This window comes from Epinephelus fuscoguttatus, linkage group LG11 (assembly GCF_011397635.1).
Source record: "Epinephelus fuscoguttatus linkage group LG11, E.fuscoguttatus.final_Chr_v1".
In the NCBI taxonomy this organism is placed as follows: domain Eukaryota; kingdom Metazoa; phylum Chordata; class Actinopteri; order Perciformes; family Serranidae; genus Epinephelus; species Epinephelus fuscoguttatus.
This window is the reverse complement of record NC_064762.1, coordinates 19272682-19559647: the sequence shown is the minus strand read 5'-3', so window position 1 is coordinate 19559647 and position 286966 is coordinate 19272682. Positions and strand designations below refer to the sequence as shown.

The window sequence follows — 286966 nt, the reverse complement described above, 5'->3', positions numbered from 1 at the left end:
CCTATGTAGTGCGTTAGTTAGCAAAAAGTAATATACACTTAAAAAGTTTGTTAAAATTCATGGATAAATGATATGAAGTATCATCCACTTTAAAATCCATCTAAATGAACAGTTTGGAACATGACTGGTGATGTCAATGAGGGAACTGAGTTCATCTGACAGGGCTGCATGATACATCATACAAAAAAAGCTTGGGATCCACGTGGTCTACAGCATTCACACCTGCAGAGAAAGATTAATACTTGTCATTAGCCTGCAAGCAAATCTGATATTCAAGCACTGCATACTTGTTATATGACTCTCTCTTGAATGGAGGTCTTTAATCTCTGTCTCCTCAACCCTTGCAGCTTTGTCATCACATTTCTAGGCTCCAGACTCTCCTCCGCCTTGCAAAGCTGTCCCACATTGTTCCCTCATGGGAATTGCCAGTGCTGTTTGCTCTACACAAGCTGTCATTGTCCCATTTGGACTGGAAAGCCATTAGAAAAAGTGAAGTGTCAACATTAAGGAGGTAAAACTTTCCAGCATTTGCCGTCCGTTGTTCCTGGCAGAGAGGGTGACGGAGCTAAATTCGGGGCACCCGTTTGGGTCCGAGCCCGAGTCTGAGTGCTTTGGAGAGGGAGCTCTCCACCAGGCGCTGAGAGCCAGGAACCAGACATTTCAGTGGGTCCGTGGCAGCAGGCTTTTGTGGGAAGCTTTTGATACCTCAGCCTGACAGAGTGATTGATTCATCATGGCTTCTGAGAAAACCGGGCAGACAGAAAAGCATCCTCAAGAGCTTGAATAAAGTATAGGTGTATACAGTATATTTCATCAGCTCCCTATGACTTGGACTCATCTGCCTCTGTTAGTGTTTCATCTCAGCATTAACATTTCTACACCTGAAAATCTCTCTCTGAGAAAGTGTTTTCTTTCAAGAAAAGAGAGGAAAAGATTGTTTTAGCAAGAGGGCGTGACTGTGTCTGGTTAATTCTTCCCAGTTATGTAACAGTCACTTGCACCAGTGAGTCTAAAGGCTTGTGGACATCGTTCAGGCAGCAGAGTGTGATAAATCACTGCAGGCCCGGGGTCATTTAGGTTTATGTGGGATTGATCCAAGCTTGACAAATCCACACAGAGATCACTGACTTTTCTCTAAAAAGTGAAATGCTCTCCTCACTGCCAAGTGTAGCTCATACAAGGACAAAAAAAACCTTGTATCTATGAACTGAACAATAATTGCACATATTTATGCTCATCAAGCCCCACCTCTGCGTGGTTTATGGATCATTTTACAGGCTCAAATCAGTGAAACTGGAGCACTAGCTTTGAGCGTGGAAGTGAAAAGCTTTATAACACTGACACCTTGTTTTAAAGTTGTTTAAAAGTTATTTTCTTTGCCTATATTTTCTTTTTCCATATCCATAATTACTAAAGCTGCCGTCTCCATTTCTGCATTATTCGTCTTGGCAATTAAGCCTGTTGGATTTTGATTCAATAATCCCATTGGATTCAATCAAGAGAGCGGATAAGTTTTTCTGTCAGAATTTGGCGGCCCCCTCTCATCCTTTGCTGAGAGTCAGCACTCAGCAGATCCTCTTTGGCCAGGCACTCAGGATGTCAGAGGGAGAAGAGACTGAAAAGACATGAAGAGTATCTGGAGGACACCCAGAGACTAGAGAGCATTTTAATGCAATACGGTGCATTCAAGTGCAGTAGACTGGACTTCCTGTCTGGGATGGAGTGTACTTTCGTATTTAAAATCATATCAGTCTCTCCAGGTGGCCTCTTATGACAAAAACTTCCATAAACACAAAAACCTCCTTTTTCTCCCACATTTCCAGGTATCCTCAAAAGTGGCAGAAGATGCGACAGTAGCCAGAGTGGCAGCGTCTTTGGCTTCTCTCATAGGAAATGCCATTATTTAGCATGTGCCTGAAGGATTTACTGCTGATTTAATGAAATATAAACACGCATTAAATGCGCTATACAGCATTCAGAGCATTAACATAGCAGCAAACCACTATTTGAATGCAATGCTATGGTGGAGTAATGGCGTCCTGAGCAGAGAATAAAGTCATGCTCTCTTTGTGTGTTGTAATCTGAGATTCTCTTTGTTGTGCTGGACAGTCCAGCAATGAGTGCATGTTAGTGCATGTCCCTGTGTGTGTATCCCACCAGCTAGCTTATTGCTGCCGCTCTGCACTGCGCTCAGATGGCGGTTACTATTGATATTGGGGCAGCATCTTTGCAGAGGCCCACCCTCCAGTTCTCCCCCACTTAACATTGTTAGCTCTGTCAGCACTGTTGTTAGCACCTCCATGTTTAGAGCTGTTTGCAGGCAACAGTGTTGGGCACTAATAATGCATTACAGTAAAATTACTTTTCCCATTAATGAGTAGTGTAACAAATAATGGATACAATTCCTATAGTAATATTACAGTTACTGTTACCCTCCAAACAAACAACTCTTTACAACCTTACTTTTGTTGTCAGCCCCCTACTGGATTCATTTTCATAATCGTTGCACAGCGTATGCATGTCACAAAACAGCAAGCTATATTAAAACATCGAAATGCTTATCATACATTCAGCAGCTGTAAATATTCCCCATGCTTTGATTTTGTCAGGAGAAACAAGAACAAGAAACAAGACTCTCTCCACTGCAAGAATCATGACCTAAAACCCCCTCAAACACCTGCTACAACATACATCAAAACAACTTGAAGCTTTTGGAAATACTTCCCACCAAAGATGAGTCCACTGCAGCCGCCGAGGATGTCTGTATCCCTACAACGGTTAGGCAACCAAAATTGGATTTTAATGGTGGACAGCTGCAGGCTACAGGGGACAAAAAAACTAATGAAGCTTGCGGCTGAATGTGTGGTGGATGAAATGTTGCTTGTCGACACGATTGACTTTCCGTCCTTCGGACAGATCCTTGGGAAAATACTGGTCACAGGCAACAGGAGACCCCTGGGTAAAAACTCATTTGCAAGCTATCTAGCCTTGGCGGCGCCTACCAGAGGTAACCCTGACATTTACACAGGTGTACACACCAAGTTGGAATTGTGAGGAGAAAGGAAGCAATTTCCAATTTTGTGGGTGTAGCTGAAAAGTAATAAGGTAACAGTATTACTTTTGAAAAGAGCAATGAGTAAAAATAACTAATAACTAATAAAATAAAACATATATTAAGACAGAATTGAGTTCATTTTCCATGCACCCCCTCTTTGGCTCCATGCATTGTGTGTTTACAGTACATCTGTTTCTACAAGACTATATATAGAGCAAACCTGACATAGTTTTGGCTCCAAGAGTAAAGATATCACTTAGATACACATGTCGACCTTTGGGAAATTATCTGATGTTTATGACGTTTTGGTACCAGTTCAACAAAGACTGAGGCATGAATGAGAGAAGCTGCAAGATCAAAGAACGAAAGACCTAATCGAATACTGTCTTTACAAGGTGATGAAGTAAGAGATTTGACAATGTGCAGACAAGACAGAACCCTGGATCAAAAGAAGGACTTGATTGAACGTGAGCTTAGATGCGTGACAGAAGTGAAATATCACTTTTAACTTTAAAAAACTGGCTTAAATCCATGCACTGAAGCAAGTACACAACTCAGCGGGCACCAGTGCTAAAGTGGTTGGATCATATATCACAAAGCACCCCCTACATGTGAGAAGAGTTTGACTTGCAACGTGTGACATGACTAATTCACAAAAAGCTATAAAAGTCTGCAAACTTTATTTAAATGGCCCAAAGCCTGCACACTTGTTCTGGCAAAGAAATTGATTTGCTCTGATACACTCACACAACATCCTGTTCTGGCTGCAGCACATATCCAACAGTGTTTGTATTGAGATGATATAGTTAGGATGTCAATGCTTGGCCCAGTTACTTGCTTTGCTTTTGGTATGTTTTGTCTATGCCAGACAAGGTCAGAGTCTGTGTGCCAAGTATAAGTTCTCTACGTAATCTGTATTCAGATGAAAGCTGGGCTGCAGCCAATGATATTAATACCAATAACAATATCAATATTTGAGTGTTTAAAAAAAAATCAAATAATAAATCAGCCAATACAGATTGTTCTTTTGTATAGGCTCAATGCATACATAAATATTTTTCCCTTAAATTTGTGTTTAAATTAACTATAATGGAGATGTGTGTAAAATGGAAAATTGAAGCCCTAAAGCTCTTTGGTGGATGTATTGAAGACACTGTTTCTAAACTATATCTCAAAAATATTGTAATGGCAATTCATTATCATCTATCAGCTGACGTATACTCCATTATAATTCTGCTGGCAACAATGTGATATCGGCTAACATAGCACTCCAGTAGATTCATTAGTCTAACACTAATACATGCAAAAGATTAATAATAAAAAAAATTAGAGAGTATACATCTAAAAAAAAGTGAGCTTATTTGTGATATTTATCTTAAAATTTGTGACATCTATATGTGAAAATACAGACATACTGTTTCGATCCTATCAGAATGTAAGAAAATGTTTACTACCTATAGCTGTTAAGATTAAAGTAGCAGTACGTGATCCTCAGAGCAGAGTCCAAGCCAGGATTGCCTGCATAGGCTCTCAACATGGAGGTGGTTGAGCTGGCAGCTAGCAGCTAGCAGTGCCAACAACCAAGTAGGTGTAACTGTAGCTGGAGCAGCGATGTTACCCGCCCACCGTACCTATCGTCAGTCCATAATCAGCTCCATTCGCCTTTTGGCCTAGAAGCAAAAGATGAAAATGCTATGTCAGCATTTAGCTCACTATGAAGTATTAGGTTAAACAAGAGGTGGTTAAGGTTAGGGTAATGGTAAGAAAATGGTTACATCTCGTTGCTTATAAAGCGAATTATTGCTACATTTGGCTCCGTATTTAGTCGGTACAGCATCACGTTGTGGCACGGTTCAGATAATCGTCACAATGGTGAGTTTGTATATCCAGTATGCTGATATGTAACAACTTATTTGACCGATATTAATACCAATGTTGATATATCCACTTATTCCCCTACTTAATTTTAGTGATCCTCAAGTCTCCTCTGGAGTGGAAGTATCATCATATTGTGCATGCATACTCTTATAGTGATGGGCCATCAGCAGATGAAGACAAGGAATACAGTGCTTTTCAGTGTATGTGATATTCATTCAATATGCAAAATAAGAAAAAGCATGTAGGCTGGTTCTGATAGTTCATTTTAAAGCCAATATTGGCCGATACCAAAGACGTGCCAATATTATCGTGCATCCCTAGTTTGTGTTGTATTAGTGGTGGGTGCTGTTTGTAGGGTATGTCGTGTATGCTGCAAATGGAATGTGTCTGCATCTATACATGTCGCCTAACAACAGCAACAGTGCTGACAGAGATGATGGTGTTAACCTGGGTGGTACTGGAAAGAGGGTGTATACGCTTCTGCAATGATGCTGTGGGTCAGGATGGCAGTATTAGTAGTAATGACCATATAGTGCAGTGCGGAGTGGGGCTTAGCTAGCCAGTGGGAAACACACACACAGGAACTCACATGCACTTATATGTGGGGCTGGAACGTACCACAACAACGAGCAGAGAAGTTCTGAATTCAACACACAGAGGTAACAAGACATCATTTTCCGCTCAGAATGCTGGAACTCCACTATATCTTGACATAACAAATAATGTTTACTGCTATATTAATGTTGTGAATGTCATACACAGCACCTTTAAACAACACTACAAAAATAAGGCAGAAAAAAGTTTAACCAAAAAATATTTTTATTTCTTACAGTAACTGTTGAGATTGAACAACGTAACGTTTCAGCTTTGGACCCGACCAATGGTATCCTAATCAAAGTTGCATGTTCATGAGCAGTGCATATGAGTCTGAACAAGACATAAATTCTATTAGCAGTTACTCAAATGCCAACGCATTGAGCTGTGTCTGCAATTTTTCCTTCTTAACCTTTACCAATACACCGTGGAAAGCTGGCTGTGTTAGTAGCAGCAGCAGCAGTAGACATGTTTTTTTTTCCCCCTCGGGAGGTGGAATGAAGGAGAATCTCCTTATAACACACTAACTGGAAAACAGGCCCTCTGACAGATGTGCATGCAGGAGAAATAAGACTATAAAATGAGTTGAGGCTTACTGTAAATAATCATGTCTGTTAGCTGAAAGTGGAATCACACAGGCCTTTGTCCTCACGGTGCATGTGTGATTGTTTATTGTGTTAGTCAATATTTCATCTTTCAAGTGCTGAACATCTTCTCTAACATTGGAATGGACCATTTTTTACTATCTGAAGCTGACAATAACGTCAGCTGCACACAGAGATTGATCAGGTGTGCAGAGGTGAGAACTTTGAACTCTGTGCTTTCATTCCTCATACAACTTTTTGTGTGCACCACAGTAAGATACCACACCTGAGCCCAGCAGGACTCAACAGAATTGACAACGCTGAAAGCATCCATGGTGGATGCTATCACCTTCCAATGCAAGAACTCCAATAAAATAAACCGTAACAGTTGGATTATGTCAAAAGTTCAGTTAACAGCACTTAAGAAGAGTTAATGGAGGTGAAGACTTAACATATGCCAAAAGTAAGGCTCAGATTTTATTATTTATAACTGCTGATGACATTGTGTAATGTGCATGTCTGTGGGATGTGGGTGTTAAAACAATCTACCTGTATAACCACTGACAGTTATTTACAAGGTGTCATGTATAATCACGGTATACAGGTAAGCTGCAATCATGGTAGCATGGCAGGAATGAAGTCAGTGCTTCAGTAGCCTGCATTAACTATGCCATCTTGGGTCAGGTTCGGGCAGGTTAGGCTTGGGTTGGCCACGGTTACTACTCTTTTGGGCTCGGGTCAGGTTCTAACACATATGTTGCCTGAGCTGCACTCTAGAGCGTACAACTGATTGCATTCATTGCCACACCGTGAAAAGTCTTCAAGAAGAGATTGTCCGGCAGTGTGTGTCATTATTCCCGTTTGTACGATTAAGCATCAGCTCACAACACGCTGTGATATGTTGTGATTATATCACCAATAAGGGGAGTTGTTTGGCCCAGTGTGGAGCCAAGTGAGTTTTCCCTCGGATATACACACTGCTCAATCTACTCCTCCACAGTTAAGCTGCCACGAAGGTTGAGGCTGACCTTAAATGTTTTCATTTTGTAGCAGCAAATGTGGAGTGATACTGCATTGTGTGAAGGAATTAGATGTCATTTTCACTGTATGTGCTCATTATTACAACCATTCAGATTCCTTGACGTGACAAATCTTTTATAATTCTTCAAGGCTTGCCACTCTTTACGATGGCAGACTTTGGCATTTTCACATGCATGGACTTTTCACGTGTATATAAAGATAGACAGCACATCTCCATTGCCTTCCACTGTACAAACACAAAGCCACAATATCCAATATACCGCTGCTGGCATCTTGCAATGCGGATGTAATTTGGTGCCAGAGTCAGTGCAGTGGTGATCTTTAGGGTATTGTGTTCCTACCGCCTGACCAATTGGTGCACAAAGCTGTGAGTCATGTCAGACCCTCTTTTCATAGCATCAGATCACTAGTTATAACCAAACTTACAATTACAAATTACAGAAACCATCTTTAGGAAAAAAATTATTTCATGTGTACCACAGTCCTTTAGATTGGAGCATGTCCCATCTGCTAACATGGAGGAGGCAGAGTTATGACCTATACTGCAGCCAGCCACCAGGGGGTGAACAAGATGTTTTGGCTTCACTTTTGGGTAGTTCCACATGGATGTATAAAGATACAGCGTTGGAGGTGGGGCCCCCGATCATTCCTATTAAAATTCTGCTGGCATGTATAAAACTATCTGGATGATCGGTACTTCTTTCGCACTGTGTGGCCCATAGAGCAGGCGCACTAGAGGCTTCCACTAGCGGAGCCGGCTACTTCTGGTTTGCGGTCTGCTAACTTGAATGGGGATAAAATGATTAAATTGCGTGGCTCTTCTAGACTTTTCAAATATTTTTAGACTGATAGTGAAACGAGCCATTTCACGGAGGTTGTGATGCTCAAAAATATGTGTCCATTGATTTACAGATGTCTCTTTCACCATGTAAGTCTATGGGGAAAAGTGTTTTTGGACCACAGGGTATCACGTGACGTGTAATTACACAGTTTGGCCACTACGAAAATTGGCTTTAAAGCCTGGCAAATATCCTGTGGCCTGCAGCTGTGATGTCATCCACACAGATACATCATACATACTAATTTGTTTTAAGCATAACCCCTTAAGGTGTGAATCTTTGTAAAGCTGCCTGGAAAGTGATGTTAAAATGATATTGTAAGCTGCTAAAAAGTCACCTCCAGAAGAGTTGTGATTGGTGAAACTTCAAGATCGAAGAGGACGTCCAGTTGCCTTTAAGGTCCAATGTCCTGGATGACTGAATATCTTTCTAGAAAGCAGTTAAGTATCAACTCATTGATGTAAAGAAGGATCCAATAATCTAAGCAAGCTATTTAAATTTGCAAACTGCTCTCAGCTGACTTCATATGTCATACATAATGAAATCATGCTGGACAGGAGGGATGGTTGTCTGTATTTTCGCTAGAATCCATCAGAATCCATTCATCATTCTGGTCTGCTATATTTCATTGTCTGTCTAAACACATCTCCACATGGAAAACTAGGAGCAGGGAGCAGAATGGAAAAGATGACTGGGTCACAACAGAAGGTATTTTGAAAAGAGAAGAAGAAAAAAAGAGACGTGAGGTCAAACGCTACTTCAAATGTCGCAACGGCAGATTTTTCACCTCCTGTCCACATTTGTCCACAAAGATAAGTTTCCCATGAAGACATCTAAAGGAGTTTTCAGTCTAAAGGGAGACTTTTGAGGGCTTTTTAACTCATTTCCTTTCCTTGTCTTGTTTCACCTGCCACAGGCCTTTACGGGTCTGAATCCTACTTGAAATGGTGACTAAAACACAAAGAAAGCTGCCCACAATTAGCAGGAAAGTCTAGACTGCCTCTCTGTGACAAGAACCAGCCTTTGATTGTCGATCAATTTAACATTCCCGAATGTGGCATGAAGTGTTGGTCGCTCGTGGGGAAGGAAGGAGAAAAGCATGTGAGGCCGGAGAGCATGTGGCAGGAGATGAGATCTGGATAGAATAAAATGACATGAAGGGGCAAGCCTCAGGGTGGAGAGTGCAAAGGTCAAAGTCAGAGTCAGCTATAAGAGATCAAACTAGATACGGTGAAGGTAGAGCTGCAGGTTTGATGTGCATGTTTGTGTGCATCCATGTGTGTGTGTGTGTGTGTGTGATGGAGATTCTCCCTGCCAGGGGATTTTCCATAGTCACTGCTGTGTTCAGAAACAGATGCAATATTGGCAGTCAGACTAGTAGTTGGGTAGAAAGTCTTAGCAAAATAAGCCCTCAAAGCATTCTTCCTGCTGTCCCAGCTAATTTCACACTCACCCACTTTCTTGCTGCCATTCCGTCTTTTAATACGACCTCCTCGACTACACTGATTCCTCTTGTTCATTTTACTCCCGCCTCAATATTTTACTCCCAGTCTCAGCCTGTTTTTCTTCTCATTCTTCCACTTCTTTTTTTTTAAGGATTCTGGATTGAGCCTCTTCTCAGCAGTTGCTCGTTTCAAAACAAACACACTGATTAATGTCAGTATTTAAAAGACAAATTTATTGCACATCGTTCATTTCCTGCAAGAGGAAATCTTCCGCTTTGATGAGAATCTTTCATTAATGCAGGACAGATTTAAGCAACAAGTAATTCATTCTCGCGCCTTTCCTGTGTGCTGTCTGTTTCTCTCACTATTACCCTCCCCTGCCTCCCTCCCTCCCTCTGCTGCTTTCTGTCCATGTGACGTGATTCAGCATCAGTGTAAGTCTTTAAAGCAGCACGTGAGTGACCTCATCCTCACACATCTGCCACAGTGTGTTACCAACCAGGGCACCATGAAGGGCCTCAGCACTCTGCAGGGGTTATGATCAACACATGCAAGCATACACTCTTGATGAAAAAATTAACACAGTGAACACATGTTCATCCATTCAGACACAAAAGCACAGACCATGTGAAAATGCTTATCAAATACAGTGTGTGCTTAAAGTCTGCAGGCAACGCAGACCCACACTTAACTGTCATATTTACAGTGACAATAAAGATTCTTACAAACACTCACACAATAGAAACAATGCGACTGTGAAAGAAGGGCTTGGTATCAACACTACATCAGCTAATTAGCAGTATAAAGGCCCTGACACACCAAGCAGCCAGTTGACCATCGGTCAAAGTTGGGCTGTGAGTAGGCATCCGCAGCCCTCTTCAGTGCGATGTGTCCCGCACCAATGCCCCTCATCAGCACCATGGGCTTTTTTCAGCTGCCCACGATAGCGGAGCCCATTGGTGAACGAAATCACTCTGATTGGCAGTTTAGTTCGATGCACGAGAAGAGAAACCAAAGTGAGGAAAGTAAACAAAGAGCGAAAGTCAAGAGGGCGTGAGACCAAAACAAGCTTGTCACATAATATAAGATTTTTTTTCTTTAGTCATTGAGCTCTTTAGCAGAAATGTTTCATGATGGTTTGTGTTACTGTTCATTGGCGCATGATAAATATGCTTTGTATGCGTTGTTGCAGCTACTGGCTAACCGACCCCAAGGCCATCTTCCAGCTTCCCTTTTGAACAAGGATTACAGACAACCATCGTCTGCTGGTGTGGGAGTTATTTCCTCTCACACAGACGCAGTGCCTATGTGCTGGTTGACCATCACGTGTAGTCTTTGCAATGTGTTCAACCTTCCAATTAACTTTTTTGGCCAAAACACAGCGATGTCAGGTGTCAGGTCCAACAATCACCAGACTTTGACCATGGAGATTTGTGTCCGAGACCAAAAAAACAATGGCATTGATTGCAGAATTTGTGGCACTCAAAGCCAGATGTCTTTAGTAACATGCCCCTGTCTTTCCAGCTATGTTCGTAGAACTCAAAGCTTGGTGTTTTTGGTGATAACTGCATTCTTTTCCTTCCAATAACCAAGTAGTTTTGTTGCTTAAATCTTACCGCTGACCCCTTCCTCTCACCAAGTTTGTGCCACTCAAAGCCGGGTGCTTTCTGCGACTTGGGTCAACCACGATCTCCTCCTAACTAAAACCAAGTAGTTTTGTTACCTGATCCCAACCACAGACCCCTTCTGCTTTAAGATACAACTCAAAAGGCTGCCCTTGGCATCATTTTAGTAACACGCAGGGCTTCTGCTAAAACAGCAAAATATGATGAGTAGTCATGAGATCACATTGAGATGATGATGCTAGATAAGTGAAAAGCCAGGGTATTGATGATCAATGTCTGCACCAAACTGCATCATAATTCATCCAAAAGTTGTGAAGACAATTTTGTCTGATCCACAACCTTCAAATGGCATTGACAGAAAAAACTAATCACCTAAGTTATTTGGATTCATCCTCCAAGGAATAAGAACGTCTGTGGAAAAATTTCATCCAGTAGGTGTTGAGATATTTTTATGTGCACCAAAGCAGTGGATGGAGCAATAGAAAAGTCTGATGCAGCTTGAGACAAGGTTGAAAGCAGTGAGAGGGATCCAAAACAATAAACTTGGGGCAGCTGTGGCTTAGAGGTAGAACGGGTCGTCCACTAATTGAAAAATCAGCCTTTGATCCCTGGCTCCTCCAGTCCACATGTCGAAGTATCCTTGAGCAAGATACTGAACCCCAAATTGCTCGTGATGGCTGTTCCATCGGTGCGTGAGAGCATGTGATTGGTCACTGAGTATCAGGTAGCACCATGTGTGGTAGCCTTGTCCACCAGTGTGTGAATGGGTGAATGTGGCATAGTGTGAAAAGTGCTTTGAGTGGTCGGAAGACTAGAGAGGCGCTATACAAGTAAACTTGTGGGGCAGTCAAACCAAAACAATGAGCTGAAAGTTACTAAAACGCTGCACAGAGCTGAGGGAATTATAGAGTCAGATGATATCTCTCTGTTGGTTTTCACTACAAGCAACTTTTCCTCTGCAGCTTTGAATTAATTAGCAGTCACATTTACAGTTGCCTTACCCACTGTCAATGCATCCAGACATACATACATACATACAGCATGAGTCCTGTCACTGTAAAGATACACCTACAACCTCCATACACATCCTATGTTGCGCTCCTTTTGTCCCTCCTATGAGCTTCCGTTTGTTGGCCGTCGTCTCGCCTCAGCCAGCCAGCCAGCCCAGGCAGCTCCTGTTGTGATGTGACTTTTCCATCCAGAGCTGTGGGACTCCGCCAATCAGACTGACACGAGCAGGGCCTGTTCTTTCACAACATCTCCTGGCTCCACCGTCAAGGATGTTTTTTAATGCAGAGTGATTAATAATACACTAAGTAAAATATTGCTTTGGAAGCCTCTTTGGGAAACTGCATTCTAAATTTTCCATGTATGACTTCCCCTTTCGTGTGAGATGGCTTTTCAAGATGGGATGTTTCTCTTTTTCTTTTTTTTTTAATTTAGTGTTGTAATGCATGAGGCAAGAAGGGAGCAGAGCAATGCGTATCTTCAAACCCTGGTTTCAGATTCGTAAGACAATGGACAATGTTTGGATCAAGCATCACTTCCGCTCTCTGAGTCGAGTGTAATTATGTTTGTATGTGCTGTTGCATTGTTTTCGTGTCGGTACCGTTTGTGTTCTCATCTGTTTGCAGCGTATGCCTGCACACACGGAAGTACTTGTGTTTCTGTTTATTCCACATCTGTTAGTGTCCCTCTGCGCATAAATAAATCTTGTCCCCGAAGTGCTTTCCAATGGCAGTTAAATGATAAGTAACGACGTCTATCATGAGCACACGGACCAGACCGGTTACGTCTTTGCTTAAAAGCTACCGCCTGTAAATCCAGATTGTTTCTATGTGTTGCTGTGTTCCCTGTCTGTCTGTTTCCTCAGCCACCAGCAGAAGGGTGTAACATTTACAGCCTCAGACAGGGTGGGATTGAGTATAAAAGACTCATGGAAATGGAGGCCAGTCTCAGAGAAAGAAAAAAGTAAAGTAAAAGAGACCAAAACCAAGGCAAGAGGTGGTCGAACAGCATTTGCAAACAATTCTTCGTTTGTTTTAACTTGCGTCAGATGAGTTTTGACACGTAGGACAATACAATGTGCCACAAGAAAGCTGGTTGGCACATTGTTGACCCACCCGACACCATCCGAGTGGTCCTGGTCTACCTGTGTGGCGATCTAGCAGGTTTACACAAATGCCAACAATTATTTGCAACAACTGTCTTCCCCCTTCCGACGTCAGGCCAAGGCTGATTGACTTTGAGGGATCACAGCAGCTGAGATTCAATAGCCCAGAGACATATGGGAAGAAATTCCAACAGAGTAACGCACATATTCCACCTTCATCTAACACGTGGCAAAGAGGAATAAGTCAGCTTGTCAGATTTTCTCAGTTCAATAAATGAGCTGAGAGAGAGTGAGACATAATAAACCAAAACACTTTCCATACCATGCTCACATGCAGAGACATGTCTGCTTTACGTTAAGCGGCCGCTAGCCGTGCCTTCTTTTATTGTGTGTTTACAGTGTAACCTTTTTCTGCTGACTTCACGCTGTCTCACTGTATGCACGATACTTGATGTAACATCCCATCAAATTACATAATGTGATAAAAAAAAAAGTTTAAGCACCAATTTAACAGTGTGTTACAGTCTTTGGCTCAGACATGAGTCATTACTGCTGCATCAGAAAAAGGCAACCTCCTCGTTCGTTTCAATGAGGCCACTGTGTTGGTCTCCAGACAGAGGAGAAAATGATTTCTGCCTTGATAACTTTCCAGAACAGAAAGATCCTGCTTCAAAGGAGTATAGACCGCTGTGCAGTGTCTTGGCGTTTGATAAGCCTTCAAACTGAATTTCCTGGTTCGTATTTTATCTTCTCATTGGTACTTGTATGCTTTTTTTTTTTTTTTGCTGAAGTGGATGCTTCTCCAGAGACAGTGGAGGTTTCTGGACAAGGATAACAGCAGAGGAAGGGAAAGCTCCTTGTGATCATCCCCGTCATCTGAGGAAAAAACTAGGAAACCAAACAGTTACCTGGCTGTTTGCAGCACTGACCTCGGATTTACTCCATATTACGGGGAACCACATGAAGACAGATGAGCATTTGGTTAAGCCCTGTGGTGATCAATATGTTCTCCAGACCAGTTGTAGGGGAATAAATATGTGCTGCTGAAAGCTTTTGGTGCTTGGGGCCAGAAATTTGAGATTTTATTAAAGTAATAGCTATATATATTTTGGGGAATACACTGTAGTGCTGTAGTGAAGGGTATACACACGAGTGCAGGGTATACCCAACTCTTTGTCTGGTTGTTTACTGTATGTATCCACCTATCAGACAAAAAAGCCATCTGAAAGTATAGGAGAGTAAAACCACTTCATTCTCAGAAACCTATTTATCTTCCTAAGAGTGTACCCACCTCATAAACACCACTGGAAATACACTTTTTGCTTTCTTGGTGAGAGTGAGATGAGAAAACCGAGAAAACCACTCTCATGGCTGCGCTTAATGTCTGGAGCTGGAAGTACAAGGCAACAAGCTTAGATTAGCTTAGTTTAGCAGAAAACAAACATGGTAAATCTCATTTGTTTAGACCTTTTTCACAGCAGACATTTTGTATTGCCATAGGAAGAGAAGCACAGGTGAAACTGATCATATTAACAATGGCTCAGTTCCATTAAGTGTCCCAGTCAGCTGTTCCAGTGAGCCAGCATGCACAATGTCAGTGACTCCCATAAGTGGAATGCAGCCACCATTAATGTTTGTAAATACAGCTGTGCTTTTCTTACTATGACATGCCAAAACGTCTGCAGTGATAGCTGTTTTCCTCAGCTTCCAGACTTTATGCTAAGCTAATATAAGCTAACCTCTTCTGGCTGTAGCTTCATAATATATACATATATTGATATGTCCAACGCTCTCTCTTACCTTAAACACTTTCTTAATGGCACAAATTGGTCACTGTTCTGTTCCAAAACCGCCTGCGTAGGTTTAGGAAACAAAACTAAGTGGTTAGATTTAGAAAAAACATCATGATTAGGCATTAAATAAGTACTTTTGTCACTAACATATGTCAAATACAACACGTCACATACGTCGCTAGGGTAGCACACTACAAATACTAGCATACAAGGCTACTACCCTTTTTCCATTGTCACTCCTGGCCGCACCGAGTAAAGCCATGCCGCGCCAATTTGTGTTTCCATTGTCAGTTTAGATGCGCCATGACACGCCAAGCCACGCCAAGCCACGAGATGGACCTTCTCTGGAGTAGGTCCAAAAACCAGGCCGCACAGGTGCCGACGTCTTGCTGACCACAGCCAGCCCCCGACGATCCCCCTTCTCCCCTCCAAGTCTAATAATATGGCAGGGAGGAAAGTGAAAGCAGAAACAGCCACAGTGAGATTTTAGATTTAGAGCTGCAGACAACAGGCTCTAACTGCACCTCTGCAAATAGCTCCCCTCTAACAGGTAAACTTCTTTTACCTGCCCTGCTGTGGAAAAACATGCGCAGCAAAAATAACAGGGGACTTAAGCTGTGGATCAGCTCGCTGCTTTTAAACATCATCACTCAAGACAAGCCATCGTCAGTTCAAGACACACCTTCAAGAAGGTAGCCCTGTTGTAATGGAAATGCAAATCCCTGCTGTGCTCGGCTGACGGTCCAAACCAAGCCAAGCCAGCCCATGCCTGTCGAAAAGGGGCATTCGTTATTATTAAAAGAGGTGAATCTTGACTTCTGGACCAGCCTACTGGTTGAAAGCTGTGTGTTTGTTTGACCCATCCACTGCTCATGTGATTATTAATATGGCCAGTAGAGGCGCTGCCTTACGATAAACGCAAGTATGGGTCGTAATAAGGCTTGCACAATTGACCTCTGTGGCTGTTTTTTTGGTGAGAGCAGGCTGGATATACTGTGTATGTCTGAAAATATTCACTAATATCATATTTCTTTTTTATTTTTTTGCCAAAATAGGCAATCTTGCAAAACACTATCCACTCTGACTACAGCATTATTTTTTTTTTTTATATTATATTTTTATTGACATTTAACCAAAATCACGATCTTCCCCTAACCTCAACCAAAGTGCTTTTGTTTCCTAAACTTAACCACAGACAGGAGATTGGATGCAACCCTAGATCCCTGTCCTGCACTTTGTATGTCCTCCCCAACTACCTCCTTGTGATCCCAGCACGGTAAATAAATGTAGTATTTCATTAACTCAAAGGAACATTGTCTCTGAACATAATCCAGGCAGCGATTACGTTCTCACCACAACCTTATTATGAAAGCAATTTAGTAATACACAAACAGAACTTCTAGGAGACAGGCTTGTTCTCCAAACATGTACTGAGTAAGTATCATCTTGTGAGTGACAGCTGAGCTAACATCAGAATATACCCACATATCTGATACTGAGCTCATCTGACACTGTGTTCCAGACCTTGGGCACAGTTACAAACCTTTGGATTAAGGCTCATTAAATCACCTCCACTGCTCTTGTCAAATGCCAAGTTGCTCAAATTTTCTATTACTTCATTATTATCCTCCACCTCTGCAGCAGATACAAATACGTCATTGGAAAAGTCGGTGCCAGTGGAGGCCAAGGCCAGCAGCGGCTTTTATTGATAATCAAAACACAACGTTGGCAGCCGTGTCTACCTTTGACAAGTTTATTGTTTTGGACGTCATTTTTCTCCATGTTAACTTTCCAACACGGTGGCCCCTATTGTTGAGTTCAAAGATGTGATCTCATCAGAATCAGTGAGGGTAGTTTGATGTTAACACTGCTCTGATATTATCTAGTTTTATCAATCCAAACACTTACAAGCATCCCATTATGATCATGTGCAGAAAGTGCCACAAAGACAACTGCAAATATGGCAATGAAATCTGTTGTATCTGAATTTTAACCTGTCATTAAAGGAATAGTTCAGCAATTTGGGAATTATGCTTATTCACATGAGAAGATCGATACCTCACTCCATATTTTACAAAATCGTCAAACTATCCTTTTAAAATCTAAGCAAATGACGAACTCAGAAAGTATTTTCCAGCCCATTATCCCTAAAAATCAAGCCTGGCAGAAGAAGTAAAAAACATATTGTCACATTCTTCTTTTATTTTAATGCTCCTACATAAAAACAGCAGAACTCCCGATACCCTCAGTTAACTGTGAGATCATTCTGCTTCAAGGCAAATTCAGGTTTATTACAGCGAGGGTCTTATTTTAATAGTTTCAAACATAATTTTTATTGATTACACTGTAACTGCTGAGATCTGGGACTACTCAAAGTAAATACACCCAAACAAAGTCTGTAGTAATCACTTATTGTCAAATTAAAAGTGTACAAACAACTTCGGAAAGTCTGGTAGGTCAAGGTTGCACCAGGAAGTGGGTCTGTAAACTGTGATGGATGTTTACAGCAGACAGTTTGGATAAGAATTTTACCATTTGAACTTTGTTTTCCCCCCCACAAAAGTTTGGCTAATGTGGGGGTTTGTTTCAAACTGTCTGACCCTCTGACTACTCATGTTTCCTGCCACATCAGACTTCTTACGACTTATAGAAGCAAATAAAGTCGGAAAGCACCAAGATGAACATGATTTGGAAAACCAGATAGTATAAATTTTAGGATACTGAAATTTGCCTGCTATTTGGTCTTTATTTAGATGTGACATATTTTGTAGAGAGATAGTTGTTCCCTTTTTCAAAGAGTCAGACTTGTTTTACTCCGTTTAGTGCAGTCAGCTTCCCAGTATGTCACCTCACACCATTAACAAGAACTTAAAGGGATAGTTTGGGTTTTTTAAATGGGGGTTGTATGAGGTGCTTATCCATGGTCAGTGTATTACCTACAGTAGATGGCCCACAGTTTGGAGAAGCAGACATAAGTGCAGCCACTGCAGCCAAGCATTGTGCTGCTGTGGACAGGGGCAGCAGCAAAATGTACATTATCTACAAATGTACAAATCTACACTATATGTAAAATATTGTGAGCACTTAACCTTTCTGTCAGACAGCCCTTTCTAACTGGGAACTACTGACTGAAAACTAACTGAACTGAAAGTGAGACCTTTGGCCTTTGCACACTGTGCCTGTTTTTTTGTCCAAAATTATCGCATGTTTAAAAATAAATATGACCTCAAGTTGTGTCAGTCATGTTTACAACTTTCGTCCGACATTAATATTTTCAGAACAGGATGATTTTCTGTGTTTTCGCATCCGTCAGAACCCTTTAAAAAGTTTTTTGACCAAGAATCAGTGAAGAAAATGTGGTGGCAGGACATAGCCGTGACAAGACAGAGGAATGGGGCGCACAGAATCCAGATAGTTCAATTTCTACAGGTTAGATAGTAATATTCAGGTATATGATGAGGAAGAGGAGGAGGATGGGGACCACACACGGAGTGTGGAGGACAGAGAAGGATGATAGCTCAGCCCCTTCATGCAGCTGAGATGCCAAATGCAAGACAGGGAGGGAATGGTGACAGCCAGGTAGGTAACTCCAGTACAATGCATCAGAATCAGTGTGCAAGGCTTCTGTGCATACCGTTTTTTTTTTTTTTTAGATAACGGATTAGAAAAATGCATCCGTACAAAACGGACTCAATGTGCAAAGGTTTTTACTCTCTTTATGGCCAGATGCCTTTGACAAAAATAGTAATTTACCTCACAGAACATGGAGTTTTGGAGTTTTTTAAATCCGTCATACTATAAAGATCATGGCACACAGAAATCTTGTGCACCGAGTCTGGTGTGTTTTATTGTTCTATTCATTGCGACACCACTGGAGCTACCTCACTGGCTGTCGCAACTCTGCTTACATCTTGCATTTGACACCACGGCTGAAGGGGCTGAGCTGTCCTCACCGACTGTCTCCACACTGTCATTTTTTTGTCTGTGTGTCTGTGTGCATTTCTCATCCTCTATTACATCCTTCTCCTCATTGTGAAAGTAAGCTATCTGAGTTATGAAATAACATGGTGTAACCCAGTCCTCTCTGTTGTTGCAAATGTATGTGTCCTGCAGGTTACGCCACATTTTCTTTACAGCTTCTTTATCAAACAACTCTTTAAAGTCTTTTGACAGATGCAAAAAAAAAATGCAGAAAATCAAATTTGTTCGGAAAACTTTGATGGATGAAAGTTTTAGTGTCAGTGTATAACCATAATTAACAGAACATGTGGTGGTATTTATTTTTAAACGTGCAACAATTGCGGATAAAAAATATGGACTTGGTGTGCAAAAGCCTTTAATTTGGTAGTTACCAAAGTCACAAAAAGCCACACAATAACACAAACAAACTAAATGATCAAGGCAGCCAACCCGGTCTCACTCCGAAGTTGTCGAGATCTGGCTCTTGGGCAGTGACTTGCGGTGTCAGACACTGATGAAAGATGTCCTTTAATGTCGGCATTATTCGCAGCCAGTTGCAGTTATAGTTTACAGTGGCGTCAGGAAGAAATGCGGTGGTACAGGAACTAAAGTAAAGTCCATCAAACATTGACTTTCACCCAGGAGAGTGGTGTTTGCGTCCCGTAAGATTATAAAGCCAAACCCTGTTCTTTTTTCCTAAACCTTACCATGTGGTTTTGTAGCTTAAACCCAACCATGTGCGTTCGTTGATGGAGGAAAAAAACATGTTAACTTGTTATAGTGCTTTTATTTTGAAAGAGAACCGTCCCAGATCGTCACCAACCAAAGCACCCAGGATACCTTTCACGTCGTATCTGGATGCGGAAGGTCCACGACCAAACATAAATATGTGACGAGGTTGGAGTGAGAGTCAGTACGTTTACATGGACAATTTAATTCCACTTTTAATCGGAATGAACAGCCATTCCGATTAAAAGTGGTCATGTAAACGGTCATTCCGATTGAAAATTAAATCCGATTAAAGGGGGTGGTTTATTCCGTTTGTCATTCCGAATGAAAGAATTTTGTGTGCATGTAAACACTCCTTATTCCTTATTGAAGTTCATTCCGGTCTTTCTGCGCATGCTCGTTTCCTTGCCCTTCTGGTGCGATGACGTAAATAGCGTGCATACGGGCTGCATAGCAACGGGCTGAGCTAGAGCAGTCGGACTCGTTGCACTCACCGGTTTCCATTCGCCACAGCACGGTCTTCTGCCTCCCTTCTCCTGCTCAACAGATGAAGCATTAGCAGAACAAGGTTGTTGTTGTACTGCTGCTTCAAGAATATAAGCAAAACACGCCCGAAAAAGGCACTAAGAACGGCGTCGTCAAGCATCTTGTTATCCGGAGCGAGGACTACAGTGTTTTCTTCCGGTAAACGTAAACACGTAACATCCGCCCCACCCCTATCCAATCAGAAACCTTCCCTGCCCCAAACCTTGCGCAGACCCGATTAAAGGCGATTAAACTGATCTCCCATGTAAACCCTCATTCGGAATTAATATTTCCCATGTAAACTACTTGGAAAGACTTTAATTCCAAATGATTTCATTCAGATTCATTTCATTCTGAATGAGAAGCCATCATGTATCCGTAGCCATTGTGTTGGAGTCTGGCTTTGAAAAGAGCAATATAAAAGCTTCAGTTCCTGGTTGTAAATTGCTGTCTGAACTGATATTGATTTTTTTTAAGGGGCTAAAATACATTTTGCCCACATGCACAGCAGTGGCAGTATTCCTGTCTGCTTCTCCAAACTGGGTGCCAACTGCCATCTACTGTGGGAAATGCTGTGACTATGGATAAGTACCACGTGCAACCCCACTTAAAAAAATCCAAACTATCCCTTTAACGCTCTCATCATCCTCTCACAGTAAAGGAGCAAATCATGATAATAAATTGCATCATTCTTCTGCAGCTGAGATAGAACTGAAGTTCATGACAGAAGACACTACAGCATCTAAAGCGCCTCTGAGTTCTGGCAGTCAGGAATTTCGGAGACTCATTAATCGATCACAGTGTCTAAAATTGACTTCATTATGGGTTTAACAGAGACAGTAAAGACACCACAACTCAGTTATGCTCTTTCACTGCCTCTTTATCAGGTCTTCAGTGTATAAACCACCCATGTATGATAGGATGACATCGTGGTTTAGTTCGCCAAAGCCATGGGAACAATTATCTATAATCCCAAACTCTATCTTTGTGGTTTGTGGGCCAGTAATAGAGAATATTATCTAGAAGCCACTGGATTTGGAAGGATCTGTTCACATAAGTGTCATGAAGGTGTACATGTGTGCTATGTATTTACACAAGTGCAGCTGTTTATGAGCAGCATGCATATCTGTCGTTGCATATAATGACTCGTGGGACATGTTAAATGCACGTCAGACCTCACACGCAGTCACAGAGGAAGGTCAGCTGTAATCAATGTCAGTGCTTAAGTGTAAGTAAATACCCTGCTCTCCCAGAGTTAACGATGTCTAAAATCCTCTCTGTTTTTCCAGATCTGTTTCCATCACGTGAAGTATTTTTAGGCTAAGCTGTTGACAGAACTGGGATATGCTACAACACTTTTTCTTAGCCTGACCTGATTACCTGGAAATTAGTTTGCCTTAAAAATGTTATCCTTATTTGACTGCCTTAGATTGCGGTATGCCCAAAACATTAAACAGCGCTTTCATAATAGGGTGTGTTTACTTTTTAAAGCTGAATGAACATTGGCAACATTTTCTGGGCAACAGGAGCGGAGTTTAAAGACTTCCACAGTGCTCCATGACATGAATAGTACGGTATGTCTCTAATTTCTAAGCTCCCTGTCACCATATTGTGTCTGCCTTTTTTCTCTCCTGCATCAATAATGCACAATAGGATATGAGACACTGAGGTTTATGTTTCAGACTTTCACTTCTTGTGTGTAACTTTAACCTTTAAAGGTTCAGTGTGTAGGATTCAGGGGGATAGATTGGCAGCAATGGAATACAAATATAACAAGTATGTTTTCTTTAATGTGTAATCAATTGAAAATAAGAATCATTGTGTTTTTGTTGCCTTAGATTGAGCTGTTTATATCTACACAGGGAGCGGGTCCTCAGCAACGGAGATTGCCATGTTTTTCTACAGTAGCCCGGAATGGACAAACCAAACACTGACTCTAAATAGGGCTATTCACATCCTTGCATCGGTCACCATTGTCTGCAGTGTGATGGGAGCATTGGAAAAACACATGAGACTGCTTTAATTTGGTGTTTTTACTGGTTTAGATTATTGCGAAGGCACAAAACAAGGTCTGAAAGAGGTGTACAGCACTTCGTACACAAATGTGATTTATAAGAACAGACTTGATGCGAGAAGCTTTGACCCATGTTTAAAGACATTTTGGAGACGGGAAACTGGCGATGCTGATGGTGAGGTGGAAGCCTGATTGTAGGAACTGTCAAGTATTTTTTTTGGCATGTATCATTTTTGGCTTTGTTTGTACGTGCATTTTTCATATGGATCCTATGCATTGTTTTATAAATGAGACCCCTGGTCTGCGGCATGGTGGTGCAGTGCAAGAGGGTTCCTGGTTCAAACTCAGGGTAGGGGAGCCCTTCTGTGTGGAGTTGCATGTTCTCCCTTCGGTAGCATGGGTTTTCTCTGGGTACTCCGGCTTCCTCCCACAGTCCAAAGACATGCAGGTTAATTGGTGACTCTAAATTGTCCATAGGTGTGAATGTGAGTGTGAATGGTTGTCTGTCTCTATGTGTCAGCCCTGTGATAGTCTGGTGACCTGTCCAGGATGTACCCCACCTCTCACCGTCAGCTGGGATAGGCTCCAACCCCCCGCAACCCCAAACAGGATAAATGGTGAATGAGTGAATTACCTGGTCCATTTGTTTTGGAGAGGAAGTGACCTCTGTGGATATTTCGGCTTCTGGTTAAAAACTCTTGAACATCTGGATCTTAAGTTATCAGAGACAAAAGGTGAGCACACATTAGCAGGTGCTAGGCTAGCAGCTCATCTCCAACATGCCAAACAGCATTGGAGAAACACTGATTTGTAACCTAAAACTGCTTTATTCAGTGTTTTTATCAGTTTTAATCACCTGGTGTGTTTGTTTTGAAGAGGGAGAGACTTTTGAGGATAATTCAGCTGCCGGTAAAAACCTCCTGAACTCTGAACACTGAAGGAATTCTAACCAGGAGGAGTTTTAACTGGTTGCAGTGTGTAATTCTCACCACTAGATGTCACTAAATATTACACAGTGTTATGTTTTTCAGGCAAAGGACCTCTTAGCTGAAAGAGAGTCGCAGCAGTGGCTCCCTACTAATATCTAATATAAAATTGCATTGCAAGTTAAACCCAGCAGATGGAGGTTGTCAGGCAGCAGGCCATATCAGTCTCTGGCTGCAGTCCTGTCCTGTATTTGCTTGTCAGATAGGAGAGGGAGGAAACTCCACTTTCACAAAGATAAGTTGTTGGAAAAGGCAAAAAATGTTGGATTTATGTCAATGTGTGTTAAAAAAAAAAAAACTTTCAGAAAATTAGCAATCAATAATTTGGCGTCTCCCCTGCATTAACTGTCAAGACCCCCTAGGGGTCCAGCCCCCTGTCGAAGTAACAAAAGCCTAATCACAGATAATTAGAAAAGATAATGATGATATCTGACTCCTCTGTGTTCACCTCTCAGCTCACCCCCGCAGAGTCTCTTAGGTTTATGCATGAGCTCTCCACGTGCCAGAAGAATGATACCATTGCAAACGCGCAGCAGGCTGAGTTCATAACTGACTTTTACAATGAGCTCAGAGTAGTGAACAAAAAAGAGTCCCGACTTTCATCCAAACCCCATTAAAAGAACAGTCAGCCGAGAGCAAAACAACTGAGTCTCTGTCACTGCAGCCTGCCTGTTATGTAATCTTGGAGTTCGGTAAATATTATGTCTCTGAGCAATTGAGAATTCCCAGATCCTTAATTTTCAATAGACCCCTTTTTTTTTCGTCATGAAAACCTTGTTCAGAGGGACAGGCCATTTTCTCTGTCTCTGTGTTGTTTATGGCTCCCGTCATTCCAACTGATACTGCAGAGGATACTCGATAGTCCCTCTGATTCTCTGCGAATGCTTTCTCCTGCCAATATCGTTTCTCCTCCAATACATGTAACATTTTTTATTTATCCTTACAGAGCTGAAATCTTAGGACTGTATTTTCTGGGTGCCTTACAGCCTCATTGTCCATCACAAGTAGTTTTTTGCTTAAACCAAAACAGCAACAGAAAGTGACAGATTCAGGTTTATAATAAACAGCTCAAGTTCAGACTAGAAATTGAATTCTTTTAACAAAAAAATATGGCCGTGCTTTTCCAAATTCTGCAGAAAAATAAAGCATACAGGAAAAATGAAGCCTTTTGGAGATGTGCCTCGTGGTTTTACTTACTGTATATCTGAAATGGATACAACAAAAAGAAAACACTTTCAAAATCTATTAAAGCTGGGGTAGACAAAAATCTGGAGAAGGAAAATACACTCCTATCCTGCAGCTCTCCCCTATCTGTCCTAAGCCCCTCGCACCAGGCGTCCAAGGGCATAAGCACACGCTTCATTCGGTTAACCCAGTGTTTCCCATACATTGAGTTCTTTAACCTTAATTAATTGTAGAGCTCATGCATCGTATTCGCTCAGGACCTCTTTTTTTCCTCCTTCTGTTTATCAGCCCACTAATGAGACAAGAATTAGCTAGCTAACTCTAACCCCTGGAGGAGAGTAGGCAGCAGTTCGGGAGACGGACTTTCTGTCAGCAGCTGTTGTGGCGTGGGTTTGGCCAGTGCAAACCCCCCAGCACTGGGTGTCACAGCGGTACCAGGAGTACCAGGTACAACCTGTTAGTCTTTCCTGTTAGCTGCAGCTGGTCTACCTCAGGAGCTGCTACCAGCTTTTCTCTTTGAGGTGGTCTGAAGCAGTGAGGAGAGACGGGGAGGAGACACTATGATACGAGGCTAAAGCTAACATTAGCCAGGCCTACACGAAGCTGCAGCTGTGAGCCTTTGGCTCCGGTTAGCAGAAGGCTAAACTATTGGTAATATTTTTGGTCCATCTCTGAAACTCCTTGTAGATGTTGACACTTGTTTTATTTTGTATTGTCAGACTTTATTTCAGGCTCTCTTTTTGATAATTCCATCTTCCTTTTTTGGGTTGCTTTGCAGTGTAGGCAGTTGTTGCCAATGCTGGAATGGCAACTTTCTCTGCAGGATTCTTCACTATTGAATTAGGCTTTCACTGAAAGAATGTGCATGCACATCTGCATCTGTAGACCAAACAGGGACATCCTCTCTCTGATGGACAAGTATGCTATCCAATAATTTCATTTGACCCAAATGCGATGGTTTGACCTTGGACTTTCTTTGACCGCACTGGAGACTTCTGCCAGCCGAGCCAGCTACTTCTGGTTTAACATGCTGCTAACTTAAATTGGGATAATATGATTCAATTGTGCAGCTCTTTCAGACTTTAGAAATGTTATCAGACTGAATGGATCAAATTCTGATATGAAATGAGTCATTTCGCAGGAGCTGTGACTCTCAAAAAACTTAATCCACTGATTTAAAGACTCTTCTTCACAATGTAAGTCTATGGGAAATCCTTTTTTTGGGCCCAATGGCATCACATGACTTACTGAGCAGTTACTGTTTGGCCACTTTGAAAAGTTGTCTACAGGCCTGGAACAGCCACAGATACTGTTTTTTTTTTCTTTTTTTTTTTCTTTTTTAAACATTTAATTTATTGGCGCGGCACGTGATGTGGTGGTTTGCACTCTCGCCTCACAGCAAGAGGGTTGCCGGTTCGATCCCGGGCGTGGGAGCCCTTCTGTGCGGAGTTTGCATGTTCTCCCCGTGTCAGCGTGGGTTCTCTCCGGGCACTCCTGCTTCCTCCCACAGTCCAAAGACATGCAGATTGGGGACTAGGTTAATTGATAACTCTAAATTGTCCGTAGGTGTGAATGTGAGCGTGAATGGTTGTTTGTCTCTATGTGTCAGCCCCGCGATAGTCTGGCGACCTGTCCAGGGTGTACCCTGCCTCTCGCCCGATGTCAGCTGGGATAGGCTCCAGCCCCCCCGCGACCCTCAAGAGGATGAAGCGGTTAGAAGATGAATGAATCAATAATTTATTGGCTGCTATCGGGATCTAAAAAGAATTTCAACATATATAACAAAAAAAAGCTTCTAAAATGAGATGCTTACCAAAGTTTTAAATATCGTAGCACACAAATACAACATGACATTGCTTGTAAAATTCTTGGTGTCTGTTTTTCACCCTTTCCCCCTCTCTGTTGCTTTTCTCTCTTCAACCTTCAACTGATTCCTCTTACAATGATTTCAGCTCTCTAGAATGAAGTCTAACTTTTTCCAGCCCAAACAGCGTGTGACCCACTTCTATCAAAAAGAAACAAAAAAAAAGGCAGCATGTGGAAAACAGTTAGAAGACCTGCATTCTTTCACAACCACACATTTTTTTACATATGAGATTTTAATGTGACTGTAATTAAGCAATTTTGTGGGATATTCAAATGTATGAAGATGAGCTTTTTCTAAATCAACACAATAAAGCCAGGAGGAGCTCACTGACATTGAGCAGCCAGAGTTTGAGAAGTAGCTGAATTTATAATGTAGGATCCACGTGTGGAAAGTCAGCTGGGCCTGGACTCAATCAAGCTAGCGTGGCCTTTTGCCCTTTTTTATATAAAGGATCTGCAGTTTGCTCCATGCACGGACCTTGACTGACACACACTGGAAAATAGCTGACACATGATGTTTTAGTGCCGTGTCATTATGGATGGATGTCACAGTGTTAGCTTGGCTGCAAAGAAGCGAAATTTCAACATCTTTGGATGGATTTGAAAGGCAGCGTTTGTGTGTGCGTGTGTTTTTGTTTATGTGTACATGGGGTTGATGTTGACGGCGGTCACCATTTCATCCTTCTGTCTACTGATGTCAGCTCTTGGCTTGTCGATCAAAGCAGATGCAACAAATCACAATCCAGCTCTTAATCCAAAGGTTGAGGCTGAAGGATGACGAAGTAAATTCTTAATGAGAAGAGAAAATGACAACAACATCAGTGATCCTACACTTGATTAGCCAAACCCTGTCTGTTCATTGATGTGTGTGGAGTGCATTTTTTTCCCTGAGGACCACCCTGTCTAAATGAACCAAGCCCTCAGGAACAGTGCTGGACATTGAAGCCAATTTTTTTTAGAAGTAGCCAAACAGGGAATTAAAACATTCAGGTCTGTCACGTGATGTCCTGTGACCCAAAAAGACTTCTTCCCATAGACTTACATTGTGAAAGAGATGTCTGTAAATCAGTAGGTACATTTTTCTGAGAGTCTCAATCCCCACAAAATTACTTATGTCACTGTCTGGATTTGATCCAATTGGTCCCATAACATTTTTACAGTCTAGAAGAGCGGCACGATTAAATAATTCTATCCCCATTCAAATTAGTGGAGCGCTAAATTGGCAGTAGCTGGATGGACTAGTGGGATGGAAGTTAGCCACTTGGTTGCTGTGAGGGCTGAAATACATGGAACATGCAGATGGCGTGTGGGTCTCCAGTGCACATCCTCTATGGGCCCCATGATGCAGAAGATCTTGGTCATTTTTTATCATGAAAATTGAGCTTTATTGGCTTCATGCGCCACTGAGTAACTTTCATTGAAATGAATTGGGTGCCACCGCCGATGCTGTATCCAATTCTCTTTAAACATCTATGAGATGGACTAGGGATGCCCTGATCAAATCTCAAACATCTGTATGGGGCCAATCAAGGCATTTTTTTAACTGATCGGGATCGGCTTTGTTAAGCTTTATAGAACCTGATCCAATCTGTTTTCTCATGTCAGATGTAACAGCGAAGTTTTATGCACTGCGACACAACGAGTGCAGCCCTTGTTAGCTCTGCAATTCTCAGCTTCTCCTCCACTCTGCACCCCGCCTGCTGCAAAACAGCACACACCATAAATGACAACAAAATGTCATCTGAGACTGTTTATTTATGTTATTTACAGAAGTTATGAGCACTGATTTCAAGCTCAGCGTGAGAGTCTCTAGCACATGGTGTTTTAGAGAGACAGACAGCAGTGCAGTGCCATAGACAACCACATTCACCACGCCACTGTAAATGCAGCAAAAGCCCTGCGAGCAAAATATCAGTCACACAAAAGATGTTCAGACGACGAAAGTAAACACTCAACAAAGGCTAACAAAGGCTGCACCCAAGCAACAAACACTGGAGAATACTCTCTTAAAGGAACGGGCATTCCCCTAACACAGCAACAAGCTCGAAAACATTACAGAGAGGGTTTGCTATTCATACTTTGCTATTCTGTAAAAAAATAACAGTGGAAAAAAACACATTAAGGAACAGCTTGGATGCAGGGATTTTTTCTTAATGCTTTGCAGAGCTCTTCAGTTGTCATGCATTGGATTGTTTTTAATAATTTTAATGTGCTTTAAGTGTGCACTGTGCAGCTGTAATACCTAGAAAAATAGAAGCATCAGATCAGGACTTGGTTTCATCAGATACATACTTAATATTAAATGGCTTCGGAGCAGTATCAGGGACAAAAAAACTTGATCAGGACATCCCTAACATGAACACACATTACACATAAAAGGTTGCATACATGATGTAAATGTGGTCTTAAATAGGCTTTTATCAGTATGAGCTTCATTAGAGAGAAGAGCCCCAACCGTTCAGAATCAAGGGCTAATTCAGACTCTTCCAAGACAGTATTTGTAAATATGAGAACAATTAAATTCATATTATTACTATTTGAAGCAAACAGTCATTTTGAAAATCATGAAAAAAAATAAGAAAACAAGAATTTAGCTCAAGCCTTCCGACATGTCTCTCAGAGCTTCTTGTGACAAATGTTCACAGGTATTGTACAGTTTGAGTTTAACATTTATGAGTTTCTACTTTTCTGCCTCCAGAGATGAGTTGGATCAGTCAGCTTGCTTAGTGCTGGCCTCCCAGCAAACCTTTGCAGTGATCCATAACACCTCTCTCAAGATATTTATGTGTATTTTTTATGGATGTATAGAGGGAACTGGATGCAGTGTTGAAGGCAGGGCCCCATTCATTCCAATGAATTTCCTCAGTGGCGCATGAAGCCAAAAAGGCTAGATTTCCTGGGTGTAAAATGACCCGATCTTCTGCATCATGGAGCTCATGACCTCCAGTTTAGCCCTGCTGTAACTTGAATGGGGATAACATTATTGAATCGAGTGGCTCTTTTAGACTTAGTCACTTCACGAGGGTTATGACCCTCAAAAAAAATCTATCCACTGATTTACAGATGACTCTTTCACAATGTAAATCAATAGGAAAAAGTCTTTTTGGGCCCTATGACATCATGTAGCGGAGCTGGAAGTTGTAATTCTACAGTTTGGCCACTATGTCAAATTGGCTTCAAAGCCCGCTGCTGTTCGTGCCATTACGTCACATATCTGAGTGTTGTTTCAGTGGCACATCATGTGCTTCTACTGGCATAACGTCAGTCAGCACTCAGCTGACATGCAAATTCACTGAATTAATTGACAGCTATCACTTAACATAGGTGCCATTTTAGAATATTTACTGGCAGATACAGATCCTTTCAGACAGCTGTTAGTTGGGCTAATGATCCAAATGTCTGCTGTTCATTAATGGAGTATTTTTACAGCAGATGTTTTGACTTGTCGTGGCAGGAAAATGTGTTTTTCATAATATTAATGGATGATGACTGCATTTAAATTAGGTGCTCCAGTTTCAGGGCTTTGCTGTGATGCCTGCTGTCTCATTAGCATGGCTTGTGTCATGCAAAGTGCAACAATAATACAGCCCTTCTTTGTCTTCTTTTTTGGGATGTGTTGTGTATTTTAATATGCTTTGGATAGCTATTCTTTTCAGCTTATCTTTTATATTTTGTGTTATTTTTTAAATATGAGGGTTTTATTAGCATGCTGGTTTGAATGTTTTACTATCGGTCTCTCCAGCCAAGTTTCTAACTACTTTTGATGTTATAGCAAATTAGATTATCTCATTAAATATTTATATCGTTAATCTTATCAATCACACCTGTGCTTTTCTTTAGACGAGCCAAAATGTCTGACATAAAAAAGGTCTACTTTGCGGTGGCTAAGCTAAAGCAGCTAGCTGTAGCTATTAGCTAAGTACTTACCCTATAGAGCATTGCAGGGATTACGTTTATCCGTAGGCCATCATTGCACATCACCTTGGTTTCTTCTTGGTTTTTGGATTATCACAGACGATAAACTTAGTGGCAAACATAATTTTGTAGCGCAAAGACAATCTTCACAAATAACCATCACTATTATGATTTTTGACATACAGCAAGGGGCTGCAGGCTGGAATGGCCCCGCTGTGGCTAGGTCTTTGCCTTCGTATATGGGACGCCTGCTCTACCCACTAAGCCATTGGGTGCTTCGCAACCTTCTTTTTTAAGGCACATAAAGGAAAACTTTCGAGTTGGCTATTTAAGGATTTATTTTATGTCCTAACCACAGACCTTATTTCATTTATCTAACCAAAAACCCATTCAAAAATCCATTGACTTTGAGATGAGGGAACCAGGAGTGCTAAAATGCTAACTCATTTCTGGGTTTTGGAACTCATTCCTGCAGTAGCATTGGTGGTGTAGTGGAGGGTAGACTCAGGTATCCTGGGTATACCCACCTCTTTTTCTGACTGTTTACAGTATCTTCACCTATCAGCCAAAAAGCCACTGGAATATATAGGAGACTTCCTCCTCTGTAACCTACCCATCTACTTCTACAGTACATCCTCCTCATCAACCACCACGACACCACTGGCTCTCACAGACTCGTGTAGTGCAGCTCACACACCTACTTTCAAACTGAAATGTTCCCCAAACCTTGAGAGTTTCTGCTTCTGTCAGATAAGCCATCTCTTCTTTTCCCTGTCTCCTCGTTTTCCTTTTTTTCTCCACTTCAAAATCTCACGCTATCATGTTGTGCTGCTCTGTTCCCCTCTTGAGCCACATCCCCACTTCCACAGAGACTATTAGTTGCCATTCTCTACTGGTCCACCAGATGCCCTCAGACTTTTTCTATTCATGTGTTCACCTGTTCCCACTTTCCCCATCAGCCCTGCAGTTACCTGACCTCCTCCTAATTCACCTGCTCACCAGTTCTCACTTCCTTCATCAGTCACTCACTACTTAAAGCCTACTAATCCACTGCCTTTGTTTCTTTGTTGGTTCATCATCGTTGCTTTGTGATTTTTGTTTGCCTGTTGCCTGTTTACCTGTTTGCCTGTCACCTGTAAACTTCATCTCTATTAAATTCTGAAATGATTTTGCTGTCTCCTCCTTGGATTTGGGTCCGATTCCTGTATGAGTTCCCATATCATGACACACTACAGAGACTGTTCTAATGCACAAGTAATGCACCACAATTTGTATATAACACATGTAATGATGAGGCAGTAGTTTGTGTATACTCACATAATCGAGAAGGCTGTGATCACATGACCAGTGCCAAGATGGGAGTAAAGAAGGAAGTAGTATGAAGACCAAAAGTAGGGAGACAGGTTGGGGTGATGAATGGGTCATAAAACAGGACCCTCTACCAGGAGAGCGATGTTCAGGACTATGTTTTTGCATTAAGGTACATCATCACCATGTTTCTTTGTCAAAACCTAACCAATGTAACTTAACCTTAAGTATGTAATGCAATGATGCAATTTGTAGGGCACTAATTTGTTAAATATCACACAAACTGTTGTGCATTTTTGTAAGATACACGAACCGTTGCATGAGGTTACATTGGGCTACATCACTGCATGTTGGAATTCACTGACATTAGTAGCTAGCTGTGAAGAAATGTAGCCAAAGAGACACATTTTTCTCAGGAATTAACAACACATTCTCAATCCAACGTTATCACATATCAACATTTGGTCATGGACCTTCTACGTCCAGATACAACGTGCAAGGTACTCTGGGTGTGTTGGTTATTGATATTCTGGGACGCCGTGTCAAGTTCTACCTGTTACATGCATTGTCTTCTTTCAAAATACACTTGTAAATGTACAGTTTGCATACAGTCTCTTTCAAAATAAAAGCACTACCTCAGTACAATGGGTCCATGTCATTGGTCCGACAGCCCATTAGTCCGACGTCCCGTTGTTCCGATATGTGATTATACTAGGCTATACTGTATTTGTGTACCATAGAGGATCAGCAAACGCAACAAAAGTAGGCTACTGGTCGAAATATAAGTGTCATAGAGAGGAGAGAATGAAACACCGTAACCTCATGTTATTAACTCTGGGATCTGGGTTGTGTGGGGAGCTCTCCGCGGTGCTGAACGGCTCCCGGGGGGCGTATTTCTGCCTTGATGGTGCACCGTCTCTGGGTCAGCTGGGAAAGGCTTGAGGCGAAGCAGGCTCACATCTTATGTGTTTGCCACTTTCTTTTTCATTTTAACCCACACCATGATCTTTTCCTAACCCTAGCCAAGTGGTTTTTGTGCCTAAACCTAACCAGACCTTAACCACAGGGCATCATGATGATTTCAGAACAACGGGACTTCGGAACAATGGGTTTAATATGGTCAGAACAATGGGATGTCGAACCAATGGGCAGTTCCCAGTACAACAACGCAAACTGACGTTTTTTTTCTTCAACAACTAATGCACATAGTTGAGTTTAGACTACAGTAGCACTTGGTTAGGTTTAGGAAAAAAGAACAGAGTTTGGCTTTTGAAAGTTGATTGGTGATTGTTTTACGTCTGCTGCCCACCCTACTTGGACTTTTTTAGGCGCCTTAACTTTTGTTCTTGTGCCGCCATGTTTCCCCCTGACGCTGCCAAGCGCTGTTAAACTATAGCAGCGACATTAAAGGAAAGCTTTTGTTCGTCACTGTCTGACGCCGCAAGTCACTGCCCAAGTGCCGGATTTCTCAATTTCGGAGTGAGACCGGGTTGCAATTAGTGGACCTGACTAGAGAAATGATGACTTTGAAAACTTAACTCATATTTGCTAGTTAATAAGGATCAGGATACTGTGTATGGTGCCCAACATGATGCCCATGTTTGTTGTATTGCTAACATTTTAACTGTGGAAAAGAAACTTGATCCGCTGATATGTTTTCAGTTTGTTTCAGAGTCTACTTTATGTCCTATTCGAAACTTGAAAACAGCAGTTTTATCAAGTGACATTGAAACCCTTCACCGTGTCATTCAGTTACATTTTTGATGCTCTCTCTTCAAATATTCTGAAAGCATTGTCCTTTTTTACCAGAATTGTATATAACATCAAAACTCATCAGTATGAGGGCTGGTTTTAGTTTCACACGGTCAAGATTCTCGTTTGAAGCATTGGATTTTATTTTATTATGATGAAAAGGCCGTTAAAATTCCTCAATTAGGAGTTTCAGCATCTCGTGCTCTAAACACTGTGTTTCAGGTCTTTCCAAGAAGCAATGCCTTTGGGGGGGAAGCAATGGTGCAGAGTTTAAATCTTGGACCACACTCCTGTTTTCCTGCTTGTAGCTCTGCGTCGCCCTGTTGTATTGGTTATGGTTTATCTATTTTTCTTCTTCCCCTTGACAGCAGTCATCATTTCTGACCAGGACACACACACACACGCACGCATACTGTGTCTAAGTATGACTTTATCCTTCTAACATCTGTAGCAGATGTGGTAGCCTTCATGTACACGTGTTTATGAAGCGTGTTTGTCCTCCTGTCTCCTTCTTTCTCTTTTTTCCTCCATTTCCTCCTCTGCTCTTTTTTTCTTTGCAGAAAACACTTTATATTTTTGTGTTTCAGTGTCTTTTAAAGCAGGACGGGGCTCTCCATGGTGCTTTGTATTACACAGGATTATTCTCTCAGGCCAAATGGCACCGCAACTTGCAGCCAATGAAAATATTTGGGGGCAAAGAGAGGCTCATCACTCACTGAAAACACATGGACGCAGAGGCTTTCATCCACACACAGCATACCTGGAAAATATGTTTGAAATCTGACAACCATCCACCAAAGTGTTGACAATCGGTCAGTAATCACTCCAAAAACAACCATTATCTCTCCATCACTGCCCAGGGGAAATATTTTATGCCCCCTCAGAACTCAAGCTGCATTTAATGTCTTTTAAATCTGACTGCCATAGCACACCAGAGCCAATTTCAACAAAGTATCGCCTGTGCCTCTCAGATAAGAGATTGCAGGTTAGACCTTTGATACTGTGCAGAGTTTAAGCACTGGAAGTAAGAGCTGTATCGACTCTGCTTATCGTGGAATAAAAGCAATATTTTTGGAGAGAGTCTGCACTTTCACAGCTATATTTCTTGCGCTAACCTGAGTGAACTTTCAACTCCGTTTTTGGCTCATACCTGCAGAGTAATTGTAGCATTATAGCATAATGATAAAGTCTCTCGTCTCTTGTGCGTTATAGAAATCTTATTCCACTCCAGGAGGAATTTGGGGATTAACAGAAGTGATATATTAGGCATTGCTATGAGGCTGAATTGTGCATTATGTGTTGAAAACGAGTAGCTTGGCTGCTGCTGGATGTCATCAATTTTTCACACCGAGTCAGAGCTGACAGTTGTAATCAGTTTTAGGCAAGCACTGAGAAGGGCAGCTCTGGTTCTGCTATTGGGCTTACGGAAAGAGCGATCAGTCCTAAGTATGAATGTCAAAATCTCATAACTGTAGTAATGACTAATTGGCATCACATGCAAAATAGACCTCCATTCATTAAGCCTCATCTGTGAAATATTTTCCACCTGGTTTATAATGCTGCTGACCCACTTATGATCAAATTTTTTTCTTTTTTCATATCACAGTTATTTTACACAGATGGACTATAATTCTTGTTCAAACAAAACATTCAAATCTTGAGCACCATATCTGGCGTTGGGCATGAAAGTGAAAGTCTACTCCGTGTGAAAGATTTGTATCTGACGTTAGCAACATTGGACGCAAATTCCGACTCGTCTGTCAGGTAATTGGATTAATATTCAGTTTGAGATGATCCAGAATATACCAATGAAAATCTGTTCGACAAATGTTTTACGCTGGACCTTTCCAAATCTAACACAGCAGATGTGGGTACTGTTTCAGGCAGCGGTGGAGGAATTTTTCAGCACCTTTACTGGAGTAAAAGTACCAGTATTAAAAAAATGTAAAAATACTTATCATCACAAGTAAGTCCTATATTCACAATCCTGCCTAAGTTCAGTGGCATATCTTCCTGTAGGTGACATAGGCAGCTGTCTGAGACACCAGCCAGACATATAAATAAATAAATACAAACAAAACATAAGGGAAAAGTGATACAAAGATCTATTGCTTACAGTCGGACTGTAGCAGGGGTACCACTTCGAGTCTCAGCAACGCAGTTCACCTTAATGTGTTTGCCCGTAGGTGATCATCACAGTCAGAACATGCTAGAGCATGTGGCTCCCAACTGATCCAGCCACAGGGTCCACATTTCTCTTCAATTGGTCCACACAGTTTGAGACATTCAGCATCATACTAGCATTTGACCATGTCTTTGAGCTGGTTTGCTGTCTCTGTCAAATAGCTCTCCATTAGTCACTCACTCTACGGCACTTCAAAATAAAAGCTCTGTGCCAGAAATTCACTGTACTTTAAAAAAAAAAAAGTTTTTTGTTTTTTTTTAAACAAACTCAACACACTTGCAGTCCATTCAGAATGACCTGCAACCCACTTTTGCCCTGTGACCCACAAGTTGGGAACCACTGTGCTAGAGCATTGATGGGTATGGTGGAGTTGAGTGCATGTGGACAGCATCAGAGTAAGATAAAATGAAAAACAAAAGCTGTCCAAAACAAAAGAGGAAGACCAAATTTGCAAGTAGAGCCTATCCCAGCTGACACTGGCCGAGAGGCAGGGTACACCCTGGACAGGTCGCCAGACTATCACAGGGCTGACACATTTTTAGATTCACTAGTTAACCTAACCTGCATGTTTTTGGACTGTGGGAGGAAGCCCGGAGAAGAACATGCAAACACCCCCACCCCAGGTTAAAACTAGGAACCCTCTTGCTATGAGGCAACAATGCTAACTACTACAACACGGTGTCGCCCTAATAATAATCTAATAGTAATATATTTAATTCTATAACACTTACAGGGTCTAATTCACTGCATTATGTATACTATGAGTACTTCAAACATATTGTTTTCTTAATACTGACATACTTTTATGCAAGTAACATTCTCAGTGCAGGACATGTACATTAATGGTGTATTTCTACAGTGTGGTATTGGTACTTTTTCTTAAAGGCTCTCTAAGTCTTCCTAAGCTTGAAAAGTTTTTGTCACATACAGCAAACATCTCCTCGCAATCCACTAGCTACACATCCTCTGAATATGCTGTGAAAAAGTCCGGTCTCTGTAGGCAGCGCAGGCTCCGCAAATGGCAACAAAAACATTTCACTTCTGTTTACGTTCAACAATGTTCTCAAACACAACGAAACTAGCTCGCCTTTTAGCCTCATTGTAGCCTGTAGCTCTAACTGCCTCTCCGGGCACCACATTCACGAGATATTCGAGTACTCACATTTGGCATACTTTCAATACTTAAGTTTTGAAATGAATGAATTTCTACTTATAGGTCCAGTGTGTAATATTTAGGGGAATATATCGGCAAAAATGGAATTGTTTTCTTCACTGTAGTGTAGTGTGTACCTGCAAATAAGAATCATATTTTTGTTAGCCTTTTATATCTACACAGGGAGCAGGTCCTTGTCTTCAGAGATGGCCATGTCCTTTCTACAGCAGCCGAAAACAGACAAACCAAACACTGGCTTTGGGTAGGGCCAGTCACATTTTTGCGTTGGCACCGTAGTTAAAAGCCCTATTGTGATGGGAAGTGCCAGAAAAACAACCAATTTTATAACTGAAACTTTATTCAGTGTTTTTACCAGTTGTAACCACCTGGTCCGTTTGTTTTAAAGAGGAAGAGACCACTGTGAATAATTTGGCTCCTCATAAGACCCTCCTTAAAGTCTGAATCTGAAGTTATCAGAGAAAAAAAGGTGAGTACACAATAGCAGATGTTGTGCCAACTGCCTGTCTCCTGTTTGTGGTCACCTGGTCTGTTTATTTTGGAGAGAAAGAGACTTCTGCAGATAATTCAGCTGCTGGTAAAAACCTCCTGAACAATGAACACTGAAGGAGATCTAAATCTGCGATCCTTATTGCTAGACACCACTAAATCTTCCTAAACCGTACACACTGCTCCCCTAAGGAAAACACTTGAGTAAATGTATTTAGTTCCTCTCCACCAAGCCAAATCTAATTATGGTGCAAAAGGTATGCATTACAAATCCAATTTGTATATTTATGGGGCAGTGTGTTAATGCTCCACACATGGCTGATGGTTCCCTCCACATTCGCTCACATCTTTAAAGCCAATGAAGTGGTATTTTATCTCTCCTTGCTCACCTGCTTCTGTCCACAATATGCTGTTTTTGACGTCTCGTCTGATTTTTAACAGTTGCTGCTCCAGCTGGCTCCACCAAACCCTCTCTGTTACTCAAATCTTCCATTAGGTTGATTAAGTAGATCTGGATCACGTGTGGAAGCTTTTGCTAGAAAAGAATGTGGCAGCGGGACAATATGATATGATTCATGCTTTTGGATTGCTGTGGTTTCCATAACACCTTTATTCAATCTCTCACAATTCCTGAGCAAATATTTGGTCTTTTATTCTTTGTCCGTATACATAAAAAAAAAAACTTACACAGTAACTTTTAATGAATTCTGGTGAATACCAAAAAGGTGTTAAAACAGTAAAACAGTATGATGGCTTAAGGACACAAATAAACAAACAAAAAAAGTAGCTGTCAGAAGCCGTTACATTATGAAATACAAATCTCACGACTGAAAATTAACAGACCTATACACACCTTGAGTGCCCATTCTTACAGTTTGCTTTGCAGCTTGTGCTTTGGTCCAATGTCACTTGTTTGACCGCGTGTGTGCATTATTGATGAGATAAATAACACTGGGTGAGGACCTGTCTCTGGGATAGCTGGGAATAGTACAAGGACACTTTAAGACAAGAGTTAAACTGAGCAAGAGCACACATGCTTCTTTTTCCCCTCATATACAGACTGCTTTATATAAAAAGTGCATTGTAATGATATACATTGAATTGTTTAAAAAGTACTATATTCTCTTTCTGTGAAGCTGTAATAAATTTGTAGTGGTGTCATTGTTTCGTTGCGGCAGGCAAGAGTCTGTTTTTTAAGGGCAGGGACAGTGAAGGTAAGAGCCTGCAGCAGGATGCAGAAGGGTTGCCCTCGGTAACAATGTCTCCTGTGTTACCACTTCCCGGGGATGGGCACCCCGCATTCATACCAGCCCACGAATGGATGGGCTGTGCGTCGGCCAATAACTCCAAATGAGACTGGCTCCTGTCTGTAGGCGCGATAAAATCCTGCAAAACAAAGAAACGATGATGTTGTTAAGAATCATTTAAAGACATGTATCAGGAGGTTTGAATGCAGCAAATAGTGAGCATGTCTGGATATAATCACTTTCTTATTTCTCTCCTTGACTTGATGACAATTCTGTAGTCTTCAAGAGCCTCTTGCATATGAAATCATGTTCTATATTCTTCTTATTCTACAAATCTTATGAAAAGACAAGTATTGTCTGTGTATCCAATGCCTGATGAAGCTTTTCTTCCCTGCTGTAGACCTCCATTGTTGTCAGGTCCACCTAATTTGAATGTCTCTTGATTAAGTGGGTGTTACACATGGTGATCAGCGTCATAGATATGGGTTAGAAGAGTCCTGCTACACCGAAACATATCTTCAGAATGTTGTTATTAGAGCAATAAATACCCGTTGGCACTGGGAGACGTGTCCTTAGGTTTCACTTTTGCTTTTCTTGAGTTAAAGCGCCCAAGACAAGGTGTTTAGGTTCAGAAAATGCATCTTGGTTTGGCTCAAAATAAGTATGTGGCATAGGTCAAGTGCCATAAGTTACATATGTTGCATGATAAACACCATGTCACGTATTTAAAAAAAGGTCAGCATTTGCCATTTGGTTTCACACGGGACCTGGTTTCCTGGGAAAAAGTCCTGTGTTTGACCCATCCGCCTTCCCACCAGCCTCTCTATGTGGAAACTCTCACTCTTTGTACTAACATTACATCAGCTGACTTCCTCCGTTGCCAGGTAACAATAAAAAACCCGACCATTTAATATGCTGATAACGGCTTTCTAAACACACTAGTCGGTGTAGCAGGATCCTTCTTACCCATATCTATGATGCCGTTATCCATGTATAACACTCACTTAATCAAGTGATAATATTTGTACCACATTTTGTCCAAAACTATTAAAAACACACCAATGAGCCACACCACTGCACTGGGTGACCTGTTCCTTATAATAAAATGGGCACTGAAGGTTATTTTGAATAAGATCGCACGTACACCGACCTGTAAATATTCACTTGTGCACCAAATTTGTCTTATTCCGCAGCTAAAAATAGTCCCCAACAAATGCATCATTTAGTACAGTTTTAATAATGTTTACTTTAAAACTACAGTACCCAGTTTGTTAAGAATGTTATTGAGCTTTGTTAAAAAATGAAACAATATATATGTGACCCATTCAATGGGCTTGACGCTGTGTGCCACAAATAGGGTAGGAAAATCAGTAGCCTCACATTGGCAGATGACAAAATGTTAAGCTTTTGCCTTTTCACTGGCTTAGTTAACAATAAGAAAAATATTGATGTAGCCCAGTCTTAAAGGGGAAAAAAGGGGTCCGGTATGATGTCGAAGCACTGCAGCGTGCAACAGTGAAACAGACTACAGTTGAGCTACTGTATGTAACCACTCGGGGCAGGTACGCCCTGTCAATTTACCTCCATTTAAAGTGCTTGTTTTCACCACAGACAGGCTCAGATTGTCATTATGAGTGTTTTACAACATTAATGACAGGACACTACAGAGATATGTGATGTTTTTCTGTACCTTTAGCTTGCTCCATTCTGTTTTGCGTCCAAGTTTCGCTAATGAGAAGTCTGAGAAGTAAACTGAAGGGGCGCACCTGCCCTGTGTTGTTACACCGTTGCTTGTTTTGCCGCTGCTGGCTGCAGCACTCTGTCTCAGTACTAGACTAGTTTCAGAAATTGTTCCCATTAGTCACTTAGACACAAAAGCATGGAAAAATGTGATCCAGGCTGAGAAATGCCAGAGTAAGTATTAAAATACTGTGATGACATGGTGTGATGATATACTGTGACAATGTGGCCTTAAGAATGTAACATAAGGGTGCTTCCAGACCTAGAGTTATCTTGCTTTCGTCTGAATCGGGGACTAATTTTGTTACAAAGCTGCATAATTGCCTAGAGTTGGTTCGTGTTCTCACGGCAGTATTTACAAGCGGACCAGATCAAATGCCTTGCATGAGAAAGCTGCTCCTGATTGGTCAGAAGTAAGCAGGAAGTAAACAAAACGTTGAAGAAGAGTACACTTGCAAGATAAATGTGACACTTTCTAATGTCACAATGGAGGGACAACTACGCAGGTTGATTTTAGCGCTGCTCATCGTGGACTATATTGCTGTCATTGTTCATTTTAGTCAAACCATACAGTTTGAAAACGAGGCGCAGCTCCAACTAGAAAACAATGTTTTGATGCATTGGATGTGCTGAATGTGCATATTAAGGCAGTACAGGAGGAGGTGCACATTAATAATCCTCCAGGACTGTGACATGCTCATGTTTAACCCAAACAATGTGTTACGTGACTGCAGTTGGTTCAGATCTGGTCTGGTCTGGTCTGAACACGTTCTCACCACAAAGGAACCGCACCAGAGTTCGTTTGTAACTGGACCAAGGCCACCTCTTCAAGAAGGTCTTGTTCCAGTTGTTTTTGGGTGCACCTGAGTGTGATTGCTGTGTTCACACCTGCCCAAATGAACCGCACTTAGGGGGCATTAAACTGAAAAGAAATAACGTTGACCTTTGGACTCACATGGGTCACGAATCCCGGTGTCCTGGGTCAAAGTCCTGTGTCTTTGTCGCCCTTTATACTATGTCACCTGACTTCCTCCTTTGTTCCCGTTCCCTTCACTTAACTTGAATATTGGTTGCAATTAACTGCTTGTACAAACGACCTAGTGTCATTTCTTGAAGTCCAACATACAGTACATCTACAGCATTCACCAGGTATGTTACTGAGAAATTAAACCCAGGCGGTAAAGAGTAAGCAAAAATATAGTCTTTTCTCACGTTGAAAACATTGCTAAATAACAGCTGACTGAAGTCTTGGATGTCAAACACAACAACAAGAGAAAGTTTTCACAACACTTTTAACTACATTACCTCATTAGGCTAATGTAACTTTAATAGAAAAAAGCCAACTACCAGTAAATGATCCTCACTGTGGTGAATTACTTACCCCAAGCAAGTTTCAGGAACTCTCACTATGTACTGATATGACCTGAAACCACTAACTGCTAGGAAGTTACAGCATTAATCTAAGATGTTATGGTATAATTAGGAGAATGGTTTGCAGTAATGAAAAGCATGTGAGGTTTTGGGCCAAAACATGCAAAACCCTGGTAGGTCCTTTAACAAGTATTCTTTTAAACACTAGTGTGCGTCTGTATTCTGCACAGATAAGATCAATGCAGCTGGTCCATTAAGAAGCCGGGGAGCCAGACTGCATGGAAAAAATGATAATAGGTTAGGTCTACGTATCAAGGCCACAAATGTGCAACTTGTTTACCTTGTGCTGAGGGCAGATAATTCGATAGGTAGGCTGGACCTGTCCTCCCGTCCCTGTAGGAATCCACAAACTGGCAGTGGTCCTCTCCTTGACCAAATGTATCTCCTATACTGTAAAATGGCTCTGTGGAGGGAAAGGGATGCAGTGGGAATCAAGATTAGGATTGTTTTAATGATAGCACTGGGAAAAGGCTGATTTGAAACAGAGGTGAAGTCGTACGTTACCTCTAAGACCATCTCCCATGAAGATCTTGTATCGCAGAGAGTTACACAATACGACTCCCACAAACTTCCTGTACCACGTCCGCTTGACATACTGGCTGCCCTTACAGCTGCTGTGGGCTGAGTTATACTTGAAGGTGAAGGGAATCCAGATTGGTTCTCCACCTGAAGAGCAGAGGAGGAGATGCATTATGTGATGCATAAACACATTATGAATACACAGAGGAAGGTGAGAGGATAAAGAGAATACAGTACATATTGTCTGTAAAGCCGAACACTAAAAACGATCTCTAATAGTATATCAAACTTTATCAGAAACAGGTGTAACTCTTATGGTCAGATATTAAATGGCAGATGGCAGCCAAATTCAGACAATGATTTAAACTTTGACTGGTACAAAGCGCTGAAGGGTTTAAGGGCCAGAATACATTTTTGATCCTTTCTGAACCTTTCAGACATCTCAGACCGTCTGGTGAGGGTCTGCTTCCTGTCTCCAGAATCAAAGCTAAAAATGAAGACACAGCGTTCAGCTTCTATGCCTCACATATTTGAAACAAACTCACAGGAAACTTCAGGTCCGCTCCAACTCTCAGTTCTTTTAAATCAATGTTGAAAACGTTTCTGTTTGCCAGTATCTAATTTGGGATTATTGGTTTATACCGTCTGCTGCACTGAAATTTGTGCTCTCCTGTTCAATTTGTCTTATTTAATTTAGCTTCTTTTCTATTTAACTTTGCCATTTTTAAAGGGTCAGTTCACCCCTAAAGCAAAAACACATATTTTTCATCTGACCTGTAGCGCTATTTATCAGTCTAGATGGTTTTTGAGTGAGTGTTGGAGATATCGGCCATAGAGATGTCTGCCTTCTCTACAGTATAATGGAACTAGATGGCACTCAGCTTGATGGAAATGTGCATCTACTGCTAGCTAACTGACTTGACAGCTCAGCCAAGGAGGACACCATTAATTTTTAAATGATAAATGGACTGCACATGACCACTCAAAGTGCTTTTACACTACATGTCACATTCACCCATTCATACACTGGTGGCCAAGGCTACTATGTATGGTGCCACTTGTAGCCATTCACACGCTCTCACACTCCGATGAACAAGCCATTGGAAGCAATTTGGGGTTCAGTATCTTGCCTAAGGATACTTTGCCATGCGGACTGGAGGGGCGGGAATCGAGCTGCCAATTCGCTTTACCTCTGAGCCACAGCCGCCCCGTTTACATCTCATAATGTATGTACAAGCATGAGCCACTTGTCCATGAGTAGATGCACACTTCCTTCTGCGCTGTGATATGGCTGGCAAGTGTCATTCGGCAGTAATAGTTCCTACATGAAACTGCTCACAACAAGGTCTGTGGATTATCTTGACTAACTGGGTCATGATTTCTGGAGAGAGATATTGCTGTTGTGTTTTTCAAATGTATTATTTTGGCGCTTTGAGCACCACAAGCCAAGTGCCATCTAGTTCCATTATACAGGAGAGAAGGCAGACATCTCTACAGCCCATATCTCCAACAGTCAGCAACTCACACCAAAAAAATGGAGATGGATAAATAGCACTACAGGTAAGATGAAAAATATGTATTTTATGATTTGGGCATGAACTGTCCCTTTAAATTCTATTCATGTGTCTAGTGTTTCTTCTATATTTCGTCTTAATACATTTTCCTTCTTGAGGAAAAGCCTGGCAAGGATTCAGAGAGGGAAGGAGAATGACCTTTTCATATACGCAGTAGCAATCATAAGAGGGCTACTGATGGTAAATGGTTGAAGGTGAAAATCCGCACAGATTTATTATATGTTGTCATGTTGTTTAACAGAACGGCGTCTCTTTCTTTAAGACCTCAGCGCAGCTTCAGTAGCTCGTTGACCTTAAATTAGAGACGTGCAGCCGGCGTATGGACTTACCAGGTGGTCTTTCGATGAGAAGAGGATCGTCTGAAAGAAAAATGCGACCATTTCACAAGGGAGGAAATACACACAGTCAGCACCGCAGGTTTAATGCATTCACCTGATTTTGTGAATGAAAAGAGCCATAGTGCACATAATGCAGAGCACATCTGGAAGGCGGCTTTTACTGCAGAAATGGTTTTATATTTGAATATCTTGCATTGCAGCACAATGAACGTCACAGTGATATTTTCGTTGCATACTGAAGAAAATCTAAAGCCAATTTAACTAAAAGTTGAACTGTAGTCAATAGGGCATCTTAAAGTTTATCTTTGTAGGCGATGACAGGATACACACCTGATTCTGTGACATAGGTGAGCGTATCGCTGAAGGGTCCCAAACCAAACACATTCTTGGCCTGCACTTTGAAGTAGTACCTGAGTGAAAACAAACCACAACAGACGGATTCACTGGGAGATTTCGTAGTTAAAGTGTCATTCTGCCAGTGTTGTTGTGACTGGGTGAAAGTGTGGACAGTGTTAATGACCATAGCAGATGACTGGGCATGCTTCAGTCAGGCTGATTTAAGAGTAGTCTGTTTTATATTCGTATGAATCCAAAGTGAGCGCAGCACAATAAAATGGCTATTTGGCTTGTGTTGAAGGGAGAAGGAGGGAAGGCGAGTGGAGGGAGGGAGGGGTGAGGGGAAAAAGAGACATCTAGACAAGTGGAGATTAACAGATAGGAGGATAGAACATAAGAGGGAAAGACAGAAAAAAGAAGGGATGTGGAAAAAGTAAAGCACAGGGGTACATACGCTGAAGGGCAAAGAATAAATTGGATGAAAGAGAAGAGTAGTCCTCAGACGAGGAAGTTCTCACAGAGCAGTGAGCTCACTTTGTCTTCGGCTGGTGGAGGAATTATAAAATCCTATCAGATTAAAAACAACACCGCCAGTGACAACTTGAAGAGTTTGCAAACTTTTCCACAGCAGATGTGTTTGTGCAAGTGTGTGTAATGCAGTGTTGTCTGCATGTGTGCTCCCTCTCAGTCTGCAAGGTCGCACACAGTAAGTTCATGGTCTGTCAATCCCCAGCCAAAAACGTTCACCACGTACAGCCACGAGGCCTGGATCCAATCACCACAGCCACGTGACAACAGTGACCAAAATACATATCACCAGCGGACAGAGAGAGAGAGAGAGAGAGAGAGAGAGGAGAGAGGCAGCAAGGCAGCTGCAGAGAGATGATGTAATGAAAGAAGAAACTGGAGAAGATATTGGAGAAGGTAGAAAAAAAGAAAAAGAAAATGTGAGTCAGAATGTAAAAACAGAGAATAGACCACAAAACGCTGCATTGAGCCAAACTGGCCATTTGAAACTTTCAATACAGACATCGCTCAGCTTCTTTCAGAGCATTGCTCTTCTTGTCTTCAGATGAAAATCGATGTGGCAACTACTTACCCCATGTTACGTTAAATCCGTGAAGAAATCTTGCATGTCTCTACAGTGAATGGAAAGTCCAAAAATTGAGAAAATTCTTGATTAATTGAACTTAACAACAACAAAACTTCATCAAATCATCCATTTGCAGACTTACAAACAACTTGTGCAGTCTGATCCAAGTCTAATTTATCCAGTCGTATGCCCTATGCTTCCCAACAGACAGCCCTTTCTGACAAGGAGCCAGACTCCATTGATAAAACCAGTAATTTTACCTCACAGAACATAGGAGCTGCTGGTCGACCGCTACTTCCATCGTTGGTTGTTGTGTTATTTTGTGATTTTGGTCAATCCAAACTAACCCTTTGAAACACCAAAGTCACACAAAAAAACACAAATTAACCAACTAATCGAGGCAGCGGTAGACCAGCAGCTCCTGCGTTCTGTGAGGTAAAATTACTCGTTTTGTCAATGGAGTCTGGCTTTGAAGAGAGCATAGACAAGTTTCACCTTTAGTTCATTTTCAAATAGTAAGGTTTTAACAAAAATGCATGAGTTTGGGAAGTACTGAGCATACGCCTGGATAAATGAGACTTGGATTATACTGTACAAGTTGCGTAATATTTTGTAAATGGATGTCCTGCTGTTGTTTAATGCAGCCTCCTTTTACCCCAATTCATCAAGAAGTTTCTCCGTTATGGGATTTCTTGTTCACTGTGGAGGCATGCAAGAAAGTTTTTTTTTTTTCACAAATTCAGTGTCAGGGTTTGAATGTGATGTGCTGTTCTCCTCCTTTATTTTGAAAGTCTGTTGTTTGTCTCTCCATGTCCTGTCAAGTCGCTTTCACTCGTGTCTCATTATATCCCCTCTATATAAGTCTGTGTCTTCCCTTTGTTCTCTGATAGATTGTCTTGTCCTTCATGTGAGCTTTCTGGTGTTCGTCCTAGCATGTATTCCTCGTGAGATTGACCTTTTTCGTATTCAGACCAGTGAGTTTTTGCCTGTTGATTTGGTTACCTCTGCTTGTGCTGACTGCCTTTTGTATACTGACCCTGACTGTGTTTAGGAACCCTGAACTCTGGATTGCGTCTCAGTCTGCGTTTGTGAGTCCACCCTTGTGTCTGATATTCAGAGTAACACATGGTGAGTAATTTATATACGAATGGTAATTAGGGGGGTGAAGTATTGCTTCAAACAATGACATGCATCTCTATAAAGATCCAAAGTGTAAAATCATCCAGTGGGATGAGTCCTGAAAATCACTACATTTCAGTTTACATGAGCAGAAAAACCCATGGATCCACACGTGAGTGTACATACATCTGTGCGTGTTCAGTACTTTAGTAGCTCAGTGGTTCTGGCAACCAGAAGGAGCCTGCAGCATGGGAAATGCCAACCCTGTCGCAGAAACCATCCCAGAATCAACCGTAACCACGGGAGGCACACTATCATGAATACAAACCGGTTGTCAGGGAGGGAATCCCTCTCTGCAGACTGTTGGAAAACTTTACCCAATGCACACAGCTCTGTTTGTGTTCAGCAACAGGTGTTTGGTTACCTAAGGCCCGAGATGAGACACCTATCATAACACCTCAAGCAGATTTGCGCCTCCACCGTGCAAGAGGATACTTCTATCCTTGATGAACTCACACATCTGAAAGTGGTTTTCCACCAGATTGTAGTATGACATACAGCTTGCTAGCAGTTTCACCTGTCTGACATTTATTCAGCTGTCTTCCAGTGCTTCATCGGGATGTATTTAGCCAGTGGTAGAAGACCATTTGTAGTATCTAACTTGCATCATAAACTGATAAACAGATATGCGCCCATTGTGATCCTTAAGCCCCATGTGAAATTGATCAAACAGTATATCTGCTAAAACGCTACAGCACAAACTTTTACCTGCATAATTTACACTTTCAAGCAAAGATGTTTTATGCACAGTGGTAAACGGAGCAAAAAATAGGTTTTTGGGCAACAGCTCTCCCTTCCTCTCCTGGGTCCACATGCTAAGAGCTGTTTCCATGCATTTATTTTAAAAAGCGTAACCCGTGTCTCGTAAGACAGAGTTTTGGAAACACGCTCTAATAACTGAAACAGACCGAGGTGACGGTATCCATGTGGAAGTGTCAGATAATATGTGCTGTTTTAACGTTCCACTGCATTTTCCAAACTCTCCACAGAGTTTTACAGCATGTCACATGTTGGTGGAGAATCAAATGTGTTTCCTAACCTGCCTCTATTTAGCCAAACTGATTTACTTCACTCTGAGGGTTTTACGGATCTCTTACACAAACATTACAGTATCAGCGTCCAACTCGCACTCTGCTCCCATCAGCGTCAGCCTGGTCGGATATCACAATTGGAAACATATTCCCACATAAACATGGAATAATGCATGCACACAAACATCCACACAAGATGCATGTTCTGTGTACTACGCGATGACAGGACTATGATATAAACATTCAGCCGCAGCCAAGCACCTGCAGCAACCTCGCCATAAACATTACATGTAGGTCAGGGTAAAGGATCATGCAACTGAGCATATCTTTGCTTGTAAGTTCAGGTTCGCTTTTTCTATGACTACCATGTGTGAGATGATGCTATGAATCACTGTGTGTGTTTTGTACACATGCATATACAATGGTATAAATACACACAAAAGGTGATGATGTGTTACCTGGAATTGGGCTTGAGATTCTCCACAGGCAGGTGTGTCCCGCTGGAGGGTCTGGAGGACCATCTGTTGTTGAGAACGTCGTCATATGAGGCACTGTGGACCATGTAGCCTGCAGGGAACGATGCAGAATAAAAGAGCAGACCTTATTAGTTGATTATAAAATTTAAAAGTATTGTAGCAGATGAAAAGTTAGAAATGAAGACAGTGTCTATGTTTATATCAAATTACATTAAACAATATCCTGAGATTCAGCATTAAAGGTACTGTATGTAACTTTATACATGTATTAATCATTTTTATTGCCAATGGATGAACAGATTGTAATGAAACTTAAAAACTGAGACTTTCCAAGACTTTCTTAGTTGCCCTTAGCAGCCTTTTTTTCTGGGACAATCCAAAGGATGTGACATTATTCACGTTCCCAAGAGCCTTGTCTCTCTAAAGCTCCACTATAGCGCTATAAGTTTGCAACAGTAGCTAACGTTAGTTACGAAATGGAGTCTGCTAACTTCAACAAATGACCTGCACTGACCACAACACAGTCCACACATGATGTTTCAGTTATATATTATATATTTTGCAGCAGCAGCCTGGCAAAGACAGACCTTCCCTTAGTGCCCTTTGGCACCTGAAATAAAGTGCTCCAGGTATGACGTTTTTCTGTAGGCCAACGCGGAAGTTAGTGTCGCCCTGGTTCCCTCAAAATGCCTATGAGATTTTTTCCATTGGATTTTCGATTATTGCAGAAATACTGACACGTTTTGTTCAGCAAAAATAACCTTCACAAATAAACACAACTTTTTTTGATTTTTGAAACCTAAATTAAATCACCAGAATTAAAAAGCTATTGTTAGGCTACAAACAAACTACACCACAGTCGTATGACTTAACGTCACCACCACAACGAGGCTGTAAAGCCACGTTCGGCAAGATGACGTTCTGTAGTTTCATTTAGAAACTTTTTAGCAACTGTTCTTTAAAGACACATAAAATTTTACTGATGTATTTTATGTTGTAGTAACAAAACAATAAAGTCTCTTGAGCTTGTATTAACCACAGACCTTATTTCGGGCATCTTAACAAAAACCCGTTTAAAACCCACAGACGTTTTGACGATGGAACCAGGAATTGTAAAATGCTAACTAATTTTTGGGTTTAGGATTCATTCCTCTATTTAGCCAGAGAAAGACCAAGCTCCCGATTGTAGAGGATCTGATCCTAGACTGCCCAAGTCCCCACTGCATCAGCAAACTTTCTGTTGCTGCTGTTGCACAGATTAGACACCCTGCTGCTGCTGGCCACCAGCCTACTGTGAACTCAATGGCGGTGGTTGGACTGGTTGAATTCAGGTTGCTACAGCAGCTAAGGTCCGAACTGCTGTCCAGTCTCCTTCCGGGGAAATATTGCCTTAGCACCAGGTGGTGAGGCAGAGGGTCCACAGGCTGTACTAGCTAACTAACTCTTGTTTGCCAGAAAATCCATCAAATTCAGTGCCCCGTATAATAATCTCAGTGCCCACCCAACATTAGAAATCCTAACATAAGAGGTACTGACGAGTAAATATATTGATGTATTGTGACTTTAGCTGGCCTTCCTCAGTTGCTCTTCCTGAGGTTTCTACCATTTTTTTCCTGTTAAAGGTTTTTTTTTTCAACATTTTTCCTTATCCACTGTGAGGGTCCAAGGACAGAGGGATGTCGTACGTTGTAAAGCTCTCTGAGGCAAATTGGGATTGTGATATTGTGCTTTATAAATAAAATTGAATTGAACTGAATTGAAATTGAACCTTTAAAGGAATACTTTTACAAGAGTTGGATGATACAGTCAATATCACTGTCTGTAAGGTATATATGAAGCTACCACTAGCAGCAGGTTAGCTTAGCGTAGCACAGCTACAGGAAACAGAGGGTAACAGCCACCCTGGCTCCGTCCAAATGTAACAAACCCACATGCCAGCATTTTACATGGACTTGGATGACCCATGATTTATAAAGTATCAAGATTTGTTTTATGCTTTCAGTCCCTTTGTGAGAGTAGGTGGTCCCCCGTATACATCTAACTGACGAAAAACTGCTGCCCTGGCATCTTCTCTAGCTCATGCTGACTGTCCTCCAACCTGCCTGTCTGTTTTCTTCTTCTTCTTCTCAGTCACGCAGACTAATCCTTAGAATCCGGTAAGCAACCTCAGGTCACGCGGCTCTCGATCATTCATTATAAAACTATGGAGACCAGCTCTGCCGCACATCAAACTACCAACTGTTTCTACTGGACTTTGGAGTCTGAGTTTCTATTTTTACTGGAGACACACCAGCACAGCTGGCTGCTGACAGGAGAGAAGGGAAATACTAGCTACTCTGTTTTTCTTCTTTTGGTTTTTCAGTGCCTCTTCATTCTACATTGTTAAACTGGGGCTTGATAGAGTGGTATGTAGACTGTTGCCTACTCTGTCTTTTTCTGCTTTAGGTATGAATGTATGAAATGTTTCCCAAGGAGCTGGTCCTTTGAGCCAAGTGCAACACTTATAATACTCAATGAATAATGTGTATATTTGGCCAAAAACCTCTAAGCAAAAGGTCCTGAAAGCATTTGAGTAAACTGAACCAGAAGTTGGGTTCAGGTAAAAACTCTTGCCAATGTCCCTCATCTCTTGAGTCCACTTGCTAACAGCTGTTTCCATGAACTTGTTTTGAAAGCCATGACCCAGAACTCGTAAGACGTGGTTGTGCAAACACGCCCTGATAACTAAAACAGCACCTTGTGAGTGTATCTGCATGTGTGAATCAGATAATGTCTGCTGTACAAAAAGTATATTTCTTGGGATTACTACAATACTAGAGTTTATGAGGAAATTCACACAGAAGTTCTCAGAGTTTTAGCATCACTAAACTTAAAAGAAGCTAGCATCTGGAATGTAGCGTGGTATTTTAGATCCAACGAATTCACAGAGGAAGTATTTGAAATGGGGGAAAGTTGTGATTAGGTGCAAAAACGTCTAGACAAATTAAGTCAGAAAGTGCATTTCAGTGTTGCATAAAGTGTCACGACGGTGTGTGAGCAGAGACGAAACACCAAGGAGAGCAGATGGAAAGAACGAGGGGAAGAAAACACCGGTGACAGACCCACTATCTGTTTTACACATCAGTGGACGGACCAGCCCACAGCATGACCAGGAGCTTGTGTTTCCCTGCCAAAGAAAACGCACTGCCTCTCAAAGCTGGCCAGACTGCTACCTCTGATAGTCCACCACGTCTCATACAGTATGCTGTTATCTTCGCTCCCTCCTCTGTCCCTTTTTTCCCCCATGTGTCACTTTATAGGTCAAAGGAATTTCGGTTTTCCCTGAAAAGCTCTGCATGAGTGCAGGAGCCGTATTCCATGTGTTCACCACAGTGTGTTTTTTCATGATTTATTTGCAGTAAACTGCTGGAGCGAGTTCTTAAAGTCTGAGTCAGGAGGGATGCTGGTAACATGTTAAGACCTAAACCACAACAAATGAAAGGCTAATGACACAGAGATCAAAAATAATAGCAGACATAAATTCAGATATGTGTGGACTGTAATGTTTTGTCCAAAAATACATGAAACAAAATGAGTGCCACGTTTTTTATCGTTTCAAGCATCTTATTCTGCAGTGGTTTAAGGGCACCCGACTAGAGAAATAACCTCATCAACTGTTTATCTTGCTGAACCCACTCCAAATATGCATGTAACAGTAGTGGGTGGAAACACACAGTAATTTGAATTTTCTTTTGCCAGTCCTCCAGAAATTTCATACAGATTAGTGATAAATCTGACTATTGATGGTTGGAACCATAAATTCATCCCTCCTGGAGAACACAGCTGGGAAATTGCAGACCAAGGCAGTCCACTGTATGAGACCAACAAACAACAAAACCAGTTGTTTTTTAGCCAGACTTTGCTGTGTTTCCAGCGGCTGTTTAGCCACCAAATGTAAGTGTTTTTTAGCGACCCGTTGCTGCGTTTCCAGCTGGCAGAGTGCCACAAAAAACAGGTGTTTTTTACACAGACATTTCTATGTTTCTAACAGGAATTGTGCCTCCCAAACAATGTATTTTAAGCTAAAACATGATCTTTTTCTAAGTATAACTAAGTGGTTTGTGTGCCTACACCTAACCACACATTAGCCTCATTCATTCATCCATTAATTTTCCATAACCATGGAACCTTATCCCGTTATTCAATTCAGAGTATTGAAGACCACATTTACTTGGCATTGTTGAGAATCCCTAATTTAAAATAGAGAGGCCCAGATCATCAGGGAATGGATTCGAATGTAGCAGATTTGTCAGCCAAACATTTATTCTGTGAACTCTACTCCAGCATAGTATAACAAAAATAGGTTTTAAAGGCGCTGTATGTAAGAATGTGGCCAAAACGGTTATTGCACTCAAATTCAAAATACTGCCGCGAGTCGTGTCCGCCCCCCCCCCCCCAACAGATTCGAGGTTGCTGGACAGCGGCATGCTGGAGACTGACTTGTTTGCCCACGGGCGGCTGCCGTGGCAGGGCTGCATCGCCGCATCCTTGATCTTCGGTTTTCCAGCGGACTGTTCAAGCAAGTCCAGCTTCTCTGCTGCTAACGCTGCTGCCGGGATACAGCTGAGGAGGAGCCGGCTGCTAATGCTATGTACTGGGACACTGCTAATGCTGCTTGCCGTGCTGCTGTAGCTCAGTCGTAACTGTAACTGATGCTTACATATAGCTCCTTTAATTTGAAATTAGTAATATTGTTTACACCAAATCCATACCCTATCTATGTTGTGTAACTTAAAAATAGGAACATTAGACAGTTTTTGCCTCTTTTTATGAGGCAGGAATGAAAATGTATTATCCTCAACATTTGTTGTAGTTTCAGAATGATGAAGACAGTTGGAGAAAAGTTAGATACAAAATATAATGTTGGCACTACTGGATATTTTTTTTTCCTCAGCAGCTATCTTGTTGTTTCAAAATGATATATAGATTTTTTGGCATTGTATCATCTCAAATGACTTGAAAAACAGTGCGTATGGCTGCCGGGGGCCCTTGAGTTTGGGCTACGCCCTGAATGTTTACAACATCTGGTTCTGTCACTGGTGCTATTTTTTTTAAAACCCTTTTTAAGGAAAAAATAATTTTAGTTTGATGTCAACTTTAAAACTGGGGAAAAACATCTCTTACCCGACACCATATCATCCTTCAGTGGGCGGCCCCAGTCCAGGATGATGAACGAGTGGCAGCCCTCCATGGCGACCACAGTGAGGTTATGAGGCTTGTTTTTGGGAGGCAGTTTCTGATTGGCTGCCAGGCTGTCCTTCTCCATTAGGTCCTCTAGGACGTCGACCTGAAGATACTCCAGAGCCTCCGTCAAGGAGCACGGAGCAGCCGGGTCCTTCCGGATGTAGTTCACATATGGAGCTAGTGGTAGGAAACAGTTATATAAAGAAATCAGTAATGAATGCAAATATTTATGCTGCATTTTATTGAAAAAAAAAAGGATCTTAATCGCAAAAACTTTCACACACAACACAGAATTTAAAAGATGCTTCAACTTTTCCAGGTCATACAACTTTTATTTGGTGGGTCCTAGAAATAATTTGTAGTTTGTTGGGAGCTATTTCTTCACACGAGCTGCCAGAAGTTAATCTGGGGGCTCATGTGAACGCCCCCGTATCTTCTCTTTGTTTCCTCTCCTCCCCTTTTTGTCTCTTTTTGTTTGTTTTCAGCAACTCTGGAAATGCCAGCTGGACCTACAGCTGTGAATACTTCAGATATCCCACAATTCCTAGTCTAACTGGGATTTGGAGGGAACCGCTGGAGCCTGGAGTCGCTCCCACCTCCCCAGATGATTGGCCCTCTGTGCAGGCCAAGAGTCTAACACGTGTCAGGATCTACACAATCACCACACAGTCTCTGAGGCTGTACGGTTTAGGGCTGTCACAGGCTCCTACCGTTTGTGTATACCCAGTCATATGGCTTACGTATTACGCATTCAAACCCTGAGATACATGATCTGTCGTCAAGGTGAGCAGATTTATGTGTCTGTCTATACACAGGGTGCTTGTAACGCTGCGTTTCTGTACAGCGCCCACATGTCCAGGATCAGTGCAGGCTCATGAACACAGAGGATCCAGATGTTTCGCTCTGTTCATGTGTTCTTCTGTCTGTCTTCTTCTGCTTGTTGAAGAGCCAAATCTGAAAACACTGACGAAAACTGGCGTGCCTGAGCCAGACTTGGATCAAATGACACTGGGAAACAGTATCAGGACAGTTCACATAATGTCGACTCTAATATCAGTCTAGTAAGGCATAAATTAGCATTGGAATCGTCCAAATATCCTGGTACTCATCTTTTAGTCCAATGTGGCAAATTCCATCCATCTGGATCTTCCTGTAAAGAAGATTCACACAACTGCTGAGAATTATTAGTTAATACTCTTTGTTCCACGTCTCTCCTCGGGCAAGATTCATTCAACCCATGCCTGGACAGATAAGGAGACTAAGGGGAAGGCTCTGTCAGACAGTTCACGCAAAGGATGTCAGTGGACTGGCAGGCTGCTGAAGAGGACCTAGAATATATTAAGCTAATAAATAGGAGAGAGGATGTCTCCGCATCAAGCCAACGCAGAATTCTCTCTGTGCTGCGGTCAGCACCCTTAACTTTTATTATTTCCACTGCTCTTCTTCTCCTGCCTGTTTTTATCTCAGGGAGAGTAATAGCTTTCAGATGGCTCCACATGTATGTGAGGTTTGATCACAAGACAGCCGTTGTTTACCAAGATAGATAGTGTCCAGAGTTAGACACGTTATCGTCCCCCCTGTTGCTTCTGGAGCAGATGATACTGATTGTGCTGACACCACACTGATAAAGACACAGCCATAAATCTTCCCTTTTAAAAGGTCTCTAACAATAATCAATAGAAAAGTCACAGTGACAAGTTGCATTTAATCTGTCAGTGAACGAATGTGAAGCCATTATTCAAGGACTTATCCACCTCGTTAGAATAGCAACAGGCTTGCATTGAAACTAACGGCACTCATTCGCATTCTGAATGATAACCGCTTATTTTCATTGGCCAGAATGTGAGCATTATTTCACACTCCACCAATTTTATATGTCAAAGTCAATTTACTCGCCATGGGGAGTACTACATAGCCTGTAAAGTATTTGGAAGGAGCTGTGTCAAGTCTGAAAAATGAGCCATAGGTCCTCTTACATGGCTTGAGTTGCATGATGTAAAGCTTGATTCATGCCTAGGACCAATAGTCACGATATCTTGGCTTCCATTCCATTGATTTTAACCATTGTTTTTATAATCTCTTGTAAGTCACCCAACTTAATGAATAGTATGTGCAATATTGAGTTGCTGCAGAGTTATTTTAATATGTGCTGTGTGTGCACATGTCTCACACACAGCCTACTCACTGACTGATTAATGTGCACTGATATCTTAATGATTGTGGCGTATTTGTTATGAATATGGTCCATCTGAAGCTGATAAAGGCACAGTCATAAATCTTCTCTTTAAACTAACAGATAAACCAATGACACAAGGCCTTAGTTTAGCCATGAATCAGTGAAGGATTTTTAACTACAGTCAGAGTGCCTCAGATGCATTTTTGGACTGTCTGCCTGTACCATGAGCTGGCCAGTTGTTGTTTTTTTATCTTTATGTGACTATTTACCCTATCCTAGAAGAGCATCAGATTTTTTTTACACACAGTGCCTTAACCCAGTGCAGCGCACCCATTTTTTTCTTCATTTTCAGAGACCCTGAAGCTCAGGTAATTTTGTTTATGTTTTTGCCGATTCATCACTACCACAAATGCAGCTGTAGCAAGTATCTCACTATCACTATCCTAGTAGTACAGAGAGTTATTGCTCTGGAGACAATAAACTATCTCGTCTAGCCACATTGGTGTGAACTGGCAGGCTTTCAGAGCATTGCAGACAGGCACATTGCAAGCAGTCACAAGTTTCAACTCATCTCGTTGCGAATCTTCAGTCTGGACTGGGCTTTATGAAAGGTTCTACGAAGGAACAGAAAGGGCTCTCCCATTATCCCTTTATTCATTCATTCTCTACAACCGCTTATGCTGTTAGGGGTCGCAGGGGGGCTGGAGCCTATCCCAGCTGACACTGGGTGAGAGGCAGGGTACACCCTGGACAGGTTGCCAGACTATCACAGGGCTGACACATAGAGACAGACAACCATTCACACCTACGGGCAATTTAGAGTCAACACTTAACCTGCATGTCTTTGGACTGTGGGAGGAAGACAGAGTACCTGGAGTAAACCCACGCAGACATAGAGAGAACTCCACCACCCTGGGTTCAAACCCTCCACCCTGGTTTCAAGCCGGGAACCCTCTTGCTGTGAGGTGACAATGCTAAACACTGCACCACTGGCAGAGCTAATTTACCAAATTAGCTCTGGTTCTTGAACTGGTACCTTTCAGGATTCCTGAAGCCTTGGTGCTATCTAGCAAACCAGCCCAAGTTTCAACCAGTCTTGAGTGGAACCATTGTAATCACGCATGTGTCATCGACATGGGGGCGTTGCACAAAGCACAATGGAAATAAACAGCAGTAGCAAAATGGCAGAATGCATTGTTTACCTGCAAGCTCTCGTTCCATTATTACAGATATTTGTTTGAACCCCCCACCCTTGATTTGAACCGGGAGTCCTCTTGCCGTGAGGTGACAATGCAAACCAGAATATGCAGAACACTACTATGTGCAAGACTCCATCCTCTCTTTCCAGCCTATAGATCATGACACACCCAATGATGTTGTCATGGTTCGCACCTCAGGCCAAGGAAATGCTGATATTTATCGGCTCCAGATGGGAAACAACTTTTGGGGTTCTGAACCAGAAACCGTTCCATGGCGGTAGAAAAGAGGTATATGGGGACAAGCTAAAAGACCCTACATGGATTTAGTTAGCACCTTTATTTTTCAGGGTCTATAAGTGGAATAATCCACTGCAACTTGTTAAGTTTTGAAAAATAACATGGCACGGTATGTGGAGGTTCTCTGCCTCCATGTTGTGGGTTATATTTTGATCTCTGCTTTTATCTGAGAAAATAAAATGACTCTGTTCCAACTATGTTACTGACAAACACTTCCAAAGCTATATAATAAGTACTCTCTGTTATTCGTGTGTTAATGCTTGTACTATTAGAGCCTGTGGTTTCAGTAACTTTGCACTAGTTATTTCGACAGCTGAAACATGACAAAAATACAGTCATTAAATATAGCACTATTGAAAGGACCTCTGACATGATGGAGTTTTTAGAGGGCTGGAGTCAAGTAGATGCTGTTTTTATTTCTGTCAGGAGGATATCACGGCCTGTTTGTGCAACCAGATGAGGTGATATGGTTTGAGAGGCCAAAGTCAGCACATAGGAACAATAAAAAGGAAGCAGGGGGTTGAGACCCTGAACTATGTGTCCTCAGTGAACTCCGCTAATATGATCCAATTAGACATGGATGGAACCAATTTGAATCCACTATTAGAGATACACTTACTTGCACAGTTCGATAGTTGAGTGCTTTCCTGTGGCTGCGATTACCTACATTATGATATGGATGAGGAAATAATAAGTTACACCATCAAAAAGTTTTACTTTTCCTATTTTTGGCCATGGTTACTGTAAAGTCTGAGAGGGTTGTATATTTATGAGGCATTGCTGAGAAGCCAAGATAGAGGTCCAAATTTATTACTCCCTGACAAAACTAAACAGAACTCCCATCAGCCTAGTGTTATTTACAGCACAGCGAGTCATTCATCATACACGCTCATGAACAAGGACAAAAACATGTAATACACAGACACCAGGTGTACATGGTCGGTCATGCTGTATGATTTTCTTAGCAAGACGTATTCTGTTTATTGTGCTGTCAGGTTAAGATAATATGTTTCTTTCTCTGGCATTTACAGTCGAGTAAACTCATAGAAACAAATAAAAATAATATATTATACATATAGTATATTTCCCTACTTCCTGTTAGAGGCTTGTTTGTCATACATCAGGTCAAAGTAAAACTCCGTTTAAAAAGTGATTCATCTTGATGATAATAAGAATTTGCTATTAATCTAAAATCTGAGTTTAAAGCTACACCGCAAACTCATAGCTGAACTCTGGAAGAAACACACACATAAAAGTCTAATCCGTCTGAGGGGGTTAAAGTTCCTCTTGGAAATAGATCTATCATGCATAATGGAAATGTGATATTAAATCTGAAATCTAAGTTTAGAGCTGCACATCAAACTCAAGCCAACTCTGGAAGAGATTACGTTAAAGGGTGAGTTCAGCGTTTTGAAACCTGGACCCTATTTTCCTGTGTTTTTGTGTCTAGATGAATAATAGGGACAAAACAAGGGTTTCTGAAACAGGTCCAGTATTGAGGAACAGCGCAAAACAGGCTGCAATGTAACCACCCGTGGCATGTTTTCACTGTCAATTTACGTCCACTGAAGTGCTTGTTTTTGCCACTGACAGGCTCAGATTGTTATTATAAGTGTCTGACACCATTATGGAAAGCATCCCTACAGAGATAGACCTTTTTGTTAAAGAGTGCAATCCTTTTTGTTTTAACCAGGAACAGCCCCAAAATCCCTATCGCCAATTCCATTAGACTCCATTTACGTAATTGTAATGTGTACAGAGCCAACATATTTTCACATCTAACTAAAGGTTTATTTCAACCAAACAAGAGTTGGTGAAAAATATTACTCTCAGCACAGTATTAATGTTTTGGACCTGACAATTTTTAAGAGGCCTGAGGGGCTGTTACATACAACTCTTTTTAGAAAGAGTACTTCAGGCAACACAATCCTCAGAGCGGACGTTTTTCACCTCCATGCCTTCAAGAAAACATCCCATATGGCCAATTCCAACGCCTGCAACGCATTTGTAATGAAGAGACGAATTTCGTAGAACAGGCTGAAGCTATGTCCAATAGATTTTTAAAGAGAGCTTACAAACCCATTGTGGTGAAGCGGGCTTTTGACAGAACACAGTCACTTGTGATACAGTACACATACTGAACAAATTAAACGTATCATTTAAAATAACTGGGCCATTATTGAGAGTGATATTTTGTCGAGTTCCTAAACCCTCTATACTTTCTATTAGATGTGCCCCCATGCTTATGGACAGGCTTATGCATTCACATCTTCCAGCAGACAAAAAAGGGACTTGGTTATTGGGGCAGAATAAAGAAACTCAAATTAAAGGGAAGCTTTTTGGATCCATCAGCTGGATGCTTTAAAGTATCCTGGTCTTAACAAGGATATAGACTTCATATGCTTTTTGTGACTTGTCTCTGTTCTCTATAGGCTTCAACATTTTATTCACAACCTATGTGTAACTGTGAATGAAGTGTGTTTCACTGTAATAAAATTAATGTTTATTTAAATGGAGTCTGGTCAGCTCTGCAATAGCTATTTTGAGGCTGTTCCTGGTTAAACATAAAGTATGTCACTCTTTAACAAAAAGGTCTATCTCTGTAGGGATCCTTTCCATTCATGGTCAGACATTAAAATAATAATCTGAGACAATCAGTTGCAAAAACAAACACTTTTGTGGACGTACATTGATGGTGCGACCATGCCATGAATGGCTACACTGCAGACTGTTTAGCTACCGCGGTCTGCAATGCACTCTCAATACTGAACCAATTTAAAAACTGTTGTTCCTATTAGTCACTTATAGACACAAAAACATGGTAAAATAAGGTCCAGGCTGAAAAAAAAATCCGAGCTTACCCTTAAAGTTGTGCACCAAAAAGAGAGGGAAGAGAGAGTGTGCAAGAGCTAATATACATGAGCATACATTTGTTCATAAACACTTATTTCTGTACCTGTGAATCGCTTCTTCCCGCTGAGGTCAAACTCAGATGACGGGCCATGGTTAGAGGGTCTGTTGTCTGTCTCCAGAGTCGGGATCTCCATGGTGGTGGTAATGGTGGTTGTGGGTGGCATGGTGGTCTGGACAAAATACTCATCTGGCAACAACACATGTGTCAGTGAGCCTTTGATTTACACAGATTTATATTATTTACATCCTAACTCAATAACATGCTGCTGTCTTCCATTAATCCTCTGTAATTGGCACCACGATCTACGGAATAAGAGTGTCAAATCGATTTAATTAATTGTGGGCAGATGTGCGAGCTCACTTCCAAATAACCCCTTTTTCCCCCGAACACCCAAAGCTGTATTCTTATGTAATGCTTTGCTACCCATATTTTCCATGTGAGAGGGGGCTTGAAGACAACGTCCATTTCACAAGTCTCCACGGCTGACAAATGTTAAGGGATTCAGTGGGTGAAATCCAATTAGTTCCTTCTGCTTTCATCACAGTTTTTTTCCCTGTGCCGCATCAGTGGGCCTTGGCATTACATCATGGTCCAAACACATGCAACCAGCTTTGAGCCATGGCAGGGATTCGCTGAGAAAATATTCTTATGCTCAGTGTGTCTTTTCTAGCAAAACCCCGGCAAAAGAAAATATCAAACGCTGCTCACGTGCAACCTTGAGAGATCCAAACACCTGTAGTGAAATTAGTACAAAGGCTGCAGTTTTCCATTCAGCTAGTGTTTGGCTGAAGCTCGGGTTCATCTATTATATTACAAAGCAACATTAAGAACAGCAAATATCATAAGCCAGGGCATTCTCTTCAGCTTAGTAATGCAGTTCACATGGTCCGTTTTTTTGGAATAAGAGTGATTAAAAACAGCCCATGATGGAAAATATCCAAAACCCCAGCCATGAACCAAGACCAAGCCAAACAAACGTACAAGAAGAGAAACAAAGGGAAGACCACAGGCAAGGCGAAGAGGAAGAGACAGAAAGAGCTAGCAAACAGATCCACTGACAGATAAACAGACAATAAACAAACAGTGCAGTCAACAGTCGAGGGACAATGAGCATTATAGTGCAGATTAGTCCATCCCAGCCCAGTGGCGGTAGGTCGGTCCGAAAGCCAAACTCAGCCAATACCTTTCTTAAGAGCTAAAGCATCAGGCACCATGTTCCCTGTAACCATGTGGTCCATTTCCATTCCTGAGGATTCCTCTGTCAGAGAAGCAGAACAAGCTGGAGCATCAATCTCGCATCACCATGTACACATTTCTGAGCTGGCACACACACGTAGACAGAAATACCCACATATATAGACATATAATGGAACTAGTCGGCACCCAGCTTGTGGCAGAGTCCTGCATTGGGTTCGGCTCGGGGTTAAACAAAAAACATGCGGCTTGGATGGCAGATGTTGGGTGATAAATAAATTACAATAAAATAAAAATAATAGAAATTTAATTCAACGTTTCAATGTTTTAATCCTCTGACTGCTGACTTTGTGTATCGGCTCTGTTGTCTGCGCCAGCTGGAATTTAAGAGTTGCTTCAATCAGGTGTGTTACTAACAGGTGGTTTCAGGTCAGGCTGCAGATCTTGTGTCAGAGGGTCGGGTCGGGTTGGATTGCAGAACTAATTGGTCATATGTACAGGTTGTGTGGTGACTGCGGCATTGCAAGTCGCAGTTTAGGTTTGGGAGCAGAAAATCAGACCTGTACGTTAGAAAAACTCAACAGCAATGTTTCTTTCCAAAAATCAGGACTTGGTTACTCCAGATAATCGACAGACTCTTGTTGTGAGCAGTTTTATGTAGGAACTATTTCATTCTACTGAACTACACCCACTGTATCACTGTGCATCTACTGCTAGCTCAAATAGCACCACTGAGCTAGCTGCAATGGGGGGTGTAGTTCAGCAGAGAGAAAATAGTTCCCGCATAAAACTGCTCACAACAAGGTCTGTGGATTATCTTGAGCAACCAGGTCATGATTTCTGAAAAGAGACATTGCTGTTGAATTTTATTAAATGTATTTGTGGCACTTTGAGCACCACAAGCCGAGTGCCATCTAGTTCAATTATATTTGAGAGAAGGCCAATATCTCCAACAATTAGCAACTCACACCACAACAATCTAGATCATGGGTCTTCAACAGGAGGTCTGTCACCCCTAGGGGTGAATCCAACATATCAGCAAAGATAAATCAGCCTATTAATGAAGAAAAACATTTACTTCTCATTGCACAGCACTGGTGACAGACTAACTCCTAACTAACCCAAGAATCCATGGTGTATAAATATATGAATCTGTTTATAATTTTCATTTTAATAGCTTAGTATTATATGCACCATATCAAGGTATGTTGAGACACGGCACTTTAGGCCGCCCTGCACGTTAATGTAGGCCCAGTTTAATATGCATCCCAATTTTATATACGTAGGGATTCCCTGCTCCGTCTGTCTTTCAGCTGAAAGGTCCTTGGCCTGAAAAATGTTGAAGACCCCTGATCTAGATTCATAAATAGAACTACAGGTAAGACGAAAAATGTGCATTTTTGATTTAGGGGTGAACTGTCCCTTTAAGAGTGTGATGAGTGAGTGAAAAAATATTGTAAAATCCATTCTGGCCCCACATTCTTTATTTTAGACTTTATGAGGAAACATCTTTCCAGCTGTCTCAGTTTGCTGGGCGTGTTTGAGCTCGTAAGTGCTCCTGCAACACTAATAATGGGCACTGTATGGTACAGAGCTGCCACAGTGGGACAAAAATCATTGTCATAGTCGCCTGTTTTGTTACAGTGGGAGAGTTTACTATTATACTGCACCGTATGTCATCATAACGAGGCAATGTTGTCATTATAATGAGAAGTTTTTGTAGTATAATGAGCTCCTATTTGGGGATTTATCCATTGTTGTGGGGAGAACAATATCTCAGAGACTACACTGAAGGTATACATCAGTATTACTATATTTGTATATGTATAGGATCCAAACACACACATAAAAAAAAATCTATTACTGCTTGGCAGGATTAGCCCCAAACCAAATACTTCATCAGTTCCTTCAAATGTTCACATCATGTTCCTCAGTTTAGCTGCAGCAATACTTCTTCTCTGTTTATAATTAAAAAGCCTGACTAATATGGATTATGGATAATAATTTGTACATTACAATACAATTTAAAGTTCCTAACGCAACACAAATAACATTTGTTTTCTGACAATGGCAGCTGTGTGCTCACATAGATTTGTTTGTGTAAAATAATCTTTAAAAAAAACAAAACTACCCTCTGTTTTAGTTTTTTGGTTTATTGCAAATCTACAACTCTGATCTTATGGACTTGGTTTTGTTTTATTGTTTTTTCCCCCACCATGTGTGCTGTAATGACTATACCAGCCATGCTTTGTGTGTTCATGCATGTGTGTAAGTATGTTTCATTCATTGTCTTTGTGTGATAACACAAATGCCAGTGAGCAACTTACAGCTCTGTCTAAACCAGCAGTGCTCTGACCACAGTCAGGCCCCAGATGTGGAGACTTACATGTGGTTCCTGTGGTCTCACAGAGACACACACACTGACCAGATCACACAAGACATACAGTTATAGAATTATAGGGCTCTGAGGGTATAGACAGGAAACACTCACAGCCTTGGCCTAGATGGATATGACAAACAATACAACTGAGAGATTTAGTGAGGCCATACGTATTTATGTTCGCTATTCAGGCTCTAAAATGCTTCACTGAACTTGACTTCAGCTATGTGGAAAAGCTATTTACTAAGAAATGTTGCACTGCAGTATTTTGTTTCATTCCTATAGCATAAATCTCTGTCAATAAATCTTTTAAAATGCATTTTGCAGTGCATTATGATGAATTTCAATGTGTTTCTCAAGGTCTCACCTTCTGGATAACAGTCCAATATTCCGTCTGGATCCACCAGTGGATACCCGAATTCATCTGTTCTGGAGAAGGTTCCGGGTGGACAGGTTGGGAAGGGTGCTTCAGTGGTAGATTCCTCTATGAACCACTCAGTGGTGGTGGGTTCAGGTGTGGTGGTAGGAGCTGTAGTGGTGGTGGTGGTGGTTGTGGTGGTGGTGGTGGTAGTGGTGGTAGTAGTGGTCCTGTGGTGCGGAAGGTCCAAGCCAAGAAGAGGTTTCCCTCCAACCATGAGGACCTTGTCTTTGGGGTTGACCACAGGCCGGCTGTCTCGGCCGTGGCCAAACAGAGCCATACCGTCCTCATTTACCAGGGGGCTGCCCATATGGTCTGGTCATCAGTGGAGTGTAGGAGCAAGGAGGAGGGGAAGCAAAATATTTATGACTTTGTCTTAAGCAGTAAGCTAATGAGAGTGATTAAAGGCATTTTTGAATACAAGTTCAAGTTGTATGCTGTATGTTTAAATGTCATGTAAGACACACTAAAACATATCACCAAAAATCGTGCGTCCATCCTCTCCAAGCACCACTCTCTTAGGTTTGCCGCTGGAGTCCTGAAGAACTTGTCCATCCTGGTTCATGAGAACCCCCTGCTCCAGGTCAACCACCTGGAGAGACAGAAATATTTAGTAAATCTATATTAACTATATATAGATAAAGTATGGCAGAAGGTCTGGTCCCCCTTCAAACAGATTTCCAACCAATCATAGCTGTTTAGCTAATATGGGGTGGTTTGATACAATGACTGACAGAGGAGCGCCACTGAGACATTTTTGTAAATAACCAAGATGGCTGCTGCTGCTGTGGAAGGTTCTATTGAATTTGCTAATGTATCATCATTAAACAAACTGGACTGTATATTTTCTCTAACGGAAGAACAAACAGTTGCACTTGTGATTTTCAACCAGCTCTTTGCCATTGCAACATGGGCTGTGCATGCAACGGAACAACGCTCACCCTCCTTCTGTGTTGCCAGCACCTCCCAGCTTAAACACTGGCAGGGACCAGTGAGTGACGCAACACCTGGCAGACTTTTGCCGATGCCAAACACCATTTATCTGCACGCACTGTGGTGACACAGAACTGGTTGAAAATCTGCACATTTTTCCCCTTGAAGCTTTTGTTGTTTGCTGTACTTCCGACAGGATTTGATTAAAGTTTAATTTACCAACTGGCCCCACTGTTCACCTCAAAGATGGGGCAGTAGAACGTTTCATTGCTGTAATTGGTTGTAGGTGTATTGAATTGCATCCAGCGGCATTTTGTTCTACGGCCACTGCTAACTCCCCTTGGATATCGAAAATGAACTTGGAGATTCCAGACTAACTTGAATTTGCGAATCAGTGGTGCTGCCAGGCTAGCATTACAGTATAATCTACAGTATGTCATGCTACAACAAGCCAGTAACAAAATAAATTACTCAAGAGTAAGATTCATCACAACGTAAGATTACAACCAAGGTTACAATCAGTTCTTTAAACATAGTTACCCATTTGTTTCCATCAGGTCCGGTAATAAACCTTTGACCAACGGCTTTGCTGATTCCATGAGAGGAAGAGGAGTCTTTATCGCTTGTTGCTGTCAGGTTGGGTCGTCCATTTTTACCTAACAATTATACAGTGTAAGCAGCGTCATATTGAGAATCTGAACCAGGTTTATTTCTCATTTCCATAATACACACTCAGCATACACGGGAACAAAATACCGTTCTCTACAGTTTAGGGTGTGATTTGAAAAATATGAAAGTTCTTACTAAATAATGTACTGATTAGTATCAACCATATTACCATTTAGCTTTTTGCTCAAGCAAATCCTTGTACCGGGGGAGTAATGCAGTGGTTGTAGTGATTTTAAATTCTACACACTTCACCTATGGACTTTACCGTTTCCATTGCTGGGTTTGAGTTGTCCTCCATTGGTTGGTTTCCCTCTGATGATGGGATAGCGAGACCGGCCTCCCTGGTTCCCCTGGCCCCTAAGGCTGTCTCTAGATGCTGAGGATGACGATGTGGACTGGGAGTTGCCTCCAATTAATCCCCCTGTCTTTGTCACAGTAGTGCCACTGCCAACGTCACGATCTGAGGTCAAAACTGGCTGGGGAACATTTGAGGAAGAAGCTGAAGAGGCATCAGATGTTGAAGAACCCTGCCTTGAATTCTGTGCTGGCTGTGGTCTGATGGGAAGCCTAGATCCACCAAACTGCCTGTTAGCCAGCAGAGGAGAGCGTACCCTCCCACTGACCCCAACACCAGGACGACGATAAGTTGGAGTGCCTCCAGATGGTGAACCAGGTCTCGTCCTGGGAGAAGTTTCCCCTGTATCCACACTATCATTGTCCTCTGTGTTTCTGTGAGGCTCAGTAGGATTATTTTGGGCTGTTGTGGAGTCTGTAAGTTTATTATTTCTTCCACTAACTTCTCTGTTCCTTTCATCAAGATAATCCTCATTATGATCATTGTTATTGACATCAGTGGTTCCTCTATGGACGGGCTCACTTGATTCACCGTGTCTATCTGAGGAACGATGGGAGTCAGAGTTTGAGGAAGAGGCAGCTGAAGAGGAAGATGATGAGGTAGTTGGGTTTCTAGCATCACTAGATTCTGTATTGTGTTTGGTCAAAGGCTTAACTGAACCCGCCCCCACTGTGTTTTTTAGTGAGTCATGAGTTCTTGTATCTTCACTAGTCTCCTGTATCGTGGATACTCCTGCAGCACCTGTGGCCCCGGAAACCCTGGTGGGTGTCCGACTCAAGACTGGTCTGCCGGCCCCCACAGAAGATGACGTCCTGGTCAAGGGGGTTCTACCATCCTGCCTGGAAGATGAGGCTCTCGTCCCTGAACCAAACCTTCCTGGGTAACGGCTAGCTAACCAAGGGAACCTTTCAGCAAATGAGGGGCTAAGTCTTGTACGAGGAACCGTAGGTTTTGTATTACTGCTCTCCTCCCTTCCCTCTCCCTCCCCTCTCTCCTCCTCTGTGGGTTGTGGTTTTGAGCTTGAAGTAGGCTCTTCAACTCTAGTAACTTCTGTGTCTGTGTTTCTGTTATTACTGTCGTAATTTTCCTCCCTGTGTGCCGTGTCTTGCTCAGGTGACGTGTTTGAGCTCTGTGTGTTGTGTGAAGTTGCAGAGCTGTGGGATCCTCTGTGTGACGTTGATTGAGAAGAGCCTGCTCTGTCTGTGGTGGATGGATTGGTGCCTGAGCTCTGGGAATTTGTGTGTGGATCTGATGCTGCCTGGCTGTGAGTTCCACTTCTTGAAGGGGACCTAGAATTGAAAGTATGCAATGTTCCCTGATTTTGAGTCCTGTCTGGCAAAGTGGACTGTGATGTTGCTGAACTACGTGTGTTTGAAGTTGCTTGGTTTGGAGTTTTGCTCGGCAAATTTGACTGTGTGGTGATGGCAGGTTTGTAACCATTAAGCATTCGAGTTGAATTACCTCTAAACAAAATTCCAGGATGTCTTCGACTGTAACCGTATCTAGAGCCCGACCCAGAACCATTGGTACGACCTGCTGGAGCCGAATCTCTACCATCAGATGAAGCCTCTGTCTCTTTCACAAGTGTAGGGGAGGGTTTAATAAGTGTTACACTGGGCTTATCATAGGTGTCTTTGTGTTCTGGGTACGTGGAAGCCACATAGTCCTTTCTACTGGCTGCTGACTCTTGAATTTGTGAGGAGGAGGATAATGAAGTTGTAGAGGGTGAGAATGAAGAGGTAGTAGAAGATGAGGAGGAGGCAGAAGAAGAGGAGGATGAAGCAGAAGAAGATGAAGAAGTGGATGAAGAGGAAGCAGCCTTGGAGCCTGGTTTTTGATGAACCCTAATCTTAATGGCCCTTCTAGCCCCTGGCTTGGGTTGAGGTTTGGTTGGGGAGGGTGTCAAAACTTTGAGGCTGGGGGTCTTAGTAGTCAGAGGCTCTTCATTGTATCCCTCTTCCTCCTCAAATTCAGGGGAAACTTCGTTGTCTGGCTCTTTTGTCTCCGGCACAACCTCCATTGTTGTCGTCTCTACTACTGGAGGTGGTGTTGTGGGTATTATCTCTTCTTCCTCCTCCTCATCTTCTCTGTCTTGAGTTCTTCCTCTGGATGACCCTCTGTTCACTGTGCTCCTGACTGAGCCCCTTACAGAGGAGAAGATGCTGTGATAGGAGCGTGACTGGGAAAGTGGGCGTACACGCCTGCTGGCAGGTACAGCGGGGCGTGGTGGAGTGGTTGGTTCCTCTGTTGACTGGAGGTCAGGTTCCTCATGGTCAGTATCCTGTTTGGAAGGAGTGTGAGTAGTCCTGCGGCTGTCTGTGTTTTTTGAAGACGACGAGGCAGTGCTGCTGGCTGGCAGTAGACAAAAATTGTCATGAAATTAGGATCTATCAAAATGTGAAGGATACATGCACACACATACTGTTTACAGTTGAATCTGCTTACATCCTGGCATGACAACACTGAAGGCCTTGCTCTGTGGTCCCTGTCCCCTCCTGTTGGTCGCTCTAATCTTAAAGATGTACCGGTCTCCCGGTGTGAGGCCGTCTATGGTGGCTGTGGATGTGCTGCTGCGGTACGTCACAGTTTTCATTCCAAACGGCTTCATAGCAGGAGCATAAGACAGGATGTACTCTGAGTGGAGGTAGAGCATGTCATTAAGAGATGAAATGTGACCATTCAGGAGAAAAAGTCATATCATACAAGAAATGTTTAAAGGTAGGGTCTGGAGGATGTGCGGATGTCCGGGTGTACGGAGCCCGGAGGTACGGAAGAAGGCTTCACAGAAGAGGTTCAGGCAAGGCTCGCGCTGGTGCACGCTTGGACACGCTCGGGCACGGCACCTGCGCTCTCTCATTGGCTGGGGAAATCTCCGCCCAGAAGCGGTCCGAGCTCACAAAAACATCAAAATACAGTTAAAGGGCAGGAGCTCTGCAAACAGAGTCACCACCACACATGAGTAGAAGCCCATAGGTGATGATTAAGCAGGATTTCATTTGTATATGTCTATATTTTGTTTTGTTTGAAAATCCTCCAGATCCTACCTTTAACATACCCACATAACAATGGGTATGCATTAGGACTAGGACGATATGCTTATTTTTCTATTCAGTACTATAACATACCCTGGTGCCGATCGACATGTACGGTATTGTAATTTTCAAGTATTGCGATTCTACAAGTATTCATACTTTTGTTCACCTTATTAACAACAGACCATGGGGAAAAGTTGAATCAGAAACTGTATATCATGAGACATTTCCAACAACAATGCACATTTCATGTCAGTCTGTTTTTCTGACTTGTATTTCAGCAGCACCAAATACTGCATAGGAAAGGAGTAGCAAGCGCAATCTCCAGAGAGGGACCTTCAGTAGCAGCTATAGCAACTTGAATTCAGCTGGCGCAAACCCCAGCACCGGGGGGTCACAGTGGGCCAGGTGTAATCTATGTAACGGCAGCAACAGAAAGTTTCCTAATCCAGCAGGGAGTTTACGCCGGGCTGGCTGAATTTAGAAAATGAATATATTTTATTCCTCCTGGCCTGACCTCTTATCCTCCCATTGGGCTCCTCAGGTGGATCCCATGTTGCAACAACAGCTGTTCCTTTCCCCCTCAGAGGCTTGACCTCGAAGTTCTCTGGTGGCCCAGATGGTGCTAGCAAGTGAGGAGAACACACATGAATGGAAAGACAGTGGTGAGAGAAGGAGCAGTCGGACAGAAACCAGAGGCAGCATAGAGGGAACAGGGTGAGGAAATTGCTGCTTAAAGAATGTAAAAACAGCGAGTTTGTGCCAGAAGGCTTCAACTGAGAAAAGCACTGCTGCCATACGGTGTCAGGAACCTCCCGTTGAGATCATGTATGGAACTGCAGATGGATATCTGAGCTGTGAGCCAGGCAGTAAATGCTGACATTCCAATGAACCGCAGCTCAGGAGCTGCTATGACATGGTATAAAATCTGCAATCATGACAGAGCTGCAGCCAAAGCTGGAATCCAATATCAAATAGGCAGTGAATGTGATGAAGTGTGGTATGAGGAAATAAGTAGAAATGAGCTAACTGACAGAGTTATGCAGGCATGAATTCTTTTCTGCAGAAATAATTTCTCTTTTCATATCTGAGAGCTTTGGCTCTCTATAGCTTCTCCTCATGACTCGCTACTCATCACTTTTCCTAAGCTGCACTGTGACCTACAAAAATGATATTCTGTCAGCAGGCAGTGGCTGTGCAGTGAGCATACCTGACTCAGGGGTCCTCTGAAAGACGGAGACGCTCCACTTCCCTTGATTTTCTCCCTGAGAGATTCTGACAGAGAACTCATACATGCCGTCAGCAGACAGGGTGTCTATCATCATCCTCCTCTGGGTGCTGTCCTTGTACTCCCAACGCGCTGACTCACCCTTCTCCCTGAACCTGACTGTGTATGATCTGGTTTAGAGAAAATATAGAAGTTTTTATTCCAGTGAAAAGGGTTAGCATTCTGTATTACTCAGTCAATCTTGGTTTTTAATCAAATTTCTTTCACACATATACTTAAACAGGCCTCACCTGACTTCCCCAGGGCTGACCTTTCCCATCTCAACAGCAGGGTCAACCCAGGAGATGAGGACCGACTGAGGAGACATGACCCTGACACTGATGTCCTGGGCCTCATACTCCGGTGGCTCTGGACAACAAATACAGACACACAAAGACATAGAGACAAACATGTCCAGCTCCAAACCAAAATTAAAGGAATACTTCACCTTCAAAATGACCATTTGAATAACAATCATTACCATGACTTCATGAAGAAAACTTTGTTTTTCTTGCATGCCTTCATGGCGAATCCAAAAAGTGTGAACATTCTTTATGAATTTAAGTAAATAGAGATCATGTTTAACAGCAACCAAACTATTTCAATACATCTGTTTACAAATTCCCACAAAGCCTCATTCATTCATCGGTATGCTCAGTATTTCCCAAACACATGCATTTCTACTGAAACATTACAATTTAAGACACCTCAGTCCAAACAGTCTCATGTACTGCAGAGAAGCGTGCCTGGGCATGCGCATGTGTTTGGGCTCTGCTCTTCATTCACCGAGGAGGCATGCAAGAAAAAACACTTTCTCCACTAATTCAAGGTAATGTGCTCAGTACTTGATACACAAATGGTCGATTGCCAGGTGAAGAATTCTTTAAAATATCACCTTATTTGGATAAAGGCCTGCCTTTGGTTTCTCACATTTTAACAAACAAACCCAACCAAATATCAAAAATTCAAACTTACAAGGATATTGATGAGCTACTTTAAGATATTTACAGTGCTAAAAAGGTTCTCTAAACCTGCATGTACCTGGTGTGGTGGTTTTGGTTGCGACTGCTCTGTTGGCGGGTGCGCTCCGGCCCAGGGCTTTCTGTGCCTGCAGTGACACCACATGAACGGACTCAGATGCTATGAATAGAAAGGGATACCAGGCACGGCCAGGGTTTACACTATGGACACTAAAGATAGTGCAAACAAAATGTATGCATTTAGCTAATTTTCATTACATGAATAAAACAAGATTTGCAAAATGTACATTGGAGGCTGCCAGTCTTCTCAGTATCATATTTTAATTTAAGTGAAAGCTTTGTCTGGTGTTTAAAAAAGCAGTGTGTAGGATTTAGTGGCATCTAGCAGTGAGGATTGCAGATTGCAACCAGCTGAAACTTCTTCTGTGTACCAAACATGAACTCCCAATTAGGATTCCTTCAGTGTTTGTTGCTGGGGAGGTTTTACTGGGAGCCGAATTATCTACAGAGGTCTCTTCCTCTTGAAAACTAACAGGCCACGTGATTAAAACTGGTTATTACACTGATTATAGCATTTCATGTTTTAAATCAGTCTTTCTCTGATGCTGTTTGGCTCACGTGGATAAACATGGCAGAGTTCGCAGACAAGGACGCTCCCTATGTAGATAAAAACGGCGCATTCTGAGCTGACAAAAACACAACAATTCTTTTAAAGAAATCAGACTTATTAATTTATATTCTAGTATATGCCCCTAAATCCCACACACTGGACCTTTAAGAGAGTAAAATGTGAGTCCTCTTACTTAGTTTGGGTGTGTTTCGGTTTCTCTGGTCAGATTGAGGTTTGGTGTGGTGTTGGCGTCTCCTTTCAAGTAGGGGAGCTCCTGCCACAGCTCTCTCAGGTTGCCTAGGACCTGATGAGGACTGAGGGGCCCTCCTGTGTGTCCTGGTATTAGATACACCTTGTGGGCGAGCTGTTCTGTCCACCCTGGTGGCCCGCCGTACAGAGGGCTGATTTTTGGCAGCAGTTGGTGGAGACCTGGCGGGACCTGTCAGTGGAGGGGAAAAGTCAGAGTCTGTGTTACCTTTACAACCCCATAGTTCATTCATAATCTCTGCTCTGGGCTGGATCTGCCTCTGTGGCTTTGCTGAAACTAATCACCATGGAGAGTCATTTAATGTAATTGCTCCACTTAAGATGCATCCGCTCAGTGATAAACACATAATTACATGTCACTTTCATCCCCACAGTGTCAGCTAACATGCACATTTCTCTCAAAAGGGACGTGCCGCAGAACCGCACCATGTCCCCCCGTCATCTGCTCCAACTCCTGGTGTCCTGCTTCAATCCCACCCTAGTAGTGACTCCATCTTGGACAACAACTCAGACACTGACTCAGACAACCAGACAATCCCCCTCATCTGGCTGCAGTGCTGAGTGATAGCATTGGCAACATAACGCAAAACTCCTCTTCTGTCCTCTCCTCCCTCTTATCCCTCCTTCATCCGTTTCTCATAATCACTGTCAGATGAAAAGGATCTGCCCTGTTTCCCATCAGGATAGCTGCATGCACAGCTGGGTGAGTACTGACAAGTCAGCTGATGTAAGAAAGTGAATTTGATGAAATTCAAAGTGGTTATAAGAACAAAAAAATACTGTGGTGTAGGGTTTCCCCTTTCAGCGAACAGGTAGAGTGGGCCAACTGAGAATAGTTTCCCAAAAGAGGCCACCACACCCAAAAGTTTTCTTTAGCTATGTCTTAAAAAGAGCGCGAGAGAGATAGTTTTAGTGCTGGTGGGCTTTCACCATGACACTGTATATGTGGCAGAGACTAAAATGAGACAAAGAGGATGTGAGGAGGAGTATAAAAGCACACTAGAAAGGCTCCCTGGAAGAAAGAGGAGGTTTGTTGTAGCTCTCTGTTAGTGTCTTTAAGTCTCTCTGTCTCTATCCTCCCCTCTGTGCTGCCAGCACAGCTGAGTCCGTTTCTCAGTCTGGACAATTGGCTGTCTGATAATGCAACAACTCTCCCTCTGATGTTGCTTTTCCTGTTTTCAGATCACTCCAAGATTCTCCTGCACCTGTACAAGGTTCTTAGATAATCTGTTCTGTATGTTCCTTGTATCTGTCTGCCAACATGACATCAAACCATCTGTAACTGTTTGTCTGTTAAAGGTGTAATTAGTAGACGCTGTATTTTACATTAACCTGTCAAATTTACAGTCAAAAGGGGAAATGAACCCAGACAGGAGCCAGTTAAACTTAAACTTGAACTCAAAGAACCTCCAGTGAAAACCAAATGTTTAATCTTTTTAACATGTCCATGTGGTGTTTTTATGTGCAACAAAACATATGAGCAAAATCAACAGTCAGCACCATGGCTGAACATCTCCAACCTGGAACTGCAGTGTACCAATGACAGTCTCAAACCAGACTGGGGTTTGTGATGTCACACATATAAGGAACCAATCCCATCAATTTGTGGGGATGAGTTTTCCATATTGTTAGCATAACGCTATGGCAAACCAAGAGGTATCAGAGGAGAGGTCTGGTGTAGCTACATATCTGTATTTTGCAAGTTTCACTTTAACTTCTACATGTCAGAGCTGGCAATTGGGAACAAGGGTTATATAATATTACACATCTAAATTCAGGACATTCATAACAGGAAACAGACCAAAAAGCTGATGCTCAATGCTCAGTTTACAATGCCATGATTCAAGTGCCTAAGTGTCTAAGTTTCTGCCTTCTTAGCCAGTCCAACTTCTAGAAGTAAATAGCAGAAATGCTGGTGGGAGGGGCATATTTATTGTGGCCACACCGCGTTCACAAGAAACTGAACTTGTCTCTGTGGCGCAATCGGTCAGCGCGTTCGGCTGTTAACCGAAAGGATGGTGGTTCGAGCCCACCCAGGGACGTATTCTTCAAAATCAATGTGACTTTATATAAACACAGAAGTTACTGCCACTGTGCTATTAGTTAAGGAGCAAAAGTTTGACTCAGACAGCAGTGGGAGAGATTGTTCACTTCAGTATCTTCTTTTATCTAAACTAATTGAATTTGATAGCAGAGTAAAATTGGAACGAAAATATCCCTCACCATTAGATTCTAAATGTCTGCATAAGGCAGGAAAATAAACTGAGGAACATATAAATTTAGCAAGCAGTGTTAGCAGCATTATACCTCTCAATTCAGGACATTATTTCTGATTTCTGTTATATGATCCAGCCTGAAGTAAATAGCAAATACAGGTAGGAGGGGCTTATAAAGTTAGGCCACACCCCCTCAAGTCCAAGGGCTTATTTATGCTCCCTTTACGTACGACAATGTATACGTCCATTGCAAACGATGTTACCGTCACTGCCCACATACTTCCATGCGTCCTTTACGTCGGCATGGATGTTAACCAATATATCCTCCAGGAGGCAGCCCAGCGTCAAAAGTTTATGACAACAACAAACTCAAAAACAAACATGGCAACTGTGGAGGAGATATTGATAATGTACCTCTTGCATAAAAGACAAAAACAGAGGCAGCGTTGTAGGAGGCGAGTTTGGCCCGTATCTGTAAGCTTTATGGAAACGTGCAGAAATACAGACGAAATGAACGCAGAGCACAGACAGAAGGCTCCGTCCGTATCCGGATCAGTATTTAACATTGAGCATAAATGAGCCCTAAGGTGTGCTTGTCTCTGTGGCGCAATTGGTCAGCACATTTGGCTGTTAACTGAAAGGTTGGTGGTTCAAGCCCACCCAGGGATGTATTGTTCTTAACCAGGTGAATTTATGTAAATGGTTATGCTACTGTAGTTTTCCTGTCCAGGTGAAAAAGATTGCGAAACCAGCAGAAAAAATATGATTCAGACAGCTATATGACAGAATTTATGACGCAAAGGCAATAGCAGTATGTTCGTAACCTAAACTTTAACAGAGTGCAAGTAAGATTAGACTAGCATTAGCAACCATGAAACAGACCAAAAAGCTGATGCTTAATGCTCAGTTTTACGTTTCTGCCATGTTAACCAGCCTGACTTATAGAAGTAAATCGCAAAATGCCGGTGGGAGGGGCAAATATTGAGGCCACACACTCTCATTTAAGAGCCACAAATGTCTCTGTGGCGCAATTGACCAGTGCGTTCGGCTGTACCGAAAGGTTGGTTGTTCGAGCCCACCCAGGGACAACTGTTCTTCAAAATCGTTGTGACTTTATGCAAATAGATGAGTTAAGAGAAAAAACACGACAGCAGTGTGAGAGAATGAATAAGACAAATAACCAATTGCAGTTTGCTCCTGTATCCAACCTAAGTCACAGTAGCCTACATTTGGAATATGGCTTCCTATTCACTGATCCCTGCTACACTGCTGCTGCTGCTGCTGCTGCTGCCATTTCTACCACCTCAGCCTCCACGTCTCTTACTCAGAGTCCTATCATGGTTCTAAGGATTAATGGTATTTAAGGTTGTGCTTGGGCCCACTCTTGTATACTTGGTGGGGTTTTCTGCATTGTGCTCCCTGTTTTGGCTTAGCATGCTGCTTGACTAATCCAGGGAGCACCACAAGAGCGGAGCCCTCAGTGTCAAACATAACTTTATTTCCATTTGTTACAATAAATGGTTATATCTATGACAAAAGTGTTTCTAACTGAACTACCATAAAAGCTCTTTGATAACATAGTTAAGTGGAAGGCTCATTCTACTTATTACTGTTGCATTTCTGGTGTAGCGAGCAATGAAGACAGAGGCAAATACTCATTTGCACATTAATAGATTTGCCCATACTAAATGAGGCAAAGGTTAAGAGTTTCATTTAATACAATTTTCCGGCATGAGGGAATTTTTGTCATGAAAAAAAAAAAACTTTTATATATGTAATTCTGATGAGCAGAGATGAGTTAGTGAGGGTTTAATCAATGCTAGTAGAAGAACTTTAACAAGATCACACCAATGTCGTCACCTCTTTTATCCCATATAATGCAAACCACAGCCTCTTTGCACTGGCTTCCAGTATGTTTTAGATTTTAAGATTTTACTGATTACTTTTAAGGCTCTTCATGGTCTCTCTCCCAGCTATCTCTTTTGAAAAACACTTTATAAGTAAAGATTATCATTATTATTATTTCTTGTCAACAGTTGCTTTTGTTGATTTTTTTTGTCTGCTTCCATTTAAACCTTTATTCTATAAATTGGAATGTACTTTTCCAGACTGTTATTTATTTCCACTCATTTTAAAATGCCCTGAAAATAAATTCAGGAACTCAAGATTCAGAAACTTGAACCTTGCGGATTGTGTGTTTATTTGATTATCCGCCAAAGTTACAGTGTGTTACTATTGTGTTAAATGTATTTTGGAAACACAGGTTAATTTTGAAAGTCTGCAATGAATTATAACCCAGCATTATCATATTTAGGATAAATATGGTATGTTTAATTCCTACTCTCTGTATATTTTAGACATTTTTTCCTGCTGCTTGGGTAACAGAATAACAATAATATTGATGAGTCCTCTGTCTCATACCCACTGTACCTGTTTAACCATCTTGAGCTCATACTAGATGAGTTTAAAGAAAAACATTTGGTTTTAATCAGGCTAAATCTCCTTTTCCTTATTTTCTTCCTCTTCTCTTCTGTCTGGAGAGCTGTCACAGTACATAGTTTGGCCCAGGTCACCATGCCGCGGACCACTAAACCATTGACTTCGCAGTGCTCTCACTTGCCAAATCCTTTCTGTCTTTTCCTGGAAGCTCGATGGTCCGAGGTGCTGTGAGGCTGGCCTTCAGACAGACAGACACACAGACAGACAGACCCACCTCACTATGTTCAGACTCATGCTGAGGAATGTCCTACTCCCTCCTCAAAAATGAGATGAAGAAAGCAAGTTTGTCTTTCACATTAAACCACCTTCTAAAGCAAATCTAAACTCTGCAAACATAAACTGGTACCATTTGGTTTAGTGAAAAGTGAAAAAGTGAAAAGCGAAAATCAGAGAAACTAGGAGCAACTCTCTGGCTGTATGACTTGACATTAGAGTACAGTTGGAAAGAAAATATCCCACTTAACTTCTGAAAGTCTGCGCAACACACCTTCACTTTCTCCATATAACAGGAAAATAAGCTGATGAACATATAATGTTTGAAAATCATGTTAGCAGCATTTTACCTCTAAGTTCAGGACATTCACAACAGGAAACAGACCAAAAAGCTGATATGAATTCTCAATTTACAATGCCACGATTAAAGTTTAAGTTTCCGCCTTATTAGCCAGCCTTACTTCTCGAGGTAAATAGCAGAAATGCCGGTGGGAGGAGCCTATACATTTAGGCCACACCCCCTAAGCCCAAAGCCATACTTGTCTCTGTGGCGCAATTGGTCAGCGCGTTCGGCTGTTAACCGAAAGGATGGTGGTTCGAGCCCACCCAGGGACGTGCAATTCTTAAGTAACCAAGAGAATTCATGTGATTATAAGAGTTTTCATGTCTAGGGATAAAAAATTGACAATCCAGGAGCAAAAGTATGAGAGATTGTTAGAAAGCCATGTTAGCAGCATCACCTCTAAATTCTGGACATTCACAACAGGAAACAAACCAAAAAGCTGATGCTCAATGCTCACTTTCCAATGCCATGATTAAAGTTTCTAAGTTTCTGCCTCATTAGCCAGCCCGACTTTTAGAAGTAAATAACAAAATTGCACTTGGGAAGTAAAAAGCAAATACATATAGGAGGGGCTTATACATTTAGGCCACACCCCCTCAAACCCAGGTTGAACTCGTCTCTGTGGCGCAATCAGAAAAGCATTCTGGAGCATTCTGTAACAAATACAAGTAGGAGGGGCATATATTTGGAGGTCACACTCTTCAAAAGTATGTCTCTGTGGCGCAATTGGTTAGCGCATTCGGCTGTTAACTGAAAGGTTGGTGGTTCGAGCCCACCCAGGGGCGATTGTTCTTGACCAAGTAACTTCATGTGAATGGTCATGCTAGCTTTCATGTCCAGGTGTAAAAGACTGACAAACCAGGAGCATATATAAATGTATAAAGTTGATGCATATGGCAGCTTGTACTTTTTCCATGTAACAGGAAGATTATGCATAAAAATCGAGCTATGTTTGTACCTCTAAATTTTAGTTTGCAATGCCTTGATTAAAGTTTCTAAGTTTCGGCCTGATTAGCCAGCCTGACTTCTAGAAGTAAATACCAGAAATACAGGCGGGAGGGGCTAATATATTGAGGCCACACCCCCTCACCACAACACCAGATATGTCTCTGTGGCGCAATCGTTCAGCGCATTCGGCTGTTAACCGAAAGGTTGGTGGTTCGAGCCCACCCAGGGACGTGTTAAGCTTCAAAAACCAGGTCACTTTATGAAAATAGAAAAGATGAGAGCATGACAGACTTTCCGCAATCCTTTCAATGTTTTTCTTTAATGGGTTTTTGGTTAGATGCCTAAAATAAAATCTGTGGTTAGCACAAGTTTTAGAGATTTTCATGTTTTGCTTTACAACATAAAATACGTCAGTAAATGTCTCACTCGTGAACTTGCAGTTTTTATTTGTCATAAAAGAGGCGGGTGCTAACAAATGGATGAATGAGATGACAGAACATCATCCTGCTAAATATGGCTTTACAGCCTTGTTGTGGTAGAGATGTTAAATCATGTAGTTCGTTTACAGCCTAATGTTAGATTTTTACTGCTGGCGATTGCATTTGGGGTTCAAAAATCAAAGTACCAGTTTAAGTACCATAAACATTTTTTGCTACAGGGCTTATTTTCTGCAGTAATCCAAAACCCAGTGGAAAAATCCCATAGGCTTTTTGACAAAGGGAATCAGGGCAAAGCCAACTTCAGTGTAGGGCTACAATAAAAACATCATGCCTGAATCACTTGATAGCAAATACCGATGGGAGGGACTTACAGATTGAGGCCACACCCCTCAACAAGACATGTCTCTGTGGCGCAATCGGTCAGCGCGTTCGGCTGTTAACCGAAAGGTTGGTGGTTCGAGCCCACCCAGGGACGTGTTGTGCGTAAAAAAACAGTTGGCTCTATGGAGCTAAGCTAAAGCTCTAAGCTAAATTTAGAAAGCAGCATTATACCTCTAAAATCAGGACATTCACAGCAGGAAACAAACCAAAAAAGCTGTTGTTCAATGCTCATCTTTTAGTTTTCTAAGTTTCTCATAGGCCTATATCATATGGCGAATTAAATAGCAGAAATGCAGGTGGGAGGGGCATATATACAGACCCGACACCCCCCTCATTATAGAGTCAAATATGTCTCTGTGGCGCAATCGGTCAGCGCATTCGGCTGTTAACCGAAAGGTTGGTGGTTCGACCCCACCCAGGGACGTGTTGTGCGTAAAAAAACAGTTGGCTCTATGGAAGCGTAGTAGCTAAATTTAGAAAGCAACATTATACCTCTAAAATCAGGACATTCACAGCAGGAAACAAATCAAAAAAGCTGTTGTTCAATGCTCATCTTTTAGTTTTCTAAGTTTCTCATAGGCCTATATCAAATGGCGAATTAAATAGCAGAAATGCAGGTGGGAGGGGCATATATACAGACCCGACACCCCCCTCATTATACAGTCAAATATGTCTCTGTGGCGCAATCGGTCAGCGCATTCGGCTGTTAACCGAAAGGTTGGTGGTTCGAACCCACCCAGGGACGTATTGTTCTTCAAAAACCATGTGAAATTAAAATAATAGGTAAATGAAGGGTACAAATGTGAGAGAATGCATAAGACAAATCAACAAAAGTTTCTGCTATACAAACAGATTGTCCCAAGAATAAGCCCTATAATCAAGGCAATGGGTTTTTGGTTAGATGTCTAAAATAAAATCTGTGGTCAAGTTTTAGAGACTTTCATGTTTTGCTTTACAACATAAAATACGTCAGTAAATATCTCACTCATAAATTTTGACGCTTTTATTTATCTTTGAAAAGGCGGATGCTAACAAGTGTCTAAATGAGACTAAAGATCATCCCGCGGACCACAGCTTTACAGCCTCGTTGTGGTAAAGATAGCTTTTTAATGCTGGCAATGGGAAGGGAAAAGCATCATGGCCGGAGCATTCTGTAACAAATACAGGTAGGAGGGCCATATAATTTATGGTCACACCCCTGAAAAACATGTCTCTGTGGCGCAATTGGTCAGCGCGTTCGGCTGTTAACCGAAAGGTTGGTGGTTCGACCCCACCCAGGGACGTGTTCTCTTTAAATAACCAGATGACTTTATGTGAACGATCAAGCTGTCACTATGGCAGGATAAGTGGGACATGTCATCAGCAGTGGTGCATCTGTGTATCTACAAAATGCTTAATTCAAATACAGAGCACCTGTACCCTAAAAAAAATCATACCATTAGTCTTTGCTTAGGCAGCATCCATCTCTTGTTGTAGCTTACCAGGCTAACAGCTAGTATAATCACTAGAAATATTAAGTGGGATGATTATAATTAGCACGTAGCTACATAGCCGGATAACTCTACCGAAATGCTAACACAAGTGTGCTAAATCTTCACAACATGCTATGTCTTCCTTTGCTGGCTGCTATTCTGATGCTACTTTGCCAGAAACACAGCGAGTCTCTGGTTCCACGCGCTGAGGTTTAACTCAACAAATATGATTAGCCGTGTCTCCAGAGCGGCTCTGCCTCAAACAAACTCAACTGAAACTCCAGAGCAGCGTGGTGGTTCAGTGGTTTGCACTGTCGCCTCACAGCAAGAAGGTTCAGTTGCTGGTCCTAATCCTTTCAGTCTGGAATTTGAATGGGTTTTCTCCATGTTTCCCCACCGCGGCACGAAGACACGCCAAGTCAAGTGGTTTGGAGAGACTAAATTGTCCATGTGGAACAGTATGAACACGAGTGTCTATTTGTGTTCGCCCTGCGACAGACGAGTGAGTGTTTACATGACACATGCTTAAAAGTCCAGATGTCCCCACGACACTGAAATAAACAGATAAATATGCTTCCTTTAGTGTGCTTGATTTTAATGAGAAGACTGTTTATTTTAACCAAAGGAAAATAAATATTAGAGCTCTTCACGTATTTTTTCTATTACTCACTGAGTCATTTGGTCTATAAATATCCCAAAAATAACTCAAAATGCCCATCATACTTTGTGGCAAGTGACATATCTTTAAAATCAAACTCAAAAGGTATTACATGTAACAGACAAAAACTCACTAAAGAAAACTTAAGAACATTTAATGTGTTGCATATTTGCTTGAAAATGACTATTATCAATCAGTCAAACTTGTTGGCAGTTAATTTTCTGTTGCATAACTAATTTAATTCATTGACTATGCACATATTAACACAGTACACTTTATGGGTAATCTGTCAGTCAGGTTACAAGCAGTTCGGTCTGCTACTAATTTCCTATAGAAGCCGGGTGGGGGTTTCTGGCACAATTTACGTCCTACTACATCCAAGGTGCACGGAGAAGAGGAAGAGGTCTAAAGAAGTTGAAACTCCAGCAGCACTTGTGGAATACAGAACAACTTTACTGCAACACGTTTTAGCCTGTGGCCTTCATCTGGAGTGGGTTGTACCAACTAGTCTTTAATAAGCCTCATCCTGACTGCTAAGTCACTCTTTGTTTAGACTTCAGAACGGACTTTAGTTCGATTGTATTAACCAAATTAAAGCCTCATTGGAATGTTAAGCAACTATGGCTATTGCCTAGCAGCATATCTGTTGCTAGGATACATTGTACATGTTCAACCAGGCCCCATGGAAGTGCACCGGGCTTTGAAGCCAATGTTCGTAGTGGCCAAACAGTGATACAACCTCTTGAGTCTGTCACGTGATGCCTTTGGGCCCAAAAAGACTTTTCCCCATAGACTTACATTGGGAAAAATGACATCTGTTAATCAATGGATAAATCTGAGTGTCACAACCCCCACAAAATGACTCACTTCATTATCAGGACTCATTCCATTTAGTCTGATAACATTTGGAAAATCTAAAAAAGCTGCTCCCAGGAGCTTCGCCTCGATGATGGTTCTTTCTCGGCATATTTTAGAATGACTCTGAGGCAGCTTGACACGTCGGTCTTGCATCACAAAAAATGTTGTTTACCAGCTGTAAACTTGTTGTCATGACCACCACAGAGGACCAATCTCTCAAATCATCCAAATGGACAATGGGAACAAAGCGGAGATGACATGGGGCGTTTTTGAGGAGTTCAGAGCGCTCCGGCAAAAATGCTAGGCGCCTACAATGCAGAAATATGAGGCGCATAGCAGCACAAAAACAGCAAGCAAAAAGCTTCATTCTCATTAAAAACAATCACAAAAAGCCGCCTCCAGCTGCTAAAACGCTTCCTGTGCAACTGGGGCCTAAAAAGAGCTTTTTTTTTGGCTCCAAGCGCCACTGAGCAACTTTCATAGGAATGAATGGAGTTCCATCTTCAACGCTGTATCAAGGTCTCTTAACACATCAATGCATTCTTCCTTTGTTTTCTTAATGTGTGGACTAGCTCATCATTTATAACTTGCAATAATGTTATTATGGAGGTCCAGAGAAATAGAAAAGGACATTTCACTGACACAGAGATGTAAAGATTGACAGAGTTGTGCAGGAGAGGCACGTCTGTGTTTGATTAACAGCTGAAAGGTAGAGCTCTACAGGTAAGAGAAAGGAGAGGAAGAGTAAACAAACTTGGCTGTGGCACAGTGGTATTTTAAAGGTATGAACCACACCAGCATCTGATGGGACCGCAGTGACTAATTAGGTCGCTATCTAGCTTGATAACTGACATTAGCAGTGTTTTTCATGAGTGAGCATTTGTTTGGTCATTCTTTCAACAAGTTGAGGGGAAGGAATACACATGTGTTCGTGCTTGTACGTTAGCTAAACAAATGGAGACTTAGGCTGATAAGCTAATGCATTTGTTTTTTGTTCAGAGTCAGTGGGTCTTCTGTATCATGCTGCTGATAAATAGAAACAGCTGAGATTTTGTTTTTACGCCTGCTCCTGACTAGGCGTCTTAGCAAGAGGAAGGCCTAATCTTAGATGGTGCAAGCGACATAACTATTAGGTCAGACATAGAACGCCTAGGTTAAGACTGACTTAGCTTAAGACCAGGCATAAGGACCCTAATGAAGACCACATTTCTAATTTCCTCTCATTTCACAGTCTGTTGAAAGCAGTGTCAGGCAAATATGTGATAATTAATGTGGTGTACGCCATTAAAGGCAACAAAACTCTAACAGAGATGTTAACTTTGGATCACCTGCAAGAAAAACACACCTGGCTGAAGAGTATGAGTCAGAGACAAGGGGTTGTTTTTCCTTGCTGATCCCACAGGGACAGAACAAGTGAGCCCTAAGACATTGCAATGTGAATCATCCTCACATTAGATTCGGCGGTTCCTTTTATATCCACGATGACAGCAGATAATTGCAGCAAACCACTTCTAATGGATTTCACCACATAGTTGTACATGTACAGCTGTTAACTGAGACACACCACTCCCATGTGTTGGTGGTGAAGATGCCTAGAGATCAGGTTTACCTGCTGATGAGTTGCTGACAGGTGCACCGCCCAACACAGCAAAGCCATCCAGGTTAACCCATTCAGGGTCTAAAAAATGAAACAAAAAGGAATGGTTAAATGATGTGGCCAGCAGGAACTTGGAAAGCAAGCAGGGAATTAACTAAATTTAAAAATAATTGAATCATTTCTACCAGATGACAACTTTTTCAAGTGGAAATGTTATGTTTTCTATTCTGTGGTCAACTTTAAACATGTATGATTTTCCTTTTCCCCATGTCAGTGAGAAAAGTGGATGCCTCTGCTTTTACTCTCAATCTCGCCCCCTCTCGTCTCTGAAAAGTCATCACTCCGTTTGTGTTGTTTTGACAGCGGCCGGCCAGACACATTAATGATGTGAAGGCAAACAGCATGGTGTTATTTATGATGACTGATGCTGCTCTCATGCTGCTGAGGGAACAACACACGATCTGCAAGGAATTTCTGGAAAGGCAACACCGAGACGCTGCTGAGCTGCCAGAGACTTATGGCAAACTGCACCGGAGCTGGAGAGACCACAGGGCTGCCGCAGCACACACTGGGCGGCATACAAAAGCATGTAAAGATGCATACTTTTAAAACACACTGATACACCACACAAGACAATGTATGATTCAACACTTGGCACCATCCCTATACTCTACCACAATCACCACCAAACACACATGTTGCGCACACACACACACACACACACACACACACACACACACACACACAACAAGTGACCACAACACAGGGGATTGGGTTATAGGAGCTGGGTTGGGTTTGGATGTGGAAAAGAAGGGTTGGCTGCAGACTCTGCGCCGCTGATGAAGTATGGCTCTGAGATGCCAAGGACGGAGGAAAATGGAATAATGACAAAAGCAGGCTAGACTGTGTCAACACTGCAAACTCTGTGTGTATAGAAACATAAGGACCTGTCTTATGTTTTACAAGGCAGGATCAGAAATTAAGAATCTGTTAAGACCTAAAAATACTGTCCTGCTAAAGCCTAAAATAATTGCTGTCTGCTGGGCTGGGATGATGATCGCCCGTCACGCACCCCCCCCCCCAGTGCTTTTGCTCTCTGTCTGGCAAACTTGGACCACAACACGTCCAATGATGAACTAATGCTCTGATAAAAATCAATCGTACATGCACTCCTACACGTGTGTACACCTCACCTCCTGGCGTCTCTGCTTTGTACACAGCTTTGCTCATCCCCCTCCTCATTCTTGGCACTTATATTGAGAAAGAGCAGAACTCCAGGATCTGAAAGCTCACTCCATTATTTAAGCCAAACCTCTTTTTCTTGCTCTCCCTCCATTTATTATCCTCTTAATGACTTTTTTTTGTCTAGTAGTGCTACCAGCACCCCTCAGGTACCTCAACAGTGGCGCCCATAAGGAAGGGCCATGGGGGGGCCATGGCCCAATTGATAAACTTGCTGACCCCCGACCCCCCTCCACCTCCCCCACCCAGGTGCCCTCTGGAAAAGTAATTTGAGATGTGTCTTGCAGTAATGTCTTTAAGTGGCATGCTCATTTTTTAAGCTAGTGCAAAGACAGTGGTATCTTGTGTAACCAAACAACCTAAGGCATCTGTTGGTACCAACCATGTCAGCATTGCTTGTTGATAAGGGGGCCAAATAATGCTTCACATTTCGGTTAAATTCTGGCCAAGGAACAGCTGGCATGACCATTTTCAAAGGGGTCCCTTGAACTCTCGCCTCAAGATATCCTAAAGAAAATAGGTTTGATGGATACCCACAAGTCTTCCCTAAACTTGTGAAGGCTTGTTCCCAGTAAATAGTTTGTTCCTTATAATCAATGTACTACTTCAAATAAGAGCTGTATATTTCTCTTTTTCAGGAAAAGGACAACCAGCCTGTTTGAAGATCAATAACTTACCTTATATATACAAAAAAAAAACATTAAAACAGGATTGCTTTGGAACTCAAAATGATAACTGTACTGGTATTAGTCTATACACATCAAATAGTATTAACTGTAAAATAAGAAATCAAAGTTTATCAGTATTAGGGATGTCAGTTTTGGCTAATTTTGCTTTTGAAAGGTGAACACCCATTAACAGGTAGGCTAACTAACTGGTTAACTTTTAAGAAAAACAAAAAAGACATGAAATACAAGAAGTCTTTCCATTTAGTCCAGCACTTCTTCAACTCTGTGAGTGTTACCACAGTGCTGTTTCAATGCGCTATTCAGTTAGAGATTAAGAAATTGTGGGCCTATTGTTCTGTGTTTTATGTGTTTTTGTGTTTTTATTTTGTTTCCTGTTTGCTATTCTGACAGATGGCCAGAAAGACAAGTTAACAGTGGCCTAAACTTCATCTCCACTGGTTTCTTGGCCACTACGGTAGGGAGGGAGCCAATGTTAGGTAGTTAGCGGCACTGCTAATTTGGCGATTACAGCTGTTAACACCATTCCGGTGGCAGAATGCATTGCTATGGAAACACTGTGCTCACCCTCAGGTCTCCCCTCTGGTCGCCCAGTGAGTATGGGACTTCATATTGAACCACAAAACTCTTTTATCACTGTTTGCGATGTTAACACCACTACTTGTGCTGACACTGCTACCAGTGGTGACAGAGCTAACAATGATGGCATAGTCACCAAAGCTAAAAGGTTTTCTACAGCTCAAATTGAGCCACTTACTCACCAGGGAAAGCTTGGAGGAGACCAGAGGGTGGGCACTATATTTCCACAGCAACACTGTGGGGTCAGGACGGCATTACTAGAAGTTATGGCTGAATGAGTGAGCTGCTCATGCTAGCTAGCTCTCACCAGACCCTGGTGGTGCGCAGTGCTGTAGACTGCAGAATAGCAAAATTAAACTATAGACCAACATGTGTAAGAGGTCCTATATATTCTCAACAGTTAACTACTGACATCCCAAAACAGACATCCTTAGCGCTCCATATTGATTAGTTTTCAACTAGCCTTCATACTTCGACAGTATAATCTGATTCCCAAAATTTAGTTATGGTTTTTGGTTTTGGTGCACCAACCCAACTTTGAGTGGCTCCATCTGGCCACCTCTATAAACATTTCTGGGGTGCCACCATTCCTCAGAAACACACTCATTAGCTCCGATTCGTTCATGTCACTGTCGTCATCTTGCTCTCTCCCTCTCTTTTTAACTTTCTCTCTGTTTCTGCCTTACCTACATCCTCCAGTAGAGGAGAGCGACTGTCCTTTCCCGCTTTAGTGAAGCGGTGTGACCTCGTGGGCTTGTTGGGGCTGATGACGAAGCGGTCCACCGGTCTTCCGTCCAGATGAATCGAAGGCTCCCAGCTCTCCCTCAGGCCCTTGTCTACAGATGTCTGTTTCCCATTGTGTGACCGCAGGGGCTTCTCTGCTGCAAAACAAATGATGTAAGGATAAATTGTGTCTGTATAAAGTTTATTTAAACAGTCCTTTCTGTCTTTATCGCTTATGTAAATGTCCGTTGCCCCTCCACATTGTGGCAGTGTCTAAGCCTACTGTTCAAGTCCTGTAAGCTGTTGATAAACCTCCTCTTCAGTGCCACTAGTACAATTTCCTCTGGATTTATTGTACTTGGCATTAAAGTAACTCTGATTCTGATGAAGCATAAACTTACGTGTAAGGCGGCCCTGAAAAATACAAACTAATTTGATGGTTAAATAAATAAATGAGGATTTGCCTGGATGGCTACGGGCTCGGGACAAAGAGCAATCTTCAGTTTCCCTCTTGGCTACATTTACTCAAAACAAAACAAGAAAAATAGTAACCACCACTCTGCTTTGGACAGCAACTGCCTCTTTGCTCTTCTTTTGGTTTGCATGCTAATGCATTGTAGAGGTAACAGCACAATAATCCAACAGGCCAACAATACACCCAGATAATAAAATAAAGCATTGAGCGTGACTTTAACACGATATAAAATTATGGATTCAGCTTGTTTGAAAATCTGCTAAAAGATCCCAGAGGAGACATCGGAAATCATAAACATCCACTCTGAGATATTCAAAATAGCTGACTTGAATCATCATGTGCAAAATAATGGCCTTGTGTCTGAGAGCTAGAAGCATGGTTGCTGAAACCTCAGCTGAGTCAACATAAGTAAGGGTATATCTGCAAAAAGTCTGATTCATAGTCAGAAAAGTGTTTAAAACTTGTTCAGAAACCCTGACCCAATGAACTATACATAAAACCCATCATCAGTGTATGTACATATCATTGCTTAGCTCCCTTCAGAGTCAGAGAATTGACTATTTTTAGCAGATGGTTTATTGTTAGAGATTCTGGTATGAGAAAACTGCTGGGAGAATTAAATTTCGATTAACATATTATTGCATACATGAACATTAAATCTTAGTTAAATCAACCACATCATAAATACCGCGGGGAGAAACTGAGGGTGGTCCAGGGAGTGCAGCAGCAAACAGCGTTGGCATAACTACCCATAACTGTAACAATGATGGAGTGACAGGTTATAGTCTGCTCTGAATGGATCTCATTGGATGTTACAAGCTGAACAGCTGCAAATAAGCCAGTGATACTGAATCAGAGACAGATTTTACTGCTCTGCTAGAACTTATGCTGTGTTTCATTTACAGCAAACATGTCCACAAAGTTTTTGGTTAAAGGAGCTTTATACAATATTCAAACCATTAATAAAGCAGCTAACAACTCTTTGCTGTGTAAAGATGTAGTGGAGTAATGGCGTCCTGAGCAGAGATGTCACACTTCCTTTGTGCATTTTGTAATCTAAACTTCTCTGTTCTTTGTTGTGGTAGTAGTACTGGCGGCATGTTAGTGGATGTGAGTCTTGTGTGTGTATATCCCACTGGCTAGGTAATCGCTACTGCTCTGCACTGCTCTGCATATGGCAGTTACGATATGTTTCCACCAGATCTGGTGAGGGCACTAGGGGATGCGCCGCTGCATTTAACTAGCCACTTGATGGGCTTCCCAATAGTGACGTACCCAATCGTAGAATGCTTCTGATTGGATGAATGCTGCAAAAGGCTGCTCACCGTTTCACTTAGTAAACAACATGGTAGAGAACTCATTATGTCGTCTCAACAGTCCATCAAAAGCTATTCTGAAAAACATTTGAAGTGAAAAATAGGCCATGCCACTGCTGAATCTTGTTTCATTTTAGAACAACATCACCTAGTTTGACAGCTGGGGCCAAGTTTTGCCGCTAGACGGGCTCATTTCCAAAAAGTGAATCTGGTCTTTATGCAAATACAGAGCAGTGAACGTGCTGCAACCCCTCCTCCAAACGCACAGCAACACTCCCATCATGCACAGCATGACTGCTTCTTCTGTTCTCTATTGGAAATGAAAAGAACGCATTGAGATATCCTGTTATCACTGGTAATGGGACGGTGTTGGTACCCTCCAGTTCGCAGATTTTCCTAGGATGGCAAAGACCAGACCTGCCCTTCTCTCCCTCTGACTGGCTAGTACTTGTTGCCTTCGTTGATTGGGTTGGTTAGGTTTAAGCAAGAGGAGTGAATTTAGTTAGGGTTAGGGTAAGAATATCAGTATAAGCCACTCAGGGACAGAATAAGGCACAGTAGGGCAGGACGTGCCTTTACCATCATAGTGAAAATAAATTTGCCTCTGGTTCCCCCTAGGAACAGCACTGGGTTTTAAAGACAATTTTACATAGTGGCCAAATGTGGAATTACAACTTCTGGGTCTGTCATGTAATACCACAGGGCCCAAAAAGACTTTTTTCCCCCAAAGACTTACACTGTGAAAGAGACGCCTGTTAATCAGTAAATATATTTTTTAATTTGAGTGTTGCAACCCTGCGAACTGCAATTTCATATCAGGATCCAGGCAATTTTCATACCGCAAATATGAACAGGGCCCCGCTTCCAACAATGTAACCAGTTCTCTTTACACATCCATGGCTTAACACCTTTAGCTCTGTCAGCACTGTTGCTGTTGTTATCACTGTTTGTTCTGTTAGCATCGTTTTCTCCCAGCTGCCAGCTCAATCACTTCCATGTTGAGAACCATGTGTAGACAACCTCTGAATCATAGATGCACTATGAATATCGTATAGAGATACTTCAGCACAGCCAGCAAAAAGCCTGTAAGGTAGTGTTAGCATCACTTTGGAGTTCCAATGCTTGTCCTAATTTTAGCTCTGTTTTTTGGTCTCCACCTACTGTTGAGGAAAATATCTGACTCTTCAGCAGTGAAATGCTGCAGCAAGTGGCTCACTTGTGTGTCTGTTTGTTTTTTTGTGCTGGAAAGATGGCGCACTGTCGGGTTATCAAAGGTTTCTTTTTTGCTGAAAACAGCTGCCTGCTGCAGCTGGAAAAGGTGCTGATGAGAGCAATGAGGGCGAACCAAAACTGTAAAGCTGTGGGCCATAAAACCAAAACAATAAACTGGAGGATGCTACATTAAAATGGTCCAAAAAGCTGAGCTGAACTGCAGAGTCTGGTGATAATTCTCTTTGTCATCAAAATATTGATTATAGCAGGTTTAAATCTCAGGATCCAAATACGAACTATCAAGCATTGGCTAAATGGGGGATCTGCTTAAACAAAGTAGAACAGGGTTTATTAGCATGGTGGTCATTCATCGCTGTCACATATAATTGTCAGAATTGTCTGTCCATATCATAAACAGCTGGTTCTTACGACTGTCTTTGCTCCCCAGAGGTTTACAGCAGCCGTTTCAGTTTAGCATCCTCACAAAATCACTTCATCGCTTTGAATTCTTGTTGTCTGCAGGTGTGCGCCCAGCTGGATCTACACTTTTACTTTTCACATTAAGAAGTAATTGCCACTCAGGCCTCGTGCGCTGCGGTTTACAGATGGTTGCAGCTCTTCGGAGGCCTGCAATGTTGTCTCTGTGAATTTTACTACGTGCTGAAAGATTGTCACCTTGCTGTTTCTGCGAACTCTAGATAGCACAAACCCTCAGCCATAGACTTGGATCACATCGTGTCTCGTGTGTGAAGGAGTGTGAGTGTTTTCCCAAAACAAACACAATCTCTCCTCATTATATCCTCATTAATGCAGGGTTAGCGTGGAGTCAATTTTATCAGCTGTTTGTGGCAGACAGCATTGACACAAGTCTGGACGCACTTCAGTCACTCGCCCCCCTGTTTCCAATAAGGCCGTGTATTACGTAGGAAGGGATCTGCTCCTCTGTCCAGACATCATTCTGTGATTTGGCCTCTATGGAAATTTATGATCCAAGGGCAAACCAGATATTTCTGATTAAATCAAGACTCCTTCGAGCGCAGCAGATGCATGATTGCCATCCAAGAATAAACAGTTTGGGAAGCAGTTTAGCAACTCAGTGGTTGTAACATCATAATGTTACAGAGAGAGGCTTGGTTTCAGGGCGGTTGCCATGGGAAACCAATAATATAACACTTAAAAGACAGACAGACAGTGAGAGTGTGATTAAGTTAGACAGTGGAAAGTATTAAGTATGTGAAGAATGAGGGCAGGGCCTGAGGGCCATTATGTCACTGTCTTTTTTCAATCAAAATGTTTGTGTGTGTGTGTGTGTGTGTGTGTGTGTGTGTGTGTGTGAGTGTGAGTGTGAGTGTTTCACAGACAGACAGACACACGTGTATGTGCATGTGTAGGTTGGTACGAGGAACATATGCAGTTAAGCCCCGAGGTCAAAGGACTGCTGTTAAACTGTTCTAGAAAATGCTTGCACTCATGCACCTGCAATGTGCTCCACTTTTATAAGAGCACCTTCTCACCTCGCGCACAAAATCACAGACGCTGACCCCCCACTCACCCCTAATGAGTTTGCCATTAACCCCTAATAACTGTCCTCAAACTCCCATCAATAACCAGGATCACCAGTGAAGGCTCGTGTGCAGAAGGACGTATGTGTGGAGGGGTTTACAAGTTAGAGGGAACTCATCGGAGGTTAGGGTGATGCAGCGTTAAGATTAAAGTCATATAAATCAGTAGCTGTAGATATAATTTGCTGTCATGGAAACAACAAAGACATGTATGCACTGACTGAGGTGTCTTTTCTCTGTAATAACCGGAGGTGGTACGCAAGTGACAATGAAGTTTCCACTCTCCTATTTTGGGGATTTTTTTTTCAATGGACCTGCACGTGCAAGTGTATGATGTCTTTCTAGTCTTCCAACTACTCAAAGTGCTCTTTACACTATGTGTCACAGTCACCCATACATTCACACACTGATGGCCTACTATACAAGCTGCCACCTGCTACTTAATTTTTAACACATTCACACACCAATGGAACAGCCATTGGGAGCAATTCAGGGTTCAGTATCTTGCTCAAGGATACTTCTACATGCGGACTGGAGGAGCTAGCGATCGACTGTAGGTCCTCGGATTAGTTGCCGACCCGCTCTACCTTCTGAGCAACAGCTGCCCCTGATCCCCTAATCATTACAAGACATAAATGAAACCTCAGAGACGTCTGTGCAGAGTTTCTTTGCAGGGCCTTCTTGATGTTTGTTGTTCGTATTATGCTGTTTTCGCATGGAATCATGCAGACGGTAACAATAAACCTATATTATTTTAGTGGACAAGAGCAGGATGGTAAAATTAGGTGAGGCCATCAGAGTATCGGCAATGATAATGGTAGATGGCACTGCCACCTAGTTTAAAAATATTCTAACTTTTCGCCATCCTCCGCAACGGAATTTACAACTAGATGTTGCGTAGCTTCCTCTCACCAGAAGAAAACATGGGCAATCTGGACATTACTAGAATAATAACAAAAAATAAGATAAACAAAATAGTTTTATTTAACATATTTAACATTTATTCCAGGGTGGCAAGTGGCTCACCTGGTGGAGTGGGTGCCCCATGTACAAAGGCTACGTCCAAGCTTGATTCGAACCTGTGGCCCTTTGCTGCATAGCATCTCCTTTCACGCTACCACTGTCTTATCAAATAAAGGCCAAAAAGCCCAATGCATACTCTAAAAACATATTTTATTCCATCCTTTGTAAACGGTATACAGCATCACCATTGTGACATTTTGTCGTGCGTGTTTCGTTTTGCTGTCCTGCCATTCCATCAGACTTTGTTTGTTTGTTTTTCCCGTGCCGTCCAGTAGGTGTTGTCCGTCTGCCGGCTACCATCTGCCTGATTCCATGTGACTGAAGCATTAGCAATAATTAAAGGAAACATGTGAATGTGAAGTCATATTTCATGTATTAAACAAACCTAAAGTCTGATTGGTCAGATTGAACCATAAAATCCATCATCAACCCATGAAATTGATTTAAAGGGCTAGTTCGCACAACTTACCAAGTAAATAAATACATCATTCTCACTTAACACTGGTCAGTCATGCAGATAGTTTTGGTTTTATTTGCCCACATGTTTTAAAAAAAATATCTGTCTCTGAATAGAATTAAATTTGTGGCACTCACAACACTGAAAACATTCAACAACAAAGTATCTTTTCCAGAAACAATGTCACGCTGGACATTTCACAGACCTCACTGTCGACAGTTTTCAGTGGAAACATTTTCTGCTTAAGAAACGGTCCCATGAAACTTGTTGACAGCATGTTCTGGGGATTATCATGAGTCATTGTTTCTGGGGAGTTATGTTATTTATTAATGTGTTTTCTTTATGTTTTGTGCCCCACAAACAGAATTCCATTCAACTTCATCATTCTAGGGTGGATTCAAAAGAGTCATACACAGATATCTGAAATAAGGCAAATAAAAGCCAATTTAACTATCTGCATGGCTGGACAGGGTGATAAAACCTTTTGTTTGCTTATTTTTAAAGAAGTAGTTCGACATTTTGGTAAATACTCTTATCTGCTTTTTCACAGAGACTTCAAAGAGAAGATCAACACCACCTTCACATCTGCCCATTAGAGATGAAACACCTAAGAGACAGGTATCTTAGCATAGCATAAAGACAAGGCAAACAGCTTTCAAGGTGCGTCTTGTCACATTTTTTATATCTCTAGAAAGAGCAGGCCAGCTGTTTCCCCATTGTGTTGATGCTAAGCTAAGCCAAGGATCTTCTGCTGGGTGCGTTGGTTGTTGGCGTTCAGGGACGCCGTATCAAGTTCTGCCTGTTACATGCATTGTCTTCTTTCAAAATACACTTCGGTTTTCACAGAAAATTTAACGTTTACATACTGTCTCTTTCAAAATGAACACACTACGTCAGTACAACATCGGCAATTGATGTTTTTTTCCTCCAACAACTAACATGTGGTTGGGTTTAGGAAAAAAGAACAGGGTTTGGCTTAAGAATCTTACGGGATGTGAACACCACTCTCATGGGTGAAGGTTGGTGGTTACTGGACCCATACACCACCCCTCCCACAAGCCCTACTCAGACTTTTGACACCTTAACTTTCGTTTTCATTCTAACTTTCCCCATGACGCTTCAGAGTACCATTTAACTATAACAGCGACCAGCCCTGTATCATGCAGATATTTAAGAACACCTTTTTTCGTTGGTTTCTGACGCCACAAGTCACTGCCCAAGCGTTGGATTTCTACGACTTCAGAGTGAAACTGCATTGATAGGAAGCTTAATGCCTGGGTTGTAGTCCTGTGTGTGTTTGACCCATCTACCACCACTCTGACATGGGCTTTGTTGCTCTTTATACTACGTCAACTGACTTCCTCCTTTGCTGCTGTAATATGACGGCGGATAGTCTGTATGGCTTAGATCGCATGATCACACCATCCTGGGTCACAATTACAGATGTGAGAGTGAGATCGATTTTCTCATCTAGCTCTCGCCAAGAAAGCTCATAGGCACGTTTCCCAAAATGTTGAACTACTCCTTTAAAAGACCAGCTCCTGTTTTGTGTTTTGCTGTTCACATCAAAGCAAACCTATGGGATTTGAGTACATTTAAAAACACATTTGAGCTGCCCCTAAGAACATAGATCTACCTGGGTGGGGAGGCTTGTGTCAAACTTGCCAGGAGCGACAGAATTCTTGGTACTTCCAGCTTTTAACTCCTCTCACCTCTGACCCTCAGCACACTCTCCCCAGTAATCAACTCAAAGCCGACACAGCAGACAGAGACCATGACCATGTATGGCTGCTGCCCTCCTCACACCGGCACATCAATCACCACAATGTCAGACTGGATGCTGTCATTTTATTGTCAGGAGTTAAGCCTATTTCAAAGTGGAATGTGACTACAAACATATTTTATTCAAAGCAACACCCTGACATGAGTAATTGTTTAGCTTGGGAGGGTTACATGCATACATATGACATTTATGGCATGTGGCGTTTAGCAACAGAAGCTGGCCAATGCAATTACAGTCTGAAAACGTATTTGCATTTCAGTGTTGGTGGTCAAAACCTCGACCTAACAGACTTCTCAGATGATTCAAATGTCCTGTCTCTAATAGACACTGACATCTCACACTGAAACACATTTAGTATGCTGACATCCACATTGCTATGACAGGTGTGCTCATGGCCCAGGTGGTACTTATTTAAACAACTGGAACAATGCCCAGAGATGACATCATGACACTAGATATGTCATTGCTGGCAGGTCTGACAGGCACAGGTGGGTGGGGGTGCTGGTTCGAGCTAAGTCAGGTGATCAGTCGTACCCAGTATTGTGGAAAATATTAGAAATATTAGATTTTCTCATGTCTGCCTCCTTATGACTGTCATTTTTTCCCACTACAAAAAAGTTCAAGTCATGAAATTCCTGATTCTGAGAGTTTTCAGTGAGATCTGTCACTCCTGCCAAATTCCAGCATGTTAAGTGGGGCAGAGAAATTAAATTCCACTGGCCTGCAAAGACATGATTCCCTCTTTCCCCCTCACTCTCTGCCCCAATTACTCTCTACACTTTCCAGGAGTTGATGGACTGTGGCTGCATGGAAGAAGTTGACATTATTTATCATCCAAATACACTATGTTTCTGTTCTCTCTATTTGCGCTGCTCCCGCCTAGGTGTCTAGATATTCCCAAGGGCCCAATTTCATCCGCTGTTGAGAAGAATTTCAGACTGACAAGCTGATGACATGCGAGTGGAGAAAGTTAATGAGTAACACTCCCCTCTCCCTTAACAACTACTGTCAGAATGCCCGAGAGGAAGGCATTTAACTCCAAACTGCTGCTCAGCGGCCCGCAGCAGTGAACTGTGGTTGCATCAAGTAGCTCCCAGGTGTGAATGTATATAAGTGGATGAATGTGAAGCGGGGTGTCGCAGAAAAAGTGCTCTGCAAATGCCTCCCAAAAGATGGAAAAGAGAACGACTGAGAGGGAAAAGACCACAACAAATAGCAGCTGCCTATATTCAGAGAAAGCGATGACCTCATGCACTAAGTGCTTGCAGTTGAGTCGGAGGCATAAAGAAACGTTGCAGATCGACTGACAGTATAAGTGGAGTATGTAGGAGAAAAAGAGGAGAGAAAAGAAAGTCTGGCTGTAACGTGCCTTTAAACTCAGCCATAAGGTTTGGCTCACAGCCCTCTGAAACTCATCAGGCTTTATGGCACTTTTGATATTTTGGATGTTGTGACTGTCTGGAGGATTTGGGCTTCTTTCCCTGAGATTTGATTTTACAAACAGTGTTCGAGAAACTTTAAAAACCATGTGTGCTGCGGTCTGTGAGCCTGTCAAAAACTGCTTCATCTATCTGACAGATCACCGTGCAGATGTAGATTGAAAATCAAATAAATTTAAAAAATGAAAAATAAATTTCCTTGTGGGTAAAAAAGCATTTTGAGGAGTATTTCACCCATTCCTGTCTCATAGCTGATGATGGATATGACTATTAAAGCATGCAGCAAAGCAGCTCTGTCCAGAGGAAGAGTGCAGACAGAAACCCCACCACTTCTTTTCTCCTGAGCTTCACAGGCCCGTCATTTATCACCACCATCAGCCAGATTAGTCACCAATTTGGCCTGATACCCCTCACATGAAAACACAGTGATGCAGACTGATATTTATCAACTTTATCACAGCTCCTCCAGCATGTGCCTACTGTATGAGGTCAGAACTTGTTCCATGACTGCTGCTGGGACGCCAGCATCATATTTTCCTCCCATAAAGTAACAACAGTGCACACTGTCACAGTCTGTGTCTGCTGCAATGGCTCACTTAAACTTTTTTTTCACAAATGCAAATGATAAATCAAACTGTAAACTCCAAATTAAATATTGTAATGCTTTGTACATGGATGCAATTAATCTATTTTTTCCATGAAAAATTTGCAGCAACTGGGGGAATGCACAGGCAAGAATATGCATGCAAGTGTTTTACACCTTTTAAAAAAATAACAGCATCAGACTGTGATGTTAACGCACTAAAATGCGCAGATTGCAGCAATAAACTGATCAACAGCACACGTTGCACCCACTCTCATCTATAAAAGTGGAGCCATTAAACTACCAGAGGAGAAAGCAACAGTGCCCAAACAATTCCCAAAGTGCATAACACACTAGTGCAAAACGTGCACCTGCTCAGGGACAACGTAAACAAATCTTTTTTACCTGTCCATCCGCATCCCGGTGCGCAAAACGTGACGAATAGCGCCAAAAGCGTCCTGCTTGCGGCTAAAGCCATAGTGAGTGTGGCGCGCTACTGCTGAGGAGCGACGCACCAGCTGGATGCAGAGGGCTGGGACACACCGGCCCTCCCCTCCTCCTCCTCCTCCTCAGATGGGACTGCTGCTTTTCACCGTGAACTCTGCGCTTCTTTGTGTCAGCAGAAAAACTTTCAAAAAATGAATAATTACAATCACATCCAGACGGGTTTGATTTGAAAGAGATGACACAATGTGGAGTGGGCTTTAAAAAGCATTTAAACTTTTAAACAGAACACTTTCCAAGTATTTAGAAACCTACAGGTTGTCATAATTTTAATTTATTCTATGCATTTATATTCTCCAGCTGCCTATGAACGTGCCTGCAGGCTGCTGCAGGGTGTCTTTGACTTGTTGATCAAATAAAATAAAACTGATAAATGTCTCCCTCTTCAGGGTACACCACTGATTTCACCCAAAAGTTGAAGGTCTGGTAGCAGGTGGAGGGAGGGAAAAAAGACTGCAGGGTGTAAGCCACTGATTAGTGCCAGAATAATTCAGAGCTGAGGTTTTGTACATGCTGTCCACTACTGCTTTTCATTTACAAACCACACCTTCTCCTCCAGATTTCCTTTAATGTTTACAAGTGTTTTTCTTCTTAAATCTATAAGAACGTTGTTGTTATGGTTTGTATAGTTTCTTATCCAAAAAAAACCCTTCAGTTCCACCTGTCCTCTTCTGTTCCAGTCTCATTCTTGCAGACCTGGACCTCTTTAGGATCAGACGTTTCCATGACACCATCTCTCTCCAGGTGTAAGAAGACAGGACTGTGAGCCAAGACTCTGATGAATGATCTAATCTGCGTGTGCACGATTACATGCATTTTCCAGAGAGGTCACTTTAACCACTAGATGGAGCAACACGTCATATTTTTATATATAGTAAAGCCTGTGTGCAATAAAGGGGAGATTTGATTAGAGCTGATGTTTTCCAGTAGTAGCAGCAGTGGAGCTGAAGTTTCATCTGACATGCTCTCTGTGTGTCTGTGTGGAGTTAAGATCACTGAGTGTGACTACTACAGTCAGTGTGTCTATTACATGATGTAGTTTTATAACAGAGTTCGGGGGCAGAGACCACACCCTCACCTACACCTGATCCATTACCTCCTCACGCTCTCAACTCCCCGGTTTTCTTCCATGTTCCCACCTTCAGCCAACACTCATCACATGCATCCATCTATCTGTCCATGACCTGCATTTTTCCCTCATTCCTTCACCCCTCTACCCATATCGGTCATCATCACCTCATGTCTTCATCCCTCATCTTTTATCAATTCTTCCATCACCGGTCATCACTCAACCCTCATTCATTCACCTATCACCCCTCATCCTGTCATCCCTTGACCCTCATCCACCCACCCCTCACCCTTCATCTCCATCCTTTTATCCATCAACCCTCATCCCTTTATCTCTCACTCTTCATCCCCATCCCTTCACCCCTCAACACTCATCTACTTATCCGTCATCCTTCACCCCTCAGCCTCTTATCCCTCACCCTTCATCACCTCATCCTTTCATTCCTGTACCCTTATCCCCTTATCTTTTACTCTTCAACACCATCTCTTCATCCCTCACCTCTCATCTGTTCCTCCATCACCCATCATCCCTTCATCACTCAACCCTTTCATTTATCTATCACCCCTCATCCCTTCATCCCTCTGCCCTCATCCATCCATCCCTCACCTTTCATCCCCATCCTTTCATCCCTCAACACTCATCCCTCACCCTTCATCCCCTCATTTCTTCATCCTTCGACTCTCACCCCTTGTCCCTTGATCCTTATCAATTCATCCATTCATCCATTCACCCCTCACCCTTCATTCCCCCATCCTTTCATTCCACAATACTCATCCATTTGTCACTCACTCTTCATCCCCTCATCCTTTCATCCCCCAATACTCATCCCTCACCCTTCACCCCCTCATCCTTTCATCCGTCAACACTCATCCCTCACCCTTCATCCCCTCATTCTGTCATCCCATCAGCACTCATCTACTTATCCCTCACCCTTCATCTCCTCATTCATTCATCCTTCAAAACTCATCCACTCATCCCTCATCCCTTCATCCTTTCATCTCTCTATCTACATCCATTTATCTTTCAACTTTCATCCCCTCATCCTTTCATCCCTCTACCCTCATCCATTTATCTCTCACTAATCATCCTCTTATTCCCTCACCCTTCATCCCTTGACTCCCACTCTTTATCCCTTCATCACCTCATCCATTTATCCCTCACCCCTCATTCCTTCATGCCTTTACCCTCATTCACTCACCCCACACCCTTCATCCCTTGACCCTCATCAATCTATCCCTCACCTTTCATCCCCTCATTATTTCACCCATCCATTCATTAGCCTTCATCCCCCATCCCTCAACCCTCATCCCTTCATCCCGCACCCTCCATACCCTGATCCCTTAATCCCAAATCTCCTCAACCCTTATCCCCCATCCCTTCATTCCTCCACCCTCATCCATTCACCCCTCTCTCCCCATCCCCTCATCTCTCCTCCCCTCAACCCTCACCCTTCATCCATCCTCCCTTAGCTGTCATTTCCCCATGCCTTCATCCCTTAACCCTTAACCCTCATCGTTTCATCCCCAATCTCCTCAACCTTTATCCCCCCCTCCATCCCTACATTCCTCTGGCCCTCATCAATTCATCCCTTGACCCTCACCCCCTCATCCTTCTACTCAAACCTTTGGTGTGGTCTCTGTTAATGAATTTGTCTTTGTACGACTCTTAAAACAGATCACACATTACATAGATATTGAATATGAGGTTCTGCTCCTGTTAATGATAAATACTAGTAATGGTACATGGTTTTAAATCCACTTTAATTCTGTAAAGTAGTCTTAATTAAATGCAGTAAAACTTTAAATTAAAACATCTAGGAAGCACTACTTCTTCATTTTTATCCCTGGTACTTTTCCTGCAGTTACTACCACACTAAAGTCTGAGGATTTGCTGCCTCATTAATCACCTCTGCTGCACATTTTGAATGTGAGAGCTCTTCGTGTTTCCCACAGATCATCTGGACTCTGCTGTAAAACCTCTTGACCTTTTTGTTATAACAGCACATATTCCACTGGAGCAGCAGCAGTGTGACAGATGGATAATGACTGAATCTATGCTCCTTTAAGGGTGTCTTCATAGCTCAGAGGTTCATCTATCAGTAACATTCTCATTCATAGTGAAAGAACTGGAATAAATATGCTGCTGTAATGAATCTATCTGTCAAGTCAAGGTCGGTGCCTGTGTGGGCTCATCAAGAGACATCAAGCAACAGATTCACTTGTCTTGATGGTTTAACTGCAGACCAACATCTCCCTCTGTTGGCCACAGCCTTCACCAACACTGGGAAGACATTTCAACCATCTCTTATTTATGAATGAATTCATGATTGGCGAAAAGTCAGAGTTATGGCTTAAATATAACAGCCAGGTTTTAATCACACAGCAGCCGCTCTGTAAAATAAAGTACTGCGGACAACTCAGACTCCTCAGGCTGTTTTTCTGTATTTGTTACTCAAAAAAAGGGGCCAGAATAGCCACAAAATCAATACATGTGTCACTGGTCACCTCCGTGGCCCCCAAGGGCCAGTAAAGTAATTGCAGTTTGTCTTTTTTATGTTACCTCTGCCCTAAAAACCATAACATCATAAACTCATTACTGGGGCTGACTGAGTCTCTGGAAGCCCCTCTCTCTGTCTCTCTTTCTCTCTCACACACACACACACACACACACACACACACACACACACACACACACACACTCACACTCACACACACACACACACACATATATGCACACACACACACACACACACACACACACACACATGCACACACACCACTGCAGTGTCTTGCAATAGTGCATGAGTCAGCACAAAACAGAGTACAATTTTAAACTAAAAAAAACTTATCAAAGCAGATAATTGTCTCTTTCACTCACTCCCTGCAAACCTGCAATTGTGCACACACTGTCACTCACACACACACACACACACACACACACACACACACACGCTTCAGCCACCTCGGTATAGTGTATACAAGGTGTCACATCTTGTTACACGCATGCCTGGGGTTATTTATGTCAGGATCTGCCATAGCTCTCTCGAGTGAGGTGACAGGAAGCTTGTGATGAAATAATCCGTCTCTTCTGATATACTGTATCCAACTGTACTGCATGTGAAGCTGAGCTTATATGAACAGAGTGTTCCAGTTCTATCAACAGTTTTACATTTCTCTGTCAGGCAAAGGCGTGGTCGACATCTACCCATGTTTAAGACACAAGTTATACTTCTTTTTAAACAAATATGCAGACTGTCGCGTCCCCTGGCACTGCTCCTTTGGGGTGTCTCATAGACAGAGATGATGAATTACTGAGCTAGCTATCACATTTCGCCACTGTTTTTATGTTTTCCTTATTTTCTGGGAGAGTCGAGAGAAAGAAAAACACCTAATTAGCTGTCGCAGAGGCAGTAACTAAAAATAGGGTGGTTCGGCAAACAGAAACTACAAGCTCTGAGGGAAAACTGGTCCTCAGTTGCCAGTTTATTAGGTACATTCATTCATTTACAGTAACCGCTTATCCTATTGGGGGTCGCCAGGGGGCTGGAGCCTATCCCCGTTGTCACTGGGCAAGAGGCAGGGTACACCCTGGACAGGTCACCTATCACAGGGCTGACACATAGAGACAGACAACCATTCATGCTCACATTCACACCTAAGGACAATTTAGAGTCACCAGTTAAGCTGCATGTCTTTGGAGTGTGGGAGGAAGCCGGAGTACCTGGAGAAAGCCCACGCTAACGCAGGGAGAACATGCAATTTCCACACAGAAGGGCTCCCCCACCCCAGATGCTAGACACCACAGTGACTCAGTTGCTGAATACACGTGTCAGACTGCACTATTTTGTCACACAATATATGTATTTTTGTGTGAGCAGATGATTTGAGTCCTATCTGACAGGCAGATCTATATCTGGGCAGGACCAATACGCTGCTGTTGGCCTGATTGTGTCCCTGTGCCTGCTGGGAAACATCACAGAGCTGTCAGAGGGGTCCCTATGAGTGCAGCTGTGGTACTCCTAAGAGAGGCATTTCTGAATAAACTCCCACCACAGATTAGTTTGTTACTTGTTAGATGCAATGAGGCAACATTCAATACTGAAGGTCACAGAGGAAGGCTGCACACTGCAGGCTGCAAAATAAATAGTTTATTTCTCTTTTCTTTCTACAAGATCTTCCTCAGCGACAGTCAATATTACCTGTTTCAAAAAGGCTTGGCCATGTGTTGTCAAACACAAAGCGCTTCCCACAGATGATGCCAAAAACTGCCCATGTAATAGTGCTCTGGAAGGGTGCTGGTAACATCTGGTGAAGCCACTGAATTATTCTCCATCTTCCTTCTGGCAGGTGCCTGGACTCTGTTTTGAAAACTCTTGGCACAGCTGCCTACCTGCTGGTCGCTCTTTGTCACAGATATGAGGGCTACAGCCAGCGGGTAAAATGTGGTTTCTGTTGAGCAGAGAGACAGACCACTGCCCAGTGTCGGACAGGGACCAACTGGCAAAGCTCATTTGACCCCTGAACTTAAGTCATCCATAGTAAGGGGGTTGCCTGGCTACTGTATTTTACTCAGCATCTGTCCAACAGAATAAGATTTAATCCTATGATACAGTAAGTTTTAGAAAGCTATCTTAAGGTCATGGTTAAATTCTAGATCTTTATGGCAGTGTTAAAGGAGACATACCATGGAGAATTACAAGCACTACAAGCACTAAATGGTTGAAACCATTCATTTTATATTTATTAACATATTTGAATCCCTCTTCTACAAAAAGATGAAAATTACAGACTGTAACTCAATAGACTAATCTATCCTTTGTGACTATACTGAAAAATATCTGATTATATTGAGGAATCTTATTAAAAGCCCCAAGAGACCCGCAGAACTATTGGCAATTTCCGCTTACATTACTGTTTGTAAGAGGCTGTAGCAGACTGAGCTATGAAACTAGAGTGAAGGTAGGATAGATCATATGAAACTAAAAGACTAACCATGTCATGCTAACTTTTTGGGAAGGGTAAATAATGCTCCAAAGATAGGATCATTTTGGCAGGGGAAAAACTGGCATGGCCATTTTTACAGGGGTCCCTTGAAACTCTTACCTCAAGATATCTGAATATAAATGGGTTCAGTGGGTGCCCATGAGTCTTCCCTTTATACACATACTTAATGCAAATCCCATTCAGTTTTGGACACAAACCATGCAGCGTTTTGTATGCAGATGGCAAAAGAAGAATAAATATATTCATACTGTCTTGACCTTTTCTCTTCTCTGCTGGTTTGGGGCGAATCTCAACAAAATGCACAGAGTAGCATTGTGAAAATGAGTAGCAAGAACTTGGGAGTTCAGCAGAGTATGTTATCTGTCCTGTTTCATGAACAGAAAGGCTAAAGCCATCCTTTCTGACAGCTCCCACCCCTCATTCTCCAAGTTCCAGTTTTTGCCTTCTGGTTCTCGGCTCAGATCTGAGCAGCAGCAAGATAAGTCCCCCCATGGAGTCCAAACGCTGGAGGAGGTGGTGATGGCTGATGACTATAAGGCTGATGGCTGAAGAGGCGAATGAGGCTGATGAACCCGAGAAGACTAGGCAGTGATGGGGAGGTGGATGGCAGCAGCAAGATAAATCCCCTCATGGAGTCCAGACGCTGGTGGAGGTGGAGATGGATGATGACTTTGAGGCTGATGGCTGATGAGGCGCATGAGGCTGATGAATTCGAGGAGACTAGGCAGTGATGGGGAGGTGGACGGTGCACATGGCTGAAGAAATATATTTAAAACAGAAAGTGGTAAGATAAGAGGTCAGTGGTATGTCTCTGTGCTATTGGTTGGTTGTGAATCAGCTGAAGAACAGCTGATGACTCAACTGACAGTTAGAGATAGAGAGTGAGCAGGCGTGCAAGGATTGAATGACAGGGTGAGAAAGAAAAGTTACAGCCTAAGCATGAAAAGTATTGTCTTCCACACTGAACTTACATTAGAGCTTCATTTGAATATTTCTGCACACTGAGGTCCCCATACAGTCTTAGAAATGCATAAACTGGGGACAATCAGAGTGAGAGCTGAGCCTGTGGATTTCATTAGCCTAGTTTTATTCATGTGTGATGATGTTAGTCCCCATAGAAGCCATTTCACTGTAGTGAGACCATTTCGAGACATCACTATATTAAATGATCTATTGTGACCTTTAGTATAATCACAGTCTCATAAAACTTTACAGCCACGCACCAGAGACCTTGGGCATTCAGATGCATATGGCTTTATGGTGACAACAAGGGTGTTTATTAACAGTTTCCAAAACAGAATGGGTCGCCATCCTATTGCCAAAAAATGCAGTTCTTACAGAAATTTCCAAATGTCAAACGTTTTTGACACCAGTCCACAGCATGATTTTTTCTTTGGCATCCCCCAAGGTCTTGGTGTCTTGATGTGACCATTTTTATCAATTCACAACTACTAAAAAAAAAGCTTAAATTTAGCACCAAATCTGCTGACAAATGGTATTAACCCCCAAATTGCTGCAGCAATTTATGAGCCATAATTGAGCATTATACAAGGCTACCTGGATACGAAGTGGGTATGGACCTAAAATGGGAATCTTATCTGGGGCCCACTTGGGTAAACCCACCCATGTGGGCAATTGGCATAGGGCCAATGTGGAACTTGTAGACAATCCCATATACAGTAGGGCCCATATTTCTATCCGATTACGCATCCACTTAATCACCACATGGTTGGGGTTAATCTAGTAAACCCCACATAGGTTATGCTAGGACTAGGGCTACCTGGGTACAAAGTGGGCATGGGTCCAAAATGGGCATCTTATCTGGGGCCTGCTTGGGTAAACCCACTGATGTGGCAGTGGGCAATGGGCATCGGACCAATGTGGAACCTGTGGACAATCTCATATAGGGCCCATATTTCTGTCCATTTACGACCCGTATGGGCCCCACATACAAATTTATGTAGGCTGGGCCGTTAGTAACTCACTTTAAAGCAAAGACAGCACCTAAAAATAAAAGCTCTGTGTCAGAAATTCACTGTACTTAATAATAATAATAGTAATAAAGTGTGTTTTTTTTACAAACTTGGCACATTTACGAGTCACTTGTGGTCCATTCAGTATGGACCCACGACCCACTTTGAGACCAGGACCCACCAGTTGGAAACCACTGTTCTATGCCCTTAAAGTCTCTAAACTTTCAAAGTTTGAATAAACACCTAAAATAGATTTGTGACTAGAAAAGCTTGCCACACAGCGCTGAGCTGCATCTCAAATCAATCTTCAGGTACCCAGATTTCAGATGATGTATGCCACTTCTATGTTGCTTATACTTTTGATGCCCTGCCCCATCTAAAAACACACAAAAAGGGTCTCTTCAGTGGCCATGCAGTCTGCAGAGGAGATAAAGAATATAAATATGTTAAAGGTATACAGCAGGATCATGGCTTTAAAAGATTTTTTCTCCCTGGAAAAAAGGAAGTAGTGAATGTCCCTCAAATGGCTGGATTGATCTTTTACAATTAGAGCATCCACCATCCCCTCACTGAGGCTGAAACACACCCCCCGCCCTTCCTGCGCGACGAGCAGAGTAAAACCAAGTGCCAGCTCGGAGATGCGCGACAGACCCAACAGCCACGGAGCACGGAGCGAGAGGAAATGTTAACTGGAGCTTATAATTAATTCACTATTACATGAAAAAACCCACAAATAATTTTACATGCTGCCCGTATGGAAAACGATCTTTGTGTCCAGCCACAAGAAGAGGCTCACTTGAAGACCATTGAACACAGATTGCACCAAAGCCGCTCAAGTTTGATCTGTGTCGGAGTAATTTTTACTCCCTGCCTGACCAGTGTGGACCAATGATGGCTCTAGTGGTTCACCTGAAGACGGTCGCTCACCTCCGCGGGAAAGGTGACAGGATCGCCAAAGTTACATTCAGAGGTAGGATAAGGTGTGTGTGTTGCAGCCTGTGTGTTGTGAAACTGAATCACCCAGTGTGTAGTGGCCGGATTTGATTCACGTTAGACGATGTGATGGGAGATGATCAGCGGTCCCGGGTGCGTAAAAAGTTGGGGGAACCCTACCGGAGACGCGCTGTTCCCATGCGCCTTTGACCCAAAGATGGAAACTGGACTAATATCATTAATATAAAAGGCAGAAAAAGAGTCTACAATACAATTTAAAAATCCAACCCTACTCTAATGGGAGTTTTGCACTTGTTATATAAGCGTTTGGTACATTCCCTCATATTCATATCATGGATACATATGCTCCAATGCCTTCTCATATCTGTGCAGAAACAAACCATTTTGTTAACCAGTTATCCAGTCTTTTCAAGCTGTCAGGACATGTGCTTCTCTTAGCCTGAATATGAATAATTACTATGAATTATTCATCATAACCTCAAAAAGAAAAAGCACTGTGTACATCCCTGCAACTATAGTGACACTGCAGTGATTCCTTATCACTGATTTCCCTTGATGGGTCATTTTACTCATGAAGCAATAAGAGGCCAGTAGGTTGCAATTTATTGAGCTGGTGGCATTGATTATCTGAGGAGGTGCCAGAGGTGGAGGTCTTCTTTATCATATGTTCAGGCTAAGTGCCAATCCTATAGTTCTTTGGTGTTTTATAGCTCCTGAGGGGTCATTATCCTAACACCTTCCTGTTCAGAGGAAAGAGGGATCACCGAAGGATTGGAGGGACATTTGGAGGGAGTTCAGGGGATTTATTCATCGACATGAGAGAGAGAAAAGGAGACAGGAAGAGAGAGGTGTGTGTGTGTTTCAGCACCCTGGACAGCGATCAGTCCGCTCTCTGACAGATGACAGGTGTTCATTCCCAGCTGATCTCTGATTAGACTCCTGCTGTCAGCATCAGTATTGTGTAGGATGATACAGGACCGCCACCCCCTTCCTCCTCTCTCCACTGCTCTGTGAGTGTGTGTGCATGAGTGTGTGCGCACCGGAGAGAGGATGGCTTTCAGTTTTGAGCTCTGCGCTGCAGTGAATTCACCAGGGTCTTGATTTTACATGAACCGTGTCATCCAAGTCAAGGATTAGATTGGCTGCTCCTCGCCCCCCATGGACCAACTGTCGGCACAGTAGCTGCAGCTCATCTGTTTGCTAAATTGTTAGTCTAAGAAACAATGTGTGTGTGTGTACCTTTTTAATACTCCACTTTCTGCCGTACAGTACAGTCACTTATTCACTATATTTCAAAAGAAAAAGTGCATATGCAATCTTCTGTCTAGTTGCAGGACAGGTGACACATGCAAACAATTAAAAGAGAAAGAGAAAAGGGTTCCCCCACTTCGTAAGCTCCGATAGAGCAAACCTTAGTGTAAAGGTAATCAGAATCAGAAATATTTTATCGATCCCTGGGGGGAAATTGTGGTACTTTACTGTCACTCTGATGTATAGTATAGAGAATTATAAGAGAGAAGAAATAAAAAGGATGAAACAAAGAGTGTAAAAATCCATAAAAAAATATGTGCATTATTCTACAATGTACAAATATACACCGATCAGCCAAAACATAAAAACCACTGACAGGTGAAGTGAATAACTTTGATTATTTTGTTCCAGTGCATTGTTCTGCTGAGAAACCTTTGGTTCTGGCTTTCATGTGGATACCACCTGACATGTTCCAGCCACTCAAACACCGTTGCAGACCAAGTACCCCCCCTCATGGCAACAGTACTCCCCAATGGCAGTGGCCCTCCAGCAGGATAATGCACCATGCTACACTGCAACCACCACTCATGAATGGCCCAAGGAATGTGACAAAAACCTCAAAGGGTCAACCTGGCCTCCAAATTCCCCAGATCCCAATCTGAATGAGCATCTGTGGCATGTGCCATTAACCCACCTCACAACCCACTGGACTAAATGAATCTGCCGCCAACGCACTAGTGCCAGACACCGCAGGACACTCCCTGAGATCCTGTGTCCATGCCTCGATAGGTCAGAGCCAAGTCCGATCCAAGGAAGCCCCACCTTGAGCAGATTGGGATCTGGGAAATTTAGAAGCCAGGTCAACACCTTGAGCTTTTTGTCACGCTCCACGGGCCATATCTAAACCGTTTTTGTAGTGTGGCATGCTGCTTTTTTCTGCTTGGGGGCCACTGCCATTGGGGAGTACTGGTGCCATGAGGGGGGATACTTGGTCTGCAACAGTGTTTGAGTGGGTGGAACATGTCAGGTGGTATCCACATGAATGCCAGAACCAAAGGCTTCCCAGCAGAACAATCTACTGGAACAAAAATAATCTATCTATCTATCTATCTATCTATCTATCCACTGTATCCACAGAATCTGAAAATCACTCTGAGTTACTGTTGTTTACAAACTAAAGAAATGAGAGATAATTTTTGTTTAGTTTTTACTGAATATTTGAAGGCAAACTGTAAAACCATATCACTTATTTTGTTGCAATTCTATTTACTTAAGTTAACTTTTTTTCCCCAATAATTTGTCATATTGTCAGGAATTTTGTTGTCGCAAAAATACTCTGAAAGTGAAATTTCTACTCAGGTCACAGAATTTGGTGTAACTGGTGATTTTGGCCACAGGGGGATAGCAGAAACAAGCTGTAAACACAACGCTGACACCTGTTAAGTAGATACAGCGAGCTAGTTAGCAAACAGCCGCTTGTCTGCACATCCAGCAGTTACAGAGCAACGTTTTAATTTATTTAGGGTCGTGGTGTCTGGTGAATGTAAGTCACACTCTCTTAGCTCTGTTTTTGTAGCAGTTCCTGAGGGAAATATGTGGCTCTGCCGCTGCTAAATACTCCAGTATATTCACGAGCTAGCTAGCTAGCTAGCTAACGTTAGCCGCTAATAACGTCTCATTTTCGTTGGTGCCTAGCTAACCAACTTGCTACATCCGGGTAACGCGTAACGTTACAGCTAATTAACCGGTGATATTTGAAAGACCCGGAAGGCGGTACGCTGTTCAGACGGTGTTTTAAAGTTAACTAAAGACTCCCCAAACCCACAGACTGTAAAAATAACTAGCTGGATGAAAATAACGTTACATTCCGTATTATTAAAAAAAGATTTCATCCGTTTCGCTAAGTTTCATACCCAGGTAACCTTAGCTAGCTGGCGTCCATCTTTGTTTTGATGAGGAAACTAGAGGCGCAACTTAGGAAACGGGTTAAAAACATGTTTAATCATTCAGCAGACGGAATATTGGTCAAGACAAGTCTTTGGGATTGTGCAAAGAGCTTCGGGACAGTGGTAAGTTAAGAGTTTTTAAACGACCTTATTGGTTTTACAACTTAATTAAGAAACACTGATGAGTAATTTACCCCAGTGTGTGCTAACTAAACATGAGAGGCACAAACTGGGGCTAAGTTAGTACTGAGCAGGTGGTGTTCAGTGGATTTTTAGTGCTTTTAAATCACTTCATCTGACTATGAAACATAGATCCTTATTGTCTCATTATGTAATTTTATATAACTATACACATACATTTATTTCTCTGTTGTGCATCCCTAGCTGGGGCCTTTCTCCTAAACTCTGCATAGTTCTTATAAATATTCCTCCAGACATAATTGAATTGCTTCATTTTATTGTTACCTCAAGGCATTGTCTTTTCTCTGGCCAAATAATAGCCTCTTAAGTCTTTCCATGTATGCAAATTAGGAGCTCTTTGTTTCATGTTGGCCTGACTGTGTTACATCATGTTTCAAGTCATTTTGAAAGGGTTTCCTCATTTGGCAAGAGATTTAGTAAAACTTTGTTTTGGTAGGCATGAGATTTAGTTTAAAAAAAAGGTAAGAAGGAAATCACTTCACCTGAGTGGTCAGATGTAAAGTTTGTGTTATTCATTATGATATTTGTGGGTCATTAGATAACAGAGAGCAGAGAACGACAGGAAAGGTGGGCGAGTGAGAGCAGTGCAACAGGGATCAAACCCATCGTACACTGAATCACCACAGCGCAGCGCCCACCATATGATGAGTTTGGTTTTAAAAAATAATGCTTTTGATTATTTGCTAAGTATTTTGCCACTCACTAGAAAAATGTGTTATTTTCCAGTTAAAGGGCTGAAAGAGGCTGATGTCTCCCTCAGCAATTACTTTGCCACAGATTGAAATAATTGTAAATGGGAAAATTTATTACCCTTTTAACATCCTGAAAACAAACTGTTTATCTCGTTCTTCTCCATATCTTTTCTCTCCCCGAATTGCAAGTGATGTCAGCCATTTATTAAAGACATAATCATTTGTATTTTTATTATTGCCCCAAATCCAGAGTTGATACATGTCATGTGGCAATTCTTCTCGCACTTAAAGTGTTTGCGTCATTCTTGCTGCATCCCCAGTCCCCAGTGCAGTCCCCCAGTTTGATTGCTGTCGGTTTTTGAGTCATGCTTTTCCTTGCAGACTCTCAGTAGTACTTTCTGAGTGCTTTCAGCTAAAACAACTTCCTGTCTGGAGAGGAAGAGGTCTGCCAGGAAGCCCCAGCCCCTCCTAAGCATATCAAACAGCGTATGACCCCTATGGAGGCTGGTGGGGAGATGCTATGTCTGGCAGGGAAAGAGACCTAAACACACATAATCTAGCATCAGACATCTTCGATATTTTGAGAAAATAAAATCCATAAATCAGGGAATTGATTGCTTTCAAGGTGTAATATATAAAAAGCAATAAAGAAGACTCTTGAGTTCCCTGTCCAGTCAGGCTTCAAGTAGTTCATTATTATCTACCATGGGCAATGAAGTCTTCTTCAAAGGGGAGGCATCAAAACTTAATTGATTTCATGACAAGTCTTTGATGAATCCTCGCTGTTATCTGTAGCTCTTGGCTTTATCATAGAGTGGCACTCCAGCTCTTGTTGCTCATAGGCTGGGCCTCTGCACAGTAGCCTGCAGTATTACACACACACACTGTACATGAGCGTTAACGTTAAATTAAAGCATTATTTCCGCTTAAAAGATATAATCCACACTACAGCTTTCTTCTTTTAGCCTAACTCTCTTCTACAGTCTGTCGTCTACCACTTGTCAAACAACCTGACATCCACGCTGCTGCTTGAACAGTTTGTTACCATTTTACCTCTAAATCTTCGTTAATTTCTTGGCTTAAACAGAGCTTTATTGAATTCACTTTATCCTGCACACATCAGTGAAGTTCCTTTGCTTCCCCGCAGCACTCTAAAACTCTTTCTTTATGTCCTCTGCCGGAGCCGACATTTACTGTGTGTTTAGTGTGAATTGCGATAGCTATTTAGGGTATACATCACCCCTTGCTCGGCTCGTAAATTGGTCAGGAAATAAGGCAAAATAAAATCCCAGTATGGCATAACAAAGATGAGCTGCTCGGAGACATACAGGGAGCCTCTGATTACATCCTAAACATTAAGGCAGATTAATAAAATGCTTTCCACTTTTCTTTTCTACACTGCTCTGTTTTCTTTGACTATATAGATCTGTGTAAAGGGGAAGAGAAGCTTGAGTCTTTCACAGTGTCTCTATCTTTGTGTTTTCACCTCCGTCTGTCTGCTCGAAAATGAGAATGTCATCTCCATCCCTTTTCTTTCTTCCACCACAGGTCGGTTCTTTCAGTGCCACTCTGTTTTGTTTCTCACTGTTTCCACCGAGGCCAAAAGGCCCCCTGATTAGCAGAATGTTGTTTTAGTTTGGTGTGGAGCACCTTACATAAGCTTCACATGATCTACTTCTCCAAACCCACGTCTCAGTTAGATGAAAACAGTGGTACGACAGCGATGCCTGTGTTTTGAATAATGTAGGTGGAGTATTGTCTCCTTCCCTCTCTTACATTTAAGTGGTGTTTATTCTCTAAAAAATCATCTCAAGGGATGTTTACTTCATAAGGTTGTAGAGAGTGGGGAGTGATTGGGAAAAAAGAGATGATAAAACTGGTGATTATGAGCTAGAGTAAAAATGGGCAAGTTGTATTGGTAAAATGATACTGATTAGTTTGTGTGACGCATAATAATATCAGTACCATAATACCATAATATCAGTTTTGTTTTCACATGTTTACGTGTCTTTCTCTTTCTAAACTGAGAGGTTGTTCGCTCTGTGGATGTATGCATAAATTATTTCAGCACAAATAATAATAATGATGCATCAGAGCAAGGCAGGATCTATTTATTTCTATTCAAATCTATATTTATAGCCAAACAGACAGGGGCTGTAATGTAGGTCCCTGTGCATGTGTGTATAAATGCAGTGCATATATACGCATGAATTTGTCTGTACTCTTCAGCTGCACACATGCACCCAAACAAATATCAACGCCCACACAACGCCTTAGATACACAAAGCAAACTACCGCAACAAAGCAGAATACACTCAGCAGTGCAGCACCATTCATGAGCCACACAAAGCTACCAGGTGATCTCAGGCTGTAGCACGCATGAGTGAGTCAGGTTACTGTACGGAGAATGGCTCCCTGCACTGTGTATAACCTTAAATACACACTGCACCAGTGCATTATTGTTTTCATGTTAATTTAATCACATGGAAATGCTTTACTCTCAGCAAAAGTCTCATTTCTTTTATGTTTCTGTGCCGGTGAAGTCTTTTTCTCTCAGTTTATTTTTCTTCTGTCGCATAATGAGTCATATTGTAGCCATGCATTTCATTTCTGTCTCCTGTGGCTCCACACAGCCGGTCTCATTCGTGTGTTTATCAGGTACTTAAGACCTTAATTTGTCTTTTCATTGGTGTATACTGTGACAGAGGTAAACAGATTTGAGACAGTAATGTTGATAAATGTATCTCAGGAAATCAATCCTTTACGTTGGTAGAAGCACCAAAACTAGGGCTGGGTGATATGGCCTAAAAAACAACAACAAATCCGATTCACGATTTAAATCGATTTTTTTTTTTTTTTTCCCCTCCTAGTTAAAAAAAAAATATTTGCGGCCTGGTAGCACATACCTGGGGTCCAAAACTTTCAGCATGTGAATAAACCCCGGCTTTTCCACGGGAGCCTATGGGCACCATATCTCTTGCAATATACATGGCGACTGCATCTGTGATCGCTTTCCACTGGACCCCTTTCTTATCATACGGCACTGTTTCCCCTACCATTATATTGGATCACAACAGAAGTCATTTAAGGTTACCTTTCCTATAGAACAGGTCCTTGTCCTTTTATTAAACAAACTAAATAGCCTTATTTTACAGGCTGAGCCTGATGTGTGTGGCATGAGTGTGTGTGTGTGTGTGTGTGTGTGTGTGTGTGTGTGTGGAGCTGTGTATGTGTGTAGTTGATGTAGGAGGTATGAGACGTTAGCGTGCTGGGTGCGGTGTGTGACGTCAGACGGATGCGCCCCAGGAAGAAAGTGAGGCATGTGCTATGTTGTTTACATCAATGGTAACACTTATTTATCTTATTTACACAACAGCATGTCATTTATGTCCCTACATGGTGCGCATCTAAAATCCTCCTCTGCTCTCTGTGTCACGCGCGGCGGAGTTCGGCCCTGTTGCGCACACACACACAGACACAGGTGAGCACACTAAAGCGCTGAAGAACTCGTTCCCTTTCTTGAGAACGAGTTCTTCAGTGCTCGCTGCCATGTTGTTTGTGTATCAAGTAGGGGTGTAACGATACATCGATCCACAACGATACATCGATTCATTGATTGACGATCCGATTATATCGATGCAAAATGAAAACATCGATCCATACCGTCATCTTAAAGATACACATTTATTTTGAAATTCACATAGCACGTCTGTGTCACCTTTTCGGGGCAAGCGCCCCTCCGCTCAAACAACAAACAGAGCTCAGAAATAAAATGGTGAAATCATATTCTAGTTGTTTTTGTGAGTTGATGTAAGTGATTGTGTTAGATGGACATATCGTGTCATATCGATCGCAGGCTCCTGAATCGAATCGAATCAAAATCGTATCGTGACAGACTTTGTGATATTGGCAAACATCGTATCGTCATCCAAACAAATCGATATAATATCGTATCGTGATGAACCTGATGATTTACACCCCTAGTATCAAGCGCGCAGGGGGGAGGGGTGAGCCCACTCTGAACTACGGGAGCCCAGCGTGGAGCGGCGGTGGCAGATTTTAAATAGAAACTTGATTTTCATTAAAACAAATCGGCCTAAACTACAAATTCGAATTAATCGATAAAATCAATTTATCGCCCAGCCCTAACCAAAACCCATTGTTATTTTTATTTTTAACATGACCGATTAAACATAGAAGACAAGTGGTTATCATACATACAGAACATAAGAGATGCAGTAGAAGACAAGACAAGTTAAGAACAGAAAAAAGAGACAGAAATCACAAGTACAACAGAAGTATAAAGTCCCATAAAATAGAAACCCTCAAATACTGTTCTCAAGTATAGTTTAAAGGAAGTTTGGTCAATTTCCTACCACTGCTATTGGACACATTTCAGTTTTTACCATGTGTGGATTATGTGACAGTGGGCCCCTGGGCACAGACATACAGAAAGCCCCACCACCTCCCCTACATAGGAGCAAAAACACGTAGATTTTATAGTTGTTTAGCCCCTTGTTGTTGTTGTTGTTGTTGTAAGACTCTTTGTAGTTGTTTTGCCTCTCTCTGTGGTTTTGTGTCTCTTTGTGATTGTTTTGCCCCTTTTCTTTAGTCTGAGTCGGTGGAAGTTCGCTGCAAAGATCGGCCTCTCATTGGGCGGCCGCTGAAGTCCCGCCCTACCACCTCCGGTTGCAGTTTTCAACATGTCTTTTACTAACTTTTGCGGTGTTTGATCTTGCGGGGATGTAGCCATTTTTCTGCCATGGTTTGCATCCTGTGGCCGATATTTTTGTGGCCGTGTTACACCAAAACCTGTTTCCCCCCGGCAATATTTTTGCAGGCGCACTGTTGCTGTGGCACCGCCAAGAACGATTGTGATTGGTTGAAAGAAATACAAGAGCCGGGGCGTTTTTTTCTCCAATCTTAAAGTGAGAGTTGGCCCAGCCGGGCCTTTCTTTTCTTGAGAAAGGTCTGGTGAGCGAGACTACTTTTCTTAGTCATTAAGTGTGTTTCCATTAAAGGTAGGATCTGGAGGATTTTCAAACAAAACAAAATATAGACATATACAAATGAAATCCTGCTTAATCATCACCTATGGGCTTCTACTCGTGTGGTGGTGACTCTGTTTGCAGAGCTCCTGCCCTTTAACTGTATTTTGATGTTTTTGTGAGCTCAGACCGCTTCTGGGCGGAGATTTCCCCAGCCAATGAGAGAGCGCAGGTGCCGTGCCTGAGTGTGTCCGAGCATGCACCAGCGCGAGCCTTGCCTGAACCTCTTCTGTGAAGCCTTCTTCCATACCTCCAGGCTCCGTACACCTGGGAGAGCTGAGCCTGATAGGAGGGGCCAAATTTGAATGTGTGTTTACAAACAGCAACTGGAAAATCCTCCAGACCCTACCTTTAACCCTAGAAATGTACAAAACCTAAATATCGCAATAAAAAACTGGTAATGAAAACACCTACATTTTGAAAAAAGCTCTCAAATATCGAGAAAAAGTGTTTACGCTCTCATGAGGTGGTTTTTCAGACGTGTCGATATAGAAGTATATCGCAAAAGTGGAATGGAAACACTTTTTTCGCAGATATACGTCACCGGACATGACATTGGTGAATTCCTCGTTCACGATCCTCTCCCAGAAATCCTTTATCCGTGGTCGCTGCCACACATAAGGACTTTGGCTTTGGAATACCACTCGCTCTCTTCATCTTTGGTTGTAGACTATTGCAACAGCAGCAGTGGCAACCGAGATGATTGTTCCAGCTCGCAAGAGATTTGGAATGTCCATCTTACTTCCGTAAACAAAGTGGAGTCTCACGGGACGAGATTTTACGAGAATTACGGCTCATACGCAAAACACCTTTTAATAGAAACACCTGCAAGTCACAATTGTACTTTGTCGAAACTTTAGAAATATTGCATTTATTTTGTGCAAAACTGTAATGGAAACACGACTATTGAGAGTCTCCTTGCATCTCTTTGTAGTTGTTTTGTGTCTCTTTGGGGTCATTTTAAGTCTCTTCCTCTCCAAAGGGCATTAATGGGTGAAGGCCAGGGGGGCCCCTCACACTTTGGGCCTGTGCCTGGTCGGCCTATTCAGTCCCTCATCCATGTTTTGTTTTTTTGTTTTTTGTTTTTTTTTTCTCACTAGTTTTGAATCCGGCAACATTTCTTTTATTACAGTTGGGACTGACAGCTTACCTGTGCCAGTCTCATACTGCAGGTAGATAAAAATAAATGCCAAGATTGATAGCTTTTGCTTGTGCTGTGTGTGCTGTCTCAAACTGAAGTGACAGTATGAATCATTTTTCTGTTTGTTCTAACCTCAAAATTTCTCCTCACCTTCCAGGTCTGCCTTTCTACAGCCGTGTGGCAGAGAACTGTGAGGAGGTGGCACACTTTAATGAGGTAAGTGTCTTCATTTTCTGTCATAGACTAACCCACCTCAATAATCACAGGTAAGCAATTATCTCTTAACTTAATAGAAACCACAGCCTTCCACTCTCCACAGCAGATAACAATACGGTGATATCAAAGGCTGCTGGTTTTGTTAATGAACCTGGTTGTCAGTAATTAGGAAACATAATGTCGGTGATGGAGTCAGTATTTGCTTTTAATGTATATGTAATTAGATTTAAATGAGTAATACAACTCAAACTTAGTTGTATGTATCGTTAGACATAATTGAATACAAGACATCTCGCCCTTACACAATTAATTCAACTGTTGTAAGTGGGATTTTACAATTTGATTGCTGTTGACTAAGCAGTTCCTTTGAATGGGGTTCGCAAAACAAATTTCCATCACATGTTTTTAGTTTTTAATTCAGTTCAGCTCAAGGTTTCAGTAAAGGTACATTACATGGAGAATAAAGAATGTCAGATGTGGATCATCAATGTCAAATCTAAGATTCCTCTTGAGAGAAACAGTATAATTGGTAGTATTATATTAGTTTGATATCTCCTCTGTTACATACCTGGCCTTGTGTCATTGAATATGATTTAATAGTATGATAGTGTAATAGTTTGATTCATAAGAAGCTTCTGTGGTTGGTGCACGTCCAACTTCAACTTTCTTAACTCCTGGCATGGTATACTACTTCCTGTGTTGGCAGAGTCATCCAATATTGATGTATTCCCAGTATACTTGACTGCACACAGGCAGGATAAACATAAGCCCCTTTTTCATAAAGTTCCAGGTAAATTACTGAGATAACCTTTCAGGCACTATAAGGGATTTTCACTGTTTACACATGCACTGCATTGAGGAGCATTTCCATGTTGTGCCTTTTTGCACATGCCATGGCAATATTGGTATAGGTGGGGCAAGGGACAGTACAGCAGATGTGATGCAACCCTGTTGGATGCTAATGGCCGTAAAACTCAACAGAAGAAGATGGGGCAAAGCCACATGTAGGTGTAAGCGGCAGAAGACGTCTATTAATATTCTCAGGAACATAGCGGGCGATGATGTTTCTGTGCATCGCCAGAAGAACTTGTATTGTCACAGAATCAAATACATCATCAGCGGAGTCCCGATTGGTTCGCTCACTCCATGTGAAAGCATCTTTCATCAGACAGACTGGATCTAACCCTTCACATTCTTGTCTCTGTAATGTTACTGCTTTCATTCTCAACGTGGCTTTATTGGCATTTTCCCTGAAATGTTTCTCGATATCAAGGTGGGAAATTGATACTAGTGATTTCCCTGAACATCGATCCCTGCTGAGATTCACGCTCAATCCCATGCAGGGAATGTTCCTGAATAATTCAGGGACAGACTGTGTGTGTGAAAGGGGCTATGCAGCGCGAACCAGTGAGCCAGCGAAGGATCATGTCTCATCACCTAATTAATGATCTACCTCAAAATCTTACTTATTCTTATTTACAAATGGCTGATGAAGTGTTTCCTAATGGCTCTCTCCTGTTCGCTGATAGCCTATCAGGGTCTGAGAGGTGAGGCAGAGGTAGAGGTCTCTACCCATGCATGACATTGAACACTTGCTCTGTACTTGCTCTGTTGTAATTAAACTAGACACTCTGCTGCTGTGGAGAGGTAGAGCTGGTCCCCTGAATAGCTCCTCTGCCAGAACTGGAAGTTCTTTTAACTCGAGAAAGAAAGTTTAATGGCAGTGAACACAGACCTGGAAAAAACCTTTCAGGACCTCAAGAATTTCACTGCAGCTCCTCTGGTGCTGGTTAGTCTCTCTCTTTTATGGCAGTTGTGGGATTCTGGGGAATGTTCCCAGTAGGATTCCTGCAGGCTTCTGATACACTGATAACTCGTTTCCACCAAATATCGTATGTTTCTTGAACTAGTTCTGTTCGGGATTATTGGAACCTTGGTGCTGTCTAGTGAACAAACCTGCGTTGTTGCCAGTTTCATTGAGTGTAATCAAGGATGTGTCATCAGTGAAGGGTGTTGCACAATGATCAAGGGAAATAAACAGTAGTAGCAGGATGACAGAACATATCATTAACCTGCAAGCTTTTCTTCTGTCATTACAGATACTTGTTTTTATCCAAAATACAACCATGGACCAGCTATCAGGTCATTAAGTTCCCAATCTTTTTAATGTACCCTCTTTGGCATATTTTACAGGCAAGTACCCTCTGATGAGTACAAAACATTTTTGGTAGAAAAGAATACCCACATTAAGAGGAACAATACAGCACTGTGTCATCACTGTCTGATTTACTGAACAACAATCTCACAACTGACAAAGACTGCAATGTCACATTTCAAGTGAGAATCCATCACAAGAATCATGGCAAACCAGTTTTTTGTCATCATGCAAAAACCCTAAGGCGGCATTGTTGTTGCATGAACTGTGCCTTTTTGATAAGCTGCACTTATAGATTAGATTAGTGATGAAATCATTTTAGAAATTCTGCATGACTGATCCCCCCCTGCAGTACTCCAAAGTACCCCTTTGTATACACAAACTCTCTTCTTTAGAAACACTGCTACACCCACTTATGTCGTCATGGTTTGAGCTTCAGGTCAAGGAAAGCCTCTACTTTTTGGCTCCAGCTGGAAACAAACATTTTCTAGGTTCTGAACCAATTTATTTTTGGTCAGAGTGCTCTGAGCGTTACAAAATTAAGTGCGTGACCCTAAACAGAAGCTGCTCCATGTTGGTGGAGAGGGGATATGAGAGACTGGCATTATGATGGATTTAAATGCAAAGAGTCAAATAAGGGAGCAGAGGGGGGATATAAGAAAGCGATGAGGGTTGAGGGATCAAGACAGAAGTGCTGGAGGAATTCCTCACCGAGTGAAAGCGAAAGAGACAGACCGGAGGTAGGGGATAAAGTCAGGGAATGAAATAAGAAAAACAAAAGAAAGAAGGCCTCAAACACATAGTACCTTCCTTGGGGAGTTTCCTCCCCGCTCTCTCTGAGCTACTTGCTTTTACAGAGAAAAACATTTTTCCTTTGATGGGCTCACAGGCAGAGGACTGCTTCCTTTGCTGATAACTAGGGCTTTTGTTTTCAGTCTAATCAGGAAAATGGCTAAATGACTGCGCATTCGGTAACTTGCACAGCAGCACACACACATTCATAATCCCTGCGGAAATAATGTTGTTTTTGTGGCGTCATGGGTGAAATATGAGAGAAAAGTAGACAAAAGGGAGAGGTGTGTCAGAAATATATACAGTATAATGGTGCATTATATTATTCCTGAAGCTTGACTACAGTAACTGGTACAGAACGGAGTAGCTGCCACTGATATGCGATCTCTTGTGACAGCTTCACCCGATGCTCTCGTTGCGGACCTGTAGTGCTCGGGAGGTCGTTAGCATCACTCAGCATCAATAAAAACATCCAAGCTTCCCTTGGGACGACTTGTGCTGCCAGTAGTTCCTGAGTCTGTGTGTGTATATGTATGCCCAGTTGTGTTACATGCGGCTGGTGCCCAAGAGTACATGTAGTGTTTTTCCAGCCACCCCCACCCCACAAACTCAGTTCCTCATCTGACATCTTCATCCTCAGCACTTGAACATTTGCATGGCTCAGTAAGCTCAGTCCAGCCCCTGGAGTTGAGGGCCATTAGCATAGAGTTGTGTGTCTTGTTGCTTCATGCATGGACTAGCAGGGCGCCTTTGAACTAGTATGCGGATAGACTGGATGGGGAATCTCTATTCATTATTCATTCCATGGTGGGACGCGGCTTTTAGCTGCAGTACACCAGGGCTTCCCCCTCACTAGTTAGACATAACTGGAGCAAAGAACAGAAAGCCCTGCAAGCACTATATGTGACCACAGGGTTCATTCAGTTTGGACTAGTGGATATAGCTTCTGTACATGTGTGTGTCCATATTGGACTGAATTGGACTAAGAATGTGGGTTTGTTTAGTTTACAAACAAGATGTCAAGATATTTGAACTATTCAGACAAGGAAAGGGGAATTATTATGCAAACATAATGAGCGCAGGAATATTCCTTCTCCACTAGCCTCCAGCTGCGACATCTCTCGGCACTGCACTAAGTGTACAGTCTGACTTTTTAATGAGAGTCTTGTGATTATGCTATGCTAAATTCTGAATCCCATGACTTTTTCCACAGCTTTTTTAGGCCATTGTGTACTCACCGTTTACAGCTCTGTCTAATACAAATTGCATTGCTATACCACTAATGTGCCATTCAATGTCAATTCCGTTATTTATTGCGGAGGAAATATTGCTAAATGAGTACTGCATCAATTTAGCATTACACCACACTGTTGAGGTCACAATGGACAGCTTAAAAAATCAATGCAGCACAACCAGATATACCGTCTGTTTTTTTTTTTTAATCCTTGTTCTTCTGTGTCAAAACCTACATTACCCACAGTGCAACTTTATTACCAACAGTACAGATTTGAGTGTGGGTGCTAGCCCCAAGAAGTGATGAGGAGCGGCTCACAAAAGTCAGGTAAACACAGCCCCAGATACTTTTTTTTTCCCATTTTCAAACCTTGAAGTCTTCAGTCCCACCTGACATCACTTAAAGCAATTTATCATACTTCACACAGCTCCCTGTGGAGCCACAAGAGGCTTTATATAACCTTGTAACATATGCAGAAGTACTCCTGGGAGGACTACCGCCTACTCCCCAGACTGTCAAGTTAGAAAATGTTCATTGAATGTGTCAACAAAATGTTAACTGACGATCTTATTCACTGCCTAAAATATTCGCTCCTGCAATTAGGGATCAGATCAGATGTAGTCGGTATCAGAATTTAGTCGGTTGAACTTTTTAACACACGCACTCACCTGTGCCAGCAGGATGTCCTCTTATAAGGCTGAACGAGAGAGATGCTTTTGGGCACATAGGAAATCATGAGAAGCCTGTGTGTGTCAGTTTGCGTACACGCTCATGCATGAAAGAATTACTGTGTGAGTGTGTGTGTTCTTGAGTGGAGATGAGTTGGAACTTTAAATACTCAGGAAATAAATGTTATTTGTTAAAGGCATACTTTGCTGATTTTTAACCAGCTTTGTATCATAACAGTGTGGGTGGTATGTGTAAATGAACTGTGGTAAACTTGCTTCCATCTTACCAGCGCCCAATTCTCTTTGCTCCTCTCCCAGTAAACTTTAAAGATTAAGTAATGCTCAATTTTGACTAGTTGACTAGTTAGTTAGTTAGTTAGGAACATCCCTACCAAGACAGTATTTGCTTGTAGCATCCAAAGCATTGATTCAACGTTGTTATGTTATGTTAAAGCACTCACAGCTCTTGTTTAAAGCCCAGTTCAGACCAAAGATTTATACCGAGACGAGTTGAAACAGGCATCTACTTGCTATCCGCTGTTAGGCAATGCTCTAAAAACCTGGCAGTTCACACCAATGCAACTAGATGAGACGGTATGTCATCTCCATGCAACAACTCTCTGTACTTTTGTTCTGATTTCCAGCTTTTCAGGCTTATTTTGTGGCTGAATATAAATCGGAACTTCTCAAAATATGAATGAGGATAGTGATAGTGAGATACTGGCTACAGCTGCATAAATATAAGCACATACACCAAGCAGCAGTAGCAGCCCACGTCTGACACCAGCACACCATCAGGACGGAAACAGAGGGTTGGCAGGGATGATTGGCTGTTGAAACAGGTGATGTGCTTTACATCCTGAAATCAGCTGCCGGCGAATTGACCAACTGCGTTGAAGGTTTAAGCCGGCTTGAGATGAGCTGAGACCAGCCATTTCATACCGCTGGAACTTTTCTCTGCAACGCCCGAAAACAGTTTTGTCTCGTCCCGAATCTTTGGTCTGATTTGGGCTTCAGGGTTAAACACCATGGCCCCCCAATGAAGTACTTTTGTTGCCTGAAACTAACCACAGAAGGGACTCAGGATATGAATCCTGGGCCAAAGCGTCTAAATCCTGTGGTCTATACACCAACCACCCATCCCAAACACCCTCCATATGACTTGCACACAATACAAAGACTTATTTTCTTGCCAACAAACATTGCTAATGTACCGACAAAACCGAATTTGCAGAAGACACAAGTAATTTATAAAAAGAATTTCTAGGGGACAGGGTTGCTGTTTTACTTGTCCTTGTGTCACTGTTAATGCTCTTGCAGTACCTCACCACTAAAAGCCTCATTAGCTTGATCAGGACTCTGAACTCGAGGGCGTGCTGCAGCTGACCAAAGAGAGTAGGAAGAGACCACAGTGAGGTCACTTCCATAAAATTTCCTGAATGCCTCTGTAATCAGGTTTGGGAAGTTAGTGAGTTCAGGCGTATCTGTTATTTGAGAACATACCACTATCAGGGTGAGGTTTTTAAACTAATATTCATCATACCCAGTACGACAGGATTCATATCCAGAGAGTCACCTGATAATAAAAGACTCTTTAAAACATAACCTCATGCATTAGGGTGATCCACCTCTGGAGGTCATATTTCAGCTGATACAGTACTTTGCTGACCACTTGACTAAAAGTAAGAAGAAGAGAAACAGCAGATGCCTTTGGATTGTAGACACAAGCTGGAATATTGCGGGTGCTAAAAATAGTTTATGAACTTCACCAGTTTTTAAAATTCAGGGCTGCTCCAGGGAGGTGCTTTCCCATCTCTGAGTTTACTGAATAAATGATGATCTGAGCAGAATATTTTCCTTGCCCGCTTAGAGTTGGAGAGAGGCTGAAAGCTGAAATTTGAGCATCCAAAATTAGCACAGTAGAATCTTCAGCTGACATACTTACTGTATGGGAACTGATTGATTGAGTCTTTGTTTTTCGGCTGGTTTTCACATTAGTGTTGTAGACACAGAGATGTAAAGAAAACATCCTTTCTGTAGGGAATTCTGTATTTATACTTTACTGTGTGAGCCCTTTGTATGCTCCCATTTCTCTGTTGCTGTTTCTGTGTGTACCCATGTGCATCAGTTTGTGACTACTCTGCCTTAATGAGTCTCTCAAGTAGGCAAAGTAAAGTAGTCCACTTAAAAGGATCACACAAATTTAAAAGTTAATCAATGTATTTCCTGTTAAGCGAGTTTGTGTTTGTTGTACATCCGAAACACAGCCCAGTGTGTAACAGAAACAAGAGTCTAGAGCCACTTTAGCAGCTCTGTGAGGCTGTCCTTGGTCACAGTGGTGCTTTGAACTAATGCTAAAATCAGCATGCTAACATGCTCACAATGACAATGCTAACATGCTGAAGTTTAGCAGCTATAATGTCTACCATGTTCCGCACCTTGGTTTAATGTGTTAGTATGCTAACACCTGCTAATTATCACCAAAACCCATTAGTTTATAGGTATTTAATCACAAACCAAAGTCTTGATTGAATTGAAAATGTGACTTGATAGTGTTGCTGTAAGGAAAAGTCAGTGAGGTACACTTGTCATTCAACACACGTTTGGCAGAGTTTTGCTGGCTGTTGCTGAAACTATAGGCTGTACTTCTGCTCTTTGGTATTACCGCCACCCATACCTAGGGATGTCACGATTATAGATTTTCTTGGTACGATTACTGTCAGAGAAATAATCACGGTTTTACGATTATCACGATTATTATGCATTAATTAATTTCACACTATAAATGTGTAAAATCACATGAACACTCCTTATAGATCTTTAAGTTTCATTTATTTCCATCTGCTCCTGCTTTTTCTTTTATCTCTCAACACAACAGTGATGGTTTTAAGTACGCGTGGCAACTATTTTGTTCATGCATGAAAATATAGTAGCCGAACAACCGGGCTTGGTAAAGTGTTTTTAAGTTGATGTAAAAATAAAGGGCGAACATTTGTGAAATCCCGCACTCGTGTGGACGTGAGTTTCTGCCTGTCGTCTCACTCCAAAGAGCTACACTGACCCAAAACCATTACAACCTCACGCTGTGTGCACACAAACTGCAAAACTATCCATTGAGATGAGCCTTAGCTTGTCACATTGCACTGTAAGCCCAACTCGTATCATACCACTACGCCATTAATTGCAAATGACACGCTAACATATAATTTTTTAATTCAGTGTTACATTAGATAAATTGAGATTGACGTATATTAACCCAGTCATTGTGCATTTACCTTTACTTGTGCATGTAAAGCCGGGTGGTTGTCCCGCAGGTGTTGTATCATGTTGCTCTTGTTTGATCCTTTGGCTGCGACTTTTTTGCGGCATGTTTTACAAACTGGAAAGCCGTTGTCAACAATGACCCCTTGGTCATTTGCGATAGCCAAAATGATCCCACACGGCTGACTTTATCCGTTTTTTGGGGGGGGAATAAGTCTTCTTCATCCATACTTCATCACTCGGAGATGCCGCTTGTGTAACTTTGTTTTCGTTCCGTGCGAGTTGCGCTGACCTACTGTATATGGTTCCGTGTCGCGGCATAATCTTTGGAGAGTGACGGTGTTGAGGAATCTTTATGAATAATTAACCGTGGCATTTAAAATCGCGGTTAATAGTGAAATAAAGTAATCGTGACATCCCTACCCATACCACCACTGAGGACACAAAGGGTATAGAAGCAGATCAAGTGACAGACTCACTCCGAACTCCGAACTCACTCCGAACTCTGAAATCTGATCCAGGTGCCTTTTCTCTGTTTTCTCTGGTCATATAGCACCAATTTCAAAAGTATTTGTATCTTTTTACTACATAGACAGCCCAGTTTTATGAAAAGACCATCTTTCCAGCAGTGAAATACTTATTTAAGATTCATCCAAATGACAGTCCAATAGTTGTTCCCATTTTGCAGTGTGGACCAAAGTGGTGGATGAACTAACAGATCAACATTGTCATTCTGAGAGCCATACTGCTAGTGTCACAAAAAAAAACGACAACTTTTAATCTCCCACCTATGTCTGTGTGGATTTCTGTCTTGAGCGGTGGTGGACAAAATACACAACTCTATTACTTGAGTCAAAGTATAAATACTCCTGGTCAAATATTACTCCAATACCAGTGAAAGTGAAAGTCAAATTATTACTGCAGTTGAAGCACTGAAGTACTTGCTTTTAAAACAACCCAAGTATTCAAAGATCTTTTTTATCTCAATGTATTGTTGTGTATTGTCACAGTACATTTACAGTTTCCAAAAAAACAAACTCAAGTGAAGTACAGATATTCAAAAACTGTACTTAAGTAAAGTACTCAAGTTAAGGTTTTTGAGAATTCCTGTTCAGTAACCAGCTGGGATGAAGTCAAAGGTTTTGTGTTTTGTGGGTGTAGATTAATAGTTTTATCGCAATACAATATTATACTGATATTTTGGAAAACAATCTGAAAATTGCTGATACAGCATCAAAAAGTCTGCCACATTGATTTCAGTGCAATTCAGGGGCCTGTGATTGATATGACAATATCAGTACACATCGTCATTGTCTTTCTTTTAGTCGCTTAAATTATCTACCTGGTGTTAGGATGTTAGCAGTGTTTGAATGTTTGGGAAGCGTATATTAAAGATGATGATTGGTATCGATGTTTTCACTTTGCATTGATAATATTGGATTGTTGATCACTGAATTGATATAGCTCCAGATCCTTGTGTCTTTGCACCCCTCATATACAGTAATGGTTGTATTCTGGTGAGAAGCAGTTGAGGAATGCATAGCTGTTAGCGTTTTGGGGGTACTGTACTGTATAAATATGATACGAGGGAGCTGCTATATTACTGTCAACAGTTTGGATGTACGTTTGTTAGAAGCTTTGTGTTGGGGCAGCTCAGCTCCAACAATAATTATCACCCTTGTTCACAGTTTTTTTTTTTCTGTTCCCCATAAATACATGCCGTTTAATTAATAATTACAACATATTCACTCCCAGTTTGGGCTATTGTTCTGCAGTTTCTAACACAACAAACTTGGATAAATAAGCACCAGATGAACAGGAGGTAGATCTTCTATTGTTGAAAAAGAAAAAGGAGAGAAAAATCCATCTCAGCAGAAAAGTTTTTAAATGAGGGGTGAGTGCTATCTCCCAGCACACCACCGTCTCTTTTCAAGAAGTTGTGAAGCAGCTTACTTGACAAATGTGTTGTTCTTTATCTGTGCACCATCTGGTCTTCCCCAGCAGAAACTGGCGAGCTAATTGCAGTTTTATTAGAGTCCAGCCTGAAACAAAATGAGATTTCATTGGATTAACTTGATAAAAAGTCTTCTACCTGTCCACACTGCTTCTCTATTGCACAACAGGAAGAAGAGCTTAATTCGAAATTGAGATAGCTATCATGTGATGTAACTGCCCCCGTTCTTATATAAAAGTAACACTCACTTTTTTTATGGATTAAACTTTATGTCGTAGTTTGGAGTGGAACATGTCCAAACATTGTGAAAGGCTGGTGTTATAAATGGTTAGTCTTGCATAGTGAAGATTAATAAAATGGCAAACAAAACCAACAGTCAGGGCTTGTAGCTGCTACAAATGTTCAAATTATACATTCTGGATGAGGAAAAATTCTGACTGGATTGATGTCAATATGTCGGCACCCATGGCGTTTTATTTGACACATAGTGTAAATGAGACTGAGATGAATTCAGAAACACTGGAGCATGCAGATAAACTGACACCCGAGAAACAGAGCGGTGATGGAAATGAAAACAGGGGCGGACAGTCCAATTGGAAAAAGTAAATTGAGACTGGGTAGGGGTGGCGGTGGTGGGTTGGATAAAGTGGGCATGTCAGTGAATTGGACAAGATCGGGTTTCTCAGCAGAACCAGCTTATCAGAGATTCTGTTTCATCTAGCCTGTCAAACAGATAACACATCCAGTATGTGTTGCAGTACTCAGATCCTTCACTCAAGTAAAAGTGGAAATGCTACAGTATAAAAAACACCCCAACACTTGTCTGCTGTTTTGCCATTCTGAAACCACAACACTAATGCGTAAACCTGAAATCAATGAGTCGTAACATTGATTTCTATACAGTAAATATGCCAACTGTTTATTCTCCAGTGCCAATGTTGGTTGCTCAGATTTCAGCAGACAACTGTAAGCGGGCAAAGAAAATATTCTATGCTCTGATCATCATTTATTCAGTATACTCAGGAGCTCAGAAGAATGGGAAAGCACCTCCCTCGAGCAACCCTGAATCTTGAAAACTGGTGAAGTCCATAAACTACGTTAGGCCCCAACAATATTCCAGCTTGCGTCTAAAGCCCAGAGGCAACGGCTGCTCCTCTTCTTTGTAGAAGTGGTCAGCAAAGTACTGTATCAGCTGAAATATGACCTCCAGAGTTGGACCACCCCGATGCATAAAGTTATGTTTGAAGAGTCTTTTATTCTCAAGTGATTGATAGATATGAATTCTTTATGAACGGACTAAAAAGACTACAGAGATGAAAAAACGACCACAAAGAATAGAATTTTAAAGTTGTAGCTGGGTTGAGTTCGAGCTCATTTTAACTACTGTGTATTGCTGGGTAGTTTAATCTATAATAGTGCATCCTAGTTTTTGAACTGATTGTATGTTTGTAAAATTTGAACCTGGAAACTAACTAGTAACTATAGCTCTGTAAGTATAACTATAGCAACTTATCCTCATACAGCGGTTCGAATAATATCTTACGAAAACGCACATACAACTCCTCGTACGATATCTAATGATTTAGAACCAAGTGATGTTATGTACTTTAAATTAAATATAAATATAAGGTTACTGTATGTAGGTGAAGTGAAGCTACTGTTGCACTGGTGGACTCTCTTGTATCTAGGGCTGCCTCCGACTAAGAATTTTCCTAGTCCACCAATAGTCATCATTTAGAGCCATTAGTGGACTAGTCGCCCACCTGTTTATGATATTAATGTGATCATTAGTTTATATATTTTTGGTGGGGCAGCACAATGGATTGAGTTCGAGGTCTGAGAAAGAATAGTATAGGCATGCTAATGGGCATGTAGCTACTTCCATGTTTCAGATGATCCATCATGTTTGTAGTCAACGAATGAAGATGAGTTTACATATCACCTTGGGTTTGTCCTTCACCTCCTCAAAATGATCCCACACTTTGGATTTCCTGCCCGACATGCTATACACTAGCCTGTGTAATAACCACAGATACCAACCCTGTAAAATTTGGGGCTGCACATGCAACGTCTTTACCTGCCTGGAAAACGGGAGGTCGGGCGCTGAGTGCTACTGTTGTGCCTTTTTTGTTGCAGCTTTCAAGAGCGCACCAGCAAGTTGTGTCTGAGGTTGCTAAGCAAACTTAAGAAGCATTGTATAGCCTGTTTACCTGAAATCCTGAGTGCAGAGCTGATCTTCTTCCAGGCGCTGTTTATAAGTGTGTAGGCCTATCGTCCATGGAACAGATATGAAGCTCTGGGTACCTGGTACCTGTCAGCTGTGATAGGTTTGTAACATGACCCACATTTTCTGGTCATATAGGTTTTGATTTATTTTGACAGTGCGCAGCTCCTGATAGAGTTTTTCTTTTTAATTTATTTATTTTTCTATGACTAAGCCACCAATGAGGACTTGCCGACTAATGACCTTTTATGGTCGACTAATGTTTGATCGACTATTAGGGGGCAGCCCTACTTGTACATACAGTACAGGCCAAAAGTTTGGACACACCTTCTCATTCAATGCGTTTTCTTTATTTTCATGACTATTTACATTGTAGATTCTCACTGAAGGCATCAAAACTATGAATGAACACATGTGGAGTTATGTACTTAACAAAAAAAGGTGAAATAACTGAAAACATGTTTTATATTCTAGTTTCTTCAAAACAGCCACCCTTTGCTCTGATTACTGCTTTGCACACTCTTGGCATTCTCTCGATGAGCTTCAAGAGGTAGTCACCTGAAATGGTTTCCACTTCACAGGTGTGCCTTATCAGGGTTAATTAGTGGAGTTTCAGGTTAATACACAGCCGACAGCCCTATTGGACAACTGTTAAAATTCATATTATGGCAAGAACCAATCAGCTAACTAAAGAAAAATGAGTGGCCATCATTACTTTAAGAAATGAAGGTCAGTCAGTCCGGAAAATTGCAAAAACTTTAAATGTGTCCCCAAGTGGAGTCGCAAAAACCATCAAGCGCTACAAGGAAACTGGCACACATGAGGACCGACCCAGGAAAGGAAGACCAAGAGTCACCTCTGCTTCTGAGGATAAGTTCATCCGAGTCACCAGCCTCAGAAATCGCAAGTTAACAGCAGCTCAGATCAGAGAGCAGATGAATGCCACACAGAGTTCTAGCAGCAGACCCATCTCTAGAACAACTGTTAAGAGGAGACTGCGAATCAGGCCTTCATGGTCAAATAGCTGCTAGGAAACCACTGCTAAGGAGAGGCAACAAGCAGAAGAGATTTGTTTGGGCCAAGAAACACAAGGAATGGACATTAGACCAGTGGAAATCTGTGCTTTGGTCTGATGAGTCCAAATTTGAGATCTTTGGTTCCAACCGCCGTGTCTTTGTGAGGCAGAAAAGGTGAACGGATGGATTCCACATGCCTGGTTCCCACTGTGAAGCATGGAGGAGGAGGTGTGATGGTGTGGGGGTGTTTTGCTGGTGACACTGTTGGGGATTTATTCAAAATTGAAGGCACACTGAACCAGCATGGCTACCACAGCATCCTGCAGCGACATGCCATCCTATCCGGTTTGCGTTTAGTTGGACGATCATTTATTTTTCAACAGGACAATGACCCCAAACACACCTCCAGGCTGTGTAAGGGCTATTTGACCAAGAAGGAGAGTGATGGAGTGCTGCGGCAGATGACCTGGCCTCCACAGTCACCGGACCTGAACCCAATCGAGATGGTTTGGGGTGAGCTGGACCGCAGAGTGAAGGCAAAGGGGCCAACAAGTGCTAAACACCTCTGGGAACTCCTTCAAGACTGTTGGAAAACCATTTCAGGTGACTACCTCTTGAAGCTCATGGAGAGAATGCCAAGAGTGTGCAAAGCAGTAATCAGAGCAAAGGGTGGCTATTTTGAAGAAACTAGAATATAAAACATGTTTTCAGTTATTTCACCTTTTTTGTTAAGTACATAACTCCACATGTGTTCATTCATAGTTTTGATGCCTTCATTGAGAATCTACAATGTAAATAGTCATGAAAATAAAGAAAACGCATTGAATGAGAAGGTGTGTCCAAACTTTTGGCCTGTACTGTACATTACAGCAAATCCCCAGAATACAGAGAAAACTCCTTCTCACCATCCTAAATATTAAACAGCCTATATGGAGCTGGCTGGTAAAGCCTGCTGTAATGAGAGGATGGTGTATACTGCCTATTTCAGCAGTCTGGCCTCATCTCTTTTATCCAGTAAGAATGCATGTAAGCCTGCAGAATCCAAGGGCAGAGGACTGAATCATCATATGATCACAACAAGGCTGTAAACCCAACATAAAAGACTACACCCTGCATAAAGAATGCTCTCACTGTAACATCTAACACTTCCCCCAACCCTTGTTGTGAGTGAATATGAAAGATAGAGCATATTGTTCATAATTAATCATGAAGGTGTTTTCATCCTTTGTGTCCATGGTAACAGTCGTGAGATATCAAAGGATGGTGAGCAGGGGGAACTGAGGACGGCCCGGTCATATATCTGCTCGCCACAATGCTCCAGAGTGGGATCACAGCAGTAATAGCAGCTCTTCAGTTGAGCATTTAGCCCCTCTGATTGGCCACTGTGGCCTCAAGGCCTCCGGTTAGTGAGATCATACCTGTCACTTTTAATGAGAGGCCTCACTTCGTCAATTAGGCTGTGTACAGTGCAGAGGGTTAGAGGGGGTAGCTGGAGATATTAATATGTGTTCTTCAGACAGGCTCAAAAAATAGAGTAGAGAGGAGAATCTAAAATAAGACCAGTGGTGTTGTTTTTATATTAGTGCAGTGGTGATTGCTTTTCAGATTACAATTGCACTATTCTTTATCCATATAATGTGTGATACATTTTGATAAAGTGAGTCAGACTGAATGTTAGAGTAGGCGCATTGCAGCAGTTTTACGTCAGTCAGTGTTCGAGGCACAGTGACTACTTGACAGCTTCAAATCTTTACAAACCAAAACAAGAACACCGTAGAAATCAGATTTGTGATTTTTATTTAAAGCTTTGCACACCCTCACCGGTGTTTTCATTTATTTTGCGGGCTGATTAGACCTCTGCTCCGATTTTTACTAATGATAATTATAGAAGCACAGTGTTTCCCACCATAAAGCTGCAGTCAGACCAAAATCCACCTGGGGAAATGTACTGGCTCAGTGTGTTAACAAAAGCAGGGGACTCTAAGTCTAGGAGCTGGTGTGGTTAGCAGGCAAACAAAAGCAGTCCTCAAAGCTGTAATATACAGCATTTTGTCATGTGCTTATGAAAATATGTCACTGATTAAAAGTGCGCGCACACACACGCACACACACACACAAACACATGTTTGCTGTTGCATTAACGAGTTTTTGAGTTTAAAGAAAGTTTCCCATTTGCTACTTGAAAAGTGTTTTACATACTGTATGAATAATGTCCAGTTACATCAATGCAGAGGATTCACAAAGAGCGAAGAGGATACATGAATGATGGTCTTAGAGGAATACTCCACACACAAAATTGTCATTTGTTTATCAGTTACTCACCCTGTGTTATGTTATTTTTAAGAAATTTCTGATTTTCTCACACCTCCACTGTGGACGAAGAATCCAAAAACCGAAAAAGAAATTCAAAAGGGGGGTGTGTTTAACAATAGCAAAACTGTATCAAAATATGAGTTTACTAGGGTTGTACCCGACTCAGAATTATGTCAGTTGAACTGGACTATGAACATTTGACTTTAAGTTTCTTTTTTTTTTCATGTAGAGGTTGAGAATTTGAACAGGGTTCAGTGTGATGTTCAGGGTGACAGCGATGTTCATGTAATAAATTAACAAGCCCAGTCGGCCCTCTGAGCTAATGCATGCTGACTATGCTAATGATGAATCGGAAATCCAGTGATTAGAAACTTTGACTTTCTAGTGGCAGCCCAACAGTTTACAAACTCTCACACAGCTTGTGCAGTATAATCCAATCTATGTGCTCAGTGCTTCACAAAAATGTGCGTTTTCGTTAAAACCTTTCTATTTAAAACACTTCCGCATATGAGTAGTGTCTGGGCAAGTGACCGCGTTTTATTTCTTCTCAGTGAAATGCACAAGTAGAGTTCAAACACATGCGTTTTGGGCTCTTCGTTCACCGTGGAGGCATGTGAGAAAAACAAAGTTTACTTCATGAATTAAGCATAATACAGGGTGAGTAACTGTTAAACAAACAGTCATTTTGTGAGTGAAATATTCCTCTGAGAGCGTTGTTTCTCGTTCCTGTATAGTTTTTCTTTATGAATAAAAAGACACTCTTTATAATCTAAGAAACATTTAACTTATGTAAGTCACAAGAAATGGGATAGTTTAGAAAGAAAAGAGGGATGTCCAAAGACTTGGTTCCTTAAGTGCATTGATGCACCAAGTCAACAGTCAGCCATTGGTCAATGTCGTGCCGTTGGTGAGCATCTGTCACCCTAGTTCATGTGCTGTGTAGTGCACCATTAGCCCTCGTTGGGCCTTGCCGGCCAAAGGTTCCCTCTGATTGGCAGTTTTGTGCAGATCCATCCATCCATCCATCCATCAAGGGCCAGGTCATGCTAGATGGCTAACTAGCTTCTTGAATCCATCTGTCAGTCTTCTGGTTTCCCTTTTTGAATGACGAATACTAGCACTACTGTCACCTGCTAGTATGGAGAGTTATTTGCTGTCAAGCAGGCAGATACATGCTAGTTGACTACTGGTTGTAGTCTTTGCAGTGTATTCAAGTCCAAGTTTTTGGCTGAGTCATAAGCGACTTGAGGTGACGCTACTGTTGGCCCTTGTTGTCATTAGTTCTTTGATGTCGATTTGGTGTGTCTGGGCCTTAATACTCGACTGCAGAAATTATTGACTTCATCATATTTGTACCATTTTAATATATATTTTAATATCACTTTAATCTGTAGCCTAAAGGTCACAGCACACTCTTAAAATTGTCCAACATCTCTGGGATCTTTATTGGTCCACCTAAAAAAAGTTGTTATCATTTGTCACCAGCAGCCTTACAGCCTGTTAAGAACAGGAATTGTCTCAGCTGACAGGAAATACAGCGATCCCATTAAGGTTTTATCGGGGTAACCATGGCAATGCTGAATCAAACCTAATGACTGTCCATAAATTTCATCTAGTGCGTTTTATTCAAGTGCGTGCATCCATCCAGCAGGCAGATGTAACATGGCAATGTTGCTCAGGGATGGCAGATTAAAATTAAACATTGGGCTGAATCACGACATCACATCATCATTTCATTTATTCATGTCTATTGTGGCTGTTAAATAAATGAATACATCCGGGTAAAGGACATTTGGGGTGAGTGTGTGTGTCTCTACCTGGGGAAAATAGAGATGAAAAGTAGGAGTATGAGCCTTTAAATTTTTAAACTTTGCTTTTAAATACCTCCTTTTTTTTAGAAAGTCAGAAAAATAAGTTTATCGGCAAACTGCTTAGCTTGACAAATGTGAATATTTTGGAGCTTAATGTTGCATAGCACTATCTGAAATTGCTTTCTTCTGAGAAAAATTGCACCTTTTTCAAAAATGCAGGAGTCAATACTGCAAGAGTATTGTGTTTTGATTTTTGTTACCCTGTAGCCAAATTCCATTTGATTGTTAAAAACTTGTTTACAGCCGAAGCATGCTTAACTCTTTCCACTTTCTCGCTTAATAAATTCTCTGCTCTCATTTTATTCATCGACCATGTGTGGGTATTCAAACCACTGTAAGCACTTCTGCTCGTCATGGTGGCTGTGAAGGCATTAGGCAACATAAACAGCTTACTCCTTCATGTTGAGGATTCATGCATGTGTGTGGAGAATGTGGACTCCAGAGATAAGTAGTCTTGGACAGCAGAGAATGAAGACAGGCATAATGGAGATGACATGGCTGTGAGTGGAAGCTTGGTTGGTACATCTGTGTTTGTGTGTGTAGAAAAGAAAAAAGGTGGAATGAGAACCTGCACCAACACATGTGCATGTGTATTGTCTGTGCAATCACAGATTAAAATGAGTGGTTTTCCTCCTCTGGAGAAATTAATGTGGTTGCCTAGAGTCCCCAGTGTTGGATGAAGAAAACATAATCAGGTTTGCAGTTGTGTGTATGTGTCATTTTAGCTACAGTGTGCTCCGGTATGTGTATATTAGACATCGTTCCCTCCATTACCAGTGTGCGCTGTCATCCGTGCAACATTAACACCATGCTGGGACTCCTTTTCTCTCCCCCCTTTCTCTCGGCTGTGCAAACACACTGGAGGAGATTTAGTTGTAAATGAGATGTGGCACGACTCCGTTAGCCATAATCTCAGCCAACGACCATCACTCTGAGGGTGTCTGCAGGCTGATTGTTGCCAGTGAAACGCAGCTAAGAAAGAGGCAGCAGTACTGGTCATGCCTGGCTGAGGTCCGGGAAGAGAGAGCACAGACTGCAGGGCCTCAGGGCAGAATGCAGAGTGATGGTTTAATGCAGTGCACATACTATTGTAGGGTTGCCATTGACCAACATATGTGTTATTCTACATGTATGCATCTGTATAAAGAAAAGAGGATCGCACTTAGAGTGGCATTAATGCAGATGCACACATTCAAACACACACACACACATCCATACAGTAGATCTTTGAAGGCAGGTCTACCAGTAGCAGGTGGGAACCCCAGGATTTGGTAATGGGACAATCCTGATGGATCGCTTGCCTGACAGCCCGCAGTGTTTTCATGAGTGAGAGGCCAACATCAGCAGGGGGTGAATGAGTTTTAAATCACCTGTGAAACCCCCTCTGCCCTCTTTCCCAAGATATTATAGTACAGAGGAGAAGGCTCAGAGGTGATTTACTGAACGTCAGTCAACACATTTAGTCATCATGTTTCTAAACTTGCGGATTAATGTTTTTGTTCTTTAATTAATTTTGCTGCCTTGTCATAGTAATCAACACAGAAGGGCCGAGTAATACATCACAGCTTTATGGCAGACTTTACTGCTGTGCATGTTAATGCCTGTAATGGAACTGGTGAATCAGAATTGCTTAGATGCTTTTAGCACACCAATCATAATGTACTTATGTCATAGACATTACCCACTTGATATTTCTATATTTAAATAATATTCTAAAGGCACTCCTTTTAAAATATCCATATTAATTAAAGTGATTCATGGTGAATGAATAATGCTCTGTCAATGTAAAGCCAGTAGCAACAGACCTGAAAGGAGTTCTGGGGATATTTCCGTTCTAATTTGAGGTTTGATTAGAAGTTAAAGAGGGATGCTGGAAACATCTGTGAAACATTTCCAGAAAAACTGAAAGTACTTTTTATTTTGATCCAAAAATAATCACACGGATGCAACAACAACAAATTTCAGTAAGTCCCAACAAAACAGAAACAATGCAACACAGATAATATATTATTAGTATCCTATAGTATTAGATTTTAATCTATATGTGACAGTAGCAAGGAGAGGAATAACTTCCTGTTGTGTCCCTTTGAATCACTGTCTCCCCTCTCTAAATTGAACACATTGCAGGTGGACTCTTCATAACTTCTTTTTTTTTTGTCCAGTTCCAAAAATACAAAATCAATACATTGTGGCAGATGTTGTTATGGTTGCGGGCTGACACAAATAAATAGATGTGTGAAAAACCCTGCATTATGTATTATTTATATTTTTTTTTTGTTCAATGATTAAAAAACAGCTCAACTGTACAACTGTAAGAAACTTTTGTATATTCTTAACAGCTTAGTGATCATGGTTATGGGGGAAAGAAAAATATTACTGATTCTATTTTTTTTTTTATTTATTTATTTATTTTTTTACTTCAGTCCCATCATACTTTGTCTTGCATTAACCTCTCAGCTTCCAGCTGGTTACCTGAGGCTGGTACTGAGTGCACATTTAAATCATGACAGGGAGAAAGTCATTTTCTCTCAAAAACATAGCCAGTGGGATAAAGCAGCGACACTAAATATACACATCAATTTGCATAAGAAATAAAAAAAAAAAAGAAAAAAGTTACAATTGTCGTCTGCTTGTACTGATCAATTTGACCCAAACAAACATGATCACTTTAAGCATTTTCCATTGTAATTTATTTATTTATTTTTTCATACATATACGCATATCTGATTTGTACTGTTTTTAAACTCTACTATACAATAAATATCTACTGATGATTCCAACAAAGTCACCACTGCCATTATTAGACAATACAGTTACAAGAATGTACAAGAACAGTTTGGCTTGATTAGATTTACAATTCATTTGAAGATTTTACACATCACTGTCGAGGCTTGGATGGGTTTGATGGGTACCGAGATATATATCACAGACCGTTCATTCCCACAGGATCCACTTTACTTTGGAAGAACCTGTGTGATGGCTTCAGGCTGTCTAAACCTATGTCATCTAATATCTATTAATGACTCTATTACCTTGTTTTATGGCCTTTCCTATTACCTTTTAAGTAGTGTGTGTTTCATCCTTAATGAAGTACTTTTTATAAATTATTTAATAACTGTGACTGTACTTGATTTAAGTGAAGTGATTACAACTCATCTCCCTCTTTGACTGTTCTGCTGACAAACTAACTCTGCTAATAAACGGACTCAGGACTCATGTAATTCATACGTTACTTCAAGAGCGATGTACTGTGTGTCTACTGGAGTGAAAATACAATGAAATCACCATAGTGAGAGTCTGATCAGCCTGACAAAGCCAATTAGTAAAGACATCACTGAGGAGAATTGCGGTGAGAAAGATTTAAAACAAAGATGTGGTTACTTTTTTCCTTTTCCTGTCTGAGCTACATGAAAGAGCAACCTGAAATCTCTTTAAACTAGAATTTCACAGCTAATTAAAGCGAAAATACCAAAATAGGGTTATGCTTCAAAGCTTTATCACATCTCACAACCTCGACTTTTTTCTCAAGGATACCCAAGACATTTTCAGGAATTGCTTACCATACAGTTTTGCTTGGCTCCTGCTTTTTCTTGTTTTACCTTATGGCTAAATAGCTAATCGATATTCGCAGTCGGTGCTATAGAACCTGGAGATGTTTATGGTGATAAATAAAATATTGTGATGTTTTATTCCCTCCATGACAGCATGTAGGGATCTCAAACACTTCAGAGGAACATAATGTATGCTGACATAAGGCCTTCTGTTTGTGGACTCTGATTTACTTAAAGCAGTCTGAGGCTGTCTGACTCCCTCGTTTACTCATTCACTTCACACTATATATTGGACACAAAGTAGTTTACTCCATATTGAGCAGTAAATTGAGATTTTTGGAAGCCTACTGATTGCATTGGAAAAGCATTTTCACACTAATTTCATTCGTTTTATAGACTGTAAACACTCCTGAAGGTGTGGGTTATGAGTTTGTCGATGCATATGAATATCTGAGCATTTAGTTGGATGTAAATCTTCATTTAGAACATCACATTGGAACTGTTAATTAGAAACTCAAGTTCAGACTGAGGTTATGATATAGATTAAAGTCATGTTTCACTCCATCTTCACGTACGTGTTTGGAGCCAGATGCATAAACAATTCATTAGTGGTTGATGCTACAAATGGCCACATCCCTGCATAATGATAGCAGGGGCCTGTATCATGAAGCAGGATTAATGTTTTAGCGAGGTAACTTCAGGGTTAACCCTGGGTTTTCGGTCTCACAAAGCCAGTTTAGTTCTTATCGGGATAGATGACCATGCTAACTAACTCTGAACGGCTATCCTGCTCCGGAGCAGGGTAAGTTCAGGGTTGAATCTGATCCTATAAAATGCACCACCCACTGGCCAATAAGCTGTTTGGAAAAAAATGACTCTGCTGACAGAAATGCAGCCCAGTCATGACGGGAAGTTTAATTAACTTGATTGATTTTGATTTGAAAGTTTATTTTGAACATTAAAAAAGAAAAGAAAGCAACAACAACAGGCAATGAAAAGATTGTTCAAAAAGGAGTGGAAAGAAGTCAAAATTTCATCCCACCCCTTCATAAGAAAGAAACTGATCATTTGTGGACACTTAATAGCACCATTAATTAGTGCCAACATTTTTTTTGTTGGTGGAAATGATCCCTGTTAAAGATAATGGGCTTAATTGACAGCTTTGCTGCTGGAAATGTTGAAAGTAGCCTATCATGTCTACACTTAATGGTGTTTGAGGGATTTTCCTTTTTGTTTTTTAAAGAGGGAGACTAGGTATATTTTTGCGCAGCTGTTAATGTCTTACACAGCTCAATATCAGGATGATTTTGTTCAGACTATCAATTTGGTGTTGATTGATTTAATTGTGGCGTCAGCTTTAAGCTTTATTAGGGATGCACCAAAATGAAAATTTGTGGCCGAAGCCGAAGCCGAATAAAATCAAACGCTTGGCCAAATACCGAATACTGTTGTTTAGTTTTTCATTAGTTTTTGCAGATGAACTCCCTCCACGGTACCAAAATTGGGACCCACGGTACCAGTGAAAGTATCACGGTTCTGAGTAGTATCACGATACCACAGCGAAAATGAGGCAGATGTGCCTTTTGTCATTTATAAAAAGATAAATCTCTTTTCTATAATACATCAATGATATTTCAATGGAATAAATTACTTATTGACTTATTCATACTTCAAAAACAGCATCAGTAAGTGATTAACATAGGGGGGATCAAAATAAAATAAATTAATAAAATAAAAATCAACCAGCCACCCTCCTCCCCTGACAAGTAAAGAACAGTCCCTTCATAAGTAAAGAACAGTCCCTAAAGTGCGGTGAGGTTTGTGGACCGTTACTTGCCACAAAGAGAGAAATGTGAACGGCTCGTTTCTCCTCTGACACGTCACATACCTGTGTGCCGCCACGGCTCGCCTGTCCAGGTACTACTGGGCAGTCATGACGCCAAGAAGAGGACATTATTGGAGCCGGACTTCTCCGTCGCCGGTAAGCCTATGGGTGCCGTATTTGACAGGAATACATTCCTGTCTGTGTCTGTGACCCCCGTTCAACCCACAACCGGCGGGATTCGCCGTTTTGTTTCTGCTGCTGGTTGAAATCTGTACTCACACAGCGTGCTGAATGATTTTTTTTGCTCACACAAAACTATTTTAGTCGCAAATGCGAGTGCGGCGATGGAGGTAGTAAAATATTGCCACACTGCCAACATTTTACTCCGTCCGTCACCGCACGCTGTTTGATTGCGTTATCATTCCGTTATTATTCGGCCTTGTTTTTCACTTATTCCACTGAATACCGAATGTGTGTTTTTTTTGCAATATTTGGCCGAATATATTTGGTTACCGAATATTTGGTGCATCCCTAAGCTTTATTGTAGCATATATAACGTTATGACAAAGAAGACCAATTTATCAGACGCAGTGATGTTAGACGATAATTGTAATACACGCAATTCATCTACACAATATTGATTTCATGGGATTCAAGGGTGTGATCAGTGTCAGATGTACAGGTACAGGTACTGTAGCTACTTGAACCAGTGATGAGTAATTTAACCTACACATAATTTTATTTGCTACCTTGTTTTGTCTTGATTTTTCCCTCTCTCCTCCTCTATTTCTTCTTTCCTCACCCGTTTTTTTTTTTCTTCTCTATTATGTGATTTCAATGATGTTTTGACGGGGGATTTCTTTGATAAGCTTTTAGTGGCTTCTAACCTCTACGGCACTTTTCTTTTTTTAATCTTGTAAATGTTATACTGTCTGTTTTTAACATTATGTGCAAATAAACTAATCTAAACTAAAACTAAACATTATTCATTCCGTTATGCGTTGCCACGCATGTTTCCTCCTCCTGCAGCTGCCACAGTGTTTGCCTTTTCTGTAATGTTGCTTTTCTCCTCCTCATATTTTAGTAGAATTAATCTCTGATCCTCACGAGAAATACTTTCTTTTTCCTCACATACGGCGCTCTGTGAGGATGCTCAGTGACGTTGAGTGACGCTCAGTGACGCTGTGCTTTTCTCATGATTGTGATTGGTCCGCTGTGTGCACGTTCACGGCTCTTGATAAAGCAACCCTGGGCTGAGTTACTGAGTTGATATCCAGTGTCCTGATACTGATTATCCTGATTGCCATTGTTAGGGTTAGTCAACCCAGGATAGGTCTGAGTAACCTAGGAAAGGTTGATCTCGCTTTGTGATACAGGCCCCAGCTCTGGCACCATTGGAGAACTTTGCCATTGTGACACAGCTGGGCAGCTCTCTGCTGGTCCGTCTTGTATTTACTAGTATTCTTCTTGTCCTTCGCCTTGCCGTCTCCGTTGTCTCTTCTTTCTCCTTCAGAGGAAATCTAACTTCCCATGCAAGAAAATAAACCAAACTTGGCACATAGGTCCAGTCCCATGCTAACCTTCCTCAAAGGGAATTTTGGGCCAGTAGTCCTGATGGTGGTGCTGCAGCGACTGTTTAAAGTTCAAAAATTCAAAACAAATGGCAACTGGCTTCACATCTTTCACTAAACTATAGGCGCAGTTGTGAAGACACTTTTGTAAAATCCAACCTATTACAAATTATGAAGTCTGTCGCTGTGTTTTTATCAAAAACTGTAAAAATAATTAAACCTATCTCCACCCACATATTTTTCTTAATATACACCAAACTTGCTATACGCCATCTTCAGACTCTCCTAAACAAACTCATCACACAGATTTTTGAATGATCAAAAATTGAGCCTACAGTGCAACAAAATGTGTCACTGTAAACAGCTACTGCAAATTCTCACTAAAAACTTCAATATTCATAAAAAAAAAAAAAGACAATATTTTGCCGTCGGGGTAGATTTCAGAATTGTATAGCAAAACCAGAATTTTTGATAGCATTTTGAATTCTGCCATCATGTAGCCTATAGCAATCAATGGAAAAAGAGCATGTTTAAGCATCATTTTTTCACCTATGGATCGATCAGTCTTTGTAAAAAAGACTATCCAGATGTTTTCTATGTTGTCTATATAACGTTTTCAAATTCTCAGACTTTTGTCTTGATAACTGAATCTTTGACACTAGTTTGAAATCTACCTGTAAATACATGTACACCTGTAATGCTACACCCTGGTGGTTGGCTGTATTATAGTGTGAAGTCACCTCTAAATTCGACACTGGTGAGGTAGCACAACTTGATAACAACTTACCATTGGTGTCTTAAGGCTGTGAGTTCAAGTCCCAGGTGGTGCAGATTAAACATGCCGATGCCTCCTCAGACATTTTGCTGTGTGGGTTGGAAACACGATTTCAAAGATATTTCACAGATTGATGATATTTTTGGCCCACAAAGTTCTGCGGATGGATCCTCATGGGTTTGTTATTTGACTTCCTCCTTTTCCTCCTTTTCCTCTTCATCATCCTCCACTTCTTAGGTTCCTTTTATTCTTCTTCCCTTTTCGAACACCATAGCCATTAGGCTTTACACACAGTTTGTTTATCCATTAGGGGTTTCCCAGCACATACAGCTCCATTACTACAGCACCATTAGCCATTAGTGTTAGTAATCAAAACAATTTCTATAACCTTTAGTTGCAGCCCTACTACCTTCTAAACCTGTCATATTCTGTCTGTTTCCCCAGCTATTTCGATGGCCCATCGCCAGCAGGCTGGATGGAAACGAGATGCTGGAGATCCAAGTGTACAATTACAGCAAAGTCTTCTCCAACAGGTAAGGCTGTACTGCTGCTTCCGGCTTGTCCTTAAACCACATTTACCACAACAAACAGCATTTCAGGAGTAAACTGTTTGTGGCTTCAGTGCCCTTTCTGCCTTCCTGTCACAGCATTTGAACAATCTGGACCGACACCCAGGGCATGTTTCTGTGATGAAGGAGAGGAAGCTTGTATTCCCAGAGAGCTTGTTCTAAATTGACTAAATTGTGTGTGTAACAGACTGCAAACCACAGAGCTGACCATGAATGAGTTTCACATCGGGAGGGGAGTGGATGTAATGAAACCGCATTAGATCCTCAGTAATGGCCACATTTGTCACTTTACACTCTCCAAACCAATCAGGTCATGAAAAACGCACATGGTGCTTGAGCAGGTTGAATCTGTTTTATGCTGTGATTATCTACAGTGTGTGTTTATTATGATACTGGTTTGACAAGTTTATTGATGATGATATTTCCAAGTCAGACACACTTTGCTGTTGAGGTTCGTATGTTTTTACTGACAAATCCCAAGCTGAGGAGGATGCATTTTAATAGTGAGACAATTACAGTTCTTACATTAATGACTGAAGTGCTCAGACCTGCTTTGAAGGATCTGTACAGCAGTCTAGTTACTCCAAAGAAATCATTTGTGCAGATGCAATGGTAGAAACAGGCTTGTTGAGTAATTTCCCTCTGCTACTCCTCATCATCACCATCATTTTTCTTCATCTTAGTTTCCCTTGAAGTGTATTTCTCACTGTAGCCCCTTACGATGATGTGTCCGGATCTGATAAGACGTAGGCTGGCTGTGTCAGGAAGTCTGTCCGTCTCCTGCGTCACAAAACAAAAACAATCAGATCATTACGGCTGCTGGGTTTAACTGGCCGACTGGTTGATGTGTCCAGACTGAGGACACATTTTGTTGCCCACACAGTCATTAAAACTTGGTATGGGTGTCTCTGTGTATGTGGGTGGTTATGTGTGTGTGTGTACAACAGTCTTTGTATCTTTGGCTGTGACTAGCAGCTCTACAGAGAGGGGAAGTCCCTCCCCATCTGATCTTATTTTGGAAAAAAATGCATGGTAGTCTGTATAGAGAGACAAATCATTGTTTTTTATGTGCTGTGAGTCACACATATGTTTGTCAGTTTAAAAGATAATTTTGCAAGTCAAGAAATTCACAGTTTCTTGTAAAAATGTTTATGTGTAAGACTGAAAATGCATAATTAGAACAACTACACAAGTTGTGTGATGCCATGCCTTTTTACGCTATGATGCCTATGTGTTTGCTGATTAAAAAAACAGAAGCTGCTGGATAAAACTCAGCAGGTAAGATAACATTACATTTGTACCTTGAACATAGTTTTGTTACCCATTTACCTAGCTGGTATAATAATTTAAACTTCGCCTCTCTATTGCTCATGCTGTCAGTTGGTTGGTCGACAGAAATTTCCTGACCCTTTGGGAGCAGTTTTTGCCTTACAGAAGGCTGAAGTTTGGCATTGATGTCACCTGTGTATGAAGGTTTGTGTTGGTGTTAATGCCAAATGATGTAGGTGCTGACACTTCCAGTTGCCTCTCTGTCAGCTCCGCTAAATTTGTGCTTAATTTAGGCTCCTATTTTGCAAGTTTTGGTGGTGCTTTTTGTGTTTAGCTTTAGATGTTGGTGGCAGGTGGGTGCAAGTTACTCATCGGGATGAGGAAATCAAGTCATCAGTCTGTAAATTCTCCTACTGTTAACTTCTGCTAGCTAGTTGCTACCTATCTAGATCAAGGTTTTGAAATGTAAACATTGAGGAAAGATTGAGGAAAATGGGCACCTGCTGAACCAGCATCCTGCTAACCACTGCACAGGTATTGGATAAAAAACTGGATGACCTGCATGCCTGCCTCATTTTCCAAAGAAACATCAAGAACTGCAATATCCTTCGATTCACTGAAGCTTTGGCTAAATCCTGGACATTGTTATTCAACCAAAAGGCTCTTCTTCTATATGCTGATCTGGTCGAGCAGAGCAGGGGGAGGCGTGTGCTTTAAGATGACTGGTGTGTTGGTGGAAATGTCCTGGTCCTGCTGTGTATCACTGCTGTGCACCATGCAGAGCTGGCTGCAGAGCGAAGTCGCTGCCCTTGTTCGGGTGGAGCAACCATACGGCCATCGAGGTCAGAATGTCTGGACAGTTAAATCATTCCACAACCAGAAACCATGGGTTACCAGAACCATCTGGAAACATGGACAAGTACAAAGCAGCAGTCAACAATGTAAGAAGATGCAAAAAGTTTCAGGAGCTGATGGGATCACATTTCACTGGAGGTGTACTTTGTATAATTACATGTGACAAATAAATGATTGCTTGATTAATTGAATTATTGGCTAGATAGGTAAGGGGAGGGGTTGCATCGACAGTGGCCTATTGTATGAAGGCATAAAACTTCCAAATGGATTTACAGACTTAACTGTTTTTGCCAGTTGTCAAAAAGAGGCCACGCGTGGATGCATGTGTGTACATGATCACAGCTATTGTGATTTTGCTCTTGTTTCTGTGTGACCTTATCTTGTCTGCCATGTGTGAATGCATGAACTGTAGGTGGTGACACATTGCTCATCCACTCATAAAGACGACTCAGAGCTAAAAGCCGTTGACAGCTGTGCAGACTGATGTTGTATCAGCTCTACATCAAGGCAGCTCTTCGCTGTCATCATGATTTTTTCTGGTGCCACTGTGTGGAAGAGAAACAAAAACAGGAGAGCCACACATGACAATGACACACACACACACACAGGTTCAGAAAGTGAAGTATAGCTTAAAGTTTGTGATCCAAGTAGCCTGATAATCATACTTAAATGCCACTTCTCTTAGTTTTTTATTCTGGCATTGTCTTCATGTCAGCCATTTTCTGTCGCAGTGTCGGTTAATCTGTTGGTTGGTCCACCACTTTGGTTCAGACTGAAATGTCTCAACAATTATAAGATTTACTGCCATATAATTTTGTACTGACATTGATGGTCTCCAGAGGATAACACCTTGTGAATCTGGCTATCCCCTGACTTTTCCTCTAATGCCACCATAAGGTTGACATTTTAGTTTTTTTAGCGCAATAGCTCAAAAACTATGCAATGAATTATGATAAAATTTGGTAGTGAAATTCTTTGTACCCAAAGTATGCATCCTTAAGACTCTTTCAGTCGCCTCGCTTTTTATGGAGCATCACCAGCAGGTCAAAATTCTCACTTATCCTGTGAAGTGTCTCAACATATAACAGAGAGATTGACACTTTTTTTTAATATATATTCATGGTACCCAGTGGATAAACCCCTGCTGATTTTGGTGACCCCTTATCTTTTCCTCTAGGGCCAACATGAGGTGCACATATGTGTTTTTTAGTGAAATATCTCAACAACTGTTGAATGGATTGTCATTTAATTTGGTACATGCTTTCATGTCCTGCTCAGGATTAATTTTAACAACTTTGGTAATCCCTTAACTTTCTACCTTTGGCTTACTTTGGCTTATGACCAAATACCTGCAAATCTGATGACATTCCCATCAGCCTCAGTTGTAATGCTGTTCAGTGCCAATCAGCAAATGGTCAAATCCTAAAGTTGTTTTTTCTTTGTATTTCTACTTCTCTAGCTCTGCCACAGGAAGATAAGGCACCCATTCTTTATCTCGCCAGCAAAACTGCGGCTGGCCTGCTTGTTTTTCTGTCAAAAAATCGACCAAAACACCAGACCCTTTTTGAATTTTTGAATTAAAAATTGGAGACATGGGCAGCAGTGTGGAACCAGTCTCTCATCATTCTGGTGTGGCAAACCCAAAAATCAAGTATTAAAACCAGGCAAAGCATATGTGAGGTACTTCGCAGTTTTAGACACAGAAATGGTGGATACCAGTTTTCCATAAGAGGGAAAATAAGCAGGAGAAAGAAAGAAATGGTATTACTATCTTTAAACCAGGTGCAATTAACACTTTTTCATACACTCACTGCTTGATAAGGCCACAACCTCAGATGCACATGCACAGGCAAAGTATACACTCAAACAAATGTGCACATAAGCAGGTACCCTTGAATTCAAAGACGCTGAACCGCAAAAACACACACACACACACACACACACACACACACACACACACACACTCACACTCACACTCACAACTACAACACAACCTGGCACTCATTGAAATGGATGAATAATTCAAGATGAGTCATAGCCTGTGTTGTTCTCACACCTGCTCCATATGTCCACAAGCAGCATCATTACCAGGGTAACTGATCTGCCTCATCACTGTCTGCACCAACACACTGTAAGGCCAATGTGTCACACTGTGCGACCACAAGTGCGATCGTATTACCACAATACAAAGAGAAAGCGATGGTGCGGGATGGCCTGGTGCTGTAGTGGCATATAGACCATGTTTTATGATCTGTTTTCCCCCGAGGCTGAAAGATATTGCTGTTATATTCTGCACACTGAGGTATACACTGTGTGTGAGTTACTGAGCACTGGAACAAAGAGGAGGTTATATGATTGTATCGTCAAGGTCTTAAACCTGAGGTCAGTGGCTCCCAAGGGGTCCATGGAGCAATATCAAGGGGTCCTTGGAAGTGGAATGAAAATATTATTGTTATTTTTTAGTCAGATGTTTTGCAGTAAGCTCAGTGCATGATTACCACTGCTACTGCGTCCCAATTTACGGTTTACCTAACAATTGTCACAATGAAACCTAAAATTGTCACTGCTGTGATAACTTTCTGGAGTGGTAACATCCTGTCTCACAGTGTTATGAGCTGCTGTGCAGGGTTACGGTGTCTGATAAGCCTTCAAACCCACAGATCTATTACTCTCACTGGGCCAGATGTTATTTCATGTCTCACTGGTACCCGAAGCTACATGCCCCACCAACACATCTCATTGAATTGTTTTCAGTCTGACTGCCTGCAACAATAAGATGCCTCTGACTGAGGATCTCAGGCTACATGTGGGGCATATGAACATAAAAGCTCTGCAGTGCAGCACGGTGCCAGGTTTTGAAGGGACTTAATATTATACCGCAAAAAATATTTAAAAGTAGAGCGAGAAAGTCCAGGCAGCTAAAATGTAGCCACCAGTGTAAATAGGCTACAGTAGGTGTTATGTGTCTCTAAATTCAACTTAACAGCCAGAATGGCTGCTGAGTTTAGGACACTCTGGAGCCTGAATGCTTCTTGGTTAAGACAAGTACAGAACAGTACAATAGTGTAGCCATAATGAAAAGCCTACCCTACATACACTATTGCACAGTATACCGAAAATGAGTTAATTAAAAACAGTTCGGTAATAGAATTTCCCAACATTCGGTACTTGTTATTGTTCAAATGTGTCATCATCTGGGGACACTTGGCTGTGCATTCATCCCTGTTATACAGTGCAAGCCTGGATTGGATTAAGAGGGGAGCTATGCCTTACCATGTCTACTACTTAACGCTCCAGTAGGCAACATTGTTTTGGTATAATTGAGTAAAAATTTTATAATATCCTCTAAGCATAATGTAAATCAAGTGGTCTGAGACATACAATAGGTTTCTGCACCTCACCACAGCTCTGTGTTCAGCCTCTAAAGAATCAGTATCGTGCCGATGTGCATCAACCAATCAAAGGTCAGCTCAGACCACTGCGTTCCTATTGGCTGTTCTACTGCATATGTGCGTTCCCGTGCCGCCGGCACAAGGGGAGAGCAAGCAGCAATGGCGAACAGTGCACCAGGTAAAATAGCTATTCCAGCATTGGCTACAACTGCCTACACGGCTAAACAGCCCAAAAAAAGGAAGACAGAACTCGGTTCCCCGGAGCCCCGGAGGGAGGGGAAGGGTGAGGTGGGGCCGGGCCCGGCCGGAGGGCACAAGGGTCGGCCGTGGGAGCGGAGCCGAGGGCTTTCCGCGGAGAGGGAGAGCCGAGCCGAGGGGGTATATGTGCGGGGCCGCGAGGGAGGGATGGCGTGGGCTGCTGCGCGGTGAGGGAGAGCCAAGGCTCGGGAGTATGTGCGGGGCCACGAGGGAGGGATGGGGAGGGCTGCTGCATGGTGAGGGAGAGCTGAGGCTCGGGAGTATGTGTGGGGCCGCGAGGGAGGGATGGGGAGGGCTGCTGTGTGGTGAGGGAGAGCCGAGGCTTGGGAGTATGTGTGGGGCCGCGAGGGAGGGATGGGGAGGGCTGCTGTGTGGTGAGGGAGAGCCAAGGCTCCCAGAGAGGGAGAAAGAGAACCAAGTAGGATAAAATACTCACATGCTCGTCTGGTAGGAGGGGCTCAGGGCGGAGACGAACGAAACCTAACTCAGATGAGACTCAAAAATCAACTGTTTTCAAGCTTTATACCTACTGCAGCTTTAAGTATTAATAACTCCATACTGTGTACTGGTCAACAAAATGGGCTGCTGAAGTTTGCCTACTGAGCCGACAGTCGACCTGATGGTGAACCCACTGACGTAAAGAAGCCTGTACGTAAAAGATGCTATTAAACAACATCATACGAGGCAGGAAGTACTTTAAACCTTGGCAAACATCTCAGTCAGTCACAGACACTAAGACCTCGTCAAGGAGTATGAAACGTGACAGGTTAGCAAATAAGCTAGCTGGCTAGCCAACTGGTAGGATTGTGATGAGCAGCTAAATTATATGAGTCACGTAACTTATCAATGGCATTGCGTATCAATGTCAGCCCTGTATCGTAAATTGCATGATGACAAGCATATTAGAACATGAGTTTCAAAGTGACATATGTTTTAAGGTAAAGTTATTTTGGGGTCTCACTTTGGCACCTTTATAAATTGTTAAATATCAAGAGTATAGGGTTTACCTTAGTACTAGCTACATTTTACTTATGACCTACAGTGGCTCTATAGTGTCAGACAGAACGGCCAGTGAAAAAGGCACGCTTGCACCGAAATTTAGCAAACATAACTTGCCCATAGTGAACAGAATGCCCCTTGCTAAAAATAAAAACGTGCTTGGGGTGCTGGAGTAACATTTAAGTGATAATGGCCTGTTGATAGAGATATGGTTTGTCATTTTTGAACCATAGATTAGCACTTTACCCTGATACACATGAAATTAATATGGAATAATTAACATCTTACTGTAACTATATTTTGTACACTGTGGGTGTCATAGTTTTGTGACAAAAAGTGTGTATCATTTCAGTGTGTTTCTTTTTTAATAGGAAAAACTTACATTGATTTATACAGGTATTATAATACCATTTGTCACAGAGGAATTCATAAATTAAACATTAAATCATAGCAGACAGCAGACTGACTCATCTTGATGAGAATTCATAGCAACTCTTCAGCAAATTCAGGCAGCAATTCTGTTTTTTATTTGTCTAATGTTGTGTAATTCCTATCAGTACGGCCCCGAAGAAACATTGTTGTGTTAAGACACACATGCACTGTGTCAGGTGTTTGTGCAATCACTAAAAGTTGCAGCTGTATTCACATTTAGTATAATTGTAAGAGAATGGAAAATGGGAATGAAGATGAGGAGTTGGCAATGCAGCTCGGTGATTGTTTGCGACACTCCTGCACACCCAAAAATTATTATTATTATTATCAGACAAGATGAGACTGAGTTGAAGTTGGACTGTCAGTGGTGTTATCTGAAGGTTAGCTTTGAATACTAAAAACTTTATTTGTTCTGGTGCTGCTCAGCAGACAGAATCACTGACACAGACAAAGGTCATTGAGAAAGAACACTGTGTTTTAAAATTCTTGTGGTGTGTGAAACTCTGCAACTCTTTGGAACTACTTTATTTGTTTTAGAGCGAGTATACAGTTTCTGTTTTATCTTTGAAATTGGCTTTGAATTTAATACCAGCCAGTTTCCTCTGCAGTGAGATAAGACTGTGTATGTTTCACATGGATACTCTTTGCTCAAATGAATCTTCCTCTGTGTTTCTCTTATGATGATTTCAGCCATAAATCAAATCATGCGATTTATTTCATTCCCTTCTTGACTTTCTGTTTATCTTTATGGTTTTCATTCAGCCACAGGACATTGAAATGTAGCTCAGCAGCAGGAGCAGTTTCAGAGGTATATAATCCCTCCATGCCGTACACATTGAGACTCAATAATTTATTGCTTGGTCTTAAAATGCAAGCTTACAAACATAAACCTGTTACTTAGTTGAATTTTATCTTGGCTCTCTCATGCCTGAAGCATTGGAACGAACACTGTGGACTTGTACCTTTTAAAGTCAGTGTTTCACCAGAAGCAGAAACACATTTTGTGATTATATAGATTCTGTGTTTCACTGACATTTAATTTAATAAGTTGTAAATCATGAGCAGAGCTGCTATATGTTAGTATTGGATTTATATCAAAGTTTGTATGTGGTGAGGCACCTTCATCTAAATTGCTTTATTTGCCAGACATTCCTCCCTTTGTTATGTTATCTATAAACAGTTCAGTCAGAAACACTCTTGTCATAGATTTAATCATTTATTGCATCAAATAGAAATACAGCTGTGCTTGGAGCTGATGGCTCCACTCTTACGATGCTCCCTGGATCAGACAAGCAGCATGCTAAACCAGTACAGGGAGCACAATGCAAAAAAAACCCTGGGTGTACAAGAGTGGGCCCAAAGCAAGACGAAGGTGGAGGCTAGGGTGGAGGAGGCAAAGTTTTGCTGGCGGCAGCAGCAGCAGCAGCAGTGTGTGGCAGCTTAGTGTAGCAGGAATCAGTGAGTAGGAAGCCATATTGAAATGGACCTCCTTGCTGTGAGAATGGGCTGTGATTGGTGTGTGACTGATTAGAAGCAATGAACCAATCAGATGGCTGTCAGCTGGTTCGGTGTCCTGCATGAATGAACACAAAGCTTCATTTTCTTACTTTTATTTTCCAAAAACTTGACTATATCAAGATCAGAATTATAACCCAGCCCCAATTGTATCTTTAAAACACCAGGTATTGGTTTATGTAAATATTGCAGTATACTGATGAACATCTGCTGTATCAAAAATCCCCAATAATCTCATTATTTTTTTCGTTCTCACTTACTTTCTACAGACTGACATCAGAAAAAAAGACAAATTTGAGTCATACTGTGTTTCAATTAGGGCTCCAAAATGTATTGTTTTTTTAGTTTTTCATCATTATTGCAATGACAACTTGTGCAGTTAACACATATTGCAGTTTGAATATAACAAAGTATGGAATTACATTCTGTCTGTAAGCGCCATTTTGTCTGGAAACTCTCTGGCCAATCGGACAGAGTCCTCACCATTAGGCAGGGTCCTAGTAAACATCCGGCTAGTAAATACTAGAAATATATTTTAAATATTCGGGTACTTCTATTAAATAACTGTCAAGTACTTGCAATAATAACAGGATCCAAACACCCCAGCAGAAATGGAGGCAGAAGTCAGGGTTAGTTTACCTTACTCCGCTGCACAGACTGTAGAAAATTGCTATGATATGAAAGTTTAACATAATATAGCTTCCACTGGACATTATTTTATTTGTTTTGTCAAAATCCTTTCAAACATCACTCTTATGCCCACTCGCCATTCTGCCTGTAATGTTAGATCGAGTGATGTCTGACTGAAAATATTACACTTTATTTGTGGCTGCGCAGGTCTGTCATTTTTGCTACATGGATAAAAATTGTACACTTATACTGTAATGCAGAACAGAATCATTTTTTGTTTATAATTATTCTGTATGTATGTATGTATGTATGTGAGCAATGACTCTAAGCATCGAACAATTCCTGGCGTTGAAATTGAGTGTTTGAGTACATATATTAAGCCAGCTGCTCGATTGGGCCAGCACTCAAAGAAGCGAGCAAAGTCACTACTTTAGCTCTACTCTCTCAAACTTCCCTCTGCTCTGCCTGAGTCTGACACGCTCTATTAGCGCAAAGACAGACATAGGCAGGCTTCTTTTACTTTACTGATGAAATGGCGGCCAATCCTAAGACAACATATGAGTCGAAACCCAAAAGTACATTCTTTGTATTTTGGAGAAAAACATATGAGTTGTTTGAGAAGAATGACTCATAGTACAAGAGTAGTGTAGCTCCTTTGGGGAATAGCTCAGTGCGTAGGAGTGTGTGGTCGAATGAGAGAGTGGCGGTGGATGCGCTCAGAGCAGACAGCTATTGGCAGTCAAAGCAGAGAAAAAAATTAACTTTAAAGTTGTCAAGTGGTAGTGAATGTACAGTGCAGGTTTGTCCATGAGTAAACACTGCAGCTCCTCAACACGCAAGTAAAAGTAAATATATGGTATATGCAGCTACAGGTACTGTACTATTGGTACACCAATACCTCATATCATGGAGCTCTAATTAAAATACAATATTTAAAATTTATTTTGTCCTGCAACATGACTGATTTGAGGCTGGAGCTATGTTCTGTCTGTACAGGAACAACAACAAGAGCAATGTTACTGCCTCTAACCACACACATAGATTGGCATGACTTGCTGATGGACACTGACAGCGAAAAGCAAGTCCTAATAGCGTTTTCTATTGTTTGTGGTGAAGAAATTCTATTATGCTTGTCCTTATGTGTGTGTGTGAGAGTGAAAAGGAGAAACACTGGAATATTGATTGCCTCCATGTGAGTCAATAGATATGCATCCCTGAACACTAGTGAAAAGCATGTTTGCTGAATCTTCTTATGCTTATATTAGTGCGTGTACACCAGTGGGGGCCACTGCTCAGCAGAAGCTTCTCCTCGGCCAAATCACACACACCTGTCAGTTGTAGTTTTCATTTCACACCGTCCTCCAGCTGAGTTAACAGCAGCTGGGGTTGGATTAGTGCAACCTCGAGGACTACTCCGTTTGACTATAAAAAATATTTTACATTTCAAAGCTGCGCTCACCCCTCCCCACGTTCACCTGAGCCGGAGGTTTCGTCATAGTCACGCCTGGATTTGCAAAAGAAACTTGAGGCTCACAAAGAAAAATAGTACAAATTGAAAGTGAAGGGAGCTCTGAATTATAAAGCAGATGAAAGTAAATTGTTTGCAGAACTACAATCAATAATGAATGCCACCTTTTGAAGTGCTAAAAAGTGAACCAGAACATGATAGGTCTGCTCAGTTCAATTATTCAGCACTTGTACACATGTTACAATGGCTGAAAGGAAATGACAGACCATTTGCTGGTCATATTGATCACCACTGTCTCGGGAAGGAAACAGCGGTGTCGCCAGAAATATTAATTGGGATGGGCCTGTGGGATATAATGTGGGCACCAAAGTGATCTGTACATCAGCCACCCAATCAGTTATTACTCTTGTTTTAAGATCTCATCTAACTCAGAGTATTTGCCTATTATACATTATATTGTATCGATAGCAGATTACTGGTTTTGATTACTGCTGCTGAGCATTATGTGATAGTTCCAACAAATAATCTGTGCAAAAATGATCTATTGATTTAATGCTGCAAGGATTTCCCCAATAACATTATAGCACAACTGTTGCATAAAAGCAGTGTTAAACCTAGAACTGTAAAAATAAATACAATTTTTTTTTTGCTAATTTGTCATACCTTCAAAATTATTGTTATCGCAAAAAGACATTGAAATATGATTATCATATTATTATCATATTTTAGGGCCAAAACACCCGCCCCTACTGCCATCAAAAAGCACCGTAGTATGAGTTGCATGTGTCAGCACACTAGGAGCAGTGTTGGCTACATTCAACAGCATCACAGTGCAAGATGGTGGGGTTTGGTCTTGAACCAACACAATCGCCAGAAAAAAACGTTTGCGTTGAATGTGTCTGCAAAGCACAGATATGTTACATTGGTGCATTATTTTGGAGCACATATGTTGAAACTTTTCTGCTGTGGTTAGTTGTAGGCACAAAAACTACTTGGCTTTGGTAAGGAACAGATGTTTTTTCTCCTAACACTCATGTTTGTTGGCTCAAATGGCGCTTGGAAATGCTGTCATGTTTTGGGGAAAAACACAGAAATTCCTTGGCTAATCACTGCAGTGGGTCTGTACAAAACAGCCCGGGTTCGGTGCCATAAATGCCAGTGGAAAACGTGATTTTCCGCTAAAAACACCTATGTTCCAAGGCTTAAAAGCCACAGTCAGCACATATATTGTGTCACTTTGAAATGTTGATATAACATGTATGAAATGTGCAATGTAACACATTCCTGGTTTGTGGAATTGGATGATCTGGGCATTTTCTTTTGGCAAGTGAGTATCTTGAACATAATATTTTCATCATAATCCAAAGTGTCTGTCGGCTCATTTTCAAATGAAAGAATAGACAAACTGCTCAGGCAGCCTGTAAACATAGATGCCCTGTTACTTCTTTGATCTAGTTAACAGTGAAAACAAGCACACAACTGTGCAGCGTGTAATTGGAAGAGTAATGATTCCCGGAGTAAACATTTCATGTCTGGAAAAATGTCTTTGGGACAGGAGTCAAGAACCTCAGCTAGTGAGGGATAAGAATGACCCCAACTTACTTTTCTTTTTATCTGCTGTATAAATATGCTACAGTCAGTTCGGGACCTACAACTGAGAGTCCATCATTTGTACTTGGTGACTGCAGTTCCCACATCTGGCAAACGAGTCTGCGTTGCAGTCGGACGTCAACAGGCTGTCAGAAAAGCTGTGACAGCCTGGCACAGGTCACAAATTACATTAATAGCAAAAAGGTTTATATGTGAAGGTGGGGCGGAGCAGTTGTCAGTGACTTAGCATCAGGCAACTTGGCAAGAAGCTCAAATCAGCGGGCACAACAGCAAAGTCTGGCCCGCCCCCAGCCAGGCTCAGAGGGTGCACTATGGCATAGATGGGTGATCTTACACATCCATGGGTGGCATGAGCACATGGGAAGTCTTTCTGTCCTGTAGAGTCTATTTTTTATAATTACTTTAAAAGTGTAAGAAATAATATTAAGATTGTTTTGATTTGCAGCTGACTCATACATTTTCAATGATTACACTGGGTGTGCCAGCTTGAGATTTCAATGGCACAGTCATGTCTGGGCACACCCATGGCTACACTGTTGGAAGGAAAGAGAGAATTACACTGTGGTGCGTTAGAATTTCCAGTGATATTGCTCAGAGGTGCAGAAATTTCAACTCATCTTCAAAGAAAAACTTGACTGCACAAAACCATTAATATCCTCACAGACTCTCTTCTCGAGTCACATCAAGCCTGTAACGTCGAGCATGGAGTGATTCAGTGGGAAGCCTGGCAGACATGCACCTTCACAGAGAAAGCATCTGCCAGTGCCTGAAGGGAAGCACACACTTTTTTGGGGGGGAACTTGGATTCAAAGAAAAGTCAAGTTCTGGAAGTCTAAATTTACCTCATTATTAAGTTCTGAAGCTCAGTTGAAAAATGTAGCCTCACTTTCAACTGTGCGTTGACTTCATCACCACCGACTTCAGAGGAAAGAAAAAGTTAAAGTGAGGACAGAGATGGAGACACAGAAAGAGGAAGGTGGACAAGAAAATGCATTTACTGAAGAGAAGGTGTGTGAGATCTGGCGAGATCTGAAGAGCGAATATTGACACTACAAAAGCTATATTTACTGGAGGAAAAGGCAGGTGGTGTTGCTCACAGCTTAATATTATCATGAACACAAGAGAATATCTCAAACTTGTATATATCCTCTGGCACTGCAGCGATACAAACTTTTAGGTTTCCCACACATTCATTAAATAATGTTGCACTGCCACAATATCAACACATGGCGCCACATTTAGATTGTTTTTTTTGGAGCTGCGTTACTCTCCCTCTCTCCCTGTCTTTCTGTTGTGTGACAGAGCATACTCTGGGCACAGACGGACTGTTACCTATTGTTTTACAACCTTCCAACTGGCTGTGTTTCCATAGAAGCTGCGCACCCCACGGTCCAGTGTGGAGTCTGACCAGCAGAAGAAAGTTTGCTTTTACTCACTTCTGCAGCTGCTCCTCTTAGCCATCGATCTGATCACATCAGCTCTGATTGTTTTGACCACAGACTGATCAAAAGGAAGAGTTGAATGTGATGATCAAACACTATGTTCCTCAAATCTACATCTTGCGACTCACAACAAATAAATAGCTGTTGAGAAAAGTAAAACTTGTCTGTGTTGTGTTCACAGCCCTGCAAAAAAATAGGAATTCAGAGAGGAGGCACGGAATGACAACAAAGTGACACACACCAAGAGAAAATAAAGTTTGCCTATCCAGCCCAGGCCCCCAGAAAGTTCGCCTGGCTTTGAAGCCAATTTCCGTAGTGGCCAAATAGTGTAATTACACTGTCATGTGATGTGTTGTGGCCCAAAATGATTTTTGCTTGTAGACTTGCATGGTGAAAGGCACGTCTATAAATCAGTGAATACATTTTTTGAGCGTCACTCCACTGGGAAAGGACTCGTTTCACTGCAAGGATTTGATTAATTTGGTCCAATAACATGTGGAAAGTCTAGAGGAGCTACAAGATTAAACCATCTTAAACCCCCTTCAAGTAAGTGGAGTGCTAAACTGGAAGTGGCCGGCTCTGCTAGGACAAGTCTCTCATTCACCTGCTCTATGGGCCACACAAAGCAGAAGCAGTGCCGATCATCTGGGTAATTTTATCCGAGCAGTTGAACGTCTTTTGCTTCATGCACCACTGAGCAACTTTCATAGCAGCGAAGGGGGCCCTGCCTCCAATGCTGTATCCTGTTCTCTTTATACATCCATTATCCAGCCCTTCTTTCCCTATACGCCAGCTACCACCACACAAAGAGTGTTTTTCTTTGGGAAACACTGGACTTACAGTGCTCAGTTAAAGTGTGCATCGTACCAAGTGAGCTAAGGTGTGAGATAGAAATGAAAACTCTAGTGGAAATTTCTTTCAATCAACCAACTTCAATTATCAGAGCAGTGTTGAGAGAAGCTCTGCTCTTAGCAGGGACCTTGAAAGGTCTCCCAGAAAAACACAGCAAAAGTTCACATTTTCTTGAGGAGGAATCGATCCCTAAAAAGTCGCAGCAAGAGAAGTTGAGCATGATAATTAATTTATGCACAGTTATTCTAGGGAGAAGGAAAGAATAATAGCAGGTGTTAAACAGTGCACTCTGTATTTGCTCACCAAGGACCTTCTGCCTTTATTGTCTTTCTTTGTTGAGGTGCACTGAGGTGCAGGTATGCTTTTGTACAGTACATGTGTGTTTGTGTGTGCTGTACTCATTCACTCTCGTCCGACTGTCAGTTTCTATAGTCGTGTTGGGAGCTCGTATCATTAGCTGCAATCCCTGCTGATTGCTTGTGTGAGTGTGTGAGCATGCCAAGTGGTAAGCTATTGATTGTATGTCCTTGTTTTATGATATTATCTCTCCCTGCGGGCTGACTTGTATTCAGCCCAGTGATAGTGAGTCTGTTTTTCCTAATGACTGTCTTTATGGTCCATTTTATTAGAGTATTTGATGATGTGTGAGGCATATGTATTGAAATGATTAAAAACACAGCTGTGTTTTCAGTCCACGTGCTACAGGGGGGTGTTTATGTGAGTGTGTGTGTGCTAGTGACCATAATAGTATAAATTGCATGGCTGTGGCTCAGTGTGGGCTGCGCTGTATGTTCTTTGTGTGTGGCTGATTGCTCTGCGAACAACACTCTGTTTTGGGGGAAACTCTTTAAATTATTCACCAGCTCTAATTGGCTTGCTGAATGGGGACTGTACTGGGTTTCTTCCCGCTGTTATGTTCTATGAAGGATCCTCAGGCAGCGTAGAAATGAACCTTACGTCTGATGATTTTATATGTAACAACAATAATCAGAGACTCCTGTTCTGTTGTGTTCCCAACCATCAATTTGAATGTGCTTTAACCTGAACAAAGAACTAATTTTAACCTTAAAACCACAATGTTTCTCCTTTGCAGAGTTGGTGAAAATTCTATGCATTAACACTGTAGCTCTCTATATCCAATAAATTTGGAAGAAGGTTTTTGATGGACATGAGTTATCTGTGTCTGTGTTTATTTAGATTGAGGCATTTAAGTGTTATTGAAGATTTCAGATTAAGTTATCATAATTATGACTTCGCTATGATGAGAATGCGACTTACATATCAGAAACTGGTAATTATAGTAGCCCCTTTTACACTGCCTGTTCAAGGCAGGAATGCTGCACTGTTATTTGGTCTTGTAGTTCTGTATAAAAACGTATGATTTGGAATGTGGGGACTGAGTTGTCTGGCCTTGAAGCCGGCAGCAATAGTTGTGACTGCACCGAATCGACATCTGTGTAAAATGGACAGCCGGCAGGGTGTAAAGTTTTGATGACATGTTATGTGTGTGACTTACCACTGGGGTATTTTAAAAGCAGCTAGCAGCAGCTCACAATGTCTGCAAATCGGGGAGACGACAAGGTCCAGGAGCTCCTTATCACCGAGCAGAGGACAAGATCAATAGCGGTATAACAGGGACTGTAAATTACCTTCATGGCCTTGTTATGCCATTGTTATTTAGAAAGTGCTGCCTGATGCGCAAATTTTATGTCACACTAGAGGCCGATGCACCTCTTTTGCTTCAGGTACTCTGGCGTGCTATCTAAAAATCACACTCTGTGGTGGTTTTACACCTGAGTTGTTTGGTTCTGTTTAAAAAAGCAAAGGTAATGAAGGGTCTCTGTTGCGGCCCTGTTGGGGATCTCTGTGTAAAAGTGCTAGAAATTCCAATATATAAAAAACGCAGTAGTTGCACACATCCCAAAACTGTGTAAGACAGGTGCTTGACCAGTAAAAGAGCAATAAACATGAAGAAAGCCTCACACATTGTGGCTCCCATAAGGGGCGTAACTATGTAAAGATAATCCATGAATTCAATTCATTCATTAGGTTTTACACAAAGAAAAGGTGATTGGTAGCCGAACATGTTATTCCTCCAGTTTACCTTGCAAGACTTACATTGTGTTAATCTAGTCATCGAAATTTCTAAAACCTTCATTTTAAGGCAGATGTAGAAGAAAAGAAGCTTCAGTTAAATGTAAAATGTGACGCACCTACTGAGGTTGACATGAAGGTCTCTGCAGCCTTCAGCTTTACTTTTAAATTCAAACAAATAAAGAGAACTTTTCTTTTTCTCGCCATTAACAGGCAACTTCAGAAAATAAAAGGAAAGAATAACATTTTCATTTAGTGTAATGGCTTGAATGAATGGTGTGCAGGTCTTCATCCATGTATTTACTTGTCCTTGGGGGCACTGATAAGAGCTTAAGAGAAGTGGCAGAAAATTGCTGCCTGGTGCAGAAATGTGTTGAAAGCTTTGGAGAATTAGCTTTCAGAATTGTCTGCAGACCTGGGTCACATGGCAGAAGCTTTCGGAATATAATTTTTAGCGTTTCATCTGTTAAGATACTAATATAAGTAGATCCAATAACAATTTCACTAATTGTCACACCAGGGGTTTCGAATGTGTTTTTAATGGTGCTTATTGTAATATTAGGCAAACAACACTGAATGTGACACACAGAGTTGGTAGTTTACAATCAGCTGGTCTGAGCTTTCTTTCCTGAACTTTTCCTGGGTGCAGCTGCCCACTGTTTTACACAGGCAGGTCATTAAGTGCAGTGTGGAGGCAGCCACATGGATTAACAATCCAAGCCAATAAGCTTTGAGTTGATTCTCAGTGGGATCAGCTGTATTGGCAACTTCCATGTTGCAGGGAGTTTTTGAATTAAAAGTAAATATGTACATTCATTGTTTCTCACCCTGAAGTACAGCTGTATACAAAATAAGGAAAACAAAGAGGGGATGCCAGGTGAAAGGAAGACTGACAGTTTCTGTGTATGTGAGAGCTGCTATCTTCTTCCTTTAAATTGCTTTGAGGAGTGACAGACTGCAGTGGGCTGGTGACAAAGGCATATGGCACTTTCTCAATGTCTGTCACAGCACATATCCATCACCACCCACTACACAACAGTCTACTCATGACTATATCACTGTCACACACTCACCTGCACACTGTGAGACAGAGCAGTGTAGACCAGATGCTTTTGGTGATTAAAAAAGTACTACAGTATATGTCAGTATTTATTAGTGTAACTGAACACGTAGATAACTACCGATGTGACAATAATGAGTAAAAGGACACTATAGATTGACACAGAGGTAGACCGATGGGCAGCAGAGGAGAAACAAAGGACACCAAGTATTGATGTAAAGCTGTGTATTGATCTCACTGATTTCTCATTACAGCGAGTAACTCTCTGTTGGTTTTTCCCTGCAGACTGGTGGGGACTTTCTCTATGGTGCTTCAGAAGGTGGCTGAGGAGGGACACCTTGAGCTGACGGACACACTCATAGACGACAACAACACGTCAATAAAGGTAACGCTAAACACTGCTCTCACATTGGAGTGACAGCTACAGGGAGGTTAAAATGTTTTGAAGAGGCGGTTCATGTCACTGCACAACCTCTGTTCAAGGAGTAGCGCTCAAAAGATGGTGCGCACAGAGAAATTTCCAACAAGCTGTGTTAAACCCACTGTACAGTATCTGTCCAGCAACAAGTGGGAGACTAGGTTAGCAACTTGCTGGTTTATGTATTTAGCAGCTGAAGAGCCAGGAAATTTTTTTCAAGGGGTGATGGAGAACAAACTATGTCGATTCGATGTAGAGGTCTAAAACCCACATTACATGAAGCCTCTTCAACCACACAGATCCCATCAGATCAAACCAAAGCCCCTTTTACACTGCCAGATTTTCCGCGATTGTTGGGCCATTTTGCCGGCAAGCTGCGAGCATTTAGACACACAGAGCCGGATTGGCGAGTTGATCCGAGGTACCCAATTTTCCGCCTCGTAGGGTAGTCATATTGGCGGAACCCTTTTACTTTAAATAGACCGAGGTGGCCTTCCGCAATGGGAGGAGCTGTTGAAGACACCACACATGCAACCCACTGGCGGTCGATAAACAGGAAACAGCTGATAGCAGGAATTAGCAAGCAGCTAGTTGCAAGAGGGAAACGCAAATCTGACAGACACTGTAAAGATGAGCAACTGGGGAGACAAGGAATTGCGCGCCCTCCTTGCCCTCGCAAACGAAGAGGCCGACTTACGAGAGATTGCCCCGAAAAAGGTACATTCTGTATAAACAAAAGTAGGCAGGCGGCATTTTACCACACTCCCCAATTTTGTTTTTACTGCCAATGCTGAAAAAAGACAATTCCTATCTAAAAAGGGCTCAATGCCATAAGGCACAAAACTATTTAAAATGTGAGTGGAGATCCCAAAGTTTTATACACAAGACATACAGAATGATTTGATATGAGGCAGCTATTAATGACTTGGAGTTTGGGTTTAAATATTAATCTCACATACCTTCAACAAAGAGCTGATTCAGAATATATTTACTGTCAGTAAATTGGAAATTAAAGGGGGAAACTAGAATCTTAAAACAGTTTACAAAAGCTTAAATCATACAGTTTATAGCTGCAAAATGATATGACTTGCCTTACGGCAGTAGAATTAATATAAAATCTTATTTGTCAGCAAATGCATTCACAAGCAAAAAGGGAAACATTAAATGGAGAAATCAATCTTCCAATGCACCTGCAGCGGTGGCAATATGAGAAGTAACAGCCGTCATCTGGCCTATAAAGGCACCAGCGTTTAAGACCTGCACATGAACAAGGATCTGATGGAGATACAACAGTCTCTTAGCAACATCAGCACATTAGGATCCTTTCCTTTAACATTAATCCTGATATCCTTTATTGATTGGACATTGTGAGAAGAGCGGTACAATAGGATTTACGAGGGAGAACCTAACCACCTGAGGTTCTTAAAGCACCACAGGGTTCAGAGTTCTGTTAGTGGAGCAGGGAGTGCTGATGGGATGTTTCTGAGATGATGACAAACAGCTTGGGAGTGCTGTAGGGCTCACACACACACACACACACACACACACGCATATATGCTGACATGTGCAAGTGGTTTCTTGTGTAAGAACATGTTCAAATACATTTGTACAATTAAGACAATTTCAGCACTGTGCATCTCTAGAAAGAAACTAAATCCGACATAACCTGAGAGAGAACAGTTTTACCCACAGCTGCACTGGTGTGGTTGCCATAGTGACAAATCTAACTCCTCGTGGACTACAGTGCCTTGCGAGGATGTAAGAAATCGAGAGCGACACGGCGGGAGAAAGGAGAACGAGAGCCCGAAATATATTTTCTTCTCATCCATCTTTGTCAGTAGAATAAATTGGCCGCTCCGTAATAAAGATGAGGTCATTGTCGGGAGGATAATATTTGTCCAAACACGACTCCCCAGAAGACGCCAAAGACAAACTACGTTGTCACCAATGCCTCTGGCCTGGATTAAACTAACACTCACTGTCACTCTGAATTCCCCCAGCAAATACTAGGTAGAACAGAAGATTTATAGTCCTGTTAAAGTTTGTTGTCCATGCTGAGAGCTTTTTCTGAACATAGTTAAATGGATTGCGATAGATAAGCCAAGGCTAAACTTTAAGGTTATGACTCTTTCAGGACGGGTTTGGATTGATTGATAAATATCCTGTCACAGCGCCACATTTGGCCAAGTTGGTGTTATATATGTGGGGAGTTTAGCAAATAAACTCAAAAGCAAAAAAAGGGCATATACAAACATACAGTGGGGGAAATATGAACATTTTTTTTCATTAAACATATTCCCATTGATATTACATTGATATTGATATTAACTCTAAAGAAGTCGTAACAATTCAATCCATAAAAAAGTTACGTACAATAAAGTGTTCTGAGACAGGAAAAGATATTGAACATACTAACTGAAATGTATCTGCTGTTTGGTGGAGAAGCCTTTCTTTGCAATGCCAGCTTTTAAGATGCTTCCTGTTTGAAGAAATCAATCTCTGACAGTGTTCAGATGGGATTTTGGTTCATTCCTCCTCACAGACAGCCTTTAAATCTAGAGGACTCTGGGGGACCCACTGGTGAATCCTCAGCATCTTCCACAAATGTTCTATCAGGTCTAAGTCTGGTGATTGACTGGGCCATTCCAAAACCTTTATTTTCTTCCTCTGGAACCAGTTAAGGGTCACATTGTGCTTGTTTTAAGTTTGCTGCACAACATTTGGAGAAGGCTATAGATTACTGGGAGAACATTGTGCGGTCAAATGAGAAAAATCTAACTTTTCTGTAAGTAGGGATGCACCGAATATTCGGCCAAATATTGCAAAAAAAACACACATTCAGTATTCGGTGGAATAAGTGAAAAGCAAGGCCGAATAATAGCGACGTGTTTTGATAATGCAATCAAACAGTGTGTGGTGACGGACGGAGTAAAATGTCGGCAGTGTGGCAATATTTTACTTCCTCCGTCACCACACTCGCATTTGCGACTAAAAATAGTTTTGTGCGGGCAAAATAAATCATTCAGCACGCTGTGTGAGTACAGATTTCAACCAGCAACAGAAACGAAACGGCGAATCCCGCTGGTTGTGGGTTGAACTCGGGTCACAGACGCGGACAGGAATACGTATTCCTGTCAAATACGACAGCGCATGATAACGGCTTACTGGCAGTGGAGAAGTCCGGCTCCAGGTGAATAACTTGTTGTCATGACTGCCCAAAAGTACCTGAACAGCCGAGCCATGGCTGCACATAGTATGTGGTGTATCAGAGGAGAAACGAGCCGTTCACATTACTCTCTTGGTCCACAAACCTCACCATACTTTAGGGACTGTTCTTTACTTATGAAGGGACTTGTCAGGGGAGCAGGGGGCTGGTTGATTTTTATTTCATTTATTTATTTTATTTTGATCCCCTCTATGTTAATCACTTATTGATACTGTTTTTGAAATATGAATAGCCTAAGTCAGTAAGTAATTTATTCCATTGAAATATCATTGATGTATTAAAAAAAAAGGGCATTCGGTATTCAGTACTCGGTATTCGGCCGAGCATTTAATATTATTCAGCTTTGGCTTCGGCCACAAAATTTCATTTCGGTGCATCCCTATCTGTAAGTGGTATGACGTGTCATGTTTGGAGAAATGCCTTTGCATATGACCTTAAATGTACCACACCTTTAGTTTAGTTTGGAAATGGAAGCATCATCGTTTGGGGTTGTTTCTCTTTTAATGGTACCAGAAGATTTCAAACTATCAAAGATATGATGAATGGAGCCATGCACTAGGAATTTTGAGAAGAATCAGTTACCATCCACCAGGATGTTGAGGATGAGATGCATAACTTTTTATGGATTGAAATGTTACAGTTTCTGCCAGTGTCTTGTGTAAATTTCATGTAAATAGCTGCATTGGAAATATGTTAAATGTAGAAATGTTGATGTGTTGAATATTTATATCCCCACTGTAATGTATACACTTTATGCCTAAACCCACTAAGTTTTCTGATGTGTCAAAGTTTCTTTGTAGAGCAGCAAAATACTGGTAAAACAGCAATAACTTAATGAGACTTAGACCCTGTTTATACCACATTTTAAGATGCGTTTAGAGTCTACAGCCATAATATCAGCTCTGTGAAGCTGTTCTTAGACACCAACACAATTGCCAGAAAAAAATGTTGGTATTATACGTTTTTGCAAACCACAGATACATTACATTTGTACATTATATTGTAGCAGATATATTGAAACTTTGTGTTTCTCAACAACGCTGTGGCGAACATGTGATTAAGTTGCAGCACAAAGTCACTTGTTTATGGTTAGGAAAAGCTCATGTTTTGGCTTAAAACACCCACTTTTGGTGGCACAAAAGCTGCTGGAAAAGCAGGGATGGGTTGGTGAAAAACATCCAAGTTCACTGTTTCAAATGCCGCTGGGAAACACTGCTATGTGTCAGTGAAAGAGACCCAAGTTTGGTGGCTCGAACACTTCTGGGAAACACTGTGATGTGCCGCTGAAAACATCCAGGTTTAGTGCCACAAACACTAGTGGAACACCGCCAAGGGTCACCAAAAAACACCTGGTGCCGTTGGTATCGAACAGTGGTCTGCAGCGTGGCAGGCATCTCGCCTAGTTGACACACCGTCCACCATCTCCTCTACCTCCCAATTACAAAAGTCAGTTTATATATAAGGTCACTTTAAAAACATTGATATAATACATATGAGGCATGCAATGTAACGTATTTGTGGTTTGCAGAAACATATAATGCGAACATTTTCTTTTGATGACTGGATCATAGGCACAGGAATAAGTCTTTGAGTTAAATGCTAGCATCAGCAAGCGTACAGTGACAGTGCTAACCTGCTGAAGTTTAGCAGCTATACATCTGAGGCTGATCGGAAGGTCATTAGTAGAACAGTTAATTGGTCATAAACCCAAGTATTGGACAAATTTCAAATTTGATGTAGTGATGGTGCCAGATGAAAAGTTTTGGCATCACCGTAGTTTACAGTTCATCCTGAGGGGGACTATGAATGTGTGTACGAAATGTCATGACTATCCATCCAACAGTTGGATGGACAGTTTTTTTACTCAAAACCCTAATGACAACCGAATGGTGCAGTCAGAGGGGGGGAAAGGGATCGCTGAATTCAGTAGGATTCATCCTCTGGGGAATGTCTGAACTTTCATGGTGAGTCATCCAATAGTTGTTGAGATATTTCAGTCTGGATCAAAGGACCAACTGACATCCCATGGGGTTCATCCCACAGCCACGCTGCTGGCATGGCTAAAAATCAAAGATCAGATGATAACACATGAAACATAACAAGACTTGAAGGATAGAAACTATAGATAGAAACAAAATGATTGATTGGCCGAGTAGAAAGATTTAATAAAACAGAATTTTGAGCAATAATTACAGACACTATTTTGATATGATTTTGCAAGCCTGCTGCTCAGGCTTATAAAAGTTATTTGATAATTATCTTGACAGCTGAGAGTAAGTTATGACAGTCATGACAACACGACAAACAAATAACATCAGTGTCAGGGATATTTATTGCGTTTTCAGTTTTGGCATTGTAGGAGTTTTGTAGATTAGACATGTCTTTAAGTCCTTGGCGGCACAGATAATTAACAGAGGAGGAGCAGCTGAGAAGTAAAATAATGAAGTCTGCTTAACAGGTGGATTTGAATAAATTAGCACCTTTTATTAGTATTCAGGTTTTCTATGCAGTATGAAAACGTATGCAATTATGAAATGGAAAATGTGAAGAAACCCTGTGAATTAATTTTCTTTGCCACATTAAGATAAAAATGATCTTCCAATGCTTTGAAGTAGAAAAACTGCACTGTGACCTCTGTAGAAGTGAAGCCTTATTAACTCTCTGCTGATTAAGTTAAAAAGAAAAAAAAAAATCTTTCGTTCTGTTTTCAGACCAGCGTTACCATAGAGATCAGATACCAGTCGATGGACGGCACAGTGGGAGTCTGGAGCGACGGGGAGTTCCTGGATGTTCCTGACGACCGTGATGGGATGTTTGCCTTTGAAACGGACAGCTTGCTGTCAGGACAAAGCCACGGGTCAGGGACGTCTCCTGGGCGATCCTTGCAGGGATCCATACCAACCTTCAGGAAGTGAGTCAAATACGCAAACTATCTCCATGATAACTCGACTATGAGTCAGGCTGGGAACTGCTCTTAATTTGCCTCTGAATATTACGTTGATGACTCTCCACAACTGCAAACAAGAAATGTTGTTATGTAGTTTAGTTTTTAAGAGATCATTAACAGTAACAGTGCTGCTGAGGCACACATGGGCAAGAGACAATAACATGAAGTTGACAGATGGATCCAGCATTCACACATTGATGAGGCTTCTTGCTTTCCAGCTGATGTAACAGCTGTTACTGTTAAGATTGGTAACATGTCGGGGTCCTGGGCTAAATGACAGTGTGCACACCCACATAAGAATGTATGACCAGACACTGATGCCCATATACTGCGGTAAAGGAGAGAGTTTTGCAGAATTACATATTATCCTCTGTAGGAATCTATAAATCAGAATGACACATATTCTGCAAACAACTTAGTAATGATGCAGATGTTAATGTTTGTGCAGTTTGAATTAAATAAGTCGTGCAGTTGGAAGGCGGCTTTGAGTAAATGAAGATAATTAAAACAGACATGTTTCATTTAAAAGTAGTTTTAGATCTTTACCAACCACGATACTTTTGCGACAGCTTGACTTGTTTTCACTTTGTGAGTCTGCGTTTGTGTGTGTGTGTGTGTGTGTGTGTGTGTGAGTGATCATGGCAAAATGTGGTCCTAGTGAAGCCTATTGTAGTGAAATCCACCACAAAGGCCGTTTGAGCATTTTGCCTGGTGTTTATATGTGGACAGAGTTTCTCAAAGTGATAGTGTTGCAACCATGCAAGATGCAGTCATGAAACTTTACAGATGTGTAGCTGAGATCAAAATAAAGGCCAAGGTCAAAATCTGGTGTGGCCTGGGCAAGGGCGCTAGAAGTAGGGGGGTAGGAAGTAGGAAGAGCTGTTACCCCTCCACTTGATGACCCTGACCGACATTCATTTTAAGTCGCCATCTCTGTGTAACAGGGTCAATTATACAGCAGTAATATGTGTAACAAAGTCAAGTGTACATTTGTGATATTAAGCAATGTAATTACACAAAATTTGTTTCAGTTGTTATTACCTGACATGCTTAGGCCTCCACAGTCAATATGTGGAACGTTTGATACTCAGTTTCTGTACCCCTACTGTACCCTTTGGGGGTACCCCACCTATAAAGGGTGTCTCCTGCCTTACCTCTCCACTTGCTGTTATATTCCGTGGGAGAGGTAAGTGGCATTGCTCGTGTAGTAATTTCCGTGTTTTAGTGCTGTTAAGCTATGTTCATTAGTTTATTTTATGCTAACATATTCTTGTGTCACTTAATTTGTGTTGGAGCTTGAGTTATATGGTCGTAATTGACAGAGGATTTTGTTCTTACCTCTTGCTGTCAGAGTTGTTAGGAATAAACAAAGATCGCCTCCAAAGATATCCACAGCCTGGGCCTGTTTATATTAACACAACACCGGTCCACTGGTTACATCTATATCACTGTACAGGGCTCGAAATTGTGACCGTTTTGGTGGCATATGTGACCAAAATTTCATCTGTATGACCTCAAAATATAATTGGGAGCACTGGTGCAAGTGTAAATGATTCTTCTGGTGCGACTGTTGGGCAAGTAGCAGGGAATCACAGCCATGCTACTCGGAGTCCACAGTGAGGAGGAAATCCGCAAAGACGGCAACACTCTTTCCCAGACATCGTCACAGCTCATCTCCGCTGCATGCTGTACTTGCTTGCTGGTCTGTTTACAGTGGTGTTGTGTTAGCCTAAGTCACACGTTTCGTTTACTCTGATTGGTTTTCCATCTTTCCAATTGCGTGAAGGGGCACTTTGAGTGACAGCCGTTGATACCGCTCCTCGGGAATAGAGGAAATGTACACTCCATGTCCAGACCCATTTGCATTTTTCAAATTGGGTCTGGCAACGCCAGGCTACCACTGAACACCACTGTGAATGAAAGAGAAACCTTAGATGATGATAATACTGGTGATGGCTGTCATCATCATCAGTATTATCATCATCTAAGGTTTCTCTTTCATTTACAGTGGTGTTCACTGGTTCAGTGGTGTTTTTTCTAAAAATGTCTTCAACTGAAAAAGTTGTTAATGATAAGTGTACTATACACATACAATGTAATGTATACAGTATAATGTCGACTTTTTGTTGCAATAAAAAAAAAAAAAAATTACACTGTTGGTGCTTCTTACATTACGGTGGGTGCTCCCAAAATTTTGCTACCATGTAAAAAAGTTAATTTCAAGCCCTGCTGTATTTGCAAAAAAATTTGTGGAAAAAGTTATGTATAGCCTTGGGCTGAGTGATATGGGGAAAATCAAATATTACTATATTTTGACCAAGTAATGTCGATTTGGCGATGATGTTATAGGGTTGACTATTGGTGCTTTCACAAAATATTTACACAATGACATTTTTGCTAAATAATCATCGGCGAGATACGCAATCTAAAAACTGATGATATGTAGTCTCATATCATGGCATTGATTTAATATCAATATATTGCCCAGCCTTAGTGAAGACTTTTCTGGCCCCACAGGGAGCTGTGTGAAGTCTGAAGCGGAAAAAATAAATCTATGTTATTAGCGTGACACATCCAAATCTCTTACCAAACTGTCAGCGGTTGAGATGCACTGTGGGTAATGTCGGTGACAAAGAAGAATGTGTGGAATAAAAAAGATGATGTTTCTAGTTCTGCTGCATTGATTTTAATACTTTTTAAACTGTGTGAGTCTGACAGTGTTACAGGAGTGCAATGTGAAATCACTTAAGTACTCTTAAGTTTGCAGAAATAATGTCCTTCAAAGAGGCTATGTTGTAGGAAGAGACTTTTCTTGACAGTTTTCCTAACAGCATTTATGAAATCTGTTTATTAGATGTCACCGACACTATGGCGATATGAATCTTGCTTGTCACTTACAACTTTGTCAACATTCTATTGAAACAGAAAAAGGAGAAACACTGTGGCCGAAGTTTCATGTTCTGTTTTACAGTTTAGATTATATTACATTACTTCATAATAATAAACAGTCTGTATAGATTTATCATGAAAAACTGTAAGACCTTCTGCCCCTGTGGCTGCTCTTTGCCTCTTTGCACAGTTCCTCGCTCTTCCTCTGTGGTTTGCTTGCCGTGTTTTGCTGAACAGTAGCTATGTGAAACACTGTGGGTGGTATCGATTTCCACTGAGACTACCTGCACAGCCAGACCCCTAAATCCATCATTATGCTGCATGTTGAATGGGCGTGTGAAAAATATGTGTATGTGTGAGGCTGAATACTGTCGGTTGCATGTTTTTGTTTTTGTTTTGTTGACACGACAAGCCAAAGTTTCGCTCTCTTGCAGCTTAAAATTAAAATCTATTCAGGGTTTGCCGATGTGAGAATCGATGCAGCCCAAGGAAAACAAGAAAATTTGACTAATCTAAGTTTTAGAGCATCCCACGGGTGTTATGTAACAGATAACAGTATTGGGATTTGGTCGACTAAGAGAAAAAAGCACTGCTGCGGAGAGATACTGTAAAAGGGTTCAATAAAAGTGGGATGAAAGCAGTCACCAAACTTGTGAAAATAAAGTGTTTATTCATATCAAATTTTTATTACATTTCTACCCCTTTATTCAGGTGAACAAGCTCTTCGTCCTTGCTGCTTGACAAGGGCACCTGTCATCTAGTTGCCGTGGTTGCACAGAGCTGTCAGTCAGACTTTGCAAAGGCTGCCTTAGGGCTTTCGAATGAGGAAAAAAAAGAAGTCGAGAGCTGCTGAGAAAATACCAACTAACTTCCAGCCTAGCCAACAAATCTAACTCTAATCCGCCTCGTACTGGTTTCGGCCAGACTGATGGGCTGGTGGAAAGATTTTAATAGCCTTGCCACTTCTCATATAAGCCCTTTTTATTCCCTGAATTACCAGCTGCTCAGTTTATTTCTGGTCCAGAGGTTTTCAGAATTAAACTTTTTAAGATGCGTCATTGTGTTGTGAGTTCTGACAGTGCAGCCAGTGCCAGTTGTTCTTACTCTGGCAATGAAGTGTTAACGTGCAGGAGATGATAACCGGTGATGACTCTCTCGTTCCTCTAGGGAAGAGGAGGAGGAAGAAAAAGAGGGGAATGTCATAAACAGTTTAGCCTCAAGGTATTTTCTTACATCCTCCCTGTCTGTCTCACTTTACCACCTTTGGGTTTGTGGTTTTGTGTGTCTGTTTTATCTCCTCTTTCATGCAGATGCAGTAATTCACAGCAATGTCACCTCACCAGTGATCATTTTACTTTAAGTCAAACACATCTGACATCTGTCTTGGAGAGGTATATGTCCCTCCTAGCTATTATTCTAGTCTCATAACTTATAAAAGGTGTTGTCATTAGGTCCCAGAAGTCTTTCTGAGACCTTTAACTTTAAACTTTGACAGAGCAGGACTTATATTTCTAAAGCACTTGAGAGGGATGCAAGCACAAACTCCTCAATTATGAATTATTCCCGAAACTGTTTGCTCATACACAGAGTGGAAGAACAAACAGAAGAACTGTATCTACATGGTCCTCTGCACTCCACCCACTGCTGTCTATTTCTGTTCTATCACCTGCCACCTAAAGGTCATGTTTGCTGCTTCCAGTGGAGTTTGTGCTCATTGCATTGTTTCCAGTGGGAATTTAAATTTCATTATAACTGTACAGCATGACTGCAGTAGAGTGTAGGTGGCTTGTTAAGGCATATTGGTTTCTCCTCATCTCCTAATTGAGTGAAATTGCAGCCGAGGTTGACCATCCCACTGCTGCCACCTCTCCTCTCAGCACCCTGTGCCTCGTCTCTGGTCCTGCAGGATGATTTATGGCGGAGCCCATGAAGCATTTTGTGCTATCTGTGACACCACAATGAGCCGGCTTTGCAGGGGTTTTGTTATTCCTAATAAATAAATCACCCCCTGCGTGGTTTTGCTGTCAGTGAAGCAGATCTGCTGAATAGTGCATGTAGAAGAGCGCATGAGCCAGACATGAAGAGAATGGATTTAGGGCTCCAATTGTCATTTGATCTCTGGACATAAAAAAAAAAACCAAAACAGACAATGAGTTGAAATGGGGTCGCATGTTGGAGCGTGATCATACTTTAACACTGGTGCAACAGGCTAACAGGAAAGGCTTTTTTATTCTTGTAAAAAATAATTCATAAATTATTTGGCATTGCCCCACTGAAACATATTGCTGTAAATAGTCATTGTGTTTATTCAAACTGTTTTAATATGCATGATTCATTTGCATAACATCAAATCGGCACTCAAAGGAGAAACAATTCAGCCCGAGCAAAGCTTCTGTTTAAAGGATAGTTTACGGACACAAGTGTTCATTAATATATTTATTTATTTTTGCAAAGTGCGTGATTAATTTGTCCATTGTTGTAAATTGCTGTGTCTTCAAAGACAGCTCTGGCGTCACAGGTTGACAGTGTGTTATCACACTGTGCTGTGGTGCAGGTGCTGCGAGGCCTTTTATCTCACTCATCTTTATCTCAGTGGGTCTACCCACTGCAGCACTGACTCCCTGTGGAAACATTCATAACGACTGATATGTCATCTGATACAGAAACATGCCATTCTCATGAAGTGTAGCTATATTAATCTTACAGGTTATTAGAGGTTGGAGGTTGTTGTTGATAGAGGCTCTACCCACACAGGTTTTCTTCACATATGTTGCCTGATAAGCAGTGGCACCCCCACGAGGGGGCCATTGGGGGGGCATGACCCCCTTCAAAAAATTGCTGGCCCACCCACAGGCAATAACAATTTGAACCCATCATTACTGTCTTTAAAGGCCCAGACACCCCAAACTAACTTCAGAGAGCTAGCGGCAACAAGAGCCCCTTGCTGCGCCCCCTCATGTTGACGTGTCTCAGCAAAAAAATTGCACATGAACACACCGAACTGACAGCCAACAAGCATGTATGTTCTGTGCCTGTGTGAGAGGACATACCCATCCATACCAGCAGACTGCAGTTGTCTGTAATCATCATTTAAAAAGGGAAACCGGGAGAATGTATTGACGCTAGTAAGCCAGTTATCACATGCTTACTGTGAGGGAACAATAATGCAAACCTTCAGAAAAGATTTCTGCTATATGGATAAATTAAAACAGTCTTACCTCATGAAATAAGCATCGACGTCACTCCCTCTTTAGCTTGTTGCTTACCTTTCCCACTACTGTTTCTCTTCTTGTGCGATGAGCTGAACTGCCAAGCAGAGAAATTTCTTTCACCAACAGGCTTCACTTTCACTGATGCCAGTTCAACATGCTGAATTAGCAGCAAAAAAAATGTTGAAGAAAGACTCATATGACTTGGGGTAGATGCACCACCTTTTGCGGGTGTTTTATTGAAGACACAGCTTACAACTTCACATACCACAACAATGAGACAGCCGTGTAGAGCAGTTCTCTGAACATTCTTATAGCCCTCCTCAGATAAACATCATACCTAACTTTCCACGTGTGTGTATGTGTGTGGGTGTGATTTCCTGCTTTTTCCAGAACTTGCGCTTATCTTCATCTGAATACTTGGCGTTTTACCACAACTTCTTATGCCAATGACATCTTTTTCCCCTTCACAATGTTTCTCCATCACAGCGTTTCACCACTTCAATGTTTGCCAGGTCAATCTGCTCTTAGACTTCTCCCCAGAGTGAGACCATTCAGGGTTACTCAATTTTAATAAACAAGTTTTGCTTCTAACTTGACCTTAAGGGTGACGTATTTCTAGGCCTTTTCGCCACCACAAAGCCAACTAGTGTCAATGAAGGCAGTAGATGCTCACCAACAGCCCAACTTTGACCAACAGCCAACAATTGACTTTGTGTGTGGGGGCCTTTAGAGGCTGGCATGTTTTGTTTTGTTTTTTAAAATAGTGGTATCTTGGGAAACTAGACAACCTAAGGCATCCATTGGTACGAACTATGTCACCATACATTGTAGCAAAGGGGTGAAATAAAGCTCCAAATTTATGATATTAAGATATTTGAATGAAAATGGGTGTAATGGGTACCTACAGAACTTGAGAAGGCTTGTTCCCAGTAAAAGTTTTCAAGTAGCCTTTATTCATTGGATTCCTGAAATTCAGTTATGGCGTTTGGTTTTGTTGCGCCACCCCAACATTGTCAGTGGCACCATCTGGCCACCCCTAAGAAAAAATTCTGGGAGCACCACTGCTGATTAGATGCATTTATAGTACACTGTTGCAAGCTGTCAGCTTTCAGATGTACAGTACAGTATGCCCTTGTCAGCAAATAAAAATCTTCAGATCAGTGAGTCGACACATTGCTGACACATTGCAATCACAGATAAGGCTTTACAGAATCCAGTTATGTTTAAGACTTAGCGATATGTGGGATAAAAAGAAAAAAAACATCAAAGTTTCCTTTTTTATACAATCAAATAAAAATGTGATTATTCATGATCAATCCTTCATGCTACGTTGGAGAATGTATTATTCAGCTGTTCTGCTTTGTTTCTGTCTGCAGAGACAAATGCTGGATTGAAGTGGTTGTCTTGGATTTTTGACATTCCTTGTTTCTTCTCGTGTAGCTGTATTCTCTTGGGGGGCTGCTCTGTGTTTGTCAGCTCTGCTCATGTTTTGCTGTGGTTTGCAGTGGTTCTTATTCTCAGCTTGTTTGGTAGCACAATGTGTAAATTTGAACACTGAGCGAGTATGTGAGCTCTTCTCTTGTTACTTTTCTGTTTCAAGCCCTGATTTTGGAGCAGACGATGACGACATGAAGACGTGCCTCTTGGGGTAAATCCCAGTTTCTGCATCACCTGTGTGTTTGTCCCAGATAGGAGCTAGGATCTAGGAACTGATTTTCTCATTAAAAATGATTATATTTATATGATTACATAAAAGATAAAATGTCTTTGGAGTCCCTGGGACGCGGGGATGTCGAATAAAAAGGAACACTTTGTCTCTGAAAGCCTTCAGAGTAGTCTGAAGGCAGCCCAGTTGACGCAATAACAGAGTAAAAAATGCAAGAGTGCTTTTTGGAGCGACTATTAAAATTTTAAAAAAGTGTTCATGGAAAAAACAGTTGTTGTGTAATGTACATTCTTGTACTCCTTCCTTCCTCTTCTTTTTCCTCCACCATCCTCCCTCTTCCTCTCCTCAGTATACATTATGTAGATGATGTATCCTCTACACAAGCGCACTGTAAAATTGCGGAGGCATATGTATTCTGCAGATGTATGTGCACACACATTATCAAAATCAGCTCAAATCCCTTGTTTAATGTTTTGTTTGCTGTACAGTATGTAGGCCATGAAGACTCAAAGCATTTTTGAGAGCATTAAACTTGCATTAGCTTCCAACTTTTTTGACATTAATGAGGATAAAGTTATGGGCACATATGCAAGATCACAGGCAAAACATATCGATTACTGTATTGGTTAACTTTGTTGTGGGCAAATAAAGCAGATACTCAGCAGCTAACATCACAGTTGTCTGACGTAATCATGTAAAAGTAAAGGTCTCACTGCTATCAAAGTATAAAGTTAGAAAAACATTACGTGATGAGCAGCAGAGGAAAAAATTTGCCAAGGACTGAAACCACTGAGAGAGGGAGGCAGCAGGAGGACTGCAGAGCACTCGATAAGGTTTCAGGACACAGGGTTCTGGTTTAGTGAGAGTTTTCATCCCCCAACTCTGTTATCAGGTAGAGCCGATCTTTGGCTGGCTCCAGTCCAGTGGATCCTGGCAGCACTGAAATATGTGTATCCACTCTGTGTGTGTGTGTGTGTGTGTGTTTGAGGGAGAAGGAACAGGTGTGTGTAGGATATCTCGCTGAGCTCCATTCAGCAGAGCCCCCAGAGCAGAACGTACAGACAGTATATGTCAATGAATTATTGATCGCTGGTGGTTCAATTTTTATCTTCTACACTTATGCATACATGCAAAAGGCCAGAACACAAGCAAGGGAAGAACCCCCCCTCATCACTCGACAATACACACTGTATCACATTTAGCTGGATATAAATAAAACACAAGCAAAGTTACAAACCCATTCAACAGCTTGACAACAGTGAGCATATAATTCAAAGTAACTGTTCTGCCCTCACTGTGTGTGCAGGTACACAGCTATACAGTGAGCTAAAGACTAAAGAATCTTCTAATAAAGGCAATAAAGACACAACGTGGCTATTAAAGTTTTTACTGGAAGCAGTTATGAAAATGTGGTATCACATTTTCATAACTGCTTCCAGTAAAAACGACCATGATTTCACCCAATACTGCCAGTATTGGGTGAAATCATGGTCGTATAGAAAGACGGAAGGCACAGCAGCTCCCCATTGATCACCCAGTGGTGGCTGGCTGCAGTACAGGTCATAAACCTGTTTAGCTATTTCATTAACTTATTACTGTACATTCTTGAATTATTGGATTTTATGATCTATGGATACATTGTTGCTTGTTTTTAACTATGTTTTGCAAGGTGTTCTTGAGTGCTTTGAAAGGCGCCTATAAATAAAATGCTTTATTATATTGTAATTACATGTGTCGCATTAACTCTCCCAGTTAAGGCCCTCTCAGACACAACACTGTTTGAGCTGCGCTGCCGTTGGTTTCGGTCAACACAGAGCAGCTGCAGCACGAGCTCGCCAAGTGCTGTTCTTATAGGTTTAAATTAGAGTTATTTAAAGAGTCAGTTGCCTCTGCTGAGCGAAGTTTTTTTTATCTTAAGCTCATTAAAACATACCTGCGTTCAACAATGGGACAGGAACATCTGGATGTCTTTCTACTATCAGCATCGATGCAGAACTCGCTCAGACGCTGTCATATAATGACCTCATTCAGTTCAATTCAAAGCACTTTATTCATCCCTGGGGGACAATTAAAAGGCACTCAGAATAGCACATTATGTTACCACATACAACATAAACATAAATAGTATTATCTGTTAAAAAAAGGGGGGAGAGTGGGGGTAAAGTGCATCAGTTGCAGAAGTCCACTAAAGTGCAGTAGTGCAGTCCATGGGAGAGGTAATATGTGGGAGGGGGGAGGGACATGTTGGACGTTCTTACAGCCACGTAATGCAGACGTTTGCTTCTGTAGAGCCTCCCGCAACTTCTGAAAAATGTCTGTTCTATAGTACTTCTGTACTGGGACAGCTCTGTACTATTTATTTAGTAATAATGACAATAATAACTTCATTTGTAGAGCACTTTTCAAGCTGAAAGCATAAAATGCTTTCCACGAAGAAGAAAATACAGAACAAAAGTGATAATAATTAAACATAAGCATGTACATACGCCTTCACCAACTTATTCACTTAACCACATATATAACTGTAAGCATGCATACATATGCACATGACTGCAAATACATACACTCCCATAAACACAGTAAGTCTATCAAGCGTCAGGAAAGGTCGATCTGTAAAAGTAAGTTTTCAAACGAGATTTAAAGACATGAACAGAGTCAGCTGATCTGATATTCAGTGGGAGGTTGTTCCAAAGCCGAGGTCATTACACATCACCTCACGCCTCGTCTTGTCTCGCTTAAGATTGCACAAATGGCAACCAAATGGCCAGCAGTGGCCCTGGGGACATTCAAACTACAGGCATTTCTCAGATCAGTCCACATTTCCATGAAAACACCCACACAAACAAAGGTTTCTCCAGTAAGTGTACCATGAGAAATGTCTCGGTAAATTAATCAAAAGGCATTGCACAGGTGATTTATTTTTTGTGTGGGAATTTTACTTTGTTTTCTATGAGCAAACAAATACAAACACTAAGGAGCTGAAATCAACAAACTTCATTTAACACTCCCTTTTTTTGCACAGGCAGTTTAGTGATTTCCCTGCAGCTCTGGCCTTGACCGGGCTTAGAATAAAATGAGCCCTCTTTGAAACCAAGACAAGAATTAGTAAAAATGCAGTCCATTCTGAGAAGAGACCAAGACCTTCAAAAGATGGTCTTGAGACCACCACTGATCTGGAGTACTGCAACACTGATTCAGTCACAATAACAGGAGGTTTTCCTGTTCCTCTTATTGTTGTTATGGCATTTTGTGAATGCAGCATTAGCAGCACATTAACCTCAGGTAGCCAGTATAAAGGGTAGATCAGCTAGCACTAATCTGCTCTCAGAAAAATATCCTTAATATCTTAAACCACAGTCACAAAATAGCTTTAAGAAATAAGTATTTGCTGGTTACAGCAGGGACAGAAATGGTGAGTCTAACCCTGTCAGCTCAACAGAAGGCGTTGCTACTAGCAACAGCATGTTAACGTGAAACCATCTGACAGTGGCACAACAGTAACCTCTTTTAAAAGTGCTTAACCACCACTTCTTTACACGTGCAGATGTGTCCATATTTGACCATCTGCTTGCCGAAAGTTCAAAGCCAGGTCTCTGGAATTAAGTGCAATATACACACACACTCTCTGCTCCTTACCCCACTGCTTGACATGCACATTAAAGATGGATTCATTACTGGGAGGAGAATGTTTCACGCACAGTTTGAAACTCCTGTTTTATGGAGGAGATGGAAATCAAGCTGCCAGGTACAGGCACATAACCTTGGGAGTAATTCTGCTTCAGTTAGATAATTTATCTTTACTGCAATTTACACGTGCAATGAGGCCATTAATTCATGCTCTCATGTTGTATTGATTACCGCACATGCACCCCCAGACATACTTAAATTATGGTTCATTTTCAGCTTTAATCACACATGTGCATATGTTGCCTGAGTTCTCTGCTTTTCAGATATGCAACGCTGGCTTTGCATACAGTGTTTCTAGAGTGGAAAGCTTGAACGAGCTTCGCTTGTCGTTCAAGGTGTTTGTTTGTGTGTTTGGTTGATGTGCAGTGCTCAGATATTACAGTGTACGTGATAGTCACTGATGCATTTATGGTCTTTGTTTCAGATCGAAGCAAAAGAAGGAAAGGGAAAATAATAGGTACAACATCCTCTTGTATTTTTAACTTTGATTTCTCAACAAGTCTTTTCTCTGCATTTTCGTTTAAAGTTTGATATTTTGTGAATTTTACCTGCAAACCTCCAAAGTAAAGTCTAGATTTGCATATTTCCATTTGTGTAATTGGAAACCCCACACATGAACTTTCTTTGCCTTCACGCTGACATTTCTGAAGGTTCTGTCATTAAAGCTGCAGAGAGGGATGGCTTGTTAAAAAAGTGAAAACTCTAAAGGTGCATCTTATTTTAAACCCAGACGTGGTCTCCTGCTGAAAGCATTCATCTCTGATGTTTGTCCTTGTATTCACTCTTAACTCGGCTCAGCAAAGGGGAGGAAAAGAGAATGAAGGGAGCAAAAGACAAGTAAGTAAAATATTTGATGGCTCGTTTTTTGTTTTGTTTTTTTCGTGGAATGTCCTAGAATCACTTTCTTGTGCAGAAAATTCACTCTGTACTGCTGTCAGAGTTGCAGTCTTTAACTTAATGGCCTTCTTCCTACATCTGCTTATCCTATTCCTGACATGTAACCGTGACCTTTTATGGCTATTCTCTCTCAGAAAAAATGGCAGTAGGAAAGCTGTTGGAAGAAAAGTTTGTTGTACAGACTTTGACACAAGGACTCCATACACATGCAGCCCCAGTTAGTGTTGGTTTCCTTTGAACTTGGATTGTTTCCAGAATTTGAAAAGACTTTAAGATCAGAAAACATTTTATCAGACATGAAACAATTTGGTAAAGGTTGTTTGTTTTGTTTTGGAAGGGACTGATAAAGGGAATTTCAGTTTAAAAGGAATAAATCAGAACTCCTAACTGAGTTTGTCTCCAATAAAAGGTAAAGTGAGTTTTTCTGGTCAAGACAAGGCTGAAGATTTGGATTTACATCTTGTATTGTCTAACTTTAGAACAGGTCAGTCTTTTGCTTGAATCCTTGCTGCTGTGAGCAAAAGTAGTTGAAGTCTCTTTGTAACACTGTGAAGATGACTGATAATATCTTGTGTGTGTTGGGAGGTGCAGGGGGTGTGTGACATTATATTAATCACGTCGTGGGATCAATGATCTGTCAGTATTGTAAGCACAGTGCTCATTAATATTAGACTCCCTTGAGATTAAAGTCCATGTAAAGTAAAATCGAGATTTTCTCAGAGCACATTATGTTAGATATGTGTGTAAACAACTGCTGAAAACACGTGAACTATACAGTGACGAATTGTAGTTTTTCACTATTTTCGCATCTGGGATTTTTTTGGATGGGCCTGATATCATGGCTCGATGACGCACTGGAGCCATCCTCAACATAACCCCTCCCCTACGTGATACAGACACTAGAACATCAGAGATTTGTTTGCTCAGTTGTGAGTCATAACACTTACTTACCACAGCCTACAGTTGGCTAGCTAGCTATTAGCTATTATTAATACCTTTTGGTATGTATCACCAACTGGTTGATGGACCATCCAAACCCAAACCGGACTCACTAATTGCCAAACTTGTGCATTATATTAGCAAAATTGTCCGGACTGAGATAGATAGAGACAAATCAGGGCTCGACAGTGCGAGCGTTTCACTCGCATTTGCGACTAAAAATAGGTGTGTGCGAACTGTAAAAAATATTTAGGGGCACATGTGCGCATAAAAAAATCAGCCGAAGCAGCCTTATTTTTGTCAATAAAAAAAATGTGATAATCTAACCGTAAATGTTGGAGGAACTCCAGCCACCTTCCCTCTTCCCCGCGTGACACAACCACACAGCCTGCGGAAGCGCCGCGAATAAAGCGCCGAGAAGTGAAGCCAGTTTCCTTTCGGCGCCCATGTTAACCGACTGTGTCATCCACACCGGCCGCACTGCGCAGCTCCGCCGCCGGCCCTGGTCTATTTTCTGCGCGAGCCGCGAGCGAATGTGTCAAGCTGGGTAGTTACCCATGATGGAAAAACAGCCCCAAATGTGACAGAGACAACAACTGGGAGCAGAACCGCTTGTCGACCAGCGTGGAGAAATGCGCGTCTGATGTGAACGGAAGTGCTCTGGCTCGCGGGAGAATTTCGGTGCACTGCACTTCGCAGGCAAGGCAGGCCCTGGCGTTATGGGTGGTCTTCCAAGCCACTGTCGGCACAGTGAATATAAGTCCCACTGTCGGCAGGGTGGAAACAAGTCAAAGTGTGGAGGAGACGGACCGGGAAAAGCGGCGGACCTCCGGGGAGGCCTGCTCTGTTCTCCCTGCAGTTAGGGACTGTTCGCCACGGTACCGCTGCTGGGCAGGGTGGAAATAAGTCCTGCAGAGTTTCAGAGGACCTGGACAATGTTTTAGGATAGTAACATCGGTGTTTCCGCTACATTCATTTAAATTATTGCCGCCGCTGCTGCTCCTTCAAAACATTTTTGCAAATGCACCACCACTCTGAGACATCTGTGCACTTGCACAGCGCAACAGTGAGGAGAGCAGCGGTGAGGGGAGTGGGGGAAGGTTCCTATTTAGGGATGCACCAAATATATTCGGCCGAATATTGCAAAAAAACCCCACACATTCAGTATTCGGTGGAATAAGAAAAGCAAGGCCGAATAATAGCGGCGTATTTTGATAACGCAATCAAACAGCGTGCGGTGACGGACGGAGTAAAATGTCGGCAGTGTGGCGATAAACAGTAACGGCAAATTCCGCCTGTTGTGGGTTGAACGGTGGTCACAGACACGGACAGGAATACATATTCCTGTCAAATACGGCGGCACATTATAACGGCTTACCGGTGAAGAAGTCTGGCTCCAGGTGAATAACTTGTTGTCATGACTGCCCAAAAGTACCTGAACAGCTGAGCCATGGCGGCACACATTATGTGGTGTATCAGAGGAGAAACTTTAAGGACTGTTCGTTACTTATGAAGGAACTTGTCAGGGGAGGAGGGTGGCTGGTTGATTTTTATTTCATTTATTTATTTTATTTTGATCCCCCCTATGTTAATCACTTACTGATGCTGTTTTTGAAGTATGAATAAGTCAATAAGTAATTTATTCCATTGAAATATCATTGATGTATTATAGAAAAGTGATTTATCTTTTTATAAATGACAAAAGGCACATTTGCCTCAGAACCATGATACTTTCACTGGTATTGTACCATGGGTCCCAATTGCAGGGTGTGTCTCACTCCCCCCCCGCCCCCCCCCCCCCAACACTGAACATTATATAAGATAATCATATTGCAAAGATAATATATATAAGACAACATCAAAAACAAAATTAAATTGCAATACTTTTTCAAAACTTGATGATTTTACCTTTCTGTACATTTTGTATACAAATTCATTCAATAATTTTTTTTTCCATTTACAAGCACAATTATTTAAAATTCATTAAATAATTTTGCTTGTAAATGTCTTTTTGCATCACGTTTATTACAGAAAACACATTATTTGATCAATTTACATTGTGCCCCTAAAGTTCTTTGTGCGCTCCTTACTTTTTCAACTTAGGAGCACATGTGCTCCTTGGGAAGAACGTTAGCGTCAAGCCCTGCAAATGACTAAGCACTGCAGCACCGCTGTGTGTGTGTTTGAGAGAGAGCGATAGACAGAGAGAGGGAAAGAGAAGGTGGACTATTGCATGCTGTATTTCTGAAAGTTATGAATAACTTACTTGGAATGCTGCTTTGTCACTTTGTCACATACCAATGTTGCATTGAGTGCTTCAGCTCAAAGCTTCACTTTGTTATAGGCTTTAAAACAAGGTGTGAAATTAAGGATAGGTAAGGTTAGGGTTAGTGTTAGACATGTAGTTGTAATGTTAATATTAAGGTAACCCTCCGAAGAATGCTCAGTACAATTTTGACATAAGTACAGTAGTAAAGAGACAAATGTTTGTTTGTTTGTTTGTTTGTTTGTTTGTTTGTTTGTTTGGCTGCAGCAGAGTAAAGCCGTAACACTAATAATAAAAATATCCTTTCAACCGAAGTGGGTGACAGCATGAACCCACACGACTATAAAGACAACAACAGTGGCGAACAATAGTATTTGGATCACTTTCAGAGTGTTGTGATGAACAACAGAAACATTGACAGCCAATCAGAATCCATCCGAATGTACAGGGTGTCACAGCTGGGGTGTGGAGCACGTGCTAGGTGCCACTGTATAATAAACATTATCGTTCATCAGTGTGGATGCTTAACATCATTATTATAGTTCTTGGTGTGGATGGCCCTTAAGATATTAACATTTCCTTTTTGCTGTGAAAGGTGTTTTTTCCTAGCTGATCTGATTTAAGGTCATTCTGTCAGTTTTACTCCCTGCGTTTGCATATGGCCAAAACACATGGTGTCACTGAGATTCGCATTTTTTAACTAGTTGATCAAACATGTTCAAGTGTTGTCTCATCTCAGTCTTAAAGTACAATATAACATGGCATTCACATCATTTCATAAACTCTTGAGGCTCTCCGTATGCACCTCAGCAACAGTCTTCTTTGGTGATGATCAGAGCCCAACCCCCTCCATCCTTCCCCTTTTTCCTCCTCCTCTCTCTCCAGCCATGCACCTCCACCTCTTTCTCTCTCCCTCCCCTCCTCTCTCCTGCATCATCCACTCATCTGGTCCAGCTGTTATCTTGCCTGGTTGGTCTGGAGGATCTGCACCTGACAGGTGAAGAATATGGAAATATAGTTGAAAATAGAAAGAAGCTCCTGGATGAATTTTGTTGGGGGCAGGTTTATGGTGATCTGACCTCTCTGTGGAGTTGAGTAGGATCAGTAGTGTCTTTCATGTGGTATGTATGAAACACATTTTGTGTGTGGGTGTGTGTGTTTTTTAGTTTCGGCCGCTCACCGTTGAATCATAGCATTAATGAGACAAGGAGGTGGACTGCATTACCGGAGCCTCTGGTTTTTTGATTAACCAGGGCTGCAACACACGGTAATCTAATTATCAATAAATGTTTTTTCCAATTACTTGATTTAATTATGTAGTCTCTAAAATGTCACAGGCCAAGGTTACTTTTTGAATTGCTTTAGATTTCTTTGTAGATTGTCTAATTAATTGTCTAATTAGCATTTCAGCTACAATTAACCAATGTTACATTTAAAGGTATTTAAAATTCCTGTTCAGTTAGCTTGTAGATCAGCTGGAAATACACTGGTCAGAGTGCTTTATACTGTAGACATGACACAGTCGAGAGTCCAAGGAGCACATTTCAAGTGTGAAAAGCTTTGATTTGATTTGACTCAAAAAGCTTTTTGCCTTTATTTTTGATGAGTGACTCCTCTGTCTGTCTTGACTTTTATTTTCCCATTCACATGCCTCCAGGCTTTTACTTTCAAATCACTCTTGGCACTCAATTGAGATGTAAAACCATCCAGTTTTCTATATTCCATGAAATGAGGTTGAAGGTTGCCTCTAGAATAACGGGGGAAAGATCAAAGCAGAAGTTGAACTCTGATACACTCGGCTCTGAATGTTTAAGGAAACAAAAGGAAAACCTTCCTATTCATTAATGTCCTGACATGTATCCATATCCGCAGCAAATTGGACGGTCACACTCATTTTTAATTATTAAGGCCCCTCATTTGTCGTCCCGCTGATGACATCACAAGCGCTTTGTTGTTGTGGTGACATGTGATCCAGATATTATCAATGTGGAGACACCGGATACTCTTGTTTTGTGATTGAGGGTCTGGAGAATTGGTGGCGCTGATGAAGGGGGGTGGAGGGGGTTGGATCCACTGGAATTAAATGTCTAGCCGAGTTACAAAGATGGCTATGACATACCTTGTAGTGTTGGGTTGCATTTTGATTGTGTCCACTAATGGCCCATGGGGTTTTCTGACAAGTTCAGTCAAGTCAAGTTCAGTACCTCACGTTAATCACTTTCTCCTGTGGGTCTGAGTTTGAAGAAGTTCACTTTCATGATATGTAAAGTAAGTTCTCTCTCCTTTCCTCTTTCTCCTTCACCAGAGCAGGGAAGGGAGTTTTCTCAGCCATGAAGCTCGGCAAGATCAAGAGCTCAAAGGACGATCACAAGAGAGGTAAATCGACACACAAGACAGAAGACAAGCCCTGTTTAAACATTTTGTCCATTCATTTTCCATAACCGCTTATCCTTATGGGGGTCAGGGGGGCATTGGGCGAGAGGTGGGGCACACCCTGGTAAGGACAGCCCCAGACTACCGCAGTGCTAACACATAGAGACAGAACTATTCACACTCACATTCACACCTATGTACAATTTAGAGTCACCAGTTAACCTAGCACACACGTCTTTAGACTGTGGGAGGAAGCCGGAGTACTCGGAGAAAAACCACCACCCTGGGTTCAAACCAGGAACCCTATTGCTGTGAGTCAACACCACTAACCACTGCATCACAGTGCCACCAATTTTGTAAATTGTAAATTAGCTGAAAGGAAATTACATGTTGTAGCCCATTTCTCAAGTTATTATTAATCATATGGTTCATGTAGAACTATTTGAATGATTGAGTGAATGAAATGAAACCTTTATTGCCTTAAGAAGAATTTGCTTTGTGTAACTGAGCATAAAAATATAGATAAACATAAAAACCACATCAACAGCAACTCAAAGCATTATTGGAAAATCAATAAAGGGCATTAAGTTCAAGAAGTGCCAATTCCAGATTATGTGATCAGAGCTTGTTTAGCAGATGAATGCTGTGTGGGACAAATGATCTTTTAGTTTGCATCCTGGGCGTGCTGCACCTTCGCCCTGAAAGCAAGAGTGCATATTCAGACCATAGAGGATGCAGTGGATCCGCTATGATCTTATTAGTTAGATTTATGGTGTACCGGTCTGTCCTTTAAGTCACAACTGCACACTGGTTCCCCTGTTGTCTTGCCACCCAGTTTTAACAACCCTGTTCAATTTGTTCTTGTTTTATAAACACAACGCTCCCCCGCAACAATGACTACAAAAGATTAATATACTCCAGTGAAGGCCTTGTAAAACAATAACAGGATTCTGTCCACAGTAAAACGTATAAGTTTCCTTAAAAAGTTGAGATGTTGTTGAGCCCTAGCATTGGCGTTAGCTGTCAGTGTCAGTTAGCTATTAGTGATAGTGCCCAGGTACTTGTGTTCCTGTACACTTTGAATGATTACATCATTTATATTTACTGTTTAAGGCCATAACCAGGAAATCCTGAGGTCATGAGCCTGAGCCCCACTCTTTGATTTGACAGAATTTGTCCCAGGCAGAGGTGATAAATTAAAAACTGTTTTTAATTTGGGGGGTTTTAAACATCTCATTAACTGATAACACGCAACTATGTTGTCTGTATTTTCTTTATTTTTTTCCTAACATTTAAACTTTATGTCAAGCCTTTGTCTCGCTGCCAGGAATAAAATTCTGGTAGGGAATTGCTGAATAATTTGTTAATGTATAGGCCTAAAAGAAGTGTACATTAAAGTGGACCTATTATGCTTTTTTGTATTTTGTTTTTTCACATACAGGGTTACAGTGAGGATGCACGAGCTATTTGTCTTAAGTCCTAGTAAACATAAACAAAAGTTATCCCTGTGAGCAAACACGTCAGGCTTGAGACTGTTGTGAATACTCTGTTTACAAATGTTTTTATACTCTGGCTACAGTATGATGTCAAAGTGTGCTGGATTATATGGCCATCTGCTCCAGGCACACTCCTGCAAGCCTTTGTTTGTTTGCAATTGTTAAGTTTTGGTTTAGAGTTGTCGATTTTTTAAGGTAGAAAGTACCTCTGTACTCCACTACAGTCATTCCCCAGCTGCAATAACAGTGCAGAGATGCTGAGATAAGGAATACCTTGAAACGCTGACCAATCAGAGCAGACTGGGCTTTTTTTTTGGAGTGGGGGCTTAATGGGAGCATCTCAGACAGAGTATGAATGCAGATGTTGCAACACAGACAGTATGAGGAAAAGTTTTTCTTTTTGATCATTAAAGAATGTAAACGTGTCCTAGTAGAAACTCAGAGTACATGTATGAGGCTGAAAATGAGCATAGTAGGTCCTCTTTAAATACATAAAAGAGAAAAATGACAGAAATCAGCTTAGATACCCACAAAGTGATGTAGTGAATTGTAGAATATAAACCCCACCTAAAGTTTACAGAAGGTAGAGAAGACATGACCTCAGTGTCCTCAGTAGTAGTTACTGATGTGGTCCTGCCAAGAATACATTCTTTGATGATTCTGTTAATGTTACCATTGTGATATTGTTGTCCAGATGAGCCAGCGATCCTGGACATGGAGGACATGGACAGGAAGGCGAGGCGAATTGCTGGAGCAATGGACCCAGACACCATCTCTCTGGCCTCTGTCACTGCCGTCACCACCAACGTCTCCAACAAGAGGTCTCATTTTTGTTCATTCACTGAGACACACATACACACACACATAGTAGAGAAGCACACTCAGATACACACATCCTTAACGACCCCAGTCATTTCTGTACATCTCAAACTGCTGATGCTGCAGGATAATTTGATGCTGGTTGCACAGTGATGCCTTTTATTGGCATGTATTTCTGAGAATAATATTATTCAGCCCGGGAAGATGGAAAAATGAGAGCATTCACAGTTTGAGATTCAAACTTAAAATGAAGTTAGGGCAAACTTTATTATTCCACCATGGGAATTTGTTGCAGCCAGGTATACAAACAGATTCATTATATCCATGTAATGCAACATGCTAGACAGATTATAACGACAAGCAGTACAAATGCGTACAAATCCGAGATAACTTCAAAGACAGTGCAGGAAACAGCTGAATGCTGAATACAAAAAGTGCTTATGTGTCTAGATCACATGCAAATTCAGGCTACTAACTGCTGTGCAAACCAAACAGACAGTATCTTTTTGTCCTCTGAGCAAGAACTCTGTATCCACAGCCTGTAGGCAGGAGCTTCAACTCCCTCTGCAGGAGATCATCCGGCCAGTTCACTGTGTCCTGGGCCCTCCTTAGTACCTGCCTTTAGTAGAGGTCAGACAGCTGCAGCTGCTGACACACCTCAATAACTTTGCTGGCCACTTGGACAAGCTGACCAGGCCTGTTCTTATTGACCAGATTCAGGTTCCCAAACCAAGCCACAATACAGAAGCACAGAACAGACTCAATGAAATGTCTGTAACACAGAGGTATCGTTTGAGTGCACACATTAAAACAAAATTTCTCAAGAGTTACAGACATTGTTGGACCATCTTAGAAATTGCATCTGCATTTGGTTGGAAGCTCAACTTGTTGTTGTATACTTGTGATTTTCCACTAAGTCAGTTTCATTCCCCTATGTCAGTTTTGGGTAGGGTGCCGACTTCTAGAGACAACGATCATATCCTTGGTGTTAGACACGTTTATCTCAAGAAAAAGATTCTCTATATCATTACAAAAAGTCATCAACCACTGCCCCATGTCCTTGTTCTTCTCCTTCCAGGAGGCTTAGTATAACAGAATCATCAACACACGTTTCAGTGTTTCTGTTCTGCTATATACCTTAAGAGCGTTTTGTGTCAAGAATATAAGGAGAGGTTCACACTCTTGGTGAACCAGTGGATTGGTGAAGCTTGTTTGAAAGGACACTGTTAACTGTCATACATTGTGACCACTTTGTTTTAAAAAGTCAGGAATCCATCTAGTGATATTAATGTCAAGATTAAGATTGAAAAGAAGTTTCATTGCAAGCAAATACGACTGAATAGTATTAAAGTCAGGGATCGGAATTGAGTTTGTAATCGTGTGCCACCTCCCTTTTCACTGTCGGAGTGCAGGTTATAATCACAGATTGTTTTGTGTTTCTTAAGGTCAAAGCCAGACATCAAAATGGAGCCGAGCTCTGGACGCCCAGTTGATTACCAGGTGTGTGTGTGCTATGTGCATTTGTACTTCTATATCGGCAAGGGGTGGGAATCACATAAGGCTTTACAATACGATATTATCACGATACTTCAGTCACAATATTATTGCGATTTTAAACGTGCTGCAAGTATTGCAATAGATATATTTTTTTCAACTGTAAATTATGTTGCCAAAGGAAAATCTCACTTTAATCATATTATTTGCGGCAAAATGTATGTAGGGAACTGAAACTTGGCAATACTTGGTACTGTGTGACAATACAGTACCAAGTATTGCCATACAAAAATATTGCTGTATCGATTTTTTTTTCCCCCACCCCTAATATCTGCACATACAAGTTTGTGACGGTTCATTGATATTGGTTTGTGCATCTTCCTCGCCACTTTTGTCTACTTCTCTTGAGACTTTGACTTTTAAATTGTGTTGTTTGTGTATAGATGCCTCTGACATGATATATGATATGTGTGTGATTTTGGTGTACAACTGGCTGGATGGTTGGGAGAAGAAAAAAGCCAAAGTACTGTTTCCATGTAAATGCAAAAGATGCTGTTAGACAACTAGAGCAAGAAAACAATTTACCCCACATTGTGCTGGATTGAAGTACCCTTAAAAGAAAAATTGTCTTCATTTTGGAAAATGCACTTCTTTGCTATCTTGCCGAGAGTTAGATGAAAAGATTCTTACTACTCTCATATATATTTTTGAGCAAAGCCATGATTATACTCATGGCTGTTTGTCTGCTGTGGCTGCCACACGAAATTTATTCACCACAACATCAGTGAAAAGAAGTAAAAGAATAATTGTGGACAGAGTATAACTGTCTTCCAGTGCCAGCCCATGGCCTGTTTTCATGGCCTATTTTATTTAAGAACATGAATAAATTTATTCACCAGACTGAAATCCTGGTGTAATCTTTTCCTCTGTTTTCTCTTTTTTATGTTTCTCTCTGTGCTTGTCTTCATTATCCAACGGCTAATTAAACCAGAGGGATATTGCTTGGATGTAAAAAGCCTTTAGCTCAGATCTATTTTGTCCATCCAGCTCTGTATTACTTCAGCCAGGGGAGATGTCAGAGTAAACACAGGGTGAAAAAGTGTAATCTAGTGAGATTCCTCACTGCCTGAATTAGAATGATTAGTTGGTGAAAGATCAATTTGTTTTTTCTGTCTTTGAATTGTCCTCCGGGTAATCCCTGTGAAGTTGTGTGATTAATAGTGATAGTGTCGCTGCTGGTTAACTGTTAGAGGAAAGTCTGTTTGTTTTAGCTCTCACAGTCTCAGCATGTCTGATGTACTGATGTCTACCATCAGATCAGCATCACAGTGATCGAGGCCCGGCAGCTAATAGGCCTCAACATGGACCCCGTGGTGTGTGTCGAGATTGGAGACGACAAGAAGTACACGTCCATGAAGGAGTCCACCAACTGTCCATACTACAATGAGGTGAGACGCTTGAGGCTTTAAAAACTCAAACTGCAAGAAGGAAACCAGAAACTATATATAAACTATCTTCACTTTTTTCTCTGAATGTCACCATCACTTCGTCCCTCCTATTCTTCATATGGTTTCTTCATAAAAGCAATTATATTTCCAAGGTTGATGCCACTTTTCTAGCCTGTGCGGTATTCTAGTTGTGCTTTTAGCTTGACAGAAACTGCCTTAAATCATGTTAGGGCCAACGTTTGGTTTGAATGAGATTTTTTTGTCGAATCAGTTGGAGATTCAAAACATTAGACTTAACTGTAGAAAGGAAGAAACACTGCTACTGTATATAAAATTAATTGTACCATACAGTACAATGTCTATGTTAAAGAAAACCTGATGTCAGTATCTGAGAGCTGAATTTGTGAATGATTAGGTTCTGGAAAATATTATGCCAATGTTTCTTTTGCGCATTAAAACTGTCAGAAATCCGATTAACCCTCCACATGCACTCCTAAGGTAATTTTTGGATGATTATAAGTAAAACAACTGCTGCATTTGTTGTTGTTTAAGTAGTTTACTCATACAACATATTGTTCGAAAGCTACACTCCTCAAAGTTCCATTAATGCTGACAATTTCAAGATATAAACACCACAGCAGGCTCAATAAATGTCAGTCAAAAAAACACTTATAACTCACCTATGAGGCATCATCATAACCCACAGATCAGTATTATCCAGGCAGAAACTCTGCTAACACAGCTATGAGTTGATTTCTCACACACTGCCAGTAGTCCAGACAATCTAATTCCAGCGAAATATTTAGTCCAAACCAGAGTTGGGTATAACACGTTACAAAATAACGCATTAGAAAGTAACGCCTTAGAGTACTTTGATTAGTTTTTGCAGTAACGAGTAACCTAACGCGTTAGTTTGCTGTTTGAGTAATCAAATACTTAAGTACATTTTCAAACAAGACATCAGTTACTTCCGTTACTTTTAGAACGCTGGTCCTTCAGCTCCAAAACAGCAACGGCTGTCGTTTGGTTCTAATAACAGAGATAACGTTAAACCTATCAGTCTGAAAGAAGCCACGGAGCTTGTGGCTCGCTACGTGGTCGGAGAAATGCTGCCGTTCTCTACGGTGGAGTCTAAATAGGCGGAGGAGGACTCGCTGACCGACATATTTCAGACTCAGGACTTGCATTATGCCTGGTACACGCTACACACTGGTACTCACCAATTATCCCCGGTCGTCTTTCACGGCGTGTGTGATGTCATCGGGTTATTCTTGTCCTGTTTTTATTACTTTCACTATTATTTGAGTCACTGTGTCTGTTCATGTGCCAGCCGACATGTTGTTGTAGTCACCTAAAAGCGTCAGCAGATGGCAGGAGCTACATTTGGAGCGCCACACTTAAACTATCAAGTTACTGTATCTTCCACAGGAAGATCTGACAAATGTTTCAGAATAAAAGCCTATTTAGAAAATAGAGGGATTCTCTCAGCCGAGGTTATAAGGGGCTTTTAATTTGAAACAAGTGTTGAGTTTGAAATGAGGGTGCGATATGTTAACTTTATAAAGACAACGGAGCGGATAAAAAGTAAATATATAAACACACAGAGGGATTAATAAATAACGGACCGTCTATAATGTAGTTTGTTTCAAATGAAGCTGGGAGCCTCTGCAGTTGTGGTGAGTAAAAGCCCCGCCACTATTTGTTAATGTTATTACTTTATGTCCGACTGTGAGGATGTACCATTGTTTGCTAGCTTGATGCTAATGACAGTAACGTTAACTCAGCGGGTTGACAAAGTGCCTCTGCTGTTTCACACCATCATTTCCCCCTTTTACTCTGTGTGGTAACATCCCCAGAGGAAATATTAAAAATGCTGGGGTGTTGTTGTCATACAGTTGTCTACGGCAGCAGATCGTTCTGTGTTTCTACTGGTCAAAGTGACGGCTGTGATGGGAGAATTGGATCTCAGTGAAGGGCAAGTGGTCCATAACTTTAATTTTGGAGACAAAAAATGTCGGCTTAGCGCCCTGTGGTCCATTGCCCAATAGGAAATGTAAAATACTCAAAAGTACTTTAAAAGTGCTTGAGTTACTTTTCTCAGGGAGTAACGTTGGAAGTGCTTTGAAAGTAATTGAGTTACTTTACTCAGGGAGTTATGCAGTGAAGTAACTGGTTACTTTTTAAAAAAGTAATGCAGTAACGTACTTTGATTACTTTTAAAGTAACCCTTACCCAACACTGGTCCAAACACATTATAACATCCATAGATACCCATGAACTGCTGTTGCACCATTTCAAACTTCAATATTCTACACATATTATCCATAATTTCTCTGTCCTGCGTGTCAGGAGTGCCATTGTGGTCAATGGCACTCCTGACCTCAAGGGCACTTTTAAAGTAGTTACTGGCATCATAGATTGTTATTAATGTACAGAAATGATAAACAAGTGGCTCCTTTGTTGTCATAAAAGGGGAAAAAACTCTCATCACTTCAGGTTTTCTAAGTTAACTCATATATGGATATCTTCACCTGTGTTGATTAGTCTTTCACTCATATTTACACATTCAGTACATTGTTTTACCTTCTTTTTTGAAAACACCTGGTGAAAGACTTAGAAAAACATGTAAAATGTTTATTTTCTGTGATATTTATAAATATTTCTGGATGATGTAAGGCTTCATGATATGGCCCCTTTGTGTTGTCCAGCTAATGAGTCCCAGTTATAGTCATCTGCAGCATCTTTTTTTTTTTCTTTTCTTTTTAAATTTATTTAGAGGACAGTGCACATTAATGAACATTGCTGTAAATGTGCCGGTGTTAGCCAAAGGCTAATTTTCAACTGTAGTCCTCCGGCATGATGTTAAAAAGACCTCAGGCCATTAAAAAACACAAAAACAGGAACACAGAAGTCATAATATATAAAACAACAAATTGCAAACAAAAACAGGGACAAAAAGTGTTACCTTTCAAATAAGACCGTGCATGTACATGTACTAAAAATGGAACATGAACTGCTGTCAGTTTACTTATGGTATGCCTTAGATAGGCGTTTGAACTTCATGAATTTTATAGGACCACTAAGAGGTAAAGACGCTGGCGCTGCATGCTTTCAGTAGCATTTGTTAATGTGGAAATTAACATCAATACCTAGGATGTGTTGGATAAGACCATAAGCAAGATAATTGGTGTGATACAGTAAATGTATCTTATTACAGTGTTGGGGAAGGTTACTTTTAAAAGTAACTTACATTAAGTACATTATAAGAGTACTGCCAAGTAAAAGTAACCTCTTTCATCAAAATGTTACCTACTGAGAAAAGTAAATAAACTAGTCAGTTTTGCTTTACCAGAATGAAAAACCCCTTTTGTGAATCCGTGCAAATGTTGGTTATTTTGTCTAGAAGGTGCATAGTCTACTGCAGCCTACCCTTTAATGCATTAACATGTCAAGAAAGGAAATATTCTTATTGTTTTCCACATTGTACAGAATATTACAATCGTACACCTTCTGAATTAGAGTTTGTCTCTTTCACTGATTATCGTAATGGCTATGTTATCTCATCATTCACAACAGAAACAAAACTGACCAAAGCCATCTTTGTTAGTCTTCCCACTGTTCCAACAATCACCAGCTCTGGTTTGGTCCAAATAAATACTTAATTTGCCAAGTGAGATGTGAAACAATGCTGGATTTGCACACTGCTTATCCCTGATGTCTCTCTCTGCCAGCTGAACAGTGGCGCTCAGTTGTTCTCAAGAATGAAAAAGGGCAATCTTTTTATCCAGTCATCCAATGACTGATATATTTGTCCAGTCCCACAACCCCAGTACTTGACAGGTGGCAACAGTGCAAGTTTTTGACTGCTAATAATCTGACAGCAAACTCAGCAGAGGCATTTAGGTACAGCCTACACTGGCCTCAAAGAAAATAATGAAAGCACAGGCTCATGTAACCTACAGCATATCATCTTTCAATTAAAATGTAATTAATGGCAAAGTGTGAAACAGGGAAATATGGTAGTGTTTTTGAAAAGTACTGGATTGCCTACTCTAATGCATTCCCCCCAACACAGATCTTATCACAGTGGCATTGTTACATCAGCTGTTTCTCAACACGAAGACATCAGTGAAGACTTTTTTCTGTTCTCCTGCAACCCTACAGATTTCTGACAAAATGCCTTCCTGACATGCACGAAGATAAATGCAGAGGAGAGGCTGTCAGTGCTCTCTTTGATGGTCTAGTGTTGAAATGATTTACTGACATTAAAGTACTTCACATAACACTCTTAACTAGAGTGTTCCTGAGCAGCAGAGAATCTCTCTCAGTAGGAAGTGTTGGAGGTGGTGAGGGTCACACAGAGCTCAGCCTCTGGGTTGTGTCCTGCAGGGAGAGGAAGTGACAGTTTGTCTGCTATTGATTGCTTCTGTTGTCTGAAAATCCCCCGTGGACAGACAAACTCCTTCATGCTTTCTCTCTTTGTATCCAGATCCTCCAGTTTGCTCAGAGTCTGTGCTGTTTCAGATAGCTTCACACTTCTGAAATTAGCTCGCAGTGGAAAACTACAATTATCTCTGGTCATTGAAATTCACTGATAACATTGCAAGAACTACATCATCATGAATAAGTGTTATGTCACCCCATTTCATCATCCTTTGCCTTGTCACTCTGCTTAGTTTTTCGTTTAGTATTCATATGACATCCCAAACTAATAGCACAAAGCTGGAGTTGTGTGAATAACCTGCCAAATACCACAGAAAAAGATCCAAAACAATTACGAGTGACACAGGGGGCCTATTGTCTGATAATACGGCCATTGTTGTGATATCGCCTGCAGCAAAGTTAATCATATTCAGTTCTGTGGAGTCTGGCTGTCCTTGCTGTGGGAGAATAAGTGCTTTGTGTCATCCTTTGTCTCCATTGTCAACAAACACTAACGCATGAGAAAAAAAGACAAAGGAAGAGGAGCTACAAAGTGATCTCATGAGATATATCTGAGCTCTTGTGGTGTCTGTGTGTCCTGCACAGCCTCTGCCTGTAGTACAGTTGCACATATGCTGCAGTATTAATACACCTGGAGACACCTACAGAAAAGATATGACAAACCTTTGATGCAAGACTTTAAATCAAACATTTCTTTTCAAGCCACTCGTCTTTGGCTGTGAAGAACTGAAAGCATGAGGGCTGTGATGTGGCTACAAAATGAGCTGATGTTTCTGCTCATTTCTAAAGTTCACTCGTTGAACTTTACACTAATAACTCTCCTGAATTTCAAAGTTACCTGTGCTTTTTACTGTCAGAGTAAGAATACATACATTTCAATGGGCAAACTTTTTTTCTCTTCTCTTTGCAGTATTTTGTCTTTGACTTCCACGTCCCTCCTGATGTCATGTTTGATAAGATCATCAAACTCTCCGTAAGTAATCTTTACCCCAAATGTGCACGCTGCAGTACTTAAACCTCTCAGCATTCTTTTGTTACATGAGTTGTGAACATTAGAAGGACTTCGTTGCATAATTTTATGTTTTAATAATGAAATACATGGATCCACAAAAGGATTGTGCAGCTTTTATGGCCGCTAGACCTGCAGAAATAAGACAAAAATAAATTGTGTAATTCTTAAAGCACTCTCAAAGGGTAAAATGCACCCTAACCACGCTGCCAAGCAGGTATTTATATTTTTATTACTATTTTTTCCACCTTTATTCAACTTGATGAGTCTATTAAGAATAAATGCTCATTTACAAAGATGAAGATGACTTGGCCAAGAGGCAGCAACATGAGGCATGAGGACATTAAGGTGCTGTGTCCACCAAAGTATTTTTCATGAGGCCAGCATATTTTTTTAATGCTTTGCAAACACCGGCAGCATGACAAGGTGCTAAGAGTGACTTCTGCCTTGAGTGCTGCTGGATAGGCACACACAGTTAAAGTAAAATTAGTTATTAGTTACTGAAGCACACTGACAGACTGGGGTATTAAATCCCAAATACGGTTTCTCTGTGTAAAGTTGCCCCTGCATCTCATAGATCAGGACCTGTGGGTCATGATCTGAAAATTTCAGTTTTGTTTTTCACTCTGCCATTGGTTTGCCAGCTGTGTTATCGGTGCAAAGCCAACAGTTATATTTTGCCGCATGAATAATTGCAATCAGACCTAAAAAAGGGCAAATTGCACTCAGCTGCAAAATTAAATGGCCATGTTTGAGCTGTAATATCAATAGCGCAGTATATTTTATGAATTGGACCTTGAGATGGGGCTGATAGCGGCTGAAACTGTCAGCGGCCGCAATCCATTCTTGGTGAATTCCCCCCTGAATGTTTTGGACGTAAGTCCTTAAAACTTTATGGTACATGGAAGAGTAGATATTATCGCACTTTGGTATGTATAAATAAGTGTAAAGGCATAAAAAGATATGGCTGGATACTGCATTAATTTGGTTAATTAATGATCTCACAGTAACTGGTTATGTTTAATGTACAATGGTGAAGTCATTATGCAGCCCCTTGTTAAACATAAAGTCCAGAACCATCTGTTTCCCCTTAACACACACTTGTGAATTATTTATCGCTGTTTCCAGTACAACTGTGAATCCTTCAGAGTTTGCTCTTCGTTTTAATATTTCATTCTCAATTCTGTCTGCCTAGGTGATTCACTCTAAAAATCTTCTTCGGAGTGGAACATTGGTGGGAACCTTCAAGATGGATGTTGGGACCGTTTACTCGCAGCCTGGTAAACTTGCTGTAGCCACAATATCCATTTAGTAACCCATTTATCATAACATACATGCAATGTATATTTGAAATTAAAATACACTAAGTGTTTGGTTCATTGTGAAGTGAAGCTGGATTTTATCAAAGCTGTTAGTGACTAATTGACCGATGTCCATCCCAGAGCATCAGTTTTACCACAAGTGGGCGATCCTGTCTGATCCTGACGACATAACAGCGGGATGTAAAGGATATGTGAAGTGTGACATCGCTGTGGTCGGGAAGGGCGACAACATCAAGACCCCACACAAGGCCAACGAGACCGATGAAGACGACATAGAGGGGTAATAAGCTGTTACTGATGTGTTTCAGATTGAATGGATTTCGAGGAAAACTGCGGTCAATTAAAATTACCATTTTACTCATTGGAAAGGGGCAGAGCCGATATGCAAATAATTCTATATAGGAGACATTTAAAAGGGTTTTCTGCTTCATGTCCTTCAATTCAAATTCTTATTTTACAGTATCTCTTACAGTATAAGTCCAGCACTGATAAATATTTCATACCAAAGCTGTGTTATACTTGAAAGGATTACTTGCTGGACACTCTCATCCACTATCTTTTAAAAGCTCATTCCACGAGCTATACGTTTCTTAAATTTAATCAATACCTCCACAGTCCTGTCTCTGAATGAGTTTCTGTGCTGCTGCTTGTTTCTAGGAACCTCCTGCTCCCAGAGGGCATCCCAGCAGAGAGGCAGTGGGCGAGGTTTTATGTGAAGATTTACCGCGCTGAGGGACTTCCTAAAATGAACACCAGCATCATGGCTAATGTGAAGAAGGCCTTTATAGGAGAGAACAGAGACCTGGTGGATCCCTACGTTCAAGTGCAGTTTGCTGGGCAGAAAGTAATTCCCACCTCAACCTGCAATCTCTTGTTCTCTGCTAGTTTCTAGTGGTTGTTTCTCCCCAGAGGATTATCGCTGCTCCTTTAGAACACGCTGTGGTTTTGATAATGCGTGCATCTGTAGTGTGGATTTTCAAAGCTGTACTGCAATTGTTTAACTCATTACTATAGATATTATCATAAGAAAAACATTAAAGGGATAGTGCACCCAAAAATGAAAATTCAGCCATTATCTACTCACCCATATGCCGACGGAGACCCTGGTGAAGTTTTAGAGTCCTCACATCCCTTGCGGACATCGGCGGGTGGAGCGGCTAGCACACCTAATGGCAGACGGCGCCCCAGACTAACGTCCAAGAACACAAAATTGAAACCACAAATTATCTCCAACATGCTCATCTGTAGTGATCCAAGTGTCCTGAAGCCCCAACATAAAAAGTTGTTTACAAAAACGTCATTTGAACCAGAGTCCTGCACTGGGTCGGGTACCCACAAAAACAGCTGATTTGCGGGTGGTTTTTAAAAAAAAAACATTTTTTCCCGGGTCCGGATCTGGGTGGAAAAAATAACACGCGGGTCAGATCGCGAGTATTAGATAAACACATCAGTCATTAGTTCGGTAAACTACAGATAACTATCTTGGTCATTATTTACTCTCTGAGGATCGCCTCCGCTATTTCGGATCACCATCAATAAATAACTCATCACAGCCCCGTACTTAGCCTCATCACCGTTGCTGATAAATCCAACTATAGCAGAGTCATCAGAAAATGTCTGAAGATATCAGGACTCTGTAAGATAGTTGAAGTCTGTGGTGTAGAGGGAGAAGAGGAAGGTAAAAAGGACTGTCCCCTGCAGGGCTCCAGTGTTGCTCATCACTGTGTCTGACACTCAGTATTGCAAGTGCACATACTGTGGTCTGACAGTCAGGTAGCTGACAGTCGAGGACACAAGGGGGGCATCCACCTACATCGAGCTGGCTGGGTGGTGTTGAAAGCACTGGAGAAGTAAAAAAACAAAACAAAAAAAACATGACCCTCACATTGCTCATCGGCTCATCCAGGTGGGCGTACACACCACTAAGCAGATAAATGATGCCATTCTCAACTCCCAGTCAGGGCTGGTGAAATAGATTTCTAGTTCTGTTGAGCCTTAAGTATTATGCTTTAAATGTTTGAGCTTGAACTGTGCCATTACATCCTCCAGCCAGTGTTTATGAGATGGAGATTCAGTTTTTTCTTTATTTTATCTGAGGAATCTGAGGAGCCGACTTGGGTGGCATGGGTATAGAGAGGGCCACAAATCGCTCTCGTCTAGCTGTGATCTTTATGTTCTCATTGACGCCCTTGAATGAGTGCGGCAGAAGGTTAGGATCAATAACAGAGCCACACACATTTGAGAGGGTTTTAAAAATGCACTCCTAAAAATCATTCAGCTGTGCTCAGGTCCAAAATAGTGTTTGTGACTGTGGGTGCCTGGATAACGCCAGATGGAGCCATATAAAGTGAAAAAGCTCCTTTAATCTTACTATTATTAAAACGCTATCAGCAACTATAACGCTAGGACGAGAGCCACATAACTGACTGTACTTTATACCTCGTACTTGAGTGTTACTCCTCCATGTGTCCAGGGGAAGACTTCAGTCCAGAAGAGCAGCTATGAACCGATCTGGAACGAGCAGATCATCTTCACTGAGCTGTTCCCTCCACTCTGCAAACGCATGAAGATCCAGATACGAGACTCTGATAAGGTCAACGACGTCGCCATAGGCACCCACTTTGTTGACCTACGCAAGATCTCAAATGATGGTGACAAAGGTAGGTCAGCACACATACACACACACGCACACACACAGTTTGTCTCATTAGCATTGATCAACTGTCAGACACATTAATTAGTCAGTCGTGACTAGTTAATATTTTACCGCATGTAGTAATTAGCTGTGCTGCAGTAGATTGTGAATTGAACCACATCGTGACCCACCTGACCTGCTGCCAACAGCTGCATGAAATTTAGTGGATGACATTCAAATTGACTTGAAATCTATGCATACATTACCATATATTAAATCAGAGTGAAAGATTCAGCACACCATCCTCTTCGCTAAAGATATTACTTCGTCATCTCCATGGCAACATGATAACTTCCAGAGCTGAATCAAGAAACAATAGGCTACAGTATTGACACTGTATGAAAGAGATCGTTTTATTGTTAATTTTGATTTGGATCATCTTTCTTTAATGAATATTACGTGTGGTATTGTTGGATTGCTGCAAGACACCCCTTTAATACTGGTGCATGTGTTCCTTTGTGTACAGCAAGCTAAAGAGCAAACAATTTTGTGACTGTACTGAAAATGTTGTTTTTAAAAGGCCAAATGCCAATAAAATATTGATTGTTGTGAATTTTGGAGATAATCACATCTATCATTTTTCAATAAATTTTGACTTCTGGACTTTACGGCGTTCTAGAGTAACCTGTTATTGGAAATATTCGGATCTTATCAGCTGTGCCAGAAAGTCAATGACACGTGAAGTTTGTAGACGCAGTATCTAAATCTGTCCATCAAAAATTTAGTTTTTCAGCAGATGCCTTAGTTACAACAAGATTGAGCTAGCTAGGCAGTTTGTTTTTTCGTGTGTGTGGTATTTATTCAGTTTGGGAACTCCCATGATCTGTACAAAGCATTTAAGTTAGTGCAAGTTGACTGGCTGACTCAACAGGGGCTGGAAATGGTCTCTGTTGCTAGGTCAGTACTAAGGGTTGGCCTGCCTGCTGAAGTAGTAAACTAGATTTCATGACATTGGAGTCTAATGATGTGACAGATTGGTTTCCAGGTATTAGGCAGACTCTGTGTATTCCCATGGAGACTGAGATAACACAAAAAGTGTTTTATTGTGATTGTGGGAGTGAATTGCCCCACAGTGTGGATACGTTACTGTTGTATAACTGTTGTATAAACCCAATATTTTTTGACTGATTTTGTTTTGTTGGGCAGGGGTGGGAATATCTATTGTTTGATGCCCTGAACATAAAAACTTTGAAAGATCCTAAATAGAATTGTTGAAGAAAAAGGAGTCTTGTAGGTTATCATGGCATCTCCTATAGCTATTTCTTTTGCTTTTACCGTCTCCAGGGTTCTTGCCCACCCTGGGTCCTGCTTGGGCAAACATGTACGGCTCCACACGTCAGTATACTCTGATGGACGAACACCAGGACCTGAACGACGGTCTTGGAGAAGGCGTCTCCTTCAGAGCCCGTCTCCTGCTCTCCATGGCTGTGGAGATCTTGGACACAACGTCGCCTGAGCTCATGAGCTCCACTGAGGTGCAGGTGGAGGGTGTCTCCAACATCTCAGAGGTGAGAGGATGTGACTGCAGACACAACTAAATTGGCTTTGGGTAGTCTCTCTAGTGTGTCTATTTGACAATGTTATTTATGTGATGGATTTAGTTTTCCGTAGACTAGTACATTCCTTCTAACAAAACAGTCACAGAAAAGCTGTTATCCTGACCTGTGATCCATGAGATTAACATGATGCTTGACCTCTCCTGACCTCCTGATCCCACAGTGTGATGCTACAATCCACTCGTATTGGCACACATGTAGTTCACTGCTCATCAGGGAAATCAGAAACATCAGATGCTTTGCTTTGGGGCAGGCCTGCCAGCTATTTGACCTTAATGTGTCCGCTTGGGACCTTTAATCATTCATGCCTGCCTGAGTCTGTGCCAGCAGTCAAGTACTGTGATGTAAACGAGACACGGATTACTAATTCAATCAAAGAAATACTGTAAATTAGCTCCTTTATATGCCTACTAAATAATCAGCTTGAGATGGCTTTTACTCGTCATGTCATTTATAAGACAAAGTAAAATGTCTTCATCAGTGGTTTTGGATCATTGACAGGAAGTGACATCCTAATTGCTGAGAAAAGGAAAGGATGCCAATAATGATTTTGGAGGTGCAACAGTAATAAATCTTGTCTGTCAAGTCTGGAGGGTTGTGGGCTGGCAGTGGTCTATATATAGTAGTCACATTTTTTAAGGTTCTTGGAGAGACCAGTCCCCAACGTGAGCCAAGAATCAGTGCCTTGATCAAAGACAGTACAGTTTAAGGTCATTTATTACATTAATTTTTCAGACCAGACTTAATAGAATCGTCCAATTTCAGGGCTTTCCCTAAAGTTTAAAGTCCCCCTCTACTCAAAAATGTCCTCATCTAAAGTTTACAACCCCTGAAATGTCTGACCTTTACTATACTGACTTGTGTTTGTGCAAAGTTCGTCATTAGAGAGATGTTTTCACATTCTTCCACTGAAGGAGGCAATGTCTTTGCACTTTTCTAAAATCTGAAATTCAAATACACGCAAGGCAAGCTAGATTAAGTATGTCATTAACACAAAAGCAGAAGACCCAGAGCTTCCTTCCACTATCTACCAAAAACCTCAACATAGCAGATATGGTATATTTTAAAAACATCTACGTGGTGTTGGGTCCATGTCATTGGTCCGACAGCCCATTGGTCCAACATCCCATTAGTCCGACGTCCCGTTGTTCCGATATGTGATTATACTAGGCTATACTGTATTTGTGTACCATAGAGGATCAGCAAACGCAACAAAAGTAGGCTACTGGTCGAGATACAAGTGTCATAGAGAGGAGAGAATTAAACACCATAACCTCCTGTTATTAACTCTGGGGTCCGGGTTGTGTGAGGAGCTCTCCGCGGTGCTGAACGGCTCCCGGCGGGCGTATTTCTGCCTTGATGGTGCGCCACGACCGGCTCTGGGTCAGCTGGGAAAGGCTTGAGGCTACGGCTTATGTGTTTGCCACTTTCTTTTTCATTTTAACCCACACCATGATCTTTTCCTGACCCTAACCAAGTGGTTTTTGTGCCTAAACCTAACCAGACCTTAACCACAGGGCATCATGATGATTTCGGAACAACGGGACTTCGGAACAATGGGTTTAATATGGTCGGAATAATGGGATGTCGGAATAGTGGGCAGACCCCGTTGTGTTAGCCACTGCCAGTTAGCCTACAAGCTAACAACATAAATAAAAGACACTAACTACACTTATAATTCTGATAAGTCAGACAAGTCTGCTAGTCTTCAATTTTGCTTGATACTCAGCTGGTCAAATCGCCGGCAGCTGGTTTTAAAACGTAAGGCACGTTGCCTGTTTCAACAGCCAATCAGCTTGTGGTGAGGTCCATTGGTCAAGTCAAAATCACCGCAGATGGCGTGTTCGCTTGCTGCTGCAGGTGCTCCGTCCCCGCCGAGCCCTCTGTTTCCGTCCTCACATGTGCCAGTGTCTAACAGTGGGTCACTGCTGCTGTTCACTGTTGTGCTTATGCCCCCTCACACACACACATTTTCACTGACTAACTGGCGCTGCTTACTTATATTATTGTGGTGTATTTATTATGAATACAGTCCATCTGATGCTTGCTTGATGTTTTTCACCGTTTCATCACTACTACAAATGCAGCTGTAGCCAGTATCTCTATCACTATCCTCATTCATATTTTAAGAAGCTACAAATTACATTCAGCCACAAAATAAGCCTGAAAAGCTGGAAATCAGAACAAAAGTACAGAGAGCTGTTGCATAGAGATGATACACCATCTCATCTAGTTGCACTGGTGTTAACTGGCAGGTTTTTAGAACGTTGCAGAATGGTGCATTGCAAGTAGTTGCACCACCTTGTCTCGTCACGAATCTTTGGTCTGAACTGGGCTTAAGGGTTGTAGCTAAGAGGGAGATGTTTACAGTAGAGAATGGAATAGTTTGGAGTGGCTCAATGATATGGTCTTTATTTTTGAAGAGCTTGGTACTTATCATATTACTCATACCCTAAATTTGTTAAGATTAAGGGCCCCGTATTGAATATATTGGAAAGCAAAAAATTTGGCTGCAACTAAGATTTGTATGCTTATTTATAGGCCCCTTTTGAGTGTGGCTTAACGTACAGTGTATTTGAACTACCTTTTAAATCATACTCATTGTGCATCATGAAACTGTGACACAATGGCTATGGAAACTGGCTCTGAAAGTAAAAAGAAAAATTCAGTGGCACATTTGGGCCACAGTATATTGGGGCACATATGCTGTTACGCCATTCAAAATGAGCCTGGCAACCGTTTGAACTGGATTTAGGCCACTGTATGACAAGCTGTGTTGGCATCCTGGGCAGCATTATGATGAACTCCTGCAAGTACTTTTTATATGAATGAGTATTGATTAATATTTCATATTTTAATAACAACCACATGAAGGAATAAAAAGAAGCATAGGGGCAGAAATAATGGGGGAAATTAGTGCTTTTATGAATGTAATGTCTAAATGAAGTAGCTCAGTATTTCAGAGAGGAGTCAGGTGGATTTTATGTGTGTAGTGAATTACAGAAAAGAGCAGATGCCATTATTCTTCCACGCACTCTACAATAAATGAGTGTACTTCAGTCCAATGAAATGTTTCACTTTTCCTTTACTGCACTTCTCACTCCATCAGAGCGCCACTGGGAAAATAGAGGAGTTCTTTCTCTTTGGTTCCTTCCTGGAGGCCACAATGATCGACAGGAAGATTGGTGACAAACCGATAAGTTTTGAAATCACAATAGGTAAATAAACCTTGTTACTATTGACCTGCAGTCCGCAAGTTTGACAGTCATACAACAGAGAGATGTGACGGTGTACAAAAATCAATAGCTACCAAAACCAAGCACATTCCATAACAGCCTGGAATGTTCTGTCCACTAACAGGTAACTATGGCAACCAGATAGATGGTGTAAGCAAGCCTTCGTCGGCAAAGAAGAAGAAGAAAGATGGGGAGACTGAAGAAGAGGAGAGCGAGCTCATACACAACTCCAGCGAGGACGAGGCGGACGAGGACGTTGACCTGGTCTCCGTCTCCTCCACTCCTCTAATGAAGCCTGTCATCACAGACAGGTCAGGAGTCACAAGGGGTCACAGGGGGCAATGTCAGGGATGCTTAGAAAGCAATTTCAGATATATTGCTGGTATAATAAAAGCTGAGACTAGCCCCTTTTGAAATGATTAAGTGCTTTACATGTATTAGAGTACCATGAATGTCAGCCAGGGGCACGCTGCTGGTGAGATTAGCTGTATTAAGAGAGTTGCTGCACAATCTTTTACACATGCAGGTTATGAACTAAGTGTTTAGTTTAGTATCTAACAATTTAGGGTCTTAAACTGTTTTTGTTTGTACCGTACAGGAATTACTTTCATCTTCCCTACTTTGAAAAGAAGCCGTGTGTTTACATCAAAAGCTGGTGGCAGGACCAGAGAAGACGACTGTACAACTCTAACATGATGGACAAGATCGCTGACAAGCTGGTCAGTAAACACCTTTCTTCCCAATGTGCAGCATTCCAAAGTTGGCTCAGGAGGTTAGATCGGCTTACGGCTAATTTTCTGAAGCAGTTTGATAATAACCAGGGTGTCTACAGGTCCTTAAAAGTCTTAGAATGTCTTAAATTAAGATTTTCCTAATATAAGGCCTTAAAAAGTCTTAAATTCAGATTCAAAGAGTGACATATTTTCGGTCACATTACCGCAAAAATTTCTCCAGTCTGACAGACCCAGTGACTGTTCACAATCATTGGACAGCAATGAGATTTTGTTTGCTTTTCACATTAAATACTTTTAATTTAAACTAACGCAATTGTTAAATTAAATTGTAAATTTCACATAAAGTAGTATTTAAAAGGTCTTAAAAAGTCTCAAATTTAACTTGGTTATATATCTGTAGACATTCTGATAACAAAACTAAGGGCCCCATTTAAAGGAGCTATATGTAAGAAATCTTTAGCAAATAGTCGTAAAATCCTCCTAATATGTCACAGAGATTAAGGAATAATGTTCTTATAACATACTGATCTCACCGACAACAATAGTGCAGCCAGAATATTTGCATCTAAAAAAAATTTTTGCAGTCTGCAAATCATGTTTATGTTTCGAATTTGTGTTTTGGCCTGTTGCGCCACCCACCGCCGTCTACCAGTCACGCAGTCAGTAGAGTCTCAGCATCAGTTACAGTTACGACTGAGCTACAGCAGCACGGCAAGCAGCATTAGCAGTGTCCCAGTACATTTGGCCACATTCTTACATACAGTACCTTTAAATGATCTATAGCACATGCTCTTAAGTGCATGGCACAAGTGCTTTTAGGGCATGACCAGCTCCACTTTTGCAAGTTAAATAATCTGGTAACAGAGGGGTTGCATTAAGATCCGTAATCATGGGTTGCCTTGGACGTAACATGAATTCAACTAATCGGGGTGTCATCAGCATATTGGAGAAGCGAGCGGTTTCTGGTGAGAGTAATACAGTAAGAGCAGTGAATGTTATGGACATTTAAGAAGCAAAACTAAAAGCTGTAGTTATAAGGTTAACAGAGGAAACAGAACTAAGCATTCAGGTTTTAAAATAATCAATGAAATTACGCTACTCCTTTTGCAGAAATGCGAGCAGCGTCTCTGAATGGGGAGTCAAACAGTGGCTTGGCAGCTCTGCTTTGCTCTCTGCTATGTTCACATTTTAAAGAATGTAATTAATATTGTCCTCATTAGTGACATATTTTTTTCACCCACCCTCAACCCATTCACACTTCCCTGTGTATGTAACAAGCGCCTGTGTGGGCTTATCTTATAATGCACCATTCAAATACCATTGACTTTAGACCTGGTTTTTGTTTGTCAATGGCGCAATCACTTTCTGCTGCCTAAAAATAGCAATGCACCTACAATGCACCTGACCACACCTCATTATAACACCTACTTGCCCATGGGCACACAGATGGGCTAAGGTACATTCGCTACTCACACAATGTGGTCGCTGACTATGGAAATGACAACTGCGTCAGCCTGAAACTGCCGATGACAGTTGTGCTGCTCTGTGTGCTGCTTTATGCCGGGTGTAAGATACAGCCTAAAAGTCTACAGCCATGCTAGCAGTGTTGTTAGGCTACACTTGACTTAGTGCTTACATCAACATGCTAACATGCTCACACTGGAGTTGCTAACATAGCAATGTTTAGGAGGGATAGTTTTCTTCTTTGTTGAGGGTGTTAGTTCGCTGACATTTGTAAATGAGCACCAAACAAAAAATACAAAAATTAAGATGGGAATGCCAGTATTGGAGGTATGTAGACATAAACTTAAGTACTGGAGAAATTAAAAGTTTGACCAGATGATGGAGCTTTGTGAAAAGTCAGAGGATCACCAAAATCAGTAGGATTCATCTTCTGGGGACCACGAATGTCTGTAGAAAATTTAATGGCAATCCCTCCAATAGTTGTTAGGGTATTTCAGACTGACTGATGTTGCTATTCCCAAAACCATGCTGTCATCATGACTAAAGTAAAGGAAGATAATCACTCATTATGAACAATCACATTTAAGGTGTAGACATGACAGGAATATAAATTATATTACTCTTATCAGAATTACATTATCAACTACTTCACCTACAGTTACATTCCTGTCTTGACAGCCAAGTGTCGACACAAAAAGCTGTGCTGTGCATATGTATGTGCATATAGATACTGTTTAATATACTCTATTAGACAGCAGTATGTGTGAGTAGATAATGGGCATTTGGCATTAGGGTTGGGTCGGTTCTCGGTAATACCAATTCGGTCCGGTACTCCGTCTTGGACCGGGTTTTATTTTTTGAGACCAACCGGACCGCATACTCAGGCAGAACGTACGCGGAGCGGACGCCGCGGAGATCCGCCCGGTAAAAGTGGACGTCCGCAAGCCCTGTGCGCGCAAAGCACGACCGCGCGGACTTTGCTCCACGCACCAGTGTCACACAAAAGACTGTTCGGCATGTATTTTTCACATCGCGGGGATTTTTCACTGACATTTTTACACGTAGTCCGCTCCGCTTATAGTACGCCCGAGTCTGTGAGCACCTGTGTCTGCCTCTTCACCAAGTGCATAGCAAGCAGGAGAGAGAGGGGGGTGGGGCGGGGACTGAGCCAGGAGGTGCGAGTGCGCATGCGCCTCTATTGTAGCCTGGAGTTTGTTTAATAGTGACGGGGAGTCGATAATGGCAGACAATTTAGTCTCGACGAAATCAAGGAATGCGCCACTATGGCAACACTTTGGCTTTGAGCCAGATGAAGGACGCAGCCCTTGTTTGCGCTGATTGAGTAAGCTGCAAAATTTATTTGTAAGGAATAAAAGAAACAACTTGTTCCTGTCACTCTGTTGTCCTAGGTCGTTTTTTATTTTTGTTTACAAAACCAGAGATTTTTGTTTTTTGTTTTTTTGTTTGTAAAATATGTTTTACAAATACCACTACTTTTTTTGTTTGTTTTTGTTTTTTTCCCCGACAGGAAGAGGGTTTGAATGATGTTCAGGAGATCATTAAGACAGAGAAGGCTTTTCCAGAACGCAGACTCAGGGGAGTGCTGGAGGAGCTCAGCGTCGGCTGCAGGCAAGCCTCATAATAGTAATCATTTGTCATGGTCTTGTATTAAAACTGCCGCTGTGACTCAGCGGTCAGTTCAGATACTGGGAGTTTCTCCGGATGCTGACCTCTAAAACACAGTCATTATGATTGTCATGATGATGTTCGCAGATGAATATTATAAATCATTTTAATGCAGGGTTTGTTAATATGTATCGAGTCAAGCCACTTTCATGTTTCATCCTTTGTATCTTCTGGTTATTTGCAGTCGGTTTGTGACCCTGGCTAACAAGGATGTGAACCAGGCGGGCCGAACCAAACTGGACCGAGAGCGGCTCAAGTCCTGCATGAGAGAGATGGTATGAGTTATGTTTCTCATATCGTGAAGAAAGGGAGAGGTGTGAGTGATAGAGGGAAGATGAAGTTATCAGTTTGGCTGCTGCTCAGTCTCTAATTCCAGCATCTTATTGAGTAAACAGTATGGAGACGCTGTAAAGGCCACACAGGGAAATTAATTTTTTGAATGTATTTTCTCTCCTTTGAATAATTATTTTCCATACATTTACATGCATTTGCAGTACTGTCTCATTCTCAGAGCTGTTTCATATTCTGTTTCATGTTTATATTTGAATGCTCGTCTGATTTGCCTCAAGGGGAAATGCAAAGTGTTCTGTAGAAAAACATAAGCATTGTAAGCAAGGCCGTCGTGGTGACTGAAAGAGAGAAGGTCATAATATTAATAAGATCCAGTGTTTGAACAGGTGTATGCCCGAGAAGTATACAGTATGTACTTAACATATACTGAGAGAAAAAAAACTGGCTGTATTGTGTACTTGCCTGTGGCTGCACTACACCGATGTGTAGGGACATAGGACAGTAATTAGAAACTAGCAAGATGTTTTAGGTATAAGTAGGGAGAGGATCATGCGTTTGGCCATGTGTGTATCTGTGTGTCTGCGGCCAATCTTGCAAACTACAGGGCCAATCATTTTATTGACCATTTTATATCGTCATTGACTGCTGATGCCTCACTACTCTTAACCGGCCAGCAGGGGCTGCGTGTTTGGCAGAAATTTGCTCAGCTAAAAACAATAAGTCAGACCATCTGTTGGAGGCCACATTGAGGCCTTCATTGTGGCTCAAAAACTGACATCTTTACAAAAGTTTATTTATAGCTTATTTTGAACGGAAGCATCTGTACGTTAATTCCATACCTGTTATGTTATGATCCACTTAAGTTAAGCGTAGTACAAGTTGAATAAGTCACCATTTTCGTTACCCACATCCCAGCTGTGACTCCATGTGGGTCCGTCACAGCATCGTATCACACCAGGAGCCAGAGCATTTTGCCTGCACAATTTTGTAGACTTGCAGATTTTGTTGGTCATTTTTCCTTTATATTTGTGTTTCCACCTAAGTAAGTGAACTATGTAGTAAATTGTTTCCTTTTTGTTGTCTGTTTTGTGTTTATTGTGTTTATTCCTACTTTGAGATAATACTGTCCAAAGTCTCATTTATGAACGACATGGATCAAAGATTTGTAGCTTTGTTATAGTTGTTAAAAGTACTTTCGTCCTTATAATTACATTATATCTTCTGAAACACATTGTGCCGCATCTGTTGGAATTGCAAGAATTGTCTAGAGTGGCTGTGTTCATCTCGGGCAGCCAGAACGTGTCCGCCTGGGGAGATTTGTGCTCTACTGAATGCACTTTTCTACTCTCTGTATAGTCTTTAAACAAGAGTGTCTGGAAAATAAAACATCCCCCATGCAGCTGGTTCAACTGAGCATAAATCGACCCCTAACTTCAGTCTGTGCATGAGTATACAGTTTGTGTGTAAACTGCAGTGCCCTTCTGTTAGTATGCTTCATCATCACTCATCATCTCTCCTCCTGCAGGACAGCATGGGCCAGCAGTCCAAACAAATCCGAACTCAGGTGAAGAAAAACACAGTCAGAGACAAACTCAAGCTGGTGCAGAACTTCCTGCAGAAGCTCCGTTTCCTCGCTGACGAGGTACTGATTTAATTCTCAAAAAAAAAAATAATAACATTTGTATAACTTTCCCTAATTGGGGAAAAAGCCTGATTAAAGAAAAGTGCTGATCACCTGTCAATCGATCCATTGCTTTTATCTTACCCAGCCTCAGCACAGCATCCCAGATGTTTTCATCTGGATGATGACGAACAACAAGCGCATTGCTTACGCCCGTATTCCTTCCAAAGACATTCTGTACTCCATAGTGGACGAGGAAATGGGAAAAGACTGTGGCAAAGTCAAAGCTGTCTTCCTCAAGGTACAGTCGTCTATTCCTGCTCCTCTCACTCACACTGTCTGCTCATTAAACACTCTTTGATGATTTTTAACCATCATAAATCCAGTTTAAACTGAAATCATGTAAGGTAGAGTTACAGTTGCACTGTGAGATGATCAGTCCTAGTGAGTAGTCAGTATACAACACACAGTATTGACAAGTATTATGGTGAATGGGATTGTAAATCTGTGATTGCTGCCTAGAAAGAAGGTTGAAGATCAATGAAGTGGCTCCTTAATATTTATGGGTTGGGCCACGTTTAATGTATAATGACTGAGGTGCTGTAATGATGCCACAGAGAGGATGCACTAAATACTTTCCAGTGTTTTTTCCAATAGTGTATTCACTTTTGTTGAATGTAACTCTTTGTAATTGTTTAGTCCATTGCTGTTGTAATTGTGTCCACAGCTGCCTGGTAAGAAGGGCTTTGGTCCTGCAGGCTGGACGGTTCAGGCGAAGCTGGAGTTGTATCTGTGGCTCGGCCTCAACAAGCAAAGGAAGGACTTTCTCAATGGTCTGCCAAACGGTTTCGAAGAGATCAAATCTGCTAAAATGGGCCCCGGTCTTCAATCTGTCCCCCCCGTTAGCCTCGTCTACAACAGTAAGCTCTTGGAGATAGAAGTTTGGATTTATTATTGTGTTTAAGTAGTTTTACTTTTCATTTACTGGAAGGTTCTTTATTTAGCACAAAGTTTTAACTCTAAAATCAATTGGAGGCAAAACACAAAAATAAACTCATTCAGAAGTCGGCATTTGGCTTCTATTGATCCCTTTTACTTTGCTGTTCACTTTTCTAACTTCAGTATGAGATTGCTAACGGAGGGCATTGATTGCCTGTTAATGATATATGCGTGTGTGTATGTGTGTGTCCCCAACAGTGAAGCAGGTGTTTCAGCTAAGAGCACACATGTACCAAGCCCGCAGTCTGTTTGCTGCCGACAGCAGCGGCCTTTCAGATCCCTTCGCTCGGGTCTTCTTCTCCACACACAGCCAGGTTACTGAGGTACAACCATGAATATGTGTATATGTTTATGAGTGTTGTAGTAAAGACCACCTGAACCGAGGCCAACACAAGACCAAGACTTTCGGGGTTGAGACCAAGACTAGACTAGGCCTGTGCAAAAATGGCTTTAACCATCTTTATTCAACACTCCTGACTCATCTTTGTCTGAGAACAAAAGAAGACCGAGTGAAAGTGTGATCATTTACATGGCGAGACCGAGACCTTCAGAGAGGTTTTGAGATCTATCTTGAGTATTCCAACACTGCTGTACACTTTATGTGTGTGTTAACTGAATGAGTGTTTGTATTGATTATGTGTAAACTGAGTTAATATTGTGTGTGTGCCTCAGGTCCTGAGCGAGACTCTCTGCCCCACATGGGACCAGCTGCTGGTGTTTGACGATGTGGAGCTGTTTGGGGAGGCCAGTGAGCTGAGAGACGACCCTCCAATCATTGTAGTTGAAATCTTTGATCAGGACACTGTGGTAGGATCTTGCTCTGTGTGAATGAATGGCTGCATCATTTAAGGACTGTCAGTGCTTGTTAAACAGCTTTAAAGCATTGAGTTTGCGCTAATAAATCTAAGAGTGCTTTGCTTCTCCCTCCTTCATGTCCTGACTGTCTGTCCACCTTTGTTTCACTCCACCCTGTCCTTCACATGATCTCTGGCCGTGCTCATGCTGCGCTGGTTAAATAGAGTGCGAAAGCATTAGTACTGCACAGACTGTGTTGAATTAGAAGTTATAATACTGCTAGCTGATGTAGCATTAATAGTTCGGTTCATCTAGCTGCTGATGAGCTCTGGAAAAATTGCATGCACCTCCTCTATTTCTCCTCTCTGTTTGTAACAGCAGAAGCTGCAGGAGCATGAATGGTTTTTAGCAGCAGACATGGTGCAGTTTAGAAAATCTGCCTGTCAGTACTCAGATATGAAACAAAGAAAGCTTTAAAAAATGCTGATGAGTACACCCCGATGTCCTCTATCATACTGTATCTTGAGTCAGGGAGTTTGTGTTATGTAAGACTGAGTTTCTGCTGTTCACAAGCTCTCCTTAAACTCCATATTTTTGTAACCTTCCATCACTTTGCCCAATACTGACACCAAGTGGCTGTCATCGTAACTGCACCTCCCACACCCGTGTTTAACTCCCTTCCCTTGTCCCCTGACTGTCTCCACTGCCTGCTGTCACAATGTGGTGTTCAGGGCAAGGCAGAGTTCATAGGTCGGACGTTCGCGAAGCCCACCATCAAGATGTGTGATGAGCACTACGGCCCGCCGAGATTCCCACCGCAGCTGGAGTACTACCAGATTTACAGAGGGAACTGCACCGCCGGGGAACTGCTGGCTGCCTTTGAGCTGCTGCAGGTAACATATGCAACAACACGCATCCGTAAACACACATGAATTAATAAATGCTTTCACACATGCATGCACACAAAGTACATACCAAAACACACTAAATGAATGAATGCCTTTAAAATATGCATGCACACACATTCCACAGGCATTCCTTCTGAAGAGGCTGCATGTCACTGCTGTACAGTTTTTTTTAGAAATGAGAATAAGAGAAATGAAAAAGGAAGATAATGAATATTTTTATTGGTGATTTGTTTACGTCTGTTTTAGCAGTCTTCTCTGTCACTGCCTTTGTCAGTACTACGTTTGTTGGTGTGTTACTGCCACCAGCTGCAGAAAAGTGTAAAATCAATGGCAGAAGTGTGTATCAATAAGCTCTCAATACACACAAAATAGAGACTGGCTCAAGAAAACCCACTTATCTATTGCGCTACTGGTTTATAGTGACTAGCCCCATGCATTAGCCACTACTGGCTGATAACTGGCTGACATGTACTCAGAAACTACTCCCAGTCTTACTAGTGCTGTATATCATCATACGTCTGGATAACTTACAAAAAGTTTCGACACAAACTACCAATAAAAACAGCATATGAATCCTAATCCAAGCACAGTTGAAAACTGTTTGCCTCCTAACATCACCAACGCCTTACTGGCATGAATTTAAATACCATGGCCCGCCTCAGCCAGTGACATAAGCCACCTAGTGGAGTTGCAGGATAATACATTCATCACAAATCAAACATGTGGCTCCAACGTAGTAGTCTCGCTCACCTGACCTTTCTCAAGAAAAGAAAGGTCTGGCTGGGCCGACTCTCACTTTAAGATTGGAGGAAAAAATGCCCCGGCTGCTTGTATTTTTTTCAACCAATCACAGTCATTCTGGCGGTGCCACAGCAACGGTGCACTTGCAAAAATATTGCCGGGGGGGAAACAGGTTTTGGTGTAACACGCCCACAAAAATATCGCCTGCAGGATGCGAACCATGGCAGAAAAATGGCTACATCCGTGCAAGATCAAACACCGCAAAAGTTAGTAAAGGACGTGTTGAAAACTGCAACCCGGAGGTGGTAGGGCGGGACTTCAGTGGGTGGCTCGTTCCACCCAATGAGAGGCTGATCTATGCAGCGAACTTCCGCCCACTCAGACTACCAACATAGTGGTTAGGGATAGACTGCTATGGTTTTTTTTTTCGGGGCTGATGCATGCCGGTACCGATTATTAGTAATCAAGGAGACAGATAACAGATATTTAGAATCAATATACATTTGCTGTTAAAAAAAAAAAAGAAGAAGAAGAAGAAAAAAAAGACAATCTTAGTGTCAAAACAAACTCCAACACAAAACTTTTTTAAATGTCTTTAAGCATCGTATCTTTAATGAAATGGTGCAAAAGAGAACTTTTCAACATTAGGTTAAAAAAAAGAGCCATTGCTCCTCCACCGTCCTCGCATGTATAGCAGCCTGCCTCCCTGGTGCTGGTGTATGCAGTACTCCCACAGACCTCATGCACTTTAAGACCTATCATCCAGAGAATGAGAGAGAAAGGGAAATTACGGTCAATAATCGGCCAGGCTGATAATTGGTCGATCCTTACAGGTGGTCATAAACTCAGCAAGGTGCCTTTAATGATGTGGAACATGCACAAATGATCATGGAGAAAAAAAGCAAAAATTGTTTTTTTCTTTCTCTCTGCCAAGCATCCTGTACATGTCTCTCATGTCTTGCACAGTCTGTTTCCTTTTATCGCCTCACTTGCATCATCACATGCTGCTTTTACTTGTTTCTTATAACCACTATGCATTTCTTCTTGCTCTTTCCCCCTTTAAAGGGCCAGTGTGTAATATTTGGTATGGTTTATTATCAAATATGAATCTGAATCTGAATATTCTACCCATTAATATGTTTATATAAGTATATAATCGCTATAAAATAAAATTCGTTTGGTTTTCGTAGCCTTATAATTATGCTTTTATTTATAGATATATATATATATATATAGCAAGGGCCTTGCTTTAGAGAGGTCGCCATCTTGCGCCGCCATGTATGTACAGCAGACCGAGCGGCCAATCCAGCCAGCCAGAGAACACTTTTCGCGTGTATAAATAAACCAACGAAGACAGCGGAAGGAAGGAAGAAGGAGGAGGAAACAGCAGAGAGTGTTAGTAGTTTGTCGATAGAGAGTAGTGAAAAGTTTTTTTAGTTAGTTAAGTTTGCGAATGGACCACACTTACCATGCAACAGGAGAGAATGAACCCGAACCGTCATCTGCGAGGAAAAGAAAACGCAACTTCACTCCTTGTGATGCACTCACTGCGGCGCTTTTCCTCCTGATGATATATCTCCCCGACGATGGTAGCACCGAATCCCATTCTGTGCAGCCAAATGGGAGCGGAGGATTCAGCCTCTCTTCTCGCCCGCTCAGCATCCAAGTTCCTCATCTGTATGCTCTGGCTCAAACAGGTATGGCTCTGGGTCTGTGTCCGCTACAAGAAACTCTTCAAAATCGCATTCAGAGTCGTCCATTGCAGCTACTATAGTCTGGAGATATTGCTAGGCTAAATAAACAGCTGAGCTCTGTTTACAGGCTACGTTGTCAGTCAGTGTGTGGGCTGGAGATTGAGCAGAGAGGGGAGGGGGTACCCGCTAGGTACTGTAAACGAGTATGTGTGTATTAAGTGTGCGTGTTACGCTAGAAGAGTCAGAGTTTGGGACGGAGTCTTTTACCCCCTGGAGTGTTATCGGAGTTTTTGGAGTGCTCAAATAAACAGGCCTTTTTCCCGAACGCTACTCTGGTCTCCTGCTCGTGAGGGATTCATTACAATATTGTAACATGGTTTAGATTTCTGAATAAACATTCACCTCGTTGCTAGATAGACCTACTCCTGAAAAACTCGTGTCTGCGCAATGCTTTTTGTCCCTACGAGGCCACTGTCATTTACCCGATGGGAGGGATGAGCGAGTGAGCCCTGCAATCTAGAATTTGACCACTGATGTCACTGTTTTCAACAGTTTTCAACCCATTTTACACACTGGCCCTTTAAGTATTCATATCTCCATTTACTCCCTTGTGTCCTCTGCCACCATGGCATTGTTTGTCCTTTCTTCTGTAAAATATCCATTTAAAATGACTCAACATCTGGGTGGTGCACTCTGTCTCCTTCCTGTGCCTCCTCCTGCTGCCCACAGATCCCTTTCAATGCGGAGGAGATTAGGCGAGCTCTGATTGCTGTCCATAACTTTGCTGTTCCTCAAATAAAGGTGCTCTTTTCTTGCATTCTCTCTTTTCATCCCACTTTGTCTTTTATTCTGTGTTTACTTTGTTGTCAGTGTTTGTACTGTAATAATCTCTGCCTTCTCTGCACTTCATCAAAGTTGTCACACTAAGCAAAGAAAGAATTTATACAAATATTATTACTGTATGAAATAAATTTGGTATGGTGCTCATACTGTATCACAGCACAGAAGTCACAGAGGTATCCTGTTACTCTGATGTTTACTTCCTCTCTCTTCTTCATTAGATTGGTCAAGGAGGGAGAGCCGATCTTCCTCCCATTGAAGGGCCGACAGACTCTGAGCGTGGCCCCATTCTTCCTGTGCCGCTGGGCATCAGACCCGTTCTGAGTCGCTACCGCATAGAGGTGAGATTTTTACCACCAGTTCTAATTTTAGACTCTAAAAATCCCCCTTCCTGTCATGCTGTTTTCTTTTTTCTGGTTCAGGTTTTGTTCTGGGGCTTAAGGGACCTGAAAAGGATTAACCTGGCTCAGGTGGATCGGCCCCGTGTGGACATAGAGTGTGCGGGCAGAGGTGTGCAGTCTGTCCTCATCCAGAACTACAAGAAAAACCCCAACTTCAGCACCTTGGTTAAATGGTTTGAGGTGGTGAGTAAAGCTCTCCATTTGATATTTAGACCATTACAAAACTGGATCTTAGATATCATATCCAGTTCTTTTCAATAAATGTGGAACTTAAGTCCCCCTCCAGACACATTTAAAAGTGTTTAAAAATAAAAATACTCTGCTGTGATTAATATTTTGTATAAGATGGATTTCCCACAAAAAAGTGAGAAAAAATCAGGGTCTGGTGTACATCTAAAAGCCGCACTCTACCATGTTTACTGTCAAAACTTTCACTATGCTAATGCTAACTTTGCTCTCTGTGCTGACAAGTCCGCTCTGCACTGGAAGTTTCAGGTTTCTTTGCAGGTGTTGTGCTAGGTTAGTCAGTTCCCCCGTTGATATGTGTTTCCTGTATTAGACGGCAACTGGATTTCATAGAGAATGCTGCAGGAATTACACAAGCACAAGTATCAGAATGTTAAGTGTAGTTAGCATCTTTTATTCATGTTGTTTTTTTAGCTTGTAGGCTAACAGGCATTGGCTGACACAGCATTAGTGTTTGTGAAATATACAGTAATATCTGCTATGATTTTACAGTGTGTTCACATTGGTCTGGTTTACATCCAAAAAACTACTCACTATAATAATGATAATAATTTAAAAATGATCATAAAATTAGAATAGACAAAATAAATAACATAGAGCATTATTCACAAAATGCTTGCTGTCAAAACTTTTACTGTGCTACTGCACACTCTGCTCAAGTCTCTGCTGGTGTTGTGTCAGAGGCTGTTCCCTCATCAATATTTGTTTCCTGTATTAGACAGCAGTTGGGTTTCATATTAGTGATGTCTTTAATCTAGTTTGCCTGGTATACATTTGAATCTCAGGTTATGGGGAAATGCGCAGACATCTTTCTCTTCAGTCAAACAATGTGAAAACTCCTCTAGTGACAAATTTTTCAAAAGTACAAGTCAGTATATTCAGGATCAGACATTTTCTTCATCTTCACTTTACAGAAAAACTAATTACTAACAAGTGTAACTTACTGAGTAATGTTCTTCTCTCATTGTGCCTTGCTGAGCCACCTCTGTAATCCTTAATTTTGTCCTCAGGACCTTCCAGAGAATGAGCTTCTCCACCCTCCTCTCAACATCCGGGTGGTGGACTGCCGGGCGTTTGGCCGTTACATCCTGGTGGGGTCTCATGCTGTCACCAGCTTGAGACGTTTCATCTACAGCGCCCCAGACAAGACGTCCAACAACTGGGCCACTGCAGGTGCTCACACTCAAGTGAAGGATTATACTAATATTATTGTGATATGTTATTGTTAGTGAGGAGCCTGCTAACTGTGAGAGTTTGTGTGTGTACAGTTTGCTTTGGCGAGGGCTTTGAGCTGAAACCTGTCAGCAGTTTTATCAGTCCATTGTTGAAAATGAAATTCAGCAAAATGATTAAGACAGAGACAATCTTTTACTTAAAAAAAACCTCAAAACTTTAGTGCTGCCTTATTTCTGCTTTTGTTTTGGAGAAACACACATTCAGTGCTTAATGAGGGGCCTGTTAACTGAGGCATTTTGAGAAACCTAGTGTTTCTGGTGCCAGGTTTCAATAACTATAAAAAGTCAGCATTTTCAGAGTTTGCAATATGCAGCTTCACTTTTAGCTCACTTCCTACTTGTATGTGTTCCTAAGCACAAATTTCTTGTGTTTATTTGAACTCTATTTCATTATATTTTATTTTGTAAACTCAAGCATTGTAGAATACTTCACCCTTGGAGGATGGTCTGTCTCTACAGTAAGCCAGTAACAAAGGAAGTCTTACATTTGATTGGCATGACATTTACACATATTACACTCACACAGACTTTGTAATCTTCAAATATGAATGGCAATGAGCGAGGGCATTCTTTGATTCACTTCTTCACATCAGTTCTGGGTTTCCATTACTTGTAAGATTTATAGGTCCTGAAATTTTTTGTTCTTTGGAAAAAAACCACATCTGGAAAAGCTCAACAGCATTTCGCACCGTCACTTGCATGAGCCTCTTGTCCATGAGTAGATGCACACTTCATACTGCGTAGTGTTACAGTTGGCGATGTAGATAGGTTGAAAGAAAATAGTTCCTACATGAAACTGCTCACAACAACGTCTTTAGATTATCTTGAGTAACCAGGTCATGATTTCTGTAGAGACATTGCTGTTGAGTTTTTCAAATGTGTTTTTTTGGCACTTTGAGCACCGCAAGCCGAGTGCCAACTAGTTTTATTATATTGGAAAGAGGCAGACATCTCTACGACGGATCTCTTCAACACTCTGCAACTCACACCAAAACAATCTAGACTGGTCAACAGCACCACAGATAGAAGGAAAATTATGTAGTTTTGATGTGGGGTAAACTGTCCCTTTAAGAATAAATATTCATTCTTTATTAACTTTGCTGATTTCTCTGCTTGCTCTCTGCCCTGACCAACTGTTCCTGCCCGTATCCTCCCTTCCATCTGTTCTTTTTTCTCTCTCGCATGTCCTTGGCTGTCCTCTCCTCTCCTGCCACCTGCTGTCTCTGCCCTCCGGCCTCACTCCAGCTAAGCTAATGAATGGCTATATGGTCCTTACTAATGGCGGCTCCCAGCCTCGCTCCTCACCCAGCCTTTCTTCCCGCACCCTCTCTCGCCCCGCAGGTGACATCATCGTCAACATGGATGCGGAGCCTCCCGTGCGAAAGATGGACACGGTTGTCAAGTTAGACGCTGTAAGCTTTTCTTTGAGTTCATGCACTGCAGAGCATTGCCTTCTAACTTCTGTTGTACAATGTGAGTGTTTATGTATGTAAGTAGTAGCACTGCTTTATGTCCAGTCCTTATGACCTGCCTCTGTACATGTGCCGTTCCTACCTGCATCATCCATTGTGTGTATTAATCCTTGTGCTGTTTTATGTAACGCCCCCTGTTATAGACGTCTGACGCCGTTGTAAAAGTTGACATGGTAAGTAATTGTTCCTATAGATATTTGTGCTGAAGTTTACTTTTGCCTTGTTGTGAGTGAAAACTGAGCTGCTGAGCATCACTTTAATTGTCTGAACTGTTTCAACAGACCGAGGAGGAGTGTGACAAAGAGAAAAAGAAGAAGAAGAAGAAAAAGAAGGGAGGAGTAGAAGAAGAGGATGAGACAGATGAGAGAGTGCTGGACTGGTGGTCCAAATATTTTGCTTCAATAGAGACGCTGAAGGAGGTTAGTCTGTTCTATTCACATTGAAACGTTTTTGTTTTTGCTTTCACACTTAAAGTTCTGTTAGGTTGACAGTATTTTCTCGCCTGGTTTTCCAGACTCTCAGAGCCCAGGAGGCAGCTCAGGCAGAGGCAGAGGAAAGAGAGGACCTGGAAATAGCTGCAGAGGCAACAGGTATTCCACCAAAACAGTTGGGCTGCCTGCCAGCGCACCCGAATGTCTGCTGCTTTGATTTCTTTTAAATGGAAATGTCACCAACATTCAATTTTAAGTTATGATTCTGCAAGTGTAGACATATTCCTGACTGTTTTCACTGTTCTGCCTGAGATGGCAGGGAGTAATTTGTTTTGAGCGATACTTCTGTCAAAGGAATATCATATGCTTGAGTCAGAAATCACTTCCTACTTGCACTGTGCACTGTATTTACTATGCATCATTTTATCTGAATGTGCAAGTGGGGAATTTATGCTCCATATAGTGTCCCTAAAAACGCCAACACCGGAAAAAAGTGGTGACAATGGCCTGTACACTACAGCTGTGTCCTAAATCCATACAGCATATTAATTCTATACAGTATGTACTACATCTTAATAGTCCCCTTATAGGCACATTTAAAAGCACTCAAGGACACCTTAAAAGACACAGTTAAAACAAAAAAAACAAGCATCAATGTATCCATAGATCATAAAGTCAAACAATCACTATTATACAATAAAACATAATTAAATGACTAGACAAAAATTGTACTATAAATATGAGGGTGTGTAGTTATGAAGGAGTTCAGACAGGTAGGAAGGGGCTTGATTATGATGAGGAGGAACAGGAGTGATATGATATGTGGAGGGGTTTCTAGTAATGATACAGGCGGCTGAATTCTGGACCAACTTGAGTTTATGAAGACACTTGAGAGGGAGACCAAAGCATTGTTTCCATAGGCCACCATTGTAAGAGAGACATCTGTAAAACTATTGACAGGACACCTTGAACTGCAAACATGCTCAATTATGAATCTTTCTATTATGATTTTTAGACCACCACTACACAGAGGCACTACTGTGCATATTCAGTGGGCTGCATACGCTGAAAGTAACACCAGAAGCTAGAAGTTTTTCTGTTGTACGCATCAGGCAGGCAACTCTCATTAGACTGAATAGGCACCACTTTGAGGTCGGACATCTAGATATTAAAATACATCCAGGGTTGAGATGTTTCTTCATTTACTTTGTGCATTAACAGCACACTTAAAAATCAGCCGTATGTGGTCTGCAAGCTGTCTGCTTTGAGTACACTTTAGTGCTGTGTAGTATGGATTTTGGACACTGCATGCTTTCTGTTAACAATCCCACAATGTCATGCGCCCAATTATATAGAATTTAAAAACTAAAGCTATCAGTGATAACTCAAAATTACAATGATTCATAAATGTCAGAAATCTCAATTTGCTGCTCATTATAAACCAAACTACAGGGTGTTTGTTATGAAAGAGTAAATGAGCGAATGATGGAGGGCTTCCGGACACAGCTTTTGTCAGACGTGACCTCTTGCATAAAGTGCGCAGAGGCATCGTTATGTGCTTCCTGCTATTTGTCTCTGCTCCCATGGTTCATCCTTCATCAGTGCTTTGAACACGAGTTGAACATCATCATATTCATGACCATATCCCACATCAGCACGACGTCCCAGCTCTGCATTACACATGAAAGCTGGCTGATACAGACTCACTGAATTAATCTACCTCTACGCCAACATGCTCACATACATAATGACATAAATTATTTACAGTTAGACTGCAATCAATGCAGCATTAAACTTCTCTAAAAGGTGCTAGATGTAGTATAAAAATAATGTTGAACCCGAGCTATTCAGTTGGCGGCCCCAGACTGGGTCCGGCCCACGAGGTAGTATGAACTGGCCCGGATTACTGGTCACTTGTATATGAGTACTCTCATACAGCTCATGCTGCATCCTCCAGTACCATAGGTAGCGGTATGCACTTTTTTTAAACTACAGTTGCCATAAGCTATTAAATCAAAAGAAGATGGTCGGTGTTTCAGTCACACCGACCACAGAAGAAGAAGGTGAATCACAGGAAGCAGTATCTTCAGGTGGAGTTAAGTTACTATTTTTTAAGACTAATTAATTTAACATTTTGTGATGTTTTTGTTTCTTGGAGTGCCTTTTCTAATGTACACGGACATTTGACTACATTTACAACATGAGTTCAGGGAAACACACTTGTCAGCTTTCATGTTGCATGACACGTGTACTGTGCAACCTTGCTACCCCTCTTCATGACTCCAACCCTACTTTGTCCACCTCCACTTCCACTCACCCTTCCAATCAGATATCAAACCTGATGACCTTCTTCTAAAAGGCTCCAAGACAAAGGAAAAGAGCAAAGAGAAGAAGGGCTCCAAGGACAAGAAGAAGGGCCAGGCTGCAGACGGCTCTGAGAAACGACCGGTCAAAGCAAAAGTAGACGAGCTGATGGTCAGTACGTCATCCACACATTCAGACCAGCACACAATAGTACACATCTAGATACAAACGCTTTATGTGTTTCTCATGTTATGCTGTGCAGGTGTACAACAAGGAGCTGGAGAGTGAGTACGGCAACTTTGAAGACTGGCTGCACACTTTCAACTTGTACAGAGGAAAGGCGGGCGATGACGACGAACACGCTCTGGATGATGACAGAATTGTTGGCAGATTCAAGGTGGGAAAACCCTGAGTAAAAACAAGTACTTCCCAGCCAAGCAGCAAAAATTCACCCCCTGTACAGTTGTCTTGAAGGGAGAATTTAGCTTTAGAGATCAAAACCTTATATGTACCAGACTGTAAACATGTTTATTTCTGCTGTAAAGTTGGGTATTTTAACATGGAGGTCTGTGGGGATTTACTCTACTTTGGAGCCAGCCTCAAGTGGCCATTCAATGAACTGCAGTTTGTTCGTTCTTTTGCACTGGCCTCATTTTCAGCCTCTTGATCAATCCCCATAGATCCCCATGTTAAAAGGCCCAACTCTACAGCAGAAATGTTTACAGCCTGGTAAAAAAAAAAGAAACAGTTTGGGTCTTTGTAGTCAATCTTCCTGTTCATGACAACTGTATGTGGAGTGAATTTTTATTTGAGTCACCTGTTTAAATTTTATTACAACTAGAAGTTACCTGTAATTAAGGGCGTGGCTACTTTGAGTAACAGGCTGTCTGCCGATAGTGTTCTCAGGCTCTTAGTCAGATCCATCCCTCACTCCTCCACAGCTCCATCTCCATCTCCAGCCTCTCATCCAACTACTTCTGGCTCCAAATTCCAAGATGGCGACAGCTAACATGCCAAACTTGAGACTTGAGACAGAATGGGAGTCCACAAACCAATAAGTGACATCATGGTGGCTGCATCCATTATTTTTACATAGTCTATGGTTCCAGCCAACAGTAGCTGAAAGAACATAAGTCATGGAGCAAAATTACACTTACACCTTCGTGTCAGAGAAAGCCATGGCAGAAGCATTGTGTTTTCAGGTAGTTTGTCCGTATGTTTGTCTGTCTGTAGGCTACATCCCATTCTCATGAACGCAATATCTCAACAACACCATGAGGGAATTTCATCACATTTGTCGTAAACGCCCGCCTGGAGTAATCAATGATCTCAATAGATTTGTTACTTGTAGGTCAAAGGTCAAGGTCACTGTGACCTTGTGAATGCAGTACCTTAAGAACACCATGAGGGAATTTTTTCAAATTTGGCCCAAACATCTACAAGAACTGATTAGATCTTGGTGGTCATAGGTCAAGGTCAATGTGACCTTGCATTTATTTCATTCTCGTGAACACGGTATCTCAGGAAAACCTTTTCACAGGCATGGATGTGAACTGTAAGAGAAACTTGACTGGTGCGCAGAGGCATATGACTGCGGGGCAATAATTCTAGTTTTTAACCTTTTTCTTTTCTTTTTTTTCCTGTGACCCAGGGATCCTTATGTATGTACAAGCTACCTCTGTCTGAGGAGATCACAAGAGAGGCAGGATTCGATCCCAACATGGGCATGTTCCAGAGCATTCCACATAACGATCCAATCAACGTCCTCGTCCGTGTCTTTGTGGTCAGGGTGAGTGACCTCGTTATCATTTCACTCTATACTCAAAAAACTCACTCAGCATAATGAACATATAGAGATAAATATTCTGATTGTTGTGGTTTATTCTGCTTTTCTCTTTCTTAGGCTACAGATCTTCATCCAGCTGATATTAATGGGAAGGCTGATCCATACGTTGTCATCAAGCTGGGCAAGTCAGAGGTCAAGGACAAAGAGAACTACATTTCCAAACAGCTCAATCCTGTATTTGGCAAGTAAGTTGAGAGAAAGCTACTCTTCTGTTAGTTCCAGTTTCATGTCACATGTTTGTAGAGCAGCAAAAAAGTCTAGCTGCCAAAAAAATGTTTTGTGCAGCAATATTCTGAACGAGCCTGAATCTGTTACCCTCCTCACACTAGCTTTTATCTCTTAATTTTTCCTCTTGACTTAATTTGTTTATCCTACATCTGTACTCAGATCATTTGACATCGAAGCCACATTCCCCATGGAGTCCATGTTAACGGTGTCTGTGTACGACTGGGACCTGGTCGGCACTGACGACCTGATCGGAGAGACAAAGATTGACTTGGAGAATCGTTTCTACAGCAAATACAGAGCAACCTGTGGCATCTCATCCAACTATTCTGTGTGAGTATCCATGTGTTTTATCCTTTACGTGTTTTGGTTATTTGTTTAGTTACAGTGTCACCATATGAAACCCAACACCTGTCTTAATTTAGTTTACTTTGTTATTTGACAAGGATAAGAGGTTTATTAATTGTGGTAATAAAAAAATGCTATCATTACTCTTAGGCTATATTGTGTAAGCATCTCAAAAGCCCCAATTGGATCCTATGTTCTACTGTATAGATTATAACTTCCTGAATAAGTCACATACCTAATGACTTCAGATGTTCAACTGCTGTTTGTCATCTATTGATGTTAGCCATGGATACAATATTTGGCGGGACCCTATGAAGCCCAGTCAGATTCTGGCGAAGCTCTGTAAAGACGGCAAGATTGATGGACCTCATTATGGGCCAGGGGGCAAAGTCAAGGTGGCCAGTCGAATCTTCCTGGGACCTACAGAGATCGAGGATGAAAATGGTATGGCTGCATTTCTTTTTTTTTTTAAAGATTTGTTTTTATTAACAGATGCTCTTATAGGATATTCATGGTGCACAGTACAGTTTGTTACCATAGGTTAAACCGCATTTACAGAGGAAACATACATAAATGCATAACCTTACAGACACACCATACAAGGATAATTTTTGAGCATCAGAAGAGAAAATGAGAAACAAAAAAGAAGAAGGTGAAAGAAAGAAAAAAAAAAAAGGAACTTTTCCCCTCCCACCCCCCACCCTCCTCCCTTGTATGGCTCTCGATTTCCTTTCATTTATAGTATACCTACACAGTTTATACATCCACCCATCTGTACATCTTCATATGTATATGAATCAACATACTACTTGCAACAAATACATCAGTAAGGAAGTTATACAAGAAGAATCTACAGAGGGCTAATTTGAAGCCGGTCCAGGAAGGCTTACACCACCATGGTCAACCAAGTCCAGAGAAGGCAGAATGTCTATGAAGGGGGCCCAGATTTTTCCAAAGGCTGCATGCTTCCCTCTCATTATATAATATCTTTTCAGGTGTGCAGTAAGACACGAGCTCGTTAATCCAGTGTCTCACTGTTGGTGAATTTTCAGATTTCCAGTTAATCAGAATACATTTTTTCACTGCAGTGCTTGCAAGTAAAATAAAATATTTCTTATAGTAGTTCACATTAACAGAGGTTGTGTCCCCCAGAATCCATAGTTTTGGGTCCTGTTCAATTTGAATTCCTATTGTCCTTGAGGTTAGTTCAATGGCACGTTTCCAAAAGTCTTCTATCATTGGGCAACTCCATAGCATGTGTAGAAGATCACCATCGGTCACTTTACATCTCTGACATCTGGAGGAAATATTGCTGTCAATTTTGTGTAACCTGTAGGGTGTAGTATGTCCTATGAAATATATTAAATTGAATTTGCCTATGTTTTGTGGAGATTAACACAGTCTGTGCCTGTTCCAATAGGTAATGCCAATCCACCTCCTCATAAACACAGCCCAGGTCTGTTTCCCATTTTCCTTTTGTAGATGTTTTATCATAAACAGGTAACTTTCCATTAATGATACCATATATAGAAGATATTATTCCTTTTGTTGACCCGCCTAGTTTATTACATAAATGGGTTTCGAGAGGAGTTTCTTTTGGTATATCTGGGAATGTTTCCTTGGATTTCTCCTTAACCCAGTCTCTTATTTGTAGGAATTTGAAAAAACTATATTTAGGAAGATTGAATTTTTCGTTTAGTTGCTGAAAGTTAGCAAATGTGTCATTAATGTATAGATCAGCAACTGTTTGGATTTTTCTATCCCTCCACCCCCGTAACACAGAGTCAGAGATGTGGTGTGAGAGATTGGGATTACCCCACAAAGGTGTCCTTCTAAGAAAAGAAATATTTGTATCCAGAAGTAAGTGAGATTCTTGCCAGGCAGCGAATGTGTTCAGTATTATTGGGTTATTTGTGAGTGTGGCTAAACATTTTTTGTACCTATAAATGGAACATCCTTTAAAGGCATAGACTTCATCTCATGTTGTTCTATTGGGACCCATCTAACCTCACTGTTCTCTGCATGCAGCCAGATCCAAATTGAACGGTACTGAGAAGCAAGATAATAATTCCTAAAGTTTGGCAGGTTAAGTCCTCCCCTTGAATATGGAGCCTGCAGAGAAATGAGTTTGACCCTGGGGCTTTTCTTTTGCCATATGAAAGGAGTTATAATTTTGTTAAGCTCTTTGAAGAAACTCTTGGGGACATTTATAGAGAGACATTGAAATAGGTAAATAAACTTAGGCAAAATATTCATTTTAATAGTATTAATCCTGCCTATGAGAGACAGTGGGAGATCCATCCACCTTTGAAGGTTAAGTTTGGATTGTTCCAATAATTTTATATAGTTCTGTTTAAATATATGCCCATCTGATTTTCCAATTTGTATACCCAAATATTTAAAACCATTGTTGCACCATTTCAATGGGTCAGTGAGAGCTCTAATATTGTTGTCCTGTATGTTTAGTGGTAGAATTATCTGCTCCATGTCTATTTTTAACAAAGCCTGTTTGGTCAGCATGTATTATCTTTGGTATAACATCTTCCAGTCTGAGAGCAATTAGTTTGGATAGTATCTTATAATCTGCATTTAAGAGACTGAGCGGTCTGTATGAGTTACATTTCTGTTTGTCCTTACCTGGTTTTGGAAGCAGTGTAATTGTTGCAATTTCCAATGATTCTGGTAATTTTTTATTTTCAAACGCTTCTTTAATCATGTTCGTGAGGGGGATCAGTAATTTTTTCGAAAAGGCCTTATAATACTCGGCAGGGAAGCCGTCTGGCCCGGGAGTCTTATTATTTTGTAAAGAATTAATGGCTTGGAGAACCTCCATTTCTGATATATCTGCATCAAGCAGTTCTTTATCCTCATCATGTAATTTGGGAAGGGTTATTCCATCCATAAACCTTTTTGCTCCAATATTGTCAGCATCTTGCCCAGTTTTATATAAATCTTCATAAAATTGTTTGAATTCTGCATTTATGGATGCTGAATCGTCGAGGAGTCTGCCATCCTCTGTTAATATCGAGTGTATAAATTTATCAGATGTTTCCTTTCTAATTTGCCAGGCCAAGAGTTTACTTGTTTTGTTCCCAAATTCATAATAATGATACCTAGTTCTGGCCATAGCTGCTTCCTCTTTGTTGGTACATAAATTATTATATTGCATCCTTGTTTTTGTTAGTGTGTTAAGGAGTTCCTCTTTTTTGGTGGCAATGTAGTCCTGTTCTAGCGTTTTAATATCATTTTCCAATTTAGTTAGTGTCTCTCTATTTTTTTTTACCTTATAGGCACTATATGATAATACCTGACCTCTCATATAGGCTTTAAGAGCCTCCCAAATGTTGGCATGCGAGGAGGAATTTGAGTTGGCATCAAGAAATATTTCAATATTAGTGGTCATATACGAGATAAATTCAGGGTCTTTTAACATGTAATTTTTAAATCTCCACCTGGGTTATAGGCTGTGGAGTATTAATAATCCAGGAGAGTTTGATAGGATTATGATCCGAGAAGGTGGCTGCTAAATAGGAGCATTCTGTCACCGTGGACATCATATCTTGTGTCACCAGGAACATGTCAATTCTAGAGTGTGTATTATGTGATGGTGAAAAGAAAGAAAAATCTCTTCCGTTTGGATAAAGATTTCGCCACACGTCAACTATGCCTATGTCTTTTATACCTTGATTTAGTGCTGTTGCTGCCTTTGATAATGAAGTTGTTTTGGGTGATGATCGATCCAAAAAAGGGTTTAAGACCAAATTAAAGTCTCCACCCACAACACATTGACCCCCAATTGTGGCCAATTTCATAATCAGGTTGTTAAAGAACAACGGGTCATCGTAGTTAGGCCCATATATATTCACCAAAGATATCTTGTTCCTATTTATTTCACAGTCTACAAGCAAAAATCTCCCATTTTTATCCTTTTCGACTGAATTTAATTTAAAGTTTAGATGTTTATTAATGAGCAGGACAACACCTCTTGCTTTTGAGGAGTAGGAAGAGTAGAAAACATTACCCACCCAGTCCCTACGCAGTTTTAAATGTTCAGTGTCGGTGAGGTGGCTCTCCTGAATAAAGGCAATATCTACATTCTGCCTCTTTAAATATGTCAACATTTTCTTCCTCTTAATTGGTGAGTTGACCCCTCTAATATTCCAAGATATACATGTTAATTGTCCCATAATATGAGTTTTTCATATAGATGTCTCAGCAGGATAAGTGTCATGGTATTCATCTTTAAGGATGTCTGGTTGTAGTCCTGCACTGAGTTTAGAGGTGGTAAAACAATGACCATGGGTATAATGGACCAAAGAATAATCTGAACATATGTGTGGGTAGAAGTTAGAGTTTTAGTGAGAGACCATACATAACCCCAAAACGTTAAAGTAAAAACCTGCCTAGTAAAACCCCTGTAACAAAACCACATTAGGTAGGTAAGTAACACTCTTAACCAACAGTGGTGGCTCCAGCAACTGCTGTAATTAAAACTAGCCACTCATAACAGTTTGTATATGGCGAAGTTTTAAATTTTAAGATGTTAAAAATAAAACAAAAATATATAAAGGACAGAGAAGTTAGTTAAGTAAAATGTGATCCCATTCTACCACGGGGGTATGAAATATAGCATCATGCTAATAAGCCTGCATGCAGGATCTACAGTGTTATATATCTGGACGTACAGTCATAATTGACTAATGAACAGTTGTCCATGTATCTGTAATCAGATGCAGGTTTATCATCAGTCATGGTCCCAGTTATTCTGAACATGTGAGGATAACAGGATTATTACAGCTTGATCATATAGCCTTATCTTCTTAATGTCACTTTTCTCCCTTTCAAGTTAACAGTGGGAATCACAATCCTTCTCATCAGTGTCTATAACAGTGGACTGTATACTGTAGTCATTTTGGTCAGCTTTAAGCTACTCACTCGACAGTTCTTTCAAGAAACGTTGCGCTTCTGCTGGAGTTGAGAAAAACTTGACGGATCCCAGATGTTTAATGCGAAGCTGAGCTGGGTAGATCAGCGCATATTCCACCTCCTTCTCTCGTAGCACCCGCTTCACGTCAAGGAACTCGTCTCTCCTCCGCTGCAGGTCTGCGCTGTAATCCGGATAGAATGATATCTTTTTATTCTCGTATGTCATCTCTCCTTTACTTCTGGCCAGCCGAAGGACTTTCTCTTTATCTCTGAAGTTCAGGAACTTGGCGATGAGGGGCCGCGGTCTGTCCGACTTCTTCCCGATGCGGTGTGCTCTTTCCAGGGTGACGGGTGAGGTGAAGTTAGCATTACCCAGGATGTGTGGTATAAACTTTTCCAAAAATCCGACAGCATCTTGACCTTCTGCCTGTTCCGGCACATTCAGTATCCTGATGTTAGACCTCCTGCTGCGGTTTTCTAGGTCGTCAGTTTTGTCTTTGAGGTGCTTTATCAGTTTCTCCATTTTATCAACCCGGTCGCGTGCATCTTTAATATCGTCTTCGTTTGCACTCACTCGTGTCTCTATCTCCTCGACCTGTTCCGAAAGGGTGGAGAGTGAGGATTCAATTTTCGTTAGTGTTGTTTGTATGTCAGCTGTTTTTTTGTCAATATGTTTTGTGAGGTCCTCTTTAGTTTCTTGAATAGCGTCCAGAAGCTTGCTGAATGATGTTTCCTTTTCCCCGTCCGCCATGTTTCTTGTGGTTACCGCCTGCAAGTGCCGTGAAGTTTGAGTAGTTTTCTTTCGTTTTGTCTGTCGAAAATTGTAGCTTGCCATACAAAAGCGTTCTTAATAGCTTCGCCTCTTGCATACAGTCCAAGTTTATGAGAGGTTAAATCAGGATAAAGGCAGATGCTAGAGCCTACCACCGAGAGCTCACGAATACACGTCCGCACTCCTCCGCTGCATCCGGGATTCGTATGGCTGCATTTCTCTCCTTAAACTGAGATTCTGTAAAAGTTAACATGGAATTAAACATCTTTTCTGGCCATCACTCAATGTCAAATTTTAGGAGCAGAAGGGGAAACATTTGGTTAGGCACTGAACTGGTGACACTCATCTTGGGTGTCCACCTTGACACTTTCTAATTGTGTAGATCTTCTGTGCTGCTGGGGGAAGATGTGTGTGAAGCATCTATATATTTAAAGACATGGATGGACTGCCCAATCTGACTGGTGCCCAGAGGCATACAACTACAAGGCAGTAATTCTAGTTTTCAGTGGGGTTCAATAAGATACCAATCTATAGTCATTGCCAGTATATGGCAATAGGCATGCTCCTAGTTTGGAGAAGCAGAGGGGAGGACTGACATGGAAGCCCAGTGATGTACTGCTGTTTGAGTCAGACTGTCAGGGCTTTATGGAAAAGACAACAAATACAAGGAAATGAAAAACTGAATGATTATGACAGTGACAACGAACAGCTGTTCATGTGGAGACAAAAGGATACCTTAATGAACCAGAGAATAGAGAAGAACTTTTGCAGAGAGAGACCAAACGGTCCACTTTTGTTGAAACCGGAAGCCTAGAAAGAGCAAAAGCTACCTTGTGGTGTAGTCTGCAGATGTGTAAACTACTACTACTTCTACCAAGAGTGAAACTAAGCTACAAACAACTTTAGGATCTTTCTGAAACAACTGACCTGTAACATAATACAGAATGCAGCACAGTTGCACTTATGCGTAGGTTTGGTTTGGTCTGATTTCGGTGTTTCCTTTTACACCTTTATCTTCTTTGGTTTGTGTCGATACCTCAGGTCTGAAGAAACAGACAGAGGAGCATTTGGCTCTGACGGTGCTGAACCACTGGGAAGAGATCCCGAGGGTGGGCTGTAAGCTCGTCCCAGAACACGTGGAGACCAGACCCCTGCTGAACCCCGACAAACCCGGCATCGAACAGGTAGGAGAGAGCCACGCTTGTTTGGAGTCATAAAACAGATTGAATGTACAGTTCAGCTGTATATATTCCTCTGTACGTTCAAAGGGCCGTATTGAGATGTGGGTGGATATGTTTCCTATGGACATGCCTGCTCCTGGACCTGCGATTGACATATCACCAAGGAAACCAAAGAGGTAGGCTCAGGCTGGAGCAAACAAGACAAATATCACTATGAATATGATGCTTTCTGATTTTGAATAACTGTAAATCCATTGCAGATTTTATTGGAAAGATATTTGTTAATTGTAAAATTCTTGAGTTTTTCCAACAGAGTACATAGTTTTATCCCCTGGTTAAATTATGGTGAGTCTGACTGACTAGTTAGCTCTCCGCTTACTGTCAAATATTAGTCCAACCATGTGTTCCTTCCTCCCCCCCTTACCAGATATGAGCTCAGGGTGATTATTTGGAATACAGACGAAGTAATACTGGAGGACGATGATTACTTCACTGGGGAAAAGTCCAGTGACATATTTGTCAGGGGGTAGGTACAGCGGGACGCGGCGACCAAGCCTCGTCCCGTGGATGTGAGCTGTGTGTGGATTTTTTTTTTTTTTTTTTGCAGTTAACCATTATTTTTTTTGTTTTGTTTCCATTTTTATCTGTGTGCGTTTTTGTGTTGTTTGTCTTTGTGTTTGTGGTGTGTCTCCCTGTCTGTCGTCCTCTCTCTCTCCTCCGGTCAATGCTCTGCTGCTGTCTAGCTTTGAGCTTCGTGTTGTTATTTGGAACACTGATGACGTAATTCTAGAGGACGATGCTTTCATGACAGGAGAGAAGATGTCTGACATCTATGTCAGGGGGTAAACACACGATTCCATCGCATGGCTCGTTAAACTACCTCCCCTCCTTCCTCCTGAAGCCCCGGAGTCATTTTTTTCTCCCCTTTCCAACTCTCCATCCAGCACGTAACCTCGCTTGTATTAAATTCTCAAATGGCACGCTGAACACCAATGCCAAATGAAAAGTGAGATCAGTCAGGATCAAACCACATAAACAACCTGTTGAGTACAATCATAATCATACTTAGTCGATATACACCAAAACAGTCCACGGGTATGCTGAGAATTAAAGTTCGTTTATGACCTTGGAAACTGCAGAAGCCAATAATCTAACATGGACATAAAGCCCTTCAGGTGCTCAGAGAAATATTTTTAAACATCTACATTGTCATGACTAACTGCTGTCTTCTTTTGTTTTTTTTGTCAAAGTTTTTTTTTTTTTTACTTTGAACTACAATTTTTTTGTCAAACTACTATTTTATTTTGTCCAACTACCATTTTCTTGTCTTTTTGTAAAGCTATTTCTTGTGTTTCTTGTTTTGTATTTTTATTTTTTATGAAACTACTATTTATTTTATTTAATGAAACCACAGTTTGTTTTTGTTTGTTTTGTCAAACTATTTTTAATTTTCTTTTTTTTTGTCACTACTATTTTCATTTATTTTGTTAAACTACCAATTTGGTCTTTTTTTTTTTTTTTACCACACTACTAGTTTTTTTATTTTGTGAAACCACCATTTCTTTGGTCAAACTATTTCAATTTTGGTAAACTAAATTTTTTTCTTGTCTACGTTGTTTTGTTTGTTTGTTTGTTTGTTTGTTTACTACTTTTTTTTAAGTATTTTTCTTTTTTGTTAAATTACACATTTTCATCAAAATATGATTTCCAAGTCGAGAGCAAACTTGTATCCTCATCTGTGATTATGGTGATTATGATGAGGATGATGACAGCGGTACGATGTATTACGTTTTGTGGTTTGGTCCTGTATTGTAGATTTTACAAGACTTTCAAGATATTTGTAATTTAAATTTTAAGGTATTTGGAGCCTCTTGCATGTATCTGAGTAAAGAATATGCATGTCGGTACGACAGAGCTCCAATGTTCTTGATAATGTTGTGTTGCAGACTAGTGACAATAATGGGCCTTTTTCATGGCAGGCATTTTGACTTGTCGTCAGGTGCCGTTACATTAGCCTTCCGTCCAGTGAGACTGCCTCACATTGACCCCCCAAAAATAACTGGGAATGCATGCCTGAATTAATTTAGTGTATGAACTCAGCAGATACTCACAGGATGGACGTGTAATGTGACGATACACCTGTGATAGAAACAGCACTGATGTATCTAATAACATTAATAATGTCTCATTCCATTAAGTGTCCCAGTCAGCCATTGCAGTACAGCATGCGCAATAACACCTACATGCAATGCAGCCATTATTAATGATTTTAATTGTGCTTTTCTTGCTGCTACATGTAAAATGTCCACAATGAAAAAGGTCTTTTGACATTTAACTCCTGTTTAAAGTTAGTAATGTCAGCGTCATGCAGAGCCTCCTCACTCCTGCATCTCTTAACCAAACTCACTTTTCCCTCAGCTGACCTGGTGTCACTGGCGGATGTGTCACCTAAGGACTGCACTGTAACAAACAGGGTGCCATCCTCAAACAACCCTAAATACCTGGAGGATGATTGAAGTATTTTAGAAGTTGTTCAGTGCTGTGGAGTTCAGTGGCTGACCCAGCTGTCCTTATTGACAGCAGTGAAAGGAGGATGGGTTGTTTCAGATGGATCCAGTGTTGTGATACAGTGGTTATGATTCAGTTGTTGGGTCACATGAGATCAGGCATGTTTTAGTGGCATCATGTCCTCTGTAGCCAACAAACCCCAATGCCTCTCCATCTTAACCCCGGCCTTATTTATGCCAGAGCATCTCAGTAGTTTAATCATAGCACATTCCCTCACATTTTAGGCCAACAACCCTTTGTCAGCTTACTTTTTTATGTTTTCAGTGTTGCGTTTTGAGAACTGAGATGGCAGCTTCCCTCCTGCTCCTCCTCCTCCTCACTAATAAAGCCAGTCTCACTCTACTGTTAATGAAAGAGCTCCAGCCAGCACAGACTGTCCTCATAGCCTTTGATCCTCAGCTCACTGCATCCAGACACTACAGATGAAAGGGTTTTTGTTTTTTTGTTTGTTTGTTTGGGGTTTTTTTTTTAAAGGAAAATTTAAGATAAATTTCACTGATGGCATTTTTGCAAGCTTTGTGTATGCATGGCTTTGAAAATAGTGTGAAGCTCCAACATCAAATCAGATTTTTATGAATCATTCAGCAACGTTTTTGACATTATCTCACACAGATTTATTAATCTGATTTGCTTTTGGGGAGCCACATTATGTGTTTTGAATTTTGACCTATTAGCATCATCTCTCTTGTTGGCAGACTGCTACATTTGACATGTCCTGTGCTCCTATTCAAGTCAACCAAATTAATATTCAATAACTAACACACTATTGTAGTTTCCTACTTGATCGACCTTAGAAGTGCATGACTGACAAAATCAAACAAAAACTACCCGCTCACCCAGACCACGGGTCCTGAAGGTGAACCTAACTCTGGTCTCTGTGGTTCTTCTCTGCCCACAGATGGCTCAAAGGGCAGCAGGAGGACAAGCAGGACACAGATGTGCACTATCACTCCCTGACCGGTGAGGGAAACTTTAACTGGCGCTTCGTCTTCCCCTTCGATTACCTCATGGCTGAGGAGAAGATCGTCATTTCTAAGAAAGAGTCCATGTTCTCCTGGGATGAGACTGAATATAAGATCCCTCCTCGCCTCACAATGCAGGTCTGGGATGCCGACCACTTCTCTGCTGATGACTTCCTGGGTGAGGAAACACTACAGAATTTACCATCTGATTAAACCATAAAAACAGCCAAAGCATCACCATCCTTACTGTCTTTAACAATCGGCACTCCCAGGTGCAATCGAGTTGGACCTAAACCGGTTCCCTCGTGGCGCCAAGACGGCCAAGCAGTGTTCCCTGGACATGATCCGAAATGAGCAGGAGCTGCCCACGATTTCCATCTTCAAACAGAAGAGGGTCAAGGGCTGGTGGCCGTTTGTAGCCCGCGATGAGAACGATGAGATGGAGCTAACTGTGAGTCAGTCATGAAATACATAACAGCACGAGCAAAGTCACAACGGCAGGGTGGCACCACATCTCAGCAGTCTTTTCAAAACTGCACTTAGAGAGCCACATTCAACTGAGTAAAAGATGAAATAAACTCAACTGTAAAATGTCATAGCCAGACTCTTAAGTCATGATAAATACTGGAAGGGACACAGTGGATGATGTTAAAGTAAAGGTTATTTATTGCAACACAGACAGAACAGAGAACAAAGATCAGGTATCTGTATACTCAAGGCATCTAGCTGATTGATTTAACTTTTCACATGCATCATATGTTGTCACTGCAGGGTAAGGTAGAAGCTGAGCTTCATCTTGTGACAGCGGAGGAGGCGGAGAAAAGTCCTGTAGGACTGGGACGAAATGAGCCTGATCCACTGGAGAAACCAAAGTAAGATGTTAACGTTTATTCAGAGTATATGTAGAGTCTAATGCTCACAAACACACACACACTTATTTCACTAATCAAATGTGAGGATGTTGTGATAAAAGGCGCAGACATGTCCCTTAAATCACCTCTTCAGTAAAATCATTCTCACAGTGCAAAACGCAGTGAATCAAATGTTACAGATCACCATCAGTCAGGACCTCATATTTAACAAAGGTGTGATTTGGTCTTGTTTGACCCTTGCGCTGCTTTTTGCACTGTCAAAAGGCCTCTGTTACACTTTCGCACTCGTTTCTCCTCCTACCATCTCTTCAACTGTCTCCCTCTGTCTCCCCCCTCCCCTCCTATCTGTGTGTGTGACTCCCCCTTTCTCCTTACCCTTTCTCCCTGTTTTTGCCTCCATCTGCATTCCTTCCTTTCTTCCTTCCCTCCCTCTCTCTACCTCCTTCCGCGAAGTCGCCCGGACACCAGTCTAATGTGGTTTCTGAGCCCCCTGAAGTCCATTCGTTACTTCATCTGGCACAACTACCGCTGGCTGATCCTCAAGGTCCTGGGGCTGATACTGCTGCTGCTCATGCTGGGCCTCTTCCTCTACTCTATCCCTGGCTACCTGGTCAAGAAGATGCTGGGGGCCTGACTCGCTGGTAGCCTCCGCCCCCTCCTCGCTGTCTCTGCTTCTCTATTTAACCCCCTTGCTTCCTGGATTCTGCTGTCCTACCTGTAGCTGCTCCTCTCCTGTCCCGCCAAAACTCAGTTTCTTTGTCTCTCCTCTGTCGTCTCAGCTGTAGAATAGTCTTTCTTCTGCTGTATTTTGTATCAGATCTCTGTGCCAACCAGTGTCCTTTGTCACCAAGTGCCAGTACACATCTTACATGTGACCAACTGTTTTGTGTGGCAGTATGTGGGTGGGGCCGTTTGTAGGTATTGTTCACATCATACGTAGAGGTGGGAAAGATTCACATGTAAACAACTTACTGTACAAGCTTTAACTTCTAAATCCTTTTCAGACAACACCACAACAGATCCTCACTGGCATCGATGTGAGGCACCTCAATGAAAAGTAATTAACATAATAATCAAACTGGAATATGTGAATTCAGGTTTCTCATGTTCCATATTATGACCTTTATATAAAATCCTCAAAAAATAAATAAAACCACTAATGTGGATACTGTGTGTTGATGTTATTACACACAATCCAGACTTATAGTCAAACTAAAATACAAGCCCAGTAAACGTACAGTTCCAATATTTGGACCTGTACGTTTCTGCAAACCATGGGTACTTTACATGTGCATGTTTCATATGCATCAAATTAATGTTCCTGAAGTGACGTAGAGTAAGAGCTGACTTTGTCATCAAGAGGTGCACAGGGTGGTGGATGGCGTGCAACCCACAGACCACTGTTTGAAAACAACAAACAACTAAAATGGATGTTTAGCAACTCGTAGCTGTTTTTTCACCGAGGATGGTGCCATGAGAAGCGGTTTTATTTCACAGAGATCGCTGCATTTATTACAGAGATTCTGCCACTGGGTTTTTTTGTTTGTTTTTTTTACCTAGAAATTGCTGCACTTCCTGTCAGGATAGTGCCACAAAAAACAGGGTTTTTTTTTTCTAAGACATAGCTGCATTTCCAATGTGCCCCCAAAACACGGCATTTTAAGCCAAACACTAGGCTCGTTCGAGGAGGCGGTGACAAAAAGCCACAGTTAAGTTTTCAGCAGTATTTAGTCTGTACAGGAAGTCACAGAAACACATCCTGTTAGATCTGGTGCCGATTTACTAATATGTTACTGCAACTGCAGCACCTGGCTCTGAAAACTGTGGCCGCCTTGACCTAGTAAGAACATCGTTGGCCGCTTTTACATGAGCATGCACTGTGTGACAATTGCCGGTGATCAAATCTGTGCAGGCCTGACTCATCTCAAACAGACAAATAAACAAATAACAGTGTTGTTCGAATAAAAGTTTTAATGTATCTGCTACATAATAACGTACAAATGTAAGGGTATTTGTGGTTTGAAGAAAGATGCCAGTGAACGTCTGGTTAAAGAACAAACGGCCCTGGACAGACATGAGTGTTTGGAGCTGTTGGTCAGTCATCCATCCATCCATTTTTATCATCATATTCACTGTGTGTATGTTTTTAACTGTTCAGCTTTTACTCTGTGATGTGATCTTTTGGTCCTCTGACACATTGTATTGATAAACATGTGAGCATGCTGTAGTATAAAAATAACTAAATGCAACATGGCTGACTAACCACTAACGCCAGCTTTCTCTCTCTTTTACTCCTCCCATGTTTCATCCCATTTCTCTCTTCCCTTTCACACCCTTCATTTACTCGCTCTTCCATCCCCCTGCATGCCTCCTTTGTCAAATTACCTTCACCTTCCTCTTCCTAAAACCTCCATCCCTCCCTGTAGTCGCCCAGACACCACCTTCCTGTGGTTCCTGAGCCCGCTGAAAGCCATCCGCTACCTGGTGTGCAACCGCTACAAGTGGCTGATCATCAAGATCGTGCTGGCCCTGCTGCTGCTCATCATGCTGGGCCTCTTCCTCTACAGCATGCCGGGCTACCTGGTCAAGAAGCTGCTGGGGGCCTGAGAGGCTGCTGGGAGGACAGGGTGGGGCGGGGGGTGGCCAGCCGAATAGATGGATGAAGAGAGGTTGGGGGAGACACAGAGAGTAGATGTTGGTTTGTGGGCGCAGACATAAGGAGAGTGCGTGGAGTCTCACAAGAGGAAAGATATCAGATTGCATTATTTCCTCCTCTCTAATCCATTCTGATGGTCACAAACAGCTCGCCACCTTCCTCCTTCGCTCTGCAGAGAGAGGCAGAAACCACCTAAATGACTTTTTATCCCCCCGAGTCATGAGAAACACTAACTGTCTAATCTTCCATCCAATCTGCAGCAAGCCTAACAAACGTAACGCTCAGTATCTGGACTCCATCCTTGAACTGACTCTAAAGCAATCCTTTGCCACAAAGTTTAACCCTTGATGTTCTTCTTCTTTTCCAGCAATGTTACATGACGATGAATGTTTCTTTATCTGTTTATACAGCCTCTCGTTTATTTATTGATTAAGTTTATTGAGCGTGTCGGGTTAGTGGTCAGACGATTGCATGGACATTCATTTCAAGTGATGCTCTAAGATCTCCCATTACTGTTCTAATGTCTGCTGTTGATTTAAGTTCTTAGGGAACAAATGAACAATGTGTTTAATAACACTTTACTCTAATCCCCCTTTCAGCATTTATAAGCACTATATGAATATTTAATAAAAGGGTTTACTGTATAATACACTATGATGTAGTTGTAAGCAAAAATACGGACATTTTTAAGTGTTAATTAATGTACAATAATTGTCAACGATTATTCTTTCTCCCGTGAACACATTTTATATGATTACCCTTGTGTTTAACTATGTTATTTATTATCTGTTTATACACCAGCCTCCAGTTGTGAGTGCCCGCAGGACAAGTTACAGTTGTTGACAGATACATTAATAAACACTTGTTTTTATATGTTGCTTATAAATGCTAAACATGGGGGATTAAAGCTAAGTGTTACCCTTTTTTTATTAAATTATATAGCTCTTGCAGTCTTTGCACACTTCAAGAATAATAATGATGAAACAAAAATAAAGATGTCTATTTTCCTAATGAAATCCGATGAGACATTGAACAAGATGAGTTCAAAATTAAATGAATTATCAATAAGCGTTCGACAGGGTTTAATTCAACTAAAATGTATCAAAGCAACAAAACCAGACTTGAGTCAAAAAGTATTTGTAGGTAATTACCAAAAAAAGACAACAGGAGAATAAGGCATATTATCTGCAGATATTGTTTGACAAATTCTGGTTGAAACATCTTCAAAAGCAACAAACACTACAAGGTCATTACTGTTTTCTACCAAAATGTAGACTTATATGTCAATATGCATGCATCATTGTGATAACTGACCACAGAGGTAATGTGTGTTGGCATGACCGTCTCTCCAAATCACCGACCCTGCTCTCTTTAACATTACAGATGACGTAAAGGTGATTTCATGGGAATACGATTAAAGTGCACTTGAGGGGAGTGTTGAAAGGGGGTTGATTATTTAAATCCTGGCTCCATCTTCGTTTCAGATGGTATTGTTTGCAGTGTCCGTTACTCCCTTTCAAATTTGACTGTGCTTGACCTCATTTGTGTTGCAGTCTTTGTTTGTGATTCTGTGTTTCACCGATTACAGAGTTATCGTTTGCACTAAACTTGCCTGTTTTTACAATGAATTTGTGTTTATATATCTGTTGAAATGTGTGCAATATTTATTTTTTGTCTCTTTTGGCAATGTGAAATAAACTGAATTCCATGGACAACATGTTTAAAGATTGGTAAAGCGGCTATAATTCATATTTTATTGTTAACGATGGATCACATAACTATTTGTACGTGACAGGGGTCGCTTTCATTACTTTCACTAGCTTACATTTAATACACTATTCAGCTCCTGCATTAAAATACACCCCACTTACAAGCATCAAGTTAGGAATGACAACTTAAAGAAAGCTACTGTTGCACTGCAACTAGTGGCACCCAGTGAGTGCTGACTGAATTAAGTTCAGTCAGCAAACTAGTGCTGTTACCTAAAATTATATGAGGGTATGCAATTAAACAAAATGTCACTTAAGATCATAGTATAACATGTCTTGAAAAATATCATCAAAAAGTCAAACTATAGTATATAATAAAGACACTTTTTAAAAAAAAAAAAAACTCATACTATAGTATGAAGAGGTCATGGTATAGTATGTCTTAAAAAACGTCATACCTCATCAAAAATCATGTCGTCAAAAGCCATGAAAAAACTCCACAGTATAGCATGTTGTCAAAAATCATGAAAAAACAAAGTATAGCATGTCGTCAAAAATCATGAATCAATCTTCAAAATCTAATAGGACAGTATGTTGTCAAAACTCGTGAAATTAAAGTCATAGTATAGTATGTCGCCAAAAATCATGAAAAAAGTCAAAGTATAGTATGTCATCCAAAAACAATGTAAAAAAGTCATAGTATAGTATGTTCCCAAAAATCATGAAAAAGTCATAGTATAGTATGTTCCCAAAAATCATGAAAAAGTCATAGTATAGTATGTCGCCAAAAACCATGAAAATAAGTCATAATATACTATGTCATCCAAAATCATGAAAAAAAAGTCATAGTATAGTATTTTGCCAAAAATCATATAAAAAGGTCAGTATAGGCTAGTATGTCGTCAAAAACCATGAAAAAAAAAGGTCATCGTATAATATGTAGTCACAAATCCTGTCATAAAATGCAATAATATAGTATGTCATAAAAAATAACATCAAAAAGTCATAGTCTAGTATGTGATTAAATATCATTTCAAAAGTCATAGTATTCTATGCTATGGAAAATGTCAAGTACATCATCAAAAATATCATGAAAAAGTCAGTGAAATATATTCATTTTCTAGAGACAGCACTTTGCATTCTGTGCCTACAACAGATTATCAATAATGCAACCAGGCAGGACGCAACCAGGCAGGACACAACTCAGACACCAAACATGAGCGACAACAAATACAAAGAGCTATGAGAACAAGCTTCACAGCCACAAATAAAATACTGTGCAACACAGAAATCACCGACATGTATCAACATCAACTCAACAGCAGCTGCAGCTACAAACACAAGTTTTTACCCAGGGTGTGGTGAAACATGAACATTTTCCTCTGGGGGAGTCACGTCCATATGAATAAGCTGGTTGTTGTACTCACCTGTCTGAACAGCATTCTGCAGGTGTGCACCATAAACTCCTCCACAGTCTGCTCCATCTTCAACTTATTTTAACGCTCCTCAAATGTTTCAAACACTCTGAGAGCTGAGTGAGGCTCTAAAGCCATATTAAAGATTAACATTAGCAAACTAGCAGAAAAGCCGCACACACCTCTGTGAGGATAAAAGTTAAATAGCAAAAGCAGAGGGTCTCACCATGTGCAAGTTAGCAGTTACCGTTTCACACTGACCCCAAACGCACCTGTTGGTGACGTAATACGCAGCAGAAATGTTTTTGTAAAAACTTTATTTAGAACAATTCAGTATTACACTTCCTCACAGGAATATTACCTTGCAGGCTTTAAAACAGTAACAAACAGGTTCAAAACAAGGCTTTATTTGCAATAAAAAACAAGTAGTAACATAGGCTATTTAAATCAAAGTAAAAATTAAAACAATATAACATGTACATAGTGCAGCTATTTCACACAGTAAACCCATAATGGTAGAAGATCCAACTCAATGAATAAATAATATAAAACAAACACCTTGGTCAAAACACATTTTTTTGCATTTGTGTATCAGTTAATAGTTAAGTATAAAAATACTTTTAATCTATTTCTAAACAAAGTAAGCTATGATATAATAATAATATTTACTGAGTATCATTACAGTTTATCCATTTGTTTTTACTCTGTAAATGTAACTCATTCACTCCACTGTAAAGAATAGATAATTATGAGAAGAATAAGAATATGAAATAGTACTATGTAAATATGAAGTAATAAAATAGAAATAAAAAATGTGCATTATGCTACAATGTTTAACACTAGTACTTAAGATAGTAAGAATAAAATATATATCTTCACTCTGCTAAGTCTGTAAAAAATTCAGTAATTAAAAACCTGTTGATTCAATATTTATGTTATTTTTTCCTGTAGTCACATATTCTTCAGTCCTCTTCGTATGGAAATAATAATGTTAACTGTCTGCTTTTCTCTGTGCAGTCGTCCCGGCAGCAGCATGTCGTGGCTGGTGAGCCCTCTGAGGACGATGTGTATCCTGGTGTGGAGGCAGTACAGGCTGCACTGTGTGCTGCTGCTGATTGCTGTGTTGGCTCTGCTCTTCCTGGTTCTGCTCTTCTACTCGTTCCCCTCAGAGCTCAGCCACAAGCTCTTCAACCCTGCTGGATGAAACCTCTGTATTGTACTCTTCTGTATTCACTTTGTACCCCACATGAGCTGTTGTGTGTCTTACTAATGTTACAGTTAACTGTTCTGCCTGTTTTTTTTCTGAGGCTGTAAAAATAAAAAAGTGCAACCACAACATGATTTAATAGAGGCTTTATTTTACAGTGACTATAAATCATGTATACTCAGATGATCTCACACACACTGTCCCAGTCCTGCTGATTCCACAGTGAGTTTGGATTATGGCGTCTCCAGCTCTGTGCCAACCTATCAGACAATCAAAGATGTCAGCTTTACTATTTTCTATACTATTAGGCATTTTCTGAGCGGAGGAACTTTTTCAAGCTTCTAAGGACATAGTTCTTAGAAGGCCCCTTTTTGTTGCGTTCGCACCGTAAGAACTAGGAATGATCGAAGAGGAAATATAACACTAAATGTGAAGCTGAAATGGGAAAAAGAACTAGTCGTGAATATTATAGAAGATGGTTGCATATTTAGAGAACACAACAGTCAACAACATCCTCTCACACTGTTGGAAGAATATAGATTCTGTATTACACCACAGATTAAAAGCAAATACTATTTATATGGCTATTATCAAAATTTTGGGCTATGATGTACCTAGATCATACATGGTATTGTACATAGGCAGTATGATAGTAGGAACTGTGTTAAGAGAAGACAGATACCTCCTGAAAATCTTATTTGAAGCCTGTAAAAAGGCCATCATGAAGAGATGGTACAAGGAAGAACCACCAACACAAGATGAATGGCTGAAATTTGTGAATTAAATATATGATATGCAACTATTAACTCATAGGATAAGGACTCAAGAGGAGAGATGACGAGAGAAATGGACAATGTTTGCATATCAACGACAAGATGAAAGACTGAGTCACTGACTATGTCACAGGGATAGATTGTAAAAACGTTAATCTTAGAAAGGCGTTTTGGGAGCCTTTTTTTAAGCTCCTATTTTAGAGTAATGCAAGAGGAACACAAACACACACACATACTCATGAGTTGAGGGACTGTTGCAGCAGCGTCCACGGCTCTGCGTTCTGCTGTTTCACACTCTGAGTCTGAGGGATGAGCTCAGAGATCTCCGTCAGGGCCGCACTGGAAACAAAGACAAAACATTTGAGTGCAGATAGATGTTTGTGTGTGTGTGTGTGTGTGTGTGTGTGTGTGTGTGTGTGTGTGTGTGTGTGTGTGTGTGTGGTTGTTAATCATTCGTACTGCTTTAGTCTGCATCGTCCCAGAGTTTCACTTTGCTCTCATAGATGATATTGCCCATGCTCTTCCAGTAGGCCTTACTCTCTGAAGTATGCCGGCCTGCAACATGAAAGATGCGATGTTGGCGGGCGGCACTCTCCCTTAGAAGCACCAGAAACACATTAGCATGACTAATGTATAACATAATTTCATGTTGAAATCTCACAGACAGTCCAGATAACAACCGTAACACAGCCTCTGTTGGCATGAACATACAAACATGATGGAGACTAATTCATGAGTGTAACCGTGGTCTTACTTTGACCTCCTGTGCTGCTGGAGGAAACTTTTTAGAGCGGGCACCACGTGGTTAGGAGCAATGAGTCCAGAGGTCGGATGTGTCGCAGACCTGGTCTCCACGACACCCAACTCAGCAGAAACATCCTGCAGGCAGACAAAACACACAAAGAATAATTGTCTCATTTCATTTGTCTTGTTTATCAAAGACTCAAGGACGTATTTTGCACAAGCATCCATTCTCTGCATCTCTTTCCCTCCTCACCTCCGTCTGCTCTCTCTGCTGCCGTTCATACTTTAATAAGAAATGAGCCAACCTGGGCACATCCTGCTCTCCAAGGCCAAGAGTCTGGAGGACAAAACAATATGTCTGGTTGTTGAGTATCTGCTCCATACAGTCCAACTACACACTGATGCATTACACTGCATGAACTCACACAGAGGAGGGAGTCCATTTTCACAACGGTCTGTTTCTCCTTCTCCAGAGGAGCCAGCAGGGTCAGGAGTTTATCGTCCATCAGGAAGTGCTGAGACAGAAGGAAGGGAAACTTTGAGTTGAAGATGCTCGTCACATAATTTCACGGATCTGTTTCAACATGAAATTAGCTCAATTGACATTTGGTTTCACATGACACAGACTGCGGGCTCTCAGATGAAAGTGCAGAGTTAATGCGACCTATCCACCTCCCCTCCAGGCACCCTCTGCAACTTTTCTCTGTAACATTTCGAAACAGTTTTGCCACATTGCGAATCACTGGTCTGACCTGAGCTTTATGGGGATTATGTGCCATGCTATTACTTGACCAGGAGAAGTTACATCCTGGTGTCTTGTCATCACTGTGACAGCAAGAGACGTTAGACTGTTCAATTTAGTCGGTGATTCAATTAAAGTAGTGATGAATCACCAAATCATACATCAATCATTCATTTTCCGCAACCACTTATCCAGTTAGGTGTCATGGGGGGGCTGGAGCCTATCCCAGCTGACATTAGGCGAGAGGCAGGGTACACCCTGGACAGGTCACCAGACTATCACAGGGCTGACACATAGAGACAGACAACCATTCACACTCACATTCACACCTACGGCCACTTTAGAGTCACCAATTAATCTGCATGTCTTTGGACAGTACGAGGAAGCTGGAGTACCTGGAGAAAACCCACACTGACACGGGGAGAACATGCTAACTCCACACAGAAGGGCTCCCTTACTTCAGGTTCGAACCAGGAACCCTCTTGCTGTGAGGTGACAATGCTAACCACTGCACCAGACATGAGAGTGGTACTGGTCTTCATCTCACACTCAGGATTAATGTGTATCTCCTAAATGTCTAACCAATCCTTTAATATAATGCATACAGTAAACCTGTGTCGCCTTCCTGTCCTCCTCTATACAAACCTCTACTGATTACTCCTGTAATAAAGATGAATAATGAACTAGCTTCTCACCGCCTCATCACACAGCAGCTCCATCACTTTCCTCTGTGTCTCCGTGGACAGCTCCCCTTCCTCCACCTCCGCACCGCCCTCACTCTTCACTCTGTCCGTCTCTGCTCCTGCTGAGTGCCTGCATCACGTGGAGGAGTTATAGTGTAAAAAAAGAGACGAAGAAAGTGAAGAAGAAGAAAAAGAAAGAGTGGAAGAAGATGATGATGATGAAGTAGAAGAGGAAGCATAAGGAGAAAAAGAAAAAGAATCAGAAGAAGGCGTAGAAGATGAAGAAGTGAAGGAGTAGAAGAAGAAGAGGCAGAAGAATCAGAAGAAGAAGACAAAGAAGAAGTAGAGGAGGACGAAGGAGAAGAGAATCAGATGGAGAAGTAGAAGTAGAAGAAGTAGAAGTAGTAGAAGAAGAAGACGTAGAAGAAGAACACGAAGAAGTAGAAGAAGAAGAAGAAATAGATTCAGTCATGCATTATGTCAGTGATATTTAATTATGACTCACTTGATTTGCCTCTGTATGCTTCATGTTAACGGTCTCTGCTAACTGGAGCACTCAGTAATCAGGTTTTGAAAGCTAACTGACTCACCCGCTCTCAGGCTCTTGATTTTCGGACACAGAGGCTTCAGACGCCTCTTTTGGATCCTTACAAACTTCCGCCATATTAAGATTTGCTGTTGTGTAAAATCTATCGATAGAAACAGTTAAATATTGTAGTAATAATGATAGCAAAAAAGCAGCAGGCACAGATATATGTCTGTGGCAGCAGGTCCGTGTGGCTGCGGTCTGTTTCATAAACGTTGCTATGGCGACAGTAACTGGAATGACCAGTGCTGCCTTCAAGTACTTCTCGTAAGCTCGAAATTTTAAGATAATGTGCAAAAAAGGTGTTTTATAAACAACAAAAACTACACATTTAAATTTGATCGTATCTATATTTCACTGTCAGTGCCCTCTAACTCTGATCCAGACTTTAATATAGGGTGAAATCACGTAATTTGAGACACATTTTGGGAGATTAACAAGAAAACCATCTAAAACTCTTAAAACTAAATTGAGTGCTACTTTCATAACTTGTCATGGTCCTCTTCTATATTTCTATAAGGAAACGGTGTTGCCAGCTAAAGTAATTTATAAACTTTGGGCGGTCAATCACATGAAGAACTCCTACCTCACTCCAATGACCTGCTCAGGTAAAGTGGTATAGCTGGTAAGATAACAGGGGACAGTCATGTTTATTTATTTCTTTAATGGTTAAATCAATTTATCACTTCAATCATTATTTAGTTAAATCATTAATGCAACCTGTGGTTGGTCATTTAAGAAGATTATCAAACTTTTCTGCCATGATTTCTCTGTTCTGTGCCTATTTCTTTGGTGTCATACTGTCTACAATTATAGCTCATTATGGAATATTGTGGTTGACATAGACTCCCTGCGTCATCTTTAATATTATTATATTATATTATATTATATTATATTATATTATATTATATTATATCACAATAATTCCCTTCAATATGACAGGATGGCACACAGTAGCATAAGTCATGATTTTATGGCACCTACGCCCGAAACTATGCTGGTTTCACTTCAGGAAAATGTCCAATTTCAGCTTATTTTTTTGTCTCAATTTACCTGAATGTGTGTGGTCCATGTTTGTGTCTCATACTGAAGCTGTATTGAATGGCTGCAGCATTGAAAAAGTTTACAGACAACTGTCTGTAGATTTTTATTTTATTTTATTTTATTATGTTTTGTTTTGTTTTAAAAGAGGGGGCAGTGAACATGTCTTTTGATCAGTATGTGTTTTAATTACTGTTTTGTTTTTTGTTGTTGTCCTGTTAAACACATTAATTTAAAAATTTACTGTTACTTTTTACAATTTACTTTTGCATTATAATGTTGACATAATGTTTTATTAGTTGCACTTTAAAACTGTACTTTTTCCTGTTTATGCTTTACACCACCTTGTACTATGTGTACTGGCACTACTGCGTTCAAGTACTGTCATGCCAATAAAGCCTCTTTGAATCTGAAGTGAATGGATGTATCATATATGGTTTGGTGCTGTCATCTAGTGGGAACACCAAACTTCAGCGTGGCCATTATAAGGTCTTCACCTCCAAGGCAAGTTTTGGACTCCCTGCACAGCACCAGTATTGTCAGTTTTCATTTAATTATTGACACTTAATTGGCAATGCTCTATATAATGATTATTAAGGCATTTGAGTCCAGAAACAGGCACATTACCTCACAGCATATTACAGGAGAGGTACATATTTACATTTAGAGTGGGGAAAGATATCATTAAGCATTGCACCCTTACTTTTAAACAAAAAAAGAGGCATGTCGATTAACTATACTTTTAATGTTATATTGTGAAGCTGACTGTAGGTGGCGCTACTGTCTCATGATCAAAATTCTCCTCAGTTACCACAAACTAATTTCCTGAAACATTTTATTTTTGAGGAGATGCATGTTTCATACATATGCAGATTTAGCGTCCATGGTTCACTGTCATGTGCTGTTCACAAACAAAATCCAGACTTTATAATTCACACACACACACACACACACACACACACACACACACACACTCCAGACTGCTGATAAATGTCTTCTCAAGCTGATGGCAAGATGGGCACTTGTCCACACAAACAAACCCACACATGGGTCAGATGTTCCTGCCCTCAGGAGTGCCCCCTACCCTTCCTGCCTGTTGGCAGCTCTCATGCTCGCCCTCACCCCCCGCCGCACCTCGCCGCTCTTTTGGCCTCAAGTGGCCTCCGTTGCTGCTGAGCCACAAGGGATGTAAGTCAGCCAGCAAAGGTTTCTGACATATGATCCAGCATCTGTGATGTCACCAACAGCTGACTTGTCATAAGACCTTTGTGAAAGAGGGGAGAGGTGGGGTGGGGGGGCGTAAGGGATGAATGAGGAGAAGGCCTTACTTTCAACAGACCCTTAGCTGGAACGCTGAGTGCTTTTGCATCAAGCTGCAGAGATTACAAACTGAATGACTGCCATTAGAGAGTGATTCTATAATCTATTATAATACCATAAGCTAGGGATTGACAGACTTTGACCCCACTCGCAGGTGTATAATAAGCCCCATTCACTCTGCATATGCTCTGTGAGAGAGGGTGCATGTGTGTGTGTCTGCTAATTCCTACCCCCAGGGGCATATGTTTACTCCTTCTGCAACAAAGCATCATATTCATTGCTCAGGGGTTGAGAGGTGCATAATCTAAGCCTAACCTTCAGCCAGTCAACTAACTGACAGCTTAGAGTGTTTGTGGTGGGGAGGGGGTTGCATAACAACTTAAGTCCTGACTAACAGTTTCTTAATATTGCCACGAAGGAGATGCTCGCTGCTTCATAACACGGGACGAGCTTCAGAACACCGAGGAGTCAAGGGTGGCTGCAGAGGGCAGCAGAGAATTCAAAGGCATTTGGTCAGAGGCGGTCCTGGCTAGTTTTACGCCCTGGGGGAACCATCCCTCGGACCTGGAGTCGGACTTCTCTGTCGCTGGTAAGCCGTTATCTTGCGCCGCAGAGAGCTATGAGCCTCCGCCATATTCCTGTCTGTGACCCCCGTTCAACCCACAACCGCCAGGATTCGCCTTTCCTTTCTGCTGCTGGTTGAAACATGATAATAGGGGCGCCCCAGCGCCCACTCCACTAACTTGACGTGGAAATGAGCGCTAGTCTAGAAAACTGGCAAGTTTTGTTTTTTTGCGCCCTCACATAGATTGCGCCCTGGGCATTCGCCCACATTGCCCATAGCAAAAACCGTCCCTGCCTTTAGTCTAGAAGAGGCCATGACCTTGTCAAAGAACATAACAGTCATTTAACAAGAATTAGATTTAATAAATGAAAAAAGGAAGGCCAGATTCAGAAACAACATAAAGAGCATCCTCCTCTTCTATCAAATATGAAATGTGCTGGCCTTGTCTCAAGGTAACTGCTGGAGCATCTATTGCAAACAGCCCCGCCCCCCCCCCCCCCCAATGTAACCCTGTTGCCTCTAAATGTTCATCTGCACAGTTTTAACCTTTAAATATTAAGAGAGAGTGAGGGACAAACACAGATGCAGATATGCAGAGAGATAAAGAGGCTCTTACAGGAAAAAAATAAAAATCTATTCTGATGTTGCCTTCATAATTGTTGTGGTAAATAAAATGATCTCAAGGTCCGTGCAGCGGAGGCCACTTGGCAGTCTCTTAACGGAGGAAAGGTTTGTGTCATCATTTAAAAAGCATCAACAATCCTCAGTTCACCTTCAGCCGTCATGCTCCAACATTCCTGCCTTATTCAATCCTCAGCTTTAAAGAAGTCATCTAACGAGTTCACACATTAAGCTGAGCACTCAGGAGAAAGGGATGAATGGGTGCACAATCTGAAGGTCTGGATTTATCATAATGTCAATTTTTACTGTCAATGAGTGTTCAAGAGACATTTTTGTTTTTATTTTGGCAAGAAAATGTCTCATAATTGATCGTTTGGCACCACACACAGTGATTTCATCCAACACCTGCTCTATCTGAGGAGGTTTTTAGATGCCGGCTTGTTAACTCAGCTTTCAATATAGAAATCAATCAACAAAAAAAGTATTTTAGATAAAATACAGCGTTCATTTAAGACAAATTTTCAGTTATATAGGTTGGTTCCCTGAGTACCATTGATGTACTAAAGGCAGAGGTGGGACCAAGTCACTGTTTGGCATGTCACAAGTCAGTCTCAAGTCTTTGCACTTAAGTCCCAAAACAAGACTGACAAGTCCAGAGTCCTAAACTTTGAGTTTTGAGTCTTAAACAAGTCATAATGTGCTATTCACCAAATGTAATGCTATTTTAACAACACAGTATTCATAAAATAAATAATATTATTAAGTATATTAGCATTAATTTTGGTAAAAAATGTCACATAATTGATCACATGGTATCCCTCGCAGTGATTTCATCTAACATTTACTCTGAGGAGGTTTTTTTCCACTTTCTTTTTAGAAATGAATCAATTAAAAGTTATCTATTGAAACTTTTGGAATCTAGTTTTGGACAGATGTAATACAGCCGTGCATTTACAGCAAAATTACAGTAACTACAAGTTAAATAGCTACATCTCTGAGCACTGCTAATGCACTAAAAGCAGAGGTGGGACCAAGTCCTTGTTTTGAAAGTCACAAGTACGTCTCAAGTCTTTGCACTCAAGTTCCAAATCAAGACTGACAAACAACAACATAATAATGATACATTAAGTTTAAAAACACCATGAATGCTTTTTAAATGTGTCTTCGTGTTGAAACAAGTTTTTGGGAAGTTGTTGCATTTCCATCAGTAATTTTCGACCAGCACATTTTTGCATACTGAAATTAGTTTTTTGTTGAGCATTGCATAGTTTTGTACACAAATGAAATTATTCTTTGGTATCACTTTTCCAGCTGGTGCTCAGCAACCTAACGTTACGTCTTCATGGTTCTCTCCAGTGACTTCAGTGGATGCTGTCAGATTGGTTCAAAGTGTATCGGGGGTGTCAAGAGTCACTTGCTGGGAAAAAATAATGTTCATGTTAGTTGATTCAGGAAATTAATTGATTGGTTGCTCCCTCTCTCTCCCCCCCCTTTCACGCTTAACTGTCCTATCAAATAAAGGCAAAACGCCCCAAAAAAATCTTTTAAAAAAATAACATATTTTTTCATATTTAGGCTTGGCGTAAGCTTCCAAATATTTTAAAACCAAAGTGACGTCACGAGTCATTAAAGTTCAAGTCTAGTTGAAAGTGTGTTTGTTTGTTTTTTTAATATTGTCAAGTCTACAGTCATTAAATTTGTGACTCGAGTCTGAATCGAGTTCAAGTCATGTGACTGGTGTCCACACCTCTGACTAAAGGTACTGACTGTTTGCATGAAGCTATGTAAAGCAATTTCAGATTCATTTCTGACCATTTTGAATGTAAATTAAAATGCAATAACTGTCATAATCATTTATTTTGTGTATGTATAAATTGTCTGTTCTAGTGATCATTATTTATTTATTATTTTCTAAAGAACTTTTAACACAAACCTCAGCACATTTTTTCCCACTTTAATCCAGCAGAGAACTGGAGCAAGCAGTCGAGATCAGGATATGACTCAGGTTTCCAAATCATATTAATTTCTTCCACATAAACTGTAACACTTACAGTAATATTATTCTCACAGTCATTTTTCTTACCAAAGCTCTTTGTGGGGGGATTAGGTGTACAATAATTATACGTGGCATTAGGCCATGATTACTGCTGGATTGTATTTTTTGCTGCACTGCAGTCAGTTCATGAGAAGGTAAACAAGCTGCCCCCATCATCGCATTGTATCATAAACTGTGACCAAGAAAACACACGCACACTTTGTGGCTAAACAAAAAGGCACATAATAGAAAAGTAAAGTGTGCACACTTGACTTGTGAGTTAAAATTAAAAATGGTCTCCTTGCAGCTAACAAAAAATCTGACCTGTAACAAAAGCTGTCTCTCAAGGTGAAGTATGAGGGGCCAAAGATCAAGACAGAGCTCAGTATTAAGACTCAAATATCATACCAATGTGGGGCCAACAATTAAATGTCATACAACAAAATTCACAATATGACTCAAACTTAGTCACTAGGCTCTTTACAGCTCCAAACTGCTCAACTGAAGCTCCTGTGTAAATGTGAGAATTAGAGGCAATGCAATTACTTTTTATTCCATTGCTTGTTTGACACCTTTACAGATTAATATCTTACACATTAAAACCCCTACAAGGAACTTTCACTTTGAGTTGATTTTGGGGACCCTGTGGACAAAAGCGGTAATGTTTTGCCGGAATGAAGCCTACATTTCCCATGAGCTCTAGCGCGTATTGTCGTAAAGACGCTTATCTGGCTCGTGCATGTGTTTGTTTTGGGGATGAATGAAACAACAAGACGGGAAAACTTTGCCCCTGCTCCTATTGGGGATCCCAGCTCACCTCTGCCGCGCCCCAACTCCACCTCTCCAGCGTAAGCGCCACCGCCGCCAGGGTAAACGCAGCAGTTGGCTGGTAAGTCTGAAGGCCTGTTTGGCGAGCACTTCCATGGCTTCTTGGACTGAGTATGGAGCGGTGCCTCGCCTCTTTATTTCTCGGCACTCGCTGGACCCTGTCGACGCCTGGCTGGTACCTGTCGTCGGCCCGGATGAGGTGTTCCAACCCCGCGGCCCCTGCTCTCCTCATCCCCGCTGGCGCGGGGTGAATCTGCGCAACCTTCGGCCTCTGTGTGTGGCTCCCTGGACAGCTAACGCCGTGGACCAACCGGCTCCAGCCAGGATTGTGCTGGTAAATGTTAGATCGCTAGCGAACAAAATGTTTATCCTGAAGGATTTCCTGACTTCCCGAGGATTGGATTTTCTCTGTGTGACTGAGTCGTGGCTGACTGTTGGTGGGTCCAGTGTTTCCACAGAACTTTCACTCGATGATTGCTGCTATTTTAACTCCCCGCGGACGTTGGGTCGAGAAGGAGTAAGAGTAACTAAATGTAAGCAGCTAGGTAAGATGAAGTGTGTCGTCTGAGTGCCATAAATCGCTTCGTCCTGGAAGCGACCTGGTGCGGACCGGAGACAGTTTCCTAAAGGTATGGATATATATATAGAAATAGCTTATCTTCACACCGATGGTCTCATTTGCTGTTGTAGGTCACGCACAGACATCAGCAGAAACGAGAGACATTTGCATATCCAGTTAAAAGTTCCTTGTAGTGGCTTTAAAGATCATCAGTTTATTAAAAAAAAAAAAGATGCATTATTATAAATTAAACTACCCAACAGGAAAGTAACTGAAAGTAACTAAATACATTTATTCAGGTTCAGCCAGGACCACTATTTCCATTTGCAGTATTATATTTGGCGGTATGGCTCTGTTCTGGGGCCTCTCTGCCTTTTCTCGAGCCTACATATAAAGCCTCTTTCACCTGCCTTTAAGCAGAAAGCTGAAGGGAGAGCACACCTCTCTGCCCTTCCATGTGCCTACATGGAAAGCCTGAGGCAGAGAAAGCATATCTTTCTGCCCTTCCATGTGCAAATGAGGTAAGCCTGAAGCAGAGAGAGCAAACCTCCCTGCCCTGGAGAGCAGCAGCAAAGACTCCCTGGGAACAGAACAGAGCAGCGCAGTATTAATGACAAACAGAAATGTCATTGATAAGTCAGACACAGAATGCAAAGGAGGAGCTGGGGTGGAGGCAGGTTGCATTGCAGCTTGCAGAGGAAGCAGCAACAGTAGGCAGGCCAGAGCAGTTGCCCCTGACATCCCTCTCCCAGCAACACTTTCCAGCTCCTCCTGGGGGACCCGAGGTGTTCCCAGGCCAGATGAGATATTTAATCTCTCCAGTGTGTTCTGGGTCTGCCCCGCTCTTAACAGTTGAACGTGCCCAGAACACCTCTAATGGGAGGCGCCCAGGAGGATCCTGATCAGATGCCTAAAACACCTCAACTGACCCCTTTCAACACGAAGGAGCAGCATCCCTCCAGATGTCTGTGCTCCTTACTGTATCTGCGATCTCATTCTTTCGGTCACTACTCAGAGCTCACCATATAGGTAAGGGTTTGGATGTAGATGGACCAGTTAAAAGAAAGCTTCGCCCTCCAGCTCAGTTCCTTCTTCACCACAAATTAATTTCTTACTTTCTGTGATACTATTGTCAGATATGCAGCGTTGATTGCTAGGTCATATGCATGTTGTTGTCTAATGTCAAGTCTCTTTTTGTGCTAAGACAATACATGCATGATAGTGTGCACTGGGGCCTGTCGTAACTTCCTCACGCCACCGCACAACATGTTCCTCAGTTTGCTTTTTCAAATTTCCATTACACTACTGTATGTTACATATTGATCCATGATTGGTGTCCAAACCAGCACTTTTCCCTCTTCAGCAGATAGAAGTGAAAAAGGCTTCCAGTGTCAAACTCAAACTGCACCAAAGGTGTTGATTTTGTTTTATCTCTAGGGAGAGCATTTATGAAGCTTGAAATTTCAGGGTCCTCCGCCAGAAAATGTTCAGCTTTAAACACTTAATTTCCTGTATTCCAGTGATTTTTTCTGCACCAATCTGTTCATTTTCAACGTCACTTTATGTAAATGTATTTAATTTTCTCAAAAGTCCTTTTCAAATGCACATCCCCTACATCACCCTCAAATCTACACCTATTAGCTGCACATATATAACAACCAAGTGAAGCAAAGCAAATACAAAGACTGGAGGAGGACTTTAAAATGAGCTCCATACACTATTAAAACTCTGCTTAGGCCTAAATGAAAGAAATCTATAATCTAATAATATAGCAGTAATAATGCACACTGAATGGAGCTACTCTCCAGGAGTACTCCTACTTTTGAGGCTCAAGTAGCCTACAGTTCTCTGTCAGTGCTTGTGCAGTTTGAATGCAGGACTTTAGATTGTCATAGAGTATTTTTAGACTGCTGTGAATACTTATTGCACCAAATCACTAAATCACAGGGAGCTACAGCTTTCCCATCGGTCCTCTGGTTCACGTGGCGGCTGCTCTGGTGCATTTTGCCGGGAGTGTTTCATGACTTTCAGCGCCGATTAGAGCCCCGGTGTGCCTCAGAAAAGCACCGGGGCTTAACGGGAATCAAAGCTGTCATTCTTGAGCTGCGGGGCCGCGCCGCCGCACACGAGCCGCTCAACACACCTCAGTGTGCGGGGAGCGCAGTGACCAAAGCCCGTGCCTCTCAGCCGCTGTGCTGGCCGCAACCGGATCATATGACTCGGCATATCCGTAATGCTCTTAGACCTGCTGATGGCCAGCGGTGGCTGCGCTCCACAAGACCAAAAAGCCAAAGGAGTTTAACGGATGTGTTGCTGCGATTATTCGGCCAAGTATCTTTATCCCACATCTAGATTAGCTGCTAATGACGGAGGAAAAGCCTCGTTGCAAGAAACACAGGGCCATGTAACCTGAGAACAAGGGCCATTACTGTGTGAAGAAACAGATTTAAGCACAATACAACACGGGCTCATTAGACATAATGTAACCGCAGTCACAGTTAGGGAGTGTTGACACCCTCTAAGCACCAACACAACAGCATAAGTACAAGTTTGCATTCAAAGTTGCCTACAAGTGTATTGTTAGACAGAAGTAGGGGAGAGCGGGGTCTGTTGGGACAATTTTGTATTGACATGAGATAACCTGCCATTACTCATAAAATACTTGAACTGTAATACAAATAACTTGATACCTGGACAGATGTGTCAGTCAATGATACAGCAGTAATATGTGTAACAAAGTGAAATATATATTTGTAATAATAGCATTATAATTACGCCAAATTAGTTTCAGTTTTTATTACCTGACATGCTTACACCTCCTGAGTCAGCATGTGAAATATTTGATACTCAGTCTCTGTACCCCTGCGTTCACCTTTGAGGGTACCCCACCTATAAAGGGCTGTCTCTCACCTTACCTCTCCCCTTTTGCTGTTGTACTCCATGGGAGAGGTAAGTGACATTGCTCATGTTGTATTTTCTGTTTTTTAGTGCTGTTAATTTTTCAGCCTAAATTTATTGTATAATATGCTAATATATTCTTGTGTCACTTAATTTGTGTTGGGGCTCGAGTTATTTGGTTGTAAGGAGTGTATTTTGAAAAATTCTGCCTACCAGGGGCATTTGGAGCTGTGGGTAGGGTCAGTTGGGACGTCTTGTCGTGGGATAAAAAAAATAAATAAATAAATAAAAGAAAAAAAGTCTATATTTTTAACACCTTTATGTTTACAATTTCAGTTCTTTGTGCATTTCTTTGAGAAAAAGAAAACATTTGTAAAAATTATTATATTTTAATAAATTCCTGAGATATTGAATGTGGCTGTCTTCTGCGTTCATTTCAGTGGCACCTATCAGCTCAGTGTGGTTACCATAGGCTACACGTAGATAATAGATTTAGGAAGGATATTGAGTTTACTGCATGTGAAAAAAGAAGTCAAGAGCAACAACTTCAGAGTTAAAAAAAAAAAAAAAAGATTAAAAAGCTTTGGCAAAGCATTCTCATCCCAACTAATAAACTATTGCCACTTTGTGGACTTTCACGTTCACATTTTAAGCACTCAGTATCCTGCATCTGTTGTCGATGTTCCAGGATACCGTGTCAGTTTACGCTTGTTACATGCATTCTGTCTTTTCAAAATACACATCCATTTTTTTTTGTATTACCTCTTCTGTTCTCGTTGACTTCCTTATTTATACTTATGCTTTTCCGTGGGTCAATTCAGAGTAAAAAATTGTTTTGATTCTCTGTTTGTCTGTCACATAACTGCAGAATTGACAATAAAGCCTCTTTAATTTTCACAGGACATGTACAGTTCCTGCTCATTAGATGCATAGAGACTTTTTCAAAATAAACTTGCATCGTCTGTCAAAGACTTCATATTCAAGCTTATTTCCTTGTGTAACAAAAGCCTGTGGTTCGGTTTAGAAAAAAATCATGGTTTGACTCAACATTTTCATGGGAAGCAAACAGCCGGCTCCTGGCTGAAAGTCCAGGGTTTATTGGACCTATCCATTTCCACTCCCACCCACCTGCCCTACAGGGCCTTTCCAGCTCCTGACCTGACATAGCCATGACATGACATGGCTGATGTGTTTCATAACACTACGAAAGGAGCATTTCGATGGCCTAAGAGCAAAACCTCCTATCTGAAAATTGCACTTTTTTGAGACAACTAAAAAAACTTGTTTTCTTGCAGAATGCTATCTGCTAAGGATACCCATTACATACTACACTGTTTTTGGACTATATTACTATATTATGTGTGAACAATACCGACTATGCCTCTAACACCCAGATCAGTGACAAAGCAGCTGTATTTCGATGGGCTGACTCTGCACATTCACAAAATATGCTTTGGGGTTAAAATCTAGGCCTATATGGAGTTCATGCAATAAATAATGGCTTTACAGTGGATCTTAAAAGGTTTCATCTTGTTTTTGCCTACTTATCTTAATATCTAACAAGTAGGAACTATAAACAACACTGGCCCAACCATCCCAGAGTGAGCAGACACACTCTGGAGTCCTGTGCTAGCTACAAACAAAAATTCAGACAGCTTGCACCAGCACCTACTGATAGCACAGAAAATCAGCTTTCCAATGAAGTGATTTTGTATGTGGCATTGCTAAAAACTGTAAAATAACGAAAGAGCCAAAATGTACACACACTCTGTAGATTCCAAAACAGGGGAAAAATGTGAGGAGTATACAGAAGGTCTCCACTTTGAGGTTGGAAGTGAATAGGGTGTGGTGAGTATGAGATGATGACAGCACTAAAGATGCTTTCTAACTTGCTACAAAGGCACTGTCCCAACTGACCCTGCTCTACCCTACTAATTATGCATTATTGCCACCGGTCTGTGTTTTATAGGAGATATAATATCAAACTGTTATTATTGCAGGTAAATAAACATGCAGCCAGCAGTTTAAGGTCTTAGCTGGTGGTTGTGGGGGTCATTTAAACTGAATTTTGATAACACTGCTTCATATTTTTCGAGATTGTCATAGATTTTGGATACAAATGTTCATCTGAAATGTAGTGAAGGAGAAGTATAAAGTAATATAAAATGGAAATACTCAAGTGAGGGTCGTTTAATAAATATACTTTCTCACTTTCCACCCCTGAACTAAATCATGATCAGCATAAACCCAGTCATGTTTAAATCACAGCACATATATCTGCAGGTGTTTCTGATGTCAAACTATTTATTTGAGCTTATGCATTCAAAATGAAGGTTTAAATTACTTTACAGGAAATGCATTTCAAATAGGCAAATTCATCAATTCAACATTGGTAACTCATAAAGGAGGCATTAAGGAGATATCAGCATCATGAGCAGTCAGAAAGCCCTTAACAAATTAAGTTAAACATCAGTGGGAAGCACATTAAAAGCTTTATGACAAAAAAAAAAAAAAAACCCACACTGACTGGAAAACAGGTAACGTCACAGTGTGGTACTCTGGAGTGCTCTTACATTATGTGTGTTATGTCTGTTTTTACTCTCCCCACCCCCACTGATGTGCACCCCCTCTTCTTACAGCAGATACATGTCACCACTAATGGACATCAAGTGCTTCCTTTTCTGCAGCTCTCGTCTGGACATACATTAGAGACAGAAAACCCATTTCTCAACCCATAAATAGAGCACACACACACACACACACACACGTTATCTCACTTACACACACACACACACACACACACACACATTCAAGCCACTCACTCTTTCTAGTGACAGCTGTGTGTCTCAGGCTGCAGGATGCGCTGAACAACCTGAGGATTGTTAACGAGTTGAAAGGAAAGACAGTCCAGGATCTGTGCAGCAACACCAACAACCATCTAATTAGTAGTTTTTAAAGTTAGATAAACTTTGATTAAAACACACGTACCGCGTATTATAGATCCAAAATGTCACGACAATTCACCAAAATAAAGTTGATCTCAAATAATGGCAGTAAGAGGTGATTCAAAAACAGTCTGTGTGCAGTTTCTATTTGTTTGTTCGTTTGTTTGTTTTGCTACAAAACCTTTGAAATATACATTCTGTGTGTTTTTGTTCAATGTGGTCCAATGTCATTTACTTCATTGTGAGAGGAATAATTTAAGGACATGAATGCATTTCGCTCTGACTTGTTTAGATCCTTAAAGTCCATCACAAGACAGAGAGGAGTGAAATCTTCTCCCAGGTTTGGATAACAAAAAGTGCAGTCCTCGGTTTTAAGTCATCATCCGTCTCCTCTTCAGCTCAGCTTGTCCTGAATGTTCATCAGACTGGCGTATGACTTCGCCCGTTTGGCTGCGAACACACAGAAGTTACATTAATAAGCAAAAGAACCATTTGAAGGGTTGAATTGCTTTGCTGTCTAGTAATTTAAGTACAAATGCATATTACAGAGACAAGCCAAGATGGTCGTGATAAACAATGAAGCTGATATGATCCCAAGGGAGATCGCAGATAAATAAGTGGGCCTCATACAAGACCACTGTCACTTTCTTGTCATGAATCCCCATATTAAAGTGTTCCTACACATTCTCAGTAGATTTTTCAAACAATATTTGACATCTGAGTACAAACAGCTAAATGTTTATTGTGTAAATAAATGGGTTTAAAATCCAACCATTAACATGCATGTTAAATTCTGACTATGTATGATAATGTGTTCTCCCCCTTTATTTCTGTCTCCATCATAAATAAGAACCAAAAGTGAGTTGAAACTAGAAGTGACACTTTGCGGCTGTATGTCTCCATGAACCAGTCAAGTTGCACTTACAGTTTACATCCATGTCTGTGAAAACATGGATGCGTAACACACATTTGCCCCCCAGCAGCACAGAAGATCTGTACAATCAGCACAGTTTCAAGGTGGACACTTAAGATTAGTGTCACCAATTTAATATCTGATCATATGTCTCTCCTCCTGTTCTTAAAATATGGTGACATGGTGAAGTTGACCTTTGAAATTTTGGATATAAAAGTCCAATTAGAAATTTGTGTGAAATTTTGCCATAATTATGTATGAATTCTTGAGTTATGACCAAAAATATTATGGGAGGTCACAGTAACCTTTGACCACCACTGATCAGTCCAGTCTTGAGTCCAAGTTAATGTTTGTACCAAATTTGAAGAAAGTCACTTCTGGGTGTTCTTAAAATGTCACATTTACAAGAAAGGGACATACAGACAGACGGACGAACGGAAAACATCATGCCACCAACCACGACCATCGCCTGCCCAAAGTTTAATGCTTAAGTTTTTACTAGTTCTCTATTTACTGTGTCTATGGAAATGATGGTGAATGCAGCCGTAATGTTTTTCTTATGCAGAAAATATAGTCTGCTTACTTTTCCAATAAATACATCACTGCATAACTTAATATTTTTAGTGATGCTATGTATCTGTGCAATTCAAAGATATTGCCGCATTGTCTTTCAAACTAATTTGGTCACAGATGTTTGCCTTTGGTTCAGTTATAAGGCACCTCGGGCAGAGCTGTTTTGCAGGCTGTGACGTACACGCATAGAAGCAGCTCTGCGTAGAAATGTGCGTTCAGTCACGTCATACTTCTTGCCTTGCTTTCGATAACCTAAAGCTCGCTCTGGCCCACACTCTTGCCACTCTAAAACACTCTGCTTGCATGATCAATTTGTTTTTAGAAATTCTGGATTGTATATTTTAGAAAACAAAAACTGGGGCATACTTATCAAGACCTGGAAATTACTCAATTCTAATTCCATACTTTCCATACTGCATAGGAATCCTGTTAGTATAACCATCATAAACACTCATCAACTGCAGCCCAGTCGCCAGAATAAAATGTTGGCATCGTACATCTCTGCAAACAGCTGATATATTACATTTGTAAAGTTTCAACTTATCCACTACATATGAAATATACAAACCGCCCATTTGGCAAATGCTGTACTTCATTGATTTAGTTTCACCCACAGGTCTGTGGCGATTCACACCTGTATGCTCAGCTTGTAGGTGGTAAATTAAACTTGAAGTAGCGGCATGCAGCAAAATAGCAGCACGCGATTAATGTGATTTTTTTTTTTAAAAAAGTTTTATGTGTGGACCTTAACAGCATTGTGTCCAACACGCTAATTAAAACTCCAAATTCTTTTAGATTCTAATTTTAATTCTCAAGTCAAGTAAGTGTTTTATCCTTAGATGTTCCTCCTAAAATGTTTTGTTCGTTCAAGTGGTTCCTGTATGAGGCTCAATGTGTCCTTGATAATCACAAGCTATTTGTCGTACACTCAACAGCTAACCACTCAAAAAAAGTTCCCGTCCTCCTCAGCGTTGGAAACGCCCTCTGATCCTTCAAGGCAACCATCATCCACCAACACACGCACACACGCACACACACACACACACACACACACACAAATCCTCCAACCTCGTTCATGATCCAGAGGTTTGCAGGAGGCAACCCCGCCATGCTTAACAACAACCTCGAACACCCCTCCTTCCTCCATACTAGCCAAACCCCAATATCACAGTCAGTCCACCCCCACTCCCTCCACAAAGACCCCGAACCCCTCAAAACCCCGTCAAAAAATCTCTCTGTGTGACAATGGGCGAATTAAGCTGGTTACTCACGGTGTATGAGCTTGCGTTTCTTTTGTTCGGAGTGAAGGAAGCTGCTCAAGTAGAAGATGATGGGCAGAAAGAGCATGAAGCTGGACACAGCGATGACAGGCACCGTCTCCTCACGGGGGTAGGAACAATTGAAGCTCTTACTCCACAGTCTGCGAGTCATGTTCATCTGAAATGAAGGCAAAGAGCCAAACGCAACAAAAACGTCATCTGAGCGCAAATATAGGACGCTATTAATTCGACCCTGTTAGATTTGTGCTCAAATGTTTACTGTATTCAGGGTTGTTAGTGGCAAAGCTGGGAGAGGATACAGGGGCAAAGTCCTGCAGCAAAACAGCTTTCAGTCATTTTTAATGAGTAAATCAGTTTTTCTGCATTTTTTGTTGCATTTCTGATCACAATCCAGTTTTCCTACAGCTTAAGGCAAGTAAGACTTTAAGACAGAGATTTTTTCATTGTCACTTGAAATAAATGAGCCAACATAAAGAAAAAAGCATGAAACAACATGCTGGTTCCACTACCCCAATGTGGTGACATTAATGTGAGAGGCATTTGGTTAATTTAAAAAACATGAAAATAAAACAATCTACATTTACCAGCCACTTTATTAGGTACACCTGTTCAACTGCTCATTAACACAAATAGCTAATCAGCCAATCACGTGGCAGCAACTCAATGCATTTAGGCATGTAGACATGGTCAAGACGACCTGCTGAAGTTCAAACTGAGCATCAGAATGGGGAAGAAAGGTGATTTAAGTGACTTTGAACATGGCATGGTTGTTGGTGCCAGACAGGCTGGTCTGAGTATTTCAGAAACTGCTGATCTACTGGGATTTTCACTCACAACCATCTCTAAGGTTTACAGAGGATGGTCCGACAAAGAGAAAATATCCAGTGAGCAGCAGTTCTCTGGGTGAAAATGCCTTGTTGATGCCAGATGTCAGAGGAGAATAGCCAAACTGGTTCAAGATAGAAAGGCAATAGTTACTCAAATAAAAGGAGATTCACATCATGGATGTGCAGCCAACAAATCTGCAACTGTGAGATGCCATCATGTCAATATGGACCAAAATCTCTGAGAAATGTTTCCAGCACCTTGTTGAATCTATGCCACCAAGAATAAGGCAGTTTGGAAGGCAAAAGGGAGTCTAACCTGGTACTAGCAAGGTGTACCTAATAAAGTGGCCGGAGAGTGTATGTTGCCAATGATTTTTGAGATTTTATAATGCAATGTGGAAAAGAAATCTTGGCATTTTTAAGACAAATGAAAGATTGAATTAAGGCATATTAACACCATTTAAGTTCTTATTTTTAGATTTATGATTTCAATGTCTTCTAAGATGTTTTAATGATCTGCAGATACCCTGACATTCTCACATCAAAGATCCAAGCTCAGTTTTTCATATCAGCGTCCTCTAATGTGAAACTGGTAACACTGAGATATTGGTAAGATTGGATTTCACTGTAGAAAAGATCATCTAATTTCATGATTTCAAAAAAGGCATAAAGAAAACCACACTTCCTGTCTCTACACAAAACACTGACTTTTTTAAAATTAAATATTAACAGATGACACAAATATTTACAGGACACATCATTCTGTCATTATCTTTACGTTGGTGCAGACCCTTTTAACTGTTCTTCAATATCTACAGATTCCTCTAGGGGGCGCAGCTTTCTCTCTTCCCATCTTAAACAGGAGTCCTACAAACCTCTCCTCCTCACATACATACCGCATCTTCTATGTCGATGCACATGGTCTTATTCTTCTCTATCTGGCTGTACAGCTCATTCAGGCCTCTGTATGTGTTCTTGCAGTCTTTGCACAGTTCTGTGTGGTTCCCCTGCGAAGAACAGACATCATTGTTAACGTCTCAACATAAACTAAGAACAGACAGACAGACAAACAGACAGACGCAGGAGCACCTGGTTTACCTGTTGATACTTCTCAAAGCAGGTGAGAGTTTGGTTGAGAGTGCTCATGAAGTACAGTGTGTCATTGGTCAGGCTCTGGAATCCTTTAGTGAGACATTCTGCACAACAGGAAGTAAAAACAACCATCAGTTAGGTCTATTGATTCAATAAGAGCAAATGAATATTTAATTAATCGATAATAAAAAATAATCATTACAAACCAAATACTCGCGCATGTGAAAATAATGCTCTTACATTCTCCTCTGGCAGAAAAGAATGTGAAGATGTACCAAATCTGACGCAATCATCTCACTAAGTCACATGCCGCTACGCATCATACTGGGTATCATGATGGCCAAAGAGTCTGTCCAGTAAAATGAGTCACATGTTTGATCTCTGTAACATCCAGTGTGACCACTGCCCACTCTAAAGCTCCTTTCCCACTGGGAAAAACCTAACAAACTCTGGCTTTTGTACTTAATGGGAAAGGTTACAATCAGCATTCACTCTCAGGCCAAATGACTCTGCAGTGGTCACGGGTATTTATCGACTCCAGCTCCGATCGGCAGTGATGGAAATACCACAACAGGGTGGATGTGTCAATTTTAGCCTCTTTGCCGTCGTAGTGCAATGACGGGAAAACAAAATACCAACTCTCTCTGCCCATGCAGCTCTTGAACATTGTTAAGAATTTATTCGGCACAGAGTTTGAAGGGGAAGCTGAATGAGTAAGAGATAGAAAAAAGTAGTAAGTAGTACAGTAACCATTGTAACATTTTCACTGGCCTCCATGCTGCTTTCTACCGTCAGACGTGTCACACCACAAGAAAAAAAGGAGACAGGGATGCTCCTCTGCTGCCGGCTCTGATCTACTGGCAACGGGAAAGCAGTTGATCGCCCATTTTTAACGTTTTTTCCCGAATTTTAAAAACAGCAAACATGCTAAATTTGGTGAAAAAGGGTATTAGAGTAAGAGATAATAAAAAGGCAAACGCTATCTGGGGTGCGGTACAAAAAAAGTACAAAAAAGAAAAAGAGGAAAATTTGTATATACTGCATTATTTTGTTGTGTTCTTTATTACTGTTTGTTATCTAAGTTGTTAGTTCATGTTGATTTCTCATTAGCTTTTGTTCTTGTTTGTAATAAATACAATAAATATAAAAGAAATAATGCATTTTAGGGTGAGGGGTGGTGGGTGGAAGCTTGCCTAGGGCAGTGGTTCCCAACTGGTCCAGCCACAGGGTCCAGATTTATCCTTATTCATTAGTTCACACAGTTAAACATATTTGGTCATACTTGTCGTTGGTCGTGGTCGTGGTCTCTGTCAAGTAGCTGTCTGTTAGTCAAATTAGGCCTATCCTGACCCGAAAAGATGCAGAAAAATTGGTCCATGCTTTTGTTACCTCAAGGCTGGATTACTGTAACTCTATATTATCAGGTAGCTCTAGTAAGTCCTTAAAAACTCTCCAGCTAATTCAGAATGCAGCAGCACGTGTACTAACAGGAACTAAGAAACAAGATCATATTTCTCCTGTTTTAGCTTCTCTGCACTGGCTCCCTGTAAAATCCAGAACTGAATTTAAAATCCTACTGTTAACTTATAAAGCTCTAAATGGTCAAGCTCCGTCATATCTTAGAGAGCTCATAGTGCCATTTTATCCCACCAGAACACTGTGCTCTGAGAACACAGGGTTACTCGTGGTCCCTAAAGTCTCCAAAAGTAGATCAGGAGCCAGAGCCTTTAGCTATCAGGCTCCTCTCCTGTGGAATCATCTTCCTGTTGCGGTCCGGGAGGCAGACACCGTCTCCACATTTAAGACTAGACTTAAGACTTTCCTCTTTGATAAAGCTTATAGTTAGGGCTGGCTCAGGCTTGTCCTGTACCAGCTCTTATTTAGGCTGACTTAGGCCTAGTCTGCCAGAGGACCCCCTATAATACACTGGGCACCTTCTCACCTTCTCACCTTCTCTCCTTCTCTCTCTCTCTCATTCATATCCTATTACTGCATCTTGCTAACTCGGCTTCTTCTCCGGAGCCTTTGTGCTCCACTGTCTCTCAGGTTAACTCATATCGCAGTGGTGCCTGGATAGCGTGACGTGTGTGGTTGTGCTGCTGCCGTGGTTCTGCCAGATGCCTCCTCCTGCTGCTGCTGCTGCCATCATTAGTCATTAGTCATACTTCTACTGTTATTATACACATATGATTATTATCACACATGTATACTGCCAGATATTAATATATACTTTCAAAGACCCTGAACTCTGACCTCTGTGGTCAAATGCACACCCATATGTGTGAGTCAGAAGTTCAAACAAAGGCACAAACACCCAGTTACACACATACAATCCCTATTATTCAGATATGTAGTTTAAACTCGTATGGAGGACTTACTTTCACAGGCTGATTGGGACCAGATGTCCTCCAGGTTGCTGTAGAGCAGATAAACCAGCATCAGCCGATCACTGCGCAGGAGGCTGTCCCTGCAGCTCACATTACCAGGACCCATCTGAGGACACAGGGGGGCAAGTTGTCAGGCACTCAGGTGTTTGTACTCCACTGTGACAAATATATCAGCTAACCTAAATAAGAGTTTCCCAGCCTGCTATCGAAAGCAAGTCAAGCAGATGAATTCTCGTTTCCTCAAATGTGTCAGCAGTCAGTCACATCATGAAACTCGTGACTCGTCAGATAACTGCGCACACACAGGGCCTGTCCTCTGTTTACAGGCACACAGTGTAATGTTACTGCAAACTGAAGCACATAAAGTGTGTATTCAGGCTCGTACCTTGTCTGATGAGATGTTGGTGTAGATCTCCCCGAGGCTGACATAAGTGGAGAAACAGTTCTGGCAGACTTTAACAGGTCGGGCTGCAGGAACCAGGCAGTTCACATAGGTCACATACCGCTGTCCAAAAATGTGCAGCAGGTCGTTGCAGTAGTCGCTGATCTCCAGGTCCTCTGGGAAGGACAGCAGATTGATGGAGAAGAGGGAGTTCACAGCGGGTTTAAACACGGGGGAGTTCACAACAGCAGCAGCAGCCCCAGCAGCGGGGCTCAATGTGTCCGCTGAATCTGAAGCGGTGACGTTAACTCCTTCATTAGACACAAAGACATAAATATTTAATGCTAACAAAACCAAAAACGAACTGTTTCTGTACAGAGACATGGTTGAAACCCGGGATTAAAGCATCTGTTCCTCTTCTGTCAGTCTGCATTACCCATGACTTCCTGTTTTGTCCCAATGTGATCATGTGACAGCCTGAAATCTCGCGAGAGCACATCGCCGCGCCCAGTTCAGTGCTACTGTAGCTTCTCATCATAAATTCTGCATGTAAATGACAAACAACATACAATGTCACTTTATACTATTCCATTATGTAAATACTATAGCCTACTTAAGAAGTATATTAAAGTATAACTTATGAAGTTTACTCTTTATTGGTAAACATTTATTTTACTTTTTTAAAGCTTTCACTGTAAGCCTATGTGCCTGTGAGGGCTTTCCCTCCTGAAGTCTACTATTAAAGGTATTTTTGTCATTTTCACTGGGGGAAAATGCATTCATCACAGTAAAACCTACTTCTAGAGAAATGGGGTTTTTTTTTCTAGCGAGAGTAATAACAATAATAACAACATTCATTTACTCATTTACCGTAACCGCTTATCCTGTTGGGGGTCATGCTGGGGCTGGAGCCTATCCCAGCTGACATTGGGTGAGAGGCAGGGCACACCCTGGACAGATCACGAGACTATCACAGGGCTGACACATAGAGACAGACAACCATTCACACTCACATTTACACTTACGGCCAATTTAAAGCAACCAATTAACCTGCATGTCTTTGGATTGTGGGAGGAAGCTGGAGTACCTGGAGAAAAACAACGCTGACACTGGGAGAGCAGGCAAACTCTGCACAGAAGGGCTCCCCCACCCTGGATTCAAATCAGGGACCCTCTTGCTGTGAGGCGACAATGCCAACCACTGCACCAATAATAACAACACTGATAATGATAACCCTACTAATAATAATACAAACTACATTAATGCTTTCATTGAAGCTAGGCCTCAAACCCAATAGTTTGATAAAATTAAAAAATTATATATCCTCTTGAGACCCTGCGTCCTCATATGAGGACATCACATTTTGGGTTTACTTGACCTTCCTGCTTCACTCAGACCTCTTATCCTCGTTCGTGGACACTTTTCTGTGCCATCTAGTGGTAGTAAGAGCACACTACACTAATCCATGTAAAAACAAGATGGCAGCCATCTCTGCCAAGTCAGTCTGCAGCTGATTCAGACACAAAAGTGGACAAGGTACAAAACCTGATCACATTTTATGGTTAAAACTTATTCACATATGATTAATAATGATTGAAGTCTGATATGGCAACAAATTTGACCGATTTTAGCAACTGTAACAAGCTAAGACACTGTTAATTAGGAAGTACTTGTTTGAAGACATTGGGACTTAATTATCATTGACAACATTTCATTTTATATACTTATCGGGTCCTACTGATCCCAAATAGGTAGGAAAAATTTAAAAAGCATACCAAACAAAAGCGCAGGTCTCAGGAGGATATATAAAGAAAAAAAATCCTATGACAGGCAACTAAGCATCGCCATCCATAACAATCATTGGCAAATGTAGGTTAATCATAAATATACTTCACACACTGCCAGTTCTAGTATTAGTTTACTGCAGTTCTGCATGTGGTTTGTCCAAGTGGTGTTGCCGTACCCCAGCAGAAACTGTTGCTTGACTGCTGCAGGTACAAGTAATGTCAAACACTGTACTGTCCCCCTGCTTCAACACTTTCAAATGTATTTAAAAGTGAAATCCAAAATGTGATGTGAGTGATATGCAGGCTATCACTGTCGACTGTTATAGGTCAGTCTCTCATTAATATGTCATTAAAAATGTTATTTAAAAAAAAAGTAATTGAGTACTAAAAAGTAATAGTATATGCACCTTTCCTGCGTGACCCTCAGTTGCATGCAGCCTCCCTATAATAGTGTTAAGTAATCAAAGCTTTGAGGTGCCCTGATGTAACCCTGCAGGTTTTGTAGCAGGAGGTGTAGACCAAAAATGGCCCCCACCCTCCCAATCCCACCCCAAAGTGAAATATGGCCCTGCAGAAGTCAGATTCAAGACATGGATCACTGGACTAATTTTTAGTAGACATATTTCAGTTTCACATTAAGTAAAAATTTAGGATCCATTATCAGTTTTTGACATTTAAAAAATTCTTTATATCTATCTATCTATCTATCTATCTATCTATCTATCTATCTATCTGTCTATCTGTCTATCTATCTATCTATCTATCTATCATAAAACATGATGAAGAGCTGATGCTGTTTACACTCCAGTGTAGGTCAGTGCCTACACTTTATGTAAGGGAGAAGGTGTAAGCGCGCGTGCATGAGCGTGTGTGCGCGCGTGTTGGAAAGAGATAGCCGCTCCTCCTGGTCTCCTCGTTATTTACGGGGGTTTTTGACACCATACAATTTTGCAATGTGCACTCGGCTCGGAGCAAATAATCACGGAGTCAAGGTAAACGGTTTGGGCTCCAATCCTGATTGTGATAATTGTCAAAAACCCCCTCGAATCAAGCGACCGCAGTCAATGGTCGTTAATGTGAAATTAGTGGCTCTTGATAACTTGCAGGCCGCATCAATTCCGCAGTCATCAGAGCCTAATGAAAATAAGGGGGGAGAGAGCGCGCGCGGCATTAGCGGCCTATTCTGATGCCTGCGCGCGACTCCAGCGGTAAATATGGATTCTGGCCCCTAATGCTCCTCTCACTGCACATGGCACTATTAACTCTTCTGCTGCTGACCAGGGTTCACCTAATTGTTCAGATGTTCCCCACTCCTTTATTATTTCGCAGTGTGGCTCTCAGAAAGAGGGAATGATTACAACCTAAACCCTTTCTCATCCTGCTTTAAAAATTACATCTTAACTTTCAAAAATGTTTCACAAATAAAGACAGAGAGCACGTGTCTTTCATATTATTATTATTATTATTATTATTATTATTATTATTGTATGAATTAAACGTATAGACTTCAGAGTGAGCCTCAGCCTGCACTTCATCACATTATTCACCAAGTTTTTGGATGTCTTTCCTCTCGCGGGCTAATCAGCACAGCCCCAAGTAAAATCGGCATATCATTACTATGTGAGATGACCGTTATTGTCAGATGGCGGAAAATGCCTTCATTAGCATGTGATAGATAGATAGAGACAACCAAGAGGACAAAAATCACTAATTAGGCCCATAAATTAGATGATGGTGATGATGAGAGCTCTTCAGGAGCAAGACTCAGTCCGAGAAGCTCCTCATGATGCAGTGAGGAAACTGGTCAAAAGAAAGTATATGTATTCATAATGATGGGAACAATAGGGAGTGATGCACTGGGTTAAGGTTGTGTGTAGTTAGGTGTTGAAAAAAAAATCAGGTGCTCTTAAAGTGACTTAAAGATAAAAAGCAATGACTGGTCAGCTCACTGTAAAAGTCCTCATAGTACAGGCAGTCCAAAAATGCATCCACAACTGAAGTGCATGAGAAAGACTGCTGCTATAATATGTAGTGATGTCACCTGATACAGCATCAAACAGCTGGACATCTTCCTACATACCATCATTATCATGTACTTCTGGTTTCTTATATTACTGCCTGCTTGTCATGTTTTTTGGACACGTATCATTGAGGGTGACTTATCAGGGGTTTTTTTACATCATACCTTCCTCAGTATCGTTGTCCTGATTTTGAACTAGTGAGGCTGAACCCTTCAGTGTTTTTATACACTCTCTATTAAGTGTACAATATCACTGATGTGATGTCACACTTTATACACATATTACTGGGGGTGATCCTTTGTAAGCCCTATGAAGTTTTTCCTGCCTTTGAATTTTGAGGTTTAACTTAACTAAGAGGAATAAAAATGGAGGAGTTATTGTTGGTTAAACAAACTGATGAAAACTTGACACCATTTTTTTAATGGAAGTATGTGTAAATAGCAAATCATAGGCCAGGCTATTGATTTAAGTTTTATGGTACTACTAGTACTAAATCATAAATCAACATCACAAATTGCCATTATAATTACTACCTGTTCTAGAATTACAGTTAACTGCAGTTCGGAATGTGCTTTGTCCAGGTGGTTTAACTTTGTCCCTACTGTCAAATCCTTTTGTTAGTTATCATGAGTTATACACTTGATAAATATTTCACCTTCATATACACTATGAGTTTGTTGTCTGTTCACACATTGTTTTTTGTCCTTGTCATACATATATTTTTCAGTTTCTGCCACTTTATGTGCAGGTTTGTCACAATATATGACAATTCTTATTTTATTTCACTGTTGTTTCCTTTCTGTTCAATTCAATTTTATTCATAAAGCCCAGCATCACAAATTACAATGTGCCTCAGAGGGCTTTACAGCATACGACATCCCTCTGTCCTTGGACCCTCACAGCGAATAAGGAAAAACTCCCCAAAAAAACCTTTAACTGGGAAAAAAAATAGTAGAAACCTCAGGAAGAGCAACAGAGAAGAGATCCCTCTTCCAGGACGGACAGACATGCAATAGATGCCATGTGTACAGAACAGACCAATATAATTCTATTTATTTGCCACTGAACCTTTTTCTTGTTACTAAATATGTTGAAATGCGTTGGTTATTCATGTCCTAATAAATGATTGTTAACTACAGTCAAAGTGCCTAGGATGCAGTTTTGAACTGCCTACCTGCTCTCTGTCAGTCAGTTTTTTATGTTTAAGTATACTGACTGTTAATTTGAAGAGAGAACAAAAAAGACCACAAACCAAAGCTGTAGGCCCCTACAAGCATAAACATACACCACTTGTTTAGGGTCTTTAAAGAAGTACTATGATCTTTTGCTTGAGTAAAAGTACTAATAAAACAATGTAAAAATAGTCAATCACAAGTAAAAGTCATGCACTGAGAATCACGTTTAAATACATGAGCAAAAGAATGATAAGCTAAATGCACAGACGTAGATTTCAAGGGGGCCACAGCGGACAAGTCCCCCTTAATATTTAGAAAATTTGCCCTGCACTAATTTGTGCAGAAATGGCACAAACTGATGCATCAAATATCACCAGAATAGAGGAAATGAAGGGTTTGACGCTCCAAAGGATATAGCTAAATGTATTTATGTATCGCTCACAGTTGCTTGATGATTTTAGCATCTTCACTTCTGACGGTAAATCCATTGAAAGAGTGTTCTAATACAAGTACTTGGGTATATGGATAAATGACAAGCTTTCATTTAATTCATTTTGCTGCTGTAGTTAGAAAGCTTAACGTGAAGCTACTTTTCTGTCTGTGATTGATTACAGTGACATATTGTATATGCATGCAACCTCCTCCGTTTTACGTAGCCTTGATTTAGTGTATCATGCATCTCTACGTTTTATTACAAATGCAAAGTCACTTACTCATCACTGCGTTCTTTATGATTCGGTGGGTTGGATGTCACTGACCACTTGCAGACAACAGCACTGGTATATTTTTACCTATAAAGCAATATTAGTCAAACTACCTCTGCACCCTTCTGTGTGTCAGCTCTGGCAGTTACCAGCTACGCTCTTCTAAGTGGTTGCTTTTTAATGTACCCCGGGTTTTAAGAGATCTGGGAACATTTCTCTGCACCTTGGACATGAACAATCGTCAAAAAGATCTAAAATTAGAAACACTCAATGATTTTAAGGACATCACAAAAATGTGGTGACAGAGACCTGTGCTTGTTTTTCTTGAGAGACCACTATGTTTGAACAGTTGTTGTTTTATTGTGGATTTTTGTATTATATGTTGTATTTGTTGAATTGTAAATGTGTTTTGATGGGCTGCTACCTTGGCCAGGTCTCTTGAAAAGGAGATTTTCAATCTCAATGGGACTTCCCGGTTAAATAAAGGTTAAAAATATAAAATATCATAAGTAAAAGTTGTGCACAAAGATATGCACTAGATTATGAAAATGTAAGAGTATTTTCAGATCCTTCAAACATGATTTTGTTGGTCCTGCACCTGTAGGCCAATAGAATAAGGGTAAAGATAATTTGCATGTTTCAGACTGTGATCTGAATCCTCCGTCCCTGTGAAAGTCTCTAACTGGACCATCACAAAGGGGTTAACTCAAACCGGTTCAGCCTTAAACTTGGCTCTTGGCGTGGGGAGAGAAAATAGCTGTAAAGTTATGCAGAAGTTATTCTTCATCCTTCGGGCCGTCCCTAATCCGCCAAAAACCTCATTCTTTCATCGGAGAACTGTGCCTCCTTTCTTGTTCCCCCCTCTCTATACAACATAAAGTCAGACTGCATTTAATGGTTATGTCGGGATGGGAGAGGGGCTTTCTTCTTCCCCTTTTCTCCAGAATATTGCCCTTTTCGTCGTGTGAGTCTCCCAACCCGCAGGGACCCCCATATTCTTCCCTCCGCGTCTGACTCGAATCACAAACTAACCCTGATTTTCACCACTTTGCTGGGAATTGCGGGGAGTGATAATAGAGATTTCGCTTTCATTTTATACGCTTGACTTGGTTATTGTTGCTTTTCTCTTCTCCCGTGATTCTCCCCTTTTCCAGGGATTAGCCCTGACTTCGCCCGCTATACTGGCCGCCGAAGTGCCCCTGAGCCCCGGGATGACAATTGACGCAGATCAAGGCAGGGCCTATTCTGCGCCTTTGAAAGGAGGCCGAGCTGAGCCGGGTTAAAATGAGGGAGCTTTAATGGAGGGAACGGATGGCCCTCAGTTTGCTTCCCACAAATTAATTGCTGGAGTTTTTGTGGGAGGAATATTGTTGACAAAAATATAACAAGATTAAACTCTTTATTTCAATGTTATGTTGGTGACACAGACCTGCAGACTGATGATGTTGATGATGATGATGATGGTTAGAGTGACGTTAAAGAAGATGATGAAGCTGTCTGTGATGGCGATGTCAAGGGTGATAAGTGGACAGTAATGGTAAGTATGATGATGAAGATGATGACTATGATCAGGTTATGATTGAGTGACAGTGATGAGAGTATAGAGATGCTGATGCTGATGAAGATGATGATGATGACAATGACATGTCTGGAAGTGGTGGTGGTGGTGCTGCTGATGAGGATGAGGATGGATTATGAAAATGATGAAGACAAGGCAAAAATGCTGTTGATGATGATGAGTGAGGAAGATGAGAAACGTGGTGCTGAAGATCAGTATCAGGCGTTTAAACCTACAAATACACATTGATTAAATAGTTTAAGTATCTGCTGTGTGCAGAAAAGAAGCTGAAGAAATACATTTTCTATATAGAAACAACAAATGGACAATTTTATTTATCAGTCTATTGTAAATAATAAAAGTTAAACAGGGTGTGCAACATGCTGTGGTGATAGAAGTACTCAGTTAAAATTACAATACTACTGTGTAGAAATACTCTGTTAGAAGTAAAGTTCTCCATTAAAAATAAACAAATGAATATAATATACTTAAAGTATCAAAAGTAAAACTACTCATTATGCAAAATGGCCTAATTCAGAGTAATTTATATTATTAGATGTTGCATCTGGTAGAGCTGGAGTTCATTTTAATGACTTCATATACTGCTGGGTCGTTATATCTATAATAACACATCATCATTTATAAGTTGATATTTTATATCAATAATCTGAATCTGTTCAGTAACTAAAGCTGTCAAATAAATATATTGTATGAAAAGTAGAATAGCGCCTCTGGGGTGTAGTGGAGTAAAAGTATAAAGTAGCATAAAACGGAAACACTTAAGTACAAGTACGTCAAAAGTATACTTAAGTAGGACTTGAGTTAATGTACTTAGTTACATTCTGACACTGGCAGTAAATAAATACTACACTGATAATGTAAGTTACTCTATGAATACAGTATACACATATGTACACATCTATGTACAGCATGCTTAGATTTGGCAATAGGATTTCAGATAGACATAGTAGATACAGAATATGTGGAATATTTATATGTACATAGTTAAGTATGTGTTTGTGTTATGAGTAGATGAAAATAAGAGCAGTGGAGGAAAGTAACTTATTCAAACACTGTATTTGATTACAATTTCGAGGTGCTTGTAGTTTACTTCCATATTATGTAACCTTATACTGCTACGCCACCATATTTCAGAGGTAAATACTGTTCTGCATGTATGTACTATATGTGCTGTATTTCTTGGAAAGATGTAGTTATATATAAAAGGCTAAAACTAGGTGTTTCCTTTTTGGCTTGTGGCCGATTACATTGGGCATCTTTTTGTATTTCAGATGTCCATGAGTTAGCAGTTCCACCAAAGAAGGATTTCTCCTCTAAACTTCTCAGATGGTTTCAGTCAAAGAATTGTTCAAGCCTTGACGTGGTGAGATTGTCCAATATTTCACAAAAAAAGCAAAGGTTAGAGAGGAGACTGAAAAACGTATATAAATTTGTGTCGCAGAAGATTCTTCTTCTTCTCCCATTAATCATCTCACACTCACTCAGAGTTGCACTGTGTCTCTTTAAGGCCCAGACACATCAAAGTGACATCAAAGAACTAGTGATGAAGACGGCCAACTCTTACGTCGCCTCATGTTGCTTATGCGTCAGCCAAAAAGTTGCACTTGAAGACATCGCGCAGACAACAGCCAGCGTCTAATTAGCACGCATGTCGTGTGCCTGCATGAGAGGAAATAACTCCATACCGGCAGGTGGCGGTAGTCTGTGTTCATAACTCAAAAAGGAAAACCAGAAGAGCCAACAGGATAGATTCAAGATCCGTTAGCCACTTAGCACATAAACAACACAACCTGATGTTGAAAGAACAAATTATATTTACTGTGGCCCAGTGAACAATAACACAAACAATTATGAAATGTTTGTGCTAATGAGCTCAATTACTAAAAAAAAAAAATAGTCTGAAGTTTGAGCTCAACTGCCGATCAGAGTGACTTCAATCACAGACAGACTCCACCATCTCCAATGCTTATTCAGTATGGTGAACCAACAAGGGCCAACTAGTGCCAACAGTGCAGGACACACCACAACAACACATTCTCACTCCAATCTTGTTACATATCGACAATGGGTTATAGACTTTCCACGTCCAGGTACGATGTGAAAGGTACCCTGGACACCGTGTTAAGTTCTGCCTGTTACATGTATTGTCTTCTTTCAAAATACACTTATGTTTTCACAGGAAAATTAAGGTTTACATATAGTCTCTTTCAAAATGGTGCAATGCCATAAAACAACAAACGCACGTGGTTGGGTTTAGGCAAAAAGAACAGGGTTTGGGTTTATAATCTCGCTGGATGCGAACACTGCTCTCCGGGGTGAAGGTAAGTGTTTGTTGGACCCATCCACCACATGTCCCACCCACCCTGCCTGGACTTTTGCCACCTTAACTTTTGCTCTTGTCCCACTGCATTTCCCCTTGACACCGCCAGACACTGTTAAACTATAACAGCGACCGGCCACGTATCGTGCTGGTGTTAAAGGATGGCTTTATTTGTCCATGTCTGATGCCGCAAGTCACTGCCCAAGCCTTGGATTTCGACAACTTCGGAGGGGAAAGACCAGGGCAACAGATGCTTACTGACAACATGACACTTTGGTGTGTCAGGGCCCCTTGAGGGGGCCAGACCCCTACATTGGAACCCACTGGACTAAACTAACTGCTAACAGAAAATAAAGTCATAGAAACTAACTTCTCCTCCCCAGCTTCAACAGTAAAATGCTGCTCACACACTGATGCATGAGTATTAACAATCTAAGTCTGTGTTACAGGTATTGCAGTCTATCAGCTCTACAGGTGTCACCATCTGATCACTGCAGCAGTTTAAAACAGTCTGACTGCAGAGATCTGCTCATCACCAGCACGTCACACAAGAGAGGGTTTCAGTATTTGCTGTGTCTCCCCCAATCAGGCATCTCTGCAGCACTGTGAGAAGTTAATCTTTGTTGACGGTGTGTTGTGCACTCTTCCGTGGGCCAGTTGGGTAGGGACCTCTCCTGGAAAGCCCGGTCTGTGCTCATATAGAGGGGGATAATTACCAAACACGCAGCCGACAGCAGCAACACAAAAGCCGCTTTGACTTCCTCACTGCTGGTCGCCTCCAGGGGATGGTCCCGCTCCCTGCTCACCCTGCTCACCCAGACCACTTCTCATCACTCCTGAGAGGCAGAGACGTCTTGTTCCATAACAAGACATGAAACTGACTTCTTTCAGCTCCACTGAACTGGACATAAACCCCGACTGACAACCTCCAGTGCCCAAACAGAACAGGGAGAGGACGGGTGGGCCGGGACAGAGGACAAGAGAGGGGTGGGGGCGGCACAGGGCGCACTAAATAAAGTTGTTATTCACTTTAATCTCACAACTTAAGGGGAAAAACACACCAAAGTGACTTTAGTTAAACTAAGTTATCTGGTTCCAGAAAACCATCTATACACATTTTCTTTTTGTCTGTTTTTAGGCCTTTTTCACTGTTTGTCAACTTTTTATGTCTGAATTTATGATTTCTGTCCTGGGTCCTCTCAGAGCCATCTTCCCCCTCTCACAGCTCAGCGTTGTTACTGCAATGAAAGCATGACGTGCTGTAAATGTAATGGGCCGGGAGTGATTGTTTCTGACAAGCAACAAAACACATCGTCCCTCCCCTCAAATTAGTCCCCCAGGAGGGGGCGGGGTGAGGGGTTCACGTCCCTGGAGACGCATGGACAGGACAGCATGCCAGCATATAGCATGAGCATGCATGTGACTTAAAGCATCCAACCCAGGCCTTTGTTTATCTCTGCTTGTCACTGCTTCCTGTGACTCTGTTTTATATAAAAGTGGGACTGTAAAACAGAGTCTGACTGATTTATGTTTTCCACCTTAAATGGCTCCTTCATGACAATTTAATGTTACATAATGTGGTATGAATTATTTGAATAAAGTTTGTTTACCTGCTTATAAAGGTGGGAATAACGTGACTGAACTCCTTTATTGTCATTGCATGTTCACATACAACGAAATCCGCTGTTTCTCTTAAAAGAAAAACTGTTCCATTCACTCAACACACACTCACATACCCACACATTAAAACAGGATAAAGAAATATGAAAAATAGCGTGCGATAAAAAGGGCAAGATAAAGTGCATATGCAGTTATTGTTCATCTGTCCATGGTAGTGCAATTTTAAATTGTGGTGGTGTTGGGGGAGGGGGACTTGTAGGGGAATTCTCTACACAAATGATGCAGCACACTGATAGAAAACTCCCGGTTAAGTGAATGTATTTTAGAATCAGCAACATATTCTGATTTTTAGAAAATATTTCAAATTTGAAATTGCACTGAAAATAAACGCATAAATTAACAGCTTTTATTTTAACTATATTTTGAGGCAGGACTAAATTACTTGTTGAGACTAATGTTGTTGTTATTTGCAGAACCACCGAGACAACGTCAAGACCAAGATGACATTTTCTAGCTACAACAGTTAAGTGCTGCTTACACACTGATACACCAGTATCAACAGTCCAATAATGTCATTCATACAGGGGCTCTAAGGCTCCACAGGTGTCGCTAGCTACTTACTGCAAGAGTTTGAAACAGGTTAAATATTGGCCATGGTATTTACTTTTCTATTTTAAAAGAACTGTTTTCAAAATGCTTAAAATTGCTCATTACATAAATGAAAGGTTGATGCTTTTCAACAAATTTGTGTACTGCATGCTTAAAGGAAAACCTGCTTAATGATCATTTTTATACCAGTTACTCACCTTTTGTTACCGTAAATTCATAGAAGATAAAAAAAAATTTGCATGCAAATGTACACGTGTGCAGGCACACTTATTGGCTACAGACGAGTCTGTTTGTAGTGATGAGTTTTTAGTGAAAACACATGTGTTTGGGAGGTAGCATACAGGGCATAGGACTGGATAAATGAGACTTGGATTATACTACACAAGTTGTGACAGAGTTTGCAACTGGATGTTTTAAAAGACTACAGTTTTGCTTTTGTTAAACAGGATCCCCGTTTACTTTAATTCATTAAGAATGTTTTTGGATTCTCCGTTCACTGGGAGGTACACAAAAAATAAAAAAATAAATTCATAAATTCAATGTAACATGTGGTGAGTAATTGATAAACAAATAGTAATTTTGTGGGTGCAATATTCCTTTAAGAATTAACAAACAAATGCATTTTTTGAAGCCCCCCAAAATAACATTTTACAAACAAGTCTCCTGCATTAGCTTGTAGTGTTATTCATCTTGTCTGTCATCGCTGTCTATCATTGCTGCCTTTTATGGTACTTCTAGAACCTCTTGAAATGCATTACCGTCCTCTGTAGTCACCAGTGATGTGCATTATGTCACCTCTGTGCTCTGGGCGCAAATGTGCTTACACAAGCATGAACACTACAACAGAGCATCGCTCTACAGCACCGCTCGTGGACGAAATCTCAATAGGGTACCTTTAACAGTGCCTGAAAGCCAAATCAATGTAGACTATTCTTTTTATAGACTTTTTTTTTTTTTGCTGTTGTTGTTGTTCTTTGTAAAGCATCTTTGAGCATCTTGAAAAGCGCTATATAAATCCAATGTATTATTATTTGTTATTATCATTCTTTAAATTACAATGTATATGTTATGACAGTGATGGGGGCAAAATATGCTGGTACTTTTAAGTATAAAGTTACAGTAGAGTTAGGAACAAATTGCCTTAACCTTTTGCTCCTATAAATATAATTAAATTTAGAATGAAATTAGAAAGAACACAAGAGCTGTGTGAGTTCATCATTTAGTTTTCTTTTAAATAATGTCCGTCACACGTCATAGGAGCATGACACTGTACTGAAATTAACTGCAATTGTAACATACAGATGGAGGGAGTGGGCATTTGCTTTGTTTGCTTTGGTTGTGTCATAGGGACCTTGTTTGTTTGTTTGTTTGTTTGTTTGTTTCCAGGATTGATGTGTAGAATAGGTCACCTGATGATATGAGGATTAGTGCTGATGGACTTTGAGTCAATGATGTTATGAACACTGCAAAAATGTATTTTTGTTTAGTCTGATGTATTTGTTTTTTGTGTTTCACGATTTAAAGTTAATGGAATTTTATGAGAGGAAAATCCAGTAACTAAAAATGGCAAAAAGCAAAAACACAAACAAACAAAAAAAGGACACATTAGATGGTAACCAAACAGATACTGATGTAAAAAAAAAAAAGAAGACAGTTATCTGGTTACAATGATGTGATGGACATAAGTGCCAATTCAATATCTCCAGCAACTATCGCCATCATTTGTAACCTCTACATTTTCATTGTAGGAGTTTGAGGCTCTCTCTAACATCTCAGGATCAACCAGGCACAGGTTGTTAATCCAGTTGTTAACACTCTAAATGTGAATTTACTCAAATGAGACACTTAATACAGAAAATAGTTAACACAAAGTGAGCTGAAAGACCAGGTTTGTTAAAGCGGAGGAGCTGCATTACAGCTCCATGTTACCCGGTTATATTATTCATAGTGGGCCAGGGGATGAATAGGCAGTTAGACTGGAAAGAAAAGGCAGTTAGCTAGTCAGTTAGCAAGGGGTTAGCTTTAAAGCAAGCCCTGATTTGTGAACGAGGGAGTGGGAGGAGTGGTGGAGGGCTTGGCGTTCAGGAAAGCCTCTCCTGGGCCAGAAGAAAAGGATTTGGCCCAGATGCACGCAGCGATGTTAACTTTGAGTGGCCCCTGTGGCTCAAGCTCAGAACCCCCTCCTTCTTACTTCCCAAGCCCCCAGGTTGCCTTTGCATGACATCATCCCAAAACTATGCCCCCCATACCCATGTGAATCTGAGCTGTCACAATCGGCAGCAACCCCCCATTAAACTGTACTCCGCCGCAAACCCATACGTTTCTTTTTCTACCCCCCCTTTCCCTCTCTTCTTCTACCACCAATCTCCTCCCTTCTTCTTCTTTTTTAACCCCCAGAAAGGCATTGTTTGAGTCAGGGCTTGATCAAAAAACTGTTGCCCGCCAACCACAGGGCTTTCTGTAAATTCAATAAGGCCACCTTAAAGATTTTCCTAATTAATGGATGACATCTTTGGCTGGAGGAGAGGCTAGGCATTCTGCTCCAGCTCGCTCTTTGTTCGCCTCCTAATTAACTTTCCTAGGTCACTCAGGTCCCCGCAACCTGAGAGTGAAGAGCCCCCATTGAGGAGGGAGTTGTAAACTTACTTTTTTTGCCTCGGCACTTAAAAGGGGAAAGCAACTATAGGGAACAGAAAATATCCTATTTAAGTCCTTTGTGAGTGAACTGCTTGCACATGTTCCAATAAAGGAAGTCTTCTAAATAAGCTGCCATGTTGCTCTCCGCTCCCCCTCTTTCTCCCTTATCCCACCTCTTTCACTCCCAGCTCCACAGAAAGGTTATGAATGATAGCTCTGGGTTGAGGGGGGTAAAGGGCCAAAGGACAGCATCTGGGCATTGTGGAATTGTGAGCATCTGAAACTTTGAGGGAATTTGAGGATGGGAACGCACTGAGCTGCAGGGTGGTGGGGTGGATGATTGAGAAAATGTGGTGAATATGGAAAAAAAATCCCCCCAAAAAACAAGTGCTTCTTTGCCCTAATCATTGTTTGGGTGTTTCTAAAGGACCCCATGTCTCCCAGCTGCTTTCATCATGTCTCATCTTTATCTTTGAATGCTAAAAACAAACACAAAACTATGTATGAAATTCCTTCACGACATTCTGCCCCTGCCATTTCATTACTTAAAACTAGACGCTGATAGAGCCGATGTGCATTGTACTGTCATATGTTATTATAAACATGTTTTATTATAAGCTGAGTGCTTCATTTATTACTTGGAAGTGAAGTTTTAAGCACAGTCCTACTATCTTTAGTGGTGTGGTGTGTTTAGGAGCCATGAAATGATTTAGAAAGGATTGAATCTTGTAAGATTAATACTTTTGAAATGGTTTGTGTTTTGGTATTGTTATGTTTTTGGTTAGTGTTTTGGGATATTATTATTTATAATTTTTTTTGTGATTGCAGTTATTGGGAGAGTTGGATCACATGGGTGTGAGCAGTGACACTCATAATCTATATCAGCATCTCAACTTCACCTGTGTGGGGGGTTTTTTTTGGTTGGAAACAGACGGTGAGGGGGTCGCCTATTTTTTGTGATCATTTTGATTCTATAAGTTTGTGCATGTTATAACAACTTGATTCTTTTTCATTAATAAATGTATTTAATGTATTCTGGATCTCAGTGGATCTATTACTGGCATGTTACACGAGTTAACCAGGCCCAGTCTTTGTTTCCTGTCGCTGCATAGTGTATGTTATACAATCGGCAATGAAGGAGCATACGTGTGATGTCCTCACAGCTTTTTCTGTGTGTGAATGGTAGCAAATTAATGAAGTGCTCAGTGAAATATTCTGTGTATTCTTTTGCAACAGTTTAACATTTTAGCCAATGTTGTGAAGTATTGAGTAATTAGTAACCAACTTTAGAGGGAAACAAATTAATGCTATATAGGCATGAGCTTAAAGGGGCAGTTCACTTCCAAATCAAAAACACATATTTGTCCTCTTACCTGTAGTACTATTTATAAGTTCTTAAATTCTATATTAGATACATTTGAAAAACTCAACAGTGATGTCTCTTCCCAGAAATCATGACCTGGTTACTCAAGATAATCCACAGACCTTGTTGTGAGCAGTTTCATATAGGAACTATTTTTTTTGTGCCCAGCTACACCTGCCAACATACCGAAGGAAGCTGCATCTGCTGCTAGTTCACTTAGCACCACTGAGCTAGCTAGCCTTACAGCTCAGCCGACTACCAAAGTTGTCAAAAACCACCTCTTTGTCAGTGACTTCCAGCGTCTGAAACCGATGACAAAAGCAATCCTTTCACATTGGGAAGATGCACAGCTGGTCGCCATTACAGAAGTCCCTGTAGGGCAGGCAGGACGGCCCTCGTCTGAGGGACCAGCATCCGCTTCCCATAAGACTGTAAAGCCAGACCTTGTTCTGTTTTCCTAAAAAGAACGTGGTTTCCAACCACGTATGAGTGTTGGCAAAGAATAAACACGTGCCTTAGTTGTTGAAGACAAAAAAAGTCAACTAGCAGAGTTGTACTGATGTAGTGCGTTTATTTTGAATGAGACTGTGTGCAAACTACATTTCTTGTGAAAAAGAAAATGTATTTTGAAAACAGATGATACATGTTACAGGCAGAGTGTGACACTGCGTCCAGAACGTCAACAACCAACACACCCAGGGTACCTTTCACATCATATGTGGACGTGGAAAGTCCGCGACCAAGTGCCAATATGTGACAGGGTCTGTGAGAGAATGTGTTGGTTTCAAACAGAGGTCTGCCGCTTGGCAGACGTCTTGCCTAGGTGGCACACCATCCACTATCCTCTCTAGCTCCCAATGACCCCAATGAGAGAGAGATGCAGGTAATGACAGTATCTTACAACAACAATGTTGAAAGTAATAATATTATAGTTATAGTTCTGGCTACTGTGGTACAATATGTTGAAAGTATGTATTAATATCTGGCAGTATACATGTGTGACAATAGTCATATGTGTATAATAACAGTAGAAGTATGACTAATGACTAATGATGGCAGCAGCAGCAGGAGGCATCTGGCAGGACCACGGCAGCAACACAACCACACACGTCACGCTGTCCAGGCACCGTTGCGATATGAGTTAATCTGAGAGACAGTGGAGCACAAAGGCTCCGGAAAAGAAGCCGAGTTAGTGACATCCAGAATGGCCGGGTTAGCAAGATGCAGTAATAGAATACGAGAGAGAGAGAGAGAGAGAGAAGGAGAGAAGGAGAGAAGGTGAGAAGGTGCCCGGTGTATTATAGGGGGTCCTCTGGCAGACTAGGCCTAAGTCAGCCTAACTAGGGGCTGGTGCAGGGCAAGCCTGAGCCAGCCCTAACTATAAGCTTTATCAAAGAGGAAAGTCTTAAGTCTAGTCTTAAATGTGGAGACGGTGTCTGCCTCCTGGACCATAACAGGAAGATGATTCCACAGGAGAGGAGCCTGATAGCTAAAGGCTCTGGCTCCTGATCTACTTTTGGAGACTTCAAGGACCACGAGTAACCCCGCGTTCTCAGAGCGCAGTGTTCTAGTAGGATAATATGACACTATGAGCTCTCTAAGATATGACGGAGCTTGACCATTTAGAGCTTTATAAGTTAACAGTAGGATTTTAAATTCAATTCTGGATTTTACAGGGAGCCAGTGCAGAGAAGCTAAAACAGGAGAAATATGATCACGTTTCTTAGTTCCTGTTAGTACACGTGCTGCTGCATTCTGAATTAGCTGGAGAGTTTTTAAGGACTTACTAGAGCTACCTGATAATAGAGAGTTACAGTAATCCAGCCTAGAGGTAACAAAAGCGTGGACCAATTTTTCTGCATCTTTTCAGGTCAGGATAGTCCTAATAGAGAAACTATGTCATCAGATAAAGAGTCTCTGAGTTGTTTGGGGCCAAGAACAATAACTTCAGTTTTGTCTGAATTTAACATCAGGAAATTGGTGCTCAACCAAGTTTTTATGTCTTTAAGGCAGTTATGGAGTTTAGTTGATTGATTAGTTTCTTCTGGCTTCATCGATAAATACAACTGAGTATCATCCGCATAACAATGGAAATTTATAGAGTGATTTCTAATGATGTTACCTAAAGGAAGCATATATAGAGTAAATAGGATTGGTCCGAGCACAGAACCTTGCGGAACTCCAAAACAAACTTTGGTACGTGAGGATGATTCATTATGAACGTCAACAAACTGAAAACGATCAGATAAATAAGATTTAAACCAGCTCAGTGCAGAACCTTTTAGGCCAATTAAGTGTTCCAGTCTCAGCAGTAGAATTTGATGGTCAATAGTGTCAAACGCTGCACTAAGATCTAATAAAACAAGTACAGAGACAAGTCCTTTGTCTGAAGCAATGAGAAGGTCATTTGTAATTTTGACTAGTGCTGTCTCAGTGCTATGATGCACTCTAAATCCTGACTGAAATTCCTCAAACAAATTATTATCATGGAGAAAATCACACAGCTGGTCTGCAACTACTTTCTCAAGGATCTTTGACATAAAGGGAAGATTAGATATTGGTCTGTAGTTGGCTAACACCTCTGGATCCAGGGTGGGCTTTTTTAGTAGAGGTTTAATTACAGCTACCTTAAAAGACTGTGGTACATAGCCTGTTAATAAGGATATATTGATCATATCTAATATATGAGTGTTAACTAAAGGAAAGACCTCCTTAAGTAGCCTAGTTGGGATGGGGTCTAAGAGACACGTTGATGATTTAGATGAAGAAATCACTGCGGTCAATTCTTACATCACCTTAGAAATGTTGATATGATATGTATGAAAGTCTGAGTGGTTTGTAGAATCACATAATGCATTTTCTTCTGGCAGCCAGGCAGTGAAGTGTATTTTTTTGGTGCTTTGAGCACCACAAGCTGAGTGCCATCTAGTTCCATTATATCGAGAGAGGGCAGACATCTCTACGGCCGATATCTCCAACACTCAGCAACTCACACCAAAACAGTCTAGACTGAAAAACAGCACTACAGATAAGAGGAAAAATATGTACTTTTGATTTAGGTGTGTACTGTCCCTTTAATTAACATGTGACATTTTTGCAGTAACATCTGACTCTCTTATACACTTAAAACCATTCAATGAATGAACACTCTGTCAAAAACAACCGTGATGGACACATATGTGTGTTATGTAGTTTTGTATTTGTTTAAAGGGCCGTCTGAGGAGCACACTGCAAACTACCTAAGACTATAAATGCTGTGGCATGTGGCTTTGAGTCATGCTATAGTCTTGTCCTAAAACTTAAACAACTTACATACAGTATATTCTATGGATTTTTTAAGCAATGTGTGACAAGTAAATAAAGAAATGAAAGAAAGTGAAACCATGTTCATTCATCAAGTAGTTACAGGTGTAATGACCCAGCCAACATTTGTATGTGGGGCCCATGTAGGTAGTAAATGAACTGATGAATGGGCCCTATATGGGATTGTCCAAGGGTTCCACATAGATGGTTTTACCCAAGTAGGCCCCAGATAAGATGTCCATTTTGGACCCATACCCATTTGGTGCCCAGGTAGCCATAGTATAATCAATGTGGGGCCCACTTGGGCTAAACCACCCATGTGGGCAATTGGCATGGGACCATTATGGAGCCCTTGGACAATCCCATATAGGGCCCTTTTTTCAGCTTATTTGCTAACCACATGGGCCCCACATACAAACGTTGACTAGGGAGGGAGCTAAAAGTTGTATCACAATTTCTCACATGTGATTGGAGCTTGTTCTTCATCACCTGTTTGTGTTTGACCCCGAGGAACTCCGGTGAGCAGTGAGTTGGCACTGGTCTTGTAATCATATAGCCATGATGATACAGGCTTTTAAACCTGTATACCTGCCTGATGAGGTCCTTAACAAATAAGACAGGCCTCGGATGAACTCAGTGCTGACAGTGTGTGTGCAGGAATCCAATGTTTTTCTTCACATTATTTGTCTGTTTTTCCACCAGGTGAGCATTAGATAATGCTCATTCATCCATTGTGTTTTCCCTCCACTCTAGGGGGATTTTGCATTTACACACAGTCAACCTCACACTATATAAAAACTCCCTTCACTTAACACTGAAAGCATCTTACAGCAAATTTCAGCAGTGTTGTCTCGGACTCTTCTAATCAAAATGACCACATATCCTCCTATCATTCAGTGTGAGGAACTATATACACAAAGTATATCCACCACTAACCTACAAACGCCACACGCTCATCAATATTCTCACCATGTCACCTGACACACACTCATACGCTGACCCAGATCTGCTCTCCAAAGAGCCTCATCACACATATTACACTGCAATCTGAACACAGGGAAGGTTGCCTGCACTGATTCTATCAGTTAACCACCAGCCCCCAGTGTGTCTGGGTGTGTATTAAGACCTGTGAGGTGAGTGTGAGGCTCCTGATGACAGCTCCTGTGCCGCAGGGGTCC

General features: G+C 41.3%; 4 protein-coding genes and 4 non-coding genes across 22 annotated transcripts; 5 read left to right on the top strand and 3 right to left on the bottom strand.

Annotated features, from left to right (window-relative positions):
* Positions 1-37683: 37683 nt before the first annotated feature.
* On the bottom strand, positions 37684-97174 carry fndc1 (fibronectin type III domain containing 1). 3 transcript variants are annotated; one of them, XM_049589230.1, is made up of 22 exons: positions 97041-97174; positions 86749-86943; positions 83568-83636; positions 71857-72102; positions 71115-71213; positions 70325-70442; positions 70017-70204; positions 69324-69431; positions 68220-68408; positions 65685-68126; positions 65291-65406; positions 64298-64409; positions 63767-64132; positions 61009-61083; positions 59868-60011; positions 53180-53416; positions 47999-48107; positions 44232-44311; positions 43893-43922; positions 41975-42136; positions 41751-41873; positions 37684-38438 (listed from the first exon to the last, which is right to left on the bottom strand). In XM_049589230.1, exons 1-22 carry the CDS (start codon positions 97111-97113, stop codon positions 38323-38325), a joined length of 5397 nt encoding a protein of 1798 aa, XP_049445187.1. In that variant the 5' UTR covers positions 97114-97174; the 3' UTR covers positions 37684-38322. The 3 variants fall into 3 exon arrangements, with proteins under 3 accessions (XP_049445187.1, XP_049445189.1, XP_049445188.1); XM_049589232.1 differs by lacking the exon at positions 61009-61083; XM_049589231.1 differs by lacking the exon at positions 83568-83636.
* Positions 73899-73972, top strand: trnan-guu (transfer RNA asparagine (anticodon GUU)). Its single transcript has one exon. It is a non-coding gene; the product is annotated as a tRNA-Asn (tRNA).
* On the top strand, positions 77400-77473 carry trnan-guu (transfer RNA asparagine (anticodon GUU)). The gene has a single exon. It is a non-coding gene; the product is annotated as a tRNA-Asn (tRNA).
* Positions 78991-79064, top strand: trnan-guu (transfer RNA asparagine (anticodon GUU)). Its single transcript has one exon. It is a non-coding gene; the product is annotated as a tRNA-Asn (tRNA).
* trnan-guu (transfer RNA asparagine (anticodon GUU)) lies at positions 79642-79715 on the top strand. The gene has a single exon. It is a non-coding gene; the product is annotated as a tRNA-Asn (tRNA).
* Positions 97175-105816: 8642 nt separating the features above from the next.
* Positions 105817-242988, top strand: otofa (otoferlin a). 10 transcript variants are annotated; one of them, XM_049589223.1, is made up of 48 exons: positions 105817-106154; positions 116575-116633; positions 142288-142376; positions 160575-160674; positions 166645-166844; positions 184742-184812; positions 187000-187126; positions 188570-188624; positions 189935-190066; positions 195420-195482; positions 196714-196798; positions 196961-197120; positions 197498-197684; positions 199314-199500; positions 200820-201043; positions 204201-204309; positions 204452-204638; positions 204926-205046; positions 208054-208154; positions 208396-208486; positions 210028-210144; positions 210272-210424; positions 210851-211043; positions 211321-211445; positions 211795-211929; positions 212649-212810; positions 215990-216061; positions 216322-216441; positions 216523-216684; positions 217758-217920; positions 219228-219394; positions 219598-219627; positions 219736-219873; positions 219969-220044; positions 222215-222360; positions 222452-222586; positions 223841-223978; positions 224093-224220; positions 224423-224593; positions 224892-225052; positions 231348-231490; positions 231575-231663; positions 231915-232013; positions 234954-235195; positions 235290-235468; positions 235789-235889; positions 236343-236530; positions 238316-238449. In XM_049589223.1, the coding sequence occupies exons 1-47, from the start codon at positions 106073-106075 to the stop codon at positions 236521-236523; spliced, it is 6156 nt and encodes a 2051-aa protein (XP_049445180.1). In that variant the 5' UTR covers positions 105817-106072; the 3' UTR covers positions 236524-236530; positions 238316-238449. The 10 variants fall into 10 exon arrangements, with proteins under 10 accessions (XP_049445180.1, XP_049445176.1, XP_049445179.1 ...); XM_049589219.1 differs by lacking the exons at positions 236343-236530; positions 238316-238449 and adding an exon at positions 242687-242988; XM_049589222.1 differs by lacking the exons at positions 231915-232013; positions 236343-236530 and adding an exon at positions 232231-232329 and having other exon boundaries at positions 238316-240262.
* A 26-nt stretch (positions 242989-243014) lies between these two features.
* LOC125896580 (dynein regulatory complex protein 1-like) lies at positions 243015-246618 on the bottom strand. Of its 4 annotated transcripts, none has more exons than XR_007450291.1 (8): positions 246409-246618; positions 245831-245948; positions 244819-244908; positions 244647-244730; positions 244404-244528; positions 244109-244245; positions 243886-243988; positions 243019-243136 (listed from the first exon to the last, which is right to left on the bottom strand). XR_007450291.1 is itself a non-coding variant. In XM_049589233.1 (7 exons), the coding sequence occupies exons 1-6, from the start codon at positions 246612-246614 to the stop codon at positions 244113-244115; spliced, it is 756 nt and encodes a 251-aa protein (XP_049445190.1). In that variant the 5' UTR covers positions 246615-246618; the 3' UTR covers positions 243015-243988; positions 244109-244112. The 4 variants fall into 4 exon arrangements, 1 of the variants encoding a protein (XP_049445190.1); XR_007450292.1 differs by having other exon boundaries at positions 243074-243136; positions 243880-243988; XM_049589233.1 differs by having other exon boundaries at positions 243015-243988.
* Positions 246619-258551: 11933 nt separating this feature from the next.
* Positions 258552-267118, bottom strand: ostm1 (osteoclastogenesis associated transmembrane protein 1). The gene is made up of 6 exons (XM_049590570.1): positions 266674-267118; positions 266280-266394; positions 263908-264005; positions 263706-263816; positions 261974-262139; positions 258552-259666 (listed from the first exon to the last, which is right to left on the bottom strand). The coding sequence occupies exons 1-6, from the start codon at positions 267052-267054 to the stop codon at positions 259611-259613; spliced, it is 927 nt and encodes a 308-aa protein (XP_049446527.1). The 5' UTR covers positions 267055-267118; the 3' UTR covers positions 258552-259610.
* Between the last annotated feature and the right edge of the window lie 19848 nt (positions 267119-286966).

Coding starts and splice junctions, on each gene's coding strand:
- ostm1 (XM_049590570.1), bottom strand. CDS start 267,054: ATGTCTCTGTACAGAAACAGTTCGTTTTTGGTTTTGTTAGCATTAAAT. Junction 264,006..266,279: donor GTCCCAATCAGCCTGTGAAA/GTAAGTCCTCCA, acceptor CCTGTTGTGCAG/AATGTCTCACTAAAGGATTC. Junction 259,667..261,973: donor GAAACGCAAGCTCATACACC/GTGAGTAACCAG, acceptor GTGTGTTCGCAG/CCAAACGGGCGAAGTCATAC.
- otofa (XM_049589219.1), top strand. CDS start 106,073: ATGATGGCTCTAGTGGTTCACCTGAAGACGGTCGCTCACCTCCGCGGG. Junction 190,067..195,419: donor ACTGTCCATACTACAATGAG/GTGAGACGCTTG, acceptor TTCTCTTTGCAG/TATTTTGTCTTTGACTTCCA. Junction 222,587..223,840: donor GAATTGTTGGCAGATTCAAG/GTGGGAAAACCC, acceptor CCTGTGACCCAG/GGATCCTTATGTATGTACAA.
- LOC125896580 (XM_049589233.1), bottom strand. CDS start 246,614: ATGAAACAGACCGCAGCCACACGGACCTGCTGCCACAGACATATATCT. Junction 244,731..244,818: donor AAATGGACTCCCTCCTCTGT/GTGAGTTCATGC, acceptor TTTGTCCTCCAG/ACTCTTGGCCTTGGAGAGCA. Junction 244,529..244,646: donor AGCAGAGAGAGCAGACGGAG/GTGAGGAGGGAA, acceptor GTCTGCCTGCAG/GATGTTTCTGCTGAGTTGGG.
- fndc1 (XM_049589230.1), bottom strand. CDS start 97,113: ATGGCTTTAGCCGCAAGCAGGACGCTTTTGGCGCTATTCGTCACGTTT. Junction 69,432..70,016: donor TCAGAGGACCCCTGAGTCAG/GTATGCTCACTG, acceptor CTCACTTGCTAG/CACCATCTGGGCCACCAGAG. Junction 53,417..59,867: donor CGGGAAGAAGCGATTCACAG/GTACAGAAATAA, acceptor TCCTACCACTAG/CTCCATATGTGAACTACATC.